Below are 288,358 nucleotides of genomic sequence, written 5' to 3' on the forward strand. Positions count from 1 at the left end.
TCATTTACTTTTCTGTTGCTCCAAACATTTTACCATAACTTGGTCCTCACTTCTTCAGCATTTGTGCAACTCTGCACAGTTGACTGTTCACCATATATGGAAACTGCTTCTCTCCTACATCTTACGACTCTGCATCAGCTCAGCCTTCTCCCCATCTCTTTGACAGCTTCTCTTGCTTCTGCTTCTCCTTCAACCCTAAAACACAGGTTTTTGCCCAGGTTCTGCCTTTGCAAATCTCTCCTCCATGAATAACCTTTTTGATCTTAGCCTCTTGGCTCAAATTAACACCTGAATTTCTGGTGAGTCCCATATCTGACCTGATTGTTGAATTCAAGTTTCTAAACACTTTCTGAATGATGTGGACTACCTAAATGAACAACCACTTCTACAACTGAAAAATCACACTCTGCACCTTCCCTCGCAAATGCTTTTCTCTTTTGCTTTTTCTCTTATTGATTCCCTTCATTTCCTACTTATCTGAACTTGGAACTCTAGAACATCTCCTGATTCTTATTTGTTCCCCCAATCTAGTTAGTTTAAAGGTCTTTAAACTACATATCTGCAATCTTTCTCGTGCCTTTTCTGTGACATTTCTTCTGCAACCATCTGAATTCTAATCCTTTTTAGCCTACCTCTGGTGCTATTGCTCCGGCCTCCTCAAAGGGCTTTCTTCCTTCTCATTCTGTGCTTAGAAACATGCAGTGCCCCCACTATGTCTTCCTTCAGCCTGTGCTTCTCAGCCTTCCCCAAAGTAACTCCCATCTGTCTCTCTGGCCTTATTTCCTGTGGTTTCCTGTACTTTCTAGCAGAAACAGTCATCCTGTAGACCTTCAGACTCACCTGCTTTCCCAAGGCTTAGATTGTTTTCTTCACAGGTGTTTCAAGAGTATATGCCCTTGTCCAATAGCACTGAATGGAACTAGGATGGTGTGCAGTGTTTTGGCAGGGAGACTCAGGTGCGTAATATCATATGAAGGACCATACACCTGTGTCTCCCTGTCAAAATATTGTACACCATCTTAGTTCCATCTGAAATAATGCTTTCTTCATAAAGTCATTTTTGATGGCTACCTACAAATTAAATGTGTTCTGTCTTCCTCCAACTTTTAAGGATTGCATTTATGTGGGTGTTTTTTCCTTGATTTTCTGCATTGTGTTTTAATCACTGATATTCTTCTAATGTTCACCCAACTACACTATATACTTACAAACAGGGATGGATATAGCAGTCTACCAATCTCGGGGCATATCATAGTGCTTTGCTGTAGTAGCTGCTCAGATAATATTTGCCAAATTGAATTGACCAACTGATGTCCACCAAGTCTTTTCCAGCTTGTTCATCTAGCACGAGATGATCAAGTCAGATCTCTTTGGATAAGGGTTTAACTGAGATGATAAACATGCACAGTTACAGTTCTCATTGATGTGGTTAAACCCTTCATTTTCTTGGGTAGGAGAATGAGACTTATTTTTCCTTTAAAAACCTCTATTTCCAAAAGCCTGAATTTCTATCTATGAGTAACTAGCTAAATTTCCAAAAATATGCAGAGGTGGTGCTTGACTGAAAGCTTTTCTTTCTGTCTCACAGTCATCTCCATAATCTGTTTTGGAGTTAAAGGGATAAAGTGTGTCGACATTGCAGGCACATATCCTGATCGCTGAGCATTTTTTGACATCTCCACAACTCCTGGAACTTTGTGTCACGATTCTGTAAACTTGGTCTATTGTATATTCATATCTGGGCTCACATCCAAACCACCTTTACATAAATTTAACACAAATAAAATTGAGAGAGCCTTCTTCCGTTCCAGCTGGCAACCTCAGCAAATGCACATGTGAACTTTGGAGCAGGCTTGCCAGGGAAGATGTACAAAGTGAACTCCGTTAGAGAAGGTGGCCTGGGCTGTATTTCTTGCAGAAAGGTGTAAACATGTCAATTCATACCACCAGGAAAACACCAAGATCCATGTCCTGGGGAAAGATGCTCCCAGAGAAGTGGTGACTTAGCTTGCCAGGTGGCTGTGGTGGAGTATTTTCTGAAGTGATCAGCAATAGGTTTCATCTGCCCACCTGGCTCGCACTTCTCCCACGGTAGCACCATGTCGTAAGGCCATGTGGTACCGCAGGTGGTGTCAGCCCAGGAAGAAGAGGTGAGGAATTGGCAGATGCGTGATCACACCTATAAAAGCAAGTAACCTCGTCACTATAGTGGCATTTTTATCTTTCTTATTGACTCTCCCATGCCTTTCCCTCACGCTTAGTTTTCCAGAGTATTTCCAAATGTTTCTGTTATACTCAAAAACAACAACAACAACAACAACAACAAAAAAGAAGAATAGTGCTGCCTCATTCTCCTCATTCTCTTACCCCTTGTTTGTCCACAACCCCAGAACAGAATGACTCAGTGCTAAACTCTTCTGTTTCCATGGAGATAAAAGATTAGCTGGGGCAGTGGCAGATGCATGGTCTAACCAGACCCTCAGCTTATTCTGCTTTGTACCATTTCTCTGTTGACCACGTTCATAGTTCTCTTGAGAACCCTGCTTGGTTCATGGTCTGGTCTATGATGATGCTGTGGATACTCATTATGACCCTAAGTTCTGTGAGCTGTGTGTCTTGCGTATTCCATCTTTCCTGGCCTATGTATTCTTATCTGTCAAACGAGAGAAATGGGCTCTGTTCTGTTAACGCCTCTTGGCTCTTACATAGGAGGTTCTATTTCTCCAAGAGAATCCTGTTGCCATAAATCATATTCCAAAGATGTCTGTTTTGGCAGTTTAGCCTGGCATTGATCCTTGGGTCTTCTTTAGTCTTTGTTAAGCACCACCCTCCGCCCCCAAACCCGACCCCCTGCAACCACACCACCATGCACAACCCTGCTTTTCTTTCTTTTCCCTGGATCTACTACTTTATCCCTGATTTTTCTACCTCTCCCTCTACCCCTCCCTATTCTCTTCTTTTTTCTTAAACTCTTTACTTTTAAACTCATACATAAAACAAAAATGTCTGCACATATTAATGGGGCATCATGTGATGTTTTGATACATGTATATATTGTATGATCTTCAAATCATGGTAAACATATCTTTCTCTTCAAACATTTACCATTTCCTTGTGTGAACACATTCAGAATTCTTTCTTCTAGCTTTTCGAAATATGGGATGCAGAATCGTGGAACTGAAGAGTCACCCTCCTGTGCAGTAGCTTGCCAGGACTTCTTACTCCTATCCAGCTCTTAGTAGCCATCGGCCCACCTTTCTCCAGTCCTCCCACCCCCTTTCTATTCTTATTTCACCTGGACACTTTTATTTCACTAAGGATTGAACCCAAAGGTGCTTTACCACTAAGCTACATCCTCAGTCTTTATTATTTATGTTAAGCCAGTATCTTGCTAAGTTGCATAGTTGAAGCTGTCCTTGAACTTGCAGTCCTCTGGCCTCAGCCTCCTAAGTCATTGGGCTTGTATGTGTGCACCACGGTACCTAGCACACCTGGATGCATATTTTATGTCAGTTTTCTACCTCTGAATTATATTGGATATTGTACATGCTGTTTCATCAAAATCTATTTAAAGGCAATGTCCACTTTTTCACCAAGACCTTAATCTTATAAATAAACAGGTACATTATACCGAATCAGATATTCGAAGAACAGAGAATGTGGCCCTCAGACATACTTGTTCTGCTCCTGTGGAATATAACATTTTCGGTTCGGAAATTCTATGTAGGAATGAGTGGTTTGGTCTTGAAACAAGATAAGCTGCAAGCCAAATTTGAGGTGTAATTTAATACAATACGCAAGTTGATAACCTGAGTATTAACCTAAACTCAGATTTGATCACTAACACAAAAGTAGCTTTTACTTTATCTTTTTGTGCCACAAAACATTAAAATTAGATTGTAAAGAATAGAAATTACACTGAAAAAAATACAAAAGAATGACAACAGGGATTTTGTTAATGAATCCCACCTCACTCTTTATGTCTCCAAGGCAGCGAACACCATGTAATAAGCCTTGTATCTATTTGTAAAACAGCCTCAAATTAAGGATCTTATTCAGATGCCATTGTAAAAATAATTTTCTGAAATTGTGGTCTATCAACAGGAGATAAGATGGCACTTTGTTGTCGCCTGCCGAGTCCCATTATGAATATTCTATTTCAGAGGCAAATCACACTGTAAATACAATGTTCGGATTCATTTATTCCCACAATAGCATTTTTGCAAAGGTGCAATTTCATAATTTGACTTAGCATTGATAGCACATCATCATTTCAAAGCTCTTTATAACCACTGGTTAATTCATACTTCCTTAGGAAATTGTTTATTTGTTCCAGACCCATTTCGAAATGAAATAACTAAAATGTATAAAGATAAAGCAACTTGACAAAGGCTAAACAAGGATAGAGATGCGTTTAAAACTTGATGTCCTTCTAAGCCTATCCTTAGCACATCTGACTAGGCACTCCTGAACAATTGAACACAGATGTGTTACCAAATAAGATTAAAATGTCCTATTAATCATTCTATTACAGATGGGAAACTTGATTAAAAAAAAACCATAAACACAAGTCCTATAAGATACTGAAGTAAACAGGATGTGAAATGAATGAACATATTAATTGTACTTCTCTCTATTTGGTTCTCCTGAGCCATGTTTTCTTTAAAGCAAATGATCAACTATGGACTAACATCTAAAGTTATTTGGGTTATTCCCAGCATTAATTGGAAAATGTCTAGTATTTCCAAACACCAGGATAAAAAAAGAATTTGAACTGTCAACCCACATTATTTTTGTTATTACATCTTTCCTGAGACTAACCTTGAGATTTAAACTATCCATGTTTCTTATCAATGTTGTTTTAGGGATTGCTTTATGTACTGAATATTATACAAACCCTGAGATTGATGGTGAACATGAGTTCACTGTTAAACATTCATCACAGCATATACTTAGAAAAAATACGTGTAGCAATAAATTCAGAACGCATGAACTTGGAAGTTGGAGGAGATTCAGGTATCTCCGCAAATGTTGCTGCTTGGGTCACCAAAATTCTTTCTCTGAAAACTTCAGCTGCTGCCTTCTACCTCATTCATTCATTTGTTAGTTTAACAAGTATTTATTGACCACCAAGGATGCACTAATCATCATTTTCATGACAGAGCAGTGAACAAAACAAACATCATTCCTTGCCCTCCTGGTCTTTCTATTCTAGAAATAGCATGATAAACAAAAGAAATCTATTACTTCAGGATCTCTCCTCTGGGCTTCCTCCATGCCCTTCCAGCTTGCTGATCCTCATTGTCTTTACCTGCAGGTGCCGAGTCAGGCCCTCTTGGGAACTGGATCTTGGTCTAAACAAGATGCATTGAAAATGAGGCAATCATTGGCAGGGCATCCAGTTGGCTCCTGGTTGCTGGTACTCTCTATGTGTACCCTCTGCTGGGGTTCTAGCCCCTCCATCAGGCTACTTTGGTTTCCCAAGTTCATACCTATCCCCAAACCCTGAATGTTGGACTAGCATATGCTTATTCTCTGTATCTGACACTCACTGAAAAGATCTAACTTCAGTTCTTGTCTTCTTTGCCTATAATTGCAAGACCCAGTTAACCCTCAGCCCTCATCTCCTAGTGGGGTACTGAACAGTCAACTGTCATTTTCAGTGTTGGTTTATGGTCTTGGCAGCCATGTCACTGACTTTCTAGTGGCATAAATCATACCAAAAGGTTAAAAGGAACTGAGGAAACCTTTTCTTCCTCATATCCCAAGAATAATATTATGCAATAAATATTAATAACTAAAAGAAAGTGTAGGATGCTTTATTTTCCCATTCTGTCTTCATTTTCTCCCACTTAAGATCCCCAGCCACTCTCCTAACGGTGGATAGCAACAGTAGAGCCAAAAAGAAAGAAACATCTCAAGGAGACATGGTAGAAGTGACCCAGTGATAGAATTTGAGAAGAGACATGGAGACTAGGATGTTAATAGCTATATGGATGTCTTATCTTTGGGTCTGAAAGAACAATTTTGCCAGTCACATAAATAGTAAAAAAGCAAGACAAGCAAGTCCCACTTCAGACATTTTGAGGTGCTTTGGGGCATTTTAGAAATGTCCAAAGAGAAACTTGAGCAATAGAAAACTGGACACAGTTGGCTGTAGAGGTTTGGGGCCCACTTCAGGCTGAAGTAGAAAAAATGGACAGCATTTCTTAGAATGGCAAGAGCAGAGAAATGAAAGAAATGAGGGCCTTGAGAAAAAGTTTCCTTCTTGGGAGGCATGTTCAAAGAAGAAGGGTAAGGAGTTAAGAGAGAGGTGCCAGAGTTAGGGGAGTGACTGGCTAAGATGAGCATTTCCAAAAGGGAGAGGGTTCCCTATATCAGATTGTAAAATAAATGGTGGGCATGGTAGATTCAGGACCTGGGCTCATGGGACTCTGGAGAAGGTAGTTTCACTCAGCTCTGGGAAAAACATGTCCTAACACAAAGCATCAGGGATTGAATGCATGTGGAAAAACACAGGACCATGACGGTAAACCCTTCTTTTTACTTTGGATTTGAAAGAACTATCCTTAGAACATTTGACTATTTTCAAAGCAAGATGGGCAAGTTCAAAGTGTTTTTACAGAGCTGGGCATGGTGGTATACACTTGTAATCCAGCTACTCAGGAGGCAAAGGTAGGGGGAATCACAATTTAGAGGCCAGCCTCAGCAATTTAATAAGACCCTGCCTCAAAATAAAAAATAAAAAGGGATGGGATACTGCTCAATGGCAGACTACTTGCTTAGCATGTGCAAGACCCTGGGTTCTATCCCAGTACTACAAAGAAAAAACAATGTATTATTTAACCCTTTATTCTTGAGAGGAGGAAAACTAGAATCCACTTACCAAACCTATGACATAGTCATGTCTAGGTTAGCAAATATGTTTCCTAGCACATGGTACCTTTGATTTTCTAGCAGTGGCCATTTGTAGTATGTTTGAGAGAATTGCTTAGATAGGAGGATCCAAATGGGTTGCAATGCCTGCCATGAACTTGCAGGGAAATCATAGCATAAGCGACTCAAATCTACCCTCTCTAATTCATATGTAAAAGTGACCTCTTTTGGAAATAGGCACACCAAAGAATGGTAAGAGAAACAATTATTTGGGCTAAATATTTTTGTAAGTTAAATAAAAATGCATCTCTTTTTCTTGAACATGGAGTTATCAGAAATAAACTTTAAAATCGATTGTTAACTCAGTACAATGACAATTAGTTTCTTTGTTTTAAACAAAGTCTAAAGTACATAATCTATGGAATCACTTTTTAAAGTTCAAAGTGTATAAACATTTGAAAAGTTACTGTTTTTGAAGTTCTAAATAAAAATTTTCTCTTTGCTTTTGCAAATTCCTTATTTTGCACCATAATCATTTTATGGAGACGTATACACACACCAAGGTTGCACATATGTGATGGAACTATTTTGCATTTTTTCCTTTATACAAATATTTGAAAGCTTTGAGAAAATAACTCACCCACAATCCTACCACTCAAACACAACTATGTATATTTTGATACTACAGTCTGTTTTCTTTGAATTTTGCATATATTTAAAGACTGAGATAATTCCCTTAGTAGACAGCTTTTACCCTACCATTGTCTCTTAAAATTACATTATAAGCATTATATTAGACTCTTAAGTATTTTTCAAACATGTCTTTTATAAACTGCATTGTCTTTTCAAAACTATTATTTTTATTCAAACTTCTTACGATAATTGAAATGTTCTCAATTATCTAAAGTACAAATAATTGTCAATGATGGAATGAACATCTGTATGTAGCAGTCATTATGTGTTTTGGAATTTCTTTAGAAGAATTTTCTAGAAGTATGGTGAGGGCCAAAGAATAGGACAGATGCATATTACTAGCTTGCCTTAGCAGGCAACTCCTGGGGGTAGGAGAGGTTGGTAAGGTATATGTTAAAACTGCATCTATGTTTTCAAAGAAAGCAGTAAAATTTTAATGATATAAACTGATATTTTTTAAAGAAGGAATTAGTACACTTTGTGAAATGAGTGAAGCTCTAAATACTGTAGGCTTTGCTGGCAAGATAATCTCTACCTAAGGTGATCAACTCCACCATTAAAAGATAAGAATAGCCACAAACAAGAGGCACATAAATGAACATGGTTGTGTTCCAGTAAAACTTTATTTACAAACAACAGGCAGTCAGGTTTGGTTTGCTGGCTTTAGTTTGCTGATCTCTATCTTAATTGAAATTTCTGCTGTTTTGTGGAAACATCTGAATTTGTGGCTGCTGAGAATTGGGAACCCGTGTTGCAATGTTCCCTTTGTAAAAATTTGAGCTTGTGGAAGTCTGAATCCCCAGTTATAGTGTAGGGACAGGAGGAAATCTGCTTTTGTTGCAAAGCGATTTGGAAACTGAGCAAGGAAGCTATGAATCAGCCTGTTGTTCCAACATATGTAGAGTATGGAGAAGTCTATAAAATCAGGCTTCTGTTTGCCTCTGGCAGGCAGCTGTAGCTCTGCCCCCAGTCCTTTCTTCTTGTGCTTTGAGAAATTCACTCCAACTCCCGCAAAATTGGTTGCATCCATGTATGCAAACTAATCACACCTAATATTGATTCAGTCAAAGCCTCAGTCACTCATTAATCCCAGAATCTCCACACAGTTCCTAGGAACACAAAGTTTGAAGCTGGAAGGGGAAAAAAAAATTTTCTAAGAAAGAACCTTGTTCTCATGTAACCTTCCAACAGGAACTATTTTTCCCAGATGTTAAGCGTACAATTGCTTTTCCTTAGGTGACCCTTTGTAGAACAGCTAAAACTCATCATTGACTACCTTTAACAAACATGTGAAACACAAAAGAAATTTAAAAAACAAGTTATAGTTTCCTAAACAATGCTCACCATATTGTCAATAATTGGCACTTATCTGTCAAGGAAATGTGTAACCTAACCACAGGCATGAAATATGTTTTACCATATATTTTAGTGATTTAGGGGTTGCTTGCCCCCCTCCTTGTTCTCTTGTTGCTTCCAAAAGAACATGGAATTCACAATCTTTATATCAAAATATAGGGTGAGGAAAATTGCTTTCAATGACTATTGGCTGAATAGACATACAACACACACACACACACACACACACACACACACACACACACACACACCCTTCTGACCCCAGAATGCAAAGGCAGCTGCCTTCGTAAATACTGTATTTGAGTCCAGCAGTGATTTTTATGCTTAACTGTTCCTGCCTGATTTATTTATGTTGGACAAACAATGTGAACTGGATGTAGACAGCTTTCTGCCAATAATAGAAGTGTGTGGCTGACTATCCCAAGCAAGCAACAAAGAGTTGGGAAAAGATGAATTTAACCTTTGCAAATTAATATAAACACAACTTTCCTTCACACACACATATGTGCATGCGTGCCCACGTGCACACGCACAGACACATACACAGCTGGAGTTAAAAAATTTTGGTTAGAAATATTTTGTTACTAAAAGACCTCAAATTGTGTTACCATCATCATTAGCTTTTAGGCATCATACACATTTTTTAAATGTACAGAATTTTATAAACACACATACTATTTGGTAGCTAGCAGAGAAGATAGCTCCAGATTTGTACTCTGATCTCTGCATTTGGAGGATGAAGAAGCAAGTTTGGACAGTGAGGGACTTGCCCAGAGAGTGGATCTGTAGTGAGAAGTTGGTTCTCAGGATCCCCAGGACACTGATCTCCTTCCCAATCACACTTCCTCTTCAACCACATTTCTCTTTCTGCTTGTTTTTTCCAGGTAGTGCATATTCATGATTTGGAACTGTGGGATGCATGTACCTCTTTTGTAACTAGTCATCCAGGGAGTTTATAACTTACACTGTGTCATCCATGGGGTAGAGCAGGGACCAAAGAGTAGAAAGTATAGTCCTAATATACCATGACAAACCTTCCAACTTTCATAAAACGTTATTTCCCTGGGATGTCCAGTTTCAATGTCAAGCTATTTCCACTTGAGAGGGGCAGAAAATTTTAAAAAATGGTTTTCAGTAGATGATACATGATTGTACAAATGCAGTTCACTCATTATAATACTTGTTCTCCATCTAAATATATGACAGTGAATCATCAGGACCGAGTTACAGCAGATCACCCTACTTCATGGATTCTCACTGTCCTTCCTGCATGCTGTGGGTTGGTCCACTGTAGTAGCACAGGGTGCCTTCCAGAACACACCATCATGGAGCACATTGTTCTGCAGCAAATCATAAATCATTCTTCAAAGACAAAAAACGGATTTGAGTGTTTATGTTACTTTAGGTCAGTCTGGTTGTACAGATGCTTTTGCTTTTTGGGGTTTCATTGCGTACATTCAAGGCATGTGGTTTTTTACTCTATTTCTACTCTGTCAATGGACTGCCTCAGAAAGCAATGAGCTCCCTTCTACCAGAAGCTTTCAAGTGGTGGCCAGATGCCATCTAAGCAGAGTGCCACGCATTGCTGTAAAGACTTAGACCTAGATGGAATTGGATCCATAAATAAATGGGGACAAGTAGATTATTGAGTGCCAACCTCATGACCATTGGTTTAGATGGAATAATTTTCATTTCATTCCCCAGGGTACATAATGAAAGACAAAGCTTATCTCAGGCTAAGTTTGAATTGGATAATGTTATTGGGATAGCTGCTAGGGGACAATCATTGTGCCCTGGCATTCTAGTGCCCCTGGGTACTAAAGACATAAAGGACCAGTGAGGTAATAACTGGCAGTCAATCAAACAAGCGAACCTCCCAGCCAACAGGATCTTGTAGAGCAGGTCACAGATGACTGAGAGAGGACCCATAGAAGGCAAAATGTTTCCCAGATTCTCTTCTGGTGTTTGTTTTCTTCCCCACTGTCTCCTTAGCTTTTTCCATTTTCTTTTGCAATGATGATATTTACTTCTAGGGTTGGGAGTTCCACTCAAAAAAAGAAAAGGAAATCAGTACGAGAGGAGGGAACTGAGACCAAAAAATAGGAAGAATTTTAATGAGAACATGTCTTGGGTCAACTCCTAAACTCATTATTATAATGTGTTTCGGTTATTTTCAACTCCTTGACTTTTATGTGTTAATCAAATTACATTTAGTTATTTCCGAAGGACAACTAAGTACCTCACAGGAAATACTTGCTCCCTCATGTGATTTGAATCCCCCATTTATATCTTGAAGGAAACACAGACTTTCAATATTTAGGAAAATTAGAATCTGTATATTTTTTCTTTCTTATCATCATGCCGGTATATTTAATATTATTTGGAAAACAAATTTTTTGAGTTTATATTATGCACCAGTGCCACAGTGGATACTGGGCATAGAAAGAAGAATGATGCCTGATTTATTGTCCCTGAGGAGGTTGCAGTATGGGAAGACAGACTAGTGAACAGATAATTGACAGCTTATGGTGGTAACTACTATAATGGAAGTGTAAATAAAATATCTTCTAAATTGGTACCCAATCTGGTTGTGTGTGCCATACATATTTTAACATTTTATTTTGCTCTCATTAATCACCAATCTGTGACTTAGAAACACAAAAATTTAACATCCATTCACAATATCAAATGTTGACCTCATCATTTCGTTTTCCTTTTAAAATGAATTAAGACCCTGATAAATGTCAATTGGAAATGAACTAAGGTAGAGTTTAATCATGAAACTCTTATTGACCTGTTAGTACCTATGGATTGTGGAAGGGAAAAGACAAAGACCTATATTGTAATCCATGGAATTTTAAAATATTCTATCTACTTTAGAAGGTGGATTTATTCCAATAATAAGATAGCCAATAGAAGAAGATGGTCTTTTAAATGCCTGCTGACTGGTACCCCAAATACTGAGTGAGGTATGAATTTGGGACTGGGGATATAGCTTAGTGATAGAGTGCTTGCCGAGCATGCACCATGCTCTGAGTTTATTCCCTAGCACTGAAAAAAAAAAAAATCGAAGCACCCCATTTTCTTATCAGGTAATCCAAAAGGAGGATGAGTTCCCAGGATGAGAATATCTGTACAGGAAAAGTCTTTTTAAATTTTGTTTGTTTTGCAACACTTTGATCTATTTGTGTAGTTTAGAAAGAAGATAAAAGATAAGCTGTGAAGGCTTCTGCTTGCTTCACTCTTGCAAACTCAGGTTCTCAGACAGGTGTGACTAACCGGAAAAGAATGCAAAATATTGTGGTGGAGGGACAGATTTTCCCTGAATTTGATAGTTCTAATGAAATCATATGAAGAATATTAGCTGCTTTGGACGAATAAGTACCCAACTTTAAAAAGTATGAGCTGTAACTCTATCATAAGAAAACTGACCCTGAAAACAGACATAACCAGTACTTTTACATGGATGATGTCTCCAACTAGTAAATCATTGACTATGCTCCTTTTTCTCAAAAGAGGTTACTCACTAACCATGGGGATAAAACCACTCCTTTTGTCAAGGGTCATTATTCTTATTTTCAAACCCTGTTGTCCTCAAAGTCACCAAAGAACCTCATGTAGCTCTCCTGTCCCCCTCTCAGACTCTGAACTGAAGTCTGATCCACTTACCTTCCATGATTGTTAACAAGGAGGGGACCTCAGCTTGGGCCATGGCTCAGAGGCAATCTTTGTGTTTCTCCAGTCCTACCTCCTCATTAACAAAGTCCCAATTATTCCTACCATTTCTATGTGGCTCAGCTCCTGGCAAGACTGGCGTCATTGTGAGCTTGCCGTGAATACCTGGTGACCTGTCCCCCAAGAGAATCTGACCTAGAAAGTGCTAGGGGCTGGCAATGGGGGAAGTCCTTATCCAGAGCCATCTTTTGTCAAGGAGGGCCCACAACCTCGAGGAAATCTTTCCTGTTACAGACTGCGGGCTTTGAAAAGCCTGGCAGGCTGTGGGCCAGGCTCCTTAGCTTTTATGCAAAGAGGCCAAACAGGATGAAGTCAGGATGGAAACTGCATATCATAGGAACCCAGAAGGACAGGAAGTAACCATGTTTGAAGGAATTCTTGATTAAAGTATAATTGGAAGGTTTGTTTTGGGTGGGGAGAAGATAATGACATTAAATATGTCTAGTTGTTGTACGTGTTGCTACAATAAAGCCATTAGTCCATTTTTCTCCTTCAGTTTCCCATATCACATTAGTATCCATTTGAGAAATCTGAAATATTTTTTTTTCTGTACAGAGTCTTTGTGCTAAGTCTATTTGGAAGAAAACAATCAAAATTTCCTTCCCTTCTCCTCATCCCCTCCCCCTCTCTTTCCTCCACAGGAAATAAAACCTGGGAACAACCTCATTATCTTTGTAGGATTAAGTGTTTTAGAACTAGTAGTTAGAAAATATCGAAAATAAAAGGGGTAAAGGATAAAGTCTTTCTTTAGTATGCCTTTCTGTACTTAGTTCCCAAGAATGACACAGATGTTCTGAATTGTTTTTGTTTGCTTGTTTTAAGTGCTCATGAATTAGACATTGTTATGAAAGGAACAATTTTTTTTTTTTAACTTCAAAAACTTAGGGTGTATGTGTGTGCAGCGTGTAGGGGCTGGCTGTTCATATCTCACTTGTGGGGGGATCTCTGCAAAAACCCCCCTCTTTTATTTTTGGTTCTGGGGGTTGAACCAAGAGCATCATGCATGCCAACGTGTGTTCTACCACTGAATCACATCCCCAGGCCCATTCTCTAATTTCTTAATCCTCTTGACCTCACCCAGGCTTATGTGAATGGCTGAGCCACACCCACCAGCTTTATATCCACATTACAGTGTGAGCCCTGCTCTTGTTTCCAGACAGAAGTCAGTAGTAGCATGCTTTATAATTGTAGTCCTGTGCCAACTAGAGGATAAATTGTCATTACCAGATGGTTCAGTGTTGCTGAAAAACGTGCTCGTACAGAATTCCACATCAGCCTCCTTGACTTCCACCCAGCAGGTGATATTTATGGACTGTTTACAAGTCGCTCACATATGGCATTCTAAGAGGTTTGTAACTTTTATACTGTCATCCAGTTTATTTATTTTATGAAAATCCCACTCCAAAGGTCAGCCTGTTCCACCTACCCCCTAAACATCAGACTGAAGAGAAAATCCTGAGGTGAACTCTTAGGTCAGAGGAGCTAAACAAAAAAAGCTTCAAACTCTCCAAATTTAGTGCCCCCACACACATATCTCTGACAACCTTGCTTGTCCTCAGCCACAGGCGTTACCTCAAGTAAGAATGTCTGGGACCTATGAGTAATAAAATGCTTCTGTTATTTTCTGAGCTTTTTGAGTTACCTCCTCTGTGTCTCACCTGATTGTCATTCCTGAACCTAACATTCTCCTTAGTCAGAGTCCTCCCAGAGTGTGGCTATTCTTGGTAGGAATAAACTGAACATAGAATAGACAATAGCCATAAAGAGCATCTGCCAAGATAAACCAGTTTTCTATGAGAGAAATTCATGCTTAGGGGCCAGATATTTAGACACTAGGTGTTTACCAAGATAAATAAATATCCAGTGAAAAGAATATCTAAATATCCAGAACCACCTCCCCTGGAAACCTACCAGGGCAGGGCTAGACACCCTCCAGGAGATACCTCAAGACCAAATTAGAGGAAATACAGAAAAACAACCTGCTCAGAGTTGTAGTAATGTGGGAACTGGACACCCAGCACAGTGCTCTGAAAGTAGGTTGTGCTTTCTGCTATACACTTTCATACACAAGACTCCTTGATAATGTTCCCATCCCCATTGAAGCATGCATTTTAAATTTTCAAAAAAGGTTACATTTGCAAAAGAATAAACTATATCACAGATGTGTGTGGGCCTATTTCAAATATATCTCAATATAGTCAAGTAATTCTTTTGTTTCAATAGTTAACATGTCTCAAGAAAACATATCTCAGTTGATGTGCAGAAAAACCCCTCATTCTAAGTATTTACTTTTACAATCAATTTCTGCTATTTAGTGAACTTCACATTGGGAGCCCACAAATTATGATCCCTTTAAAATACTTGTTGAAGAAAACTTACTGTTTTACAAATGATTCTCAAGCCATCACTGCATGGAAATCTCCCCAGGCCTCATTTTCCCTTCAAAGATAGTTTAAAATTTCTGAGTCCAATGGTATACTCCAATGTGAGTATTTATAATGTTCCTCAATACAGAGTCCTTATATGAAATTTCTACAAATTTCCTAGCCTCTAAAAACCTTCCCCATTTACTGATATTGGCACCTAAAATGGGTTAAGTATTGCACTCTTCCAGTGATAAATTTCTTCAAAGGCCATTGTGAGGGGACAGGGGGAGAGAATAATAATGAGAACTATACACCAAAAAGAAAATGAAATTTAAAAAATGAACTGTTGCCTACTTTATAATTTTACTGACCACTGACCCTGAATGAAATAATTGCCTTAGATTTTGACAGAAATGCCATAGGTTCATACTATCTGGATTTTTTTGTTTAAAAAAAAAAAAAAAAAAACACTAAAAACATAGAAATCAAACACACCCTGTGAATGCCAACCATAATAAAAACTAAGAACCAAAAGTTTCATATATACTCATTTGAGAAAAACTAATGATAATAGAGGGGCTGTTGAATTGTAGACTGCAATGTCTATTGACAGTCTGGCATCCTTTCCCATTTCTTCAGGTAACAAAATCCAGATTTTCTTTTTCTCTTGGTTGCCTCTCTGCTTCTGTCTATTGTGCATTCTCATGCCCACATCCAGGTGGCTGATAAGAGAACCTATCTTCCTGAACAATTGGTCCAGGAACAGGCACAAAATCCATCATTCAAGTGGAGTAAATCAGAATTTTATTAAAGATAATTACATATTCTGGGGAAGAAATCACCTTGTCCCTCTAATCCTTTCTCTGTGGTCATGACCTTGAAGGACCACTTAAGCATGGAGCTGTCATTATCACCTTTGACACAGCCTGGAGAGCACTTCCTTGAGAAGGAAACCAGGTCGGAAGAAAACATGGATGACATTGTGCTGATTGGCATTAGTTGAACCTTTGGCTCCAGCTATGCATGAAGCCATATCTATTCCTTGGTTTTCCAAGTCATGACCATTTAATCACTTTACTGTTTAAACTAATCCAGGTTGTGCTTCCTGATACAACCAACAAACCCTGACACCACTCAATCATGTATGGGGACTTTATAAGACACTTCCTCTTAAATGTGAAAATTGCTGCCATATATTTGCATAATAATAGGTATTCAGTGACATGGTCAGAACAAATATCACAATACACCAAAATGAGATTTGATATACCTAAGGTGAATAAGTATTTTGAAACCAAAAGCGGACATTCTCAAATGAAGGTCCTAAGAGTCTTGGAAATCAATGAGACAGGAGTTTGCTTTGGCAGACAACATTAAATTTGGGTATGTTTGAGTAAATTTGAGTGTGATTTAAATTTGAGTATGTTGGCTACATCCTAGTCCATGCCTCAACATAATTACTAAACCTGTGAAATCACAAAGGGGTTTTAAATTTTCAGAAAACGAACTACAGTGGAGAATGTGATTTTGCACAACAGGTTAGATGAAAATCACCATATGAATTTAAGGATGCCATCTGACCTCATAAAATACAAACTAATGGAAAATTCCTATGAATTTTCAAGACAATGAATCAATTGTGTTATTTAGCTTTATTTATTATAAAGTTTTAATTGCACCTACTTTAAGATACAGGCACAAATTCAAAACATACATTTCTCACATTTATTCCATCACAGAATTTCTGCATTTGAACTCTCAGTATGCTTCAGTTCTCCCACCTGTGGCATGAGGGGGAGAAATAATAACTTCAGAGGATGGTAACTCCAGTCTGTTTTGAACCTCTGTGAATGCAAATTATAATTAAAAAATCCCAATATGTGCTTGCTTTTTGATTGTGCATTTAAAAATGCAAACTGATATATTTTGCTTTATCATCTGTCACAATACAACTTTACTATCTTAACTTTTACATTTCTTTTCTTTTCAGTGCCTGCAAGTAAAATTTATACTGGAAAAAATCAAGAAGAGAATGTTCATGAGTATTTTTCTTTTCTTACCAAACATTTTTCCTTGCTGTCTGCATTGCTATGTATCATCCCTGCTGTACTGTTTATATCATTTAAGCAAGAGGAAAATGTGCCTGCCAAAGCTAACCTGTTGTCCTAACAAGCCTGAAGCCTCCCTAAATTATAAAAAATTTCCAAAAATAAGCTTCTTAAAATATAAAATTTCATGTGCTGTTATGCATGACTTCCTAGTTATAGTTGGATATGAAGTGTTCACCCAAAGCTCCTGTGTTATCACAGAACTGTTCAGAGGTGAAAAGATCAGATTATGAAAATTTAATCTAATCAGTGGATTTAATCCCATGTGATGGATTAATAATTTGAAAGGACTACTATACTAGGGAATAACTCTAGGCAAGGTGGGGTGTAGATGGAGGAGGTAGCTCACTGGGTGTGTGCCCTGGGGATCATCCCATTGTTCGCCTTGTTCTTCCCTGCACCCTCTGCTTCCATGAGCAGAGGAGCACTTCTCTGTCATACCCTTCTTCCACAATGTTCTGCCTCAGCATGGGCCTGGAGCAACTGAGCAAGCCAGCTATGGACTAAATCTCTGAAACTGTAAGCCAAAATACACTTTCTTCCTCTAAATTGTTCTTGTCAGGTCTTTAGGTCACAGTGATAAAAGGGCTGATTAAAACACTGACTAACATAGAAATTGGTACCAAGAAGTGAGGTTGTTGCTGTGACTAACCTTACTATGTGGTTCAGAAGCCTTTGGAACTAGTTTGTGGGAGGAGTTTGGAAAAGTTTGGAAATGTAGGGCAGAGAAGTCTTAGAATGCTGTGAGCAGAGCTTAACAGATGATTCTGGTGGGAGTTCAGAACACCAGGATGTCAATAGGAGTGCAGATAGTAAAGACTGTCCTGATGAAGTTTCGAAAGGGAAGGCAGAATTAGACTAGGCACCATTTGTATTGTATTCCAGCAAACAATTTATCTATTGTGAGATTTTGTGCAAGGCCAAATTTAAAGATGATGGACTAATTAATCTAACAGAGAAATTTCAAGGCAGCACAGCATTTATTCAGTGACATGGATATTGTTATCAACTTTTAGCCAGGTTTACTCTTAGAACCAGGAGCAAAAAGCAAATGAGAAGGATTTAAAAACTTGAAGTGTGGAAAAAAAAAATACAAGTACAACTGGGGCCAAAGAAGTTGTGGTTGTTGAAGTAACTACAGCCACTAAAGAGATGATAAGTACTTTTCACAAAGACAATAGGAAAGACACCTGAAGGGATCTCAGGAATTGGCAGGCTCAATGGTGTAAAAGTAATTCTTTAAGAAGAGACAATGGGAGCACCGTGCTCTCATGGGTGGGGGTGTTCTAGGAAGTTGTTCCACTATGCTTAGTCATCCAGACATTCCGAGGTCACTGCAGCCATAGTCTCAGGAGGCCCAGTCACTACTCAAGCTGGTGGCAGAACTTGGTGTCATTCACATGGTGCTGGTTCTGCAGGAATGCAAGATGTTGGAACTGGGTCATGGAACCTTCCACCAAGATTTAAAAGGAAGGAATGGTAGGCCAGACAAAGGGTAATAAGAGTCAAAATCCCTGCAGGCTGCCCCTGAGAGTTTGATGCATGAATTTGTAAAGGTGAAACAGAAGCTAGAATGGAGACCCCAAGAATTAAGAGATGCCAATAATGTGGATTATCTGCTGAGGAAAGCTGCTGACTCTGGAGAGAGGCCAAGAAAGAGGCCATGAGTGCTACAACAGCAAGGCTAAAGAGTGGCACTGCCTGTGGAGATTACGTATTGCCACCGTGTGCTCCAGAGATATAGGACTTGTTTGTCCAGCTGGTTTCAGTCTTGTTTTGGTACCATCCTCTCTTTCTATACCCCTATTTTTCACTTTTCGAATGGGAACATTTACTCTGTGCTATTAAAATTCAGATATATGTAACTAACTTTTGTCGAGTCTCACAGCCAAGAATTTGCCTGAGTCTCACATGACACTTTGGACCTGGACTTTTGGGCAATGTGGGAACTGTTAAGGCTGTGGGAATTCCTGGAGATGGCCCAAATGTATTTTGCACTGTGCGATGGTCATGAACTTTTTAAAGCTGGGTGAAATGTTAAGTTTTAGACATAAGGTGTCCCCTCTCAAAGGCTCCTATATTAATACAGAAACATTCAGAGGTGAAATGATTATATTATGAGATCTGTAACTTAATCAGTGGATTAGTCCATTTGATGGATGAATAATTTGAAAGGACTATTATATTGGGCAGTACCTCTAGGCAGGTGGGTGAAGTTGGAGGTGGTTTGTCACTACAGGTGTGACCTTGGAGATTTTATCTTGTGTCCCTTGTTGCCCTCTCACCACCTCCTTCCTGGTCACAATGAGTGGAGCAGCATTCCTCTGGCACATCCTTGGCCATGGTATTCTCCCTCATTTTGGGCCCAGAACAATGGAGCAGGTTATCATGGTGTGAACCCCTATAACTGTGAGCCAAACTAAGCTTCTCCTTCTCTGATTTGTTCTTGTGAGGTGTTTTGGTTACAGAGACGAAGGCTAACACTTTCCTCATATCATATAAACTTTTGTGTGGCATTAGAACAGGTCCATTGAAACAATTATTTTGTGGATGAAAATCAAGCAACAAACATTAATTTATCACCTCCTACAAAGGAGGAAAGCACTCTGATAATTAATGGCTTAGCATAATAAATTGAAGTAAAAAAGTTTATAAAAAAGAATGCCCATTGAAAACCTAACCAAATCATTAGACTGAACTATTAAGGCCAGAAATCATGAAATAATTTTAAAAAGTCACAAGTACCCATGAAAATGTGTGCAGTAATGATGTTGAATGTAGACTAGAAAGTACCTTAGTCATATTTTGTATCAATTATCCAAACAAAATTAGTGTATGGATGTCTGATATAGGTTATAAAGAAAGAATTTTAATTCTCCTTTGATTATTGCTGGGAAGATAAAGAACAAGGAAAAGAATGGAAAAAAAAACCATTTTCATTGCAAAGAGTTATTAGGGGGACACTTTCCCTGTACATCAGTTGATATATTCATTAATTTGTTGTAAATAATTGTTAGAAAAATTCCTTATCTAAAAAACAAATGTATTGAACCTCTAATTTGAGGCATTAAAGCTGAAATAATACCATTAATATTATTGTTACTGCTTCATTATGAATTAAGCAGATTTTTGTGAAATCTATGAAAAACTAGCCAACTTTGCTAGGAAAATATGTTCTACACAAAATGTGCTACTTGCTCAATTTTAAACTTAGAAAATTATAAAAGCGTTGACAATAACTTCTGTAGTGAGATTGGTCTTCCATGTCAAACTTCACTGCTCACTGGAGTCCTTCAGCACCTTTCCTCTATCCTTACTTTCATCACATGATGTACTTAACTGAGAAAATGGAATAGTACAGAGAAATTGGCCCCAACTAAAATAACAAACCTACTTGGAATGTATACCCATCAGCTCCTCCTTTCCTATTGCTCTAACAGAAAGCTGCTTGTATCTTTTCATATTCATTTATCTGGGCTTGAGATTGCATCCTCTCTTGCCTTCTCAGGCTATTTACACGCTGATTATCTTTATTATGCTTTAAACTCAACACTTCCTTTTACTGGACTCTATCCATCAATGTTTAAGAATGTTAAAAGGACCCCATTTTAAAAACAAGCAAAAATTAACCTCCCTTCACATTTCTTCTTTCCAAAACTGTTGTCTCTTTTCTCCCCTTCAGTAGACACTCCCAGAGAAAATTTTCTTCATGCATTGTTTTTATTTCTTTGCCTTCCACTGATTCCTTAGTGCATTCCAATGTGGCCTCTAATCCTGCTCCTCCCTCACTCTTGCTAAAGTCAGCTCTCAGTAACCTGTAACACCAGTAAGTACAATTGCATTTTAGTCCTCGTCCAGCCAGAACTCTCAATGTTATTGCTATGGTTTAGATCTTAAATATCCTCCACAGGTCCATTTGCTAAAGGCTTGGTCACCAGCCTGTGGCACTACTGGCAGGTAGTAGAACCTACTGGTGAGGCCCAGTAGGAGGAAGTTAGGTGAACCCTTAAAGAAGATATTGGGACTCCAATATTTTCTCTTTTTTTGCTTAGATGTACCCTGAGGTGAAGAGGTCTCCTCCACCATGCTCTATGATATCTGTGCCACCAAAGCAATGTGGCCTACTGACCATGGACTTAAACCATCAGCCTAAATAAACTTTTCTTCCCTCTAAGTTGTTTCGAGTATTTTATAAGAAGGATGGAAAGCTGAGTAGCACAGTACTCAATTCTTGTCCACTACTTCCATTTGGAAATTCCCCCTTGCAAACCCTTCTAAAACCTTCTTCCATTATGCCTTGTCTATGTGAAATTATCACTACATATCTAATTACAAAAGCTTGAATCTTAAGGGTCATCATTGACAACACCCTTTCATTCACATATCCATCTCTATCCTGTTATTTATATTTCCTAAATGCATGTAGTATGCATCCTTTTCCAATCTGCACTTCCATAGTCCTTATTCAAGCTCTTATTTAGATTCCACTGTTGCTACTTCATAACCAATCTCCTCACTTCTTCCCTTACTCCACTCATAACCCACTCTCTACACAATAGTCAGACTCATCTAATAAAAGTACCATAAAATTAAGTTATTTTAGAATAAATTAAACAGTTCTTATTGTGATTTTGAAGACTTCATTTGATATTTTTAAATTATTTTATTGACTTCTTTTAAGATTCCTTAAGTTTAGTTCTCGATTTATATAAAACTATGAATACATTTTAAGAAAGTAGCCACTCTTTTTTTAAAGCTCAACTTACATTTGAAGATCATTCTACAAAAAGATAGTCCTTTAGAAAACCTTAGTATGTTCTCTAATGATACTTTTATTGGTTTGCTGTTTCTGTTATTTTTATTTTAGTCTTCTTAATTTAGTAAGTCAATAAAAGCAGAATAATGTAGGATAATTCTTTCAGACAAATGGTATACTGTTTTAAAAACCTAGCCTTAACTTCTGCCACCAACATTTTGAACCCACCAGCATGATACAAAATTTAGTTGTCTTCCTTCCTCTTGTTTGTTATTGAATACATTGTATTACAAGAACTTCACATTTGTTTTAAAATATCAGATGGCATTTTTTGTCCAATGTGTGAAGACTTTTGAAGGTAAGTTTTAAAGATCTAGAAATGAAGAATCAGAAACAAAAGATTCATGTTTATTTACTTATTTCTCTGCTTATAAAAATTAAGGAGATAGCTGTGAGGCCCTAAAAGACACCTTTTGTACTATAGAGGAAGAAAGGCAGAAGGGCCACTCTTAAAAGAATTATTTTAAATAATAATTACACTTCATTTTTACCTTTTCCTAGTTTCACTTCCTTTATACTTACATGTCAAATGTTGGTTTGCTCCCATTAAAAATATGTTGCTGTATTGTTTTGGGCATTGATGAGTTTCATTTTTAAAACAAACTAAAACTTGACTATACTTGATACAGTTTGGGGTAAGCAACATGAATCTCCATATTGCATCAATCTAAAGTACTTTGAGGAAGTTAGTTGCTCAAATGGCCTTCTGGGAGCAATGGATCTCATCTTATTTCTGACAAATTGATGAGAACCTGATGAAAGAAAGGGCACATTTACCATCCAGCCCATTCTTATAATGGGTCACTGTTCCTGCCTTCCTCAGATGGGCCTCACTTCTGCAGCAGCCTCGGAACCCCACTCAATGAGGTTAGGTATTGACCACGAAGGGCCTCTGCTGGGCCCTCTGGGAGAGCGATAGATGAATCTTCCCTTCAGTGAAACTGGGTCCTATTTAATATAGGGAAGTGTGGTATAAAAGAAGTGATGTGTTCAGGAGACCAAAATAAATTCAATTTAGGAATACTGCCAAATTCTTCCTTTGTCTATCACTTATTCTCATGTAAAGTCGGTCTCTCCCTTGCTGGGGAATTGGGGAAATCTAAAATTGACCCTTTTCACCACTACTGGAATCCAGCAGCAAAGGAAAGATGTTGTTAGCAAGGACAATTTGCTCTGTACCAATGCACCAGGCAGCAATTATCAATCAGTGTGGTAGGGCTCCATTACCCAGAACTGTGTGTGGAAACCAAGGCGTCTAGGAAAGCCGCAGATAACCTTAGAACCAGAATATCAGAGGAAGAACATAAATACATCTCTCCAAGTGTACATAGTGTATGTCTTATTAGTTGGTTGCAGAAAGGCTGGCAAAAGTGCTCAGGGGAAGTCAGAAAGGCATTTTCTGAGAGTTGACCGCTGGAGCAGCCAGCCCTTCTTGGGAACCGCAGGAGGAACCGGGGGGGGAGGTCGGGGTATGGTGGGGGCTACGGGACTGTCCCTCCCGGGGTGCTGCGATCAGTGGATGTATTTGTTGTCCTGGCAGGTACTATGCTGGGAATGCATACTCAGCAGGGAAAAGGGAAGAGAGATTGGAGGCAGTTTTCTAAAAAACAGCGCAACTCAAGTCTCCTGCTTGTGCCCCTAGCTCACCCCATTCAGGCACACAGTAGAAACTGGCTCCCCGGAGCGAGCGCGTCGGGCGCGAGCGCGTACCGCTAGAAAGATAACAAGTATCTGCGACTCCAGGACGCCCGGGTCGCTGCTTCCGCCCGGCCCCTTCACTGTCAACCTGCCAGGTCCTGAGAGGCGCCTGTTCCTCTGAGTCCAGGACTTAGGTCGCTCGGGTCACCCTAAATGTGATGGGTGCCGCTTGCCCAGAGCAGCTGGAAACTGGCGGGGCTGCGCCGAGTTACAGAGGACAGCCCCAGGCGGTTCTGCGTGCGGGTGTAACCAAGCGCCGGGGCTTACTCCAACGGCTCGCTCCCCTGGGATTGTACTGGGCGCGGCTGGCGTCCCCGCCTTGCTTCCAACCAGCCCGCCTGCCCCAGCCGGGGGGCTGCCTTCGGCACCGCTACGATCTCTTCGCTCTCCCCGGGCATTTGACCCCCGGGCTTTCTGTGTGCCCCCCACCCGCGCCTGGGAAAGAGTGAAAGAGCATTAGAGGAGAAAGTGCCGAAGGAAAGGAGGCGCTCGGGGGCAGGGCCGGCTCGTGGAGCCCAGAGGGCTGAGTCTCCAGCTTTGCAGCTTGGCTGCAGGGCCTCAGGGACTCCGCACTAGAGAAAGAAGGCTCGACCCGGAGCAGGAGAGCGGCGAGTGCGGACTCCGAGAGTGCAACTCGGCGCCGCCCGGAACCCTCCTGCACCTTGAAGGGCACGCGTCACCACGCCCAGTCGCGACCGGCGAGTGCCGAGCCCTGGCCAGAGAGGCCTGTGCGCCTCGGGCGTCCTTTCTCCCTGTCTGACCCTAGTTCTTCCGCCAAAACCTTTGACCAGTCTCCTTGCCAACATTCCTAAATCTCCTTTGCCAGCTCTTTGCATCAGGTAGGATCCAGGCTCTGCTTTAGCGGTGTGTACATAAACGCCATTTCCCAGAAGGCGTATGACCTTTCCACCTCCCCCAAGAACTCTTTCGGAGCGTGTCCGTGGGCATTTAGCCCTGTTAGTGCCTGATCGGTGGCCACAACCTGTTTGTTCCCTAAATTGTCCTTGCTATTCATATCCGCATACGCCTCCTGCAGCAGTTCCCGGAAAGCCCTCGGGATGGAACTGGGGGGCTTCCAGTAGCAGTGAGGACGCGCGACCTGGGGGTGGGGGTGGGCAAGAGTTTTGGGGGGCCAACACGGAGCAGGCACTGTGAGGGCCCTGCAAAGATCACCTCTCTCCTCCACTCTCTCCCTCCTTGGGATGCACAGAAACGGGCCACTGGATTCCTAATTTACAATTCCCTGGAGCTCTGGGCTCTGAAACAAGCAAGGCCGGACAGTGTCTGTCGGCGGCTGCCCCCTAGCTAGGAGGCCCACCACCTCCCACCCTCTCGGGTTCCCTCTGACCCAGAGAGAGAGAGAAGCAAATCTCGGGGAACAATGAAGCCCGCAGCATGTGGAGGGCACCCGGGCGCTATTGACACCCAGCCGCGCGCTTTGGTGCCGGGCGGAGGCAGAGTGAAGCTGAAGCCCGGCTTCGCCCGGCAGGGCGGTCCAACATGGCTTTACGGGCAGGACACTGCCTCCGCTCGTTCGGCTCAGTGGTGCATCTCTCGATCTAACCTGTTTTCTCCTTTTGGCTCTACAATCCTGACCTGAAGTGGCCAGGGCGCGGGCTGCTCTCTACCACAGGTCTCAGGGTGGCATGGTGGGAGAGTGACAGGGGGTTGGCACCAAGTTCCTCACCGCGGTGGCCACCGGCCGGGATTTAGAGTTTCAAGAAGCAGCCGCCACCTCCCGGGCACTCCTCTCTCCACCGCCGCAAGATCCTCGCCTCCCAGAGCTGCCCGGCTCTCCCCCCGGGGTTCCAGAGCAAGTACGCCGAGGTAGGCCAGCGGACCCTGAGCCTGGCATCGATCTCGATGCCCTTACTGAAACACACACATCCTCACGCCCTGGGCGCAGACTCCTAGAGCCTTTTCCCGTGGAGCTCCCTGTAGGGCCTCCAGAGAGACAGACAGACGGACAGGGAAGCACACCAAGAGAAACTTGTTCCTCCAGTCTCCTGTCAGGCAATTACTGGCGAGCCTGTGCGGGGAGAGGGGAGGGGGGAGGAAGCGAGGGAAGGGTCCAGAAGGGAGGGGGAGGACGGAGGAGTGGGGGAGGCGGGGGTGCAGTTAGTGAAACTCCTCTGTCTCCCGCTCATCTTTTCATTGCTTGCTCCTCTCCTTTCCGCAGACAACCCGGACCTCCCCTGGGCGCCAGCTCCTCGGCTCCAACCGGTCCAGAAACAAACCGGATTTTTTTTTTTTTTTTTTTTCTTTCTGGAAATTGGCTTTTGGTGTGCGTCGCCCTACCTCCCTCCTTCCTCCCCCTCCCATCTCCTTTTTTTTTTTTTTTTTTTTTTTTTTTTGAGACATGGCCGGGCAGTGGCTCCTGGAAGAGGAACAAGTGTGGGAAAGGGAGAGGAAACCGGAGCTAAATGACAGGATGCAGGCGACTTGAGACACAAAAAGAGACGCGTTTCTCTCCAATCAAGCATTGCCTCGCGGCTTTCCTTTCCCCAAGACGGACTGAGGATTTTACGGCTCTAGGAGCAGTTGGAGCGCCTCGGATTGTTTAGATTCCCCTCTTTGCTGTGTTTTCCCCTGCACGTTCTCATTCTCCCGCGTTTGCCTGGGGATCCGGCGAAGGGAGGATGGAGAGGGGGCTGCCGCTCCTCTGCGCAGCGCTTGCCCTCGCCCTCGCCCTGGCCGGCGCTTTTCGCAACGGTAAGTGACAGGCGGAGGCGCGTGTGACAGCGCGGTGCCCCGGGCTTCCCAGCTGCCCGGGACCCGCCTGGGTTAGGCTTCCCGCCTCAGCTACGCGACTCACGCAGAGCCGCTGTGAGGTCCAGGAATAACCACCTCCCGGGTGTAGGAAACTTTTATCGGGCGGAAAAATAGAAGAAAAAAGATCAGTCGGTTTAGGGCAGGGGGATTTCAAGTCCTCTGCTCCTTCCTGAACTTGGTTGTTTGGTTGTAGGGCTTTTTCCTGCAGAGTTGGAGGTAGGCAGAGCTGCCTACCTTCCCAGATCAGCACACCAATTATCTTATAATGTTTCCTCCAAAGGCAATTAAATGAGAACTCCTTTCAAAAAATCTGATGGCTGTTGAAAGTTAATGAACACTTTTCCCGGAGAACTTCCTGGTTCTTTCAGCTTCCCTAAACTGTTTCCTCTGGTGGGCGACTGCAAGAGATAGCGGTTTGTCTTGTCTGTTGCTGGAACTCCCCCGCCTTTGTAAATCGTCCCTGATCCGTCTGGAGTATGAATGAAAGTTACATAGTGTCAATAAAGGAATCATGATATACAGTACAGAAAGTCACCATCATATATGAAAATCTCTACCTAGTTGCAGCTTCCACTTAGCCTTTAAAAACTGCTCACTGTTAAGTAAATGAAAGACTGTACTAGGGTATAAGCAGTGCCATGAAACCTGTATAATGTGTTTTAAAATATGATCTGGTTGTAAGCATGTGGATTTACACTGTAAAGTAGGTGAGAGCGAGAGCATGAAATATCTTTACAGTAAATCTTCAGCAATTATTATTAACTAATGATCAAATATTTACTTTTGTCTGGCTTAGATTTCAAAGTAATTAGAAGCAAAGAACATCCACTACTTACTATGGTATATTGTTTTAATAAGAGAGACTCAAGTGGAGAGGCTCATAGCAAGAAGAATTTAAATCACGTCTTTATGATGGAAGTTAATCTCTCTAATGTGCTTTTTCCTTGAGGTTTTGTGATTTAAGCAATAGATTCCCCTGCCCCCACAGGTACCAAGCAGTGTTCTAACAGATAAGCCAAAAAAAAAAAAAAAAAAATTGTGAAAAGGATGAAGCTCAATTTATTAATGACCTAAATTGGAGGCATCTTTGTGTAATCTGGCAGGGAAGCAAACACTCAAAAAATTGTGAATGTGAAGTTCGATTTATTAATGAACCTGCATTCATGGCATCTTTGTATAATCTGGAGGGAATAAAACAACATTCTCTTCCAAAGGAAAAAGCTCAATGGTTAGACTTTTAAAATTACAGTAATTCACCCTATGTCCTTCACAACTTTTGAGATTAAATTCATAGTGGGGGTAGTTCACATGACGGATTTGAAAGCTAGTTCAAAGAGCTTTAAGATTTTAGGTTCTGAACTCCACAAACACACACACACACACACACACACACACACACACACACGCATTTCTTAATTTCCTTAGCAGAAATCTGGGAATGCTGAGAATCTGGGCTTCAGTCAGTGAGTTTGACTAGCTAAAGCCATGTTGCTCTGCTTGAAGTGACCAGAGCGAGTAAATGCCTCAGTAAGTTAGCAGTCCTCCTAAAGCCATGTCCACCTCCTCCGAGTACCAGTGACTGCTAAATTAATTCATTAACCTTATTTAGGACTAATGGTCTAGAGTCATTAGAAATTGCTCTTTCTTAATCAACTGTTAGAGAGATTTAACAGAGCCAGGGAGTCTAGCAGTCCACATTATCTTATTACACTGTCACTTTCTCAGAAGTCACAGATAAAGAGCTCTGGTGTGGTACCAAGTCCACCTAAATGTCTTCTGAAGTGACTCTGTCGAGTGACTAGAAGCAGTGCTGTTTTATGTCACTCTTCTAACAGATGCCAGACACTGCCATGATGTTTGTACAGAGCTGGAGGAGACTTAATGAGACAGGTTCACTTTCCAAGTTTTCTGCACATTTAAAATAATGCATGAGTCTCAGTAGAATCACAAACAGAGTCCAGTATGATCATTAGCTGAGATTCTGAATGCCAGTTGCAACATCATTTCTTCTTGGCAAACATAAAGCTTTTAAAAGCCAATGCAAAGAAACCAGTATAAGACCATCCCCAATCTAAGAAACAAAGTCAGACACATCTAGCAAATGAAGAAAAATAAAATATTTATATTGTCTTCTTTTTAATTTATGGGAAAATGACTTCTGTAATGCATGTAGCTTTATGCATTTTTGATGTGCACTTCATCTTTCATTTCCATTTGACCTGGTTTTCCTGTAATAAAATTCTGTAGATTTATAAATTCATGCTGAGAGCAAAGAATGCCATTCTCTTTCCACAGGGAATCTATTAGATGCAATATTAAAATCTATATATCCATTACTGAATATTTGTGATTGATGGCTTATTATTTCACTGCTTTCATACCTGTTTCTCTTACATAGTATATGCACCAAATTTTTATTGCTTAAAATTAAGCATCAATAAATGTGGCAGCATTCCAGGCTGAGGCTCTCCAGTATGAAATTCATCATAAATAGTGACAATAGGGATCTATGCCGAACAATAACCAACCCAGAGACTGGTTATTTGTGTGAATCACTTCAGCATTTGGGTTTTTAAAACTGAGGGCTCAAACCAGTTAGCTCACCTTTTCCAGAATGTGAGAATGTGGTTCACTATACGTGGTACACAGACATCAGTGTGGTGGATTTTTTTCCCCTCCAACATTTAGGTAATTAGAATTAATGTGCAGTGGCTATTTATTTTTCTTTCTGCCCCATTTGCTTTAATCTGGCCTTGGAGCCTGAGCAACTTGGAGAAGTAAAGCAGTATATTTCTGCTTCACCAACTATACTTTGTTCTCTGTTGATTTGGATCTCAGGAGCAGAGATAACTCAAAATCACTTAGATTTATGGGCAGATAAAACAAAAAAAAAAAGAGTTTGGCTTTAAGCCAATCAAAGTCTTGGAGGACAATCCCCACTGATCAATGACATAGACCAGGCTTATCATCAAAAAGCGACACAAGGGGTCGAACAGCTTCTTTTAGTCACCTTCCACTTAGAACTTGCTACTTAATGTGATTACACTTCTTGGGGGATAATTAAGTCTAGCAGAAGCTCCCAGGGGACCATGTTAACATCAATTGAGGGGATTTAACGTTTTTAATGCTAGAAGCCCTTTTTGCTTCCATTTCTAGTAGAGCCGCCTGGATTTTCTTGGGCAGGAATTTGCGGTGGACAGTCTTCTCAAATCTCAATCTGCTTTCTGCCTGAGCCAACCTCCCAGAGCTCAAAGAGTGTTCTTTAGTAGAGTGTTGCTCTCAGGGCCACCTGAGGACTTGTGGAGACCTCTTGGAGTCCCTCTTAAAAAGTTATGGAATGTTTACTAACTGGTAATATATATACATAAAACTAAAATACCTAGCTGATTGTCAGGGAGAGCTCTACTAAAATGTTATATTTATTACAGATAAATGTGGCGGCTATAAAAATTGAAAGTCCCGGGTACCTTACATCTCCCGGTTATCCTCATTCTTATCACCCGAGTGAAAAATGTGAATGGCTGATTCAGGCACCGGACCCATACCAGAGAATTATGATCAACTTCAACCCTCACTTCGATTTGGAGGACAGAGATTGCAAGTGAGTGAAAACGTGTTTGAACAGGGCACCACAGCACCATCTAGTGGTCATGCATGTCCACGGGGGAAATCTTATGCAGTAAAGTGTAAGATATAAATGGATCCAGGAGGGATTCCAATCTAGGACAGATCATTTGTCTATGGTATAGAAACTAAATTAAGTTTCTGAGTTCCTAAAAATAGGAAGATGATATTTAAATGTCTAATCTCCGATACTATTTACTGTTAACACTTCTGGTTTTGGAAATTTTTTAAGAAATGTGAATGAGTGACTCTTTTCTTTCTGGAAAGGACTTGGAGAACTAAAAAGCCAAACTTTTCCTCACAGTTTTAATATATCATGGGTCACCAGGACACATTATACACATATGATGGGGTTGGATATTTTTAAAACAATGTTGTGGCACATAATATGATGTAAGAATTATATTATTGAGTTTAACACGGAGAAAAGCAAATTGTCATAGGAGTTAAAGTATATAGATGAGTATAAGATGAGGTTTTTAAAATGGTAGACTAATGACTGGAAGACTTCCATGAAAAGTGCTAGAAAATAAGTTACAGTCAATCCAATGAAAACCCAAATATACCTATTTTCCATCTATCTGCCTTAGTTTGGCTCTCTTCTTCTATTGTTAAGTTACTAACATCACTCTGTCATATTTTGCTACTAAGAATACATTTTTCTATAGAGAAACCCAAATTATTTTCTTACCTTACCTGAAAATACAAGTGTTTTGGTGTTGCTTTCCACAGTATTGAAATTATGTTTTTACGTTGCATTTGTCAGTCCACTCAGATTCACGTTTGCTAATCTCTCTTGATGTTCAGCACACCAACTGTCCATCCTGTCCACATAATTCCATTCTGCTACACTAAACATGGTGTGGTCCCCAGAGACTTGAACCTGCTTATCGATCTTATGAATTTATATATATATATATATATATATATATGTGTGTGTGTGTGTGTGTATATGTATATATGTAGTATATATAAGTATATGTGTATATATATGTATATATATACATATATATGAGCAGTTTTATAAAAAGAAAATAATCTCCTTAATTTTCAATTCTGAAGTATTCCTCAGGGACTTGTTTTTGCAAGTTTTAAAATGGTTCAGTTTGATCCAATCCTATATCAATGTCTATAGGTTACTACTTCCATTGAACATAAACATTTTTATGGAGGCATGTTTGTTATTAAAGATATTCTATCTGCACATACGTTTCTTTAGAAAAGAACAGAATAATGTGAAAACATTCCCACCTGTAGGAAGCATCCAGCAACCTGTTGAGTTGATGGAGTACACTAACTCTTTGTGGTCAGGGAAATTAGGTCATCCAGTTAACTCAACATTTTGGTGCCTAGAGAATCAGTATACATGCATAGACTGATGATAGGTTTCTAAATAATCAGCATATATTGCAATGTGATAAAATTATGCTGATTCCAATTTAATCTTTATTCTGTGATTCAGAAATGCTTCAGGGCATGGTGTTGATTTTTAATTTTGTGTGGAAATTGCCATTAATAGAGTATTCCAGTGACTACTAGGAAACAGGAATCCATTGTATTTTCTTTTTGTTTTTCACTAATGTGCGTGTGTGCATGCGTGCGTGCGTGTGTGTGTTGCTGGAGATTGAACCCAGAGCCTCACACACATGTTAGAAAAGCACTCTGCCACTGAGCTACACTCCTTTGTCAACCACATAGACGACCTGGAGACTTGTCTTTCATTTTAATTAATTAATTTTTGCTTTTTTTCAATGCTTTAACTGCTATAGGAGTTAACTGTAACTCCCATTAACTTTAAGAAACTCTAGTAAAACATAGTTTTAAGAAAACTTGGGTAAAACAGAAAAAATAAGGTGCTACTAGATTTCAGTAACTCATGTTTACTCATTCCTGATCAAGAAATTGTGGCCATGTATATATGTACTAGAATAAAGAATTTAGAATCATCACTGGTTGTTAGCAATGGTGTGCTGGTAAATGTTTAACATCTGGTTCTTCCCCATATGATGTCATCATGCACACACTTGAGAAGAGACGTTCACAACTGGTTTCTCGTGAGCTAGTACAAACCAGGTCCAGCACATAACTGGAGTAGAAGTTATGGAAGGCAAGCCAGTTGCATGAACTAATTATGTAAAGTGCTTACAACAGTGTTTGGCCCACAGTAAACCATAAATCATGATTTGTCATAGAATGGGGTGGGACAAGGTAGGGTGGGATTGGAAGAGCACTGTTTTTGTTTTTTGTTTTTAAAGATAACATAAGGATGATGGTAATTTATAGATAGACAATTTTAATGATATCAGCAAGATATTAGAGAAAGTAACAAAGCTAAGAAGATTGTTTCTATAACAATCATATGATGGTGAGGTTTGCTTGGTTTTGTTTTTTGTGAGGTTTTATTTGTTTGCTTGCTGTGGAGGAAGGTGGTTTCTTACTTACCGTAACTGAGGCTCTGTTCTCTGTGAAGCTGCCATCTCCTGGCCAGGGGCGAAAGACTGATGCATTTAGTCCAATGAAGTCAATAGAGTTTATGCTCATGTAAAATACTTTGTGCTGTATTTTAAAGTTTTGCTACCTTATCTTTTTAATCAAGAAAAATTCCAAAAGGATATAGAAAGACCGATTTTAGGCATTGCCTTCACTGTCTTTCCAGGAGGATCCGATAATGACTCCTGGTCATTATTGAGGCTGCAGTTGAGATTCTTCAAATGTGGCCCCCCTACTTACCTCCTTTTGTAAGGCTGTGAGAAGTATCACAGTTTTAAAATCTACAGGTGATTAAAATTCTATGGAAAAATGGGAAATCCAAAAGCTCTTTAAATAACAAGTTTTGAGAGTCCAATGTTATTTTAGGTGCCCAAAAACATAGCTTTTGATTGTCCCTGCTGTTTTGTTGGGGGGTTTTGTTGGTTTTGATTTGGAATTTGTTTGTAGTGTGTATAGGTGATTTACAAAATAGATGTGCAGTGACACAAAACTTGATTCAGTATATCACATTAAGAGTGCTGGTAAGATTTAGTTATCACTCCTAACAAGCAGTTTATCTTATTGAGATATTTAATATTTAATATTTTTACCCTGTTGCAGCTACAGTGTATGTCTATTAGCAGCAGAAAGTACTTACTGTACTGATGTCACTAGGTAGCTGGTAGGATAAAATGAAATCACAGATTTAAAGTCCTTTGAAAAGTTAAAAGCTGTCCACCAAATAAGTTTTCATCATTACTATTAATGTCTTTAACAACTTGGTTATTGTTAGACAATTTGAAAATGTGAAAACTAAGCATATGTCAAACTGAATATATTGATCCATTAATGGGATGATTGCCACAGAATACACTCTTCTTTTTCTCTTGAAATTCTCAGTATTTGTTCAGTCAACTCTCACTGTGAGAAAACTCAAGAAATCAATTTCTTAGCACATTTGCTTATTGAGAAACATCCTTGAGATCCAAATAAGTGATTTTTCTTTCCCAGGGTTTAGGGTGGATGACATTATTAAATAGACCAGCTGAATAGTTTTGGCAGAAAAATCGTTTTATTTTAAATTTTATTGTTTTGTTTATAGTTATGAAAAAAAACATCGTTTCATCGGCTTCAACAACATAGTATATAATTAGAGTTTTTCTTGTGAATAGTGTTAAGACCAACCCAGTTCATAAGTAAACTATAAACCCTCCTTTACAAAATGAGTGTTAAATTTTCATGGTGGTAATAGAGGCAGGAAACTTCCTCAGGGAAAATAAATGTGTGAATTATCTAGGATAGTTTGAAAATGCAGTTGGTGTTGATGCACCACTTAATTCAGGCTCATCATAAATAAACATCAAAACCATGGCAATATGACCCCTTCAATTATTTTATTGAGCAAGGTGTGCTATTAGTCAATAGATCAGTAGAACAACAGAGCATCTGTCCACAGGGCTAAACTAGGGCTAGGATTTCTATCTATATATTGTTTTGTTGATGTATGAGAAAACACTAGAGAATGTTCAGAAAGTACAAGATGTTGAAGAAATGGATGATTTCTCTTTTTTGTATAAGCTAAATCCTGCATACTCCTGAAGTGTGAAAGTACTATGATAAGTCAAAAAGAAAAAACTGAACAGCTAAGTGTTCTTAGAAAGAAGTGTTCATTGTATGTTGTAAATGGTTTCCAGTATTTACATGGAACTAGTTAGATCTTACTTCACTAAAGTTTTCTTCAGTGGTAAAGGCAGACATCTTGAATCTCATAAAACTTTATATCTGTATAATAAACAAGAATGTCATTGATACAGTAGTTAGAATTTATGAAACTTTTCCGGTTTCCCAGCAATGCAAACTATCAGCATGATAATTTATAATGGTTTGTGACAAATACTGCTGAGCAAAGAGGTGTGTGGTTACATTCAGATCAGATGTCGTCATCTGGGGAGCAATAAAAATTTCACAGACATTGGGTTAAAAACATTAAGAAAATGAATGTGAAGCTCAAAAAAAAAAAAAAAAAAAGAAAAAAGAAAAGAAAATGGCCGGGGAAAGGAAGTCTAAAAAGGTAATGTTGAGGAGAGAAAACCTGATAGTGGATTTATTTTACTGACAAGATCCTGACTTCACTGTGATTTGACAGTGTTATTCCATAACATAGTGTAGATGCTTTTCTTTCCATAATTTACTATTTATCTCATCTTTATGTAACCAATAATAGATGTGTTTTCCCTAATTCAGTGCATTCAAAGGAAGGTTTCACTCTTATAACTTCAAATGAAGTCTAATCACAGAGAAATCATAATTAAGTAGAGATGATAATGAAGTTTTGGAATTTTATTGAAATAAGGTCACACATTGTTTCTTAATGCTACTTTTCAAATTGCCTAAATTATCACAAACATTAAACACTACTAATCTTCTTCATTTTCATGGAATATAAAGTCACCGAATGAAAATTAATCAGCCATTAGTTTCTCAAATCTGATTTTATTCCTGCAAATTCCATTTTATAACGGTCACACAGTCATTTAGTTGGTTATTTTGGGGACTATACAGTTCATTTATTGTTTCTTGAGTAATATTTTGTAATTTGATACTCTTTTCCCGTTCTTTTGTTCAGCATGGGGGGGGGGGGTTGTGCTAATTTTTATTTTTTAAACATTGCATTAAAATACTGTTTATCTTGATTATTAAGGTTTTTGGCTTTTGTGTCAAAGGCAAGTGTCTCATTCTAGTCTTATATTTTAGAGCATCACTTAGAATTTTTTTTTAATTCTTGTTTCATGGAAAACATTGAGTCATCTAAGAAAATAGTTCTTCATTTTCTATGTAAAATAAGAAGCGCATATACTTTAAAGTATAATGTACCTAGAAAAATATACAACCTAAGTGTAAAAGCTGATATAAAGTCTTGAAAGATGAGCAAATGCATGCAACTAATCCAGAAGCAGCCTTTTCCATCTTCCAGAAAACCCCTGGAGTCTTCTTAGTCACTAACCTTTGCCCTTCAGGGCAGTTCTAACTCATGTGATTCCATTTGTATGAATTTCAAAACTGGACAAAACTCAACCATAGTCTTAGGAGTCTCTGTGAGCTCTGCTCTGAATAGACATTGTGACATTTTTTTTTTGAAGTAGAGAGAGAAAATATATACTGTTCCCCTTCTGATAAGAGAGCAGAGTCCTATTGAAGCATTTTTTATTTCTTTCCAGTGGCTACTGTAGAAATACCTTGTCTTTGTTTTATATACCACAGTTATGTTTAAGTAGACAAAAAGTTTTATATGCTTTATATGCAAGGCAAATTCTGAAAAAGCTTTTCTTACACTTTCCCTTATCTTTTCATTCCTGGTTTTATCGTGGGAGACTTCCCTGTGTGGGCAATCTAAGGGTTCCACTACCAAGTTCAATTCATTTGAACGAGTATTGGGTGGGTAAGAATAAACCCTTCTAGAATAAATGCTGGCCAATGTCATTACCTCCTGCAGCATCCCTGGTTATTACTCAAACAGATAATTATCTACTTTCATCCTTTGGATATTTTTTTCTCATTAGCACTGATTTAATTTGAACATAACCCTATGTTGTTTAATAAAGCTAATTTTTTTGTTATTATTTAGTCTACGTACTTATATTTGATCACAATAAATTTTGAGTATGACAAGGTAGTTTTGTCTTAGGCACTTCTGTCATTGAAAGAAGCAACCTTTTTGAGAAGCTGAAAAGAGAAGGTTAGTTGAGATTCTTTATCAAATTGAATCAACATGTGTATGACATTTCCAACCAGTCTTCTCTTTGGGGCACAGGCACTTAAGAATTGATCCAAGTGAGACATATGCCTTCAGCTGACATGCATATTCTCAGTTCCTTTCTTTCCAGCATAAAACTTGATACTCATGTGCATGATAACATGCTTCAGCAAGAAGCACACACACAAACTCATATGTGTATGTAGAGGAGGCCAAAAACTAAACTTAACTAATTGCACTTGTAGTATCCATCAAGCCTGATAATTAAGCCCAAAAAGAGACAAAATCAGTGTTCAGATCAGGTTCCAAATGTCCCTTAATTGGTTGTTTGTAATCAATCCTAATTGTAAGAGTCAGTGATTTGGCAGTACATAGTGCCTCAAAGAAAGGTTTGTTCTGCTATTCTGTTTGATTAGCCCATGTCTAATATCTAGTTTAATAACTACTGTCTTATGGTTGAAATAATTCAGAGTCTTTGCAGATAGTTTAGAAAATGGAGTGCATTCATTCAGAACTCTGCTAAATTCTGCAGACAGGCAAATGGAAGACAAACCATCTTCCGACTTCTGTCCACTCAGTTACTTAAAGAGGTTCAAGTTCATTGGGGAGAACTTTTGACTTATAACATGTTTTTCCTCCTCTTAAAGCCTGAGTATGAATTGCTGTATTATCTTTAGTCTATATGGTTTTATTCTCCTTTAATTTAAAGAATCATAAAATGTTTGGAAGGAAATGATGTTGAATGATGTTGATGGGTCATCAATGTGTGCCCATCATGGTGCTAAGTACAGGCACATGATGTCACTTGATCTTCCTGTCATACCTATTTTAGTGGTGACAGTCCTGAAGTTTAAGAAAGTTAAATGCCCAAATTCTCAGCTTCTACACCTTTCTACCTTTGTGGTCAAAGGCACACTTGGAATGTGTCTTTTGAAATGAGAGAATTTTCATGAAATGCTGCTGACTTATTTTTTCTAATAGCCATCTTCCTCCAATGAACTATCTCACATGAAAGTTTAAACATAAACCAGTCACTTCTGAGGGAGAACTTAATTATTCAACTTTTGGTTCACGTTAAGTAAGCACTTGTGTAAATGGTGTACAAAATTTTCCCAACCAATTGGTGATTTTCTACTCAATCAAAACTTGCATTAACTTAGAAATGGAAATCCCATGTGAGAAATATCTAAATTCTGGTCCCTTTGGTTGATGGAACTTGAAAACACAAAGCACATATAAACACACTATTTATTTGAAGCCTGACAACCAGGCCGCTCATGGATTGGATTATACAATGGGTTAAAAGGACATTTGAGATACCAGCTGTATCCAGCACTTAGTCCCAGGTCCAGAAGTAAAGTGTGCTCCCTTCCAAGTATTGCTCATTTTCTTAATCTCAGGAAAGAATGACTCCCCGATTCCCAAAATGTTGATGCTGCGGTTCTGTAAGGGTTAAGTGGGAATGCTCGCTCAGGCGCTGGGTTCCTATGAGAAGCAGAGGAGTGTTTTTTGAGGAAAAACAGATGCTGTGAAGTATTTTGTTTTTATCTGGGTAGATACTTTGTACAAGCAGCTGAGACAGGTTGGAGGTGATTACTTGTAGCTTCTGTGATAGACTGGCATGTCACCAAGACAGCTTCCAGTCCCAGCCTGAAAGAGGATGCTAAATGTCTCATTATTCAAGTTCTTGAATTTCTTTAGAACAGCCAGTGATGGCAAAGGCCAATATAGTCACAATTCCAAGTCCTTGTTTGATTCTCCGACCAATAGATACTATGTGCAAGGCAGCTTACGATGCAGGATGCAAGCTATCAGGGAAATAATGAGGAAAAAAAAAAATAAGATCTGAGCAAAAATTTTAGTCTGAAGAAAATAAATGTAAACATTTTTCAAGCATGAAATTTCCCCAACATGAAGAATATACTTTTGATGCTAAGATAAAGATTAAAGGGCCCTGCATAGTTCCACAAACTTGGTAGCACTTAAGCTCACTTGGTCTTGTAAGGAATTATGTTGTTTTTAGATGGATAGATTAGATTACTATTTTACCTTTTTTTTTTCAGTACTGGAAATTGAACACAAGATCTCACTCAGTCTAGGCAAGTGCTCTGCCATGGGGCTATATTCCCAGTCCTTTTTAAGAGTTTATTTTGAGAAAGGGTCTAAGTTACCCAGGCTGAGGTCACAATCCTCCTGCCTCAGCCTCCTGGATAGCTGGGATTATAGGCAGCTGCCATTACCCTTTTTTCTTTATTATCTTGGCTCATACTTATCTATCCATTTAATTTATTCATTAAATGTTGTTATATAAAAGATCATTAAAATAAAGAAAACTTTAAGTTTCTAGATTGAACCAGTCTTTTGGAAAAATGACAGCCAGTAAAAATGACAAATACCAATTAATTTGACAGTCTGACGTCCCCCCTCCCCCATAGCACTCTGTTTGCACATCTGGTCTAACACCCATCTCTGGAGGTTCTTGATTCTAACTATACAGGCAAGCATTTTTTCCTCATTGGTAGAACTCCACAAAGGCAGTAGCTATATCTTCCTTATATCTCCACCCTCCACAGTCCAACAGAATGCTTTGCACTAGTGTAACTCAACTAAACAACTGGCACTTTTACTGAAATGGAAACCCGATATGTGAAGAGTAGGAGTGGAAAAAAAACCACATATTTCACTGAGCAGTCTGTGGTTCACAGTAGGCAATATGAAGAAGGGACCAGCAAAGTTCCACAGAAAAGGTCAAAGGGGCAATTTTGGTAACTGCTCAAAGGCTGAGTGACAGTCTTTCAGGAAGGACTTATGGAGGCTACTCTCTGGACCTAAAGATGCATTTCTGCATCCAGAAAATCTGACCACATCCATCCCTAGCAGCTTCTTCCCTTCCACAGGTGGTAGCTCATAATTGTATTTTTCACTAGTAGGCTGAGAGAAGGTTGAGGGGTATTTTTTGTTTTTGTTTTTGTTTTTTTGAAAGCACTGATTAGAATTTTCTCTCCCCCCTCCCCAGGAAAATGTTCTGCATCTTCCTTACCTCTTATTCCAAAGCCAATTTCTTTGTCCACACAGCTGGGAACAGTGCTGATTAATGATTAGGATATATTGGTTCAGTCCTCCAAGGCACACCTGTCTTTCCTACTGTCCTAGCATCTTACCTGATGTGTGTGCTGGTTCATTAACGTGAGCTGGGAATTCCTGATTATCAGGGGACTGTGTTTGCAGCTCCCTAGGAAAAAGTGTTCTAGTGAGAATTAGGGACAAGAGTTATAATTGCACCTTTGCCATTCATTCCCATCTGTGAGACAGAAGATAGGTCATATGGACTAGGTCACAATTATATGAGTGGCATAATTATGGCACAGTTAATGCTGCCACTCTGAGAATGTCAACAAGTGCAACTTGGGAAGGTAAAACAAAGACCAGGTTGCCTACTTGAAGGTCTGGCAGAGCAACACTACCTGCATGCAGCTTTTATTCGCCTTTTCCCCTTCTCTCTTGGAAGCAGTACTGCTTTTCTTCCTCTGCCTATCTCAATAATTCAGTGTTGGTGAGATGCTCTAGGTGGAATTGTCTTATGAATACAGGACAAATAACGTGAAACAAAGCCTAGGTATCACAGGAAGTGCATCCGCAGGGTCTGTTCCTTAAAATAAGTTCAGACTGTAAACAATAACATCTGCATCCTCAGGAGTAGACACAAATATTTCAAAAGTACCGTGCATGCCCCCAGTAAAGATAGCATCTAATGCTCAGCGTGTGTTCAAACAACAAGAATTTCTGGATTTCCTTGCAATAAGTTGACTGTGTTATAATCACCATCTTCTAAAAATCTGGATGGGTGTAGTTTCTGGAAAATCTCATGGAAGATGCTATCTCAGTGTCACAGACTTGATGATAATAGCATGAATGGCTTTTTTTTTTTTTTAAAGTCATTCTTTTCCCATGGGCTTGCAAATATGTTCAGTATACTCAGACAATAAACTAGCCTGTGCTTACAGCATCATTATATTTGTTTCCAAGAAAGAGGAAACACGTGAATTTTATAGCATCCATTTATCAGGAAAGGCAACTGGGGAAATAAGTATTTTTAAACTGATGGTCCATCACATTCTATTCCTCCCCTCTTCTTCTTGAAGCCCCAGGTCTTCTAGCCTTTCGATCTCTTTCTCCCATTTCTGGGTATGCTAGACTTCCTAACAGTGACAGGGGAATTCCCAATGGTGACGAGCACATTTGCAGGAAGAACCTTGGAATAGTGACAGAGAACAGATTACTATTTTAGTTCCTTCTCCCCATTTCACCCTTATGAATAATCAATGATATCCGCAGCCTTCAAAGTACTCTGAACTTCTTTTTCATTTGATGACTATAGGTGTGTCTGGGATATCCCACAGAAGGGATTTGCTTTCCTTTTAGGGGAACCACTGCGGGCCTCCATGGGTCAAATGGATTCTGTAGGGCTTTCCTGTTTATGAGGAAAAGAAATCCTCTTTTGGCCTTGTTAACCCTGCAAACAAGTATTTCATCTCTCTTTTCTGTCACTGCCAAGAGTATTCAAAGTGGGACTGTGATCTGGAGCTCCACCATCTCCTCTCTCTTCAGCATTAGCTTGTGTCTCCTCCACTGGACTGAAACTACTCATTCACATGTCTTCCTTCATTTACTTTTCTGTTGCTCCAAACATTTTACCATAACTTGGTCCTCACTTCTTCAGCATTTGTGCAACTCTGCACAGTTGACTGTTCACCATATATGGAAACTGCTTCTCTCCTACATCTTACGACTCTGCATCAGCTCAGCCTTCTCCCCATCTCTTTGACAGCTTCTCTTGCTTCTGCTTCTCCTTCAACCCTAAAACACAGGTTTTTGCCCAGGTTCTGCCTTTGCAAATCTCTCCTCCATGAATAACCTTTTTGATCTTAGCCTCTTGGCTCAAATTAACACCTGAAATTTCTGGTGAGTCCCATATCTGACCTGATTGTTGAATTCAAGTTTCTAAACACTTTCTGAATGATGTGGACTACCTAAATGAACAACCACTTCTACAACTGAAAAATCACACTCTGCACCTTCCCTCGCAAATGCTTTTCTCTTTTGCTTTTTCTCTTATTGATTCCCTTCATTTCCTACTTATCTGAACTTGGAACTCTAGAACATCTCCTGATTCTTATTTGTTCCCCCAATCTAGTTAGTTTAAAGGTCTTTAAACTACATATCTGCAATCTTTCTCGTGCCTTTTCTGTGACATTTCTTCTGCAACCATCTGAATTCTAATCCTTTTTAGCCTACCTCTGGTGCTATTGCTCCGGCCTCCTCAAAGGGCTTTCTTCCTTCTCATTCTGTGCTTAGAAACATGCAGTGCCCCCACTATGTCTTCCTTCAGCCTGTGCTTCTCAGCCTTCCCCAAAGTAACTCCCATCTGTCTCTCTGGCCTTATTTCCTGTGGTTTCCTGTACTTTCTAGCAGAAACAGTCATCCTGTAGACCTTCAGACTCACCTGCTTTCCCAAGGCTTAGATTGTTTTCTTCACAGGTGTTTCAAGAGTATATGCCCTTGTCCAATAGCACTGAATGGAACTAGGATGGTGTGCAGTGTTTTGGCAGGAGACTCAGGTGCGTAATATCATATGAAGGACCATACACCTGTGTCTCCCTGTCAAAATATTGTACACCATCTTAGTTCCATCTGAAATAATGCTTTCTTCATAAAGTCATTTTTGATGGCTACCTACAAATTAAATGTGTTCTGTCTTCCTCCAACTTTTAAGGATTGCATTTATGTGGTGTTTTTTCCTTGATTTTCTGCATTGTGTTTTAATCACTGATATTCTTCTAATGTTCACCCAACTACACTATATACTTACAAACAGGGATGGATATAGCAGTCTACCAATCTCGGGGCATATCATAGTGCTTTGCTGTAGTAGCTGCTCAGATAATATTTGCCAAATTGAATTGACCAACTGATGTCCACCAAGTCTTTTCCAGCTTGTTCATCTAGCACGAGATGATCAAGTCAGATCTCTTTGGATAAGGGTTTAACTGAGATGATAAACATGCACAGTTACAGTTCTCATTGATGTGGTTAAACCCTTCATTTTCTTGGGTAGGAGAATGAGACTTATTTTTCCTTTAAAAACCTCTATTTCCAAAAGCCTGAATTTCTATCTATGAGTAACTAGCTAAATTTCCAAAAATATGCAGAGGTGGTGCTTGACTGAAAGCTTTTCTTTCTGTCTCACAGTCATCTCCATAATCTGTTTTGGAGTTAAAGGGATAAAGTGTGTCGACATTGCAGGCACATATCCTGATCGCTGAGCATTTTTTGACATCTCCACAACTCCTGGAACTTTGTGTCACGATTCTGTAAACTTGGTCTATTGTATATTCATATCTGGGCTCACATCCAAACCACCTTTACATAAATTTAACACAAATAAAATTGAGAGAGCCTTCTTCCGTTCCAGCTGGCAACCTCAGCAAATGCACATGTGAACTTTGGAGCAGGCTTGCCAGGGAAGATGTACAAAGTGAACTCCGTTAGAGAAGGTGGCCTGGGCTGTATTTCTTGCAGAAAGGTGTAAACATGTCAATTCATACCACCAGGAAAACACCAAGATCCATGTCCTGGGAAAGATGCTCCCAGAGAAGTGGTGACTTAGCTTGCCAGGTGGCTGTGGTGGAGTATTTTCTGAAGTGATCAGCAATAGGTTTCATCTGCCCACCTGGCTCGCACTTCTCCCACGGTAGCACCATGTCGTAAGGCCATGTGGTACCGCAGGTGGTGTCAGCCCAGGAAGAAGAGGTGAGGAATTGGCAGATGCGTGATCACACCTATAAAAGCAAGTAACCTCGTCACTATAGTGGCATTTTTATCTTTCTTATTGACTCTCCCATGCCTTTCCCTCACGCTTAGTTTTCCAGAGTATTTCCAAATGTTTCTGTTATACTCAAAAACAACAACAACAACAACAACAACAAAAAAGAAGAATAGTGCTGCCTCATTCTCCTCATTCTCTTACCCCTTGTTTGTCCACAACCCCAGAACAGAATGACTCAGTGCTAAACTCTTCTGTTTCCATGGAGATAAAAGATTAGCTGGGGCAGTGGCAGATGCATGGTCTAACCAGACCCTCAGCTTATTCTGCTTTGTACCATTTCTCTGTTGACCACGTTCATAGTTCTCTTGAGAACCCTGCTTGGTTCATGGTCTGGTCTATGATGATGCTGTGGATACTCATTATGACCCTAAGTTCTGTGAGCTGTGTGTCTTGCGTATTCCATCTTTCCTGGCCTATGTATTCTTATCTGTCAAACGAGAGAAATGGGCTCTGTTCTGTTAACGCCTCTTGGCTCTTACATAGGAGGTTCTATTTCTCCAAGAGAATCCTGTTGCCATAAATCATATTCCAAAGATGTCTGTTTTGGCAGTTTAGCCTGGCATTGATCCTTGGGTCTTCTTTAGTCTTTGTTAAGCACCACCCTCCGCCCCCAAACCCGACCCCCTGCAACCACACCACCATGCACAACCCTGCTTTTCTTTCTTTTTCCCTGGATCTACTACTTTATCCCTGATTTTTCTACCTCTCCCTCTACCCCTCCCTATTCTCTTCTTTTTTCTTAAACTCTTTACTTTTAAACTCATACATAAAAACAAAAATGTCTGCACATATTAATGGGGCATCATGTGATGTTTTGATACATGTATATATTGTATGATCTTCAAATCATGGTAAACATATCTTTCTCTTCAAACATTTACCATTTCCTTGTGTGAACACATTCAGAATTCTTTCTTCTAGCTTTTCGAAATATGGGATGCAGAATCGTGGAACTGAAGAGTCACCCTCCTGTGCAGTAGCTTGCCAGGACTTCTTACTCCTATCCAGCTCTTAGTAGCCATCGGCCCACCTTTCTCCAGTCCTCCCACCCCCTTTCTATTCTTATTTCACCTGGACACTTTTATTTCACTAAGGATTGAACCCAAAGGTGCTTTACCACTAAGCTACATCCTCAGTCTTTATTATTTATGTTAAGCCAGTATCTTGCTAAGTTGCATAGTTGAAGCTGTCCTTGAACTTGCAGTCCTCTGGCCTCAGCCTCCTAAGTCATTGGGCTTGTATGTGTGCACCACGGTACCTAGCACACCTGGATGCATATTTTATGTCAGTTTTCTACCTCTGAATTATATTGGATATTGTACATGCTGTTTCATCAAAATCTATTTAAAGGCAATGTCCACTTTTTCACCAAGACCTTAATCTTATAAATAAACAGGTACATTATACCGAATCAGATATTCGAAGAACAGAGAATGTGGCCCTCAGACATACTTGTTCTGCTCCTGTGGAATATAACATTTTCGGTTCGGAAATTCTATGTAGGAATGAGTGGTTTGGTCTTGAAACAAGATAAGCTGCAAGCCAAATTTGAGGTGTAATTTAATACAATACGCAAGTTGATAACCTGAGTATTAACCTAAACTCAGATTTGATCACTAACACAAAAGTAGCTTTTACTTTATCTTTTTGTGCCACAAAACATTAAAATTAGATTGTAAAGAATAGAAATTACACTGAAAAAAATACAAAAGAATGACAACAGGGATTTTGTTAATGAATCCCACCTCACTCTTTATGTCTCCAAGGCAGCGAACACCATGTAATAAGCCTTGTATCTATTTTGTAAAACAGCCTCAAATTAAGGATCTTATTCAGATGCCATTGTAAAAATAATTTTCTGAAATTGTGGTCTATCAACAGGAGATAAGATGGCACTTTGTTGTCGCCTGCCGAGTCCCATTATGAATATTCTATTTCAGAGGCAAATCACACTGTAAATACAATGTTCGGATTCATTTATTCCCACAATAGCATTTTTGCAAAGGTGCAATTTCATAATTTGACTTAGCATTGATAGCACATCATCATTTCAAAGCTCTTTATAACCACTGGTTAATTCATACTTCCTTAGGAAATTGTTTATTTGTTCCAGACCCATTTCGAAATGAAATAACTAAAATGTATAAAGATAAAGCAACTTGACAAAGGCTAAACAAGGATAGAGATGCGTTTAAAACTTGATGTCCTTCTAAGCCTATCCTTAGCACATCTGACTAGGCACTCCTGAACAATTGAACACAGATGTGTTACCAAATAAGATTAAAATGTCCTATTAATCATTCTATTACAGATGGGAAACTTGATTAAAAAAAAACCATAAACACAAGTCCTATAAGATACTGAAGTAAACAGGATGTGAAATGAATGAACATATTAATTGTACTTCTCTCTATTTGGTTCTCCTGAGCCATGTTTTCTTTAAAGCAAATGATCAACTATGGACTAACATCTAAAGTTATTTGGGTTATTCCCAGCATTAATTGGAAAATGTCTAGTATTTCCAAACACCAGGATAAAAAAGAATTTGAACTGTCAACCCACATTATTTTTGTTATTACATCTTTCCTGAGACTAACCTTGAGATTTAAACTATCCATGTTTCTTATCAATGTTGTTTTAGGGATTGCTTTATGTACTGAATATTATACAAACCCTGAGATTGATGGTGAACATGAGTTCACTGTTAAACATTCATCACAGCATATACTTAGAAAAAATACGTGTAGCAATAAATTCAGAACGCATGAACTTGGAAGTTGGAGGAGATTCAGGTATCTCCGCAAATGTTGCTGCTTGGGTCACCAAAATTCTTTCTCTGAAAACTTCAGCTGCTGCCTTCTACCTCATTCATTCATTTGTTAGTTTAACAAGTATTTATTGACCACCAAGGATGCACTAATCATCATTTTCATGACAGAGCAGTGAACAAAACAAACATCATTCCTTGCCCTCCTGGTCTTTCTATTCTAGAAATAGCATGATAAACAAAAGAAATCTATTACTTCAGGATCTCTCCTCTGGGCTTCCTCCATGCCCTTCCAGCTTGCTGATCCTCATTGTCTTTACCTGCAGGTGCCGAGTCAGGCCCTCTTGGGAACTGGATCTTGGTCTAAACAAGATGCATTGAAAATGAGGCAATCATTGGCAGGGCATCCAGTTGGCTCCTGGTTGCTGGTACTCTCTATGTGTAACCCTCTGCTGGGGTTCTAGCCCCTCCATCAGGCTACTTTGGTTTCCCAAGTTCATACCTATCCCCAAACCCTGAATGTTGGACTAGCATATGCTTATTCTCTGTATCTGACACTCACTGAAAAGATCTAACTTCAGTTCTTGTCTTCTTTGCCTATAATTGCAAGACCCAGTTAACCCTCAGCCCTCATCTCCTAGTGGGGTACTGAACAGTCAACTGTCAATTTTCAGTGTTGGTTTATGGTCTTGGCAGCCATGTCACTGACTTTCTAGTGGCATAAATCATACCAAAAGGTTAAAAGGAACTGAGGAAACCTTTTCTTCCTCATATCCCAAGAATAATAATTATGCAATAAATATTAATAACTAAAAGAAAGTGTAGGATGCTTTATTTTCCCATTCTGTCTTCATTTTCTCCCACTTAAGATCCCCAGCCACTCTCTAAAGGTGGATAGCAACAGTAGAGCCAAAAAGAAAGAAACATCTCAAGGAGACATGGTAGAAGTGACCCAGTGATAGAATTTGAGAAGAGACATGGAGACTAGGATGTTAATAGCTATATGGATGTCTTATCTTTGGGTCTGAAAGAACAATTTTGCCAGTCACATAAATAGTAAAAAAGCAAGACAAGCAAGTCCCACTTCAGACATTTTGAGGTGCTTTGGGGCATTTTAGAAATGTCCAAAGAGAAACTTGAGCAATAGAAAACTGGACACAGTTGGCTGTAGAGGTTTGGGGCCCACTTCATGGCTGAAGTAGAAAAAATGGACAGCATTTCTTAGAATGGCAAGAGCAGAGAAATGAAAGAAATGAGGGCCTTGAGAAAAAGTTTCCTTCTTGGGAGGCATGTTCAAAGAAGAAGGGTAAGGAGTTAAGAGAGAGGTGCCAGAGTTAGGGGAGTGACTGGCTAAGATGAGCATTTCCAAAAGGGAGAAGGGTTCCCTATATCAGATTGTAAAATAAATGGTGGGCATGGTAGATTCAGGACCTGGGCTCATGGGACTCTGGAGAAGGTAGTTTCACTCAGCTCTGGGAAAAACATGTCCTAACACAAAGCATCAGGGATTGAATGCATGTGGAAAAACACAGACCATGACGGTAAACCCTTCTTTTTACTTTGGATTTGAAAGAACTATCCTTAGAACATTTGACTATTTTCAAAGCAAGATGGGCAAGTTCAAAAGTGTTTTTACAGAGCTGGGCATGGTGGTATACACTTGTAATCCCAGCTACTCAGGAGGCAAAGGTAGGGGGAATCACAATTTAGAGGCCAGCCTCAGCAATTTAATAAGACCCTGCCTCAAAATAAAAAATAAAAAGGGATGGGATACTGCTCAATGGCAGACTACTTGCTTAGCATGTGCAAGACCCTGGGTTCTATCCCAGTACTACAAAGAAAAAACAATGTATATATTTAACCCTTTATTCTTGAGAGGAGGAAAACTAGAATCCACTTACCAAACCTATGACATAGTCATGTCTAGGTTAGCAAATATGTTTCCTAGCACATGGTACCTTTGATTTTCTAGCAGTGGCCATTTGTAGTATGTTTGAGAGAATTGCTTAGATAGGAGGATCCAAATGGGTTGCAATGCCTGCCATGAACTTGCAGGGAAATCATAGCATAAGCGACTCAAATCTACCCTCTCTAATTCATATGTAAAAGTGACCTCTTTTGGAAATAGGCACACCAAAGAATGGTAAGAGAAACAATTATTTGGGATAAATATTTTTGTAAGTTAAATAAAAATGCATCTCTTTTTCTTGAACATGGAGTTATCAGAAATAAACTTTAAAATCGATTGTTAACTCAGTACAATGACAATTAGTTTCTTTGTTTTAAACAAAGTCTAAAGTACATAATCTATGGAATCACTTTTTAAAGTTCAAAGTGTATAAACATTTGAAAAGTTACTGTTTTTGAAGTTCTAAATAAAAATTTTCTCTTTGCTTTTGCAAATTCCTTATTTTGCACCATAATCATTTTATGGAGACGTATACACACACCAAGGTTGCACATATGTGATGGAACTATTTTGCATTTTTTCCTTTATACAAATATTTGAAAGCTTTGAGAAAATAACTCACCCACAATCCTACCACTCAAACACAACTATGTATATTTTGATACTACAGTCTGTTTTCTTTGAATTTTGCATATATTTAAAAGACTGAGATAATTCCCTTAGTAGACAGCTTTTACCCTACCATTGTCTCTTAAAATTACATTATAAGCATTATATTAGACTCTTAAGTATTTTTCAAACATGTCTTTTATAAACTGCATTGTCTTTTCAAAACTATTATTTTTATTCAAACTTCTTACGATAATTGAAATGTTCTCAATTATTCTAAAGTACAAATAATTGTCAATGATGGAATGAACATCTGTATGTAGCAGTCATTATGTGTTTTGGAATTTCTTTAGAAGAATTTTCTAGAAGTATGGTGAGGGCCAAAGAATAGGACAGATGCATATTACTAGCTTGCCTTAGCAGGCAACTCCTGGGGGTAGGAGAGGTTGGTAAGGTATATGTTAAAACTGCATCTATGTTTTCAAAGAAAGCAGTAAAATTTTAATGATATAAACTGATATTTTTTAAAGAAGGAATTAGTACACTTTGTGAAATGAGTGAAGCTCTAAATACTGTAGGCTTTGCTGGCAAGATAATCTCTACCTAAGGTGATCAACTCCACCATTAAAAGATAAGAATAGCCACAAACAAGAGGCACATAAATGAACATGGTTGTGTTCCAGTAAAACTTTATTTACAAACAACAGGCAGTCAGGTTTGGTTTGCTGGCTTTAGTTTGCTGATCTCTATCTTAATTGAAATTTCTGCTGTTTTGTGGAAACATCTGAATTTGTGGCTGCTGAGAATTGGGAACCCGTGTTGCAATGTTCCCTTTGTAAAAATTTGAGCTTGTGGAAGTCTGAATCCCCAGTTATAGTGTAGGGACAGGAGGAAATCTGCTTTTGTTGCAAAGCGATTTGGAAACTGAGCAAGGAAGCTATGAATCAGCCTGTTGTTCCAACATATGTAGAGTATGGAGAAGTCTATAAAATCAGGCTTCTGTTTGCCTCTGGCAGGCAGCTGTAGCTCTGCCCCCAGTCTTTTCTTCTTGTGCTTTGAGAAATTCACTCCAACTCCCGCAAAATTGGTTGCATCCATGTATGCAAACTAATCTCACCTAATATTGATTCAGTCAAAGCCTCAGTCACTCATTAATCCCAGAATCTCCACACAGTTCCTAGGAACACAAAGTTTGAAGCTGGAAGGGGAAAAAAAAATTTTTCTAAGAAAGAACCTTGTTCTCATGTAACCTTCCCAACAGGAACTATTTTTCCCAGATGTTAAGCGTACAATTGCTTTTCCTTAGGTGACCCTTTGTAGAACAGCTAAAACTCATCATTGACTACCTTTAACAAACATGTGAAACACAAAAGAAATTTAAAAAACAAGTTATAGTTTCCTAAACAATGCTCACCATATTGTCAATAATTGGCACTTATCTGTCAAGGAAATGTGTAACCTAACCACAGGCATGAAATATGTTTTACCATATTATTTTAGTGATTTAGGGGTTGCTTGCCCCCCTCCTTGTTCTCTTGTTGCTTCCAAAAGAACATGGAATTCACAATCTTTATATCAAAATATAGGGTGAGGAAAATTGCTTTCAATGACTATTGGCTGAATAGACATACACAAACACACACACACACACACACACACACACACACACACACACACACACACACCCTTCTGACCCCAGAATGCAAAGGCAGCTGCCTTCGTAAATACTGTATTTGAGTCCAGCAGTGATTTTTATGCTTAACTGTTCCTGCCTGATTTATTTATGTTGGACAAACAATGTGAACTGGATGTAGACAGCTTTCTGCCAATAATAGAAGTGTGTTGGCTGACTATCCCAAGCAAGCAACAAAGAGTTGGGAAAAGATGAATTTAACCTTTGCAAATTAATATAAACAACAACTTTCCTTCACACACACATATGTGCATGCGTGCCCACGTGCACACGCACAGACACATACACAGCTGGAGTTAAAAAATTTTGGTTAGAAATATTTTGTTACTAAAAGACCTCAAATTGTGTTACCATCATCATTAGCTTTTAGGCATCATACACATTTTTTAAATGTACAGAATTTTATAAACACACATACTATTTGGTAGCTAGCAGAGAAGATAGCTCCAGATTTGTACTCTGATCTCTGCATTTGGAGGATGAAGAAGCAAGTTTGGACAGTGAGGGACTTGCCCAGAGAGTGGATCTGTAGTGAGAAGTTGGTTCTCAGGATCCCCAGGACACTGATCTCCTTCCCAATCACACTTCCTCTTCAACCACATTTCTCTTTCTGCTTGTTTTTTCCAGGTAGTGCATATTCATGATTTGGAACTGTGGGATGCATGTACCTCTTTTGTAACTAGTCATCCAGGGAGTTTATAACTTACACTGTGTCATCCATGGGGTAGAGCAGGGACCAAAGAGTAGAAATTATAGTCCTAATATACCATGACAAACCTTCCAACTTTCATAAAACGTTATTTCCCTGGGATGTCCAGTTTCAATGTCAAGCTATTTCCACTTGAGAGGGGCAGAAAATTTTAAAAAATGGTTTTCAGTAGATGATACATGATTGTACAAATGCAGTTCACTCATTATAACACTTGTTCTCCATCTAAATATATGACAGTGAATCTTCAGGACCGAGTTACAGCAGATCACCCTACTTCATGGATTCTCACTGTCCTTCCTGCATGCTGTGGGTTGGTCCACTGTAGTAGCACAGGGTGCCTTCCAGAACACACCATCATGGAGCACATTGTTCTGCAGCAAATCATAAATCATTCTTCAAAGACAAAAAAACGGATTTGAGTGTTTATGTTACTTTAGGTCAGTCTGGTTGTACAGATGCTTTTGCTTTTTGGGGTTTCATTGCGTACATTCAAGGCATGTGGTTTTTTACTCTATTTCTACTCTGTCAATGGACTGCCTCAGAAAGCAATGAGCTCCCTTCTACCAGAAGCTTTCAAGTGGTGGCCAGATGCCATCTAAGCAGAGTGCCACGCATTGCTGTAAAGACTTAGACCTAGATGGAATTGGATCCATAAATAAATGGGGACAAGTAGATTATTGAGTGCCAACCTCATGACCATTGGTTTAGATGGAATAATTTTCATTTCATTCCCCAGGGTACATAATGAAAGACAAAGCTTATCTCAGGCTAAGTTTGAATTGGATAATGTTATTGGGATAGCTGCTAGGGGACAATCATTGTGCCCTGGCATTCTAGTGCCCCTGGGTACTAAAGACATAAAGGACCAGTGAGGTAATAACTGGCAGTCAATCAAACAAGCGAACCTCCCAGCCAACAGGATCTTGTAGAGCAGGTCACAGATGACTGAGAGAGGACCCATAGAAGGCAAAATGTTTCCCAGATTCTCTTCTGGTGTTTGTTTTCTTCCCCACTGTCTCCTTAGCTTTTTCCATTTTCTTTTGCAATGATGATATTTACTTCTAGGGTTGGGAGTTCCACTCAAAAAAAGAAAAGGAAATCAGTACGAGAGGAGGGAACTGAGACCAAAAAATAGGAAGAATTTTAATGAGAACATGTCTTGGGTCAACTCCTAAACTCATTATTATAATGTGTTTCGGTTATTTTCAACTCCTTGACTTTTATGTGTTAATCAAATTACATTTAGTTATTTCCGAAGGACAACTAAGTACCTCACAGGAAATACTTGCTCCCTCATGTGATTTGAATCCCCCATTTATATCTTGAAGGAAACACAGACTTTCAATATTTAGGAAAATTAGAATCTGTATATTTTTTCTTTCTTATCATCATGCCGGTATATTTAATATTATTTGGAAAACAAATTTTTTGAGTTTATATTATGCACCAGTGCCACAGTGGATACTGGGCATAGAAAGAAGAATGATGCCTGATTTATTGTCCCTGAGGAGGTTGCAGTATGGGAAGACAGACTAGTGAACAGATAATTGACAGCTTATGGTGGTAACTACTATAATGGAAGTGTAAATAAAATATCTTCTAAATTGGTACCCAATCTGGTTGTGTGTGCCATACATATTTTAACATTTTATTTTGCTCTCATTAATCACCAATCTGTGACTTAGAAACACAAAAATTTAACATCCATTCACAATATCAAATGTTGACCTCATCATTTCGTTTTCCTTTTAAAATGAATTAAGACCCTGATAAATGTCAATTGGAAATGAACTAAGGTAGAGTTTAATCATGAAACTCTTATTGACCTGTTAGTACCTATGGATTGTGGAAGGGAAAAGACAAAGACCTATATTGTAATCCATGGAATTTTAAAATATTCTATCTACTTTAGAAGGTGGAGTTTATTCCAATAATAAGATAGCCAATAGAAGAAGATGGTCTTTTAAATGCCTGCTGACTGGTACCCCAAATACTGAGTGAGGTATGAATTTGGGACTGGGGATATAGCTTAGTGATAGAGTGCTTGCCGAGCATGCACCATGCTCTGAGTTTATTCCCTAGCACTGAAAAAAAAAAAAAATCGAAGCACCCCATTTTCTTATCAGGTAATCCAAAAGGAGGATGAGTTCCCAGGATGAGAATATCTGTACAGGAAAAGTCTTTTTAAATTTTGTTTGTTTTGCAACACTTTGATCTATTTGTGTAGTTTAGAAAGAAGATAAAAGATAAGCTGTGAAGGCTTCTGCTTGCTTCACTCTTGCAAACTCAGGTTCTCAGACAGGTGTGACTAACCGGAAAAGAATGCAAAATATTGTGGCTGTGGAGGGACAGATTTTCCCTGAATTTGATAGTTCTAATGAAATCATATGAAGAATATTAGCTGCTTTGGACGAATAAGTACCCAATTTTAAAAAGTATGAGCTGTAACTCTATCATAAGAAAACTGACCCTGAAAACAGACATAACCAGTACTTTTACATGGATGATGTCTCCAACTAGTAAATCATTGACTATGCTCCTTTTTCTCAAAAGAGGTTACTCACTAACCATGGGGATAAAACCACTCCTTTTGTCAAGGGTCATTATTCTTATTTTCAAACCCTGTTGTCCTCAAAGTCACCAAAGAACCTCATGTAGCTCTCCTGTCCCCCTCTCAGACTCTGAACTGAAGTCTGATCCACTTACCTTCCATGATTGTTAACAAGGAGGGGACCTCAGCTTGGGCCATGGCTCAGAGGCAATCTTTGTGTTTCTCCAGTCCTACCTCCTCATTAACAAAGTCCAACTTATTCCTACCATTTCTATGTGGCCCTCAGACTCCTGGCAAGATGCTGAGCACCTCTGCCGTGAATACCTGGTGACCTGTCCCCCAAGAGAATCTGACCTAGAAAGTGCTAGGGGCTGGCAATGGGGGAAGTCCTTATCCAAGAGCCATCTTTTGATCAAGGAGGGGCCCACAACCTCAGAGGAAATCTTTCCTGTTTACAGACTGCGGGCTTTGAAAAGCCCTGGCAGGCTGTGGGCCAGGCTCCTTAGCTTTTATGCAAAGAGGCCAAACAGGATGAAGTCAGGATGGAAACTGCATATCATAGGAACCCAGAAGGACAGGAAGTAACCATGTTTGAAGGAATTCTTGATTAAAAGTATAATTGGAAGGTTTGTTTTGGGTGGGGAGAAGATAATGACATTAAAATATGTCTAGTTGTTGTACGTGTTGCTACAATAAAGCCATTAGTCCACTTTTTCTCCTTCAGTTTCCCATATCACATTAGTATCCATTTTGAGAAATCTGAAATATTTTTTTTTCTGTACAGAGTCTTTGTGCTAAGTCTATTTGGAAGAAAAACATTCAAAATTTCCTTCCCTTCTCCCTCTCCCCCTCCCCCTCTCTCTTTCCTCCACAGGAAATAAAACCTGGGAACAACCTCATTATCCTTTGTAGGATTAAGTGTTTTAGAACTAGTAGTTAGAAAATATCGAAAATAAAAGGGGTAAAGGATAAAGTCATTCTTTAGTATGCCTTTTCTGTACTTAGTTCCCAAGAATGACACAGATGTTTCTGAATTGTTTTTGTTTGCTTGTTTTAAGTGCTCATGAATTAGACATTGTTATGAAAGGAACAATTTTTTTTTTTTTAACTTCAAAAACTTAGGGTGTGTGTGTGCAGCGTGTAGGGGCTGCTGTTCATATCTCACTTGTGGGGGGATCTCTGCAAAAACCCCCCTCTTTTATTTTTGGTTCTGGGGGTTGAACCAAGAGCATCATGCATGCCAAACGTGTGTTCTACCACTGAATCACATCCCCAGGCCCATTCTCTAATTTCTTAATCCCTCTCCTGACCTCACCCAGGCTTATGTGAATGGCTGAGCCACACCCACCAGCTTTATATCCACATTACAGTGTGAGCCCTGCTCATTTGTTTCCAGACAGAAGTCAGTAGTAGCATGCTTTATAATTGTAGTCCTGTGCCAACTAGAGGATAAATTGTCATTACCAGATGGTTCAGTGTTGCTGAAAACGTGCTCGTACAGAATTCCACATCAGCCTCCTTGACTTCCACCCAGCAGGTGATATTTATGGACTGTTTACAAGTCGCTCACATATGGCATTCTAAGAGGTTTGTAACTTTTATACTCTGTCATCCAGTTTATTTATTTTATGAAAATCCCACTCCAAAGGTCAGCCTTGTTCCACCTACCCCCTAAACATCAGACTGAAGAGAAAATCCTGAGTGAACTCTTAGGTCAGAGGAGCTAAACAAAAAAAGCTTCAAACTCTCCAAATTTAGTGCTCCCCACACACATATCTCTGACAACCTTGCTTGTCTCAGCCACAGGCGTTACCTCAAGTAAGAATGCTGGGGAGCCTCTTTTCTATCCAAATAATACAACATTCATGTTCTTTCTCGTACTAACCACGTCCTGTGTTGGACTTTGCTCAGCTCATGTGGGAGAGAGAATGGCGCAGCATGCGAGGCCACGTGGAGCTAGGTTCAAAAGCTGGCCATTGCAGCCACTTGTTGGCTACATGTGCTAGTCAGCTTTCTATCACTGTCACAAACAACTCATGAAGAGAATAGGTTTGTTTAGGCTCACAGTTTTGGAGGATTTCAGTCCCAGGTGGGTGAGTTGGTCCTATGACTTTGGGCCTGATGAGAGGCAGCGCATCATGGAGGAAGCTAAACTGTTTGCCTCAGGGCCAGAGAGACAAGAAGAGAGGAAGAGGCTGAGGTCCCATAAGCCCCTTCAAGGACACTTTCCCAGTGACCTGAACACTTCCCACTAAGCCCCACCTCTTAAAAGTCCCACCACCTCCCAATAATACCAAACTGGGGCCGCCAGGGATATTCCAAATCCAAACTAGAACAATAGCCTTCTCTCTTTTTTTAAAGAACATTTTTTATTCGTTCTTTTAAGTCATACATAGCATTAGGATTTATTTGACATAAATATAAAAGCAGGGAATATAATTTGTTCTAATTGAGTCCCCAGTGTTTTCCCTTTCCCTCCCCCCTCCCTCCTCCTCTTCCCTTCCCTTTACTGATCTTTCTGCTATTTGCTTCTAGGACTTTTTTTTAATAGTGTCTTATAGATGTACACTATGGTCAGACTCTCTGTGGTACATTCATACATGTACATAGGAAAGTTAGGTAAGATTCATTCTGATGTTCTTCTCTTATTCCATTTCTTCTCCCTCTCCCTCAGACCCCTTCATCTAGTCTACTGACCTTTCTTCTATTTTGATGGAATCCACCTCCCTTTTCCTTTTCTCTCTTTCTATTTCTATCTCTTTTTCCCTCTTGTTTTGGACCAGCTTCTGCAAATCAGAGAAAACATTTGACCCTTGGCTTTCTGAGTTTAGGTTATTTCACTTAGCATGATGTTCTTTAGTTCCATCCATTTACCAGCAAGTACCATAATTTCATTCCTCTTTATGACTGAGTAATATTCCATTGTGTTTATAGACCACATTTTCTTTATCTATTCATCTATTGAAGGACTCCTTGATTGGTTCTGTAACCTGGCTATTGTGAATAGTGCTACTGTAAACATTGATGTGGCTCTATCCCTATAGCATGAGCAATAGCCTTCTATTTATGAGAAGTACAGAATATTTAATAACCTAGAGTTCATCTGTGGAGAATGGGATGGCCCAGAGATTCTCCTAAGATTCTACATCTTCTCTCAAGACAACCAGGATCTATCCATGATTCTCAAAAAACCTACACCTCTGAATCAATTGCTTATAGGAATTTAAAGAAAATGCTTACAACTGGCTCTTCCTCAGATATCTTGGATTGAAATCCTGGGATGGTGCTTAGCAAAGATCAGAGGCAATTCTGGTGAGCAAAGCAGATTTCCATGTGTCTGATTCCATTGACTAGTGTGTTGCACCTTGTCTGCAGAAATCATGGAACCCTGCTTCAGAGCTGATGCTGAGAAAGGAAAGGTAGTTCGGAAGGGATGTTGTGGACTATTTTGTGGAGAGAGGTGGGACAGGCTTGACTTACTCTTTAGAAAAAAGAATGACATGTTTTTCAGAGTCTCAAGTTTGGGTTAGACAAGATCCCAGCTCTGTGACCTTGGACAATGTAACTTCATTTCTCTCAACTATGAAGTGGAGCTAAAAATAGTGCCCAATTTGTGGAGTTATTGGAATGTAAAAATGAGACTGTGCAGCAAAAATGCCTAGTAAGCTTTCTGGCACAAATAAGTGCTCAATGAACACCTGGTAGTAGTAGCAATAGTTGTGGTAGGGGAGAGTATTTTGATTTGTGGGAAGAATATAGAATTTACATTCTGGCAGATTTCCAGCCTAGACCTAGAATAAATAATAGCTACAATTCATGTGGTGTCTACAGTGTGTCTAGTGGGATGTTTATAAATATAATCTTTAATACTCACAAGCTCGCTGCAAGATATGATCATCTCATTTTGCAAGAAAGGAAGCAAAGAATAAAAAGATTAAAGATCTGCCTGAGAATGCAGAACTTGATATGGCAGAAAAAGAGCTTAAAGGCAGGTCCTTGTGACACCAAAACCATCCCACTTCAGAATGGTGCCCGGCCAGCAAAATGAAAATTACAGTCCCTGTCTACATAACTGAAACTATTGTGATTCTCTTCAGAGAGTAAGTGAACAGCACCTGGAGATTTGGGGAATTCAAGCATTATATGCAGTTAGGACATTAAATGGGTCCTTCAGCTTCAAGGAGGAAAATTCATGAGGCGTTTCTCCTGGTGGAGCGTCTGTGAAGAATGAGACGGAAGCTGCATGGAGGGGTGGGACCCAACTGTGTGTACAGCCTGTCCTTTGTATCCATGAGACTCTAGTCTGCCTGGGCACAAGTCCCTGTGAAGCAGAGACTATATAGGTCCACCTGCATCTCTGATTGCCCCACAGAGAGTTCCCAGTCACCCAGGATAGATATAAGTTTAATGTGACTTTCACAAGCTGTTCTTGGGACTAGTACTGAAAAGTATCATGCTCTGGTATAAGTTCTATTTCACCAACTGGTAAAATATTCCCAAAGGATCTCAAAATCTTGAAAACCTGGTTAGCTTCATATAAGTGGGTGTTCCTGGTTGCCAAAATGAGCAAGATTAACAGGATAAATGAATTTTGACTGTGAACTATAGCTGATGAATGTATTATCAACAGAAGATGTGGCACTCATTTTCAAAGGATAATATAATTCCAAGGATTTTTTTTTTTTTTTTTTTTTTTTTTACTTCAAATCGCATCTCAGAGTCTGATTTCTTAGGGCTCTGAGGAAAATGTCCCATCTGACTGCAGGATCCCAGCAAATCATCAAGGGAGTGGCAGTAAATCCTACCTTTTAGCCCTAAAGAGTTTGAAGGAAAAGCAGTTTCCTTGGATCTAGGTATACTTTGACCACATAACACCTGTAGTACAGAGCAAAATTTGCAGAGGCCCAGCAAAGTTCTGGAATCCTCATATTTAACCTAAAGAAATTGAGAAATTTCTAGTAAATGGCTTCTTGGAACATCCACAGAGAAAGCCATTTGACTCATAGGTTATGAATGAAATATACCCCTCAGAAGTGTGCTGCTGTTTATAATCAAGCATGTGGTCCATGCCATAAATTATTTTGCATCAAGAAGAGAATTAGTGTTTAGTATTTTGTTTGTGTTAGAGCTTGTGTTGGCTTCCAACTTGTGATTTATAATCAATTTGTAATTATTTAAAGTACTGAATGAAATATTTTTTGTTTAAATTGGATTATTAAGACAAAAATGCTAATCCTGTCTGGATTTGTTGGCCCAGTACCTTTCAGTGAATTCACTGACTCCTTAAACCAACCTGTGTATAAAACCCTTAGCACATAGTTGTCAATTATCTGTTCCCTTCCTACCCCTCAAATTCTAAGATCAGAAAGGGCCCCTCATTCCTCCACCAGGGCAGTTATTGCTCGGGATCCACCTTTCCAGTGATCTGTCTGCACCCAGACCTCCTGTGAGGATCCAGAAACATCTTGTCCTTTTCCTCATCAAAGAACAAGTCAATTCTGAGGATTCCAGGAGCAGGATTCCAGGAGCAGGATTAAGATGAAATGGATCATTTATCATAAATCCACTTAAAGTAACTCAAAGCAAAGGAGACTACAGAGTTCCAGAACAATCAAACTTGTTAGCAAGGTCAGTGGACCAGGAGGCAACCTGGATTCAAACAGACATTTCCTGTCTTGCTGCTGGTTCTTTCCTCACCGATGGGCCTGAGGATAGAGCAAAAGAAAAGAAAGGGCTTCTCATATTTAAGGACTATACGGTGCTCTTTTAAAGGAAAACATTTCCAAGGACCTGTAATGTTGAAAATCATTTTTTTTTTACAATCTTACTTATTATGTGTACACAAAGAAATTCACTTATGCCTTATTTTAGTATTCTCATAAAACAAATAAAGCAAAGCATATTTACGTATTAATCCCAACATAAACACCAATCCCAAACAGATAACACCAATTTGATAAGCTGAATGATGGCATTTTGTAGAAACAAAATTCCTGTTATTGAGTAACTTTATTCCCTTGAGTTTTAGCAGAATGGATAACCCTTTTAGCAACTATCATTGTCTTTGCTGGATTTTTAGATTACTATAGTTTAATTAGTTTTTGCCATCAATGGGTCAATATAATGGCATATCTCCAAACTATAATATCGGAAAAAATATTTTCATGAAAACTTCTTCACTACTAATGAACTGCTGCTTATCAAATATTTCCCCAAATACTTAAACATGGTATCAATAGCCAGAATGCTGGTTCTTCTGAGTGCAGTTTTCTATTACTCCTGTGATGACTCACCTCTCCCACCACTTTGTTCCGTTTCAACAACTGGGAAACCATTCCTCATCAAATTCATGTTTTCCTATGACCTTCACTTGGCAGTCGTTGTCCTAAACACAAATACACGTGTGGCTACAAAAAGACATGGCAGTGCTCTTTATATGGAACTTATCTAGGGTGTCCACGATGTATTTACATTGTTGGTTTTAAATAGAATCATCAAGATGAAAGCCAAAATTTTTGAATGTTTTGATAACCACTGACCACTTAATGAATGCCTGGCCTGAGATCCACTGCCCCAAGTTGACATAGATGGTATCAGGGCCTGTCAAAGGCCCTGGGCTATGAGGAAAAGCCATGGTGAAACCAAAGCTCAGTGTGACTTTTTGAATCATGATGTGCTGTTAGTGGAAACAACCTTAAAGATCTTCTAGGACAGTCCTCTCAGGTTACAGATGAGGAAACAAAGGCCCAGAGAGTTAGAGTGAGTGCCAGCATTATCTACTTGTTACAGTGGCAGAGTCTGATTTAGATCTCTGCTCTCCTTATTTCTTGGCCAAGGTGATGTCATCACAGCTATTTGCTACATCTGGGCCATGAACCTGGCAGCTTTGCAGATTGGTAGTGATGGCTCTGAGTAAATGGTACTTGTTTAATGCTGTTTGTTGCTGTTCAGATACAAAATGAAGATCGGTTCTCTCCCAGGTTCATTTATGCAGGGTGAACCTATCAGGATTTTACAAAAATGGCATACTAGTTCTTTTCTTCCTCATTAACATTCAAATACTTACTCTTCTGGCCCCTTTGTATCTCTCAGTACAGTGATTAGACATAGGCTTTGCTGAACATTATTCTGTAAAAATACCAACTCCCTGACGAGAAACGATGAAAGTTAGTAGGAAGACAAATGTCACACTAGACTTACCACATTCTTACATCATAAAGGCTCATCCCAGCTTCAACACTCACTAAAGCATTTGAGGTCTGTGGGAACTTCCACTGCATAAAACTGTATGTGCACATAAAAATCAATAGGGGATCACTGTCTTATTTTGAAGAAAATGCATTAATTTTTAACTGAGATGCAAACCCCCAAGTTCTACTTAGATGAACTTGCTCTCTCATGGCATTGTTTGGTGGTAACATGAAATAAAGAGCATATTTAATTGCTCTCAGTGACTTCCTTGGGTCATTCTACAGTGAATTCTGAAGGAAAAAGATTATTGAAACTATAATTGACCAAAAAAATAAAATAAAATAAAATAAAAAGGGACAAAAGAATGCACATTAGGTATGGAAAAGTGAAATTCATTCATTCACACAGCTATGCAAACATTATAAGTCCAGCCAGGTACAGTGGTGCATACCTGTAATCCCAGCAGCTCAGGAGGCTGAGACAGGAGGTGAGCTCAAAGCAGCCTCAGCAACAGCGAGGTGCTGAGCAACTCAGTGATACCCTGTCTCTAGATAAGATACAAAATAGGGCTGGGAATATGGCTCAGTGGTTAAGTACCCTCCCCCAAGACAAAAAAAAAAAAAAAAATGTTATAAGTCCACAGTGTAGTAATAGTGCCACATCTTTTGTTTAATTAATTATTAACTAATTCATTTGAATTTATTTTTAACAGATAAACAGAAACAAAATCATACACATCAATGTAATATTTTGATATTAGTATACACTGTGTAGTGTTTAGATCAGGTTAAACATATTTATGTCCTCATTTATCATTTCTTTATGGTGAGAACATTCAAAACCCTTTCTTCTAGTTTCGTAAAATGTACAGTAATTATTATCTATAGTCACTCTACTATAGATTTATCTATAGCACACCAGAACTTCTTACCCCTTCTTAACTATAATTTAGTACCCACTGACCTATCTTTCTTGATCCTTCCCTCCCCCACTCTCCATGGTCTCTGATAACCACCACTCTACTCTAAATGTCTGTGAGGTCAGTGTTTTGTTCTGAGGATGGAACTCTGAGGCTTAAACACAAGGGCTCTACCACTGAGATACTTCCAGCCCTGAGAACAATTCTTTTAGATTTCACATGAGTAAGATCATGGCGTATTTGTCTCTCTGTGCCAGAGTGCCACATCTTTATTATGCAGATAAAGCTATGTTTTAAGAGCATGTGGGTTATGAGCACGTAAGTGTGCTTTTATCAGATGCAAGCATTCTTCCTTCAGAGATAACATGTTTTCGGTTTTCTCCCTTCCTTGCTGAATATTGAGTGAACATGTTTTAATTTAAGCTCAGAATTTAGAACAGAGATTCCAGGATTCTGTACTGACTTTGCTGTGGGCTGTTGGTTGTCCACAAAACTCACCAGGGGTTCTGCTTCTTTATTGGTAACATTTAGGCCTTAGAGAAGATGCCTTTCCAATTCCCCTCTGTGATTTTGGTTCTTGATAGTTTTCTTTCTCTAGTACTATGGAATTAATTGTATGCTTTGAATTCTTGAAAAGAAAGCCAAGGACTGTTCCTATTATAAAGATGTAATAGTGCAAATAGTATGATCCTCAGTAAGCTTCCTGTTTCTGTTTTCTTGTGCCCTGGATACCAAGATTCGTCTTAAAAACATTACCAATTATGTCTATGGGACCTAACATTTCAAGGAAGAAAAAGCCTGGAAAAAGTCCCTGCTGGATTATTGTGTTGAAGTTAATATGCAATAAACATTTCTTACTTTGTCTGAGAGAAATAGGTAATCTAAATATTCTGGGGAAAAATAGATTATGCTGTTAGTACATGGGCATACTTGCTTTTGGACAAATGGAAAGAAACAGGAAATGGTCTCAAACTGAAACAAGATGGATTGGAACTGTTTTTTAAACTCTTCTAGAAAATAGGGGTATGGAGTACAGGAATGTTACCAGGGAGGCTCTGGAATTTCTTTCTTTGGCGGATTTTAGAAACAAAACAGACACAGTCTGCTCATCTGCCTGAACTGGATTAAGATGTACAAATGAACTCTCACGGACCTTTCAGGCCTCCTGATGCCATGAGTCCCACCAAAGTGCTCAGGATCCTCTCTCTTGCCTATCAGTGCCAGTGTCAAGGTCAAACAGGAGCTCCCACACGAAAAAAAAAACTTAATTTCTTCGCTACCTTTACTTGAGCCAAGTCCATCAGAAACCCCTGAAGAGTGTGTTTAATTTAGCAAATATTTTAAAAATCACTTTTTTTAGTGTTCAGAATAGATCAGAAAGACAAAAAGGCCCACAATCGGGAGTTTGACATTGTCAAATTCTGTTCTTTATTAAAACTGAAAAGTAAGTAAATTAACATAGAATTTTTGCATTTCTAACATACGTATGGGAAAACATGTTTGGGAAGTCCATAGGAAAGTATTTGGTTAGGGGAGTTAGATAGTCTGGATCTTTTGACATTCAAACTAATTCTTGGGTCACTTGACCTCTCTAGGCCTGTTTCCATATTTAGAAATAAGTATATTGAACCTTAGTTAATTTCAAAACCTATGACTCTTCTAAATGTTTTTTCATTTAAATGATTCTCTGCTTCCAGGAAACACTTAATCTGTGCTTTAAGTATTTATTATATACAATTTCACCATCTCTTGAGTTTATATGTTTTATTTGTGATAATTTTGTATTTGTATCCACCTTATGTGTGCCTACTAATTTCTTAACTGCAGTCTAGATTTCCACAGCACATTTCTGTTTTAGTATGGAACTATGGTTGTGTATTTGTAGTTGTCTGGAAAAGTCTTGTTTCCAAATATAGTGGCTTTCTTTTTTCTTGCCCCAAGGCAACAAATGATGGGAGAAATATGTGTTTGTTTCTGTTCTTCAGAGTCAGAGCTGCCTCGAGCATAAAATTCTTGACCCTCTAGATTAATCCAAATGCAGTGAGTCACAAAGTAAATATGAACCATGGGCTGAATAGCATGAGGATTGTGCAGGTTAAATTAATTGTTAGGACCAGATTGCACTAGTTAAACCTGGATCCTAATTTGTGCTGACAAAAATGTCAAATCAGCCTACCCAGGTGCCTGAGATTTGCTGCCCAGATAATAGCTGAAAATTCGAACTTGGTAGTTTTATGGATTGGTTTGCATCTAAAATGCAGGCAGCTTTTAAAAGCCCTGAATAAAGGTTGCTTTCTGTGGACACCTACAGCGGGACTATTTATAAAAGTACCCAGTTATTTCCCCTCCTACAAGTGCTATTGGCAGAATGAGGCTTGGTATTTAATCCATAACCTGCTATGCACTGCACCCTACAGTGGCAAAGAACACACAGAGCCAAAAGAAAGAAATCAAGAAAGCATTAAAAATGTCAGGCCACAAGACCATGTTTAAATTATTAGGTGAGATGCCGTCTTGCATTTAACAATGGCCCGGCACACCTCGAGGCCAACTTCCTCTCCACTTGGATGTTTTGACGGGTTATTGCAATCTGTTCTAAAATTGAATTTCGGTTTGTTTCAATAGCATTTTCCAGTAAATAGGAGTGACTCTGGTATCTTGTTTGTGAATCTTGATGTAATAATCAGAGGTAATTGAAGCATGCACAAGCCACAGAGACTTATGACATGTTTTTAAACAAGTATTGACTGATATGAAACTAATTTAACAAAAACTGGAAATTGGACAACTGTGAGAAGCTGAGCACAGAATACAGGATCCATCACAATTGCATAGTTTGTCTTTAAAAATGGTGTGCACAAGTTTCCTTACTGTTCCTGAAAGAGTTTAGTTGTGAGTTACTGACAAGCAGGGTTGTGATCAGAGGACTACAGCTAATCATCTGACGGCTGGAATTAATCACTTGTCAGTCCTGTGGTTTGGATTAACCAAGGTCGGTCATCACCTTATGCCTTGGTGGCCTGTATGGACAAGAAAATCTTAATAGAGGCACACAAAATGAACTCCAAATGGCAACATTTTGTGCAAACGTGCACATTTTGGAATCTTTTTATTTTGTGAATTAACCTTCTTTTGACAAATAAGGTTATAATATTTTGCATTAATGCCTAGGCATGCACAAATATACATAGATAGAGACATATCCCACATAGACATTATATATTCCTGGGTTGCAAAATAACTACTGGATTTATATCCCATTTAATGGAAGTTAAATACTAAAAAAAGGAGAAATGAAAGAATGAAACCTGTAATTCACACCTCTTAAGACAAAGATTAGTAGAGCAGTATGCACTATTCTTAAGCTTTGGATTTTGCAAAGAAGTAAAAAGCATTCGTGGATAAGAATTTGAAATTCAAATGATGAAACAAGTAGTCTAAAACACTGGCCTCTGTAGATAGTGACCTTAAGTACAAATGAGAGTTTATTTTTATTTTCATGTGCTAAAGAAGAGAATGAATTACATGTAGCACACTCAGAAGATAAGGATAAAGATAAAGCAAAGGAAACCATATGATGCTTTTTGCCTAATTGGAGGAAGTAGAGGAGAGTGATAATGCAAACAGCACACATTAAGGGGAAAATAATTAACAGCTTCATTAGGCAAAATTTACCATTTGTATATGTTTCTAACACACACTAATGTCTGTTGGATTGAGACTCCAATGTGGATCAAATTTCTATAAAAGATAATGATTTGCAGTTCTTCAACATCCAATTATGTGTAAATGTCACCCTTATCTATAATCCTGCCAGGAATGAACAGAAAAGTTGAGATCTAAACATTTTATTTTCTAAGCAGAAATCTTGAGGACACAGACCTCATTAGAACTATCATTCCACCTGTGGAAACTGAAACAGATAGGATTGACATAAGCATCTAGGGATTTATAGACGTAATACTTATTATCACTAATAGGCTTTCAGTACCTAAATCCCAAGACGTCTAGCTGAGACTATGCCCCTAAGTATTTGGCGTGCTCTTCTGACGAGATGTTGTTGTCATGATGGCTATTTTAATAAGGTTTAATGTAATTGCAACAAAAGCAGCATGCACAGTGTGCCTGGAGTTTTCCCAAAAGTGCTTTACATGATTTCTAGAAGAAAAAAAAAAAAATTCTGAAGCTACAACGGGTTCTGTTCCAGAACTACTTACTAAACAATTTAGAAGACTTGGCTTAAATGTTTTTAAAAGTATTAATATAAAATAGTTTGACTCCCCAGGTTATGAGATATCTGTTCCAGTTTTTTCTTATAGATTCATTTTTTTCCATAAGCATAAACTCATTTCCAGGGAAACAGTATTATATTTGATTCTCAGAAAAATACAAGGTAAATGGAGAGAGAGAGAGCCTACCTACTAGAAATGTAAATTTTGTTAGGAAAATAAGTAAGGCATGGTAATACCTAAAAATTAATTCCAGTGTAATATTTGGCGAACCTAAACAGTTCTGAGCTACTTAATGACCAGACATGTTCTGAGAAATGCATGGTTAGGTGATTTTTGTTTTTGTGTGAACACCACACAGTGTACTCTGACACACTAAGATGCTATGGCACTAGTGTTAAGCAGTAGAATCTTTTGGATCTGCCATCGTTTGTGAATCCTGTTGACTAAAACATTCTTGTGGTGCATGACTGTAATTGCTCAGTTTGTACTGTCTGAGAGCTTCATCAGTTTAACTGGAGGCAGAGTTAGAAGTGATTGAGTAGAAGAGAAACTTCACAGAACAAATGAATCTTCAGTTGAGCTTTGAAAGAACAGAATTTGAATCAGCAGAAAAAAGAGAAATTTCTAGAAAAGAGATGTCAGGAAAAAAAATCTGTGCAGTTATCCTTAGTTGAGGGACATAAAGGCAGTTGTCTCTGCCCCTCAGAAGTACTAATTCTCTCTCTAGGATGGTAAGATGGTAACTGGTCAAGGAATAGGGACAGGAACTCTCATAACTTCCCAGAGGATGACTTTTATTTGTGCTTTAAAATTAAAATCCTGTGACTAATACCTAAACTCTAAATTGCCCTTTCTAATTTTCTTTACTGTTTCATGTATCTACCAGGAACTATATTTTATCTTTTTAATAATACTATCATCAAAGTTCATGTTAAATTTAAATTCTATTTTGTTAAAGTCTGAGCTAAAATAAGAAGGAAATGCTCTGTGTTGTAAGCAACCCAGAAAGCTTAGCTTACACCCACATTGAAACAATTCTGCATTTGTGAATGAGCAGAGGATGCTTAGGAGACCACCGTAGACAGTTGCTAGAGAACTGTCCTAAAATCATCTTCCATTAGCACAACTTCTGTTTCTTTTACCTGCTTTGTAGCATGTATGCGGTTGACTCCCTTCCTAGGCACTGACAGGGACATACAGACCCAAAGATGAGGAGTCAGCATTGCCATTACTCAGGCCATCCATGCGAGTCCAGGCACTTGTGGAAAACTCTGGATGAAAAATTCAGGAGTTAATTTAGTCAATCTAGTAAAGAATTGCCTGTGGAACCAATGGTTTTACAAAATCAACTTGCTGTTCCAGTAGCAGTGTGGACACAGCTGCAATGAAGACATTCTCAATATAACAGGACACTACCTGTCCACTCTCTTCAAGCATAAAGCTCTTTTGGCTTTTCAGTAGAGACTGCTACATAAATGTAAGATATTACTATTTTTTTCACAGAAAATCATGTATATAATCACACATGCTAGGAATATTTTCCTCTTTAATTGCAAACCATAAAGGGAGTAAAAATCAAAGCTTTTGCTAATGGTCTTCTTCCATTCGTCCGGAGAATTTCCACAGAAGAGATCAATATTATTACTGTTCCAAGATTTGCACAGCCTGTGTTTAACATGTCTGTCACACATTAGGGAGAAAGTTATTTTTCTGAAGATATTGGATGTTAAAGAAGAAAAATTAGAAAAACATGAAGTTGAAGTTATTATTTTAAATGACTGCCAAATCCAACATGACTTTTGCTTCTGTAGTATTTAAACTATTAACCTGTTTCTGAGTGTATATTCATCCGTGAATAATTAGGGGAATTCTTTGGTAAGTAATTGATATGAAGGCCATATGACTTATAAATCTACAAAAGCCTATTTTAAGATTTAAAAAATTATGAAGGCTATGTGTGCATTTAATTAGTGAAAATGGGTGTTTTGCCTATGTCTGGGAAGGAGGATTATTATAATCTGAGTCTTTTAAAGAAGTATCCTGAATCAATGACATTTTTACAGTTTAGCAATAGTCTTACTATATTACACACAGAAAGAAATGTTAAAGGAACTATAGGACTTGACATGGCATTGTATAGTAGCATGAGGAGGGAGACAGCAAGAGAAAAAAGCAACTTACAAATTAAAGTTACAAAAATAAAAATGTTCTCTGTCCAGAATTTGAAGTTCTTAGCTACCATGCCTATTTTGTAAAAGAAAAAGTCAGCAAGATAAGTTAAATTCTTTCTTTGGCATCAGAAAGACAAACCTCACAATAGAAATAAAAAATGTTCATGTTAAAATTGTCACCCAGGCACTTCTGTGACCCTCTGCCTCCTGGGCCCATCTAGGGAAGACCTGGACCCAATCCTTTGCTTTTACCCTGTACCTCTCTCCATTTCTTGGGTCCTTGCTCCAAAGGGTGATAGGCATATCATCATTCCCCTGAGGAGACTCAACCTCTGGATCACTTAGTTCCAAAACAAGAAGGGCAGAGGCTGGAAGGTATAGGAAGGGAGGGAGAAAGAAGGCATGGAAGTGTTTAGAACACATAGCAGAACAGAATTCCAACCATCTAGCTGCTCTTCCTGGCAAATTCTCAACACAGATTATTAAAGAGCATTTGAAATAACTTTTGCCCTTTTTTAAAGGGCCCTCCATCCCTGTCTTGGTTAAATATTGATACCTTGGCAACCTTTGAGCAACTATACTTTACTTATCCATGTTTGTGCCTGTTTTTTAGGTGTCAGTCTAATTAATGATTTAAATATTTTCTCTTAGCAAAATACCAAAAAAAGAGACTTATAATGCATGGGGAAGTAAAAATTTAGATGCTGATAGCTGAAGGGCTATCAGATGGAAGAGGAATTATAGGTGGTCCTAGGATGAGTGGAAACTTCACTAAACACTGAAGAAATGTTTACTGAAGGAACAGATAGATCCAAGGAAAATAAAGAAGACTTGGAATTGTAACCAGGGCATCAAAGGGGATGATTCCCTGTCTGGACTCAGGGCCATTTCCACTTCCTGTAGGTTTCTTAGCAAGACTGAGCAATCCCTTGGTAGTAATCTCAAATTAGAAGTGGGTCCCAATGACCACAAAGAATTCTTTACATTATCTCCTAAAAATGAGCTGTAGCAGTTGATCTTTCATTTGAACAGTGGATAGTGCTGGTTTTTCTAGTAACTGGATTTGAAATATTGTTTCAGTCCCTTAAAGTCTTTTGGGCTTCCATTTTCTCATCTACAAAACACAGTATCGGGGCTGGGGTTGTGGCTCAGTGGTAGAGCACTTGCCTAGCATGTGTGAGGCACTGGGTTCAATTCTCAGCACCACATCTAAATAAATGAATAAAATAAAGGTCCATCAACATCTAAAAAAATTTAAAAAGAAAAAAAACCCCCACAATATCGTTCTATTATATCTTCCCAGTGTGAAACGTTGCTTAGTTCTCTTCACAGTTGTCATCTTGACTCTAAGTGGTATAACCAAGACATTCTTTAATTCCTGCCTGAGAGAGACAAATGAGAGGACGCCTTGCAAACTGCATTTGTCAGCCGCGTTTGAGCCATTTGACCAAGTATAGGCAGTCTTAGGTATCAGCATCATGTTTGTTTAGCCAGAAACAGTTGCTAAAATCATTTCTAAAAGCCCTGATTCAAATTAAATTCCTAACATTTAAGGCCAAATAGGAGAAGGAATTAGGTTCCTAAATTCATCTCTGTCTTCCCAAATTTATGTCAACATTTACTAAGTCGATTCCCTCTTTAAATTATTTTTTATTTCTTCTCATCTGTGCTAGTGAAAAATAAGTGACTTTTCAAAATAGCACATAGAAAGTGCTTTATGATGCACACTAATTCCATGGGTATTACATAATAAAAGGATCTTGTGATTGATGGGATTGACATATGTTGAGTTAAACTAAATCGAATCAAAATTTCATAACCGTGGGACTTTTTAGTCTTTAATATGCTGATATAAACTGAATATTTGTGAAAGGAATATTATATGCAGCATTTCCCAAATTATTTTGGGAAATTTTTTTTTTTTTTCCTTGAAGCATTTCATAAGACTGGTATTCTGGGGAACCTAATTTAGGAAATCTAATTTTGTATTATTTCTACTTCCAACTTTAAAAAAGGAATAAACACAACTGATTAGGAAGTGTCTAAAATAATAATATGATCTAGATTGTTTTCCATAATTAAAGGAAAAGGCAATCAAAGTTAATGAAAAATCTGAAATAAGGCCTATTTTTAAAAGTAATATGACAATTCCAAGAACCTGTGATTTTTTTAATAATTTTCCACTGAAGGGATTCCCAAAAGATCTGGTATCCTGTATATTTGTAAGTAAGGGTTCCTTTGCCCCTAAATAATTCAAGACCTAAAATGCCAAAAAGCCAGCTTATTCCTATTTCTGTGAGGAAATCCCCTGTGATTTTTATCAACATTATCAATTCTCTTAATAAATTTTTTAGCCCTCTATATTAAAAGTGTTCTAAGAAACCAATTCATTAAATAGAAGGAAAGGTTAAATCATTTTACATATTATGGTTTCAGTAAAAATCAAAATAATTTAAAAAATACTGCCCTTTTCATTATGGAACATTTGGTCAAAGTAAAGTTTTTTGGTCAAAGGGAAGTTTTTGAAGCACAGCATTCCCTCTCTGCTAGCCTGTCTTGTTTTTATAGCTGAGCCTTCAGTATGATGGAGGAAGGTTTTTATACTTTCTTCTAACTTACTTTGTGCTTCCCAGAAGAGTGCATTTGAAAATACTCATTTATGATACATTTTATTTTAGTTAACGTGACCATATTCTCTTTTCCCTTGTTTATTTTTATTTATTTATTTGAGGCACTGGAGATTGAACTCAGGGGTGTGCTACCACTGAGCTACCTCCCCAACTCTTTTTGTTTGTTTGGTTTATTTTATTTTATTTTGAAATAGGATCTCACCAAGTTGCTAAGGCTGGCCTCAAACTTGTGATCCTCCTGCCTCAGCGACCTCTTCCCTTTTTCTTCTAGTAATCTTGCCATAAAGATCTTGGGACTGATGAGTGCTTTAGATAGTAGGATAGGGGGGTCTGTGTTCTCATGGTCGAGTTGAATCCATGCTCTGATCATACAGCCCATTTCAACAAGCTGGCCTGGTATGTAGTCATATGGTTAAACTTAGCCAGGGAGGTGCCACGGTTTGGAGGCTACCAGTAAGGTTTATGGCCACTGCTTGCCTTGCTTCTAAACACACAATTACTCCTTAAGTTCCATATAAATCATGAGGCCACCTAGGTCATTAAAACCCTTTCTTCTATGAGCTTGCTCCTGAGACAGAAAGAGTTAAAGACTTGCACACCAATTAAGTACTCAATCTGAAGTCAATGAAAAGGAAAACATCACATAACCTAGTAGTTAAATGATAACCCATGATTCTCTATTTTGTCTTTCACTAGTCTGCATATGGAGAAAAAAAGACTGCAGTTGACATTTGAAGTTTACCTGTCCACAGAGATATTTCTCATTATATAAATCATTCACCACATTTTGAATTAATTTTGAGCATAGATTACTTGGGGCATATGAAGAATGTTTGCCTGGGTGGCAATTAGACTACTAGTGGCCCCTTCGTCTATTGGATACACCCACCTTTTGACTGCATAGAATTTCAAATAAGGTAAAAATGAAAAAGAAAAAATAATGTAAGCATGAATGCATGAAACTCCAAAGATGATTTACAGCAAACAGTATGCTGCTTTCAATAAACATTAGGGATTAAAGAAAAAGAACATCTCTCTATGACATGATCTATTTTGCTCATGTGCATTTCATTCTAGCATCATAAATACATTAGGCCCATATCTAAAAGATCCTTGCTCCTTGGTTGTGGTTAACTCAGTGGCATGTACTTTAAGTAAACCTGAAGGATCTGCAGAACAGAAAGACACAGTTTTGACTTCTCTCGGTGCTCACTGCCCAACCTTTCTTATTTATTTATTTTTTTAAATTCTGGTGTCACTGAAAGGAAGAGGCATCTAATCTGTGTCAGTAGACCTATTTTCTTCAGCGATTCCTGCTTTCCACTTTTACAGGAAAGATGACTGGTGTTTCAAGGTAAGGAACTTCCCCACAGCAGAATGAATAATCTCACCTACTTGGTGCTGAAAAGGTTCTGTGGTAATTACAGGGGGGAGGAAAAAAAAGCCCTAAGAAAACAAGTATTTGCCAACTTTAGTTCCTGCAGCTCTGATTAGCAAACTACCTAGATCCCCACTGAATAATTACTAATTAATCAGAAGGATTTTTTTTTAAAGCTTTTAAAATTAGCACATTAGGTCCTATAGCCTGGAACAGAATTATTGCTTTATTTCTTCTTTCCAAGGAATTAGAAAGAAAATTTGAGGATTATGATTTCATGATGCTGTAAGCCAGAGTCCCTGCCTTTCCAGAACTGGAAGTCGCACCCTGGTGTTTCCACCCATACCAATTAAGGAGCTTTGTGAGCAAATTCAGTCCTGCACGATAATAGCACTAGTGCAACTGCAGATCATTAAATCAGTCGGGTTCATGAATGGAAACACTTAACGGATTTAGTGATTTTTTAAAAAAAGTTTTAAAAACCAACATACTGTGGTATATATAAATTGCTTTCTTTAACTCCATTACTGAATGTAATTCAGTAATGATTTAATTGATTTGGCAGTAATATTGAGGCAAGACCATTATCATTCCAAGCAATATTTTTCAGAATACCAAGTTAAGGTCATCTTCAAGAGTTAGTCATCTAGAATTGACAGATATCCATGGAGATAACAATAGCTAAATTTCCTAGACTAACTACACTGTGGCCTGTTTTGAACAGGGTAGGATGGTATACATTTTAGAAAACAAGCATCTGCTCCATTTAGTGTTCTGTGTATTTGTCTCTCCTTCTCTCCATATTCCAACCTCGCTTGGAAGGGGAATTTTAAATCCCTACAAAGGTTATTGCATATATTATTTGATTTTCTCTATGATTCTGCAAGTTAATTATCATTTTTCCCATTTCACAGATTAGCAACTTAGAAGGATTAGATAAGTGACTTGGTCAGGGCTCTCTAATATTCAGTGGCAGAGTGTGAGGACAAATTGACTCATATCACATTCAGGCAGTTTCACTAAATTGACCTCCTGATTTCAGGCAAGTGTCATTTTCTTGCCTCATTGTTGCCTTTGACATTTTGTGGCATATTAGAAATGGTGACTGTTAATCAGTTTTCTGTAACTATAACAAATAACGAAGATAATACACTTATAAAGAAAAAAGATTTATATGGTCTCACAGTTATAAAGATTTCAGCCCATGATTGATTGGCCCTGTTGCTTTGAGCCTATTGAGAGGCAACACATCATAGTGGGAGTGTGTGGTGAAGCCAAACTATTCACCTCATGGTAGGAAGTGAAAGAAAGGAAGAAGTGTCCAGGGTTCCACTATGCCCTTCAAGGTCACACCTCTCAATAACCTAAAGACCTCCCACTAGGCCACACCTCTTAAAGGGCCTACCACCCAATATCACCAGGCTGGGTACCAAACTTTTACAACTAGTCCTCTGGGGGAAATTCCAGATCCAAACTCTTGCAGTGACAATTCTTGGTAGAGAAAACTTTGCTTTAATGAAAGGTGCAGGAATGGCTCCTGAACTTCAGAATGGGAACCAGAATTCAGTTCATACTGCTCCATTTGTCCCTTCATGGACGAAGTTAAAAGAGACTCAGTTACCTTAAAAGAAAAAAAAAAAAAAAAAAAAAAAAAAAAAAAAAAAAAAAAAACCACTTTGGAAAGCTGAACAGAAAGTAGCAGACAGAAGAGAATATTCTTTATAGAAAAAAAAAATCAAGACTTAAAGTAAATAAGAAGTAAAAATGTCCAAAATGCCCCACTGTCCTTTCTTGATGACTTTAGCCAACATATAAACCCAACTTCAGGCAACCCATGAAACTTTGTTTCTTTTTTTCCTGGAGAACAGTGGAAAATTGGCAAGAAATAAAAATTTTCTATGAAACAGGGAGGTGAACAAGTTGTAAATGATGTTAATATCTTCCAGATGGTACAGTTTTCCTTGGGAACTGAATTTATTGTAATTAAAGGCATGTGAATTTTCTATAAATACTGAACCTTATATGGTTGACACTGGAAGACTTCATCACTTCTGGAGCACAGTTGTTTTAAGGGAAACGTCCTTTCCCTTCCACTTAAAATGTATCTTTGGGTTTTATAATCTGAATCAGATCAGAGAACTAGTTTCCCATGTGAAGGGTTTTTTTTTTTTTTTTTAATCTTTCTTGTCAATAAGTTGTAATTATGAAGTCAACTTCCTTAGAAACAATAAATTAAAGCTCCAAATATTCTCTATTAAAATTATATAGTTTGATCATTATTTTGCACCACATGCTTTGAATTCTTTTATACCTGTTTTTGAATTGTTATTATCACTTTTTAGTTTCTAGACATGTGTCTGGAACAATTTTTGGAATTTCTGGTTTTACTTCAATCAGGGAAAGTCTGGGTCAATTAAGGAACCTGCTTTCCCTTTTACTGTGAGTGATTCCTGTAAGTTCGGGGATCCCAAACCAACAGCCTGTATGACATGAGAACATGGAAATGACCTCCACCATCACTTCCCTTTCCACTTCTGCCCTTAGCCTTACCCTGGACCCTACTGCTCTCTGCCCTATCCAGATGATCACCCCCACCTCAGATACCAGTTACAATGTCCTATCCCCATGTTTCTACTAGAGCTTGTTCTACTTGGTAGGCAAAATTCTAAGTAAGATCTGAAGCCCCTGATCCCCTTTCCCTGGTGTACACACACCTTCTCCCAGTTATTCAGTCAGATACTAAATCTAGGTATTCATTACTAATCTAGGTATTAATTACTACTAATTAAGTTAAATATTAGGTATTAATTAATTAATTCAATCTACAAAGGGATCTTGTAGGTCTAATTAAGAACCAACTCAGTGGACCTCAAGAGTGGGAAATTGTCCTGGGTCAACAGGACTTAATCAGGTAACCCTGAAAAGGGACTAAGCTTTTCCTGAAGAATTTTAAATGCCCTGGGAAGTTTAATGTGTTTCTATCACTGACTTTGAAGATGGTGAGCCCACATGTAAGGATCACAGGTAGTACCTAGGATCTGAGAGCAGTTCCCATTGGCAGCCAGCAAGGAGATGGACCCTGAAGCCCTACAACTGCCAGAAAATGAATTCTGTCTCAACAGGGAGAGCTTGATGAGGACACCAAGCTCCAGTGAGATGCAGCCAGCCCTGTGACACCCTGAGCAGAGATCCGGTTGTGCCATACCAGATTTCTGAGTCATAGAACTGTCAGCTCATAATTGTGGGTTGCTGTAAACCACTAAGCTGGTGATAATTTGTCCCTCCACAATAGAAAATAATAGCTAGATGCTTATTGTCTCAATTTCTTTTCTTCTTGACAGGTTATGACCCATAGTAGCCCTCACCCAATATCTCTTTTAATTTTATTCCAGTAAAACTTTTTTCTTTAATATTTTCTTTCTTCAATTTTGTAAGAGCTTATTTCCTGGGACTGTAAACTCATGTACCTGATGTGTTCCTATCTAAACTGTTAATCATCAGTTTTCTATAGCTGCAATGAAATTATGGATAGTCATTATGACCCTGAGGCATTACAAAGCTTAAAGATTAAATTTTTAGTGTGTGAAATTAGCTTTGTGAGCTTCACTGTGTTTTGATTATTACAGAACTAGTCATTTGAGTATGATACATGTGGAAATCTTTCCTAAACTTCCTCAGAGGGCCCATATTGTGAGAACAATATTAGGTGGACTATATGGTGTTGGAATTTCTTGGAGGAAAATTATCTGGAAGATTTTGAACAAGTACAAGAGTAACACTATGTGGTCCTTTAATAAGGACAATGACATTACAAAATAACTTTAAAATTTCTGAAAACCTTTTTTAATGTTTCAAGACAAGTGAAGGGTTAGCATCCCTTTTACAATCAGTGAAGCTCACTGGAGGTGAGATTTGGCTTAGGTGTATCCAGCAGTCACTGATGGATGCAAAGTCCCCTGTTCTTTTCAACTCTGTGTGCTTCACAGCCCAGTGACTTGAGTCCAGCAGTCCAGTAGATCATCCCTGAACTTAGGAATTTGTGTTTATTTTGGAAGATAACACAAGCCTTTAGTCCCTCAGGCTACTCATGGATGGAACCTGAGTTTGGGTGATTAGAATGCTAGGAAGTTCGTGGTAGAAAAGTGGAAAGGCTACTAAAATAATCATTATCCTACTGAAATGAATGAGGTTATCAATGTGTGATAAATAGTTACCCCAATAGGAAAAAAATATGCATAGCAAATTACTTCAAACAAATATGCATAAACATATAACTGGTATAGAGATAATAATGCAATCGTTGAAAATTTAGATTTGTGGGAATGTATTTAAAGTGCCAATAGAAAAGAAATAAGAAAAAACTGAGTGTCATAAGCAAAATGAGCCCCAAATCAGAGATTAGTGTCCCACAATTCAGATAATAACACACAGTGTATATAGAAACATAAAAGTATATGAGAGAGAAATGAACATAATACATGAGAAAATACCTGACTTTAAAGGAGGAAAATTACTTTCTAAATATTGAAACAAACTTTAAAACACACTATGACAATAAAATAAATGAGACTGGATTCTGTAAATAACATAACGTTCAAATTTGTACAGATTTAGAATGGTTTTCACAGAAATGTGGCCACAGGCTAGAAACTGAGAGGAGAGCAGCCAGGTGACACCCCAAGCCTCTGTTTCTCTGGAGAGGGTCTAGGAAATCACAGTCAGGGCCCTCAAGTGCAGGTCCCCTGTGCTCCACATCTGGGGCTTTGCCAGCCTGGCTGGCTTCCGCCCTGATGCTGGTCAGAGGGTTCAGCCCTTCCCACTTACTTATTATTGCAGATAGGGGATTGGTCGGTGTGGTGCAGGCTCACCTCTGCTCTGCCCATGCTGGGGCAGCCTGTGTTTAGGGTTAGGCAGCAGGCAGTAGGAAGAAAGCTAAATCATAGCTGCCATTCAGCTCTCCTCTGGCCCCTACCCTGGTTTCATCTCTATTGCCCAGGTAACATGTGGTCCCTGAATATCCAGCCTGAGCAAGAGGACCAGGACAGCTGTGGCAGGAAGCTCATTCAATGACTACCATCAATTTCACTGAAACTTTCAACTCCGGTGTCTCCCTGGAGGGCAAGAGGCCCCAGTTTCTGCCTCTTCTTTTTTCTCTCTCACACACGTGCATGCACACCTTTGTACACACCAGGATTGTTATAATTCACATCTTCAGTGTATCCCAAAGGTCTATTTGATGATGGCTTGGTCCCCAGTGTGGTGTTGTTGGGAGGCAGCAGAACCTTTAAAAGGTGGAGCATAGTGGGAGGTCTTCAGGTTATTGGGGGTGTGCCCTTAAGGGGTAGTAATGGGACTTCAGCCCTTTCCTCTCCCTCTCTTTTGCTTCCTGTTCTTGAGGTGAGCAACTTTGCTGTACCATGCACTACTGCCATGATATGTTGCCTGGCCACAGGCCCAAAAGCAAAGGGGCCAACCATCCATGTACTGAAACCTCTAAAACTGTGAACCAAAATAAACCTTTTCTCTTTATAAGTTGATTATCTCAGGTATTTGTTACAGTACTGAATAGCTAACACAAAGAGGTTTGTTTAGAAAATTTTAAGAATAAAGAAAAGACAGTGAAGTATTATTTAATGGGGGTACTCTTCTAGCAAAATAACCAACTGAACAAAAGACAACAAATTAGCAATTGTTAGTAACTAATTTTTTTAAAAAAATTTCACAAAACATATAAGAAATGTAGTAACAAGAGTGCATATTGGATGGAGCCAGAGAATATCATGTTAAGCAAAATAAGCCAATCCCAAAGAACCAAGGGCTGAATATTTTCTCTGATATTTGATGCTAATTCACAATCAGCGGAGGAACCCTAGGGAAGAATGGAGGGATTTTGAATTAGACAGAGGGGAGTGAAGGGAGGGGAGGGGTCATGGGGTTGAGAAGGACAGTGGAATGAATCAGACATTATTACCCTGTGTGCATATATGATTACACGACTGGTATAACTCTACATCGTGTACAACCAGAAGAATTAGAAGTTATACTCCATTTATGTAGGATGTGTCAAAATGCACTCTACTGTTATATAGAACTAATTAGAACAAGTGAAAAAAATAGTGCATATTGGAATCAAGTTTGCTCCAAAGTAGACAATGTGAAAAGGATTCAAATTCTCTCCTGTATGTGTCTCCTTCAGGTCAGCTCCCCAACTCTAGGCTCCTTCTGGAATGATATCACCTGCCAACTGCCTTCCTGGGATCCCTGTCAAGTATAAATTAGCTAATACATGTGAGAAAATTTTGTAACACAGAAAATACTGTAGAATGTCAATTATTATTTCCAGCCTTTCAGAAAGTATGAGATCAAATCCAATTCATTTTAACTTTCTGGAACATAAGAAAAATATATCACACAGAGTGTCATTGATCCAGTGGTTTAAAAAAAGGCAAAGTCTTTGATTTACTTTCATATAAAACATCACAAAGATAGCATTTTCTGACCAAGAAATACAAAATTGTTAGCAAGGCAAACAGATATTGACTTATCACTTTATATATTGGTAGTTAGTGCTTTTCAAAATAACTTTTATCTGATTATGAAGAAACACTTGTCCATTGTAAAAGTTTTGAAAAATACAGAAATAAAATAGGAACATAATGTCCCTACCTGGCGATCATCATTTATTACAGCTTTTTCTTCGAGTTCTTTTTCTGCATATCAATAAGAACTGAGACTATACTGTATATAGGGGCTTATATTCTATTTTTTACCTATAATATAAACATTTTTCCTATGTTAAAAAGAAAAACTTCTGTTGGATGTGCTTTTTAATGGCTACATATTATTCCATATTGTGATTGTATATAAAATTTGATATTATTCTTGGTTATTAGAGTAGATTTCTAAAAAGTACTTTTACTAAGTAAACCATCATTATGTTCTTCATATATCTTTATTAGAGCATTGCAAGCAAACCAGAACGGTTGGGGGATAAATCTCATATAAAAATGCTCAAAGGCGAATTAATTCCTCCTACATCCATCATTATGTACTTTTATTTTCAAATCCTCTTTCTAAGACTCTGGGTAAAATCTAAGACAATTCTTAGCAGTGCAGCAATTGTTTACAGGCTTTTAGTTGGGCTCGCTATTAAATGCTTTGTGCAAAATAAACCAAAGAACCACAGAAACACGTTTTTGCAGGTGAAAATGATGTTAGCCAACATCATTTCTCACTCTGGTGTATGATGTCAGCTATCAAATTTCTTCATTATGAATGTTCATGTGTCAATGGGGGTGAATCCCCTTGGGAGAAGATTAAAAAGAGACTACCACCTAAAAACCCCCTTCCTAATCATTTGAGAATGTCCAGAAGCCTTGAGGGCTTGGTACAGTAGCTCACTGTCTCAGACAACACCCTGTGGAGGATTAGCTTTCTTAACATTTCATTCTCTCCACCAAGAGAGTCAGGGGTCATTTGTAGTCACAAGAGAAACCCGACTTAAGTAAAGTACACCATTCATCTATTCAGCACCACATACCTATAAAGTGTTCGAAATGGCTCTTTAGTGACTAAATACATTTCCATTTTCCCATCACTATTTTCCCTACTTGGCCATTTTCCTAAAACCATAATTCAAACTTTCCAAAAGGAAAAAAAATAATCTCTGGGATCCTTTGAAGAATTCTTAGAAGGAAACCTTTATTCTTTCATCGTTCTTATGGGAAACCTAACTTGGGATTACTATTAGGATTTAAAATGGTTCAGCACCAACATACAGCTGGCACTCTGTGGGTAGAGAAGCAATGTAAGCAAAAAGCCTGTGGCTTTGGGAGCATGGACTCTAAAGCCAGGCCACTCGTGGGAAGAGCCACCTGGGTGTTTCACCTTAACATGGACATCGTGGAAAGGTATCTTTTAATTGCAAAAAGGTTGAATTACTTTATAAAAAATGTGCACCTGTTTCACCATTGCTGCTACACAGTAGAAAAGCTTGAACGTAGAAGACTTAAGGATTGGGAGGATGTCTAAGGGAAGAGGGGTTGGTTGCCTTCTGAACGTTTTAAATATCCACATTATATTTATTTCCCATGATCAGTGGGGAGTGTCTTTCCTTGGATGGGCTTCATCTGTACTATGAGCAGGGAGCAGTAGACACCCCTGCCTAGAATGGTGATACTCTTTGGACCCAGGCAGGCACCTTTGTCACCTGGAGCATTCTTTTTCCAGAGCAGGGACCCAAATGGAAGGAGGACTCTTAGACTTTATAAGATCTCCTCTAGCTTTTATGAATTAGATTCCTTGGATGCAATTCCCAGTTCTCTTCCAGCAACTAGAACACGGCTGTTTTCAGTGAATCAGACAGGTGCCTTCACTTTCACCTTTGCAGGCCTCTGTTGTCGCCGCTGGGGATCTTAACATCACAAGCAATGCGGTGTTTGCCACACTGGCAGCAGCAACAGAGCAATGTGCAGCCGGCTGGGGGATCAAAATTTGCAAACTCAGTATCCTGGGCCTCAGGCCAATGCAGGCTGGTTGCGTTGCTGTGGTGACACGTTTAGTCTCTGGGGAGGGATGCTGGCACACCAGCTGCATTCCTGGCACTGTGTTTGCCAGTGAGAAACTTGTGGAGTGGAACTGGTATCAACTCCAGAGGGAGATGCAAGCTGCTTCCTTAACTTCTTTGGCAATACTATACTTTGCAACTTGTGCGTAGTACACCCTCCTGCATATTTACAAGAACTACTATTCGTGATACTCTTTGGGGTCTGGTTGGATGGTACTTTGAAGGGAAGTGCTAAAATGATAGCAGACTTCCAGTTTACAAATGTAACTATAGCATCCCTGAATAATTCAATTTCCTAAAATTGGCACCTAACTATGCAATGACTTATCTTGTGCTGGAAAGGGATTCTAATCCCCCTTCACTTTTAAAAATAGCTTTTACTGTTGCCAAGAGGAGAGCCTAGTATTTACTATCAGAGGAGGATATGTGAATTAAAATACTCGCTTTTTTCCCTCTTAACATTTCATTGGCACTACGTTAACAGTGCTTGCTAATACCTGAGAGAGAGAAATGCTCTTAGTTCTTCAGAATGCCTGACCCACCTCTCTTATTTGTGCCTGCAAGGCAACATGCACCAGGATTTGGCCACTTAGTATTCAGACCATGTCAAGATTCAAGTAAAAAGCCTATATTGCAAAGCTGGATGCACAGTTGCCAGACCAAACACAGTCAACAGTTCAAATCACAGTTAGATTATAAGAAAGCGTGGGGCAGAGCATGCAGACCTGTCTTGTCAATGAAGCAGTAGAGATAAAAGGAATTACTCTATAAATGCCAACTTGGGGGCTTTAATGAATACAGAGACAGTGTTCTTTCCAGCTGCCCCCAGTTGACTGTAAAAGCTGGTTAGGATTTTGACCATAAAGCTTTCTTCTTCCTCCTCCTCCTCCTCTTCCTCCCTCTCTTCCTTTGTCTTCTTTTAAATGCAAAACATCTAAGTACTGAGAAAGGAACAATTCCTCTGTGTATTTCCATAGTTTTGCAAAGGGACAGCCATGTTAGCAGGCCAAGTGATTACTCCTGGAAATATCAGATGTAATAGAGGAAATGCAGTTTAGACAATAATTCACATATGTTAATGCTTAGTTCCATCAATGTCAGCTTTATTTTCTTCTTGATATACACAAAGCTGGCACACAATTTTAACTGATGAGGTAATGTCATTTTTAATTTAGAAAGCCTTAAGCTGTCCACTCTAACCAGTGATATCATCTTTGCAGTTGTCTCCTGAGACTTTATGTAAACGTAAGTAATGTGTCCTGGGCAGTTTGAAAGGGATTGTTAAGGATGACATCGGTCATCGTGAAGATTTCTCCCCACTTTGATTTCTTTTAAATTGCTAGATAAAGTTGATGTGACTGCCATATTTTAGCCATACCTGAAATTAATATATATCAGGATTTTTGAACCTAGGGAAGTATAGAAATAAAATAAAGGTTCGAAGTGAATGGATTATAATGTGTTCATGTTAGTTCTAGGAGGAAAATGGAAACAAATCAGATCCTCTGACTCCTATGTGACTTGGCAAATAAAAAGAAAGAAAAGAGCAAGATACTAAGAAATATGTAATACCAAATAAATAAAGATCTCCTTATTTCCCTCAAGGACACTAGTGATGGTTTCTACTTTTTAAAGATAAATAAATTGCAAGCATATCAGTTATCTCAGTGTAATCTTTAGAATAATATTTTATTGTCACTTTATCACTTGTCTCTTCAGTGTATCATTATTAAACCAGATTTTTTTCAAGCATATCACTTTGGTTATTTCAAGTGTATCATATTTCTTTTTCAAATATTATTTCTTGAATCATTCAGACTGGTGAGTATAGACAATGTGACTTTCCATTTTTGAATAAATTTTTTTTGATGAATAAATTTATATTCTATGATCCATGCATAGTTTGGGGAAGATAATCTGTGTTTGAACCATTGAATGTGACCACTGAGAGAGTTTTTTTTCTAAGAAGTCTGGAGTTTGACAGAATTGAGTTAAATAGTAAAGAATCTGTTTATTATTCTGTGGCCATATGTTTAGAGGGTCGCTCACAGAAATCAAAGTATTGTTCATGGAGAGCTCCAGCTAAGGAGACATTTTGAATTCATAAAAGAACTTCACAGTTTGAAAAGAATGCATAGCATTATGTATTGACACCCCACCACCATAGACAAAGGAACACAATTTAATAATAGAGAATTGTGCTCATGAGATTTTTCTTTTTCTTGTTAATTGGTTACTTTAACTGACATTGTCTGCAAGTATAATGGACACCATTATTCTTAATAGTTCTGTGTTGCCAGATGATGTATACAGACATGATGTAGTCCATTTTAATTATTTCATTTTGCTAGATATTTTTCCCTCCATGTAAAGCAGTGGTGAATGCAGAAAGCACTTTTTCTCTTGGCAGACTGTGCTACATAATGTAACTTTCTGAATTATGGAAATTAAAAGAGCACTTCTTGCAAACCTAATGTCTCCTTCCTTGTTTTTGTGCTAGGTATGACTATGTGGAAGTCATTGATGGAGAAAATGAAAATGGACGTTTATGGGGAAAGTTTTGTGGAAAGATTGCCCCTTCTCCTGTGGTGTCTTCAGGGCCATTTCTTTTTATCAAATTTGTCTCTGACTATGAGACTCATGGTGCAGGATTTTCCATACGTTATGAAATTTTCAAGAGAGGTGAGTAACTGACAGAACAAGTATGATAATTTAAAAGATAATTTAACATTGATTTTACAAAAGACAAAGTCAAAAGAAAGATGGAGGCAATACTGTTATTCTTTCCTAAGGAATGTAATTTCTCCTTACAACATGTTGAAAAATACATCAAATAAAACTACCCATTGTATAGAGGAAGTTTATTTAAAATTAAACAGAAGCATTTTAAGAATCAAAATTGCATGATTCTGATGTATTCACCAATGTTTATAAGGAATATACTCCATAAAATTCTTTAAAGAGCATCTTTTTTTACTCTCAGAGTTTGATTTTTTAATGTGTGAAAAATGTGTTATTCCCTCTTATCTTAAAGCCACGTACATCCTGTTTCCTTTATTTTATTGCAAAATTCAACACTGGTAGTTCTCAGGAAAAGCAAAACTGCCCACCAGTCTTATAGTTTCCATCACTACTTGGATGGAAGTTGGGGGAAGAGGCTTTCTACTAAAAGGAGGATAGTTGGGTGAAGAACCTCTTATGGAAAACAAAAGTGCCATATTTTCAGTGGCATTTCCCCCAGGAATGAAATATCAGTTACCATCTCTAATACAAGCACTTACCTATCCTCTGTTGCAATGGTGTCTATTGGGTTGGGATACAATCTATTCATAGGCTCCCAGACATGAGGCATTAAATACACATATCAGTCATGTATTAGTTAGCCTTCTTGTTACTGTAACAAAATACCTGAAATCAACTTAAAAAGAGATTTATTTTAGCTTACAGTTTTCAAAATTTTGGTCTGTGATCAAGTGACCCCATTGCTTTTGGGCCTGTGGTGAGGCAGCACATCCTGGTGGGGCAGTGCAAGGCAGAAACAGTTGTTCACCTCATGGCTGGGACATGAAAAGAGAGAGGAAGGGCTAGTATTCCATAATCCCCCAATGACTGGAAGACCCCTCACTAGGCCCCACCTCTTAATGTTTCCACCATATTCCAATAGTGCCAAACTGAGGACTAAACCTTTGTCATATGGACCTTTGGAGGACACTCAGATCCAACTATCACTATTCCTATTCCCTATGACTATGACTATTCCCTTGTCAATAAATAGACAAGGGAACTTTATTTGGAAGTCACTATAGACTCCTCTTATAAGTTAAATCTAGCCTTTTCTGTTCCTTGCATTTTGAAGTTAGTATTAATGTTTTGGCAATCCAGGGATAGAGGCCCAGATTTCGACTATATTGTCCTGAAGTATAATAGAAAGTGCTGAAGTATAATTGAAAGTTGGTTTAATAGAAAAAAATTTAGCCACACCATTTTGAAAATCTTAGATTCTCTGGGTGAGTGTCAACTGAGAATAATGAAAAGTAGAGTCCCTGGAAGTTTGGGGGAATACTGGTACAACTGTGTTAAATTTCTATGGTATCTGTTTCTGCCCCATATAGAGAGAACTTTCTTCAGAAATTTGTGTAGAATAAATACCATTAGTACAAATGATAGTACACATATGACATCAGCATGAGCAGATGTTTATGTATGTACATATTTTCTTGTGTTGAAAGCTATTTGATTTATTACATGAATCATATTACACGTATATGTATATGTATATACACATGCACATCTACATCTTCTTGCTTACTTGCCTGGAACACTAACAAAGGCAAAAAGTTTCAGAAAAAGGCTAAGAATAGGTTTAGTCTTCAGTTTTTCTCATGAAGATGATCAAAAGAATAAAAGATCTGTCACAACAGATATCACTGAAATTTGAAGAAATATCACTATTTCCAGAAACTTCTAATGACTCTTTTTTTTTTTATTTTGCTCGTCAAGAATCAAAATGCAGCCTGTAAAAATAAAATTTTTAAAAAATAAATAAAAATTTTAATACAGAAGAAAATAAACAAATTTCTTTAAAAAAATTCTTCATTTGGAAGCTGGGGTTGTGGCTCAGAGGTAGAGTACTTATCTCACATGTATGAGGCACTGGGTTCAATCCTCAGCACCATGTAAAAATAAATAAATTAAAGGTATTGTGTCCATTCACAACTAAAAAAATATTTAATAAAAAAAGAATTCTTCATTTAGAATCCGGATGAACTCAGTTTTCTACACTCTTTAGTCTCAGATGCACCATAATTTCACTGTTCTGCTATCTAACAGCATCCTTGTGACTTAAAGACTTCTGTTGTTTTTCTTCTAGACTCTACATCCAGCATGACTTTTAGTTCTTACTCTTCATCCAAAGGTCTCAACAAGTCACAACTTCCTTTATGGTCCACTGCCTTTAACCAAATAGGCACATATTTTGGTTCTCCCATGTTACTTAATGCTCTATACAACTTGTCAAACAGACCTCAAGTGCAGTACTTAGAACATCTATAATGAGTCTCCACACCTTTTGGGTTAACTCTCAGTTCTTAAGGTTGGATGCCACCTACACCTGTACTTGAACTTGTCCACCTGCAGTTTTCCCAGACCTGCAGCCTGTCTTCCTGCTGCAGGACAAGGCGCTGGGTAGATCTAACAGAACAAAAGGTAAATTTGAATTTTACCTGGCTATTGTGAATGCACAGAGCCTCAGTTTCCTCACCTGAAAAAAAAATTAAACCCAAAACCCAAAACAAACAAACAAATAAAACATGGAAACTATACCCAGACTCCTTGTGAAAATCAGATGAAAACATGGAAAACACATAACCTGCCAGATGCCTGCCACTGACGATGTGTTTGCTAGGCAATACTGTAACAGTGATTATGGATAAAGATAGTGCCTTCAAAAGGCAGAGCACTTGTTCTCTCCAGTATAATCTTTACCTTCTCAGGAATTTGACTCTAGGTACATTTTTCTCAGAAATCTCTTTGTAATTTATTTGATTTTTTAAATGCATACACTAAAGTTGTTATCTCTGTGTGTGTATACTATGTACAGGATGTGGAATATTTTTTGTATGTGTACAAGTATAGAATACACACAAACACACACACACACACACACACACATTCCACTCACTAACAGGTTTCTCCTTAATATTTTCAAATTATTTCATTTCATGTGTTTTGCTTCCCAACTAAATGGCTACTACTTGAACAGCGCAAAAAACACATTATTTCCCCTCACAAATTATTACATACACCATACAAATTATTAAAAAATACATTTATGCATATATGTGCAGGTCATGAATATTTTTACTTCCAAAGCCATTTAATAATATTATAGAAACTGTAAATCTCTGTTCTTTTGAAAATATAGCTCTTCTTTCAGGGGCAGCCATTTCAAGTTTTCTCAAAACACACAAATTATACCAGTCATGATTTAATGCAACCAGGAAATTAATCTTTTACCAGATGACCCTGAATTTTTCAAAAGATTACAGTTCTAAAAGAGATTTAGGCCATTTCTGAGTCCCTGGAGGCCCATCTTTCCCTGACAGTCAGCAAAGCCAGTCCCCACCTCTTACCATTCCTCCTGGGTCATCCTAGACCACCCCGATTCCTCCTCGGAAGGGCCAGATTCCCTTTCCATCTGCTTTCCCACATGTTGAAAGCTTGGGTCACCAGTCTTACAGTTATCCCCATTTGCCTAAAGAAATTTGTCTGGGACCCCTCAGCCACCCTGCCTGTCACTCTATCCCTGTCCCTCCCTCTGTATTGTGTCATCCAGGGTGTGAGGCTGGAAGAGGCTGTAGCAGTTTCTGCGGGTCTCAGCATGGAGAATGGGTGCCATTCGCTGAAAGCAGGATTGGCCACTTGCTACACATTATGCGATTATTTAACCAGTATTTAACCTGGTTCTGGTGGCACACGCCTGTAATCCCAATGGCTCAGGAGGCTGAAGCAGGACAATCATGTTCAGAGGCCAGCTTCAGCAATTCAGCAAGGTCCTAAGCAACTTGGTGAGACCCTGTCTCAAAATAAAAATAAAAAGGGCTGGGTGAATTGAGCAACTATGAACATTGATGGGCTGTATCTCTGTAGTATGCTGATTTTAAGTCCTTTGGGTATAGGCCAAGGAGTGGGATAGCTGGGTCAAATGGTGGTTCCATTCCAAGCTTTCTGAGGAATCTCCATACTGCTTTCCAGAGTGGCTGCACTAATTTGCAACCCCACCAGCAATGTATGAATTCACCATAGCCAGAGTGTGGAACCAACCTAGATGCTCTTCAGTTGTTGAATGGATAAAGAAACTGTGGTATATATATATACAATGGAATATTACTCCGCCATGAAGAATGATAAAATTATGGCATTTGCAGGCAAATGGATGAAATTGGAGGATATCATGCTAAGTGAGATAAGCCAATCTCAAAAAGCCAAAGGACGAATGATATCGCTAATAAGTGGATGATGACACATAATGGGGGGAGGGAAGGGTTAGTGTTAGAGTTAGAATTAGGGTTAGGGAGGGGGGCAAGAATGGAGGAAGGAAGGACTGTATAGAGGGAAAAGAGGGGTGGGAGGGGTGGAGGGAAGGGAAAAAATAACAGAATGAATCAAACAACATTGCCCTATGTAAATTTATGATTTTTAATAAAAAAATAGAAAAAAAAAAGGGCTGGGGATGTGGCTCAGTGGTTGTGCTCCTGGGTTCAATCCCTAATAACAAAAAGCAATAACCAAAAAAAAAAAGGAGTCTATATATTTAATAATAATTTCAAACTAATATTATTTTCTGCCCCCATCATCATTAACAACTTGTAACTATACAAGTACTCTCAATCTTACAAATAATATCAAAAGCATGGTGTCTACTGTCTTCAGATATACACATGAGCAGCTGTCACATCTGGAGCTCACTTGCTCCTGGGCACACAAGGCTGCTGGCCTCACATTTGGGTCCTCACTACAGAATTCCTGAACCCATTCCCACCACTGTCCTTTTTGAAGGAAGTACTTGTTTTTCTGTGACAAGTGATGCAACAGTGACTAAGATAAATATTAAAATATTGAAACAAATTTTGATGTGCAATGGAGAAAATATAAAACCTCAGAATCTTTAAGTTAGAAGAGACATTTTTTTTTTTTTTCAAATCCAAAACCTGACTCATATTATGCACAGAATTTCAGAACCAGAAAGGTTAAGAGACTGTCTGGGGCTGCACAGCATGTTAATGGTAAAGGCAGAGCTGGAACTCAGATCTGGCACCCAACCTGGTTCTTTTCCATTACCCCAAGAAATTTCACCACACCAGGTCTAGATAATTAGAAAACCTGGGATAGCTTCCAACGGTGTGTGATATGACAAGGCCCCAGTGGAAATGTTGAAATTCACTTAGTTTTGAAAGTATGCCTGTAGTTTCTGTCACTTTTTTTCCCTTATTAAGTCTTAATCCCACGTGGATGAGTTTATCTTTTTGAGGAGGGAATATTAACAATTGCATTCAACCTTGCTGTCTGCTTTGTCTTACAAGACCAAGCCAACACATTTCCCCCAGAGAGGAGGATGGAGGTGTCCAGGGTCACTGATACTATATCTTGAAAGTAAAATTCTAAGGTGTTACCAACATTCTATCTATAGATAGCTAGATAGGTACATGTACATGCGTATGGATGGATAGATGGATCAATTGATAGCTATTCTTTGTGAATTAATGGTAAGAATAGTGACTGAAACTGTCAAAGTCACTGTTATCTCAGGAGCCCCAGAGTAATTTAGAAATGGATTTTTAAACCTTTACCTAGAACTGACCTGGTAAAATGCAACATGTTAATAACTTTTTAACCAGAATTAAACAGATAAGCATTTGAGGCCATCATGGTGAAGCATGGGTCAAGAATGTTTGGGAGCTATTTTGAACAAGTCAGACCTCTGCATGCTAGGCTTACTGCACCCATATAGCAAATACTATTCTTCTGCCTCTCCAGTGCCACGGGTAGCTCATATGTATGCAGGGAGAGTTTTCTCAGTACACTGCCAGATGAGCCGAGATGAGGATTCAGCTTACTGACTTGAGCCACTGAAAGCAGAGATCTGCTAGTTAAATTTAATCTGCATTTATGCCTAGTAAGTTACCAGTGGTTGCTAGTCACCTGGAGAGGATATTTAGTTAAGAGCAATATTGATAAACCACCTTCCTTGGAGCTGAATCCTTGCACGCCATTGCAGGGGCCCACCGCTTCCACCTGTAAGCCACAGTGAGACAATGGTTCAGGAGAAAAAAAAAAAATTGTTGAATCAAATACACCAAGCCTTAATCCTGAGATTCAAAAGGGTCAAGTCATCTATGATTCACAGAGTCTTTAGTGATTTGAAAATCATATTAGTGGTGATGGTAATAAAAGTCAGAGTGGATATGCTCAAGTCAGTGTAGATAGGTGGTTTTTTGGTGCTATAGTCAGTTCCAACCTATTCAGTGCTAGATATCATGAATTGAAATTGGGCTCATTCATACAGTCATAAGGTCAACCTGTACTATGCATGAATGCTGTTGATCATTTTCAATTACAAATCACTATAATTGGTGAAGTCTAAATAATACTGAACAGTCATTAAAATTATACATCATATAAATTTATGTACACACACACACACATTATACACACACATCCATTAACAAGCAATTTTAGAATGGTATACTGTACTGTAGCTGATACTTTGGGGAAGGTTAGGATGTCGACATTGATATCAGGTGACTGACTTCCAGCATCATGGCCTGTAATCACAGTTTATCGTGCCCTCACTAACAGCCACACGTTACCAGCACACCTGTGTCAACACCACTCAGAATGAGTCACTCGCCCTGGGTACATGTACGAATTACCTTTCACATTTAGTTTGTCAAAGAGGCATAGGTCACATCTGGCAGAGTTACTGAGTCACTGGTGTAGGAATCTGAAACCCAAACTCCCTCTGCAGAATTCTCTCCCTTGCCTTTGTAAATGTTCTATTTCACCAATAAAGGGCTGTCAGCCTCAAGATTTAAAGATTTAAGCTTGAAGGGGCTATAATTATTTCTCTAGGGCTCTGTCGAGATTTCTGCAGCTTACTCATTCATTGTTCCCACATGATTTTATATTTGTCATTTTTTTTTTCTCCTGCAACAGCAGAAGGCTTTAAATTGCTCCACATAAATGGAAAACTAAAGAGAGCACAATAAATCTGAATTTGACTTGCCATACCTATCACTAATATGAAAAGGCTGAGTAATGCATGATTAGGAGAGTGATTATAATGGTGGGCTTTCATTAGAAAAATATTCTGTCTTTGCCCAGGTTATTTCTCAATAAAGTTATTTAAGTGGGATTTTCACTCTCCTCTTTTTTTTTTTTCATTTATTCATAGGTCCTGAATGTTCCCAGAACTACACAACACCTAGTGGAGTGATAAAGTCCCCTGGATTCCCTGAAAAATATCCAAACAGCCTTGAATGCACTTACATTATCTTTGCACCAAAGATGTCCGAGATTATCCTGGAATTTGAAAGCTTTGACCTGGAGCCTGACTCAAATCCTCCAGGGGGGATGTTCTGTCGCTATGACCGACTAGAAATCTGGGATGGATTCCCTGATGGTAAGAGCTAAGATAAGTAGGAAGCATTCCCTGAAGAGGAAGGACCTGGGGGAAGGGTATGGAGATTCTTTGACAAGTGTCATGATACATGCATCTTTTATTTTTTTTAATAATAGCTCAAAAGGACAAGGGAAAATAAAGCAAAATGGCAACTCTCAGCTGAACCAGAGTTGAAGTATTTGAGCTCAGGAAGACCTTAGTAATTATCTGTCCAAATACTTCATTTTATAGATAAGGAAGCTGAGGCCGTAGAGGATTATGCAAGGTCTTTAGAACCAACACATACTTTTCCTGATTAAATCATTTTACTCATTTCACTGATCTACCTACTGGTCATTAATTTATAAACTGTCAGAGGATAGGATCTTAGGAGAGCACTTGTTTTAAAAATCAGACTTAAGAATCAAACAGTTTAAATAGTTTTAAATTATTTTTAGACATTTAAGAAGAGAATGAGATTATTTGGGGATTCCTAATTTAGATAATTAGATTCCTGATTAATTAATTCCTAATTAATTTAGATTCCTAATTTGCTACTTACGGAATTTTCATGTTTAGCAATTTAAGTCACTTCAATACATCATTTACATTCTTCACTCCTATCATCTGAATTAATTCCTACCTCTAAAAAAGTATTTATTAAATACCTCTTATGTAGTAGGCATTGTTCTAGTGACTTGATAAGCAAAACAATCAAAGGTGGCTGTCCTTATGGAATTCATGTTCCTCCAGAGGGAGTCAGACAATAAATAGGGCATCGATTATGTGCATGGGAGGAAGACCAGAGGAAGGGAGGGATACACAGGGAAGTAAAGGAGGGAAGAACAGAGTAGAATGAAAGGATGAGGAGTTAGGGGAGGCGGGAGTAAAGATTAAAATTTTAAATAGTGTGGTCAGATTAAACCATATCAATAAAGTAACCTTTGAGCAAATATTTGAAGGAGATGGGGAAACTATCCATGTGGATATCTAATGAATGTTTTTTCCATTCAATCCCAGTGAATCAGAAGGGTTGATTGGCAAAAGTACATAACCAAATTCTGAACAGAGGGAGATAGTATCAAATAATGTGTTGCAACTGCTTTGCTTTTCTTGTGTTTAGTCTGGTTTAATATTAAGATTTCTCCATAGTACACACACTACACAGATAGAAGGACAACTTGGGAGTCCTTAGTGGTCATGCAGCTAGAGATGTATAACCATCTATAAAACAGAGCTGGAGTTTATTCTCAGGTTGGAAGGAAGATTGTTAGAATAAATTATAAATGAAGAACAAGTAGAATGTGAAGGAGATTGCCTTAGTCTTTGAAATAACGTTACAACTGTAAGTAATTTTATCAGTAAATTGCATTAGAGAAAAACTGATTTTAGAGAAGCCTTATATTGTCATTGGAGTAAATGGGTGAGTTAACCTTAGTTTAATATCTTCTTTGATCTTTCACCTATAAACAGGTTTATGATGATCTCAGCAATTACTTCATTAAGTAATGAAATTTTTCCTAAACACAGTTCTGACTGATTTCCAAGTATTCAATACAATAATTAGGAAAACAATGTTATAATAGTGTTGTATCAACAGTTGGGACATTTAATAATGGGTTTATTTGTTCATAACCCAAATTTGCAGCCTTCCTTTCTGAAACTTTCATTTAAATTGACATCTGAGGAGAAGGTCCAATCAACCAAGTTATTTAGAATATTTTCAGAAAGAAGCACATTGTTATTAGTGCCAAGGGTTTTCCAAAGTAGTAATTTTCTGGCTCTAGAAAATCACTGAGTTGAAGCAAAGACAATTAACAATAAGCATTATCAGCCTTGCAATTCACCCAAGTTTTGAACTATGATATGTTTCACTTATTCCCAGAGAAAACTGGCTTTGGACTATGAAGAAATGTAGGTATCTTTGTTACAGTTTACCTGGCCCCATCCAGCTAACCTCGTGTAACAGGCAAAATGAGAAACTGTCCTCCCTCAATTTTTGTCAGTGGGACTAGAAACATTTTTTTCATAGTAGTTCAACACATACACTTCCTCTGCCAACAAAATTGCTTTTAGCCTTTGATATCTTTTCCAAAAACAACAACCAGAAGGCGCTGAAGGCTTTTAACCAGCAAGAGATTTTTATGTTGCACTTTATCATAAACATTGAATTAAATGACTAAGTAATTGAAAGCTATCCATTGATTCAAATTGGCTTTGAAGAAAAACAGTTTACTCCAAAACTCAAAATTCAAGGCATGCATGTTGTCAATCACACATCTTCATCTATCACTCTCTTTGAAACTCTATGGATTCTCAAGTAACCACTCCAAAGGCATTGGTGGAAGTTAACTTATGGTTTGAGCCAATAGCCAGACATGCTGCCCTGATGGACATTGCAAAGGAGCCTGTGCTGATGGTGGGGCAAGAGATGAATGCTTAGCTCACAGGGCTTGGTAGCTCACAGCGCTTAGGAGCAGATGCAGTCAACTCTCTACCTAAACTGGAACAAAGAATGGAACTGTCATTGCTACCTACCTCTCCAAATGATCAACCATATCAGGAATAAGTCTCATAAAAGAAAGAAAAAGAGTTCTGTTTCTTATTTATTTTTACATTTAAATTAACCTTCTAAACCACAGGAATAGACATGAATGTGCTATTAGAGGTAGGTAAGTTGCAAAATGTATTGTTAGTAATCTAGATATTTTCCATCAAAAGATTTATTAGTTTATGTAAGGTGTAGATGGCCTATCTTATACCTTCGAAATGATTCACTTTTAATTTATTCAAAATATTTCATTAAAAGCATGACTTCATTCATAGTCAATCTTTTCTTTTTCCCTCATAAGGAAGTAGTAGAAAACCAAATTGTCTTGGTTCTGAGGTAGGGTTGTAATTATTGCAGAAATTATTGGGAAAACAAAACAAACAAACAAAAACAGCATGCTATTGCCATCCCCTGTTGCCAGTGTATCTTTTAAACATCACCAATACTCGAAATTTTATACCTGACAAGGTATGATCCTTACAGTTCTGTTCTCCCCCAAATGATAGCTTTGTACATCTTGTCTGCCTAAATTCTTCAATAATTCAATTTTTGAATTATACTGTGGTTTTGTGAGAGTTTTCACTCATGTGCTTGGCCTTTAGGTCCCTCGTAACAAAGAGGAAATCCAATAGCTGCCTTCATGTAAATACACAAATGAGCACACACGAGCCGGATAAGAGTACTTCACCCACTCTGGTTCAGATCAATATTGCATTAGCTTGCTAGGCTAAGGTCTCGCTGTTGTTCAGGAAAATTCAATACCTCTTTGTATTATCGTGGCAAAAGCCTTTCACTCTCTTATCTTGAGGGCTCCTAAAGAGAGTTGCATGCTGCTGTCCGGGGGCAATGTTCTAAAGGACAGAAGGCAGATTTACCCAGCATGTCTTAAACATTATAAACCAGTGAGTCATGGAGACTCTCTAAATTATGAGTCTGCATTAGACAAGTTCTCTTCTGTTTCCTCTTTCAAAGAGACTCCCCCTCCCCCCCTCCCCAAAGGAATGGGATGATAGCAGAGGGGGAGGATCAGCTGCCAGAGCTTCCATGGGATGTTCACAGCCTCCCTTGCCATATTCTTGAGAAGGTCAGTGTCTGTGGTGATCAGAGAACGACCCTGAGGATTAGAGTTGTAAAAGTTTGCCCACAAACTAAAGAAAAAGATTATGAAACCATGCTAATGGAATTTAAATGAGGGGGAAACGTGAGGGAAGATGAATGGACTCTAAGATCCCATTTATAATTACAGACGAGAAGTGGGATTCTTTTTGAGGGAAGGAAAGACCTGAGTTTGTGGCTCTAGCAGGATGTTTTCCAGGATATGGTATGAGCAAGATGGAAGTCCTCAGGGAAGAAATCTATATAATGAATTACTGGTAGGACCACATCCGGATTGAACCAAATCTAGCAAAGAATTAGCATTTGTAGAAGAATTTGAGGCCAAGATTAACCTGAAAAGAAGCAAAAGATAGTAAGTTTTATCTTTTGAGATACTTTCTTCTATGAACTGGGTACATTTTACCAAATTCTCTTCCCATAATGCAAAGTGATTATCCACGACAATATCATGACCCTTACAGAATCCGTATAAGTCCCCCTCATTGGGGGACCCTCCTTGCTTTCTTCCTGGTAAAACAATCTGCATACACTTGGTTACCAGAGAGAGAGGATTATAGTAGAGAGAACAGTCTTTGAATTCAGACATATCAATTACTTTGAATGCATAGAGGCACTCTCAGGAATTCAGTGTAACTATTTTGTAGGAACTCAAAGATAGGAACCTCTTCAGTTTAGTTTACTTTTGTTTTTGCCCTTGTTTGTCTGTTTGTTTGTTTGCTTATTTTAAGAGAACTGGCTAAGCTGCAAAACTATCAGCAAATGATCTACACATTCCAAAAAGGAAGGTGTTCAGGATTAGCTGACTATTAGGGATTCAGTTGGTACTTTGGACTGCAGGAAGATCAGTTTTCTTGGGGTTTGCTTTTGTGATCACACTTGAAACATTTCTCACCTCTCATCAGCTGTCCTGTGCATCCAAGTTGCATACACAGGCCTTGGAACACCATGACCCCTTGAAGTCCTGTTCCCCCAGGGAAATATCCACCTACTGTGCTTTCTTAAATGAAGCAATAATTCTTAGTTGAAATGCACAGAACCATGTATTTCTGGGAGGGGAAAACAGTCCATACCAGATTGTTCTTCTAAGTCCAAACCATCTGGTGTGTTTTTACCATATGTGCGATTAAAAAAAAAAAAAAAAAAAAAAAAACCTAGAGAGAAAGTTTTTATGTTTTTTATTTTTCCTTTGTGTGTGTGTGTGTGTGTGTGTGTGTGTGTGTGTGTGTGTGTGTCTGTTGCTGGTGATCTAGGTGGGGAAATGGAAAGATTTTCAAAGTGCAAGGGACTTCTGCATTATTCATGAGGAAACATATAATTACTCATTGCCAAGGTTTGTCTAAAGCACTTTAACAAAGGTGTGACCAGCTTAAGTCAACTAACAATTTGACTTTATTTATTTATTTTTATTAAAAATCATAAATTTACATAGGGCAATGTTGTTTGATTCATTCTGTTATTTTTTTTCCCTTTCCCCCCACCCCTCCCACCCCTAACAATTGGACTTTAATACACATTTGTCAATGTTCTGGATTGTCCATTGCCTCAGGTACACTTTTTCTTCTGTTGTGCATAGTCAAATGGCTGCTGTGGGCCATTTCTTGGCCACCAGACAGTACAATATAGTCACCTCTCTTAGGCTTGGAAGAGAAAATAAAACAAAGTCAAAAAAACTCAGTTTCTGTTCATTTTGATTATAACTTACTATTATGTAGAGATCATTGCCATCTATAGTTTTTAAAATTTTAAATCATGGCAATTATATTTTAGTCTTCAAATGTAGTCTTGAGTAGAATATGATCTCTTGTCTTTCACCTATGTCTGTGATGTGGATTATATTTAGACTCCAGGGCTGAAAGATGGAAAGAAGAAGGAAATTGGGGTTCCATAGTCTTAGAACAGACTTCTGATACTGCTCTGCTTTTCAGGATATAGGTCTTTTACAGGATTGCCTCCAAGGACAGAGAAGTGAGGACAGGCAAATCCAAGAGAACTCAGTGAGAACAGTCTAGCTGGAGTCACTCAGTGGACTGTTTGTACAACTTGGCCCTAGAGATGAATGCCAAGGTGCCACTTGACGGCCCAAATCTCATTCTTTGCAATCAAAGCAAGCATTTCGATTCTGTTCCTGAAAATGATCCTGCTCACTGGGGAATGTGGTTATGCCTGTTACTGCCCTTCCGAGTACACTTTAAAATCCTCTCTGCAAACCTGATCCAATATGTTTGCTGCAAACCAATTAACTAGGGAAGACTTGCTTTGGGTTAGAATAGACTTCTGGATTCTACTGAGACCCATGTTTGTAAATGATTATTTTTACATCTGCTGTAGAAGAAAAGACACTTTGACATTCTCTATATTTCTGTGTTTCCAGTTGGCCCTCACATTGGGCGTTACTGTGGACAGAAAACACCAGGTCGGATTCGTTCCTCATCGGGCATTCTGTCTATGGTTTTTTATACCGACAGTGCAATAGCAAAAGAAGGCTTCTCAGCAAACTACAGTGTCTTGCAGAGCAGTGTCTCAGAAGGTCAGTATTATTCATCTTGCAAAGCCCTGTGGTAAATATTCCCTGTTATTCGTCTTCACATACCTGCGGCCACATGAAATGTGAAAGCGATGTTTTGTGAACTGGGGTGGTAAGTGTTTGTTTTTCTCTTTAAAATTTTTTTATTGTGTGTGTGTGCGCATGTGTGTGTGTGTGTGTGTGTGTGTGTGTGTGTGTGTGTGTGAATATCAATAGGAAAACCTATTTGGTGTGCTCTCTCCATAAAATTGTGGATGAGCCTCTGAAATTATGGTAAGAAGTGGGAAATGGCAGGAGTACCTCAAAACAATGAAATATGGCCAGACCACCTCCCTGGCACCCTCAAATGCATAATAGACTAAGAATCATCAAAGGAGAGGCTTGGCTCCCAGATGATAAGGATAAATCGGAGGTAGTTGATCAGTGGAACAGTCACACAGAATGAATAGTGCATGGTGGTTGATTGTGGAGGACCCTGAGGGAAGCCATTATATTTTCTTTCTTACCTGAGTAAAAGGGGATATTCATGTAAAAGAAACACATTTTAAATTTTGTTAATGCCTTGCCATCAAAAATAGAAAGTAACATTTTTATATCCTATTAAAGTACTCAACTAACTCAACCCTTTCTCAAATTTTATGTGGTTTCCACCTCTTTTAAGAGTCAGAGAAAAAAATTGGAAGAACAAAGTTACATTTTCATATGTCATCAGTTCTGGTCACCAAATCAAAAAGTCATTTAGTGAGAAGACATGGGATATTTGGAGACCTATCTCAAAAGATGCTAGTGTTTTCTCCACCAGATCTTACTTGAAAATAGAATGACCAATAACATTTGAAAATCTTATATTTGACTGATGAATTAACCTTAGACTATTTTGTGCCAGTAAATAATATTTATATTACAAATAGTGAACCTAATCTGTGAGTATGAGACCAGTGGGGGTGAAAACCCTTTGTCATAAAACCTTATCTGTTAAGTTAGAAAATTGAGAAAACATGAAACCTCGATTAGTATATTAGTCACATTTTCATTACTATAACAAATACCTGAGAGAATCAAATTATAAAAAGTCTGTAATTATAAAGAGATTATAAAGAGTTTTGGAGGTTGCAATCCATGCCCCATTGACCACTTTCTTCTGGGGCCTGTAGTGACACATCATGGCAGGAGTGCGTGGTAGAGCAAAGCCACTCACCTCATGGGCAGGAAGCAAGAGAGTAAAAAAGAGTTCAGGGTCCTGCACTCCCTGTGAGGGCACACCCAAAATGACTAAAGACCACCAGGCTCCACCTCTTAAAGGTCCTACCACTTCCCAATAGTGCCTCCCTGGGAACCAAGCCTTTAATACATGAATCTTTGGGGGTCTAAAAATCCAAACTATGAAATTGGAATTTTTCTGGATGGTTGAGAAACTTCCATTTAAATTCTAAAGCTTTTTTTCATTTTTGAATTGACATTTTTCTAAAATTGATTAGTTTCTTCCCAATATCATTAAATATGCTAGGTCTAATGGAATACACATTTTGATGATTTGTGGTCATTAGTTTTATGCTATAAAACTGTGATGCTTCTTGGGTCTTATGATACTGTAGTTTAGCCCTAATATATACTTTCACATTTTAATAAAATAACTGAGAATGTTACTAATGATGCCCATTCCAGGATTAAGGGGCATGAGAACAAAGGGAGTCAGGGAGAAGTGACCTGGTGCCAACTGCAGGGAGCCTGAAAGACAGAGTTCCAATCCACTGTCTACTGCATATGAATTCAAAATAGACACAGAGTCTTTTTTCAGTTTTTTAAGATATTAGAGAAAATAATCCAAACCAAAATTTTATTTAAATAGAATTTTTGATGTGTACTTGTATAACAGATGCACACACATATACACATTCAACTTTGGAAATAAATCAGAATCTCCACCCTTTCCTAAAGTCTTTCAAATATTATTCTTGTCAACCTAACCTAGACCTACTTGAGAAAATCATTAATCACTGTGATGATATTCATGGCCTTATTTTTAAATAATGCCATGAAAATGCATGTATCAATGCTGTATTTCATGAAGTTCCTTGCCGCTATCTTTTTGGAAGACTCTGAGTGAATGAACTCTTTAGTTTGCCAGATTCTAAAGAAAATTGCATCTTTGATCCCTTATGTTTTGATGACTTTGGGTCACATTTTCCCTCCAGATTTCAAATGTATGGAGGCTCTGGGCATGGAATCAGGAGAGATCCATTCTGACCAAATCACAGCATCTTCCCAGTATAGTACCAACTGGTCTGCAGAGCGCTCCCGCCTGAACTACCCTGAGAATGGGTGGACTCCTGGAGAAGATTCCTACAGAGAGTGGATACAGGTATGGCAGCAAAGACCTGACATGGCTAGCTAGGGTAGAGAATGGTTCCAGTTGCCTTGAATAGCTGTTGAAAAAGCATTGTCAGGCAAAGTACTCTCAGATGAGAAGAGATGGGGAAGGGTCCCTGCAGAATGATCCCTCACAACACAGCCAGGAGGGCAGGTTCAGAACCCCCTGAAAATCCACTTACCTTCTCAGATCCTCACTTGCTGCTCTTCACAGAATTTCAATACAGTTGGCTGATAACAAACTAAAAGATCTGATTTTTTTCCAACAAATATATGCTTTCTACATGTTTCCTATTTTGACATATTCTGATTCCCATGATGAAATATATGAATTCTACTTGTAACTGTGCATGAAATTGCTGTTTTCAAGTGTCAGGTTTTCTGCTTGTTCAGAGTTGAAGAAAGGTAGGGTTGGGGTGCATTTTTCATATAGGTCTATGGAGCACACACCCAGGAAGGGGTTTAACTGAGGGCTTAAATCTCTGTCAATTACTTATAAAATGTATAGAATATATAGAAGTGTGTAAAATGTGTAGGATGTACAATTGTTGACCTCATTCATGATGTTGCTTCTTCTTACTTTGTTCTGACATGACCTTCCCTGCCACAACTATATACCCCACTGATCCCTCCTCATCTTCTCCCTCCCCATCCATTGTCACTGTTTGCTAGCAGTCCACCATACCCCATTCTCATCCCCAGTGCCTGATCTTGCCCAGATTTGACATCTGGATGTTCCTACCAAGGCCCGACATATGCATTCTTGAATTTTTCACCCACTGTCAAATGAAACATCCATATCTGGATCTTTGTGTTAAACTTCAAATTATACAAACTGGTATTTGCTAAGGGATCCAGGTTTCCTATCCAGGAGAGTAGCCAGAGCCTGTCTTACACTCATTGCCAGATATATAAAAATGACTAATTCTCAGAGAGAGTTTCTAAGCAAGAAAAAAACCAAGATGATTTATCCTCTCCTTTCCACATCTATTGCTATTTCAGTCTTTTGAACACAAATACCAGATTTTGTTTTACTTTGGAAAGGTCAATATTAGTTTAACATACACTTAAAGTGAAATAGCCTATTACGAGAGACTGAACTCATGCTAACCTCTAAATGATAACACTGAGCAATGTGTAGAGGGTGAGAAAAGATGAGACTTTTGCCTTGGGATTACTGAATCTAGCTCTAGATTAGCCAGAAACGAAATGAATTTGCCTCTGTCAAAATAGCTCTTGGTAACTTGTTTTCCCACATCTCCAAACCAACAAGCAGTTCAGTATGATTGACAGATGTGCCTCTAGAGGAAAGTTTACATTTTGCAGAGCTAAGCATGTTTGCATGGTAATGTAGTCCTATTCTTGGTAATGCTGAGAGCACTCAATAATGTAGGGCCAGTGGTCTTGCAAGAGTTCTGAAATTGCAACTCTAGCAATTCTTCTGTGCAAGGCAATTCTATGCCTATAGAAACCTGGAGACTAAATGGACTCTCACAAAGCATTTGTCAAGAGGAGAGGATTTTATATCATTCTTCAGAGTTAGGCACAATTTGAGATTGCTGCAGAAGAAAAAAATATATCAATTCATCCAACTCTTCCTGTTCATGGAATAGCATGATCAGGAGAAGTGAGGTGTAACTCAAGTTCCTCCAAAATGAAGATTTACTTCTTGCTCATGCTATTCCAGCACTGGGCCAGCTGGAGGTCTGCTCCACATCTTCTCACTTTGGCACCCAGGCTTGAGGGAGATGCCATCCTCTGAAATGTTGCTGCCACCAAGGCAGAAGGAGAAAGAAGGTGTGGACAATCATGCTGTGTTTCCTTCCCAGAGCACTTCCATATATCATTGCCAGAGCACATTACTCAGCCATACTTAACCAAAAGGGAAGTGGGGAGGCGCAGTTTGACATGCGCTGGAGGGAACAGAGTGGGGAATGCTTGATGAACAGCTCGAAGGGCAATTGTACCATTCACAGATCACTTACCATTTATTGAGAGCTTATTATGTGGCCTGACGTGTGCTACATACTTGACATTTTTTTTTTTTATTTAATCCTCACCGCAATGCTGGGTAGGGAATGTAATTATCCCCCTGGTAAAAATGAGGACACTGAGGTTCAGAGAAATTATTGAAAGTTCAAGGTCACGGATGATGACACCATTGGAAACAAAATCTGTTGGATTCCAACACCTGTTTCTTTAATGACATTGTGCAGTATCTTTATCATTTGTAACCACTCTTATGAATTCAAGTATATCTTCGAATATACTCTACACTTTTCCTTGAGCTGGGAAGGCTCACACTGAGATGGGTTGGGTGCCTACTGTTTCTAAATCTAGAAGGCAGGGATCTTGCTCCTCAGTCGTTTTGAGGCGTGACTGTCACAAAAGCTTAGCTTCTGTTTCACCTTGTAGTAAAATTATCTTTATTTCCCTTTGGGGCTCAGTGGCTTCATTTACATGTTTGTTGTGTCTGTGTACATGACAGGAACTGTTATCTTCCACCAATCACCTAATTATGAATAATTTCATGTGTTTCCAGTTTTTCTGAAGCTCCTTGGAAGTGGTTGGCTTGTTGTTTGCATAGCATAGATGTTTTAGAAATTAACCAACAAGTACAGTATAATTTAGACTGAGGGCAAGAGGCACAGACCTCTAATCACAGGAATGTTAGCACACATGCATTTCTATTTTTATGCACAGAAGTATGCAGATGACATTTGTTTTCTTTTCCAGCCTTTTCCCATTTTGCATGAAATATATCCCACAAAACATGTTGCTGTAGCAACAATAAGGACAAATACTTGCATGTGTTAAATTAATAAGGTAACGTTGGAAGCTGACTTTCCTTCAAGACAGGAACAGTCTTTGGTTCCCATTGTTTTCTCTAGGAAATTACTGAGTGACATAGAAAAACAATGCCTCATTAGCTGTAGATCTGAATGTCCACATTGGTGCTTCCTGTGAGATCTGTTGTCTGCCAGGAAGCCTAAAAACAAGTTGAGGAGCCAGTCTTTCAGTAAGAAGGGACCCGAAGGGAAGTCCCAATCTGAAGGTTTACACATGGCCACATCCTGCTTAGAAGGCCACCTTATGTCCCGAGTGGCTACAAAACTCTTGATTGTCAATGAACAGTTGATCACACTCTAAAATTTGTTCATTTTTTCCCCAGAGTATTCCATTCTGTGTCTTAGAGCTGTTTATATTATTAATTTATTCTTTTTAAACTTTTATTTTTCTCTATTCCTTTGTTTCTAGTGAAACAATCAAGGATTCAGAGTCTCAGTGCATCCATCATGCAATAAAATTTCTTCTTAAATGCATCATTGGAGCCCATACCACTACATTCATTGAAACTGAGTTTCTTTTCCTATAAAATAAAGATAATGTGACCTTCACTCCAAGTTCTAGCAGTCTATGATACTATGAATCTCAGAAAAAATGCAGACTCTTTTCTTTTTCTTCTCTAAAACCTAATACATAGCATACTCTATCTGTTCAGGAAACATATCCTCATAGATCCTAAATGTAGCCATTCACACACAAAGCAGAATTTAATTCGTTAATTATTCCAATGTTTTATTAATGATAGTGTTCTCCACACTGTAAACAGATTTATCCTTCCAGGTTTAATTAAAGCTCTTGGGAGTGCTTTCCTCTAAACAACTGTGACTTTTCCCTGATTAAAATGCCAGGAGAAAAAAAAATCAAGACACACAATGGCTGGGTGGGATGTGAACTTTGTTGATCCAGAGAAATCAAAATGGCACCAGGGACTAATGGATTACCACACCCTCCAGTGACTTTAGAAATAGATTTGACAAACCAACTCAGACTGCATCTCCACTCCTTTCCAAATTTGAGGGCATTGTCTTTTGTGGAAAAAATTTTGTACTAGATTATTTATGCCTCCACTTATTTCAGAGGAGCACAAAACAGTTGGCTTCTCAACCACATCCTGTTTGGTTTGGTAAATCAGCCCTATTATGGATTATTCACACAGAAGAAGGAAACCTCCAGGAAAACAGTCTGTAACTATACGAATATATGTGCAAACCCCTAAAGCAAAAGTACCTTCTCTGCATTGCATTTTCTAGAACAGATGTTCATTCTGAGGTGTGAGAAGGAAAGTTACAGAAGAGACTAGCTAGAGCTAACCTTCTGAGGAAACTTGTTTCCATGTTTTTCTATTGTCTGATATGTATTTCTCAGATAACACTCAAGTCTTCCATACTTGCTCCCTGAAGGACCTTTGAAAGAAGACACAATATCAAAATCCCTTAATGTAGTAGGGAGGCAGATACACTAAAATGAATAAAAACATACCCACAGCAATGCACACACAATCATGTTCACTCCCTTGCAATGATAATGTCCAAAAAAGAAATGCCATTCTTATAGATGCATCAAGTGAAGCTGGTCAAATCCAAGTAGACTTTTGGGTGCCTTAGGGATTTTAAAATTGTGAGACATGTTCTAACAATATAGTCTAACATATCTATAGCACGTTCCTCTATAAAGGCACCTTTTCATACACATCTCATCTTAGCTTTAGAAGGTGAGATAAGGCAGATGATTCTTCTGTCCCTGTTCATGTAAGACTGCTGAAGTCCAGAGAGGTTACAATAGTTCACCGAAATTCCAACTTCAGGAAAAGATATACCTTGTGGGAAATATCTCAGTCTTAACACCATTGACATGGACTTCCTTCCTCATGCTTGTGAAGCAAGTTAGTGGGCAGGGAATGAGAAGTCCAGACCACAGAGAGCTGGTGAATCACCACTTGTATTTGGATCTGACACAGACCAGGTGTAGCTGATGCTCACCTGACTCTTTGGCCACTCTAACAGAGTTTTCACCTCATGCTCTTGTGACTGACAAGAGCATGCTGGGCTGACACCCTCGTGCCAACTGTTCAGGGAAAGATGACCAAGCCAAGTGAGGGCTTATGCATCACAAAAGAGACTCTGACTCAAATAGGTTCCTGCCCTCATTTCCCAGGCTCCTTTGTGTGGCCAAGGACTCCAACAAGCTTTATCATCAATTTGTTCGCCCATCCCCATCCAGAGCCATGTATTGTTGCTACCAGCAACCTCCAAAGTGGCTCTGTCACAATTCCAACCTTGATTTGTTACAACTCAGTTACAACTTATTGAGACTGAAGGCCAAAGATAATTTAAAGCCTAGACCTGATTTCATGAGCTAAAATGGAACCAGATAGACCTCCTTTAACCAACAAAGAGAATAAAATAACTTATGAATCTTTGGAAATAGTTCCTCTGACCAATAATATCATTATATTATTCCTTTTAATCATATTTTAGGTGGGAAAAGTGAATGCTTTCTTATTTGATTAGAAGAGATTTTTGTTTTGTTTTTACTTAAAACCCTTGTTTTGAATCTTTAGCCTCCCCAAATTGAAAGTAGAAATGGAAGTAATTCATTTTAAAGGCATACAATGTCATTTATTTTAATGAGTTTCATGCAGTATTTTATGTCCTCCTAGACTTTCTGGACAAACCTTTTGCTCTCTGATACTTGTTTAGTGTGGAATAGGCATCTCCTATGAAACTGGTTTTTTTTTTTTTTTTTTTTTTCATTTTTTACAAAATTTCCAGTTTCTAGAAGGTTTATAACCTGTAATGCTATATTCAAAATCAGTTCCATCTGCTAAATTGACTAATCCAGAAAATATACAGAGCCAGGTTATCCTGATTGTAAACACTCTGTGTTTATAAACCAGACACTTTAGGGGATGCATTAACTCATTCAGATCATTAGTAAATTGCTGAAATTACAATAAAATGATACTTTATAAATCTGTAACTAGAGAACTGACAAAAATAGCTCCCTGGTTTACCCAAATGTGGAATGATGCATGTAATATATAATGTTGGCAAATTTTGGAAAAATACAGCTGTTCAATTGAATGTGTTTCCAGGTGTGCTGTGTGTGTGTGTGTGTGTGCATGCGCGTGTGTTAATGGCAACAAATATTAACATGCTAATATGCTGTTTTAGTTAAGACACTCCTCTGAAAGGTGCATAATTTGCTTTAATAAAAATTCCCTAGATGAGTCTTTGGTTGTCTTATCCTGATTCTGAATTGACTTCTACTTCCTCCATAAAATAAATGCTTTATATCCTACCCCTTAGAACATCACATCTCTGTTACCTATGTTTCTACCCAGAAAGTATGTGCTCCCAAATTTCACATCTCCTGAGGCACTTTTCCTAATAATGCTGTCTCTGGGACATTGACTTTTCACAGTATGTAAAGTCATTTAGAGGAAATATATAGGGACAGATTAAATTTAGAGTTTTGGGGGTTTTTAATGTTTTTAAGGAGAATATGATTTGGGGAAACCAGAAGCACATGTGACAAGTAATTATTTGGATATTTTTAACCAATTGTTTTGTCATGTAGAAATTATTAAAATGATGTTAACCATTTGGGTCAAATGGATCACCTAATTCAGTTTTAAAAAGCAGTCAAATGATTTTACTAATTAATATTTCATGTCAACACACCCTAAAGAAAATGCATAACAGTTGAAAACAATATTGAATGAACCACAACTCTTTAGATAGAATTGCATTTAAAAAAATTATCTTTGTAGTATGAGCATTTCATTTTTCTTAGTTTTGGTTTCTCGTTAGTTTATGCCAATGTCTATTTGTAATCAACATCCATAGTTATATTCTAGGAGAGAATTATTTTTCCCCTAGGAGATCTCAACTTCAACTGCAAGACTGAAAGTGGATGCAAACGTCTTTGTTTAAATCCCTTAGTTTGCATAGGTTCAGAGGTTAAGTGATTTGCAAGACCACATAGCAAATTAATGACAGAACCTGGGCTAGAATCTTAAAATTTTTGTTCTCACTCAATTGTTAACAAAATGTGTAAAGTGAATTTGGGTTCCTTTTGAGGGTAGAATCCTGAAGACCAGTAAGTAGGTTTAAATCCCAACCTCTCCTTACTAAGTTGCTGATTGGTAGATGATGTCTATTAAATAGAAGAGTCCTAGAGAAGCTACCATTTAAACAAATAAACCATATCTGAAATAGTTTCTTGGTCTGGACATTGTTCACATTCTGGGTTGGATAATTCTTAGATGTAGGAACTGTCCTGGGTATTGTAGGGTACTGGGCAGCATCCCTGGCCTCTTCCCAGTGGAAGCCAATGCAGAATCAGGATAAGATAACCAAAGACTCACCTAGGGAATTTTTTTAAAGCAAATTATGCACCTTTCAGATGAGTGTCTTAACTAAAACAGCATATTAGCAATAGCCAAGCTCATACACACCCTAGTTAGAACTATCAAAAATGTTTCCAGACATTTATATCATCCCCAATTGAAAACCACTGCTATAGAAGATGCTCTAATTCCTAATGAAGTCATTTTTAATATAATCACTCAGTCTTTTGAATGAAAACAGTAACTTGCTGATTTCTTTTTTTTTTTTTTTTTTTTTCTTGGCAGTAGTGGTTACTTTTCAACCACTTGCAGCTATTATTTGAAGAGAACCATAGTTCTTTTGTTTTCCAAAAATACAGATGTATTTGTTTACCTTATGCAGGAAAATCGTATCATAAACCTCCCTGCTTATTTATCTTAGGCTTCACTATTTTTAACTTTTAAAAATGAGCTGTTTTTAGTTAAATAAATACAGATGTTATTTTAGACAACTTTGCAATCAGCAGAGATAAGGATGGGATTAAAAAAAGGAAACACAAGGATAAAATTGCAAGTCATCATTGACAAGAAGGCAAAATAAGACTGAAATCAACTCCTTATGAATGACCGTTGAGGGTCACCAGCCTTTGTCTTTCTATTTTAGTTTCGATGCAGTATGTAAATCAAAGGTGATTATTGTTTCTTAATTTCAAATGTAATCAAAAGCAAAAACGCTGTGGTTGAAAAGCATCTCTATTGCTTATTAACTTATCTTTTTATGGGAAAAATAATATTAAGTTTCCATTTCTATAACCTAAAGAACAACACATTAAGAGCCATCAATTACCAACCAGTTTCATATCTGTGGACCAATAAGAAGGCAAGGTTGACGGTTTCACATCTGTTTTGGGTGAAAGGCTATTCCTGTCTGTGGTATTTAAAATTTAAAGAACTTCTGTTATTATACAATTGGGAATCCTCAGGGAGTAAAATGTTAATGAAATCCATAACATGCACAGATTTTATGATAGCAGTTTTAAGAAATTCCTTTGGTGGGGTTTGTTGATTTCTGTCCCCGTGGTAATAATTGTACCTTTTACAGAGTGCATTAATGTTCACATTTAGGAGCAATGGCTACGTTTATGCAGCGTGTAATGTAACACACCCACTCCTAAGCTTTAAATAACTTTCATACTGCAGTTTGAAAATCCCAGAGCAAAAAAAAAAAAAAAAAAAAGTGTTTTTCAGAATTGGCAGAACCCATAGTTTAAAACTTCTGAATTATCCACAGCAAACTTTTCCAGCAGTGAAAGGTGTGCACCCTGGAAATTTCGAAGCTTGGGTGTGGACAGAGATTCTGTTCTCTCTCATAACTGTCATTTAATGCAGGATTTGAAATCTCCACATGAGAATGGCAATTTTGATCCACATCAAAATAGCATGTTGGGATGCTGACTTGAAAATGAGACAGTCACACACACACACACACACACACACACACACACACACAATTTCCTTTCTCCACCTTCTTCCCTCCCTCAACCATCTAATCTCATTCAATTCTAGGTTCAAATAAGGAGAGGAAAGTAGATTAAATTTTAAAATGCTCTATAAATCCCAATAGTAATAAAATGCATTATGCTTTTACATTTCCAACTATTGAACAGAGTAAGCATTGGAAACTAATTGCACATGTTATGACTCAGAATAATCACATATGTACTTGTACAAGTGACTGGTGCATTTTCTTTTCAGCTCTCTTTGCCTCAAGGGGTTAAAAATGCATTGATGGCATTCTCTTAATTGCCTCCCTTCAGGAAAATGAAGTCTTAATTCTACCACACTTTTATTTTTCTCACAATTTTAATGCTTTAAACTTCTAACTACATTTTATGGATTTAACAACAACAACAACAACAAAACCCTATTTTATTCTTTTAGTAAGACTGAGAGAGCTATCGATGAAATTCTTCCAGGGGTGGGTGATTGGATGAGACAGCTTCTCGGGTTCTTTCAAGCATTTAAGATTCCCTGATTCTATTAAAAATAAATGTACTCTATCAGCTAGTGCCCTGAGCTTGCCTAAGATAAAATATAAATATATGGAGCATAGCTGAAATTCATTTTAAATACTATTGATAATGGTATGAGGCAGCGCACAGCAGATTTTTTTCCATTAAGTAGGTTTTTCTTTCCTTTTTGTTTTCCCCCTTAGATCAAATAATTGTTTGGGTTGGCTTCACCATGCCGCTTATCTGAGAATTATACATCGAAACTTCACTTAGTGGGGCCTGTTTTCCTTGGTTCTTTTGTGCTAGCTTGTAGGGAAGTGCAGCCCACTAAGGGAGATAAGAAGCCCAGACAGTTCATCTTTCATGTCTCTCCAATCTTTGAAGGAAATATCCATAAGGCAGGGGCTTACCCACCATGACAGATGGTTCACACCTTAAAATCCTGCCAATATCCAGACTTTTTTCCTTCCTTAAAGTGACAAATATCACGTTCAATTCTGAGGATTTTATAAACTTTTAACACTACTCCGAAACATGAAGGGAAAAAAGCAGCACCAGGGATCCAGTGTCTGAAGAAAGTCATTACGGTTGTCTTAGGCTTCTAGACTATATGTTTACTAAGGGCTAATGTTGATGCCTGTAGATCCCATCATAGAAAAGAGAGAAAGACCAAGACCCAAGTAGGTGCACAGGTTAATAGCTACAGGAGCAAGAAATTTGACAGAGCCTTAAGTCTGAAGATCTGGAAATGAAATATCAAATTTCCAGTGGGAAATACTCATGATAATGAAAAGAAGTTAGAAAATCATATGAAATCTGAAATCCTGATGGCATTTATTTTTGATATTTCAGGAGGCACACAGAACTTTATGAGAACAAAAAATAATATTTTAAGTTCCCAATCTTAACAAAATGAAGATGTAGTGTGCCAAATCTTATTGAATATTTTTAATACTGTTTTAAAAAATCCATATTCTCAATCATCAACATTTTATAGCACACATATTATACCATTCCTTTTTGTATGTATTTATAAGGATATTGTTGTTTATTTGGAAGGCTTCAATGCCAAGGTGAAAAAATTCATTTATTTAACAAATATTTACCACAGAAAAAAAATCAGTCAACACTTTTGTGCCTTTAATATGATATGCCTTCTAAAATCAATCACTAATAAATAGATGAATGTCACTTTCTAAGACAAACATGGAAATTCTCTTGTCTGACCTCAATTTTGACTTTCCCTGAGACTTCCAGGAAGTAGAACAACAAGGAAAAGGGAGCAGGCAGAGGTGATTTGCGCTTCCACCTCTATATGGAGAAATTCAGTATCAGTGTCTGTAATACAGTGATCCAGTTCCTTTGGTGAGAGAATGTTGCTGATTTTCCAGAAGAGACTATATGAACATCTGTTCACTTACTTATTGTTCTGTAGAATGTCTAGTTTAGAATATGTGTGTTTCTCATATAAGATTCATCTCAATTAAAATCTTTTTATCAAAGGTAATTCAAACAGATTAAGAATCAGCTCATACCATTTCTTTTTAAATCCTGGCAATTGTATTACCATCATACAAAGTCATGTGCTTTAATTCTTAACTTTGTTTCTCAAAGCACAATGGCAATGCAATAGGATTCTTGCTGTTCTGAAAACTTGCAAAGTTGTATGGAAAGAATGCCTTTGGAAGCATTTTCCAATATGTGCCTTAGCTCTCTTTTTTCTGCCAACAAGATCCCTCCTAGCGCACCTGATTACATGTATACAACAGCATGGCCTTGTTCCCCAACAGACTTTTCACCCCTGTCCCTGCCAAGTATGTGGTTGAATTAGATGCATCCAACCATGTATTAAGGATGGTTCCAGTGAATAAATGCAAGTTACTGCTTCCATTGTGTGATGGGCTTCAGGCCGGGTGAGGGGAGCAATGACAGGCTGTGCTGACTGTGACATCTGTGCTTATGCTCCCGTGGTTTGAAAGTTGTCACGCAGATGCATTCTCCCATTGTGTGACCCTGGCTGCAATGCATGAAATTAGCAAAATGGATTTTTTTTTTCAGAACATGAAAACAATTTGTAGTTCCGTCCACTGACTGCTAATATTTGGATGGCAAAGGGGACACACGGTCTTCAGAGCACAAAGTGACATCATTCTGTTTCTCTGTCTTCTGGGTGGAATGAGAAAATCGCAGCTCCTTCCTTATCACTTCCCTCTTCCTTGTTTCCGTATTGCGCCTCCATTCATGGAGCTCCTAGCTGGATTGTCTTCCTCCTGCTTTATTCCGACCTTCGTTCAGTTCAAAAGTCTAGATCACTAATCATGAATTCTAATTTCCCCCCAAGATTTTCCCCATTCCATTTATAAATGATTTTTAAAAAAAGAATCAGTGTGCAGTACCAAAGGCATGGTAAGCTTCCAACAGGGAAAACACAATTGACCAAATATTAATTGTGAAGCTCATTTCTTCTATTCTCAGGAATGAATGGCATCCCTTCAGAGACTGACTATTTACATACAATTTCTGACAACCAGCTATACCTAGGCAGCCTGTTCTTTCTCTTCTTTTTGTCTCTGGGGTAGCATTCCTTATAACCTTAGGCGGGTGGCCGACTTTAATCTCAGTAATCCCATCAGCTCCTTGCAGGATTCTTAATGCCAAGTAAAGGAGTTTTCTTGGACACCTGCACTTCCAGATTCTCCATCAACACATGAAACTCTCATTACCATGAGAGGCCCACCTAGATTACTGAGAAATACATGGAAAACCGGTGTACAAGGATGCTGTCAAAGTTTATAGGCCAAGTGACTGATTTAGACCATCACCCCCATCTGCAAGTCTTTAGTTTCCAGAAATCCACCCTTGTGTTTATTTTCAAAACCAAGATTTTAGGAAGAAGGAAGAGAAGAATTAAAGGCATGACTTACTGAAAATGAATAATCAACAAGTCATTTGTCTGTGCTAAAGTAGACAGATGCTAGGTACAAATGTATGTTTATCTTGAGTCATTTAGGAATCATCCCAACAATGCAGATAAAACTTTATGGGTAGAGTAGAAAGATACCTTACCTAAGCATACAATTTAATATTTTCTTGGTGTGTTAAGTTTGAAAATCACTTTAAATTGTCAAGACACAGAATGATGTCTGTGTGACCGTAACTGCACCTGAGAAAGGTGTCAACCTGCTTTGCCCAACCACAGAGCCACCTGTACTTCTGCCAGGGGCCTTGCTAGTGGGCTGCTTCTCTGAGACCAAGAGACAAAGAAATACAAAAATCTTTTAGGGTCTGAAATCTGCACTCATTTCTTAGCCACACAAAGCTATAGTTCCAACTTCTTATAAAGATTACAGGTGACTGGGATGAAGCCATGGAGACCTACAGTGATGCAATGAGATTATAATGCTTATATTTTTTAAAAAAAAATACAGGAAGCAGGGCTCTAGCAATGTAGTTCAGTGGTAGAACATTTGCCCAGCATGCGCCAGGCCCTTAGGTTCAATCCCCAGCACTGACAAAAACAAATTTACAGGCAGGAAGGGTACAGAAGAAGTAAATTCCCAGACACATAAACATCTTGCACATAACCATCCTGTGGATGTCATGCTTGCCACTAGCTTAGCTCTGAAATAGGAAGTTGGAGAAGAAGTTGGGCTTAGGTCTTTGAGACTATGATGGATAAAGTGAAAAATTATTTAATACCTGCTGCCCTGTGGGGTAATTTCCAGGAGAGACATTTACTAAGTTAATGAGAGTTCACTTGAGAAATAAATAAAAAAGGAATATTTGACACAGGGTGGACCTGGCCAATGAAACTCAATGAGACTCTAGTTTTAAGTAGTGGCCCTTTCAAAAGGACTGGAAATTTTATGGCTAGTTATAATATTTGCAGTAAGAAATACCAGGATAAGAATAATCACATTCTTGGTTTAAGAGTGCAAGTTAGTTGCCCAAACACTTTAATGTTGACTTTAATGACAGGCAGTTGGCTTTTGTTTGGAAGAAAGGAGTTTTAGATCTTGCCAGCAGTGCTGGACTTAACATAGCATTGAATTTAAATTCAACAAACATTTATGGAGCATCTGCTAAGGATTAAGGATATGTGGGGATAGGTGAATATAAAGTGCAGAAAACTCTGTCCCTTCTTCAAAGGAATTATAATCTAGGCATTTTGGGCAAAGCTTTTCTTGTGTATGTGTGCACGTGCGAGTACACACACACACACACACACACACTCAACTCCAATTACCCAAATGACTGAAGGGGAAAAAAATATTAAGTCACATTCTCATGGTTAATGTGTGTATATATGCGTCATTGTGATCTTCATAATAACCATAACAAATAACCTAAATGGGCCAGGAATTGGTTTTCTGTTGGAGCGAGGAGGAAACTAAAGCTTGAATTGGCTAATTAACTTGCTTAACACTATCCAGGTCACTCCTTAATGTCAAAGCCACAGAGCTACTTCTAGGGCCTGTGCTCTTCAGCGACCACAAGCTGCTTCTATCACCCACCTTGTCTCCCTCTAGTACCAGTACCCGAAAGTACAGAGTAGTTTCAATGCAATCTATGCACTTTATATAGGGATTTATTTTTTTATTTGACTTTTTCCTTTCTTGACTAGAGGATAAGAAACTTATAACCTTCTCTTCTTTTCACCCAAGCACCTAGCACTTATTTGTGTTATAAATGAATAATTGCCAATCATTACCTTCCCTCCACAATGGGATGGGTATTCAAAACACAAATACCTATCATTATAAGCTCATGTTCCCAACTCTGCACCTCTTCTTGGATGTTTGAGGAGTCAACTGTGTGATTTTGATGGCGGTGAGCATCCCTGAAGAAAACCTCACACAGTTCTTATGCTATTTCATTGAACTCCTTTCTTTCTTTCTTTCTTTCTTTCTTTCTTTTTTTATTCTTTTTTCATTTCATTTTATTTATTTATTTATTTTTATTTTCAACATAGACATGAACATAGGCTAGGACTGCAGAGTGCCCTGAGGTGCGAGTATTCTCTCTGACTCATGCAGATTGATGCTAGTCTCATTCCTAGGAATGCCTGGATTCCCAGAGGCAGTAAGAGTACACATTTCAGGAGAATTACCTCAGCAGTGCAGTGCAGGATCATGAGTTTAATTACAATTAAGATTCCATTGTCTGTCACTAGCCTAACACTTCATGGTCTAGACTGTTGGATTACTTGAAGGTCCACACAGAGGAGGATGTATGTGTGTGTGTGTGCATACGGTGGTGGGGAGGGAAGAGAAGTTTACTTATCCTTGTTCTCTAAAAGAATTTTACCAAGAGATATGAGATAGAAGGGAAATATTCATCTTACCAAATATTTTCAAATGTAGGCAATTGGGTGGGATTTCTTCCCCATTCCTTCTGCCTTTAGCTCATCAGCCCTGGCTACTTGCTCAGCCAAAGGCTTACCCCATCTGATGAGTTCCAGTTCAAACAGTTCAAGTGACCTTTTTTCCACAAATCCCTTTCTATCGCTTTTCCACAAGTAACTTTCCCTTCTCCTGAATCCCATTGTTCACGAGGCTGGCACTTTTTACTTTCAGTCTGATAATAGCATTATTGCTTTATAGGCCTATGTGCTCCCAAAGCCTGGCATTCATAAAAGTGGACTGAATTTAATGGATTAAATGTTTTTATCTGGACACTTGATCGCCTTCCATTTAATTTTACACTTTATTTTGAGCCCATATGATGTCTGAAGTACTATGATGGGGCTCTAGGACACAGCTGTGCAAGCATGTGCCTGACTACCTAGTTTATTAGCAAGTGTCATGCTTGCTCTATGTCTCAGTCTCCTTGTCTACAAAACCTGCTTCATGTGACTGGTATGAGAATTGAAGGAGATGATGTATAGAAATTTAGCACTTAGTACAATACCTGCCACATAGTGGTTGTTCCAAAGATGTTTTTAATAATAATGGCAGCAACAATAATAATGATCACTAGTTTAGCTACATAATACAGTCCTACCAAAATGATGTGCAGGCAGAATAAATTCTACTGGAGAATTATAAAGTGGTTGTCATCCAGGCCAGCCTTTCTCCATTCTTCCATTTCTGTACCCTTTTTGATTTGGCAGGAACAAATATCAGGAGCTAGATACGTGTGTATACAATCTACTCAGTGTTCCAGAATATCTAAAGCTGTCTTCTTACAGTCAACTACTACACCAATAGCTCTTGACACATAAGCTTGCTCATGCCCACCTGTCCAATGTAGTGCCTAACTCGTAGGTCGTCTGCTAGGGAGGGTTACATATATACAAAAATAGTGTGGAACCATAGGGCATTAGAGGATTTATCAGCCATGACCTCCATGCAGTAGGTACTCACTACCTCTTTACCAAGTAAATATAACTGGTAAGAGTATATGCTGTACCCTCCCCATGAGGCACTTGACTGGGAAATTTGCATGCCCCTTCCGTAGATCTGAGACTGGTTACAATTGTTTTCAATCTAAAACATACTTGCTGCTAAGAAATTTCAGGCAGGTGTGATGGTGTGTGCCTGTAATTCCAGTTGCTCAGGAAATTGAAGCAGGAAGATCATAAGTTCAAAGCCAGTGTCAGCAACTTAGTGAGAGGCCTTAAGCAACTTAGTGTGACCCTGTCTCTTTTTACTTGTTTGTTGGTGGTGGTGCTGGGGAATTGAACCCCTAGCCTTGTGCATGCTAGGCAGGCACTCTACCAACTGAGCTATATCCCCAGCCCTATGACCCTGTCTCAGAGTAAAAAAATATATATTTTAAAGGCCTGGGGATGCAGTTAAGCACCTCTGATTTCAATTCCTGGTACCAAAAGAATAAAAAGAAAAATCTAGTTTGACAATTTTTTTAATTTAGATGTATTTTTTAAAATGATATATAAAAATGTAAGATTATACATATCAAGAGAGTGATGTTTTGACACATATGTATTGTGTAATGTTTAGATCAGGGTTAACTAACCTATCTCCTCAAATGTTTATCATTTGGGAGATAAAAACATTCAAAATTTTTCTTTTGGCTGCTTTTTGAAATATACACTACATTATCCTTGCATATAATCACCCTACTATGCACACTAGGACTTCTTAGTTCTACATAAATATACAGTTAGGCCATTTTTATTATGGAGCTTTTAAGTTAAATTATTAGCTAATTTCTTAGGGATTACATTAGATCTGTTGTACTTGTCCTCGTTCCAGATCGAAGGATTGGAATCAGGTTTGAAATGAAATGTAACTTACAAATAAACATTCAAAACAAAATGTTCATTGAAAGTATTGTCTCTGAATCTTTTACTGTCCAGCCAGAACTCCTGAGAGTCTTAGTTGGAAGAGGGGACCATTTAAATGTCATCTTCTTGAACAAGCTGTTAAAGGTTTCTGAGGTACCATCTGCAAGTTAGCATGCCATTGAAATAAATTACTTAATTTTAAAGAAGAAAAGATTCAAAGAGCAGGCGTGAAATTGTTTAAAACAATCTTTTCTTAAGCATTGAGACTTAATCAGCCTTTCTTTTTATCTCTGCACATGAGTTTCAAGTTGCCTTAAATGCTGATTACTTGTATCCCAGAGTCTATAAAAGCCTCAATGCTATTTCATTTTCTCCTCCTTTGTTATCAGAATGTATTTGTGTCCTGGTGTCCAGAGTTAACAGGTTTATCAAGTAAGAGAGGATTAAAATGGAATATTCGTCTAGTTTTTCTGAATACAATTATATCTGTGCTAAAAATATGGAAGAAAACTCCTTAGGTTTTGCATAGAATATGTTATGCTGCCTCTCCATATTTATCTTAAATGTGTTTATAAAATAAGCGTTTTCTGCTAAGTTGTCATGATGTATGCCTTGCTCTCAACCAAAGGTCACTTGAAGCTTTAATTGCACATCCATCAAACTGAGGAAATGTAGACCAGTGGTGGAGTCTCCACCCTAGAACAGCATTCTCCTCCTCATTTGATCTTGATGGCTTCCATATTGGAGTGATTTCTGTAGCTGAATTCTGGAAATATCTCTGGCTGAGATGCTAGAATATTAACCTGCTGCATGGAGACCCTCTTGTTTCCTTACAATTTTAACAACAGCAGATTTCACTATTCAAATAGAACCAGATGGAACTCCAGTTCAAAGAACATGTCAGAATTAAATATTTCTTTTTTAATTAGTTGCTTCTGATTTATGCAAAAGAAATTAACATGAAAATAGAAGAATGTGCCATGAATCCAGATGCCACGGGAGCCCACAGGAGCATTATCTCCTTTTATCTGACAAAACAAGCAAAGGTCGGCCCTTGTTGGGGGACTTCATTTTTCTTGTCCCTTTTCTTGTTGTTCTTTTTCTGTAAGTGCAGTGGCAATCAGGGAAGCCAGTCTTTCCCGCGCCTCTGGGCCATCATAGCCTTATCTAATGTTATTCTAACCAGCTGGTTCAAGTCTTCTGGTAGGAAAATTCATCTCTCCATTCACTTAAAATTGTTTCACTATCAGCAAAGGGTTTTCTAGCAACCAACAGTCTATTTCCACCTGGGAAAATACTTTCTTTTAATTTAACTATGGAAAAAAGGATTTGATTCAGATAATTAAGATGAGAAAATAAAATTGGTGAGATTTTCCCATCACTGCACTCTTCGCATACTTGGGATTTTTTTATTCTTTACTAGAATTTTTGAATGTTTCTTTATAGCTTTGCTAAAAATGATCCATAACCATCATCTTTTTTTCAAACATAATCATTTGCAAAGTTGTACTTTCCAGTAGCTGGTATACATTTCAAACTGAAAAACAAAGTAGTCACAAATGATTTCATACATCCTATGATTGTACAAAACATTTACTTTCCAAAAAGAAGAGCTACTGCTATTGGATTTCATGATTATTGACCAAGAAATTCTAAATTGTCTTCCTAGTTATTATGGTTTTAAAATATGGATTGGGGGACCCATGGGTGCAGTGGCTCACTGCACTGGGCCACTGATTTGACCTGGGAGACAAGTCCCAGCTCAGCCACTGATAAGTTATGTGACTCTGGACAAGGTTCACATATCACTTTGTTCCTCAATTTATTTTTCCATAAAGCCTGTCTTGTATGATTGATTTGAGAATTGAAAGGGAGAATGCTTATAAATTTAGCCCTTAATAAAATGCATAACATAAAGGTCTACCTATGCATTTTCTATTAATAAGAGTAATCTAGTTATCAACATTTTCAATGTAACACAATAATAATGACAAAATACATAAAGAGAAAGAAAATTGTTACTAACTATATAGTGATTATATTCTGATTTGTAACTGTTAAGTCCAAGATCCTAAATTTTAGAAACACAAATGTCAGGTGCTTATGAAGTCAGCCCACACAGGCTAGAATAGCACTGATGCTCACAGGCTCAGACTCTGTCAAAAAACATTTGTTTTATCTAAGGAAATGAGACAACTGCTAAAAAATATTTTCTTTAGCTTGTAGTGTCAAGTGATGAATTAAACTGTTCTTTGAGTCATCAAAGATGCTCTAAAGAAAATTCAACATAGTCCCCCCCAAAAAAAAAATATTTTCCTGTTTTTAATCAGAACTCAGTTTTTTGTCCTTTATTTTTTCAAGCTCTTGTATTGACCTGCCTAGGGAGTGTTAAAAGTGGGTAAATGCTCCCTTGCCAATGCTAGCTCAATGGGCAGTATTTTATTGAGCAAGACAGATTTTCATTTTAGAAATGAGGCTTCCCACATTATGACATTACCAATAGCTGGTTATGTATTATTATAGGAAGCAATGATATTCATTTCATGGCTCGAAGGCTGCATGCTGCTGTTTAACCAGCAGTTTGCAAAGATTTGTTGCATGATTTACTACGCAATGCTAAAACCTGCTGCTTTGTCCCCAAGTGATTCTCAGTAAAATGTGTGCTCTTCCTCATTTCTCTTTATCTGGGGAATGTGCTTCCTGCCATTACTTAGACAATACCACAGCCATAAAGCATGTGTGGACTGTTCCTGTAGACATCTTAGAACAAAGAGCAAGTCAGGGGCATGGTCAGGATCCAGAGGCATGGAAGCTCCTCAGTGCGTAGGACCTGCTACGCCACCACTTCCTGCCCCTGGAAGTAGACAAGGATAACTGTCTTCTACAAGGGCCCTTCTTTCCACCTACAATGAAGAGCTTAGGATGTCCTCTTCTGTGTCTTATCACAGTGCCTTCTCTTTGTGTGCAGAACACAGTGAAAGTAAGATGTGGGTGGACAGTCTACATCAGCTTACAATTTTATATTGACATTGGAAACAGGTGTCACCTGGGTCACTTCTGCTGATGGTGCTGTTTAACACAAAGTTAAGGAACTCAGATATGAAACCACAGCCATCTTCTAATTAAAAATAATTAGAAGTTATCAAGCTCAGATATGAAATCGCAGCCATCTTCTAATTAAAAATGAAACAGCTGGGAAATAACGATATTCTTTCAAAATCAGAAAATGGTGAGTGGAGATGAGCAGATTGAGTTTAGAGAAAGCAGGTTACTTAATTATGGTTATTGTGTGTCTGGATTTTTATGGAAAAAAAGGAAGTATTGTTTAGTACCATGAATGCTCCAAAACACAGAGGGGTGGCATTATGTAGAGTGCTTTAGGGTAGTATCTTTGGGTTTCCAGGTGCTTTTCTTAGTCACTAAGTCACTTCTACCAGAATGTGAAGCTGGTGAGAACTCATCATAATTCAAATGGCTAAACCACCAGGAGAATGGCCAGTGGTTACTTTTAATGGTTTTCAGGACTGATAATCATTCTGACCACGCACATGCTCTTTCAAGGTCAATACATATTTTGACACATCTACTAGTCAGGGAAGCATGGTAGGTTGCTTAGCATCCATTATTTCATTCATTCATTCCCTCCTGCTTCCCTCTGCACTTCTCTGCTCCTTTTTTCCTCTGGGACATTCTTTTTCTTTGTGTCCACTTGTAAGCTCCTATTGTTTATCCTTCAATATGCATCTTAGACATAAAATTCAACTGTGAAATGTCTCCATTCCCTCTACCTCCAATTCTCTGATGAATTGTTTCGTTCTTCCTCTGGGCCATGTCAGCACTTCATGTATATCACCCCATACTATAATCATGGGTTCGATTTTCACACTATTACTCTTCTTTATATCTTAACCGTCTATTACAGAACTGAGCAGAGAAGCACTGGTGTCCACTGAGTGAAAGTCAATCTAATTGAGTAAAATTCAGTACCTCAATAGACTAAGTGGACCATGCTACATCAACCATGTAATGGAATACCATGACACAGTTTAAAGTGGTAATATAGAAGAATGTTTTTGGCACAGAAATATATGCAGAAAATTAAACAAAAGGGAAGGTTATCAAGAATAGAGGTGATTGGGCTTCATTTTTATAATGATAATACGTGCAAGTGTTCACATATATTTCACATATGTACCCATGTATGTAATTCATAATTCGAAAAGCTGAGCCACCAAGAGGATGGACCAGTGGTTGATTTTGAATGGTTTTCATACTACTGATCATTTTGACTTCAAGAAGACCAGAGTACCTGCTCAGGCTGGTAGGTAGCTACCTGGGATTAACAAAATGACAAAAGATAGATTAATCAGAAATAAAACATACAAATTCCATTAATATTTTAAATTTATGTTAACAGGACTTTGTAGAAAAGAGGTAAACACCCCAAAAAGCAGTCAGATTACCATTACAACAAAGGCAGATAAACCACAGATAAATGACTTGACAAAAGAGAGGGGATTTGGGCTTCCAGGGCTGAAAAACTGTGGGCAAGTGACTAGTATACATATGAAGGGAACTAAAGGAAAATGAAAGTTATTTTAGTAAGGTTTGTTCTTGCAAATGCTTCTCAGTTCTTTCAGTCTGCAGTGATAGGGTCATGTGCTTTCTCCTGGTACAGGAGAGAGGGGAAATTCACGCCTTCTTCACAAGGGGAAATGAATGTTCTGCTTTTAGCAGAAAAAGGGAGGGGAGGGAAATTTTCTTGTATCTGTTCATTCTCAATTGCCTTCAGTTCAAAATAATCTTTACACCAAAGTGGCACATTTTGGGGTGACCTACTCTGAAACCCTTCTGATACAAACCTTCAGGCATTAAGTCCTTCTGGGTCCCCTGACTGAGCCGGGCTCTGTCCCCTCCCCAACTTGCTCAGGCACTTACGGGTGGATGTGGGATGCCATTCCAGAGAATTCCCCAAAGGCACTTGGAAAGAAAGGACTGGGTTCTCAAGTGAGACTACACAGTGCTCGGGAGGCTGTGTCTTGTTAGAGTTCTGGGTACCATCCGATTTTAATTGCATTGGTTTTGGTCCCAGCCCTAATCATTTTATGAGGTTGTCATCCATCTTTCCTAAACCCAGTGGCAGTAATGCTAGGAAGAAAAATGAAATGAAATTTCAAGTGTCCCAGTGTGGCAAATAAGAGAATCTGCAGAGTTTTAAAGCACAGCAGGAAACTTTATGCAATTACAAGGAGATGTTGCTAATGCATTTCATTGCTGTTGAGAAAAGAAAATATCTTCTCTTTTTTTTAAATGATTCATGCACAGGTTTGGGGGAACTTTTATAGCTGAGACCTTGGGCATTATCCTGAATTGAATACTAGTTAATTCCTGTCCCTTGCTCCTTACTCTACAGTTAGCTCTTTCTTATGCTTAGGATTCTTCTAATTGACCACCAAATAGCTTCTTTCTTACCTACTTGCTAAATCACACTCAAAAAAAATAATTATAAAAATAGGAAAAGGACAACCAGGGAATGAAGTCCTAGAGTTATTTCAAATCAACTCAAGCTGAGTTATGCACTCCTGGGCATTTAATCTTTTCCAAACTGAAGAGCCATCTGTAAGCTTGACAGGAAGAGTTTATTTAAATAGCTCTGCTTCATGCTCCCTTGGACTTCAAGATTTTAAGGACCCTTCAGCTTGAAAGTGGATGTGGCATTGGGCATGACTCTATGGACAGTCAGAAAAGCACTAAGTGTTCTGAGAGCATTTGAAAACAATTGAAATTGTTCGACACAGCCATGTCTAGAGTGTCCATTAACTTTCAGATTGCAGAATTATGAAATCAGAGTTTTTGCAGCAACTTAAAAGTACCTATTTATCTGGAATATACTGAGATTAAGGTGGTCAGATAACATTCAGAGCACTTAGTTAAATTTGAATTCGGGGCAATGAATCAGTTATTAGTATAATCGTGTTTCAAATATTGCAAGGACATAATTAAATTTGTTTTTTTTAAATCTGAAGTTCAAATTTAACTCTTTTATATGTATGTTTGCTAAGTGTGACAGTCATTGATCACCTCTTCTTTTCTAAATTTGTACAAAATGGGGATGGGGAAATTTTAAACGTTCATTAAGGTTACCAGGGTTCATTTCTGAAAAAAAAAAATGCAAATTTCAGTAAATAAGTTGTGCCTTTGATAAAATTGTGTTGGGTAAATATTTATTTGTTGAATCAAAATTTAAACTATCTACCATTATCATCCTAAAATACTAATTCTAGTGAAATTGTGAATCTTTTTCTCTTAAACCTGGTAAAAGCATGCAAAGCATAGAATTCACATCTTTAAAATCAGGGAGACAAAATAAAAGATTGTTTTGCACTGGATGGCATCCCCGTTCTTTCCAGAGGAAATCTACTATTGTACAATTGTGTAACTTAATTTGCTTCCTGAATGTAACTCTTGGTTCACTTTTGAAGTACATTGGTAACTCCTTGATTTAACTACTCCAAGGGCCTTCAGGAAAAAAGCAATTCATGAAAGACAATAGTCATTCTTCACGAGGCAGGCTGTGCATGATATGGAAATTCTTTAGGTGTTCATGGCCTGTAGGCACTGGAGGGTTAATTGAAATATTGTTTTCTGGAAATTGGGTTGTCAAGTAGCAAGGAGAAAGCAAGATTCAAAAATTGGGGATGGGTTTAGGGGTTTCATTTAGTTTTGCTTTGTTTTTGTTGCTGTTTTCAAGGAAAACGGCATTCTTATTGCCTCTTAATGATAAATACACTATTGAAATATTTTATCAGTGCTAATCAGTTGTACTGTGCAATTACTTTCTGTGCCCTTTAAAAAACCTTTGCCATATATTTGTATTTCATTTATTGAAACACGTTTTGTTTCTTTCTATTAAATCCTGCCCAGATAATAGATGAAGGGAAACAATTTTATAGTAACAATCACATGTGCTAATAAAAGGGCATGAAAATATTTCTAACATATAGAAACTAGTAGTGACTTTTATTTTAAGATTATATTTATGAGCCACAGATGTGCCTCCATTGTATGATCCTTGCATAGCAGGCATGAAGTCCTGTGTTCAATCCCTAGCGCCATGAAAAGAAAAGAAAAGGTTATATTTAGCTATTAATGGTGGAAATAAGGAAAGTTAGAGAAAGAAGAACTATTTGACTTTACTGGAAATATCTGTAAGGCATCCAAAAAAAAAGAATTTATTCGAAGTCAGACTTGAAAGGGATCTTCCACTTGTGTTAATTAGCTTTCTGTTACTATGACAAATAATGGGGATAATCAACTTATAAAGATAAAAGGTTTATTTTTACTCAAAGTTTTAGAAGTTTCATGATTGATCAGTCAGTTGGTTTGGGGCCTGTGGAAAGGCAGCACATCAAGGTAGGAGTATGTGACAGAGAAAAACTTGTCATCCCTGTGATGCCATCTAAATGGCCCACCATGCAGGGTTATGAGCTCAGGCAGTGAGAGATGAAGGTGAGGCTGTTGTGTTGAGGAGCTTCTCCACTGGAAACTTCCTGGTAGATACTCACAAGTCCTGGCAGTTGTTGAACAGAGATATTATTTCTTCTCAGATGATGCCTTGGAGTTTGCCTGCCTCTTGAGTTGAGCTGAATGAAGCACAACAACAGGAAGATATGGGGAAGGAAGGAATTTAAAGATGAAACAAAAATTCTTGCTGTGCTTTCTTCCTCTCGACTCCATTCCAGATTCTAAGTCTGTGGCCTGTTCTCAAATCAAAACACTCCTAGTGCCTTCAGATCAGTATTGTTTCAGTCTGCATTTTATTGGAAAGAGAGAGGATCCTAAAAAAGGATGAGAACTTTGATCCTATTAAACATGAATTCTAGTGCAGGCCTCTCCAGTGGTCATTGTGGGTGTTTATCTGGTCTTGGCTTACTATTTGTAAAATGACATTATTAGTGTGCTCTTTGGAAAGTATTTAATGTCTTAAAATATATAATGACATGATATTAAACCCAGTTTTCTCCTTTGCCTCAAGCCATCTTGGTTGTAGAAGTGACAGGTTTCTTCTTTCTCCTAACGATAGAAAACAGCCCAGGGAACTGCTGTCTTTGCCTTTCTGTAGAAGGAATGGAATGGGAACTTGGGGCCAGATGGAATAAGGCCCTGTTGGTCCCTGGTAGATAAAAACTACCATGTGCAGCCCCAGCAAAAGATGCTCTGGGTTATGGTGGTGCAGGGATGGCCCACTGACCACAGTTTACCATTTTCTTGTAGGTGGACTTGGGCCTCCTGCGCTTCGTCACTGCTGTCGGCACACAAGGTGCCATTTCAAAGGAAACCAAGAAGAAATATTATGTCAAGACTTACAGAATAGACATTAGTTCCAACGGGGAAGACTGGATCACCATAAAAGAAGGAAATAAACCTGTTGTAAGTTTGGCTGCCACCCCCTCAAGCAATTCAGTCTCTTAAATGGATGATCAATTTTTACTTGTTTGTTTGGGAGCTTTCTGTCTGGCCTGGTTTATTTTTGAATTGATTTAAAATGAAAAGCGCAATTAGAGGTTTAAATCTGACCAAGGGGTCTCATGTTCCCAGATCTAGAAGCCAAGAGGAAATTATACAGATGTTTCCAAGAAAAGTCAATACCAGGCAAATTAAGTGACAGTCTCAAGAATCATTTTAAACCTCCCACGGGAACACAGACAATGCATAGGGTAAACACTGTCCTCTTAGAATCTTAAGAGTTTTATTGTTGTTCTTTCTTCCCTCTCCTTGGCAGGTTAGGTTCATTCTTTCTCTCTGTAATGGGCAGGTTTTAGAAACCATCTTTTCATCTACATTTATGGTTCACAAACTAATTTACAAGTACATTTGGCTGCATCTTGTAAGAAGAGATGGAACTAAAGGTATTCACTGTGTTCCCTCACATCACACAAATGACATACTACCCTCTTCCTGCTTTCAACCAAGGAGGCAACATAGACCACCCTGTGTCTTCTGGCTCTCTGCATTCATTCATTTGTAACCGAGGTCTGTTTTTCTCGGTCTGCCTGTTTATTTGAAGTTATACTTGCTCTGATTTACTAATCAAAAGATTTTTGGGAATTCATATTCGCTGTTTCTCCCAAATTAAAAGCTTACCCTGGAGGCTGAGTAAAATACAAAAACAAAAAACAAAAATTTATATTAGGGATAGCAGCAAAGAGCCAGGTAACTTGCGATTGTGGTCTTGGAAAGAGGCCAATTAAGATGTCCTTGTCTCACTTTTGAGTATTCACGGCCTTGAGTTTCTCCTTCTGGGTCTGGAACTGAGAAAAGCCTCTGGAGTTTGAAGTTCGAGAAAAACCAGTAATTCCCTTGATTAGCTGCAGAATCCCCCACTCTCACTTGGGCGGGCAAGATGGAAGCAGAGATCGGTGGACAGCTGCTCTGTGGGAGGAAGCCTCTGTGGACAGACAAAGTCAAGGCCTGTCTAGCCCTGCAGGACGTGGAACCAGTTCTCCATCTGGGGAAGAAAACCCCTCTCAGTCAATACATATGGAGATTAAGCAAGTCAATTTTGGCCTCAAATTTCAACTTCTTATTTTAGAGTAGATTTTTGAAGATGTGCTTTAGTTATAAACAAACAAAATCCCACTATTAGACACACTTACAAACAAAAAGAACCCAGAGAGAGGGGTTAAGAACTGACCTTACAGCTATAGGCCCTAAAAAATAAATAAATAAAATAAAATAAGGTCCATTTCTCCTAGTTGTTCTCTTCAGCCACTGTCCACTGGTTGTGTGGTTCTGAAGGGGTTGTCAGAGAGTCCACCCAGACTCAGAGGGGGTGTCTCAAAGTGTACATGGCTCATACTAGGAACACCCTGGCACACAGCAGGGCTTCTAGGCTTGGAAACAGAAAGAGGTCAGGAGGCATTCAGCAGAGATGTAGACTTGCCGCCTGGCTGAGTAGTTTGATTGAATCTAAATGAAACAAAAACATCCAACTGGAGTCAAATTATTGTTACCTTTCCTTTTTTCTGTACTTTGGGGCTTTTCAGTCCAAGCCTTCTACAACCTTTCTTATGTTCTCATGGAGCATTGGCTGCACCTCATCAAGATCAGCTTTCGCCCAGTAACAAGTCTGGCAGGCCTCTCCCAGCTGCACAGAATGTGTGTGCTTATGGGGTTTGCCTCAAGCCACGTGAAACTCCCTCAGTTTGAGCAAAATGTGAACCCCCTGGGTGTGCACTCAGCACCTCCAACCAACTTCTGGTCTCTCTGGCAGGGGGCTCATTGACTTTGTAAGGAGAACAGCAACTTTGGGAGCTCTTCCCCTTCCGGCAGCTACCCATTATATTCGGTCCCACAGAAATACTCCCACACATACTTTTTCCAGAGAGGAATGCTGCAATAGGACAGAAATCTAAAGGCCATCGCAGGCTAGGATAAATTCTGAGGTTAAATTGTCTCTGGAGAGGCTCATGCAAACAACCAACTTGGTAACACATTTGACTACCTTCGGTTAGGCAAGCCCCTAAAACTAAAATGAGGCAAAAACACCAGCCCAACTTTTGCAAGCTCTTTCTCCTGGCAGGGAAGAACAAACTTTGAGAGATCATGGTTCTTCTCCACATACTTATCTGGAAAGCTTGAGTGCATGTGCACACCTGTGGTGGGCCCAGTAATGCTCTAGTGATGCTGCAGAGGTTGTGCAGAGGAGCACAGCGCTACCCTACACAAAGCACCGGCCTTTCCCTGACCCAGCACTAACATTAAAATCCCAGGTATTGGAGACTTTCATTTATGCCCAAGACCAGTCTAGTCCCAGAATGTTCCATGAGGCAAATAGTCTCATTCCTCAGAGATCTTTTGGAAAATGCTGCCACAGCCTCATGGCCAGGCAGAAAGACCCAAGGATACGTGCGGGAAATTGGTTCTTGCCTGATACTCTTTACATCTGCAGTCATGTAGCTCATCTTTCTTAGACTGAAATGACTCTTTCCCATCCTCCTCCTCCTCCTTCTCCTCTTCCTTCTCCTTTTTCACCTCCTTCTCCTCCTCCTTCTTCTTTTGTACCAAAGATTAAACCCAGGTGCACTTAACAACTGAGCCTCATCCCCAGCCCTTTTTATATTTTTGTCTTGAGAGAGGGTCTTGCTAAGTTGCTTAGGGCCTGGCTAAGTTGATGAGGCTGGCTTTGAACTTTCAATTCTCCTGCTGCAGCCTTCTGAGTCACTATAGGCATGCACCACTGTACCCACCTAAAATGATTCGTTTTCAAAAGTAGAAGTAGAAACCCCAAAAAGGCTGACTTTTAGTTAAAAAGGCATTTGTAACTCAGTTTTGACTTTGGCCACTAAAACTTAATTTTACCAAAGATCCAAAAGAATTAAAGTCATTAATTCATGTCTGGGGTGAACTCTTTCATCAAGGGACAGAGTCAAAAAGGAGAATGGTACCTGACTTATATAACCTAGAACTTCCAAAGCCATGCTCTACATTGAACTCAAAAAGCATTCTTTCTGGGGAATCCCTGGGAAAGGAACATAGTGAGAGGGTCCCACAAACAGTCTGCAGTATTCAGCAGTCCTCTGACAAAGTTAATAATTTCCCACTTTTTAAGATAAAAGCATGTGTCTTTTAATAAATATCATCCTTATAAGTACTTTTAGAGGTTGTAGCCTTTCCAAAAATTGAATAGATAATTAGAAAAACATTTTATGTTTGACATGATTCTTTCTGATTACCATGATTTGGAAAAATAACATGACAAGTTATTAGCACCACTTCAACTTGATAGACAATGCTGAAATTGTAAATAATTTTTACAAGCATTTGTGAAAACATTTTTTTATTTGTTTTGAATACAAAATTTCTGTGATAAAGGACACTTTCTTCTCCCATATAGGTCTTTCAGGGAAACACCAACCCCACAGATGTTGCCCTTGGAGTTTTCCCCAAACCACTGATAACTCGATTTGTCCGAATCAAACCCATGACTTGGGAAACTGGCATATCTATGAGATTTGAAGTATATGGCTGCAAGATAACAGGTAAGCTCCAGCTTGAAGATTGCCTGGTTTTGATAGGTACAAACCTTTACATGCAAGGAGAATAATTTGGTATTAATGTGGTCACTTTTACTTAGTAGTTAAGAGCATACACTTTGGATCCTTACTATTCACTATTCTGTTTCTTAGGACAATATCATTATATTTCAGATCCTAAGTAATCTCACTTGAAAACTAGTTGCAGAACTTGAACACCATGCAGGCTACTTGTGATAATAGACATGAAGCATTTAGCACAGCCTGGCATATGGCAGAGATTTGTTTACTGGTACCTTTTTTACTAGGCCGTGTGCTCCATGAAGACAAGCTGCTTGCCTTTCATCTCTGCTTCCTAGGTGTGCCCCTCATCGATAGGTACTTAGTAGATCTATAGCAAATAACTGTTCCAGGAAATGTTCTCTACTGACTTTAGCTTTTTAATTTTGAAACCTAGAGATGGCCTAGGAATTTAATTGATACTGATAAGCCTCAGTTAAGGAATATAACTGATGAGAATTTCTCCATGTAATCATTAACTATCCAGACAGTTCTCTTATTTTTTTGTTGAACAAATACACTAAGATACTAAAATTGAATATCAACTCATAAATATTTTGGTTTTTATTTTGATTTTTTTCTTCAAACATCAATATGACCTTAAAAGTACCTGTTAAATGTGGAATAAATAGGTGGATTATTCCCATCTGAGAGATGAAGAAGGTGAAGTGCAAGAGATCAAGTGATGCAAAGAAGTGGGTCAGGTCAGGACAGAGTGGTCTGACTGGGATTCTCTCTGTGTTTCCATCAATGCTGCAAGGGTTTGTCCATTGATCTCATTGTACAATTATTCTGTATTTTGATGTAGATAACAGTCATGTTGGAATTCCTTACTGCTTAAGTAAATACATTACAAAGCTTTCATTAAAAAAGCAATGGCAATCCAAAAACCAATACAATTGTAATCTTCATAGTAAGCTTCCAAGTTTAAAAACAGATCAGTAGATGATCCACTTAAAAGTAATTAAAACAGAATTATCTGTGAATTATCTTTTAATATTATGTGAGTGTACATATTTAGAGTATTTAACTTTTTATTTCATTTTTATATTTATTCTCTTAATATGATTCTTTTTAGAGAAGAAAAATACTAACTTTTGAAGGAAAAAAAAGTCACCTGGAGAACTTTCCATGAAAGTACAAGCAATTTGAAGATAAGCTAATGAAGGGGGTGAAACTACATTTACTCTTTTTGGAAAGTAGAGTACATTTTGCAGAGTAAAAAACCACATCTGACTAAATACCAAATTTTTATTTATTTCCATCTCAGAGGCAGACTTGTTTATTGTCTTAGGATCTAAGAATTAGAAAGTTCAAGACCTTGGAGGCAGGAATTGGGTGGAGAGGGGTTTGGGGAAAAAAGAACACTAAAAATTAGACATAACCTTGGCTTTATTGTTAATCAGCAGTTAAATGTCAGAAAGTTCTACATCATTTCAGAGCATTACAAATTTGAGAGACTACCCATAAATTTGTAGGCTCAAGGCCACTTGAGGTCTGGGTAGAAATTTCTGGCCCATTTCTCCAACCTTATATCATTGTAGTTAATAAATGAAGTAAACTTCATAAAGACTCCAGTATGTTGGTCTGAACTATGAATTTCCAACCTTTTAAAGATTTATGTCACATTCTTTTCATTATATAAAATATTTATTTGAACCCAAATTGTCCTTTCTAATTTTCATCAAGACTTTCCCAAGAGGAAATCCTAGGAATTTGAACAAAGAAGGCAAATAATTTATTGGATTTTATGGTTAAATGACCTTTTTATTTAAAAGTAGATGTCTAAAATAGCATATTCTAATATGTCTAAACATAGTCTATTTTATAATTATTGTAAATAGCTAATTTTGTTTTGCAAATGAAGTACTGCATTTAGGCTCATAGTCTCTTAAACATGATCCCTAGTGTAATTTAAATATTTTCTCTCTAGTAAGATAGCTATAATCTCAAAATAACTGATCTGGAAAGGTTTTTTGAGAGGTCGGAATTTTAGAGTGATGATCACATGGTATATAATATCTAGGATTGTCCACTTAGCAAATGTCTGACCATGGGCAAGACATCTTGTTTCTCTGATGTCCATTTTCTGGTCTATAAGATTATCTTTAATGTAGCTGTAATGAGAATTAAATGAAAGCATATTTGCAATATACCTGGCTTAGAGAGAGCACTCACTAAATGGTACCCTATAATTTAAAGCAGGATGTGGTATTCCATGAATTGAAGCTAGAATAAGCTCCAGGATAGAGACCTTTTAATAAGATGGCATCCGTGTTTTCCTCTTAGTTACCAAAACAGAGAATTTTCTTCTTGCTGAGGCCCTGGTCCCCTCAGCATGGAGATTAATGAAAGAGTAGAACTGAAATATCCCTGCTAGACTAGAAGATCCATGAGAGCAGGGCCTTGCTTATCATATTTTCCATTGCGTCCTGTGTACCTATAACACAATAAGCCTCTATGGTTATTTTTTAATGAATATGCAGTTCTATCCATGCCTTCTAACAAGTAAGTGACCTCAAATTTTTAGCCTGTCCTATGGAGTAGGCAGACCCTAACAGCCTGGATTTAAAAAAAAAAAAAACTACTATGTTAAAAATTACTCTGTGAACACATCACTTGACATCCAAAGCCTCGGGATCCCCAAATTTTAATCTAATATTTGGATCCAGAAATTATTTTTTTAGAAATATAGTAATCCTGGGAAAATCCAGAGTAATACAATGATGTGTCACCTCGTAGATAGGCAAAGAAAATGAGATTGGAGCAAACCATCCTGATTTATAGATGATTAATAAAGGAACAGTATCATTATTTTGACAATGTGGGCTTCATCATTTTGGCAAAGGAGGAAATTGATGAAGATAATGTTGGAAGGTCACTGCTTTATATATGAGAACACACCCTAAACTTTTATTCTCTTGTGCTTGGTAATCAGAAGTCTGTTAACCGAAGCTTCAGCACATATTCCTGTGCTTTGAAGTCAATCAAAATTCACAATGACCATCTCAAATGTCACAGCTGCCAGAGACACTTCCTGTGTCACTGAGGAAAGAGTAACTTATTCTCATTTAGGGCCTCCCATCAAATGCAGTTATTACTTTCTCAGTCTTTGAAAACTGGTTAAATGGATATTTGATTTACCAAGATGTCTCAGTTTTTCCATTAAAGCTAAGTACAGAGATCTAACTGTATAAAAAAAATCACTGCATATATCCACCTCAATCCCCTACTATAAAATTCATTTCTCCCTTTCATCCAGGATTGATTTTGAGCTTTCCCAGCAGGGTTGCTGGGTAAAATGGGGTGTGTTCAGTGCAGATAAGTAATGAATTTTTTGGTATAAGTATATCCTCAATATTGCATAAGATATACTTAAACTTAAAAAAATTATTATTTCTATGAAATTCTAATTTAGCTGGGCATTCTATTTCTTCTTTTGTTATTTGTTTGCTAAATCTAGCAACAGTACTTCCAAAGGGTTTGTATACTTAGGCTCAACTACATCTGAACCAGCCTGTATGGAAGGATGCGGTTTGAAACTATCATTTCGGTCAAGCCTTGAATGAATTGCTAACATAATTTTTCTCCTAATTATTAAAAGTAAGTTACGTAGTTTGTGGTCAAAGGCAAAGTAAGGTGGCCCTTCTTGGTTATTTTGGATGAGGTGGACATAAGGAAGAAATGACAGGTCAACTTTGCACTATGAATGTTATGTTAGCTGAAGGTGGCTCAGTAGAACTAGATTTGTGGAGATACAAACTCTGCCAAGCCCACTCAGCATTAGATAAAGGGCATTGATCTGGTGAAGGTTCTGCTCTCCTTACAATACTCAAGTTAATTATGTTTTTGTCCAAATGGTAACATCTGGTCCCCATTACCAACTGAACATTGACTTTATAAGAGCTGGTTTTGAATCAGGCAGGTGTGACCACAGTGGCCAAAATATGTGACTTCTATTTTTAACACTATAGTTTCATAGTCCCTCAGTAACATAGCTTTTGTAAATCTTTTTTTAATCCCTATGGAGTTTTTTTCTTGGTTTCCAGATCCCAGCCTGGAGCAAATACTGTGGCTGAATTACAGGAAAGGGTACTTGAGAAAATGACAGCTGTCTTTTATTGTATTAATAAGTCGATTCATTCAACAAATATTTGCTGAGGACAACATTGTATAAAACAGGGCACAAAGAGTCAAAGGGAAAAAAAAAAAAAAGACTTGATTCATGCCCTCAAAGAAATTAAAATCTGAGGAGGCAAAAAGCAGCAATTTAAAGAACTGAAAACGATCATCAACATTGTGAAGAATCCCAGAAAAGGAAAACTATGTCCGGTTGCAGAGATTCAAAATGTTGAATAAATGATGTGGCATTTGAAAATGAGTCATTATTTTTATGCAGATCAGATAGTGGAAATGGCAAAATAATGGGGGAATTCTTAGTGGAAAGAATGAATGAGAGAAAGCTTTCCCTAAGGACAGGAAATACTTCATCTCAATTGGCTCAAGAAAAAGGGGTAAATGAGGAGCGGCCTTGTAAGAATGTGAGGTAGAAGGCCTAGCTAGCATGCCTGGTTGAAAATTACATGCATAATTCCTAGACAAGCAGGCACTGAAGAATTGACTTGATCTGAACTGTCCAACTCATGTGGAAAGTATCTGAGTAATTAATTCTTAAGGGTCAGCTGATAACATGAGTGTAGTTTAATTGCATTAGAAGCATGCCTCTTGCTTAGGATGGTTTTATTTTTAGACTAAATTTTTACTGTAGCATGAGGAATTGAGTTGTTTCAAAGAAAAATAGATTATCATCCCTAGGCAGGTCCTTGATTGAGATGTATGATTTTAAAAGGAGAATAACTGAAGCATTGGACAATTGGTTATTAAGCCACCAATCAATTAATCAATAACTGATGCTCTATGCTCAAAAGTCACTTGAGTTTCTGTAGAAGACGTGAAAGGGTCTATGATGTTGTTCGTTACCTTTGAGGACCTTAAAGTCTTGCTGTAGATAAACAAATATACTTCCGTGCTAGGCTCTGTGTTACTTTCCACACCTGCCACCGTTTTTCTGAGGAGAGAAGCCTCAGAATGAAGACTAGAGTATCTTGAGAAATTTCCATGATAAGTCTAAGCTGGATTTTAAGGTCTGGGCAGAATATAATCTCTGTCAAGAGGAGGAGAGGAACACTCTGAGCAAAGGAGGTGATGGGATTATATCTGTGGTACATGAAAAGAGAATTAACTGGAATATGTTGTGTAATTGGATAAAAATAGATAAAATGAGGTAAAACCAAAATGAGGGTCTTGAAACCCAGATAGAGATTTTTTTTATATTTTCCTAGGAATAATGGAGAGCCATGGTATATATTTTAAAGACCTCTCTTTATTATCATGGTAAAATATATGACATACAGTTTACCACTTTAACCATTTTTAAATGTGCGGCTCAGCTGCAGTAAGTACAATGGTATTGTTGCTCAGCTATCACCGCTACCCATTTTCAGAACTTTTTAATCATTCTAAATTAAAATTCTACCCACTAAACACTGACTCCCATTTTCTCTCTCCACCCGAGCCCCTTCAATGGTCATTCTACTTGCTGTCTCTATGAATATGACTATTCTAGAAACCCCTTATCAGTTGGAATTATGCAGAACTTGTCCTTTTGTGCCGGGTTTATTCTAGTGGGTAGCAGGAGATTTGGGGGCAAGAGAATGACATGGCAAAATCAACATCTCGCGAAATTTTATATTTAGAAGTTAGTGTAATCTAGATGTAGAACTTGGGTGTAGGAGGCCAACCACTCTATCCTTTAGCCCCCTAAGCTATGGGTACTCAGAGTAGGGTGACGCCCAAAGAAATGAAAACTGCAAGAGGCAACCTCGTTTTGTTTTGTTTTTTTTTGTTTTGTTTTGTTAATGAAATCATGAGAGGATTTGACAGCAAAACCAAAATGGAAAATAGGAAAAGACAAGATGACCAGGCAGGAACTAGGTAATTGGTGATGCCACCAATTAAAACTCAGGGCTCTGTTAAAGGGATTTGGTGTCAATGGAAAGGACTGGTTTAGTCTGCACATGGCATATTTGAGATGACAAGGAGATATTCATGTGGAAAGTTCCCAACACAATTAAAAATAGGGATGACCAGGGGGAAGATGATTACTATCCTTCAACACTCATCCCAAATGCCTCTTCCCCAGAGCTCCCCTCTTCTCCCTGTAAGCTCAGTCAAACTCTGTGTCTTCACCTTCTTATCAGCTTCTTCTCTTTGTTTTAGCAACTTTCTCAACATTGGTTTTACTTCTTTACGTATCTCCAACTGATGGTAAACGCTGAATTTCTTTTGGGTAGCACCTGTCCTTGATCTGGGAATAACTTCTGAAAACTAAGGGGACTGAACCCTCAAGAATTTCTCAATAAATGTAGCAGAACTAAAAATAAGCAAGGGGAGGGAGTATGTGTCTTACTAAAATTTTTCTTTACTGGGATATGAATGTAGAAGGGGAAATTCTAAAAAAGTAGGAGAAAGGTTTAAAGGACGGAAGGCTGTGGTTTAATGTAAAACAATTCAAAGGCTGAAATTATATGAATGGGTATAACAATGTCTTTATTCAAATGCCTGCATTTTCTTTCTAGAAAATATTTTCCCAGAAAATAATTTTACATTATCTGTTTCCTCCTCCCTCCTAGATTATCCTTGCTCTGGAATGCTCGGCATGGTGTCTGGACTCATCTCTGACTCCCAGATTACAGCATCCAATCAAGCGGAGCGAAACTGGATGCCTGAAAACATCCGCCTGGTAACCAGTCGCTCTGGCTGGGCACTGCCACCTGCACCCCACTCGTATATCAATGAGTGGTTGCAGGTGGACCTGGGGGAGGAGAAGATCGTGAGGGGCATCATCATTCAGGGTGGGAAGCACCGAGAGAACAAGGTGTTCATGAGGAAGTTCAAGATCGGGTACAGCAACAACGGCTCTGACTGGAAAATGATCATGGACGACAGCAAGCGCAAGCCCAAGGTGAGGTCCAGCAGAGGGAGCAGCCTCCCAGTGTGCAAGTCCTTCCTCACACCCCTGATTTAAATCAAGGACCTCTGGCATTTTTCCTGAAGAAGGGCACATTTTAATTTTGTAAGATAGGACCACAATTCTAGGGAAAACGAGACTATAGGGATGAAAGTGATGTCTGAGGTAAAGATGGGGGGAAAAAAAAACTGCCCTTTCCCTCTTTGCCGGGAAAGTCTCAGCTCAACAAAGAGATGGGAGAGGACAGGAGTGGAGTGGGAGCTGACGACAGCCATCCCATGCAAACTCATATCCCCTCTAGAGACTCCACTTTGTCTATTGGGTGTCTTTTCCTCTTCTCTCATCTACCCCTGAATGAAGTGTTCAGTTTTGTAATTATTAATTTATTTTTACAGTACTGGGGGTCAAACTCAGGGCTTTGGGCATGCTAAGCAAGCAGTCTACCACTAAACTGCACACCCAGTCGCTATTTTTACATTTTCAGTTGTGATAAAACACACATAATATAAAATATACCATCTTAATCTTTTTAAGTATACAGTTCAATAGTGTCAAATAAACTCATATTGTTGTGTAATCAGTCTCTAGAACTTGCTCATCTTGCAAAACTGAAATTCTGTACCCACTAAATAACAACTCCGCCATTTCCTGTTCTCCCCAATTATTGGCAAGCACCATCCTACTTTCTGTCTTTATGAATTTGACTACTTTAGATTATCATACTAGAATCATGCAGTATTTGTCCCTTTATGACTGGCTTATTTCACTTGGCACTCTGTCCCCCAGTTTCTACCCATGCTGCAGCATGTGTCAGAATTTCATTCCTTTTGAAAGCTAAATAATATTCCATTGGACGTGTAAATCAATTTAGTTTATCCATTCATCCGTGGATGGACACATGGGTTGCTTCCATCTTTGAACTTCTGCAAAAAATGCTTAAGCATATATTTTTATGCACTTGGAACCTTTTAAAATGCAGTTTACTCTTGATAATCCAGTGAAAACAGAAGGGAATCTCAAGATAAAAATATTCCAATATTAAAAAAAAAAGTGGCCTAATTCTTTAACTGAACAGATATGCTTAAGTAATCAACTTTTACTTAGGCTGATGGTTACATTTGCATTTTCTGAGTACACAACACCAACTTGGAAAGATCCCCAGGAGTTTGCAGGGTGGCCCGGAAGTGGGTCTAGGATTAAAACAAGGATCAACCCACAGACAATCAGCAATTTGGTTTCTGGATTCAATATGAGAATTGCATTCAGCTGATGATACTTCTCACACCAACACAATTGGCCTTTTGGCCTCAGCCTTTCCATCCCTGCTTTACCCAGGACCTTCGTGAAAGAAGAAAATGTAGCTTATTGGAGGGAATGTTATCCTTGCTTTATCCCTGCTCCCACTCCAAGTAAGTGTGGGAATATGGCTTAGTATGGCGATTCAGGCCACAGGCATCGCCGGCAGGAAATATAACCCCGGCTAGTGCTGCCGACTCCCACTCCCTCCAGATGTGGGGGCTCTGAGAAGAACTCCCTGTTCCCCCACAGGCTGCAGGTCAGCATCTGAGGAGCTGGCCACCGACAGAGCTGATACTCTCAGAAGTGTAAGAAATTCTCCCTCATCTCTCCCTGGGTTAACTTGTGGTTTCTAAAAATTTTCAGTGTTATATTTACCTTTGTGAGGTTACCCTCTTTTTTGTGTCCATTCACTTTACCCTTTATGTCCACCTCTCTCATCCTGGTGACTGAAAAAGTAAAATAAACATCAGAACTGGAGATTCTTATAAGCTGGTCTTTTCTGAAGAGCAGGGAGCTTTGTGATTTCATCAGAGAGTGTGAATATGCTGCAGATCAGCAACTTCCCGGGGCTGCTGTCAATGGCAGAGTGTGCTGTTGTGACACATTCTTCAACACTAGAGTTCTGAGAGAGACAGAAAACAAATCACCATATGCTTTTGATAGGACACATCATATGCTTCTCTTCTTTGTTATCTAATCCACACGTCTGCAATCGAGCCTAAAGCTATCACTCTATTGTAGTAAACTGAGTATAGAATTCCACAAGAAACCCACGCATGTGTTTCAACTTTAACAAAATGCTCAACTCAAGATTGGTTGAATGTGTTGGGTTTTATTCCTAAAATATCCATCATTATCATCTTCCTATGATATTTAAAACCATGAAAGCTTGTAAATTGTTTATGTAGAGACTAATCCATGGTTCCTAACATGCCCTTCAAATAAAATCTCTTAAGATGAAAAAGGAAACTGATAGAACCTTCGATTTTAGAGCAGCACATAGTTTTAATTATATAAAGATATTTAAAACATATTTTATCGTACATACGAAGGCTACCTGCTTAGGATGCCGAGTACCTTTTATGTAAAAGTAAAATGAGCAGTCTGTTTCATAAAATAAAACAGTGCTTTGATAGGTATACCCTCTTGCCCTCTCCTTACTCCTACCCACAAACAGTGCATGATGGAGAATATATTGAGCCTTTCAATTAACTAGACCTTTCAGGAACAGATAGAGCCAAACGAAGCCCTTATCTTCTAAAATATAATTAGTTGCAGAACACAATGGTAATTCATAAGCAAGTTTCTGCTATCAAAATTAGTCCAGGTCCATATGGGTTTGAGTTGTGAATATTCTTCTGAGCACACTACTGACAGCTTTTATAATATATTTACAGTATGTCAATTCCATGCTCAAGTTAAAATTAAGAGAGGAGCCTGGGATTCCAGAGATACCAATGCTTTTCTCCTGTGATCTTTGGAGCTATCTTAACTTAGACAGAATTTGCACATGTGCAATGGTATTTTCATTACAATTAGTATCTTACTGACAACAACTTAATTGGGTCTAACAATAATATATGTCAGATTTTCAATTACTGGCAGCAATTGCAGTTGTATCAGGAGTGCAGGACTCTGATAGTGAATTCACTCTTCAAAAAAAAAAAAAAAAGAAGGAAGATGAAAACTAATTGTGAGAGGCAGCTCTACGTTAGCATTTTCAGATTCCTACTGGGTTTTCTGAGTTGGAAAAGACCATTCGGTTTACTTCTAGAACTCAGAAACACCCTGGTCACATTACAGGCCATCCTGTCTGTCCCCTCATACATGCTTCCACTCTCTTGTCATAGCATTTCCACCACTAAAAGATCACATCCTTGACAGCTCTGTGATGTCTTGACCAACTATTGGGCCTGGTTCCCACTCATGCCTGGCATGGCCTGGCTGGCCAACCACTCTATCTGAGCTACCAGTTCTAGTAGCTGATTTGCATCGGCAAAGTACAAATTAATGAAACTCTTTCCTTAGGCATGGGCATTTTTTTGGGACTCAGTGTTCTCAACTATTAAAATGTAGACTAAAACATCAATTTTTTTATTTTTCCTGATATGTTGCTGTGGTTGAAATAAATGAAAAAGATCCAGTACCACACATCGTATATGTAAGTTAAAAGGGAGGAATATATTAATAGCCTTTAAATATCTCTGAATAGTCGTCTTTGATCCTTCAATTGAATTAACAAATTAGTAGCTCCTTATAGATTAACTATAATATGTAATCTAAAATTATACCAAAAAAATTGACATTACATTAGAATCAAAAAAAAAAAAAAGTCAATTGTGGTGACCTGTGCCTGTAATCCCAGCTACATGGGAAGCTGAACTGAGAATCACTTGAGTCCATAAGTTCAAGACCAGCCTGGGCAACATACCAAGATACTCTCTTTAAAAAATAAATAGATAGATAGATAGATAAACAAACAAACAAGTCTAAGTCTAGAAAATGTGATTTCTAAGAGCAGGGGCATCTTAATCCCAATTAAGATTGCCTGGGTTTGAATCCTACCTTTGCCACTTACTGTTTATATGGCTGGGGCAAATTCCTTGCTCACTTTGTGGTCAGTTTCCTCATCTGTGAAAGATGAACAGTAATAGAATTTACCTCCTGGAGTTGTTTTGAGGATTAAGTAGGTTAATACATTTTAAGCACTTAGTGCATTACACCAATAAACATCACAATAAGAATTTTATTTCTCTAATCTTTCTCCCCTTCTTCCATTTTCAACAGAATCAAGAGTGATTTAGGGGAGCAAAGGCCTTTTGGAGGTTTCTTCATTTCTTGAAAAAGTAACTAGGCCTAATTTTCATTCCAGTTTCTTATGTCCACCCAGTGATTTTGACCTTCCTATTGTTGTAACAAGGGAAATATATTAACCCAGCAATAGCACTGGCAATGGTGGCCTAGCTCCTGAAAATGGTCACAGCGACATCATGCTAGGCATGCATGCTTTTCAAAAGAGGTGCCAATGCATACTGCAATTCAACCAGGAATCAGAGCATTCCTTAGTTGTCAGGACCCTTGTTATTTTCCTAGGATGAGGTCTTTTATCTATACATGACTCCAACAGGTGGTGCTTAAGAATTTCAGTGGGTTGAAATAATCCATGTTCTTAATAAGCAGCCTTTGCACTCCATAAATTGACTATCTCTATACTAGGGGTATATCTCAGTGGTAGAGGGAGTACCTGGCATGTGACAAGTCCCTGGGTTCTGTCCCCAACACTCAAAAAAGAAAATGTCTCCTACTTCAAGAATTTAAATCTTCTTCTTCCAGAGAATGAAGTTTTACCAAAACTAGGATCCTCCCATTTAAGTGAATATAACTGTAATATTTCTTTAAAATGTGGTTATCTGTTACAGACTGAAAATAGCTAGTTCTCTTCCTGAGTTATCTTCCTCCACCTCAAGAAAATGATAAAAGTGTCACCTCTCCAAGGCATGTCAGCATGTCATTCAGAAATATGTCTCATTAAATGCTCAGTTTCTGTTATAGCCTCAGTGCCTCAGTATGTACTATGAGGTTCCTGGGAAATGACATCTGTCACTTATTAGAGAAGGTTTGTTTTCTCCTTTCTCATTTATGAAAGAAATGTCCACCATTTTCAAAGTGGTGGAATGAGACCTATTTCTCTGCTCTATGAAGAGTACTAAAGGAGGTGAAAGAGTTCAGAAATGCCACCCCCAAATATGCCCCTTTGGACTTCAAATAAGGGGACTTGGGGCACATAAAATGCAAGGAAGGAATTTCTCTGTACTTCCCCTATCTGCCTAGAGAGATATCCTCCAAAGGAACTCAACTGCCATGAATCCTGTCCCTGGAATTTCATTCACCAGAGAAGATCAAGGTCAATTACAGAAGAAAACAGAGGTTAATACCTCACCCAGACAGACATATCATCAGCTATTTTTCCAAGAACCCATTACTCTTTCCCAAGAGTCATTTACTTACCCCTAAGTTTCCTACACTACTCCTCTCACACCTATGGAGAGGATATATAAACTTCTAGATCTTACTGAGAATTCAGATGGTCACTTTTCTAGCATGTTTTACCTCTGTACATGTAATAAATTTATACATCTTTTCTCAATCTTTCTACTGTTACTTTATTTCATAGACTCAGTTACTGAACCCTCAAAACATAGAGGAAAAGTTTTTCACTCTCCAACAGAGGGTAAAAAACAACAAAAAGGGAGGTCTTATGTATTTATTTATTTATTTATTTTTTTTTTAATACCTGGTGTTGTTTATGCTTCACAGTCTTTTGAGGGCAACAACAACTATGACACACCCGAGCTACGGACTTTTCCACCTCTTTCCACACGATTCATCAGAATCTATCCCGAGAGAGCCACTCATGGTGGACTAGGGCTAAGAATGGAGCTACTGGGCTGTGAAGTGGAAGGTAATTACAATCTTCAGAATGTCTCCTAGTTTTCTCCTTTTTAAAATTTCCTTCTTCGTGCATTTCTGCCTCTGATGTTACAGTTCAAAACTGCCACCTTTTCTCCCAGGTGATCCTCCATCTCCTTGCCTGTCAGTCAATGAGGCCCAACATTCTAGCACATACCACTAAGCAGTACCTCCAGAATCCTCATTTTATGCTACTTAGTTCTCCTCAGATTCTATAGAATTGTATCTCCTGACTTTATAAAAATATTTTTTGAGGTGAAATTTTCATAACATAAAATTCACCATTTTAAAGTGAACAACCCCATGACACTTATAACCTTCGTAAGTTAATTGTAAAACTACCATGTCTTTCAGATTCCAAACCATTTCCATTACTACAAAGTAAACATTTTACCCATTAAGCAGTTTCTCTTCCATTTCCCCTTTCCTTAACCCACCAAGTCCTTTGACTTTTTAATATTGTTTAAAGGTCTTTATCAGATCTAAGTTTCTGTCTGTGATATTGACTACTGTCACACACTAGCAGGAAGCAGCATTTGACAAGATATCAAAACTTATCTTTGATGAATTTCTTAGTCTGCTGCAAAGAAACAAAGCTTTACGTGTATTATGTGTATGAAAGTATGGTTGGGTCTGTTTAAAAATGTTACTGCATACATTTAGATGGTCATATGAAGGTCATAACAAGGACAAATCCAGTGCACATACTAACCTCAGGCCTGCACTCTCTTTTAACATATAATGAATGGATGGATGTTTTGAGTTGGTTATTATATCATTTACTGCTTTTGTGCATTACAATTCCCATCTGCCTTAGATTTGGGCATAAATGAGTAACCTTACACCGGCTTGCCTAGCCCCATAGAGGTTTTTCTCCAGGTTAGCTCGAAGAATGGCTATTGTTGGTACCCAGATGTTAATCAATTGAGCATATGCTCATAGTTGTTTCAAAGGGTGCTTTTTAATATCACTTTGTTTGGGTTTCAAAATTATTTGTGTTTTGAGCTAACCAAATGTAATTACATTCCTGAGCACATTAAATGCCATGAAACTTTTCTTCTGCACTATAGGATCTTAAGCTATCATTCACTATGCTACTGAATAATTAAATAGCTACTTTTCTCTGTGTTTATTTAAAGGTAGGTTATTATCTCCCACTCTTCTACTGGGTGACTGTTTCCTTATCTGTAGCTATGTCCCAGACCTCTGAATTATCCAGTCATTATCAGCGTAAACAAAGAATGACCATGTGCCAAGGCTTTGGCAAAGATGCCAAGAGAAAAAAGAGATGGACAAATAGACCCTAGTATAGACACATTCATTCAGTATATGAGAAATGTGGTCATCTGGAAAAGGGAAGCTGGTGCTACCAGGTGGGTTTTTAGCCTGGATTCTGGAAGGCAACACCGATTTAGGAGGTGGAATGAATGGACAGTTGAAAACCCTGAGCCTTGTGGCAGTTTGCCAGTGTCAACTCAGTAGTGAGTGAACTAGAAATCGTTGATGAAGGGATTTGCCTGCAGATGTTTCCAAGTACTCACAAAAATGAGGAAGTCTCCCCAATTCATATGAGAAACCAACATCTGGGGAAAGTAATGCAAAGTTTTTTAACACAAATGGTGAAAGGAACTATAATTTGTACCCCTTAAACTTATTAAATATATACTTTGCATCTTGTTCTATGGGATGCAGAGAGAAGATGAGGTAGGATCCAGTCTTCCATGAGTGTCCATCCTATTTTGAGTTACACTTACATTGACAAAACAGAGAACCACAGAAGGTAAAATATTTTCAAGTAGGAAAATTGGAACACGAAAATCATTCTCTTCCTACATTTTGCAATTGAATCTAGGTGCTATCCTGAATCACTTTCAACATGGAACTTCTCTTTTTTAAATAGCATCAAGAATGCAGAAAAAGCAGTAAAATGAATAGATAGTTTAAAATATTCAAAGTAACATATTATCAAGGACAGCTTAGGGAAAACAATTATGTGGATTGCCAGAAAGGGTTCTGCTGATTCAGTGGTGGCAATAGAGCCCAGGATACGTGTCTGTGCATTTTACAAAGTCTGCATTGCATGTCTAAATGGCATGTATGTTATCTGTACGTGACGGTTTCTGAGTTATCATTAGTGTATGTATTTGGGAAGCTGAAGAAGTTGAAACTTAGCTATGTTTTTGCATTTGTGGTAACTCTGCTCGGTACTTAAGCACAAAAACAAACAAAGTCAAGTTTTTACTGAGAAAGCAGCAGTTACTGGCACCTTTCTACTGGCCAGAAGCTGTAAGAGAAGAGGCCCCCAACTCTCAGCATCTTATATGGTTTTCAAACATCAAGGGAACTGTACCTTATCTCAAGTCTCATAAAGTGAAATGCAATGCTGAAAACTGTAAAATATTAAACAGATTGCAAAAATGAGTAACAGGCTGAAAAAAAAAAAAGTAGACTGAGCTAAATTTAAAGGACTTCAAAAGCAGTCTTTGATTAATGTTGGCTACCTTTCAACTACAAATTCAAAGATATGGGAATACCTGCCAACAGTGGAATGCAGTCCCTTGGGAGTCCAGGTAACATGACCTCAGGATATCTGAGACAACTCCTCTCACACACCTGCTCTGGCAAGAGGGCTCACAGGTCGAGAAGCTACTTAGAAATGGAATAAGTCTCTTAAAAAAGAACAATGTGATTCTAAGTGTGAATATTGATGCTCCCTTTTGAGGAAAAATCATAAACTTAACAAACTTGGTCAATCTTAAGGATACAAAAGAATTAATGACTAGTGAATTCTCTAGCACCTTGAAAATAAAATGATAACAGTTCAAGCAAAATCTCTATCATAAAAGTTCTCCACTCCAGGCCAGTGAGAATTCAAGAGCTTTTCTGAAAGAGGATGTTTATATAGATAACAATATATAAAACGCTAAGGCAGCCAGCTTCACTCAGCAGATATGGATCAAATATCAAGCAACTCTGGTGCATTCTCCAAAATCAAAGTGCATTTAGCCTCCTGAAAGAGAGACAAAGCATGTCCCGGGCCTTCTTACTGCAGTTTGAAGTTTTCTGCAAAAGCTTTAGCAGATTCAACAGCTCAAGCCTTGAGAATACATTTCAGAGGTGTGAGACAGTAATCCTTGAATCTCGTTTCAGCACCTACAGCTGGACCCACCACTCCCAATGGGAACCCAGTGGATGAATGTGATGATGACCAGGCCAACTGCCACAGTGGAACAGGTGATGACTTCCAGCTCACAGGTGCAGAAACCATCCTCATCCCATTGCTGTGCCATTTCAGTTCATGTTGTGGTTGAGCCAGGCTAATGTCTGTGTGTGTTCTCCAAACACCTCATAGTGGTGGGCATGAGGGTGATGGCAAGACTTCCCTAGGAGTAGAGGCAGCCTGACCACAGCATCCTCATTTCCACACAGCTCCAAGTAACCAAACTGTTAACAGCTGAATTAAATAAGAATTTCTCCAAGACTGAATGTGCTAAATGGATACTCGTCTTCAGAACTCCCTCCTGCCATAACATCACACACCACCCATTCATAGCTAGACACTTCAAAATGTTCATTTTCTTTTCCTAATAAGGACAAAAAATTTTTGAGTGGAGCCTTTCTCTAACTGATTGATTCAATTAGACAGATTTGAAGTGCAGCTTTTAAGTTAGGATTCTGTAAATCATTTTACATGAACATTTACAAAGGCAGAATTAATTGTTATTTCACATCACCACCCACTAGGCAAATATTTCAGAGATGGTCTGGGCCAAATGCCTCGTAACTAATCTAGTATTACCCCAAATCGCCTACAACCCTAAAAGCTAGAAAGTGACCTTCTCTTTCACTTGGAATGACTGAGGAAATATTAGGCAAGTGGGGAAACAGGATTTGGAAATTGGCCAGGGAGCTAGAATTTGCACTAGATTGTTGCAAAAGGTATCATGGGACCTTCACTGCTACCTGGGTCAAAACTGCAGTTTCATAGAGCCTCTGACTGCCGTGCTAGATTAAGCTTGAGTCTTTCAATGCAAGTCTATATTTTTGCCCAAAAGGAACTCAGATAGCCCACATAATTAATTTACACAGTCAAAACTGAAGTCGTTACCATATAACTTTATAAAAAGAACAAGACTACTGGCTAATACAATAATGCAAAATTTAGGGAATGTCTTATCATTTCCAATTACTTACAGAAACTCTTCTCTCAGAAGTGAGAGGACTCTGTACTCTATAATGGAATAAAGGGTTAAAAAAATCTATCCCATAAATTTAGTGTCCTGTGAACTGGGTTTAAATTTTAATCCCATCTCCTAAAGCCATTGCTCCCCAGATTTTAAGGATTATCACTTACATCCACATAACCAATAAGTATTACATCGCTATGAGCTTTTGAATGTAAATCTTATATATAAGTAACCACAAGCCATGAAAATTAATTAATGCAGAGGCATTTTCTATGTAAGATGTCAAGTTCAAGTTGAAAACCCTATAGCTGATATAAAAAACGGTACCATTCCATGAGCCAGGTCCTGTGGAACCTTCCCAGGATTGCCTGTAAACACTCTGCCACAAACCTCAGGATTATGAAGACCCTGTCACACATCCGTAGTGAAATTTCTCATAAAAAGGAATGATCCCAGTATCACAATATACCCTTTTCAATTGCCCTCTTGTGGAGGGGTTCTTTTCTTCATAAACCCTAAAGTGGTCCGTTAATATTGATTAGAAACAAAGCCTTAGATTTAGTCCTTATATCAGAACAAACAACCTTCTCATTTTTTGCATTAGTTCATGACTGAATCAATTGAAGCTGAAGCCTTTGAATGAAATAGGGCAAGTATGTTAGCCTGGAGCAAATTGTGTATGGCAGGGACTCACAAACCACAGAAAATGGGTCATTTATAGTGGAAACACTGACAACCCTTTAAAAGTACAAGGTTTTGCTTTACCTACAATGTTTAAGATTGTTTCATGAGTAGAGAGAGAAAAAAATAATCCTAATTTCTTTTTACATTTTGCCATAGAGGGGGGCAGAGTTTTCTCATGTCAGTATATTTATTTCAACAACAATTCTATAAACACATGCATACATTAAGAACCTCTGATAGTGCTGATAATACCCACCCACATCCTCATCAAGAAGTGATTTTAAAAGATATTCTCATGCTTCATATTCATTTCTTACATCAAGGTCAGTTTTTCCATTTTTAAAAGTGTATTTTTCTTTATGAAACTATGTGCTATTCTTTTTTGAAAAGGTTGTGCTCCTATGAAATTGTTTGCAAGGAGCAAAAACATCGCCTAACCCAGGCACCTTTTTATATCTAAAAACTGCACCTTTTCTGCTCACATGTCATTCCACATCCCTTTTGCTAATTATCAGGGCTATAAACTTTGGATGTTCCCTGTAATAAAACCAAACCAAGAGCATTCTCACTTTAACCCTGATAGGTGGGAATGAGGAAATTGGGACCAATGCTTTCTTTGGTGGTGTTCAGTTTCTTAACACAGATGGTGTCTATTTAATTTCTGCTCCTAGGGTGACCTATTTGTGTAAAGAGGGAGAAATACTCTAGAAAAAATGCTCATTACTTGTTAACAACACTGAATTTTGGGTGAGCTGACCCAGTATGTAGAAATGAAGAGAGCATTTGTTCTACCATGCTTGCTCACTAAGGTGAAAATTCACCCCTGAAGTTACTCATTTGCAAATGCCTTTGAAGTCATTAGATAATACAATTGGCTTCAAAGGCACCAGGAGGCCAAATTTCACATGGGAGCTGTGTACCCATCAGTGGAATTTGGCTCCCACCCTATAGCAAAATTGATAATGCATATCGGACATAAAAAGTGAATTTTCACCTTGAATCTTTCTCCTCTAAGACCACTGGGAACAGAATGCTAATGTGTTCTGGCCTCTCTCCAATTCTGCCATTATAGACTCACCTTCTTAACCCATAATATATATAACTCTTTTTTCCTAGTGCCTGCCTTACTGAGGCCACACACACATGTGACCATTGATGCAGTATCTTTACTGAGAGAATTTGGTGCTGCAATTGATTAACTTAGAAATCTTAGACCATTTCAAGAGCACAAATTTTACATCTCTGTGATTCATGATATCTGCATATAATGTGATTTCTGATCTGTGGGATCTGCAGGATAAACGTGGCCTGAATAAAGATCATCACAAATCTAATACTATTGGAAGATTCATACTTATAGCACCTTAAAACTATCTCTGAAATTTCCCATAAGTCTTTGGCCCATCCCCATTCTCTTACCCTGACTTGGCCCAGTACTTTATCTTTTGGAATAAAAGATAGATTTCCTCCAACCATAATCTACATGGCAGATACACTTAAGGAAAAACAACCTTCTTAAGCACCTAAGTGATCAAAAGCAAATCCCAAATTTAATGGATTATAAGACCCATCTGAGAATCTTGGAAATAGACAAACTTCTCGGGCTTACCCCTAGAGAGTCTGATTCCTAGTTATGTCTGGAAAGGATGGTTGGAGAGGAAACTGCAATGGCAACAAGCAATCAAGGTCATTCTTAAGGTTGGACAAGTTTAAGAACACTACTTTATAACAGAAGTTTGATGGTGTGTGGAAAATGGGAGAGCTGAGACACATTAGAAGCAGAGGTATGGCTAAGTCTCCATAAGGTGGTAGCCTGTCGCCTGACCAGGAATTCCAAAGAAATCCAAACTCATTAAGAGTTTACAATGCTCTGGGTACTATTTGTTCAAGCTTCCAGTTCCTTGAGACTATGAAGAAACACATAGCCCCTTCCCCTTTTTTCACTGCCTCCTGCCATTTCTCCAAACCACATACTGGGTAGAATATTTGTCCTTGAGAAAAATAAACAGCTACAGCAGCAAAGAAAAAAGGAGAGAAAGAGAAGGAGGTGGGGGAAGAGAAACAACTACCATCCACTTTAAACCTCTGGGTTCTAAATAGATTGTGGAGACTAGCCTTGCAACACCCCTAAAGACACACATCTGAAACCTTGGAAACCATTTGAAGCTTAGAGGTCTAGGTCAAGTTTAATACTCAAGTCATCGAGGATATTTGGAGCTCTTGTCTTTCACTGTTGTGATTGTTTGTTGCACTTAGTCTGGGAGTCAGTGCATGTCATTGAAACAAAGTCTTAAACTCATGCTTTATGACATTATAATAATTTAGAATATATTGCATACTTGAAATTTGCTAAGAGAATAGATTTTATGTGTTCTCACCTCAAAAAATAGGCATGTGAGGTAATGCATATGTTAATTAACTTGATTTAGCTTTTACTACAATGTGTGTGTATATACATATACATATATATATAAACATCATGTTGTACACCATAAATCTAAATAATGTTTATTTACTGATTTAGCAAAATATTTTAAAACACAAATGTGTTAGGTGAAAAGTAATCTATTTGCATTTGATTATGATGGGCAAAATTTCGTGAAATAATTGTTACAGCTGGAATTGTTACCTTAAAGAAGGATTTTCTGTAGAAAATGTTTACCTCTGATTGATGTAACCATACATAGCTGGAAATTATCTTGCATTTTCTTATTTTTGAATGTTATTGCTTTTGTTTTTCAGGTGGTACCACCGTGTTGACCACAGAAAAGCCGACAGTCATAGACAGCACAATACAATCAGGTACCAAATAAAAGATAAAGTGTGGTAGATTCCTGGTGCCCCTTCCAGTGTCCCCCCCAAAATAGTGCATCACTGTGCTTTGTGGTTTTGGTTTCCTTGAAAGTCCTAGAAGGAGAGATGCCACGCAGCATCTGGTCTCCAAGCATGAGCCATAAATATTGCTTTCCTTTCATCCACATGTATATGCAGCAGGGAGTGAGATTTCCTTCTCCATCAGTAATTGCCAAATGGTGACAATCCCAGCTCTCAACTGAAGGAACTGAGTAACATACTTTGTTTAAACACAGCACATCTAGGACATGGACTGTGTTTGCAAACTTACAGGAGAAAGAACTCTCACAAGCAGCAGCCTGACTATTTATTTTCATCACAATTCTGCAAAACCGAGACGCGCAAAGTTTGTCAGTTCTGCTGGCCACGGAGTTGGCAGTCGTACAACAGCGTTTGCAGTGGGCGTGCCACGCAACGGGGCTCAGGAAACCGCGGTTTATGATCTTTCACGGGGAGAGGAGCACCCTCGGGAACAGTCCCCTCATCCTTTTATTAATAGAGAGGGCTAATGACTTTTAAAGCCCTGGTGGTGCTGTTTATCAGAGGCCAACCCCGGTGCCACAGTGCCTCCGTGGCCTCCCTCGCAGTCTCTTTTGTTTTTTTGTTAGTATTCTGTGACATTCTTCCCCACAGGCACTCACGAAGGGAAACAGTCGGTATAAGCAATCAGAGGTTTTAAATACTTTAAAGTTAATCATTAGAGTAAGGTGAACAGGTCAGTTTTCCAGCTTCTTCCATTTCCTTTATTGAAGCTCAGTCAGCCTTGGCCTCCACAGTCATTTATTAATGGGGCGTGTGGTGTGTATTAATGTTTCCTCAACAGTGCGACACTCCCCAGCGAGGCAGAAAGCAGAAAGAGCCGCTCTAATTAGTATGCTTCCTTAAAGGACGCTGTCACTCTTGGCCTGATTCAACTGCAAAACAAACTTCTTTTTCCATTGAACTTAATCCCAGATTTCCCTTGGTATGCTCAGGTTGACAAAATTCCTCTTGCCACACAGTTCACACATCCCCAGACACTAAAAGGTTTAACAGAAGAATAAGCACCTAAATTCTGAAAATTCATAGTCTTACCCAGGTCTTTCCAAATTATAAAATGTGGCCTTTAGGGCTTGCGCAGCCACCCCTGATAGAGGAAATGGAGGGAAGTACTGCTTCTTCCTGGCTTCCTACCTTTCCTGAGGGTTCTCTGCCCTCAGCATGGTTTGCTGTGGAGAAGAGATAGTGATTGCAGGTGCCTCTCTAGGTATGACCCTCTGCAATCAGGAAGAGGAGTGAGGTGAATAAATGGAGTTCTGATAATGTCACACACATTTTAGCTGTTGTTATAGTTTCTTCTCTTCCCAGAGAAGTAATTAAAGCCACTATGAAGTTGCCAACTCATTTGCTTTATCTCATCTCTCTTCTTGCCTATTAAAAACGGTAGGGATCGTTTTTAAAAATGAAAGTGAGCAACAGCTGTGGAGAAAATGGAAAAGTACATCAAATTCTGAAACTGGAAATTCTCTCTAAATGTGGAAGGTCTCCATTATCAGAGCAGGAATGATTTGGGTAACCCACTTGATTTATGCATGACCTCAAGGTCATTCATGGGATGGCTTTACTGAGGGAGCCAGGTGAACCCCTCATATGGGGTCTGCTGTGGTCAGGGCAGCACAAACCAGTGAGACCCACTGCTACTACCATTTGAACAAGATAGTTCAAACCATGCCACTTGCTGATAGGGTGGTTGGAAAACGTTGGAATTTCAGTCAACCCACAGTCCTTTACAGAAGGACTTGGCTTCCTGTTTTTATGTTGTCTGTGTTATGAATCTTGTCTCCAAGTCTTCCTTGGTGGGTAATGGACTGTTCAATCCTCTTTGGAGGATAGTCACCTTCTGGTAAGCCCGTTCTTAGAAAACTTCACAAGGACCTAAGCAGGCTTTGCATTGGGGTTCCCTCTGCTGCTGGCTAACTCTGGAGTATTCATCCAGTGACTGGGCTCCTCTAACCAATACCTTGATTCACACTGCTCTGCAGGCCTCAGATTATTCAGACATCTTCACAAGCAGCAGAAGATCAGACTGCTAAACTTTCATCATAATTCAATTTTGCTGGAGCCATTATAGACTCAGATTAAGTCTTAAGATTCATTTTGAGGATTCTTATCAATAAAATAAACTCAGTGGGCACACAATATGCATATACCATCTGGGTTCTGGTCAGATGCATAAAAACCTATTAATGTTCCTCCAGAAAATGATGAGAACCTGCTTTTTTAATCCTGCTCTCTCTGGGGAAGGCTCTTCCCATCAGAGTTCTTCAGACATCCCTGCAGCCCACTGTGTGTTTGTAACTTATGATTACATGAGCCTTGGCACCTATACTTATTTGGGCTGAAAGACCAGTCTATGTGCAAGCAGTGAACATACTCAATAGAGGCTTTGAATACCAGATTTAAAAATTAAATCCTTGTGCATATATGGTGCTAATGATTCATCTGCCGGCAAGATAGGTTCAACAAGCGCAGCTGGTGCTTACAGAGGCTATAAATTTGTTTTAAGTTCAGAATATTGTTTCCTGCTATTTTTAAGAGTCAAGAAGGGATTTAACCAGATTATTCCCATTGAATTTAATGAGAATTGTGTGCGGTTATAGGGCCTGGGTAATATTTTGAAAACTTAAAGGTCAATGGTCCTATATATTTATTTCCTTTGTCCATTTGCCTTTATTCTTGTCCTTCCTCTGCCCTTTTCTTTCTCCTTCTGGCCTTCTCTCTTTCTCCCTTTCTGGCTTTCTTTTTCCTACCTATAAATGTTTATGGGTGTTTTGTGTGTTTAATTGCCTTTCTATTCTGGCCTGAATTGTCAGCATTGAGCTACATACTCCAAAGCCTTCTCCCCCAAAATGCATTGATTTAATAACATTTCTTTTAAATAAACAAGGTGTTCATCAGTTATATGAGCAAGGCAAGAAGACATAAGTCCAGCAAAGTAGAAAAAGTCAGAGCAGTTCCCCTAGTAAAATTCACAGGATCGGAAAGGCCTTTGGAAGGTAAAGGTGGAATGCCCTTCACTGTAGTGATGAGAAATGCTAGAAACATCTTTCCAGCAAAGCTGTCCCCTTCTCCGGTCATTACAAGAATATCCAAGTTCATCTACTTCATGTCATTAGAATATGAATAGTCAAAATAATGGATGATGTGGTTCTCTGAACTATACTATAAATTTAATTTATTAACAGGGCAGATAAAATCAGAAATGTGCATGCTATAATGACTTTCTGGCTTCCTGTATGTATGTGTGTCATAAAGTACATTTCAGGAGAAGAATCCAAACCACACTCACAGTAACATTTTCCATTATTAACATTTTCTAACTTAAGATTATGCAACAGTACATTCCAGGGCCATGAACGTTGACATCCAAAGTTGCTTAACCATGGGTTCACTGTTTAGGTGACTATTTCTTCTGCATAATTCAATCTTGTTGCAGCAAACTGTGCTCAATTTGGAGGAGAGTTTCTCATCCCTTAAGAAGTCCTGTTTTCATGCCCTGCCCCCTCCCCCCTCATTCCCCTCTACGTAATCTCATCACCCTATTATGTACATGTATGATCACATGAATGATATGAATCTGCATTGTGCACAACCATAGAAACAAAAAGTTGTACCCCATTTGTGTACAATGAATCAAAATGCAGTTTAAATAAAAAACAAATAAAAGAGACAAAACTGACAAGAGTAAAAAAAAAAAATCAAAGAAGAAAATTGCTAAAAAAAATTTTTTTAGAAGTCCTGTTCATGGTTATGGTAGACTAGACATGAAATGCACCTCTCCAATGACACTATAGCTGTAAAACACAGCCCTTTTGCACTAACTGAACATGCTCACATTAAATACATCTCATGACTTACTTCACTTTTCCAAACTGGCCCTGTCAACCCTTTGGGAGGTCACATTATTATTGGGAGAATTCATCCTGCTCAGTTTTGACTACTCATATAGTAAGTTCCTTCCAAACTTTGACATTAGCCTTGAAAAATGTGGAGTAAATCATCCTTATCTATTCAATAAATCTTTCCATTAAAATTCCTCTGGCCATTGTTAAAGCAGGGGGAAGGGGCAGTGGAGATCAGACACAGGGGAAAGCAAGAAACCTTGTGTTAAACACTTGGGCAAGTTAAAGAAAAGCTTAAAATGAGATCTTGTCTCAGCCTGACCCTAAGGCAGCACTAATACCAGATTTCCATTATTGTACATAGCAGTTCTTTTGAGGCTTAAGTTCAATTGGCTAGACGCCCTCGTCTTTCTATTCGTTTCAATGCTGCCATCTTGTGGCTTGCCTGAACTCAGGAGACACAAAGGGCCTCCTTCCTTGGAGAAAACATCCCTTTTGTATGTTTTCTCTTCATCTGGGGGGATGTGTGGGACAGACAGAAGCAGGAGAATTTCATCTTTAGAATTATTCTTATCGCTAGCTTACTTTTTACCAAAACAAATATCAAGTATCAATGATTTCATAATTTCCATTTTTAAAATGTCTACCTCCTTTCAAAAAAGAGGTAAAAAAAATAAGGCTATGAGTTTTAGCACACAACCATAATCAGCACCTTGTAGAACCCATAAGTTGAATCATTTCTGTGAATCTATTCATGCTTTCTTTTCAGCTTCCAAAGGAAGCATTTTGAAGATTAAAAAATTAAAATCGGTGGCTATTTTAATGTGCTTTGGCTTTGTATGACCTTGCATTGGGGTTTTAAGTGGAACAAACAATTTATATGCAAATTTAGAAATTCACTAAAAAAGCAGAAACTTATTCTTAAATTAATTGACCCGATGGAAAGCTGGGGAAAAAATATAATCTTAAGAAAATGCTACAAAGATTTCTACCCTGACTGACACTAAAGACCTGAAACATCAGCTGGTGGGGTAAGAACAGAGAAAACCCCCAGAATGAGGTATTCATTCAACCCTCGTCTTTAGGTTTTTGAGACTTTGGAGTCAATCTCTAATAACATTCCTCTCATTGATGGATATCAATTTATATGACTCATCCTCAAGAAGAGGGTATCTTTCATGTTAAATATTGTGGAAATAAGAAGAACTCTGCAAATGTAATATCCATGCCTTGGAAAGTAGCCTTCCTGGAAGTTTTATGTAAACCCAATTTGACAGGCAGTCCATAATCTTTTTAAAGCTGGATACAAAATAATAGTAATACTAAATGTGATTCTGCAAACATTTTGACATCTCCATACATCAATTGGTTTCTTGGTAATCCTGGATTTTGTGGCTTTCCCAGAATTTTTGAACTGACATGAAGTTATAAAAATCATGCTGTTTGTGACCATATTAAAGGTCTTTCTGACCCTGAATGATTAAATTTGTATTTCTCTGCTTCTCTCTGTTTTTCCTTCCCACCCACTGAAGAGTTTTCAACATATGGTTTTAACTGTGAGTTTGGCTGGGGCTCTCACAAGACATTCTGCCACTGGGAACATGATAATCACGTGCAGCTCAAATGGAGTGTCCTCACCAGCAAAACAGGACCCATACAGGATCATACAGGTAAAGGGGAGGGCACTGTGGCCTAAGGGTGTGGCAAATCCTTTTTGATAAGAGAAGGTACAACTGGGAGGGTTTCTGTTACTTGTGAATTTAGGGGCATTAGAAAATACTATAATAATTTGCTCATTTTCTGAATAAACAAGGTGTCATTCTCTAGTAAAGATGAACTTTGGGCAAATAGAGGGAATATGACTGAATTTGGCTAATGATTGACCTCCTTTAAGAGCAACAAACTGGCCAAGGATGAATGAATTCATTCTCGTGTTATACTTTTTCCAAACTTTTTCCTGAAACAATTTTAAACATATTCAACAGCAGAAAATGAAATAGTGAACACTATATGAGCATAACTCTACTCAACAATAATCACATCATAAGAATCTTATTTTATCTCTATCATCCCTGACTCTGGATTATTTATCTCTGGATTACCTTTTGTCAAGGCATTATGTGTTTTCGTTGATTTTACAACTAAAGAAACAAGAAGTAAGCCCAATGCTTACCAAGTGGGTGAGATTCTTATTCTTTTGGGGAAGACTTTTAAGTCTAGCCCATTTCCTCCTGCCAGGTAGGAACCTCACTACACCCCCACTCGCAATCCATGCCACCTCCTGCCATGTTTTTCTCCTAAGATTAATTGGTGAGGAAGGAATTAGAAAGCAAAGAGAGCTGGCAGCTGCTCCAGTGAACTCGTTTTCCCACCCCCATCCTGTTTCCCTCCTAATCATTTCATCACCCAACTTCGAGGTACCATATAAAGAACCAGTAGGGTCCTGCTAAAAAAGTCTCACACTTTTCTTGGTCACACACACAACCACTCTTACATGAATGCACTCACAACACTCAACCCAAAACTCCTACTCCACTCAGTGGTTCAGAAGACTGCTTACTCAAGTTTTGACTTCCCATAAGGTCCCCCAGAGGGGTATTTGGGGATGCTGAGAAATCTCATTAAGTTCTCCCCAGACTGGTGCTGTGGATGACTGGGTCTGTGGGCTGATGGCTGGGCAGAGGACTCTTCATGCCTTTCCCATTTCGTTGTTCACTTTTTTCTCAGTGAACATAACATTAAGTAGGTTAGAATAGGCCTCCTTCCACACGGCTACCTCCTTGCCTAATGAGAATGACAAGGAAATTGGATAAAATTGGACTCCTTCAATTCTGAGACACTTCCATTGAAATCTTAAGACAAGCAGTTTTAGAAAACTTAAAATACTTTGACTGTAAATGGCACTGTACATATAAATGGCATCAAATTAACTAAATGCAATTAGCTGAAATGAAGGCAGTAATGGTGGAAAAATTGATGCAAAGTGAAGCAAAATGGCTCAGTAGGATCTGACCATTCAAAGGAGGTTAAAAGCTATGTTAGCCAGAGACAAAAGCTAAAAGGCCTTTGCAGAAGTAAGTGCTAATTGGAGAAAATGAAGACAGAGTTCCCGACCCAGAGCTGTGATAAAACCCCTGAAAGGGAAAATATCAGCGTTTTATGTGTTGGAGTATCAGAGAAGGAGGGCTTGTCTTAGATTAACAGCTGAGAAGTGTGATTCAGAAGGATTTGGCTCCTTTGTTCTCCCAGCCACCCAGATTTACTTGGCTGTTGTGCCAGGTCTGCCCTGACTAGAAAGAGCCTCCCACAGCATGAGAAATACAATTGTCTGAGAGAGATGGGTGAGCCTGATGTCTGAAAGGCAGGAACTTGTTAACAAGAAAAAAAAATCTAGATAAAAAGAGCTGTACAAATAGATCACATGCACTCACAATGGACGTTGGGTAGTATATAGCAATTTTTAATAATACTATTTGGAACTTTGCAAATCAGACTGTAAGGGTATTAGTATTATTATTACTACCACTACTATTTAGTTAAAATGTCCAATTTTGTATTTAAAGGAATTCCACTTGTTCTTTTATGTTTGATATTATAAGAATAAAACTATGTACTTCTTTATAGAAGGTGCCTGAAGTCTAGCCTCTTTGCCTCATTCATTGAACAAGTACTTTTTGGGTAACTCTCTTACATGGCAGAAGCTGTGTTGGGCTGTGTGTAGACTGTATGCAAATATAGTCCTAGATCCCTCCATATTCACATGGAATTGGTTCCAGGACCCCCATAGGTATCAAAATCTATGGATGTTCAAGTCCTTTATATAAAATGACATAGTATTTGCACAAAACCTAACAATATCCTCCTGTATACTTTAAATCATCTCTGAGTTACTTATAATACCTACCATAAAGTGAGTTCTATGTGAATAATTTTTATCCCATACTATTTAGGAAACAATGACAAGGAGCGGGGGAGTCTATACCAGTTCAATTACGATGCAGTTTTCTTTTCATTTCATTCATAGATTAGTTGAATCTATGAATGTGAAACTCATGGATGAAGAAGGCAGATTGCACTGCGCCATTTTGTACAAGGGACTTGAGTCCTCGTACCCCACTGCTGATTCTGAGGGACTGTTGTATACAGAAGGGCATTCCTACCCTTGAGGAGCTCTGTCTGGTAGCATGAGAGGAACCATTACAGTGCAGCTGAGTGAAGGCGTCCAGTAGCAGAGATGAGCAACAATGGTAGAAGATAATGTGAAAGGGGTCAGAGGAAGAGGTCCTGTCTTAAGACTGGCTAAGCTAGGCCTATTGTAATGAGTTACAAGTTGGAGTGGCTTGGACAGATGCTTCATGTGCAGCAGTTAGATCTGTGGCAGAGCAAGTGCTGTGAAGAAGTTTGGATGGGCAGAAGGCAGGAGAGAGCCACTGAGGAATTTTAAGCAGAGGAGTGACATTTTTAAAAGACCTCAAAGGCATCAGAGCAGAGCTGTGAGGCACTTTCAGACAGCCTTCCTCTCTCCACCAATGACCAGCTCTCTCCCTCTTTCTACCACCTGTTCTCCAACTAGCCTAAGTAAACATCAGAAAAGAAGCTTGTAAATGGGCTTAATAAATGCATTTCTTCTCTGCAGCATTGCCAACTTCAGTCTTTTTCCATAGGTTAGGGGAGCAGAGGCAGAGTGGGTGTATTTTTTCCCTATCCATCTGGATGGACCAATCTGTCACAGCACTATCATATAGGCAGGTGACCATGGTTTGGTAAAATAGTGGGGCAAAACAAATCCCAGAAATAAATGAATCTGCTTGAACACAGGGGAACCTTCACAAGGACAGAGTGAGAGAGATACACAGCAGTATCATACATACTGCTAGAGTTTTGACTTTTTTACACCCTTCTTTCATCCATTTAGTTTTAATTAGAGTGTTGGGAGGCAGGGTGGGGATCTTATTCAGGCAGCCAGGTAAAGAAAGCTGTCCACTACCCTCCACTTTCACCCAGACACTGTTGATACAGGCCACGAGACACGAGGATGTGCCCACATATGCACAGTGAATAAGTACCTTGCAAACACATAAGCCTCCTGGGCAGCAAACAAAACATCCTGCTGTCCACCGAGGTAAAGCATCACATTCACACTTACATCAGGTGAGGCATAAGAGTCGGTGGTTTCTATTTGCAGAGCAAACAGTGAAACATGAGTTGTGTGTTTAGACCAGGTGGTGGCAGGAGGAAATGTTCCCACTGGGGGTAATTAACAGCAAAGCCAAGAGTCAGTCCTCACCACTCTGCAAGTGTCAATGTTGCCAAAATGGCACGTTCTAATGAGCCTCAAAAATGCAACCTTGCTTCTCCTTGAACGAAGTACATCAAAGAGAAGCTGGACTCAGAGTGTGTTTAAGGAATTCATAGAAACATTAACATAAACTAAGATAAAATCAAATTTAAAAAGAATAAGCAAAAAGAATTGCTAGATTATTTGCAAAAACCATAGTTTTATTATCATCAAGCAACAACTGTGACCAAAGCACCATCAACCAACCGGAAGACCTGCTGCTCAGATGATGAATATGAAGACATCTAAACAACTCCATTTAATGTCTGGGTCCACCTGGTTGCTGCTGAAGTGATCTTAATGTCACATCAAAATAGATTTTCTTAGTGAGACATTTTTTATGCAGTCTGGGTACAATTGTGCTTCCAATCTCCTGCATGGTACCAAGGTCACTTGCATCATACCTGTGTCTATCTGACCAATGCATTCCAGAGAGGTAATATTCAAATCAGTATGGCTTTTCAGCCTTCCCCAATCGAATGTCAACATGCAGAAGTTTAGAACAGGAACCCTGTACCCTTCCTGGGCATTTCATTTCTAACTACATATCTGGGTTCTTCATGCTCAGCTCGAAGAGAAATGTTGATTGTGGATCTTGAAAAAGGAAAGAAACAAAGGACACACACTTCAGCCACACTCCCTAACACGTTCTTTGTCACAGCAGAGATGGCAACTCATCTATTCCCAAGCTGAGGAACATCAAAAGGGCAAAGTGGCCCGCCGGTGAGCCCCGTGGTCTATCCCAGAATCTCTGCCCACTGCATGACCTTCTGGTACACATGTCCTGGTTCCCATGTGGGCACCACTGAGGGTCAACTGCGTTACCAGAAGCCAGAGGTATGATCAGCTGTCTGGACGGCCATCGGGCATCAGGAGACCACTGGAAGGAAGGACGTGTCTTGCTCCACAAGTCTCTGAAACTTTATCAGTATGACCCCACCTTTCCTAGGCTGGAGAGGGCAGTAGGTTCAGAAAGCTGGGATAATATTTGGAAGGTTATGCAAATGAGATGCAGGAATTCTTCCAAAAAATGATTTTATGTGTTTCCCAAACCTGAGCTATTGCTGCAGGGATAATCATCTCCGTAGCACATTTCACAGTCTCCTAGATTGCAGGAAGAGAAGCAATTTGCTGAGAAAGAAGGGGAAAGGCTTCTTTGTTATCTATTTCTGAGTGGTTGCAAGATATCATTCCTTTTATTTGCTGTTTTCCCCTCATTTTAAAGTTCGTATTATAGAAAGAGAATGTAAGGAGAAGTTTCCTGCCATCACCAGGCAGTTGATATGGATTGATGAGCAAAGTGTGTGCTTATGCGAAATCTCATGAATTTAATTTATGTGCCATTGCTTCAGCTGAACAAGCATTTGTAAACACTGCTATTTGGGATGAGCATTCAAATGCTGTGAAAATGATCTCATTTTGTTAGGTGATTTTTGAGGGTGAAATCGGAAAAGGAAACCTCGGCGGGATTGCCGTGGATGACATTAGCATTAATAACCACATTTCACAAGAGGACTGTGCAAGTAAGTATGGATTTGATGTAGAAACAATGAACACTTGCCATTGATAGTCTTTGTCTTGCTCATTTAGAACCAAAATTTTGGTGTTGTCTGTAGGCATATCATATGAAAAGCATATTCTGGTGCAATGGGTTTAAAATTGGGCCATTCTCCCATAAGCTACCCCCTCACCTAACCTGGTTCATTTAGAATGTCTGACTGGTGCCTCCAAAATTTGATCAATAATGTGGATTCCAAAGATTTTATCACAGCAGACTCAGCTTACAAACTATATATGGCATACCCAAACATTTTGATGAAAAGTGGAAAGCTCAGACATCTGGATAATTTCAAATATCTGAGTGTATAAACAAAACAGCAGGCTTTTGAAAATTTTGATCACAGTGAATTTAATTAAGATAATGTTGTTAATGAATCATAGAAACCAACGTTCTTTGCTTTTTTGTAAATAAGATGTTTCTGACTCTTTAAAGAAAGTTGAAATGACTTGAAGGATAAATGCAATTCAGGGACTGCCTACTATTTCAGTGTTGGTCTTCATGGGTCTGGTACTATATGCATAAAAATCTGACATAGAAAACCAATTCATATTCCCTAGTTCTTGATATATAATTACAAATAGCATCACTAATGGCTATGTAATAGCACAGTAATTAGTCTTAAGCTCCATTTGCTACACTTAAACTTTTGTTATATATCATTATATAATAGGACGTTAATTATAAGAAAATGGAATAAGCCTATTGGGCAAATTTAAGACAAAGGAGGCCTGTTGACTGTAATGGATTTTTGGTCATTTCAGCAACTACAAAGCTTTTATTATACAATATTGAATATGTGTAATCCCTAAAGTAGCAATAATTTGATAGGGTCAATTGAAGAAATTGGAAAAAAAAAGAAGAGTGAATAAAGGTCTGTTTTTCATTGTATGTAAGGAAATCTATTTAATGCCATATGCCCTAGCAAATCTTTGCAAAAATTCTACAGCATACTATTTCAGTTGCAACAGTTTTACAAATCATCCATGTCCAAGACTACTGCAATTAAAATTTATATTTCCTGTAAATATACAGTGCATGTAATATCATTGTTTTCCCATTCCAAGTTGAGAGCGATGATGGTGATGTTTTAGGGATTTGAGAGCAAACTCCACAAACTAAAACAGAGAAACACATTCAGTTCAGCTCACCAAGCTTTAACTGACACATACTATATGCCAAGTGCTACAGTGAGTGTAGATTAGGACAATTCTATGAGCCTTTTTCTTTTCGTGTGATTCACCTACTTAGCTGTAGGTGCCAGCAGCTGTTATTCTCAGAAAATGACAGATTTCCATTGGAGCACTTTATTTATATGTCAAAGATAACTATATAATTATTCTTCAAATACATATTCTTGAACATCTAGCCACAGGTGATATTACAGTATCAACTATTTATTAATCATTCATTCAATCATACAACAAAACTTTACTAACGCCCCTATTATGTGCTAGACACTATTCTGAATTCTAGACAGTATTCTATAGCAATGAACAAAATGCTCCAAACTCTAACCTCCCCTATACTCAGGACCATGAAAGATAGCAGGACTCCACTTCTTCCAGAGAATTCTATTTTATTTTATATATTTTTTATAATACACATGATACAGTCTTTTGCTATTTATGAAGCCAAACTAACACACACCAAACTTAGGAAGCAGTTATCTACAAACTACAGGACCCCACTGCTCTTCCCCAGAGCCAGATTTTCTCACATTCCAGATGCCCAAACCATGTCTCTCCAACCTTCTCTTCTAAAACAACACTCTCTAATGATAGCCAAGTCGACAGGATTTCAAAGAGAGTGATACACCTTATGTCGCCAACTTCACAGTCATTTCACATAACTCTGTATATTGCTCAAGAGTGTTATTTGGTAGATTTGGATTATACTAAAAACTCCATAGGAAGCCTAGCAGAGGTGTGTGCCCATATGCATATTTGTGGGTCTGTGCTGTTAGTGTGTATTCTATTTTGTTGGCAGTTCAAGTATCTTTTCAATTTTGTTTGACTTATCAGAACCAACAGACCTGGATAAAAAGAACACAGAAATTAAAATTGATGAAACGGGTAAGTATGTTTTGTGGACAAATTATTTTTAAACTTCCTATGCCTTTCATTTTGTCTGTGAAGAAACTTTTCTGGAACTCTAATACACTAACATATCAAAGCAGTTCAAGTAAAATAAACATGTCTGCCTGAGGCACTGAGATGGTAGATTGGATCGCTGTCACAGAGTGCCCTTTCTTAAGCTGCCCATAGGACTTTGAGAGCCTCCATGACAGCTTGGCTTATATAAGTGCTGCTCACCCCGGCCTTTGCCTGCCTGAGCTTTATTATTGAAAGAAAATCAAGTGAAATGCTGTCGTTTTATAATCATGAAGACAGAAAACTAGTGAAGACTATTTCCATACAATAATTTGAAACCAACTCAAATTTTTGTGTTTAGTTCATATACAGGTAAAATCCTTTAGAGTCTACAGTCATGGGGGATGCAGCTGCACATACCTCTAATCCTAGCAGCTCAGCAGGCTGAGGCAAGAGGATTGCAAGTTCAAAGACAACCTCAGCAATTTAGCAAGGCCCTAAGCAACTTAGCGAGACCCTGTCTCAAAATAAAAGATGAAAGGGCTGGGGATGTGGCTCAGTGGTTAAGTCCACCTGAGTTCAATCTCTGGTACCAAAAAATAAATAAACAAATAAAGACCTTGGAACCCAGTTTCTAGGATAATCTGTAGTCTTTGATCCATCTTTTCCCATCTTTCTGTACTGGAACCTGGTTTGATGATGACGATGGCACTGTTGATAAGGATTTATTGAAGAATCACTATGTTCCAAGCACTTCACATACATTATCCAATTTAAACCTCACAGCAACTTCACTGGGTGTGTTTATCTGTATTTTATAGATGAGACTAGAACTTAAGTGATACAGCTAATTAGATGGTAGCCTTGGACTTTAGTCTGATTACCTTTAAAATGTGTTTCATTTACCATTGCTTTGTGATCAAATACAAGACATTTGATCAGAGTTAGGCTTTGCCTGGTGTTATTGTATTCCCAGAAGTTTCTGCACCCCTGCCTGGCACTGTGAGTTGTTGAACACTTGCCCCAACATTACTCACAGCTGCTGCAGGCAGCACTGCACCCAGAACTTCAGCGTTCATCACCAGCTGTTGCCATTAGAAACATGGTCCTAGATAGCCAGACGTGGACTTGAGACAAATAAACATGACTCTATGCTGTTGAAAATATTAACACATTACCAAGTCCACACAGAGATGTAAACTTTATTAGACGTTGTTTCAAAACAATATTTCATCAAGGGAGAGAATATTAATATGCCCCCAAGGTTTGTTTTCCCCTGGTTAGGGACTTGCATCTCATATTTTTAGTTTTTGTTGATTGGAATCTTTGTTGATGAGAACATCATTAAGTAAACACCACGCATGTTGCACATTAACATTTTAGTCCTGTTCTAGTAGCAGGTAATTAGGCTCAAAGCTCCCATGTTAATAATTTCTCCTGTTCCACTCTAAAGAAAACATGTCCCCAGTGACTCAGCTGCAGAGTGGTGTGACAGTCTCCAGCGAACCTACCAGGGTTGTAGAGATGCTGATTATTAAATGTCTTCAATTCAGCATGACACAGACACAATTTCTTGATTTGAGCCACAAAACCCTTTTATACAAGCATTCTTGTTCTGAAAGATCTGTTTTTCTTCAGTGAAACTATCATAGACTTGGGGAAAACTTGTTTGACTTGCCAGTTTCCCAGGTGGGAGCATAAGCACATGGGTAAACTGAGCCTAACTCAGGAATGGCCCTAAAAAGTGCTGAAGGTGTCCTTGTGCCTGGTTTGTGGTCAGGCACACCTCCCACACCTCACTCCCCAAAACCAGTCAAAGGTGACAGGCAAAGCTGGAGCCTGGAATTTACTCTTATTTCTTTTTCTGGATTTTTCTGTCTGCTCTCATCTGGTCCATCCACGGTGCTCATGAAGTCAATTTTGTTTTATCCACAGGCAGCACCCCAGGATACGAACACGAGGGAGAAGGAGACAAGAACATCTCCAGGAAGCCCGGTAATGTGCTGAAGACCTTGGATCCCATCCTCATCACCATCATAGCCATGAGTGCCCTGGGGGTCCTCTTGGGGGCTGTCTGTGGGGTCGTGCTGTACTGTGCTTGTTGGCACAATGGGATGTCAGAAAGAAACTTGTCAGCCCTGGAGAACTATAACTTTGAACTCGTGGACGGTGTGAAGTTGAAAAAAGACAAACTGAATACACAGAGTACTTATTCAGAGGCATGAAGGCGGACGGAGGTGAAAAGACAAGTCAGAGAATCGAAGGGAAGGACTTACTTTGAGCGTGCTGGGGAACTGTTGATCTGCTTTCACTGTACAGGCTGGGAAGTGCGTTGATGACACTGAGCCAGGCTTTTCTCAGGAGCTTCAATGAGTATGGCCGACAGACATGAACAAGTGAGCTGTGTTAACGATCGGAATCATGTACAGTCAGCTTTCTTCTGTTGGTTTAATTTGAATAATCAGATGCTGGTGTTGAGACCAAGTATGATTGACTTAATGATTCATTTCCACTCCCCCTTCTCCCTTCTCTCTCTCCTCTTCCTTTGATGGATTCTTTTTGGAAACTGTGCAAAATCCAAGATGCTGGCACCAAGTGTATTCAGTGGGGCCCTTTTGATGGACATGCTACCTGTACCCCAGTGTCCAGAATATATTAGCATAACTGCATTCCGGTGGACTCCTGAAGTTGTTCTTGTGTATAATTGCCCACGTTGTGCATAGGCAAAGAAGGATTAGGATGTTTTCTTTTGAAAGTACTGTAGCCTCAGTACCAATATAGTGTGTCAGCTCTGTTTACGAAGCAATACCGTCAAATTTTCTTGATGTTTTCCAGTGTTGTACTAAGTCTCGTGCTCGTGAATTCCATACAGGAAACCGTGCCATCACCAAACACTGCTGGCAACTGAGTGTACTGCTGACAACTGCAACAAAAATCCTTGGCACTGGCTAGTCTATGTCCTCTCAAGTGCCTTTCTGTTTGTACTGGTTCATTGTGTTACATTAACGACCCACTCTGTTTCTCACTGGTGAAAGCCCTACTCTTTAATCAAACCTGGTGGCCCACTGACCAAGAAGAAAGTATATTTTAGTGTGAGACGTCAGCCCCCCGGGAAGGCAAGGGCTCTGAAGATTTGGCAACGTGGCTTAATTGTTCTGCTTTGTCTGTAGTTCAATTTCATGTCTCTTGACCCTTTTGTATAAAGCTGCAATATTCTCTCTTATTGTTCTTTCATATGGAATGTATTTTCAAATGTAAACTCTTTGCTCTTTCTCTCCTCTGTCTTTTTTTCTCTCCTAGAATTTAAGCATTTGCCATTGTCCAGAAAAGAAACTTGCAGCTTTAACCTGCTGGTAATGGCAAACGGTTTTACTAGACTTTACGTTTAAAAATAAATAAATAAGGGAAATTCCTAACTTTGCCCTCCAAAGTCTGACTTTGGTTTTCTCGTTAACTGGTTAAAGTGACAGTATCTTTTTTCCTTAAGCCATTTGTCTGTCTATTCTGATCAGAATGAGATTTGATAGAGGTGTTTGTGTTTAATGGAAAAGAGTAATAAGTTGAGGGAAGAAGTAATACTAATTGGCTTTCAAATGAGAGCCAAAGGAGGGACTGAAATAAAATCTTCCAAATATCTAAAAAACATGAAATTTTTGCATCCGAATATGCAAAAATGATCCATGTGAACCTTCATGTTTTGATAGTGAGTCAGTCAAGGGAAGTGGAAAGGAGAAGTTAATTTAAGAAAGAAACTATAAATCTTGATGCCCAGGGGCAAAGTATTTTAATATAAGGGGGGTGGGGAAAACCTACAGTCAAAAAAAATGTTTGAAGAAAACCCAATCGGCAACTCTAAAAAAAAAAATAGACTTGAATGAATGCTTCTAGAAACTTCCAGCAGCTCATAAAGAAAAAGCCTGCCTGGGGCTGGCAAGATCTAAGCCCCTAAGAACACAAAGAAATAAATATCTCACAGGCAGCATGTTAATGAACAGAAAGACGCTTCGGTTGTTTTGGTGTGTTTTTGTCACACCATGTTGTGGATAAGAATTTTTAGATCTTTTTCCTTTCCTGCATTACTGCAGGGCTCATTCAAATACATTTGTTGGGAGTCACATTTGCATCATGGACGCCAGAGTCCCATTCATCTTGGTTTAATGGGATTGAGAATGCCTTTTGGTTCCAGGAAAGTATCGATCATGGAGAAAGAAGAATAGCGTTTTGTTCCCAGAGGCATTCATTCAGTTGTTATAATCATACCAGGAGAAAAGCATTAAGTAAGACTTGATTTTGTGTTTTAAGGCAACAGACTTAAAAGTTGTCCTTAGCCAAGGAAAAATGATACTGCAACTTTAAATTTTAAAGTATCTTGCACTGATAAATATATTTAAAAATTATATGTTTATAAAGTTATTAATTTGTAAAGGCAGTGTTACAAAATGTTCAGTTTATATTGTTTTAGATTGTTTCGTAATTTTTAAAGGTGTAAAATAACATATTTTTTCTTTATTGAGATCTATAAAACTTTCTGTAGTAAAATGTTTTCATTTTACTGGTATATTATTGCTTCATGTTTTGTACCATCATAAAATTTTGTGCAAATTTTTTTTACAGAAATTTTTATTTTCTATGACAATATGACACTTGTAAATTGTTGTTTCAAAATGAACAGCAAAGCCTTAACTTTAAATGACATTTGTATTCTAAGACTCTGAGTAGCATAAAAACCACATAAAACTGAACTGTAACTTAAATTCCAAACTATGACTACTACATTCCAAAGAAACAGTTGAATTAAACATTTTCATAAAATATCCCAAACCTGATGGCTTTTATTATATTAGCTCAGTTCTTGTTGAAGAAGTTGGTGTCATCCCACCATCCAATAACTTTGAAGATCTTCTTAAGTTCCCTTTCTAAAGTATCCTCATAATGAGCAAAGATTAAGAAGACATTTCCTGAAAGTAGAATATGAAACCAAATTGGACCCTGTGAAGACAAGGGATTCAGAATTTGGCCTTCTAAGTGGAAATTTTCACTCCCACACTGTGTGTCCAATGCTTTATATTCCGCTTGGTAACGTTTGTTTTATGACATTCCCAAATAACTGCTGGTAAGTTTTGGTCTTATAGAATATAAATGATAATTCTGTTTATGCATGCACCTGTGCTGAATTTAGGTAAAGGGAAAAATTGAGACTATCATTACAATTGGCTACTTGGTAATTCTTGAGAAAATGTCTAATCCATCTGGGACCGAAATAAGCTGAAAAATAATAACAAAAGCAAAGACAGCAGAAATGTTGATCCAGAGCAGGTGGTGTAGGACCCTTTAGGAAATTTGTTACAGCAAAATTGGCCCAGCCCAAATCCCACTATCCACAGACCAATAATTCTTTCTCTACCCTCCTCTGGTTGCAGAAAAACTTAGTCCAGAAAACACAGGGACTCCATGGGGAGTAGACTGCTCTGGACTGCTCCTCCTATTGAATCAGTAATTCCTCCACTTTCTACTTTTCTCTGGACACTTCCGGCATCTCCTAAGATTTAACCAAGAATAGAAAATATTCCTTATTGAGAAGATTTTTAGGTCTTTTTGCTTTGAGAAAAGTCAAGGATAGAGATAAAGCAAGGTCATCACTTCACTGAACTTAAATCCTACTTACATTCATAGATATTTCCAGAAAACATAATGACCTTCAAGGAATCTATAAAAATCCAGGCATACTTTCTGAAAAATGCTGAGGACCATGAACTAATATTCTCTGTTTCATTGTCTGAGTTTAAACATGGATGCTTTTCATTCCTTATCCCTAGTTAACTGCTAAGCCAAGCTTTTCTTAGGTTTAACAAGGTAAGTCACTGTATAATACTTCCCAAACTCAGGAATTGATCACACTATGAGGATTTGTACATTTAACTTAAAACATGAAAATTATTTATTGTCCTGTCTCCTGTCTTTCCTGATAACTCATTGCTACTGGGACTGAATTGCACTGCATCTTTGTGCAAATCAAATAGTCATGCCTTAATTATTCCATTCTGTAATGTTTCAACATCCCAATGGAAATTATAACTGTATATGTTGTATTAAAAATCTTTTCTGCCAAGAAGTAGCTCTTTTCCCTAAACTATATCCACCAAGGGATCTTAAGCAGAATTGCAACTTGGGGGTTGAAAAATTTGAATGAAGGGACCCTTACATTGCATGAAACTTAGTATCCAGAAGCACATGAGAACCATGATAACTGCCTGTTTTGAAACACTTCAAGACAATATAGAAGAGAACATCACATTATCACATATACGTAACTTCTCAGCCTGCAATAAAAACCCTATGAACTGGCCCTATCATTTTAGGATAGGGATTTAGGACTGGGATTTTCTAGGGTGATGGCATTGTCCTTGTTTTTCGAGAGCATTAGCTAATTTCACAGAATCTCTGTGATATAAATTTTATAATTTTATTGATTCCACCTTATAAATGAGGAATCTAAAGAGAGTCTAGGTGATGAATCCAGGATGTATTTGATCTCATCTCCCCTTCCATTTCTCCCACCAATTCATGGGCTGGCAGTAGCTTGCAAGGTGTTCACCAGGGCCCTGCTACTCAAAGTGTGTCCCATGAGGCAGCAGCAGCAGCACCTGGAAGTCCGTTAGAGAGGCAGAATCTCAGGCAGTACCCTAGACTGAGTCCATTTTTCCCTTTTATTTTTATTTTTGATGGACGCATAATAATTGTACACATTTATGGAGTCCAATGTGATATTTTGACACATGTATATTGTGCAATGACCAAATCCAAGTTTAATGAGATAACCAGGACCTGCATTCACACTCAGATGTCAGAAGTCTCCACACAGTCTGCTGCTACACTGAACAAGGTGCATGTTTCTTCTGGTGGTGGTTTCTGAACATTCAGAGAAAAGGGAGATGTCTCTGCAGGCTTCACAAAGAACTTTTTGGGAGAGTCTGAACAAAGAGCAACGTAGAAAACAGAAAGTAAAACTAGTAAATTTTAAATCTTTCTTAACCCAGAAGCATTGTGATCAGTCTGTCTAATGGTTTGTGAGGGGCCTGAACTTGGACTTTTCTGAGAGGAAAGAGATATTGATGCAGTATTTTACTGGATTAAAAATCCTGAAGAGTTCTAGAAGCAGAGACAACCCTTTGTTAGTCATCATAGTGTGGCTGGGAACAAAGGCAAACACCAATTTGTGAAGAGCCAAATCCTCCTAGTGCAAAGAAGAGGGCTCAATACCACATGGTTTACCACTGTATGAAGACCCAAATCCTGATCCCTACTTCCTGATTTGTCATCTCCTTCCGTTGGGTCCATGCAAATAAGTGAGAAAGGATCAAATAGAACTTTGTGATTAAATAGCAACTTTACATGGAGAGTGTGTCAGCCCTACATCTTAATGCAGTGGTACCTATTTTGATGTAGAAACTCAACAGGTGGATAATATTCATAGTAAGAAACCTAATTTTGTTACTGTTTTATTATCACAGATGAGATATAGCTTGCTCTGGCAGAATGTTGGATCAGAAATGGATACACTGTCCTGTGATGGGTGCCACTGAATCCTACCTTTGGCAGCTTGCATGAGACAGTGACTCAGGAGGACAGAGAGTAGGTTCTGTATCTTGTAAGGCTCTGATCAGTGGTTGGGCATCCCCACCTACCTTTTTTTTTTTTTGTTTGTTTGTTTGTTTGTTTGTTTGTTTGTTTGTTTTTGACATGAGCCAATTCCATGCCCTTTCTCCAAGGCCCCATCATCATCTTTAAGAGATATGATGCTGTCAGGGCTAATGATCTTGATGTAATCCTGTCAGAAACCCCTATTAGATCTGTCATTGCTCTAATTCTGCCAACTTCCAACACTTTTCAACGTTGATTAAATTGTGTCTTGACTTTGAGGATATATTTAAAGCAGACTCAACTCATTATCGTCAGATCTTGTGCAATTCTTCTGATGTGATTCACACCCTCCTGTTAAAAGACTCTAACTTTGAGAGTCTTATAGATAATTTTTCTCAGGTTAACTTTTAATTTCCTCTATATTTAAGTCACCCAAATTCCTATTACAGGTTAAGCATCCTTAATACAAAATATATAATGCTTTAGAATACAAAAAATTTTCAGTGCCAACATGAGGTTTCAAGTTGAAGCCACACCTCAGGTGATGGGTCACAGTCAAAACACAAGAGCCATAAAAATACTACCTTCAGGCTCTGTGTATATGAAACATAAATGAACTTTGTGTTTAGATTTCAGTCCCATCACCAAGGTATCCATATTAATCAGCTTTCCATCACTGTAACAAATATCCAAGACAAATCAACTTAAAAGAAAGAAAGGTTTATTTTGGCTGGCAATTTCAGAGTGTTCTGTCCATGGGCACTTGGACCTATGACAGTACAGTGCATCATGGAGGAAGTATGTGATGAAAGAGGGATGTTTACCTCATGGCAGCCAGGAAGCTAAGAGAAGGACAGAAAGGGCTGTCTTAATATTTCCTTTACACTATGCCCTACCTCCTAAGGGTTCCACCACCTCCTGATAGCTGGGGATCAAGTCTTCCACATATGGTCCATTGGGGGGCATTCCAGATCCAAAGTTTAGTATTCCAAAATATGAAAAACTTTGAAATCTGAAATACTTCTAGCCCCAAGCATTTTAGATAAGCGAGTCTCTACCTATAGTTATAAATGACAAATCATTAATTTCCTTTATGTATTAGAGGTTTGTGATTGGAGAGGTCCATGGAGTGGCACCAGTTTGGCCTCTTCTCTGATTCTTACATTAATATGTGAATTCACAGAACCACTACATTAGATATGTACATTTCAACTAATCAGCAAGTACATTATTGAACCTACTCTGCATGTGTTTCTTAACTCTTCAACACATCATGACCATTTTACAAACCTTACTGCATACCAGATTTTACTAGGTGCCTCAATGAATCCTTAGAGCTACCTTATGGTTTGAGGAAACAAAAACTGAGGTTCGGAGAGGCTAAGAAATGAAACTACTGTCAGATAGCCTGTTAAAAAGGGTCATTTCCAAGATTCAAACCCAGGTCTGTCTACTACAAAGCTGATCATCCTAACAGCTCCTCCATGCTGCCACAGCAGTGTGCAAGAACAGTCTTCTTTTCACAGATCAATCGCAGGAATGCTTTGGAATATTTTGTACTTTGATCTCACTTGAATTGATATTAGTTAGATTAGGATGGAGGAAATAAACCCCCAAATATTAGTGGGTTAACCCATAAAGGTGTATTTTTAAATTTCATCATTGGTGCATATTAATTATACCAAATGGATTTCATCCTGGCATATTTATACATGCATATAACATAATTTGATCTATTTTAATCCCCTTGCCCTCCCTCTCCCTTTCACCTGATCTCCTTTTTCCATCCTAATGGTCTCCCTATGTTCCCTATAACTTTCACTTATGAAAGAAAACATGTGACACTTATTTTTCTGAGCCTGGTTTAAATCTCTTAACTTGATGATACCCAGTTCCAAGTGTTTTTCTGCAAATGACATAATTCTGTTCTTTATGGCTGAATAAAATTCCATTGTTCTATACAGACCACATTTTCTTTATTCATTCATTTGTTGACAGACACCTACACTGATTTCATAATTTGGCTATAGTGAATTGTGCTGCTAAAAACATGAGAATGACTATAAATCTGACATGCTGTCTTTAATTCTTTTGTATAAATACCAAGCAGTGGTTCATCTGGATCATATGGTAGTTCCATTTTTAGATTTTTGAGGCGCTTCCCTACTGATTTCCAGAGTGGTTGTACTAATTTACAATCCTACCTAAACTGTATAAGAATTTCTTTTTTTCCCACATCCTCACCAGCATTTATTGTTATTTGTATTCTTAATGATTGCTTACTGGAGTAAAAGATAAACCCACAAAGATTCTCAACAAAGGTGAAAATCAAAGATGTCATTTTTTTTTTCTCACACAAATTCTAATGTGGGTCCAGTAGCACTGCAGGAATTTCCAGTTCAACCAGTGATTTAAGGATCCAAACAGATAACTTCTTGCTGTTCTACCAACCGAATCATGTGGCTTCTGGTCTCTGTGCAAGGGAGAGGATAAGGTTGCTAATCATCCCCTAGATGCATCGCTTAGATCCTGCAGCCTGAAGTTGACACGGATCCTATCAAATTTCAAGGGCTCTGAGAAAAGTGAGGAGCACCTATATATTCTGAGAGGTGAGTGTCTCTGCCACAACTTGCAAAGGCAAAGTCACACTTCTTCTGGGAAAGGTAGATGAGATCATTTGCTAGGCCTGTCATGTGGGGAAGTAACATACCTCTCAGACTAGAAACCAGTCATAATTTAGGGGAAACAGTCAAATGAAATGTCAAATGAGATGCCATGGTTCTTCAAAGATGAGACTCCTGAATGTTGGATCGTGAGAGGACATCCTCCATCTGCAAGCAGGTCAGGAGACAAGAAGTGAGGAGCCCAGGCTAAGGGTCTGTGGGATTGTGTTAGCACTTTTGATTCAGAGACATGTTACCCTAGGAGTCAGTATATGAAATGGGGCAGGCTCTGAGTCTTGGAAGCAAACTTTTACACTTTTTACCCTTCTCATATATGCTTTTCTATTTCTATTTGAACTTCCCATGATATTGAGTCATTTAGTATTTGGTAATTTTAATAATATTTAGTAATTTTTAAAGTCTCCATTCATCTCAGTTATTCAAGTGGGAGACAGGAGAAAGATGTCTGGCCATATATTTGCCAAAACATAATTTTAAATGTCAGGTAATATCCACAGCCCTATCTCTGTCGACTCTCTGTTTTGTTTTCTTAAAACTTGTCATTTTGGAGTCTGGAAATGTGACTCAGTGGTCAAGTGCCCTTCAATTCTATTCCTAGTACCCCCAAAAAAATACACACAAAAAAGCTTGTCATCTCTTAGTACACTATATACATACTTCTCATGATCTACATTAATAGAATGCAAATTCCATGAGCCAGTGATTTACATCTGTTTAGTTCACTGAAGTATTCAGTGCAGTATCCAGAACATAGAATAAATGGTGCTCGGCACCTGGTAGTTGCTAAATAAATATTTACTGAAAAAAGGAACTCTGTGGCGAGCAGTCAAAATAAGAGCTCCTCAATGGAAATGGGAAATCAGGAGACAAATTTGGGAGGCAGGTTTAACTTACCAGAAAATTCTTTTTCTGGAACAAGAACTTAGAGGTTAAATTGATGGGGGTTTGTTCTTAAAAAATGTCTTTCATGCCCTGCATGTTCTGGAATTTCTCTATGACAGGATGACACGTCTGCTAATTCTTGTCTCTCCCACATAGGCAAGCAATCCTCCTGCCTAAAATCCTCCTTTTCCTATCTCTATCCATGAGCAACATCCTTACCACACAGGACTTACCAAGTACAAGATCACTGTGGCCTCATTGCAGTCTGTCTCCCAACAACTACAGAAAAATGAGCTTTCTGTATATCTTGGAGGAAGTGACACATAAAGTTAACACTCTGGGATGCCAACTTTAGGGGCAGATATGTGGAACACAGCTAGGTCACCCACAGGATCATTCAGGGAAGCAGACCTCTTGCTAAATGGTGACAGGATTCCTGAAACACTGAACTTTGATTTTGCTTCTGATTTCAAAAGAAGGGTGAAGCATGAACCAACATTTTTCCTCCCAAGATTTTATTTTATTGACAAAAATGATATTTTCAAAATAATAAAATTGTGGGGCTGGGGAGTGTAGCTCATCAGGAGTGCATTTGACTAGAGACCCTGGCAACTCCAGCACCACAAAATACTAACACTACGAATAATAACAATAAATAATAAAATCAATTTTCATAGAACTAAGAAATAAAGTTCAACAGCTGAATGGAAAAATTAAGAAAATACTCATAGGAAATGGGTGAAACAGACTATGAAAATTTCAAGCTAAAATACCGAATTAAAACTGTTCCACATAAGTGCAAGGGAGAAAATTAAGACAAGAGAGAGACTTGAAATGGTAAAAGGGGGGTTACAAATGGCAAAAGATAAAAGGAGAAACAATAATTTTTAAAAAACCCTACATCACACATTTTCTCTCTCCTGATAATTATAAAATTGTGATTAGAACAGCTAAAATAATCACCAAAAAGGAACCAAAAAAGATAATGGCTTCTGATAGGACATGATCAAGGCCACATAAACAGCCCGTCCCCCAAAGCCATAATGGCTACGGTCTACTTCAATAAACTTCATATTCTAAAACCAGAGGAACAGAAGGGTGCAGGGCAAGCAGGGAGGTGCAGCACAGCCTGGTTGTGGTCGAATTCTACCCCTTAGCCAGACACATACCAATGGGTCAAAGAAACCCCAAAGAAACCTCTCATTGAGTTACACTAAACGAAAGCATGCCCTCATTCCTTTTCCGATCGAGATATGAAAAATGACTGGGAAAACTGATGAGGTGGGAGGAAGTCCCCATAAAGCTCTCTGAATGGGAGAGTCTAATCTGAAGCCCAATTTGAGCTCAAGGTTTCCCCTACCCTGGAAAAGAGCTACACCCCACAGTTAGGTTAAGGGAAACCTGGTGAGGTATAGCTATCTGGCTCTCCAATCTATTCAATGATTGAATCCCCCAAATTTCACCTGCACACACTACTTCGCAGACTAAAGTCTACAATTCCAAGTCCCCAAGTTACTAACTGATACTACATCACTGTGTTCTAGCCGTCATTTGACAGAAGCGGTGCTTGGAATTCAGGTTCAAGTCTTTAAAAGACAAAACAAAACAGATCTTGCCCTTTCTTATCATTTTCCCTTTGCACTGACTGGTGTGCAATTGCTAGAAACTGAACATGACTCTAATGCATAGAACGCTTGATAAGCAACCAGACAGGAGTCAGGGGTCTCTGACACCAAGAAGCTGCCACCCTCTATGCTGTCGCCCTGGATTGTTGATGTGCAGACTCTCTAATACAGGAGATATAAACTTCTATGTCCTATGAGTCACTGTTGTTTTGTCCTTTGTGTCCAAACCCATATCACATCTAATACACATTTAGATATCTAATTTAGGGCATTTAACAAAATCCTAGAAGAGAATTGAGATAGTTTAACAAAGACTGCACACCAACTAAGATAATCTTTGTTTCTCATTTCTTAAACTATAAATCAAATACAGAGGGAAAAGAGTCAAGAATAACTTCCTGTATATCCATGCATAAACAAAATTTTAAAAAAGTATCGTGGCTACAGGCAAACAAGTAATAGCAAAGACAAAAATATCAGGAGAAATACAAATAACATAATCAAGAAGAAGACATAAATCAAGAAACAAATGAGATTTACTCACAAATACTTGATGTATAGAAAGTATGAATATAATAAACTAAAACCTACAATTAAACAGTAAAATAACAGGATATGACAAAATATGGCTTACAGAAAAGATAAACTTGAGAAACAGAATAACATTATTACTATTAGTTTTTTTCTTTTCTTTTATTACTGTAAACAAATGGGAAACATGTTGTTTCTCTATTTGTACATGGAGTCAAGGCATACCATTTGTGTAATCATACATTTACATAGGGTAATGTTGTTTGATTCATATTGTTATTTTTTTCCCTTCCCCCCATCTCTCCCACACCTCTTTTCCCTCTATACAGTCCTTCATTCCTCCGTTCTTACCACCCTCCTTATCCCTAACCCTAAACCTAAACCTAACCCTAACCCTAATGCTAACCCCTCCCATCCCCCATTATATGTCCTCATCCGCTTATCAGCAACATCATTCGTCCTTTAGTTTTTTGAGATTGGTTTATCTCACTTAGCATGATATTCTTCAATTTCATCCATTTGCCTGCAAATGCCATAATTTTATCATTCTTCATGGTGGAGTAATATTCCATTGTATATATATGCCACAGTTTCTTTATCCATTCATCAACTGAAGGGCATCTAGGTTGGTTCCACAATCTGGCTATGGTGAATTGAGCAGCTATGAACACTGATGTGGCTGTATCTCTGTAGTATGCTGATTTTAAGTCCTTTGGGTGTAGGCCAAGGAGTGGGATAGCTGGGTCAAATGGTGATTCCATTCCAAGCTTTCTGAGGAATCTCCATACTGCTTTCCAGAGTGGCTGCACTAATTTGCAACCCCACCAGCTATGTATGAGTGTACATTTTTCCCCACATCCTCCCCAACACCTATTGTTGCTTGTGTTCTTGATAATCGCCATTCTAATTGGGGTGAGATGAAATCTTAGGGCAGTTTTGATTTGCATTTCTCTTATTACTAGAGATGTTGAACATTTTTTCATATATCTGTTGATTGCTTGTATATCTTCTTCTGTGAAGTGTCTGTTCATATCCTTAGCCCATTTGTTGATTGGATTATTTGTATTCTTGGTGTAGAGTTTTTTGAGTTCTTTATAGATTCTGGAAATTAGCGCTCTATCTGAAATATGAGTGGCAAAGATATTCTCCCACTCTGTAGGCTCTCTCTTCACATTACTGATAGTTTCCTTTGCTGAGAGAAAGCTTTTTAGTTTGAATCTATCCCAGTTGTTGATTCTTGCTTTTATTTCTTGTGCTATGGGAGTCCTGTTAAGGAAGTCTGATCCTAAGCCAACAAGTTGAAGGTTTGGACTTACTTTTTCTTCTATAAGATGCAGGGTCTCTGGTCTGATTCCGATGTTCTCGATCCATTTTGAGTTGAGTTTTGTACAGGGTGAGAGATAGGGGTTTAATAAACAACCTTAAAAGCAAGCAAAATAGGGTTGAAAATAGAATTACTGATATAAGAGGAAAGGCTTGAGATAATTATAACAACTGAAGATAATGAAGAAAAAGATATTAAAGCATTTTTTATTAACACTAATGTAAATGAAAAAAGCAAATCAATATAACATAAAGATACTATTTGTCTTTGAATTAAAGAATTCATCAAAGGAAAGAAGACATATTGAGAGATGTAATGCAAGAAAATTTCCTTAAGACAAATATTATACTGAATCTAATGATTGAAAAAAATACTGTGTTTCAGGAAAGTATTCAGCACTGAGCTATATGTGAGTTAGGCTACTAAACTCACTAGAGTGCTAAAGAATGTTTCAGGCGTCCAAGCAATTAAGGCAAATTACTAAGAAGGGGGTGGGAGGGAAGTCAGCCTAACCTGAATATTCCCCAAAATGATGCCATTCAAAACAGTGGAATCAAATCTAAACAGTTCCAAGGGAAATAGAATCTGATACCAAGAAAACTCTGCCAACCTAGGATGTTATTAAAAAACAAAGAAATCAGGCAGACATTATTAAAAGCAAGGAAAAACTCATGAGGTACAATACTCATGAACTGCTCTTGAAAGAACTACTTGATGATCAAATTCAAACGATTCAGAGATGAACTGAAAACAAGGAAGCCAAAAATGAAGCATATGATAAAAGGATGAATACTAAGCTCCCAGAGAACCAAATTTGCATTACACAACGTGAATGTGAGAAGTTTAACTAATGAAAAAATAATAGTATGTCTAAATATATTTATCAGATGTGAGGAAAATGAGGTGAGAGAAAGTGAGAGTGCTGATGTCCTCTTCTTTCTGATGTCCTCTTCCTTCAGAGCAGGGACTCAGTCTGTATTGTTTTTAATTAGAATACCTGTTTCTCCTTAAAAATTTGAACACAAAAATTTTTCCTAATCTCCTTTGTTGGACATAAAGCGATCTTTTAGTAACTAATACTGTCAATAGTAAAGAAAAATTTTTGAAGTTCAACATTTCCTTCATCTTACTTTAGTATAGTTTTCTTATTATCATTATAATTGTTTTTTATTAAAAATGCCTCTATAATGTAATTCCACTTACATAAAAATAATTTATCGATCCATTTTCAATCTATATTATACTTCAACTGCTTTAATAATAGACATATTGATGGGGTTTTTTTTACTTGTGTTTTTCTGTACTTTAAAAAATTTCAGAGTAACACAAGAAACTGTTATCAAACTGATGGAAAAAACAGATGTGTCAAGGAAATTGATTGAATAGTTTTGTGTGTGCTTGTTTCACTACATATTTTTGCTTTCCCCTTCATTTTAAACCAGGCAGCCACTAGCTTTGTAATTCCTTGCCTCTAGCATTTTTTCTTGATGACAAGCAGCTGAAGTCAACTTCATAAAAACATAAATCCATTGAAAGATCAATGTTAAATATCTCACAATGAGCGACGAGAGGAAAAAGATTTAGGGAGCATGGAATGGCAAGATTGAAATTCCCTTATACTGGATATGGAAGATAGGTCTCTGGGTTCTATATATTCCCATGGCATTGAAATCCACTGGTATAGGTTTCCCAGTCTGCCTAAAATTCCTCGTGCCTAGAGGCATGAGAAATTTTAAAATAAGAGAGTTTTAAACTAAAATGTAAGCAAATATTTATTACTTTCTAAATAAATCAACTTTATTTTAAAAATATTTTAAACTTTTAAAATAAATTTAAATTCCACATGTCAGCTCTCCTCTTGAAGCATCTGCATTATTAAGATAAGGCTTTAGCTACTCAGAACATTGGCAGCATTGGTTCATCTCATTATCCTGGTTCTACCCACAAAAGACTAGTGTGGAACTTTGGCTTGATATGATATTCTGGAAAGGGAAGAAAGCAGAGGTATGTTGGATCAAGGGAACCTGGATAATAGGACAAAATGAAAAGAAAAGAAAGAGATTTCACCAAATGGAAGGATGCATGACAATCAAAGCCAAATTACTGAGCTATTCATTTCAGAAATAGATCACACTAGAAAGATGACTTTTTTGAATCAGTAAGTTGTCACTCCATGGCTGAATCACATGGTAAGTCAAAGTATACGAATGGCCTGGCACAAAGAAAACTCAGTGAGATGACATATGGATGAAGAATGAATGATTGGAAAATAGATTAACCCACAGAATTTAAGGTACTATGACGTGAAGTCTAGGTGATTATCTTTGGCCAACTAAAGCTATTGACCTATGTCCATCACAAGAAGGCAACAACTGCTTAAAAAATGCCCCAGTGCAAAAATACCCAAAGACTTCAATAGCCTCTCTATTTTAGAAACTACCTTGAAGCAACCCACTCTGGAAAGAAGTGTTTAAGTCAGTAGGTCAGGCTCAACCCTGTCTTCCTCTACTGAGAGTCCAGAAACATGACACCAGTTCTCCATCAGTATACACTTGAAAACCTATAGCTGGTGCCCCTGTAGACTCTCTCCAGGTTAAAAAGGGCACCAGTCAGCCAAACTCACTCCCCATTACCTCATCTCTTTTATCAAATTCCTGGCAGAATTTTGGGCTTCCAACATCATCCTCAAAATATCATTATTTATCTCTTCATCTGCCAATGGTAGCCCACAAAGACATTCTGGTTTCTAACTCCTCCTTGTAAGTTCCTGCACTTACACACTTTTTACTTATGGGAATACATAATATGCAAAGCACTTTGCAGATAAGCACCTTGGAAAAAGAACTTTTTGAAAGGAAATGTTATTATTATTATTATTATTAAGTCCAATTTTCCCGTAACACTGAATTCCCTTTGAAGTTAGCTGAAGTCCTCTAAGGAATAGCTCCAGCACAGGGCTAGGCCAACATGTAATGTGCCTGCTTTCCTGGGAAGCCATTCCTCAGTCCCAGGGGACAGGGAGATGGAGCAAATGTTTATGAAATAAAGATCTACAGATTGACATCTGTAGTCTTGTTAGGGAATCAGAAGGTACGTGTACTTCCTAATGCTGATCAGCTGATCTGTCATCTGTCACAGGCACTTCAGTCCCTTACTCTGCGTTCCAGAGAGCATTCTGTGCAAAGCACAAGTTAAACACTGCCATTAAGTCCCTCCAACCCATTCTTGGCAATAAGCTGGGAACACACCTTAAGAGAAAAAAGGTACAAGTCCAATGATCTATTATTTAAATAGACTAGAGTTCTATACCTCTCAAAGAAATTCAAGTGATTTCATTTAACTTCTGGAATAAATAAATGATGTTAGATGAGATAAAACACTGCAAAATGCTAATATTTGTATAAGCAACCCTTGAACAAATTCAGTCAATTTCCCTACCTAGTTAGCTTTAGGTCTCCTGAATGATCTGCATTGCACAAATCTTATTTTCAAGTTCATTCACTTCCATCTGAGCATGAAGACAAATTTCTGTATTAAACTTTGCATTAACTCTTCATAACTCATGGTCACTTGCAAACCAACACAGACTATTTTAAATCAGTATGTTCATACTTCCTCATATAAAAGTAGAATGAGAACAGAAATTCATTGAGCTAATTCAATGTAGACCTATAATTTGCATTTGTTGTGATCAGTAATATTCCAGATGCTGTTCAGTATAGTGGAGAGGACAAAGGCGTTGCCTCTGGAGACCTGAGTATTTATTGAATTCCTCCTTTCTCTTCTTCCCTCCTCATTCCTTCTTTCCTTCCTTCCATCCATTCTCCCATACATATTCATTAATCAGAAATCTGCAAAAGGTTTTACATCATAGAAAAAATGTACATAAGATCCAGATCATGCCCTTAAGGGACTTGTAGATTTATATGGAAATATGAGTGACAAGATGAGGAAAATTTGAAACCTAAGCAACAATAGAAGAAAATACCAATATCATTGTTCACTCTCTATGTAAAATTCAAATTACTTAACTTTATTGAGCCTCAGCTAACTCACTATAAGAATGAAAATAATACTATATGAGTCAAAGATTGGTTGTGAAGAATAAATCAGAAATGTGCCTAAAACACTTAAAAAGTTGTACAATGAATTCTATTCTGACTCTTCTGTGTGTTTTATGTGGGGCCAGTCACATAATCTTTCCAGGTTCCAAAACTCTTCCTCAATATAAGAACAGAGTTAGATGAGCTGATCTTGAACACATTCTCTACTCCTTAATTTGCTTTTATCTATTCCAATGAAGATACATTTGAAATTTGGGCAGAAAAATCACTTAGGTTGATTAGAAAGATTAATTCAGTAGTAGTTTGATAGGGGCACACATAGAGTTAGTAGCTAGTTAATTTGGAGCAAGAGGAAAAAGAGGTCAATTTTGGACATACTGAATTTGAGATCACAATAAAATAATATTTCATTTTCACCTTGACTATCAATTTGACTGAAAAATAGCAGCCTTATTAGCACCAGAATCTCCAGAAAGACTAATGAATGGTAAGAAGCTATGTAGACAGGACCCAGGAATACAAGAGACCACCTAGGACATGACAGACCCAGCTGATCTCTCAGATAAATGAAGCCCCACAAATGATCTCAACGGCCCTAAATGCAGCAGAAGATCCAGTCAAGAACGTGTCATTCTTGTGTTACACCACTAAGTTTGGGTTTTGAGGTAGTTTGTTGCCCAGGCAAGGGTAAACAGAGGATATGGTCAATAAGTTCTGCGTGACTTGAGTTCTTATAGACACAATGATATAGCTATATCAATACCATAATAGAGATTTCCCATCTCTTTAGCTTCATCTCCCGTCATTCTTACCTCTTGCTCACTGAGATCCAGCTACATTGATCTTTCTTTATATATATGAAATTTGTTTTTGATTGTCACATTTTACATAAATTTATACATATTTATGGGGTACAATATGATATTTTGATACATGTATATATCATGTATCCAGGGAAATGAGCTTAACTCCATTACCTTAAACATTTGTCATTTTTTAATAGTGAGCACATTCAAACTCCTTTTTAGCAACATACTCTATGCTACTGTTAGCTTCAGTAACCCAGGTGTGCCATAGAATACCAGAATTTTTTCCTCCTACCTAACTGTAACTTCCTTTTTTCTTGCCCTCTCCTCCTTCTTTTTCTTGTGTTGTGGATTGAACCCACAACCTGCTGTGTGTCCTCTACCACTGAGCTACACCCCCAGCCCCTAACAGCTGACCAGCCTCCCCATTCCTCCCCCTGTCCTATCCTTCCCACCTCTGGAACCACTACGCTACTCTCACCTCTAGGAAATCAGCTTTCCTAGGTTCTGCCTTTGCAACATTTGTCCTGTGCTTGGCTTATTTCTCTTAGTCAAACAATTCAGGCCTCAGAAAGCACTATGTGTGCTTCCTTTTCTTAGAGAGCTCTCTTCGGCATGTTCTGTTTACCTAGTTGCCTCAGGTCCCAATTTAAACATCATGTTCTTCTAGAGGTCTTCCCTGATCCCCTATCTAAATTTGGTCCTCTATTATTCTTTTTTGAAGTCCCTGTTCTTGACCCACATTGTCCTGGTTAGTTTCAATTATACATTCATCTGAGTAACTGTTCATTTCCACCTCCCCCACTAAGTCATGAGAGCAGTGATTCCATCTGTTGTGTTCTTCAGCACCTGGCACATCCCCAGCACCTGGCACATGGTAGGTCCTCAAAAACCGTGTGAATGAATAACCCAAAGAAAGTGAGGTCTAGCAGCAGTGAGTATGTGGGCGTAGCGCTCAGAAGGGCATCGATGTGACAAAAATGAATTGAGGAGCAGGAGTCAGTGCCGGCAGTGTGTGGACCATGTGACCAGGAGATCAGAGAACAAGGAGTATTTGAAAGAGCAAGTGGACCAAGAGGTCACTGTTCCCACGCAGTAAGGCCAAAGAGGGAACCCAGCCTCAGGACAGGCTGAAAGATAGAAACACAGTTCCCAGGAAGAAACTAGGACTTGGAACAGCCACATCATCACCTGTAAGGGGTCTTCCCTCCTTGGGTATCACATTAACAAAAGCTCCAAGAACCCCCATCCCACATACAGTGGAATTCCCAGCATCATCCACTCTTCTTCTCCCCTGCTTTTTCCTGAGGTTCTTCTCCCTACGATTCAATGTCACTTCTGCTGAATTTCTCTGGAGCTTCGTGTCCCAGTCTGATTTATTCTTGCCACATCACACCACACCTTGCTGTATAGGCAATATCAACCAAAATAGGGAACACGGTACCTTTTCCCCCATGCAACTGTGCACACGGGTTATTGCTTACAGCAGTTACTTGAAGTTAGGTAGTGAAGTGTGTATGTTGGGGAATGGGTTCATAGGGAGCTGACCAAGGAGCTATTCAAAGCTGCACATTTTCAAGTGACCTAAAATAGAATTGAATATGACACATGCATTAAGCATCCATAAACAGCTACTTCCAACACTGGGGACATCTCAGTGGGCTTCTCCCCTCAAAAAAAAAAAAAAAAAAAATCAAGCTTCATATAACACTGATGCTAGTTTGCTGAGAAGACACTTAGATCATTTTCTCTTGCATTTTTCATACTTTCCTCCTTCCCAATTCAAACCCTGATAATTGTTGATATTTATTAATTATTGATAATGTAGTTGATTTTTAAGAACTTGCCATGTGCCTGCTACCATTTTAATCACTTCCTGCCTGCACATGCCTCACTTAATCCTATGTAAATGAGTTAGGTATCGTTATCATCACTACTTGCAAAGTATGAAACTGAGGCCCATGCTGAGGGACTGTGACAAAGGTGGCCAGGCAAGTATGTGTAATAGACAGGATCAGAAAAAGGAGTCTGAGTCTGAGATGATGGTGTATACCTCTCCTACCGAGCCAGACTGGAGGCTGTTACACGTATTCTTGACCTTCTAGGCCCCAAACTAAAAACTCCTAATTGTTGGTACTCAGCAATTCAGCTTTCTTTCTCTTGTCCCTGCTTCATGCTTATTTAAGGCAAGACAAGGTCTCAGGTCTTCAGCTGATATCCTTTATTAACTTCTTCTGTCTTTTCCCTGAATGAATTTTTACCTGTTTCTGTTCTCCCTAGCAGGGAAGGCTCCTTCTCAAGCCTCCCTGACCCCTGCTCTCAAGCTAGGGTCAAGCAAACAACTACTCAGACACAAGGAAAAATGTAAAGGAAACAGTGGAGACCCCTCTCCCCATAACCATGATCAGACTGTTGCCTGTTTGAATCTCAATATAACTTGACTCAGCTTGACTCATAGCCATGCTATCCATTAATTTTCATCTGAAAAGATGCATTGCCCTACAGTTTATTGTAAAAGGATTTGACCTATGCTCATGTCTCTTACCATTAGGGAAAGAATCAATGTGCTAAGCTGTGGAACCAACCTAGAGACCCTTCAACTGATGAATGGATAAAGAAAAATGTGGTATATATATATACAATGGAATATTACTCGGCCATGAAGAATAATGAAATTATGGCATTTGCAGATAAATGGATGGAACTATAGACTATCATGCTAAGTGAAATAAGCCAATCCCCAAAATCCAAAGGTTGAATGGTCTCTCTGATATGTGGATGCTGACACATAATAAGGGGTCGGGAGGGAAGAATAGAAGTCCATTGGATTAGACAAAGAGGAAGGAAGGGAAGGGAGGGGATGGGAATAGAAAAGACAGTAGAATGAACTGGACATAACTTTCCTGCGTTCATGTATGAATACAGGACCCGTGAAACTCCACATCGTGTACAACCACAAGGAATAGTATCCTAATTAGAATAAGTTATACTCCATGTATGTATAATATGTCAAAATACACTCTGCTGTTACATATATCTAAAAAGAACAATTTTTTTCAAAAAAAATCAATGTGCTAAGCTAAAAAAAACGAACCCTATTAATGTTTGTGGCTGTCGGTTTTCAATTATTTTATGACCTCAGTTCTTGTGGCTTCAACTTACTTTTCAAACTCATTTTCTAACAACCTGGTGTGGTGCTATGATCCCTTTTGGAGAGAGAAAGCAGAAAGATGGTGACCACCTGATCAAGTTCCCCCAGACACAGCGGCCCAGGCAGGAAAGAAGAACAGCTCCTTCCAGAGAAAACTGACACTTGAAATTCACTCCCATTGTTTAAACCCCCTTTTTCACTAAACCCTGTTCAAATCTTTGCTGTTTCTGCACAGCTCAAGGAGGAGTTATAAATGAGACACAGAACCAAGTGGGGAACAAGATTTCAGTGGGGACCAGAAGGAAAACTAGGGATCTTGCAATATTAAATCACAAAGATGTGATTGTTGAAGTTGCTGGAATCTTGGTTCATGTTTCATTAGCTCTTCAAAAAATGGTGACAGAATATAACACATTCCCAATGGGGTTGAAACTCTGTCATTTCCTGTTGGGGAATAATGATTTTTATTTATTCAGTGCCAATGTGTCTGCATACTGTTCTAATATGTCAGGATAAAAATGCACCAGAGGGATCATAGCTATTAGAGAAGACTCAGGAGTGTGTAGTCACTTACCACATGGGAGGATTGAGTCTCTAGATGATCCTGCAGGGATTTTTCATCATACAAAGATTCTCAAAAAACCAACTGGCAGCCATCTCCTCCTGAACACAAAGCAAGGATGGACAAACTATTGCAGAAGAAACCCAGGAACAGAAATTTACTAAACTTTATCAAGAGTCTCCTAAGGAATCTTGGTTATTTGAAGTATTTCTATTAAACACATTCTATAGACTAATGCTTTTGAGAAATGCTATATACCACTGTGTCTTTCTTGAAGAATCACTCTAAAGTTGCTTGGATATGCTGAAGTACATGTGAATTTAGAATCCCCCAAACCTATTTGTCCCTGGAAAAGGTTGTTTGTTTGCAGTACTTTGATAGCATCCCCATCTGAGAGAAGGTTAGATAGTAAGAGACTAAGAAGTATATTTGACTGTATCAATGAACGATAAGAACATCGTTTCCGTCATTTCTGATTGGAAACATGGTCCCAGAAGGTGAGGAAGTGATCCTTGAGAGCCTTTGGCCTAATTGAACAAATAAAGGATCAATAATTAAAATGTCTTAGAGCAATATTGATATGAGGGATTCAGATGTAGAAGAATGTCAAGCAAGCTTCTTGATCAGAATTACCACTTGCTCCCCATCCCTTTCTTTTTGTCTGTGCTAATGAGTTCGACATTATCGCTCATCATCATCTCCTTGCTTAATCATCATGATTCCCTCTGTTGTGTGTTCATAATTTTAGGCTCCACGATACAGACCAAGCTTTTATCCTCCCCGACTGTTCCCGTGTATCCTAATTGAGCCATTTCCGCCTCTCTGGTCACCTTTATATTCTCCAAAGTGCATCCTCTGTACATTAATCCTCTAGTTAAATATTGATAGCAAGTCTCTGCCTTAATATTTGCTTTGTTGTCCCATTATTGCTACATACAGGCTGATTATTTGTTTTTGTCTTTCCAGCCTGTTTAATCAGTATTGAGTCAATGTTCCCTGTGTTTAACCTTCTTATCCAATCGTGATTGGAGAGTGCTCTGACATCAGCTCTCAAAGCATTCTCTATCTGGCTTATGCCCCATCTTAGCCAGTAGGGGTCAGAAGGGCATTTCTCTCTAGGGTCAAGCAGTTGGTAGTGAAAAAAATAAATAAAAGCCCTATAGGCATTGTCTTGGGTTGAACATCTCTCCTTGAATCGTGTCTCCTAAATGTAGCTTAAGAGATAAATGTCACCAGGACCCACCAGGCAGTGTTTGTAATGGAATGTTGGCTCTGAAGTTCTGGAGTTCATAAACTTGCCCAAGAGCAGCTTTCCCACAAGGACCATGGAATGGCAGGAAGTGCCTCTGCCTAACATAGAGACCAGGTTGCCATTCTTGGTCTTAATAAGTCTATTGGAGATGCTAGAGCAAGTAACTGAGTTCTCTATTCAGCTGTCCCACAGGTTAATGTGGAAGCATTGAGTGGTAAGTGGATAGGAAACATCCTTGAAAATGTACCAGTCTGTGCTGCTAAACAAAGATGCACTAGAACACAGAGGTGTAAATACAATCCCTGAAGGCAAGTAAGTCACTCTGCTTTAATCAGAAAGGTATTGAAGCACTCTTCAACTCCCATTTCCTGAACTGGAAGCTGTGACACCCTAGCAGACACCATTGCTTTGTAAATGTATGTATTTTAGGAAGGGAGTAACGATTAAGTTTTATACATCATTTGTAACATATCAAAAGAAAATTATTAACTAGCTAGGAGAGAGGATTTTTCAATGCTCTCAACACAAAGAAATTATGAATGTCTGAGGTGACAGAGATGCCAATTACTTTGATCTGATAATTGCATATTGTGTACATGTATTCAAATGTCACCCTGTACCTAACCCCAAAATATGTACAATTACTATGTGTTAATTAAATTTTTAAAATAAATAATATTCTTTCAAAGAAAAAGATTAAACTGTTATTCTCTGGGTGATTTCCAAACCCTGGTTCTAGTTCGTTCATCAGTGACTCCAGAATTCTCCAAACACCACCCCTCCCAGAAGAAAGGAGGCAAACAATAAGTGAATCTCCAGAATGTGACTGTCTGATTTTCAACAATAGGGAATCGTGCAGTTTAGAGACCTTAGGTAACAGGTATCATATGCAAATACATGGTTTAAAGTTTCCCCAGTGGAAGCTGATAATACAAACAATGACTTCCCTTGGTAAAGTAGGACACAGTCTTAATTTTTCCAGTTATTATCAGGTGACTCCTCCGGTCTTCTATGTCCTGAGGAACCTGGGGCTTCTGTGGCAGTTGTAAGTGACATCTGCCATCAAAGAAACCAGAATCTGAATATCAGCCCTGAGGAATGTACTTGTTTTGTGCTTGACCTATTAGTCAATGTTTTCTTGAGTATTTGACTCTTGCCTGAAACTCCATATTCTGTCAAAGTGCTATACTTTTGTCAAATGCCTAGAGTACTTTCTCTCCTCTGGTTCTCCCTCCTTAATTGATTGCCTTGGAATTTCCCACCCAAATTTCCATTCCATGTGGGACTTCCTTGTCCCCATAATTGAGAGAGAGAGAGCTGCCATCTATGTACACAAAAGGCTAGGGACAAACTCTGTTTACAGCAGTATCACATTAACTTTGTAACTATTTGTTTACTTTCTGTATTAGTTAACCTATAGCAAATCAAATAAAGTCCTCTCCATCTACTTCAACAGGAGAATTTAATGCAACAAGCTAATTACCAAAGTATTGAGAGACTTGATGAAAGTATTGATAAGCCAAAAAGTAACAATGGAATATTTCAGATTTTAGTTAGACTTGGGAAGCTGTCACAGGTTTGGAAGATCAAAGATAATTTAGAGTCTAAAAGTCAAGCTCCCTAGCCAGATCTTGTCCATGCAAGCTAAGACCTCTGGGCCACCAACCGAAACAGAGAGAAATGGGGATGAACATCCTGGCATCTCCTAACGCCCACGCTCCAATCTCTAGCCAGTGCTTTCACTGCTTTCAACATGGCCCCCAAGCCATGTGCTAACCCAGGATATTCAGCTTTGGATAAATGTCTAAGGATTAAGTCTGCGTCAAAAAAGCAAATGACTTGCTCTCAGACCTGACTCCCTCAGTAGACAGTGGGTTTCATTTTGGTCTCTACAGCACAAGAAATAAAGTACATATACTTGTTGAGTAGAATACTCAAAGTGAGATTCATTTTCCTTATATTCTTGTCAAAGGAGCGTAAGCCTTTATAGAAAAATAAGAGCAACCATCTTAGACTTCCCTAAGCCATTTTCTCTGTCTTTCTCCTTCAAACTGAAAAGCCCCCACCATACACACAAACACACACACACACACCTTTAACTATGGTATTTTCATGCTGTCTGTTGTCTTTTCACAGTTTCCACATTCCCAAAGTTCCAAGGGGACGATAAGAAGCCACTGGTAATCTCGTTTGAAATTTGCATTGAGTTCAGTTGTCCGTTCCCTAGGGCCCTACTCTAAAGGCCAGTCAGGCTAAGGAAGGAGAGTCTTTGCTATCAAACACATTTTAAGTCTTTTCATTATCAATCGTCAGCACAGCACATAATGAGGTCTTGTAGTAGCAGATAGGGAATTCATTTCTCAGCCAAGAGTCTGAACTTGTAGCTGCCAGATCCTGGACCATTATCTATAATTACTTCAGGAGTATTCCACAAAGATAATTTTCTTTATAAAATAGAAAAGTTAGGTCTTTCTGAAGGCTTTATAGATTAAGTCCAGACCAAAGCAAGATTTGCTGGTGTTGATATCTAAGAGATGGTGTTTCTCTTCTCTAGGATGAAGCCATGAGGCCTCTGCCCAGTCATGAAGCCACTTCCCATGAAGTAAGTGACATTAACTATGGGCATTTATTGGTCTCTGAAACTCTGGGCTGTTTGCCATTTGACAGTTTTCATATGAAGTGTCTCTGTGAAAGTTTCTATCTCTGTCATCACATTCCACAGAACTTGCTTATAAATCAGCTAGTTACCCAATTCTTTGCACAAATTCAGGATGAAAAAAAAAAAATCATGAACTACTCCATGGAAAAAGAAAATTCTGGAAAAAATCAATGAAAAAAAAAAAGTTCTTATTTGAGGAAGATGACTAAGGAAAGGGCAGTGATGTGTTGCAGCCAACTCAAGTCGACTTCCAAAAGTTGATTGTGTGCATCTATTTCCAGCTCGGTGTTCAGTGAAGTCATGCTAGAAGCTTGAAGTCAAACAGAATGGGAGTATTTCCACCACAGACACTGGCAGATACTATAAACCAGGGCCTTTTTACTACTAATCCTTTCAAAGATTTAACTATAAAACTTTAACCAGAAGGGAAAGGACCCCATTTAGCCATTTGTGCCCCCCATGATTAGATTTATTAACTTGCTACACCAAGGGTGATGGCACCACAGGTATTGTGGGACATCTCACTGAGAGAGAGTTGGGGGAGTCGTTACAGAATTTGGGCTTGTGCAGAATGATTTTTAAGAGAGACCAGGGATGCTGCCATTAAGCAGAGGCAGCTGAAGAATTGGGTACATGGCAATCATTATTCTAGTGGAGGAAGACTGAAATGGAGCTGAGGGAGTCATTGGGAAAGAACTTGCCATTAGGTAAGAAAGCAGTAATCACTCAAAAGGACAAAGGTTGCCCATCATTTTGAAGCTGTGGTATGGCCTTGGGGGACGGGCTGTTTATGTGGCCTTGATCATGTCCCATCAGAAGCCTATTTCTTTTTTTATTTTTATTTTTTAGATACTGTTAGAAACATCATGGTCTGATTACTAGCAGGTCTAAGGAATGGACTCAGGGTTCTGTTTCCTTGGAAACTGAAAAGTTTAAGCCAACTGTGGAATGCTGTGTACAAACCCCTTATCGCCTGGTTTGGAAACCAAGGCCACTTCCCTATGTCAGATTGACCCAGGAGTCTCAGATCCTCCAGGCAAACGTGGGATATTAATTCCCATGGAATCAAATCAAACAGAAAGCTTTCCACTACATTGGGTCTTTTAAAAAACATGGTTTCTCAGCACAGTTTCACTGATGTCATGAACAAAAGTGATCTTTGCAGGTTGTTACCTTCTACCTACCTTTATCTACTCCCTGTTGCTTGCTTCAGCCTCACTGATCTCACAGCTGGATCCACAGACACCAGGGTTACATTTTACCTAAAGGAGGTACAGACAGACACTAAGATTCTAAAACTTTCCTGACTTAAACATCTTTTGTCTCCAAAACCAGGCACAAAGTTTGTGCCTAGCAAATGCTTTTGGAGTGAAATTCTAGGAAATGAGGGCTATTTGGGAGTGAAATGGGACTTTGGCCCTTCTCAGCCAATACTGTTTGGATAACTCGCTTTACATGTTTATACGTTGTTTGTTACTGTAGTGATCAAGTTCCTTTTTCTGTAGAAAGTTCCACTTCAAAAATGGTACAACTAAGGAAGGAAGGTGTGGTATCTGCAGCTGTGAACCCTAGGTGTGGCCCTTGCTACAAGTAAACTTAAAACATGGCCATTTGCTACTGTTCAGATTCATCAGGTAACTTGCCACAAGTCACCAGACCTGCCAGCAGCGTTCCTCTTAATGTGAAACACAGCCACCTGCACCAGAATCACCTGAGATAGTTTCTTTGAAAATGCAAATTCTTATCTCCACCCCAAATCAAGTGAATTGGAAACTTAGCATGGGAAACCGGGATGTGCGGTTTTCACAAGTTCCCCTGCATAATGCTTGTGAATGTGAAGGTTTGAAGAATGACTAATTGACATGGTGAGATGTATCTTTTTTTCTGTATGGTCTCCTGATCTAATGAATCCATGAGAATTTTTGTTGTTGTTGTTGTTTGTTTTATGTTTGGTTTTTGCAGTGATGGGAATGTTTTGATGTTCAACAGTCATTCACTTTTCCATTCAACTAAATTTTACCAACTGCCAGGTACAGAGGGGTTATGGTTTGGATGTGAGATGTCCTCCAAAAGCTCACATGTGAGACAATGCAGGAAGGTTCAGAGGAGAAATGATTGGGTTGTAAGAGTCTTAACCCAATCAGTTAATTAATCCCTGATATGATTAATTGAAGTGGTAGGGGGTGGCTAGAGGAGATTGGAATTGGGCATGGCTTTGGGGTATATATTTTGTATCAGGAGAGTGGAGACTGACTTTCTCTCTCCACTTCCTAATGATGCCACCTGCTTCCCTCTGCCATGCACTTCCACCATGATGTCCTGCTTCACCTCGAACCCCGAGGAATGGAGCCTGCCTTCTGTGAACTAAGACCTCTGAAACCATGAGCCCTCAAATAAACCTTTCCTCCTCTATAATTGTGCTGGTCAGATCCTTTTAGTCACAGCAGCAAAAAAAAAAAAAAAAAAAAAAAAAAAAAAAAAATGACTAAAACAAGAGGTAACCAATAAAAAGGCATTCAAGGTATTTATAGTCTTCCAATAAACCCATCTATCAAGGCTGTTTGTCCTTCACTGAGAGAGATTTTGTTGGACTGTGTTTAAACCAAAAAGAAAAAAAGATGGCATATGCTTCTTGAGTAATCATCAGAGTCACAGATGTTTACCAGCAAAGCTGTGTATAGTGGTTACCTCTCAGAGGGTGCAGCTGGTTGGGAATAGGAAGAGAAATATACTTGATGTACACCCCAGTTTTTGCTGTCCCCACTCCCCCATTCACTCTTTATCTCCCAGGCTCTCAACCGACAGCTCACTCAGAGCCTAGTGCTCAGGCCACCTGCTGCATCTCCACCTACTGCCGCTGCCGCAGACAGTCCCAAAGGTTATGAACAACCTGAGGCAGGAAGAACTGTAGAACCCACACCGTGGCCTTCACCTGAGCAGACTCCCTGAAAGTCTGCCCCTCCCATCACTTCCAGACTTCAGGGATGTTCCCTGTAATGAGTAGGATCTCACCACACATAGACTAGTGAGATGGGGGTGTCAGGCCACAGAATATTCTTGTAGAGTAATTTTTAATCAGCAAAAGGAAAAGAAAGGAGTATCTTTAGTTCCCTCTCTATGTCTTAGATTATTTACTGTCACACTTGAGTGCAGAATGAAGACATTTGCTGATATGCAGGTACGAAGACATTTGCTGATATGCAGGTATGTAGCTATTTCAATTTCCCTAAAACTGTTGTGAAATGTGAACCTGCCAAATGAGAGAGGAAATCAAGAATCAAGAGGTCACAGAATCTAGGATGCAAGGGCTCACAAACAGGGTAATGGCAAAAGGAAGTTGAGTTGTAGACTGAATTCCTTCTCTGCTATGAGAAGGCCTCCCCAAGATCTGTACTAAAGAACAAACTGAAAATGCTTTTAAACAAGGTTTTGATAGCAGAGATTCTTTCTTATTCTGACTGCCTACAGAGCAGGACCTTAGGGAACCAATAATCCTACATGAATTCAATGCAGCCTGCAACAAGATTACCAGCATATTCTTATTGATTGTTTGTGAGGATAGAATTTTAAGTGGAAATCATTTCCCTTTGGCATGTTGAAGACATTGGTCCATTTTCTCCTGGCTTATGGTACTGATATTGAGAAATCCAATGCTATTCTCATTCTCAATCCTTTATATGTGACCTGATTTTTTGGAACCTTTTAGGGTTATTTTGTTATCACAAGTCTCATGATGTTATGCCCATGTGTGGGCCTTTCCTCAGCCTTTGGTATATTATTCTGAGCATGTCATGGACCCTTTCAATGTGTACACTTTTGTCCTTCAACTCTGGGAAATTTTCTTGTATCAATCCTTTGATAATTCTATACAGTCTGGTTCTCTATTTTCTTATTTTTCCTTTTTGGAACTCCTGTTGGTCAGAACTTGAACTTTTTGTTTCTGGAACTCCTGTTGGTCAAATCTTGAACTTCATCATGAATCTAAAGCTTTATACTTCTTCATTTCCTATTCTCCACTTGTCCTTTATATCATCTCCCCTGAATCTGAGATGTTTCCTTCTTCTCCAGTCTTTCTAATGGAATGTTGGAAGAGTGATGTTCTACTTTTAATCCATTTAGTTGCTTTCTTGTTCTCTCATTATTTTCCTTTCCCACTTCTTTTTTTGAAGAGTTGGTGAAATACACATAACATAAACTTTGTCCTTTTGATAGTTTTAAGTGTATAATTCAATGATATTAAGTACATCTTCAATGTTGTACAATCACCATTCCCAACTATTCCCAAACTTCTTCATCAATAGCCTCCTGAAACTTTGTGCCCATTAAACAATAATTCTTCATTTTTCCTTTTCCCCGTTCATGTAAACCACCATTCTACTTTCTGCCTCTGTAAACTTGACTACACTAGGTACGTCATATCAACAAAATCATACAATATTTCTTTGGGTCTGGCTTATTTCATCTAGCATAATGTTTTCAAGGTTCATACGTGTAGCATGTATCCTAACTTCATATTTCACAGGATGCATTATAGCACATTTTATTTGCCCATTTATCCATCAATGGACGTATGAGTTATTTCTACCTTTTGGCTATTATGAATAATGCTGCCATAACTATTGTTGTATAATACCTGTTCGAGTCTCTGCTTTTAATTTTGTAGCACTGTTACAGTTTGGATATGAGGTATCCCCCAAAGCTCATGCTAGTTAATTCAGAAGTGTTCAGAGGTGGAATGACTGAATGACTAGATTATGAAGCTGTAACCTAATCAGCAGATTAATCCATTTGATACTTAATGATTTGCATGGATTATTGCATGGTAACTATAGGCAGATGGGAAATAAGGGCATTACTTTGACGATTGGTACTTCATTCCTTGTCACCACCACACCTTTTTCTCTCTCTTCCCTCCCTTCCCTTCCTGGCTTCCATGAACTGAGCAGCATTCTTCTGCTATACCCTTCCACCATGATGCTCTGCTTCACCTTAAGCCCATATCACTGGAGTTGGCTCACCATGGACTAAACCTCTAAAATCATGAGTCCCAAATAAACATTTTCTCCTTTAAGTTGTTCTTATCTGGTTTTTTGTCACAGTGACAAAAAAAAAAAAGAGACTAACACAAAAATTAGTACCACTAGTGAGGTCTTTACTGTAACTCAAATGACAATGTGATTCAGAAGTCTTTGGAGCTGGTTTACACGTGGAGTTTGGAAAAGCATGGAGATTCAGACTGGAGAAACTTTGAAATGTGTAAGCCAAGTTTCATGGGTTATTCTCATGAGAACTCAGAATACCAAAATGTCAATAAGAATGTGGTCAGTAAAGACTGTATGATAATGAGGTTTCAGGGGACAAAAAGAACTCTATTGTTATCTGGACTAGAGGTCAACCATGTTATATTCTAGCAAAAAAAAAAAAAAAAAAAAAAAACCTTTTTTACATGATACCCATGTCTTGAGACTTTGTATGAGGTTGAATTCAAAAATCAATGAAGTAATTAATCTGGTAGAGGAAATTTCAAGACAGCACAAAATTCAGGTAGTGGCATGGGTATGGCTGCTGGCTTTTAGCCAGTTTTACTGCCAGAATCTAGAGCAAAAAATCAGAGTTAAGATTTGAAAAACTTCTAGTTTGGTGGAAGAATAAGCATATGTAAAATTGGGACTGTGGAAGATGTAGTTGCTGAGGAGACCACTGCTACTGAAGAGAAGCTAAGTACTGTGCACATCAACAACAAGAAAGATACCTGAAGTCATCTCAGGAATCAGCAAGACCTCACCCTTTGCAGGTTCAAATGTATAAAAGTTAAAACTCATTTAAAGGAACTTGAGGTACACTGATCACAAAGGGAGGCCTACAAAGTTTTCTCCAGGATTCATTTCATAGTTCTTAGTGTTATAGGATGCAACTTAAGAACAGACCGATCACCACTGAGAAGTCCAAATATGAGAGACTTTATTAGCCAGCTGAATGACTGTCTCACACAATACCCAAAAAATGGCTATTGGGAGAACAGCCCTGACCATAAGTTTACAGGGGTTTTTATACCATTAGTCACTACATCAATCATAAGTGTCTGTTGCTGTGATTCAAAACTACAAACTAACATCAGGAGATCTAAAATAATTAGCAGAAGGGGGAAGTGGGTCAAAATGACCTTACTTAGGTACAAATTAAAGAATGGTTACTAACATCTAGATAATCACTGTTGACATCACTGTTGAGATGGTACATTGTTGAAGAAAAATAAGCATCAAAAAGAACAATTTTTCATTACATAAGAATTGCCATTTTGTGTTGCCAAACATGTCACGCTAAGCAACTGATTGATGGGTACAGAGGCAGGGTGTTCCCATGGGAGAAGTATTTCCTATATAACATGGAGTCCAAGGTAAAATGGAGTCTGTTTAGTCATTGAGCATATAGCCTGGCCCGTAACATTTCCATGGAGTCAAATATGTCAAACCATCACACTTAGCTTCAGAGGACACAGAGGACACTGTAATCATTGTCCAAGGAGCTTCAGTTACTTCTTAAGCTTGGTGTCATCCACATGGTACTTATTCTGCAGGAATTCAGGATGCTGGAATTAAGGAATCACTGAGGTTTCCACTGAGATTTCACAGGAAGCCTGGGAGACCAGACAAAGTGTAATCCCTGCAGGTTGTGACTAAAACGGCACTGCATGAAACTGTGACAAGAAAGCTGAAGCTGGAATGGAGATCCCAGGGACTAAAAAATGCAAGTAATATGGAATTTCTGCTGAGGAAAGATGCTAGTTACAAACATACCTAGTCTAAGAGAGAGGCCATGTGGGTTGCAATTAGCAAGGCCAAAGTGGTGGGGCTGCTTGAGTCCCTTGGAGATCATATCTCACCACCATACCTCCAGATGCTGCATGTCTTATTTGTCTAGCTGGGTTTTTGTCTTGTTTTGATCCCATCCCTTCATTCTATTTCCCTAATCATTTGTAATGGGAATGTTTATCCTGTGCCATTTTATATTGGATATATGTGACTTGTTTTGATTTTTATTAGGACTCACAGTCAAGACTCTGCCTTGAGTCCTGGAGGAGAATTTGTTGGACTTTTGTACAATGGTGGAACTGTTAAGATTATAGGGACTCTTTGAGATGTCCTAAATGAATATTGCATTTTGAGATAGACGTAATATTTTGGGGGTCAAAGGCAAGATGTCATGATTTGGATGTGAGTGTCCCCCAAAATCTCATGTTAGTTAACGCAGGAGTGTTCAGTGATGAAATGATTAGATTACAAAAGCTGTAGCCTAATCAGTGGATTAATCCATTTGATAGATTAGTAATCTGAATGGATTACTGGGTGGAAACTATGGAGAGGTATGACTGGAGGAAGTAGATCTCTGGGGGCATGACTTTGGGGATTATATTTCATCCCTTAATTCTTGTTCTTACTTTGTCTTGGACTCTCTCTCTCTCTCTCCCCCTCTCCCCTTCCCAGCTGCCATGAGCTGAGCTGCTTTCCTCTGCCACACCCTTCCACTATGATGTTCTTCTCCTCCTTGGGCCCAGAGCACTGGAGTTGGCTAACCATGAATTGACCCTCTGAACCCATGAACTTAAAATAAACTTTTCCTCCTCTAAATTGTTCTTGTCAGGTGTTTTGGCCACAGAGATGAAAAGCTGACTAACACAATGGTATATACCCAGAAGTGGAGTTTCTAGATCATATATTTACTCCACATTTAATTTTTTGCAAGAACTGCCATCATGTTTTCCACAGTGACTGTACTGTTTGGCATTCCCACCAGAAATGCACAGGGGTTGCAAGGCATTGCGACACTTGCATTCTCACCAGTATTTTTAATTTTCTGGTTTTTGTTTAATTTGTTTTCTTTTGTTTTTCATAATAGCCATTTCAGGTTCAATTCTCCTGACAAATGGAATTCTAGTTCCTGATAAGAAAGGAGCATGAAGACATCTCACCTGGAGACCTATCCTTTCTTCAGGTAGATTTTCCACTGGCTTCTTTATTTAGCACATCATCTAAAAACATTTTTCAAAGTCATATCTTGGACCTTCAGGTTCTGAGCCTCCCTGGATGTCAAGGGGTAAATTTGCTCACCCTTCATACTATCTCTTCTCAGACATCTAGGTTTAGTTCCCTCCATTTTCCTAAATCATTTTGATGTCCACGGGCTTCTCATTTTCTGGGAAACTTTTGTAATTCCTTTCCTACCATTATCTTCTACTGCCTTTGAGAATTTGTTTCATCTTTATTCCTAGGCTGGCCCATTGGGATGAAAAAAAAGAGATATATGAGGTCAGTGTATGCTGTCTTACCAAAAGTCCCTATTATCTTCCTTAGTGTTCCTGCATGTCTCTTTCACTGTGGTTACTGCAGTCTAACATTTTTCAAAGGATGTTTTGGAAACAAGTGTTTACCTGGGTTGTTAATGAAGACATATAAAGAAACAATTCCATGACCAAAAAGACAAGTGTTAGGTCACTGTTTTAGTCAGTCTTTTCACTGCTGTTACTAAAAGACCTGACAAGAACAATTAGAGGAGGAAAGGTTTATTTTGGGGCCTATGGTTTCAGGGGCCTCAGTCCATAGAGAGCTGGCTCCATTCCTCAGGGTTTGAGGTCAGATAGAATATCATGGCAGAAAAGTGTGGTAAAAGAAAACATCTCAGGACTTTTCCAGGAAGCAGAGAGATTCCACTTTCCAGATAAAAAAATATATACCCCAAATGCCCCCACTTACTCACCTCTTCCAGCCACACCATACCTACCTTTAATTACTACTCGGTTAATCCTGTCAGGGGATTAATTTTCTGGTTGGGTTAAGGCTGTCATAACCCAATCATTTCACCTCTAAGCCTTCTTGCATTGTCCCACACATGAGTTTTGGGGGACATCATAACAGTCACAGACATCTTCCAACAATGCCAATGTTTTTCTAACAATTGAACAGCATTCCAAGAAATGACTTCTGAGCCAGTTTAAAATGCACATAAGAAAACCATTCTGATTGCATTATGGCACACTTCCTTTGTGATTACAAAAGCAAACACATGGGCACATTTATATTAGATTTAGCTTACATATCTACCTTATTCCCCAGATTGGATGTTAAATTATTTTAGAACTAAGGTACTCAAAAAAATATGCCTTAGTCTATTCAGAGGAATTCCAAGCATGTTTTGATTAACATTGTAGCAGCTTGTGTCTAGAGCCACCCAAGGTAAGCTCTTCCAAAGGAATAAGCTGCAAATGAATTCAGAAGCCCTGAATATGTTTTAAGTCTTTTCATTCAGTGGTCACAACTCATGTACTCGAATGAGGTGTATCCTAAAGGGTGGCTTCCAACTTCTTAAAAAACAAGGATTAATCTCCCCAAATGACCAATGAAGTCTTCTCCCTTGACAGCCGTCAAAACCAGCAAGGGTTGGGGCTTCTACATTCTTTATTCTTTCTGTTAATCTCTTCCTATGAAGTTGTCCCACATTTGATGTGTTCTTTGTTCAAATACCACTCATTCTCTGCCAATTTAGAAAAACATGCTTTAGTTCTACTGCTGCAGCTGAAAGGAAGGATAAAAGAGGGTCTGGGAATTTTTTTTTTCAAGGGTGGGTGGGGAGAAATCTTGCCAAAGGTACCCAGCGATTTTCTCCATTCCTGATTTTGACATTTCTTTCATGGTTTGTCTCTTTTCTGAGGAAAGACACTTCTTGTATGCCAAATGCCACTTGTTACAAATGCAGTCAGCGTCCCTGAAACACTCACGGGGTAACTTCATGATCTGCTGAAGTGTCTGGCTGACACACAGTGCAGCTCAGCTGCCAGGACCCTAAGTGAATGCCGATTACAATTAAATGCAAATTAGTTGCAGCAGTACATACATAATTCTTTCAGCTGCCTCCATATTCCAAGACACAAATGCCATTCCAGGCTGTTATGATTAATTGCCCCTGGATAAGTATACGGCAAGAATATCCCTATCATTTCATCTTCCATCACTGATTTACATGTCTGACATGGGGAGCATGTAGTTAGCCAGTTAGGCAGTTTAATTAGGTTAATTGACGCAGCCACCAGCATGCTTCGGGAGTCCCTACTCTCTTTGTTCCTCATTCACCTTGTCTGTATGCACTGCAGCATAGTCATGCTGAGCTGTAGGTAAAACCACGCACAAATCCTGCCATGTGATAAACTTGCCCTTCTGTTGGTCTAGTTCAGTATTCCTCCGGAGCTCAGCACAGTGTCTAGCACATAGTAGATGTTCATTAAATTTGTTAAATCTGTTAACTTTCACCATGGCAATGCCCTCCTTTCACAGAAGTCAGAGAAGCTGTATGGATGAGAGAGCCTGAGGATATGCAGAGATAATAGCTGGTGAGGGCAGAACCTGTGATCAAGTGACCACCTTGCTATGTTTCTGAAGCTGTCACACTGAACCCAAGGCCTGTTTGGCCTGGCCAGGATCCACTGGAATGTGTTAAATGTGGAGAGTGTCAGGATGCCATCTGGGAACCACATGGTCCCATTTTCCCATCAAGCAGACACTCAAGCATTCACAGCATGGTGCTGCTTTCTCTGCCAACACCCTACAAAATGTCTTTGCAGATGTCTCCATTTGACCAGTGAGAATTACAAGGGTCCCATTCATTAAATGTAAAAGCTCCTTACTGCATGTGGCAGAGGTCATTAGTTACAACCAAATAGTCTTTCCTACCATCATGGTCCCTTTGAAGTCATAGTCCAGCTCGGGCTATATATTCTATCTTATCTTGCATCTAGTTCTCCTCATTTGATTAGTTCTCACCACAGATACTGCTGCACAGTAAATCAGCAAAAGACAACCAGGTAAGTCTACATTCTCTCTCCCTTTAATCTGGGTGGTTTTGTGGTGCTCATCAGCCCAAGTCGGGATATAACTTCCAACCCTTCTTCTTGGGATACTTATCCTGGGAACCTAGCGACTATGCCATGTGGCAGCCCAACAGCCTCATGGAAAATCCAAGTATAGATGTTCTATGTACAGTCACTTCTGACACACCAGCAACCCTAACCTCTGACATGGAGAGCTGAACTGTCCAACAACTGCAGTCCCTAGCCAAAGAACTGGCCCATGAGATACCAATGGAACTGAAGTAAGCTGTCTCTACTAAGCCTGCCGGATTGTAAATCCATGAGCAAAACAAATGTTGTCATTTTTGTAAGCCACTACATTTGAGGTGACTTTTTAAGCATCAATAAGGAACCAGAATATTCATACGAGTGGAAATGATCTGCGTCACTTCCAACCTGAGGCATTTTAAGAACTGGGGATGTCTTCTCCATATACTCTCCTTCCCTGAGACCCTAGGGATAGCTGGACCACAGAATGGCAGGTGACAAGTATCCCAATTGCCACACCATGACAAGTCTTCCATCAATCAAGCTGTTCAAGAGCTAGAAATACATTCCTATGCATGAAACCATTAAAAATTAACATTTCTATACTCACAGCATCTAGAATTGCTCAGCTGATTTTTTTTCTAATTTGTTCCCAATTTTCAAATCCTTTTGTTTAATTTCTAAGTTGTCTTGAGTAACACTAACTGTTGTCACAAACTTGATTTTCTGTTTTGTTATCTTCACATCAATAGATAAATATAATCAGAGGGACAATACTTAGAAAATTGGAATATTCTGTGTAAGCACAAAGAGAAGATCAGAATTCACCATTGTTATCCCTCCTCAACACTTCAATGACATGGCAGCATTAGTCTAGGACAAGAGGAAAGGGAGAACACCAGCATCAGTCACCAAACTGAATTTCCAAGCATCACTCCAGGGGCAACCTTGTGGGAAAACTGAAACCTCATGGACCTTTCGGAGTAGACCTTATTGACAATGTGGCCATTCCATAACCAGATTAGAGGGACCAGATCTCTGACTCCTATGGGTTCTGCTGACAGTGAGCTAAAAGGGTTAGAGGTTTAGGGCAGCATCTTCCCTTGACCACTATATCCCAGGGCTAATGATCTAAGCCTAGTGATCCTTTCTTGAGTTCTTCATTGACAAGTACCTTCCAACTTTCCTGGTTCTGAAGGGTCATAGGGCACCAAATCCTCCCAATAATAATATAACATCCTATAGGCTCATTCCTAACACTGGGAACACAAATGCAGAGAACACTTGCTCCTTTCTAAATATAAATATGCCTCAGTGCTGAGGGAGGTGGATGATGAGTTTCAGAGGGTCTCTTTTAGCATTTCAGAATTCTAAGAGGTCCCAAAGGCCTTGCCCTCTGCCTAGTATTAAAATTCACTTCCTAGACCTGAAATACATCTGGAATAATTGGAGAAATCCTTCTGCAGAGCTCAGATTTTGTTCATGATGCCCTGAATGGAGAATCTTGGTGTGAACTGCTGGGTTCCAGGAAGTGAAGTTTTGAGTATTCAGCATAAAATATGTTCAGCATAAATATCAGTGCCTACGACCTGATACCTGACCCATGCATCCCCCTAACACCAAGGGACCTATCCCACATCTACTGCACTTCCTTACCAGTGGCATCTCTCACCTCTACTACTCATAACTGCCTAAAGTCTTCTTTGCTTAATTAGAGAGAAAAATTATTTTTATTTTTAAGACTGAATGACAGTTTCCCATGGAACAATTGGAATCCAATCCAAGATGCAAATGCTTTACCACGAAGGGACAACAACAATAAAAATGTCCCTGGTTCATGCTTACTTTTTGAATTTTAATAAGAACTCCTCTCGTCAGTGGATTCCAAATCCTCTGAACTCATAATTCCCTGCCATTCCACCAAGGTGGGTCTGTGGGCTTTGCTCTTCGTTACCAACCCTGGAATGGGATCACATGTCATTTCCCCCAAATGACCTGTGGGAGAATTTTTTTTTTTGTTTTTCAATTTTTATGCTTCATCAGAGACCCCAGAGTAGAATCCAGCTTTTTACAGTTCATTCTTGAGTTGAACAAGCCCCTTTTCTATGGGGAACTCAAGAATGTTAGAGATTCCCTCATCTTTACATGGTTTTGAGCTGGGTCTAATCCCTTATCTCTTCATGAGCTGTTTGGCTCACACTGTTTTGATTTCACTAAAACAGGCTGAGCCTCTGAGATCCCTGGCTCTGGCCTCCTCTCTTCAATGGGTCCCTTTGGGCCTCTGAGCTTAATGTCTTCAATGGAGATCTTGTGGGATAATGTTTCCAAATTTGTTTTCCAGAGCCTCAGCCCCTGGGAGCAGACTTGCCTGGGTTTTGTCAGTCCCCTCCCAGCCCCTTCCTTCTGCTTAGCTCTCTTCCCTTCCTTCCCCTCTTCTCCTCCATCAGCAGCTCCCTCCCTCCCTGTTGGTTCCAACACTCTGCTAACCTTGGAGAAGTGATAAAGGCTTTGGGTGACTGTGCTCAGCTGGGGAGACTCAGAAGTGCCAAAAGCCAGTTTCTCATTTTCAGCCTCCTTCATCTTTCACTAGTTCCTAATAGTACTGGGGATTGTAAAGGCTTTGTCAATGTGTGAAACCTCTTTTCACCCATCCCTGTCCTTGAAGCTTCCTCTGAAGGACCAGCCCCTGTTGACAAGACCTTTTTTTTTTTTTTTTTTTTTTTTAAGCAGGGAACCAGGCCTGGCACTGTGGCTTCTCTACATCCTTAGGACTAAGTAAAACCTACTTTCAGTGGTCCAGGTGGCCTAACATAATATGTGGGGATAAGGCAGTGGTTTTAGGCAGTACCCCTCCAGGGCTGCAATCTCCCTACAGCTGCTGGCCCTTTTTCCACGACCTGCATTGCTGAGCAGATTAATAGCATCTGTGAAAAGCACATGAACAAAGATTCTTGAACAGTCCAGGTTCTTTAGCAAACCAACATGAAGAGGAAAATGAATCAGTGATGGCTTGCGCTATGCTTTAGGCCCAGTATTGCTCAGGGCCCAGGCACACAGCTATGGGATTATATTAGGACTTTAAGTCCAGTGGGATTTCAGATGTGACCTTCCACATACTGACTACCATGCTTTCCCATAGAAAAGCTGCTAGAGTCTTGGAGTGACAAAGGAAATGAAGGACTGAGAGTTCTAACAGCTTATTCCTCAGATATACACACTCACACACAGAGTATATGACCTGTTCAAAATGCTGGAGTCATTCCTGCACTTGATTCAGAAAACACTTACACAATAGTTGTCAGGAGCCAGGGGATGTGAACTCCCACACTCACGTTTCATGTCCATAAGTTCAGTCTAATCAGGGAGATGAGCTTGTAACCCTGGGCTTTGCCCACACATGACTCCCATGAAGACCTCAAGGAGAATCTCTGGGGCTGGACCTCAGGGTGCACACTGGGTTAGATCCCATGTCATCCTGATGTGTGCACTTGGGGTTGGGGAATGCTGGAAGTGCATACAGACTGAGGGGGGAGATTAAGGAGCAGCTGGTCCATGCAGAGGGAAGGAGGGAAGAGTGGGGAGAACCAGGAGAGTTACGTAATTGATTCATTCATTCATTCAGATATTTAGTGAGCCTCAAGGGTCTCCTGTGTGCTAGGACTGTGACAGTGAACAAATAAGATTTTAAAATTCCCGTTTTTATGAAGATGATGGATCCTGATCTCCTTGAAGAGCATTCAGATCGGTGGAGAAGCGAGTGAGGGAAAATGTATCTAAGGACAGGAAACAGTAGTGCAAGGAGAGAGAGAAAGTTTGAGTGGCAGTTGAAGAATGGCTCTACTGAACAAGAATGTAGGGGAAAGGGGACAGGTGGGGAAGAAAGAGGAGTCCAAAGACTGGAGCTTCTGCTGAATAGGCAGAGAAACAGTCTTGGGAGGAAGAGAAAGAAGAATCAAGAGGCTAAGGAGGTTAAAATATGGGCTGCAGAATACATTGTGGATGATGGCAAGATCTAGGTTGGGACCATGGGATGCTATACTGAAGTGGAGGTTAAGATCAAGATCATGGGAGCTGGGAGGTCAAGCCAAGTGCAGTGTTCTGAGGAGAGTCCTGGACTTGCCCATTCACTATAAAGGAAGTAACACACAGCACTGTTTTGCATACTCTACATATGAAAGGATAAATTTTATATCAGCTGTGAAGTAAAACCAACCATTGTTGTCACTCCAAGCATTTGGGGTTTGTTTTCTTTCTCTTTAAATGGAAGTAACCATGGGTGTGTGTGTGTGTGTGTGTATATATATATATATATATATATATAGCAATTTTCCTCTGAAAACCAAGCTGTTGATGAATTTCCTTAACAAAGTATATTCTTTCCTGTAACAAGCATGAAATTGAAAGGAAGAAGAAATTGCAAGAAAATGACAATTTATTCCATGCTTTACTCCTCTAGCTGAGTAGTGATTTTCTGTTAATACAGGAATTTCTGTCTTGGTTTGGGAATACCATGCACATAAAAACCCCTGAAATGTCCCAGTTTGCTATTATTTTTTGTCCTGAAAATAATATGTCAATAAACTTTCTTCCCTTGCCCTATATATTTGCTAAATTCTTGTTCTTAATTATAGCTTTGTGTAAAAAAAAAAATGGTTAAATAACTCTTTTGCTGGTGTTTTGTTATGCTTTGCTTTGCCTTATTTTACAAATTTGATTGCAGTTTCTAAAATGTCTTGGATTCCTTAAGGGAGTTATGCTATTTGTGTAGATGAATATCTCTATCCAATAGACCTGGAAGCTGATACTAAAACTGCTGACCAAAGACGGATGCATGTGTAACCCTTGTCTCCCCAGAAACTCAGGAGAAGAAAGGAAAATGACTGAGGGACCACATATACAATCACAGCAACATTAATTTCTAGTGCCAGCATCCACGCAGTTTCCTTGACAAGGCTTTGGGACCAACTAAAGGAGAGCCTTCTGTGTGTAGATGGCAGTACTTGGTGGAATTGGGACAGCCTGTGTTTGCATCTTAGGTCCACCACTTTGTAAGTGGCAAAGTTTCAGTTTCCTCAAATTCCCTCTGAGAATAGGAGGTCCCTCCCCTCCCTCATTTCTCCACCAGTTTGGATGTTCTTCAAGTAGATCAAGACCCACATCAGAACAGTGATTTTTTTTTTTTAATTTGTTTTGTTTACTGTGATAGTTCCAGGACACAGAAGAATAGCTGGCACATGATAGACTCTCGGTAAAATATGCTGAATGAGTGGATTCATCACTTAACTCTCCTGGTTCTCCCCACTCTTCCTTCCTGCCCTCTGCATGGGCCAGCTGCTCCTTAGTCTCCCCTCACAGTCTGGATGCACTTCTAGCATTCCCCAACCCCATGTGCACACATCAGGATGACATGGGATCTAATCCAGTGTGCACCCTGAGGTCCAGCCCCAGAGATTCTCCCTGAGGTCTTCATGGGAATTGTGTGTGGACAAAGTCCAGGGTTACAAGCTCATCTCCCTGATTAGACTGGATTTGTGGACATGGGACGTGTGTGTGGGAGTTTGCATCCCCTGGCTCCTGACACCTGTTGTGTGTTTATGTCTACTGTCTGATCATAGCAAGTGATCAATAAGGGTAGCTGAATGCAATTTTGTTCTCAGCATCTATGGATTGCCCCCAACTCTCTGGCTTCTGAGCAATGTTAGATCTTGCTGTCCACAAAAGAGCTTTACTCATTTTTCTCCATAGTATCAAGGAATTTCCCCAGGCTCTTGAGGAGCTGACCTATGGAGGAGGTCAAGAGAATTCCTAAATTTAGCTCCTCCCAGTTCTGTACACTTCTTTTTGCTTGGTGGCATGGGCATCCCACCCCCATCCCCATGTTGGTTCAGGAAATAGAGCCACATTCCTCACTTGATTCAAGTCTCTCCCCAGTGACCAGGAGCCTGGCAATCCATCTCAAAGTCACCTTCACAGCTTCTTCCTGAGGACCCTGGGATCCCCGGTTGCAGGAGAACAAACATTCTGACCAAATACATAGAGAACCAGAGGTGACATGTAGCAGGCACACAGAGCTCAACTAATCATGGGAAGCATATTTTTCTCCTTATGATCTGCATGATTTTCAAAAGAAAGATAGTACATTTTTTTAAGGAAAGAACACTAGGTTTGGAGACTTGGGACTTCAGTTGAGTAGGTCTCCTTCCTATGCTAGCTCTTTAACCTAAAGCAACTCACTTAGCTTCTTTTATTTATATAGTTCTCCCATCTGCAAAAGAGCACAGGAGAAAAAGTCATCTCCAGGATTTCTGTTAGAATTACTATCAATGCAAAGCTTTATGTAAACATTGCAAAAAAATTAAAAGGATAAATCAGAAATAGGCTAATCTCCCTTACTGGCTTCTAACTAATCTGTGTGTACCTCCCCTCCCCAGCTGCCCCACTCCACTCCTTGGTCATATCACTGCATCATTCAACTAAAAGAATGAATAAGAAGCAAGCATTCTTATTGTAAAATTCTGATGGATTACTCAATGGAAGGTAGAGGAGGTTGGGTCTGTTTGGGTTGAAGCCGCTGTGAGTGAGCTGCAGATTGCTTAGTTAGCCTGCTGAGCTCCAGTTTCCATGGAGAGGCTGCACCCGGAGCACACACCTGTCTCCTGTCATGTTGTATCTGAGTCAGCTCTTCATTTTACATTAGCAGGCTTTCTCTTCGAAACACTCCCATTTTGCTACTACATGACCCCCTCTTGTGCGGCGGAGTTTGCCACAGACGACTCATCAACATGGGTCTGTGCACATAATTGCATCGTCTCCACGGCTTGGCACATCCACGTAAATAGCTTTGATTAGTTTCAGTCTGTCTTAATAGTAACGGTTGTGTCTGCCAAAGAAGGCTAGACTTGAGCTTAGACTAAATCAATTAGCAGTAAGACACCCACTCCCCCTGCCTTTCTGCTCTGCCCTTGTGTCAATGGCTGAATTTGCAGCATGAACGATCTCCACAGTGGCCGTGCCAAGTTCTAAGCCAGGACTTTCAAAGGCCTGCCTGGCTGCTGCCACCTCTGGATACAACTTTTGAGAATACTGGCCAGTTTGGGCCAAGCCTAGCTGTCTCTGCTGTCTGCTACTCTCCTGAGGGTTTCCATAGTTTATATCTCACTTGAATAGTGCCCTCTAATTTTAGCTGCACCCAATAGAGCCAAGTTACATGGTTTTTAAAAAATGTTGTTTCAATTATGTAATAGTCTTTAAACTCTGAAATTCACACTCTGTAAAAGCCCCCAAGTTTAGCTCAGTGCCAAGAAGCAGCATCAGCAGTAGCTGAGCCACAGGGCATGTGCACACTGGAAATGAAGGTGACTGCTGTGTCACCTCCAGTGCCCTTGTGCTGGCTGAGCCTCAGAGCAGAGGCTCCATGCAGAATCTAGAGATGACTGATTATCTCTTGTTTATCGATGCTTGTCGACTGGAAACTATTACTGGGTGTTGCATTGGCATGACTGTGCCTTGAAATGACTAGACTTGCAAGAGTAAGGGTGAGTCACAGCTTCTGCCAACTTTCAGCTATAAGCCCCAGGTCTGGGATTTTATTGTCTTGCTTAAAACTCAGGTAGGACTTCTTTGACCCACTGCCTCTAATTAGGAAGGAAGTGACCAGGTCAATCTAACAACTGGAGAGTTTATTTCTTTCCTTCTTTGGTCACTAGATTTCCACTCTGAAATCTCAGGTGATTTGCCCTCAATGACCAGCATGTCATCTTTTCCCTCCCTTTGTATTTTACTTTCAAGAGGAAAGGACCATGGTGGTAGATTTTTTAAATTTAACTAAAAGGCACAGTGCCTGACCTCTGCCATTCATAAATTAGTGCCCATGGTAACAGGTCATGTACAGAAATATTCAAGGTGCAGGATTACCATATCAAGAACTACAGCTTGATCTTTATAATTACTCACTGACCTATCCAAGGAAAGCAAATTATTGAATAGACCCAGAACAAGAATCTGCGAATCATGCAGCATCACATAAGCAAAGCAAAGGGAGTGGCACAGGAAATACATTGAATCATCAGCCAAGATGAGTTGCTGCTGGACTGAAATCCCCCATTAACCTGCTAAAGGTAAGTTGAGGGCATTATGGGAACCAGGGAGGGACATCAAACCCAGCCTAACTGAGTGAATGGTGGAGGTGATCCTTGAGTTGATCCAGGGTTGGCCAGGTAATGTGAAGGTGTGAGTTTATCATTCAAAGAAAGCAGCAAAGACAAAAACAGAGGAAGAGGAATTGGGAAGATAGTTCATTATAACTGTATAGGCGGGGAACAGACAGCCAGGTTTCTAGAGCACAAGTCACCCTGAGTCAGGAAGGCTTACAATGACCTGCATGGAGGAATTTCAGCAAAGGACCAGCGTGATCAAAAGTGAAGTTTCTAAAACTTATTTTGGTAGAGAAAGCAAAGAAGGCAAGAGAGGAAGTAGAAAAGTCAGTAGGCAAGCCAGGGAAAGAAAGGTGAATCACTTGAACCCCAGGCAGTGGTGGTAATGATGAAAGGAGACAGAACAGAGAAACAGTGAGATGATCATTCTGATGAGAGGGCTGGTGAAGGGTGGGAGGTGGATTTGGTCTCTAGGGCTTCTGACTTGGGTATGTGGGCAACATCAGAACTCCTCACTGTGGCTACACACACAAGAATGGGAACAGGTTGACAGAAGGAAAACAGGATGGAGGATGAAGTGATGATGCATTCCATTTGACACATGTTGAATTTGATGCTTCAGGGCTCCTCAATTTCCCACCATATGCAGCATGCACACATGTGGTTTAGCTGAACATGGTTGGGTCATGAACACCCTCCATGCCCCATGTGACCCCGCACCACTACCCTCAGTGGGGGACACAGCAAGATGAACTGCAGATCAGTATAGTGTGAGACTGAGAAAACTGGTCATCTTTGTGTTTTTTTTTTTTTTCCTTTTTGTTTTATTTGGTTTTTTTAGATATATGTGACAGCAGAGTGTATTTTGACATATCACACATACATAGAGTATAACATATTCTAATTAGGGTCCTATTCTTGTGGTTATACATGATGTGGAGTTTCACTGGTAGTGTATTCATGTTTGAACACAGGAAAGTGATGAGAAAACTGGTCATCTTTGATCTAATGTATTCTTTGAATTCACATCAATGCAAGGGCCATGTGGTTGTATACAACATGGGAATGCTACTGAGGTCATAAGATTAAAAAGACAACATGTTTTTCAAATCCCAGTATAAAAGATTATCACCATTAAAAAGTCCCATGGAACAAAAACTGTAGCTTCATTACAAATTCTGGAGCAGTCACTTATTGTAGTCAATTTTGCTAGATTTAGGGAGTAATGAAGAACACAAGGAAATGAACAGCACCTACTATGTGAAAAGCAGTTAGAAGTTACAACAGTGTATATGGTGGCCTGCATCCTCAAAGGGTCTTCATAAACACAAATAGCTGTAAACTAAATGTCTGTTGTTTCATAAATATTGTTATGGAGCTATCAGCAAAACCCTAGGATAAAAGGGACTAAATCTGATTGGACTAGTGGGAAATCAGGAGGGGCTTCACAGAGGCTTAAGATGCTCTGAATCAGACTGGACCTGGGAAGACACATAGGAGTTTATTCCAAAGTCCACACAGGGTCTTCCTTCTATTGTGAAATAAATCACAATCACATCTGAAGAGTTCACCATATGAAACAGCCTTTTGTATAGATAAGAAAGGGTTGGCTACTGACAATTTCGTAGACTTCAAGCTAGTAGCCCTTTTGATCTGAGGGCTCAGTTTAAAGAATTCCTACTATGTGCTACAATCCTGTAGCCTCTGAAGAGGCTCAGCTTGTGGTTGTCAATATCTTTATATTTCCTCCTAATGGAGCAATATTCTAAGGGCCCATTCTTAGCTGGGACAAACTTATAAGCCTTATGAATAATTTGGAAAGTTCGTCAGTGTTTCTAGGGATCCCAGTCTTGCGGACATAAGAAAATCGATATGATTAGGTCACATATCTGATGGCAAATGTTCCTGATGGGCCTTTCCTTTTAAATTCTCACTAAAATTAAGAATCTTAAACCTCAGCAGCTTCTAGGGAATCCACATTAACTTCCTGTATTTTTTTGTGGAAGAGATTAATTGCAAGAACCACACCATAATCCCAGCCCCGAAACAATCCCTGAACCTTGCCCAGTGTTGAAAAACTTGGCTTGAACCCAGACCTGCACCCCACAGAAGAATCCTCGGAGGCTGATCTGAGTCAGTCTTTTTGAAGCACACATGCTCTTTGGAGCTGATTACTGGTGCTGTCAACTGATGAGATGTAATGATTCCCTGAAGCTGAGGTCATGAACCTAGAGCATATTTTTAAAAATGTATTAGAGAACTATTTCAACATCCATGCGGGGATGAGGGAAAAAAACGTTGATAAATAATTTAAATTGTTACATTTTGGCCCTGCCTCAGGATTGTGGGCTCAACCACAGCATGATGATGGGATTATTGTACACTGTGTATTAAAATTCACCCCACAAATGGCATTTTATTTTACTTTTTTAAAAAAGAGAGCCTCATTCTAGAAAGAAAAATGCTTTGGAAATCCAAAGATCTCACAAACATTTTCAGACATGACTTCATTGGCCCCTGCAGTCCCTTTTATAGCTCCCGTTTGGCTTGGTTCAGATGCTAGAGCACTGGGGGAGCTGGCCAAGGTCACACCCTGCATTGGCAGAAATGTGCCTCTCAGAGGGTGACATGCACTCAATGACAGCCGAGAGGAAACACTGCCTTGGAAGCTTGGCATGGAGTTAGCAACTGCTTTCCTCCTGTGGCCACAGTGCCAAATGCGGGCAGGAGAGAAAAAAAACATGCAACAGTCCCTCCCCTGCCTCCGTCACTGCCCCCACCTTGTTCACAATTTCACTGCAGTTTCATTTACTTGTCATTAACCACAATCTGAAAAAGGAATACTCCAGAAAAAAAATTATTAGGTTTAAATTGAGTGCTATTCTGAGTAGCATTATGAAATTATGAAATCTTGTGCTGTCTTGCTTGGTTCTGCCTGGAATGTGAAACGTCTTGTCCAGCATCTCTACACAGTATGCACTACCCTCCTGTTAGTCACTCAGTAGATTTCTCAGTTATCAGTTTAACTGTCACGGTGTTGTACTGCTTATGTTCCAGTAACTCTAATTTTACTTAATAATGGCACCAAAGCATAGGCATACTGATGTTGGCAATTTGGAAGTGCCAAAGAGAAGCTATAAAGTGCTTGTTATCAGTGAAAAGGTATATTAGGATATTTTGAAAGAGAGAGAGCAGACATTCACATAACTTTTAGTACCATATATTATTACAATTGTTCTATTTTATTAGCATTTATGGTTGGTAATCTCCCACTGTGCTTAATTTACAAATTAAACTTCATTATAGGTATGTATGTATGACAGGGGACAAAAAAAAAAAAAAAAACAGTATATATAGGGTTTGGTATAATCTGTGGCTTTGAGCATCCAGGAGGGGTTCTTGTGCTGATAAGGGAGTCTGCTGACTAACAGAGCTGACTTTCATGAGAGTTTGACATTGGGGAGCCCAGCAGGCCCTCAGGAACCCTATTAAAAGCTGCACTGGGTGGGCCGGCAAAAGCGTCTGAAGAAGACTGCAGGCCCATGGTCATCATTTCAACTAGATCTGTCCCCGTGACATCTTCCTAAACTATAGACCAACCTCCTGTTTCTACACATGAAGACAGTGAGTCTCAAGGGGTCACAGTGAGTGAGAGAAAAACATGTCTTCTAATTCCAAAAACCCAGGGAGGAAACATTGAGCAAGCAGGAGAAAAAAGGGGAAGGTGGCAAAAAAAGGACAGAAGGAGGAAATAAATCATCACAAGGGCAGGACGCATTCATGTCCCTGACAGTGGTCTATGGTTTGTTGACCACTCCGGGCTACCTGTGTGTGGCCTGGCTGACCTCACCTGGGAAGGTGACCCAAGGCTTCAAGAGAAACCTCAAACTCAGTCACCACTCTAATGCGAATGGAAACTCATAAATTAAGTGCCACACATCAGGGTGTCGGGAATGCCCATTGGATTCCCGGCACAGAGTTGCTGGCAGGGCAAGTGAAAGGCAGAGGGGAAGAGGGGAACAAAAGCAAAGGAAATGTTAATCTTGGGGAACGTGGTGATGTTCTTTCTTTTTTTTTTTTTTTTTTTTGGTGGGGGAGGCTCCTACCCCTGAATCTTCCATTTACTTTAAAATAAAAAATTAAGGCAGCACTCCAAAAATGAGTTAACATTGCTTCTCTAATTTCCTAAGTCTCAAGGTTCATTTTTTTGGCTAGGGTGGAGTGTGAATTTGAGGTTTGTGGGGGAGGGGTACTGTCTTGTTTTGTTTTCAAGGGAGTGATGCATGGTAAGAATTTTCTGGATTCATTGACCTTGAAGGAAAGAACAATGCTGTCTTAAAGCCTGGTGCCCAACTGGGCTACTCAGAGGATGACAGGCACTCAGTGACAGCCGAGAGGAAACACTGCTGTGGAGGTGCTGTGGGCAATGGAGTAACTTTGGGCCCCACAGGTGCAGTGTGGAGAGGCGTAGGGGACAGGAAGTTCCAGAATGCAGCACATTCTAAGGCATCAGAATAGTGCCTTCCATTTCTCTTGCAGACAGACCAGTGGGACATGTGGTTAGAAATGAGGATGAATGGCAAAGAGAAAGTCCTCACAACCTGGCTAAGGGTGGCTTAAGGGGTGAGTGTGTCAGCAGTGGTCACAGGTTGGCTGTGGTTATAAGGGATTAGAAGAAATATTCTGTCTTGCTCTGCTTTGCTAATTGCTTCTCCTCCTCACTACCAAATTAGATTATGTGTTTCCTGAGGTCAAGAGCCATCCGACTGATGCTCCGGCTTTCTGGAGCTGCATGGGTTCACCCAGGTTGCCTGACTCCCTTCAGGGAGTTAGTGTGAGCTCAGCAGAGACCTGGGTATAACTGAGAGCCATGACAGCAAGAAACCAAAATTGAAAGACTGTGTGTCCCTGGCAGGCAGGAAATGTGAGCTTATCTTTTATTCCTCATGCAGCCTGGGGCAGGACCCACACAGGATGTGACCAACCTAGATCTGTGCCTTAAAAAGTCTGAGTGGCACTGCTTCCTGGAAGCCTCTCTGGGGCCAGGGAAAATCCCCAAATGGTCAGCTATACTCTCTTCTACTCCAAAAGAACTGGCTGATCTACCTCTTGCCCTGACTATAAATTCTGAGCTGACTTCCTAAGAATGTCTCAGATCTCAAAGAGAGAAATAGGCTCTCAGCTCTGTAGAGAAGCATCACTGCATACTCTTTCCACAGAAATGAGCAGGAAACAGGGGTAGAGACATCCTTTTTTGGAACTAGGTCAATCAAAGGGAATGGCTTTGAAAATCACCTTCCATTTGCCTTCAGGGTCTATTAAACATGAAAGAAATTCCCAAAGCAAGAGGTGAGATATCTGTCCCCGTCAGTCTCTACAAATAGCCTAGATGCTCAGCACTCTGGAATGATTCAAGGCGTGATGGCAAGGGAAGAACAAGGCCAACCATGATATTTCACCCATCCCCAGGATTGCACATGTACATTCTGATTTTATTGTTCAAGCCAAACCCATAAGAATGTATTGAAAACAATGCTCCAGTTTACACTATTTCCAGGAATGTATAAAGGGAGACACATTTGCAGATCAGCCATCCTTAAGGGGTTCATGACTTAAGGCCCCTCTCCAGCCCTGGAATCCCTTCCAATTCTGTTCTTCACAACTTCAACTGGTCCTTTTCGTTTTGTCTCCAAGCTCTGAATACTGGGCAGTGCGCCTATTAATCTTGAATGGAATCTTGAAGTCTCTGCCACTTCCATTTGAAAAAGAAATAGCTTTGCCTTTTCCATTTGATTCGACAGTATAAAATATTTATGATTCCTCTGGCACCTTCAAGCCCCCTCTCTCCCATCGATTCTCTCAGCCAGCACTAAGTGCTCACTGAGGAAAGTACTTCCCGTCCATCAGGGACAAGCCCAGGATGACAACATCCAGGGAGTCCAGCTGCTCTATGTCCACTGGGTCACCAGCAAAGCTCCCACTACTCGTATAAGGGGCTCTCATGGTTTTCTAAACCCCTGGAGCTGCTTTGCTGAAGATGTTTGCTTCCTTGGACCCTGGGGTCTTGCTTTTCCATCATATTTTCTTCCACTGGGTGTCCATGCTACAATCAAACACAAATGACATTTTTGGGTCTTCTGGGACTTCAGGGGCTACATCAAGGTGATTGAGAGTGAAGCTGGTCTGGGAGGTTCAGTGCAGATCCCCAGAGTGCTGTCATTTCTACACAGTGTGATTGACCTACATGAGTGGTTAGATTTTCCAGAGTGCAAGACATCCACATTGCTCTTCCTGAGGCTGCCTAGAGGTTGTCATCTTGTCCTGCTCACTCCTTGCTGGTCCTATACAGAACCCCGACCTCAGTGTCAGTAACTCCTCCAAACTCACCTTGCTGTTTTAGGGACATAAAATACTGCTGGAAATGATCTGCAATACCAATCTCAACCAATTAAAGAACTAACCATGTCTCTAAACCCTTCCAGAATTATTAAAGAAGGTTAGATATATATAAAGACTTTAAAACAGTGCCTGGCATTTGGTGGGTGCTAATAATACAAGCTATTATTGTTGGTGCAATTATCATTAGATTTTTGTTTTGTTTTGGGTTTTTTGTTTGTTTTTTGACAAAGCAATATCAGGCCTAGGCACCAAGGATGAGGCAATGTCTCTGGGAAATGGCAGGGAAATGCAGTGGACAGAAAGCCAAGGAACAAGGTGAACTTAGGATAGGGCAACTCTGTTTCAGCTTGGAAATCCCTTCTGTATTCCCTGGCATTAACCCAAAGTCAGCAAAGAAGAGCATATGAAGGACATTGAGCTGTAGGTTGACTAGACTGGCCCCACACCCCTAGTATAATTCTCCATGCATAGTAGGTATGCAATAAATCCTTAATGTATAGGCTTATGCTTAGTATCCCCCTACATTCTATATTTGCATCTTCTCAGTGTCCTGAGGGTTCTTCCTAAGAAAGAGATTTTTTTTCTCCCCCTACTCCAGATTCCACCACTAAAATATATTATAAATGTAATGTAATTGAAAACATATAGGCGTCCCAAATTCCCAGGATCCTACATTTCATGCATGGTATAAACACACAGTGTTTAAGAGTTTTAGAATAAGACAGACTTAGGTTCAAATCTTGGCTCTGATATTTCCTTGCTGTGGACAAGTTGCTTAAGTCCTAGAGGCCTCGGTTTCCTTATCAATGATATGGGAATATTAACAGTAACTGATTCCTTGTCCCTTGTTAAGTAGGGACTTCACGAGATATTATAAGAAAAAAAATCAGCAAAGTGGGTGGCACATACTGATTGTCCAATAAATGCTGATTATTATGGTCATTATTATTCTTAAGTCAATACACAGAACCAGAAAACATTTAAGTTTTACTGAATCTTCTAGAGTCAGTGTCACAAGCTATCAAAATAGTAATAGATGGTTTTGTTCAGGATGGAAGGAGAGATACATTTGAATAAGTGATTCTGTGGGCACCCCTCCTGTGTCAGCAATGAATTGCTACCTCCTCTACCCTGACCAAGAAAAGCAAAGTAAAGAAAACCAGCTACTGGGCTGGAAGGTAGACTGAGCTTATTCAGCCTTTTTCTGTGCCAAGGGAGGCAGGCTGGGGAAGGGCAGAGCAAACAGCAGACTGATTCTGAGTCAAATGTGGTCAACCTGGCAATGGGACCTATTTCAGTCATGAAGTTATTTTAGGTGGTAGCAAAGGAGGTTGGTTTTGAGGTTTCTTAATTATACTGTCTGCCCTGCCCTGCAAAAACAAATTCAAAAGCTGGAGAACATGAAATAAAGGATTACAAGTCACTATGGCCAACCTGGTACATTCCCCTGAAAGCTCATAATCAAACAGGCTGCTGCTCTAATGGTCTGCTGAACTGAATTGGTGCTGCCCAGGCTCTCCTGGGTGGACCCTGGAAGAGGCATTAGCTGTGCATCTCCCCCATGTGAAACTCCTAGGCCCTTATGGAAAGGGTTCAGCAAACACAGTTCTTTAATGCAGCCACATTTGCCCAACCAGCATCAGCATGTTATTGCAATAGAATGTATTACACTCTGTCATGCTGACACTTTCTCCATCTGTTTACATTTAGAATGGAACTCACTGCCAAAGATTAGGAATCCCAGTGCCCACAATTCAGAAAACACAGGCCGAGGGGTAGAAATAAAAAACAAATTGAAAACTACTTGTTGCTACCTGGGTTAGTTGGATTCAGAAGGAGTAGGAATTTTTTCTTAGTCCTTCAAAGAAGTATCTTAGTGGCAGAAAACCTGAATGGGCTTCACAAAATCCTTCCCCAAAGATATCACCTTAAATCTTGGCTAACTTCTCTATCACTACCACTAACTCTTCAAGGCAGGTAAGACATTCTGCCTTTTTTCTTACTTTTTCTAGCTTAATAAATGCCAATTGATTAAATAAGTAAGCGAGTTACAGTTTGATTTTTATGGTGGTTTCCAAACATGGGCTTCTAAGTTGTTTAACTTACATTGAGAGATAAGGTCTTCATCTTTTCTCTTAACAGTGGATGAATTTGTAATTGTTTCCTCTATTCTATTTTAGAAGTGGTACTCTGTGATTCCAAAACTAAGTTATAAAAGTCAGTCATTTGGCCAACGCTTGTTATTTTTTATCGTAGCTACCCTAAGTGGTATAAGATGATATCTCATGATACTTTTGATTTGCATTTCCTGAATAATGAATGATAATCAACATTTTGTCATATACCTGTTAGCCATTTGTATGTATGTGGAAAAATTAGAACACTTGTCCACTGGTAATGGGAATATAAAGTCATATAGACACTATGGAGAATGGTATAAAGTTTCTTCAAAAAAAATTAATTTTAATTAACCTGACATATGATCCAGTAATCCCACTTCATGGTATATATCCAAAATAATTGAAATCAGGATCTCAAAGAGATATCTGCACTCCCAATGTTCATGTTAGCATTATTCACAATAACTAAGGTGTGGAAACAACCCCAGGGTCCCTTGACAGAAATGAATGAAGAAAATATGGTATATTTATATAAATATGATATGTGTATATATGTTATATATATACACAGTGCAATATGATTCAGTTTTTGAGAAGAAGGAAATTCTTCCATTTGCAACAATTTGGTTGAACCTAGAGGATATTATGCTAAGTAAAGTCAGTCAGTCAAGGAAGGACAAATACTGCATGGTTCCACTTATCTGAGGTATCTAACATAGTCAACCCCATAGAAACAGAGAATATGATAGCAGTTTCCAGGAATTGGAGATGGGGGAAATGGGTATAAAGTTTTAGTTATTCTAGATGAATAAGTTCTAGAGATCTGTTGCACAACATGCCCCATATAGTGAATAGTATGATATGGTACATTTCAAAATTTGTGAAGAGGGTAGATCTCATGAGGGAGATTCTAAATATGTTTATAGCCTTAACTATGACAAAGGTATCAAGGATGTTCGTATGGGCTCAAACTCATCACTTACATTAAATATTTATAGTTTTTTTTTTGTATGACCATTATACCTCAATAAATCTGTTAGAAAATAAGACAAAAAAAGATAGTCTTATGATTTTTATAAATAAATGTTTAAAAATCCATGTAACTTTCATAGTTACTCTCAGGGCCCTGGGTAATAATGGAAGATGTCATCAGCTACTCTGAGATGGCCATGTTGGAGAAGACTCAAGCAGTTAGATATGATACACATATAGAGAGAGAGGTCCAATATGACCTTAGGCATCTGATACATCAGTGAAGAAACCTACATGTGATTCAAATCCCTGTATGTAAGTGACTCTCAGCCTTTTGGTCTTCCCAACTGAAGTACCAGTCACTATGGAACAGTGATAAGCCATTCCCCATATGCTCTGTTTGGACTCCTGAGCCACAGAGTCCAGCAGCTTACTTTATACCTGTATGTGACAAAAGACAAATGTAACATTCTTCAAGTTCAAAAGCAGAATAGCCTATTCTACCTAGCCCCTTCTCATTAATAGCAGTCCCCATGCTCAGGAAATTGATCTTAGGATAACTTAAATTCCCTCTTCAATTGAAAGCCATAACTTTTTTATTTACATCTGGAGAGAAGGATAGCAGCTGGTTCCCACTCTCACTTTATCAGAGGACTTTGCATATTTGAAGATATTGAGTAACTAGCTTTTCAGCTTTGGGTCAAACATGCTGAAATCTTTGCAGATTCTTTTATCTCTCTTCCTTTTATTTGTATTTGTCACTCTCTAAAAACAGATGTCAACAGCTTTTGGAGAGACAAAAGACATGGTCACATAATAAGAGCTTTAGATCAAAATGACAATCCTTTCTGCATGTAAGTCACTTTATGGTATGCAAAGTATTTTCACCTGTATTATCTTTGGATCCCCATAATTACCCAATGACATGAATGAGTAACATACTTATTCATACTTATTAAAGTTAAAATCCTTTCTCAGGATCATACTTGCTAATGGCTGAGCTGACATTAGAAAACAAACCTCCTTGAATTGCAAGTATATGGACAAACACAGAAAGAAAATGGAAAAGAATAAGATCAGCTGATGTTTTTGAATAGTGAATTATTTTCTCTTCAATGTTCCTTGATTATAATTTTGGTTTTTCAATAAACAAAATCAGAACTTCTTAAAGAAAAGGAATACTGGGTCTTTATAAAGTATTTGGGCAGTGTTGAAATATTTTGAAATATATAATTTTAAACATAAATAACTCAGATTGTAGGCACAACAGAAAACTACACAGTGAATTTTCTTCTCACTGCTGTCATCGACTTTAAAAATTGTGGAAAATCTGTTGTGGTATAGAAATAAAGTATATTTGAGTAGCACTATGTTGGCCTTAAACACGTGCATGCATTTGTACTTAAACACTAATTACAAACATGTTCTATTGCATGAATAATGTAATTAGGCCCTAAAGATGCACCAGAATTTATGGATACTACGTAACATCTTCATCAACAAGACAAGTTTCACCTTTGTCTAATCCTATGGCAGTGATAGCAAGTTAAGGCATAATGATCTTTGAAGTGGTATGAATTCACATTTATTCTCCACTTAAGAAAAAACAACAACAACAAAATGCAGTTAGACACAATGTATATTTCTATGTCCTGAAAGAAAGCAAAGAAAGAGAGAGTTTGGATGAACCTGAAGAGACAGAGTGACAGTAGGGAGTATAAAGCAAATGATATTGGCAGTTATTCTTACTTGGTAAAGTTAAGCTACATTCTCAGGAGCATAACTGTCAATGGCCAAAATGAGACTAGAAGTTGAAAAGTAGAAAGAGCACTGACTGAAGTCCATGCTGCTAAGAAATAATAGACTCCTATATGTCTTCACAGTGTTCCATAAAGAATGGCCCATGGAAACCCACCTTGAATCTCTGATACAGTAGAGGGGTCCAGAATCCATGTTTAATCAATATCCCAGGCAATTCTGAGGCACACTAAAATATGAGTGTTCATTCACGCCATCTACTCGACAACTCAAAAAGTTACGAAATGTGTCAACTAGGTAAAGTGGCACATTCTAGTAATCACAGCATGAAGTAAGTGGATCATAAGTTCTAGGCCAGCATCAGAAATTAGTGAGACAATGTCTCAAAATACAGTAAAAAGTGCTGGGGTTTTAACGTAGTGGTAGAGTGGCCATAGGTTAAATCCTCAGTATCATAACCCACCAAGAAAAAGGCAGCTGGATATTAAGGTGCCATATTGGATCACAGAAACTTGAACAAACTTTGGACCAAATGGTTTTATAGTGGTCTCTGAATATCTCAGATTGATTTACAAGGTAGCTGGGACAATAAGCATATAGCCCATTTATATCAAGATCAAAATCATTTATATCAAGATCCATATTCTAACTGGCAAAAGCAACCACACATACCAGTTCTTGTGAAGGCGATCCGCCACCAGCTACCCTGCTGTAGTGGAAAGGATGTGGGCACAAACCCTTCAGACTTGGGTGTGTCACTTGAGACCAGGTCAGAGCCATCAAAACACCATGCTCTCCTCCACCCTTTCCGACTGCCCCAAGACTGGCACAGGGCTTACTAAGACCGAAAGTAACACGTGCCTATCTAGGGACCAACAGTTTTTTCTAGGTGGGTGAGTGAGGTGCCAGACAGAGAGATGCCACCCTAGATGAATTTCACAACCCCAAACCAGATACTTCAGCTGCCCAATGTGCTAAGCATCTGAACCTGACCCTTATGCTCTGCCAGACCACATTGCATCAAGAAACAAGGGCACATTTTCCATCAAGGCCTGACCATAAATCCTTATCATCTTAATTTGTCATTCCAAAATACGTGAAGAGTCAGGCATGGTGGTATACAGCTATAATCTCAGCCACTAGGGAGGATGAGGCAGGAGGACTGCAAGTTCAAGGCCAACCTTAGCAACTTAGCAAGATTATTCTAAAAAAAAAAAAAGTACTAAGGAAATAACTTAAACTCCTGTGAGTTCAATCCCCAAGTACCATTTTTTTTTTAAGTGCACCAAAAATGCAAAGACACCCTCCCCAGGCCATAAAGCCTTCTTTTGCCTAATGGTGTTTTAGAAATAAATTGGCAATAAGAGATACCACATTGTTATGGGGCTGTTGTCAGTTGGTTTCATTTATCAATTTATCAGTGTCATTTAGTAAGAAATAGCCTCCACTTTAGAGATGACGCTCAATACATAACAGGAAGGATTTGAGTGTTCCTCATCTGCCAACATATTATATAATAGAACATGTCACCAGGTCTCAAATGAGGCATCCAGTCTCAGTAGTTAGGTGACACTGAAGCCAATATGTGCTTAGACAAAAAAAATGATTCAATGCCTTCAGAATGTGGGATGCAAAATGAGATTCTGTGAGAGTCAGGGGTCAATGGCAAAAGAGTGAAAGAGAGCAATCTGACAGCTCCCAGGCTCTTGGCAATGTGTTCTCAGTTATCGAATAGTAGAGAGGGAACACTGAAGGATGAAACACCAATACCCCAAAGCACTTGAATCATTTTCACCATTTGGCCAGATTTTCCGTGTCTCTTTCCTTGAGCTGCAGAATTGACCTAATTAACTGGTTTGGTTATCACTTATCAACTTCCACTGGGATAAATAGCAGTTAAGCAATGGTAGGGGCAGGAATCCTAGTTAACCCCCAGGTTGATCATCCCTAAGGAATGAACAGCAAACCAAAGCTGATGATTTTCATTCAAGGTTCCAGCACAGAATGTGGGAACTCTGAGTTTTCTTTCTAACTCTGGCTCTAGGCTGAATGACCTAAAGCCATTCAGTTAACCTTGCTGTATCTCAGTCTTCTGAAAAATGAGGCTAATGGATCTGGCGTATAGCAGAAAAGTACTGGGGAGGAATAATGACTAAAAATGATTATGAAGCCCTTTGCAAATATCAAAGTAGTGATGAAGCAATAATGAGCTTTGACCAGAAGCCATGTGTTCCATGGGGGAGCTGCTTTAATTGCTCCTGTTCATTATTAAACTGATGTCTGAGAGTGGAAGAAGGTGCTTTGGTGGTCTTAGGCTGTGGTGTGAGTTTTTGCAGATATGCAACACTGCCCTCTATTGGCACTCAACATATTAATAAGCCACAAAGGCTAGATTCATTTTCCTCATCTGCACGTCTTTGCACATCACAGCAGAGGCCCAGAGAGCTTGTGAGCAAGGGCCTGTGACCAGACCGCTCAGCAGAGGGCTTTTGCTTCACAGAATGTGGTATGTGTCCATTAGAAAGCTGCTGAGTGGAAATCTTATTCCCTGGGATTTTAAACAGCCACATTTCCTGGTATTTGACATCAATGGGACATTTAGCAAATGGAGTGCCAGATGGAGCTCCTGGCTCTATTTTCTGTAAGACACTTGAGAGTTGAAACCCTCCGGATGTTTGTATTTGATAGGATTGCTCACCGTAGGGCTGGCCATGGCTCAATGGACATGGGGCATTCTGCAGGTCTCTGAGGTTAGGGAGAGTTGGGACACACAAGAAAAAGTGGCAGCTCTACCCACACAAAAGCTTTCCAAGCACCAGTATTCTTGGTAATTTACTTTAACATTCACTCGCTCACTCCTCATGTTATCTAACTTTCTTGCAAGCCACATGCAAGAATGCAAATGATTGACTAACACTTTCACAAGCATGGTTTCCTCTGGGCCTTCTGAGCTCCAGATTAAGGTAGGACAGACCTTGGTGCCACCGTCTTAGAGATCAGAAAACTGAGAACACTGAGGAATTGGCACCATATCATCACATAAATAAAGGAAAGTCATGAAATCTTACGTTTTTTTCTAGAATGTCTAAGCTGTGTCCCACCCTTTTCTATATGATTGCAGGCAAATATATAAGTTTTAGTTATTTAATGTTCATAATTTATATTCATGTGGATCACAGAATTTAGGATAATAGTTCCTCAAAATTGCTTTATTACTCTCTGTATTTATTACTGCTCACAGTAAATTTTAGAGGTGATATTTTGAGTTTTGGGTACATTCAAATATGTACTGCAATTATACTGAAGGTATCTGATACTAATCTAGTCAATGAAATAATGACTCTGTGAGAATGAATATTTGGATTTTTCCTTCCCATCAAGTTGCCAATGTCTTTGGTATTCAGGCAGGTAGATGTCATGCTGCTTTATTAAATTGCTGTGAGAAATAGTGGATATTGTTCTTTTTCTATTGTCATATGCAGAAACTATCTAAAATTCTAGCGCTGTGATTCGCCGTTGAGGATTTTGACCTCACATTGTATAATAACCAGAAAGTGTTTAGACCACAAACTGCTGTGAAGTTTGTGTGCTGATATTTTTACAGGTGTTTTCCTCGGTTCCTACCTTAATTCAGGTCAGGAGAGTTCATGGGAAATGAAACTGTTTCCTCTCTTTCCCTCCTCCCTGCATGGTTGACTTGCATTATAAACCCACAGATGCGCTCTACCTATCAACTACCAAGTTGTTTACCACCACAACTAGGAGATGCAATGATTAGCTGTTTTTTTCAGACTTCAGAAAAAACAAGTTTCTTCATAAAAATATGGGGAGATGATCTGTGTAGCTGACACATTCCACTTTTGTCTTAAATTCACTAGTAATACAGTGGCACCTGCTTCCTAACTGAAATGATAAAAACAGTCTCAGGCTACAGCTACCCAGGAATCTGCAGTATCTGCCCCACTTTAATATGATTCCCCACACATCAAACAAACTAAACTACTCTTCTTTTGTTTTAAAATAAAACATTGATCCCTTTTGAGTCTTTCAACAAAAAACCATAAAGAACATTTGTTTTCCTTTCGAGTAAAACTAATAATGATAATCACAAAACAAAATCTTTTCCATTTGTATTTCTTAAGCTTCCTCTGGCTCCCCTTCGTTGAGAGAAGCATTTGAGAAAAGGTTCAACAAATCTTAGCTTCAGAAGGAGTTTAGAAAGCCCCTGTTCCAATCTTCCAACTAACATAGAAATCCATTCTCTTTATAATATTTTCACTAGCAAAAAGTCTCTCTCTTAAAAAGGTTGTCTATTCCAATTCGAAGTGCTCTAAATGAAGAAACAAAAGGAAAGGCCATTCTTTAGCTGGACTTTTTATTTTAGGGAGTGCTCATTTCAGATATATTCACAAGTAAAAGAAGACTGAGCATGTCATTCAAAATTAGGCTATTGCTATGAAATAATGGCACCACAGACAGAAGCTAAGAGATTTGATCAGCCTTGATAATTTTGAAAAGAGAAGTCTTACGGAAGGAGCTTTGGCCAGCCCCCAAGCAGAGCCTTTTACATGCTTGGTGACCATCTCCATACAGTGGTGGAATGTGACATTTTGGTCAAACACAAGCACAGAATATCATGTAGCATATATCCAAATTAAGTGAATCCCTAGGCAAATAGGTCCTTAAAGTCTACAAAAACAAACCACAGAACAGTAATGGAAGAAAGTGACGACAGACAAGTTATTACATACAGTTAGCCAATTTCTGAACATGGTCTTTTGGCTGACTAGTCTTGGACATGGTAAAAATTATGTTGCTCAATTTACAACTTATTAAAGAGAGAGAAGTCGTCGATACAGATGGCTGGTTCTATATCAAAGAAGATGATGAGATGTGATACTACTGAGCTTCTATTGAGCAAACTGTCAAGCAGTACTTAACTCATTTTTTTCCATACCTAATCATTAGAAAAGAATGAATTTTCAAAAGGTGAAAAAAAGACATTGTTCTCAGTAAGCCATGGCTTTGCTCACTTGTTATCTGCAAAAGCCTAGACGTGCTGATAGAATTGGTTTCATTCCTTAGGCAAGGCAGTAATTACTTTTTCACATGGTGCTTGTTCTCTGCAGTCAGTTGCCCACAATGTGCTGTTTGGAATGCCTTTGTTGGGGACAGGGGGAAAGGGTTGACTGGAAGTTTATTATATTGTTTTATGCTGGTAGATGAAATCTTTCTCCAAATATACCATAAAAATTACTTCGGGTTTACCAGAAGAAACACAGGGTACCTACGTAAAGCATGAACACTTTTAACATTAAGCCCCAGGCTAGGGATTTAGTTCAGTGGTAGAGTGTTTATCCAATATGTGCAAAGTTCTGGGTTTTATATTTTTAAAAGTTTTGAAAGTAAGTCTCAAAATAGGAATCAAAAATGTCAAGCATAAGGAGGAAAGAGTTGTCCTGGCCTCAGTGCACTTTGAGTTTAACTCTTATGACAGTCATTGAAATCGTGCTCTTTATTACTTTTGGGTAGTACAGTGGAAGAGTCACTGGACATGTGTCGTGGTCACTGTGTGGCTCTTAAGCAAGTGTACCTGATTTTGGATAACCTTGCAGAGGCCTTATGTACCTTATCTTCAGAAAGAAAAAGGCTGAAATCAACTCTCTCTAAGATTCATTCGGTCCTTATATTCTATAATGTTATCTTCTTGGATGGAAAACATCCCACATGACAGTGGAGAACGAAAGGCATCAGAAACGTCTCATGAGCCTGTGGTCTACAGAGGCCTCCTGGATCATATGTTTTAGAAGAGGTATAGGAGTTTAGTGCCCTGACTCCCACGTGGGTGTGAATTAATCACCCCACCAGTGAGTCATCTGTGACCTTAGAGAACTCTCTTAAATCCCTTTCATTTTTATGAATTCGTGAGTAGCAATAAGTTTTCCAATAAACCCCTTGCCCCATAAGATCTCACTTATGAAAATTAATTAGAGCACATCTTAAGGTTTCTATTCCATGGAAGTAAATTTTCTAAAAATGCAACTAATATTGACTCTGAAAACAGCAAAACAGGGACCTAACAACTTTTGGTGCTGTTATATAAGTTAACTTCCTCCTCAAAAAAAGAATATTTGAGTATGCTGTGACTCATTGCTTAATTACCACTTTTCTTTAACCATGATCCTTCTCATTTTTTTCTTCTGAATTTACAAGTCCTGTATCAGAATAAGTCACCAGCTTGAACCATTTCCTTTTCTCCACCAAAGGATTTCACATGGCCAGCTGGAATGTCCTTTATTTAAGATGCTTGAAAAATCTGGAATGGTCTCACTGGTTTATTTCTAAAGTGGGGGTGTCCAACCAAGAAATAAAACTGAGTTTGTGCCTAAAGGATCTTTTCAGCATGGCAGTAATTTATACCTCATGTATGAAAAGTAAATGCCAAGCAGTTGTTCTGTACATGCAGAACAAAATTTCATAGAATATAAAATGCTGTGGTAGGACTACCCAGACATATTTCAAAAATTGGGTAAAGGATCCAGCACATCTCCGGAATATAGCTATGTGCATGGTGGGTGACCACTGGGCTTTCACTAGTCATCAATGAAAAACTCATTGGAATAGACCCTGGAAGGCCCCACTGAACTTCAGGAGAGTCTTTAGCAACTATGTGATTTCCTTCCTTCAGTTTGAATCAACTCATCAATCCACATGGGGGACACTTTCATGTGGAATTTTAATATTTCAGAGTAATAAATTCTGTTTCTCATATTAACATTAGCAGAACAAGATATGATGCTACTGATGATTTTTTTAATTTGATACTAATTGTAAACATAACTATTTTTCATCTTTAAAAATCTAATCATAATATAGACCAGAAAACAGATGATTCAGGCCTCTAGTCGTTTTTAATACATTTTGCAAGGGAAGTTTTAGCTAATTTCCCAGAGGTGCACAACACTGAAAAATATTTCTTAGTACTATTTTTAGGAGTAAGTCCAAAATTTTTTCTGTGACCCTGAGTTAACTGAGCTATTTCTGGACCTGAACTATAAATCTGAAAATTGCAGCCTAGGGGACCTCAAGGCAACCTTCCCATTAAGACCTGCTCTCTTCAGAAGTAAAGAGGCAGAACTAGAATGTGGATGTGTTCAGAGACAAGCCAAAAACATGTTAGACCTAGGATGCAAAGAGAGAAGTTAAAGAAAGAAAATTTCTGGTTTTGCTCTGGAAATGGGAAGTGTGAGAAGTGATTGACTCTGAGTCTCCAAGCCTGTGAAGGACCTTGACACACAGGCGACTTTGAAGAGATGGACTCTGCCTCCGTAAGGATGTGTCAAGAGAAAATAGACACAAATTGCCAACACCACTGGGGGCTTGTGTTAGGCACCAGGAAACATTTCCTGACAGTGAGCGCTGTTAAACCCTGGAATGAGGCACTCAGGGAGCTGGGGCAATCTCCATTCTTGGCAGGTTTAGAAATTAGATAGATTCTTATCTGCTGGAATTAAAGCTATGGGGAGAGAACTGGACAAACTTGAGAGACCCCTTTCAAGTGTAGGAGTCTCCGCACTCCTGTGGTTGGAGGAAAGGAACTAATGTAAAAATGAAGAAGAATCTCAACTGACACTTCCTTTTTCTATCAAAGTGAGAAATTTCTTTTTCTCTTCTTAGAGGATGTATATCCTGAAAGAAATTATTATTTTCTATTTGCCTTTGATAAAAATAGTGCCAACCACTTCTGGTTGTGGGTTTTTGTTGGTGTCGTTGATTGGTTGTTTTCAGAAGTCCCTGGCAGAGTTGATGAGAAGTTTTAGCAATGCCTGCCACAGTTCAAGATGAGTCCTCCAAGAAGGTTTTCATTAAGGGAGGCGTGAGAAGGCAAAACCACTCAGGGTCATGGCTTGAAAAAACCTTAGGATGTAGATCTAGGTGCTTCTTAAAAAGAAATGAAATAAAGGGAAACTTGAGTTTTTGTCTGGAAGCCACTTGAGGGATTGGGTCACACCTGATTCATGTGTCTGAGTATTGGGAAGGCTACCCCTGCATCGAATCAAGGTGCTTCTATGAAAATTGCATGAATTTCTTATAAGCTTCCAAATAAGAACTGGGTATAGTGGTATTGCAGCAAAACATGTGGTTTTTACACATGTTGCTGGGGAGATCACAGAATTTTTCCACTTGACAAGCACATCTTGGGAGGAGGACCAATAAAGAAATTTGAATCTCTCTGCAGACTTCTTCTTCCACAAAGGTTAATCTTAGCCCAGATGTGATCTGTCCCGGCTCAGCCTGTTCCCATGCTTTTACAGCATTTGTGCCCTATAGAAAGGGAGACCCTTCCTGCAGAAAGCAGTCCAGCCATTCCAGTAAGTCAGCACAGGAATTCATTTTGTCTCTTTTAAAATACAGAGTTAATAGTGCCTTCGAAATCGTTTCAACAACCCTTTCTTAAGAAAGCTGAAGCAAGTACCCTTAGGGAGTACTTATTATCTGTTCAGTGTTGGTTGTTGTTTGGGGTACAATATGTACTTTTCCCCTGGCAGCCAGAAAATTATGTTATGGAAGGAAGGACATCATTCTGCCTGTCTTGAAGCACATTTCCCAAGGGATCTCAAACTGAGGTTATGCTGATAAAACACACTACATAGAGGAGGGAAAATATCTTTCTTTTCTGTTTTACTTTCCTTCCTTCTTTTCTTTTTTCCTTCCTCCCTTCTATTCGTCCTTTCTAATCTTTTGGTTACACATAGTTGGAAGAGATAAAGTAAATATAGAAATAAAATAGAGAAGAAAATTGAACCCCTAACTTAATATACGCAGTCTCTGTCTGGGTAGTGAGTGAGCTAAATTACAGCAATTTCTACATAACTGTTTCGTTTCCACACAGAAATTGGCCCATCTGTAGATTGGAGCACCTGGCTACAGTTGAGCAAATTTAACTTCTTCTGAACTATTCATATACAGAATTGGGAATGTGGCTCAGTGATAGAGCACGTGCTTAGCATGCCCAATGCCCTGGGTTCTATCCCCAGCACCAAAACAAAACCAAACTAACAAAAACAACAAAGAAATTTTTTTTGAAAAATATGAACATATGCACATGTTTGTAAGCTTAATACAACTGTGTTGTAGTTAAGAACAAATTGATAGCTGTGGTTGTAGCTCAGTGGTAGAGTGCTTGCCTGGTATGTGAGGCACTGGGTTTGATCCTCAGCACCACATAAAAATAAATGAATACAATAAAGGAATAAAAAATACAATGATATTTTTTAAAGGTAGTTGACTTGCCTTCATTTAAGAAAAAAAAATATTGATTACATCCCTAAGAGAACTAGGTATACTGCCTTCCTAGACCTTCCTACCTCTCAAAAGTTATATTTTGGACACTCTCACTTCTCCCTACTAATGGGTTCCACTGGTTTATCTATTACACTGACTAGTAACCACAAAACATTTCAAGGTTCCATCCCTAAAGTCCCTTACATTTCAGGTGGTTTTGAAGCTACTCTAATTGTTCTCCATTCAGAAACAGAACCCAGTTATCTGCAATTGGAACACTGTGAACTGACCCAGCTTTAGAAATAAGGGCAATAAAACAAAATTTTAGTCACATCTTGTACAAATAAGTTCCTCTTATATAAACTTTTGTCCTCTGAGACCCTGGAATAAATAGAGGAACATGGCTAAGCATTGAACTCTAGCATACTTGTATTTAAATTTCAACCATGAGCACCCGAACTATGTGACTTTAAGCCAAGAGCTTACCCTCTCTGAGCCTCCAGTTTGTCATCTCTTAAATGCAGGTTCAAGTGTCTTCCTCACAGTTATTGGGAAGATTAATTGAGGTAATAACTAGGAGACATGTGATACAGAGTCTGTATCTGGTGCAATTGGTGTCCTTTGGCCCATTGGTAAGGACATATCCCAATGCCAAATTTATATAAATTCCCAGAAGGAAACTGGAAAGAAGATTTGAAAGAGTACAAGAGGACAAAAATGACTGGACATAAAGCCAAGAAGTCAGTTCTCTTCCGTCTGTCTTCCAGACTTCCTTCTCTACCTCCTGGGTATTCTACATGGGTTTGCAGATGCAGAAGTTGGTTTAACTTCTGAAACTTGCAACCCTCATTAAAGTAATTCAATTGTTCTGCTCTTCCCTTCCAGAAGAATTAAGAATAGCAATGACCAGATGCTCTTCTAACCAGTTCCCACATTAGCGCCTTCCCTATTCTCTAAAAAAAAAAAAAAAAAATGACCTTCTGACCCGATCCGACTGTAAGGCTGTTATGAACTTCCTGGGTCAGGGTCGTCTGGGGTCAGGTACATTAATAGCCATCCCATCCTCTGAATCTTCCTGGGAATTGTAAAAACCACCCAGATCCATGATAATGAGCTTTAAGGGCCCTGCTTCCCATTTCCAAAAAACTCTAGAATTTGGGCTTTCTCCCCAGTAAAGGCTGCATTACACTTGGCTTTCTCTGTCAATGCATCATATACCATTTAGCAATCTGGGAATGTCTTAAATCCTCTATTTCTACAAAACACTTCTCCTTGATTAAACTACTCATTAAAACTAAGTCCTTCTTTGGAAGAATGTATTGCAAAGTCTCCAAAGTAGTTATGTTTATTGAGGACATACTTCTTGAAAGCAAATGAAAGAGAATACAAAAAGAAAAAGAAATGGAAGCAGACCTCAAGGGATCAGCAATGCTTTATGAAGCAGTGGAGAGGCACATTTTCAAGAGGGAAAATGTTGATGGGCCATAACAAGGGTCTGAGTTTTATAGGGTTTAGCAGGCCCAGGTCATGGGAGGAGTTGCTCAGTTACTTTTGGTGGGCTCACTTTCGGTGAGCCAGGGGACTGGGGGCAGATAAGGGAGATTGTGTCAGGTCAGATTCAGCTCCCTTTTCCCTGAGGGTTTTGTAAGTCTCCATTTCCTTCACTTCTTAGCCAACACAGTTCTAAGAGCATGAGCTCAATCAATCCTTCCAACATTATGTGAAGCAGTGCTTTTAATACGAACAAGGGAAAGTGAGGACTTGAAGGTCACAGACTTACTGATTGGTAAATTTAGGAATATTCTCAGGCTGTGTGATATCAAAGTCTGAGTTCTCTGCTATCCTACAGATTGTTACTGTTTGTAGGGGACTCTGCTTAGTGTTTTCGGAAAAATTAAAATAAAACACAAAGAACACTGTTTGGTTGGGTGTTTTTCCCCCTAAGGATGAGGATAAGACCCCATCAATTTAAAGTACACCTACATTTAATTTTAACAAATGCAAAATTGAAGAAAATTCTAATTTTCTCAATGATTTTTCTTTTCTCTTTGAACCAAATTACCATAATATCTGTTTCCAGAAGCCATCTTCCCCAAATTTGAAGAACTCCTACAGCAATTTATAACCAAACTTAGAAGCAAACTAGAGGGTCATTTCTCTTTCCCCTGACAGGTATTCACCTGTCACACAGATGTCAGCTCCACTACAACAGTGGATTCCAGTGTTGTACTACTTTGAGAAAACTAGTATGGGAATTGTATGGAAAATGTTAAGACTCTGTCAAGTTTGTAAAGCATTTTCAAAATCAACTCCTAAATACCTAAGCACTGAATCTTTCCAGACAGTCTCTGGATCTTGTTGATTGAGCAGCTAGGATCTGAGTACTATCCTTACCAGCTACACCAATTCTCTAGGCAGATGCCGATATAGTGTCTGATCCTTGTGGACAGTAACCAATTTAAATAGAGCTTCAAGGACAATTCTTACATTATGAATGTTACCTATGGAAGAAAGAATTCTTTGATTCCAATAAATAATGAATATTTATTATAAACAAGTTACCCATCTGCAGTGTGAATTTTGAGTTTAATGTGGTGCTAGCCATCAGCTTGCCTTCAGTTGGTTAGAAACCTACCCCTAAATGTCCTGGTATCTCCAACTATAACAGTACCAGGAACAAGCTTAAGGTGTGTCCTATGTGTTCAGATTGGATGCATTGTTTTATTCCCCCTAGGATGTTTTTGGTGTGTGTGTGTGAGTGTGTGTGTGTGTGTGTGTGTGTGTGTGTGTGTGTTTTGCAGTGCTGGAGATTGAACCCAGGGCCTCATGCATGTTAAGCAAGCAGGCCACCGCCACTGAGCTATATCACTGACTCACTTCCTCTGGTTTTAAAAGTCATATATATTCATTATAGAAAGTTGTAAAATAAAAATATCTGAACTATAAATACCACATTCCATATTTAATACACATTGGTGAATATAATACCAAAATGTACACATGCACATACATATCAGACCATATAATATAAACTATGTAATAACAATCTGCTACTATCAAATAACAATATATTGTGAATATTTTTTATGTTATTAAATGTTCTATTTCATTATTCTGACTGGCCTATATTCTATCACATAAATATACCATAATCTAATACCACAAACATTATTAATGGATGTGTTAGTTACCTATTAATGTAAAATAAATTACCCCAAAACTTAGCTATTTCAAACAGTAAGCATTTATTATCTCGTAGTTTCTGTCATAACTTAGTTGGGCCTCAGGCTCCAGATGCTTCCCAAGGTTGCCCAGGTGTTGGCTGAGACTACATCATCTCAAGATTCAAGCTACAACACCTACTTCCTGTTTCACTTACGTGGTTACTGGCAGGCATGAAGTCCCCACTGACTTTTGTTTGGAGATACCAATTTTTTTCTTATGGTCCTTCCCAGTTTGTTTACAACATAGTAGGTTGTTTTCTGCAAAGTGAGGATTCAAGAGAGAATGTGAGAGAAGTCAACCCAAATGGAAAACACAGTCTTTTAGACTGACAGACTATAGTTACTGCCATATTCTATTTGGCAAAAGTTGTGATACTAGCTCACGCTCAAGTGGAGAGAATCCTACAAACACCTAGAGTCAGGCAACAGGGACCTTATGACACACACACATGTAAATATAAATCAAATATTAATAACAGGGCAATAGTCCTTTTAGTATCACAGAGGAAATGTAAAGTTGGAGCTTTCAAATGCACATTGTTTCAGACTTTGAATGAAAACACAGCAAAACTTGTCCAATTTTTCAAGTCAGGTCAGAATTTGAGCTAGAAAAAGAATCTCCTGTAGATTGACTATTTTGTGGACATCTTATCTGTGTGATGTTGGATTTAAAGAAACAAATTCCACACCAATTCATTTTCATGCCCCCCTACACAAAGCATAACCTCACCCGGCTTACACCTTCACCAGGTCATTAGAACAAGAGCATCTCCACACTAGGCCTGGCATCCAGCTTCTCCATGGCCCAGATGCAGGTCGATTTTCCATTCTTCTCACCTTACAATCTCTTGAGTTCACAACCGACCCTTTAAAAAGTGTCTTCATATTCTCTTCCTTTCTACCTATCTGAATCCTATCCAACCTTCTGAGTTCAGCCCAAATTAACACAAACCTCCTTCCTATTTTCTCTCTGATAGCCCAGTAATCACTCAAGGTTGTGCTGTGGTTGGAAGACTCCAGAATTGAGAAGACTGAAAGAGTAAGACTCAAGACAAGAAAGACAAAAAAATAAATAAAATAACCACAGAGATGGTAACATCCATATCAACTCTGGCTCATAGAGCAATGATAGCATGTCCAGCATCATCTTTGAAGAGGCACTGAGCTTGTAAAAGGCATGAGAGGCACTCATATTAAAATGTTTAAAATAAATGGAAAACAAACAAACAAACAACAACAAAAAAAAAAAAAAAACAGAAAAGGTTGAGCGAGGCTCATAAAGAACCAAACCTGACTTGAAATGCCAATCTGTGAGAGAAAACTAACCCCAGTCACAGGGAAGAAGAGCTGCTAGCTCCAAAAGAACACGTATCTGAATCCAAAACACCGCATGTGATAAAAACTCATCTATGAAGGGTCCAGACATAGAGATGTGAGTTGCATAACCAGCTCCGGGGAACCACCCCCCATCAAGCTGTGACTCACACCCTTCCCCTATCACTTCCTCTGCAACATTGAGTCCATCAACACTGAGGCACAACTGACTGTACACAACTATGGGGAAGTGAACAAACAGCCTCTCAGTCAATCACATAGAAAAATAATGACAACTCAAATGCTGGTGAGATGCAACTACCATCTGCAATCATGGGAGCTCACAGTGCATCGGCTTCTCCCTGTTCAGCCCCTGACATGTAAGACCATTAGGGTGAGCCTGAGGACTGAAGAATTGCTGGAGATGGCCCCCAAGCTAGATGGCATTTTTAAAAGACTTTTCCAAGCCCTTCACAGCTATAGAACAGGGTTCACCATCCTATCTATATTTATTGCTGCTTTCTATTTTCATGGCTATTGGTTGGGCACTGTGAGAAAATCAAAGAGGAATGGACTAGAGTCCTGGTCCTCACAGTGCTTACAACCTTGCTGGTGAAACCAAACCTGTTAACCTTGAAAATGAAGTAGCATATGCTGCCAAGTGTGATTAAGTACTAAATGAGTAGGCAATCGATCAGCAGTGTGTCACGATGTTAATCTGCACTCTGGTCTGCCAGCTACAGCACAGTGCACAGTGACATGAGTCAGAATGTCAGTTGACTGGTGTTGAAAATGACCTGAGGCACTTATATGTGTATAATCGGCTACAACAAAATGGGGGGTGGTGAGGCAAGAGGGGAAGCACCCCATTCTCTCCCATCTCCCTGCTACAGGATGCTGTGCCTTGACTTCCCCTGATGGCAGCCCTTTGTGAAGTAAGATCCTCTTTTCCTTTTCCATCCCCCACTTCATTATAGGGAAGAAGATATTCAAGCTCTTTTTAATTTTTTTCTCAGTGCATTTCGGTTCAGCTTTTTGGCTTGTTCTATCTCAAGCTCATTAAACATGATTTAAAATATTTTACCTTACCTCTTTATTCATTTGGTTCTTTAAAGTTTCCCTCCCCCACTTGTGTTTTATTATCACCTCTACATTCTAATCATGTTCCCAGCTGCAAATATCATCACACAACCTTGTTTTAGCAATAGGTTTCTTTTTCTTTTATCCTCTAATTGGAATTTACCTTCAAAATCTTCCAGGACTATTTCCTGCAGACTCCTGGTTTTATTATCAGCCTTCCCTATGATTCACACCCTCTCATGTTAAATCTTTCTCCCTTCAGGAAGCCCAACACTAGCTTTTTATTTAGGTTTCTCTCTCTATTCAGTTACTCATTTCTTACAAAGATCTGTTTTAGAAACTAATATTCACCACAAAAAGCAGAGCCCACATTGTGACAAAAAACAGCTAATTTCTATAGAATGAGATAAGATAGAATTCCCCTTGATTCTACCATGTAATAGGTATCTAGGAAGGAGGGTTGGAAGCAACAGGAACAATTTCTGTTTTAAAAAATAAACTTAGACCTGGGTTTTTAAAAATGCCATTATGAGCCTTTTTAACTTTTTCTTTCTTTTCTCTTTTCTTTTTTTTTTTCCAGTGCTAGAGAATGATCCCAGAGTGTAACACATGCTAAACACACACTATACCACTGAGCTTCATATACCCCAGCCCCCTTTTTAAAACTCTAAGAAATTAAAAATAGAAATCTTGTTTGTTCCATGATTTCTTAGTGAGCAGCTTCCAGATGGCAAGAACAATGGACTATTGAACTCTGTACAAAAAGAAAGGCAAATACCAGCATGTCGGCCCATGACTCAAGGAAAGCACAGATGACTGTCCCAAGAAGAGATCCTCTCAGAAACAACAAGGAACTTGTCCCTGCTCGGGCTGGCTAAGTGCCTTCCAGGAGTAGTGATTACCAGGACAGGCTGTAGGGGCAACAAAGGAGTTGATCCTTGGAATTTTCCTATTGCTGAGGCAAAAAGGAGGGGTAGGGATTGCCAAGAATCTATCCTGAAGAGGCAACTTCTGCATTTGGAATTAACCATTCATAAGGGCAGGGGTGAGAGGGCAGGCTTGTGAAGTGAACTCCAAGAAATTTCTGAACATGGGAAAAAGATGGTCCTAAGAATTAACTGATTTAGTTAATTGCACTTACCCCAATCTGAAATGTGTTCTCACCATTTGAGATTCCATAGTCTGAAATTTTGACACTGAATAACAGGAAGGTTAATACTTTTAACCACTATAAACAATTTCCCTTTAATAATTGCGTGAACTCAGAAGGAAAATAGAGTGCTTGAAAGGTGCATAGATCATAGAAATTCATATGTATTCTGAATGGATGAATGAAGAGTCCCAAGTTAGAGGGAAATAGCATGAACTATTGAATGGTGATGTCAACCCTTTCTGAAAGTTTTCTGAACTAAATGTAGTAGGACTTTGTATCTAACAACATCATGTATACCTTTTATGGTCACACTAACAGGGCCTCTGTTTATATCATGGAGTCAGGGGACATTGTTGGTCTTCTGAAATCTGTTGTCAGCTGATTAGATTATTTCTTGAACATTAAAATCCTAGAGGTTGGTCAACAGGTACAAGGCAACTGATAGGAGGAATAAGGTCTGGTGTCCTGTGATGCAGCAGGGTAAATATAATAAAAATAATGAATTACATATATATATAATAAAAATAATGCAATACATATATACACATACATATGTATATACATATCAAAGTAACATTAGAACAAGGATTTTGAATGCACTCATCATGATGATTAAAAATTAAGTGCTGGTTACGCTAATTATCATGAGTTGATCATTGCCCAACATATGCAATATATACATGAATCAAAATATCACACTATACCTTGTGAATATGTACAAACATGATGTGTCGATCAAAACATAAAATTTTTTAAATAAAATGTTTAAAATTATAGAGAAACTCTTACTCTTGTGTGTGGTTGTTTGACTAGATTCTTCATCAACACAACGAAATAAGCAGTATCTCATTTTGTCCCCTAGATAGTATTTTTGATAGAGTATGCTTAGGGTTCTTAAGAATGTATCTATTTCACCGAAGTCTATGCAAAACTCCAAAACTGCATGCAAAAAACAGGATGCAAAACTCCAAAAAGGCATCACTAATGTTGGCACTCAGCCAAAAATCATCTCTATTCTTACAAATGGACATGAGGTATCAAAGATGTGGTTAAAAAGAAGCAGGAGACCACCAAACAAGGACTGAAAGAAGATCCCACGTAGGGAGCAGAGGAGGGCTACAGAACTCAGCAATATGCCGGGGTGGGGAGAGGTGGCACGTGCCTGTAATCCCAGGGGCTCAGCAGGCTGAGGCAGGAAGATCACTAGTTCAAAGCCAGCCTCAGCAAGTTAGCAAGGCCCTGAGCAATTCAGTGAGACCCTGTCTCTAAATAAGATACAAAAAAAGGCTGAGAATGTGTCTTAGTGCCTAAGTGCCCCTGAGGTTAATCCCTGGTACAAAAACAAACAAACAAACAAAAAACTTAGCAATGTGTGATATTTCAGGCAAGCAGTTGGCAATGAGATTCAAAATAAAGGAAGGGGTGTCCAAGGGTGAAAAAACTCTGAAGGAAAATACCTATTCATTATTGTCACAAAATGAAAAGCCACCTATTGGGGAAAAAATTTGTAAAACTTATTCAATAAAATATTTGTATCTAAAAACATATAAATAGCCAAAAAGTATATAAAAAGAATGTTCAAAAATCACAAGTCATCAGGGAAATGCAAATTAAAACCACAATGAGATATCTCACCACAGGTAGAATGGTTATTATCAAATATATAAAAGCAACAAATACTGGCAAGAACAGGGAGAAAGGGAAAATTTATACACTGTGTGTAGGAATTTAAATTAGTATAACCACTATGGAAATCAATTTATAGGTTCCTCAACAAACTAAAAATAGAACTACCTTATGATCTAACATCCCACTATGGGGTATATGTCCAAAGGAAATAAACTCAGTATACGTCAAAGAGATAGCTGTATTCCCAAGTTTATTGTATCACTATTCAAAATAACTGAGAAATGGAATCCATCTAGGTATTCATGAACAGATAAGTTGATTTTTTAAAAATGTGGTTTGTATACAACAGTGGAATATTATTTAGCCATAAAAACGAATGAAATAATATCATTTATAGCCACATGGATGGAAGTGGAAGATACTACGTTAAGTGAAATAAGTCAGGTATAGAAAGATAAATACCATGTTCTCAGTCACTAATGGAAGCTAGAAAAGATATTCACACAGACGTAGAAAGTAGAATAGAAATGACTAGAGACTAGGAAGGGAAGGGGTAACTATACTATACTGCAATTAATTATACATTTCAAAAATAACTAGAGAAGCAGAAGCCAGAGTCCCAGAAGCAGCTGGGTGGGTGTAATGACTGGGATCACCACCATCAAGGCAGAGAAGTGCAAGATCCAGGTTCTGCAGTCAGTGATGCAGAGGAGAGAGCAGAACTCATCCAGCAGGAAGCAGAGGGCACAAGGCAGGCCTGGGAACATGCCGAGGCTGCAGTGGCCTTAAACTGTAGGATCCAACTAGTTGAAGAGGAGTTGGACCCTGCTCAGGAGCTTCTAGCCGTTGCCCTGCAAAAGCTGCAGAGACAGGATAACAGTGAGAGAGCTATGGAGGCCAGTGCAAACCTAGAAAATGAAGAAAAGATGCAACAAGTCTAGTTCAAAGAAGCTCAGCACCTCCCACAATAAGTGGACAGGAAATGGGAGGAGGAGGCTGGTAAGTTAGCATTTACTGAAGGAGACTTGGAGTGCTCAGAGGAACAAGCTGAGCTGGCTGAGTCCTGTTGCCAAAAGATGGATGAACGTCAACTGACGGACCAGAACCCAAAGTGCCGGAGAGCTGGTGAAGAAAAGTATTCCCAGAAAAAAGACAAATAAGAGGAAGAGAGGGAGATTCTTATTGATAGATTCAAGGAGGCCGAGACCCATGCTGAGTTTGCTGAGAGATCAGGAGCCAAACTGGAAAAGACAATTGATGATTTGGAAGATAAGTTGAAATGCACCAGAGGGGAGCATCTTGGTACTCCCAGGACTCTGGACCAGATCCTGCTTGACCTGGATGAGATGTACAGCCCCCGATCCTGCCCTGCTGCTGCTCCTTCCTCTGATCCTGACTCCACCAGAAACCAGCCAACCCCAGCCTCAAGATGACCTTGAAACTGAGGACTAATCTTTAACCGGAAGGCTGCTTTCTCCTTTGAACACTCCCTCTAACTCTTCCCTCCTTTTCACCAAATTATCTCTGCCTCTTTCCAGAAATTCCAGCTAGGCTAAAGGTTGAGCAGCTTTGGCAACAACATTTAAGGGAATGTGAGCAAAATCTGAAGTGTCTTTAAAAGCACATTGTGATGTTCCCATTTTGTAATTACTTTTTGTTGTTATGGCAACCATTAGTGAAACATTCCAAATAATCCCACAGCTCTGAAGCAGTAATCAAACTCCTTTTCCACGTTTGGAAGTTAACTTTTCAACTTCATCTATATTGTCTTCTCCACTAGAGGAGGAAAAAGAGACAACCAGAGCCCAGGGAAAGGCTCCACTGTGGGAAACCCCACTGCTCTGTATGAAGTACCAGCCAAACGAGAAAGGCGATTCCAAGAGGAGTTAGCCAAAAAACAAAACCCATGCTTTTCGGGGTTGGTTTATTTTTTTCTTTTAGTTCTAAGTTATCTTTGAACAACTATTTTGTGTTTTGCTTTTTTCATCAGAAATGCCCAAATTAAGAGGCTGAGAACTGACTTTGCTTGTTGGTTTGTTTTTCATGGTGCTGAGAATTGAACCCAGGGCTTCCTAACATATTAAGGAAGTGCTCTATACCATATCCTCAGCCTTGAGACCAAATTTTTGTCCCATCTCTTACCGCCTTCCCAGCTGTTCGTAGAATGGTTGCAGACCCCTTAATCTTGAGGAGATGACTTAATTGCTCTCCTGCCTTCTTGAAAGAAAGAAAATTATGTTTTTGCTGGAGCTGTAGAAAACTCATTCATCACCCTTGCTGGGTCTGAAGCTGCTGTCTTTAAAAGTATCACCTCACTGTGCTTTGTCTCAGTCAGTGCTGGAGAAATCTTAAATAGCTATGTACAAATTTTTTATATTTTAGCCTATTTGAGGCTTTTCTTCTTTGAAGTCGAGGGTCCCTGATTACCCCATCTGGCTGCGAGAGTTCTCAGTCGTCTGGGCTGGTAGTGTGCTGATCTTTCGGTGTTTCTTTCCCCACCCAGTTCCCACTTTTAGATGAGGTTTCTGTGAGGTCTCTTAGGTGTACATCCTACAGTTTATTAGCTCCAAAAGTATTCTTTGTTTTTGTGGACTCTTTGGAGACAGCTGAGAGAAAGAGAAACCAGTAGCACAACTGTTTTAATCAATACTGAATATTGATGAGTGACTTTTTTAAATAAACAGTTCCTCCAATAATAAATGAATAAGTAAGAGTTTGATTCTTCCCAAAACATTGAAATGATAATATTTAAGAAGATGGAAATGCTATTATCCTAATTGGATCCTTAAGTATTCTATCTATGTAGTAAAATATCACATTGTGCCCTGTGAATATGTACAATTATTATGTAGCAATTAAAATAGAATAAGGCAAGAAGATCTAGAATATAGAAAGAATATCTATAATTCAATAAGACAAATGACCCAATTTAAAAAAGAAATGATTTCAACAGACACCTCACCAAAGAAGATATACAGGTAGCATTTAGGTACATGAAAGGATTGTGACTAATCATCAATGAATACAAATCAAAACCACAATGAGATGCCACTACCATCCACAGGGATGGCTAATATTAAAAACTTGACCTATGAAGTGGAAGTGATCATAAATGTGAAGAAACTAAAACTATCACACACCACTGGCATGAATGTAAAATGGTGAAATCACTTTGAAAATAAGCTCAATAGTTTCTTGCATTAATACACCCACCTAACACAATGCTTTGTAGATGAATGTTCAGAGTAGTTTTATTTGTAATAGCTGAAAGAATCCAATGTCCATCAATAAGCTAATGGATAAACAATAAAAAGGAATGTACAAGTGACAATAGGAATGGAGCTGAAAACAATTAGGCTGAGCAAAAGAAACCAGGCAGAAAAGAGTACATTGTGTATGATTCATTAAAATAAAACTCCAAAACACACAAATGTACCTGTAGTGATATGAAACAAATAACTCGTTTCCTGGATATGGGATGAGAGGAGGGAAAGGGGCAACAAGAAACTTTTGGAAATGAGGAAAATGTTCCTTGTCTTGGCTGTATTGACAGTCTTGTGAGAATATACTTAAGTCAAAAGTTATTAAGTGTTATACTTACTACATGCACAATTTATTGCACTTTACATCAACATAGTATTTTTTAAATATAAAATGATCATATCTTCAGATTCTCCATTATTGAATCACAAGATCTAAAGCTCTGCTTTAATTCAAAAGTCATAGTGTAAATTCACATGAAATGTGAAATCATAATTGAGATACCAAAATAGTGAAACTAATCTACCATACCAGAGAAGATATGACATATCTTAGGCCCTTTGTATATAAATGAGTTAAGATGAAAGATTTTCAGACGGGTCAAGAGACTAAAATTAAAAATTGATTGACACATGTGACCCAAGCAAATGCCAGTTAAGTCCTTCCCATTACTAGCTGAGGGATTTCAACAAATTATTTCAACATCTGTGAGCCTAAATAACTTTTTTATAAAATGTATAATACTATTAATACTAAATATACTGTGACAACATACTGGTAAATACTAAATAACAGTAATACTAAATACACCTTTGAGGATCAAATGAGAAAATATATGTGAAAGTTCTTCTAAAACTATAAAGCATATGAGTTAACAATTATATTCTGATACAATAATTACTGCATGCCAGTTAGCATCTTTTTTTGTCATTGTTTTTTATTTATACAGACTGCATTTTGATTCATTGTACATAAATGGGGTATACCTTTTTGTTTCTATGATTGTGCACGATGTAGATTCATACCATTCGTGTAATCATACATGTGTATAGGGTAATGATGTCTGTCATTCCATCATCTTTCATACCCCACCCCTCCCCCATCTCATTTCCCTCTACATAATCTAAAGTTTCTCTATTCTTCTCTTACCCCCACCCCCACCCCCATTATGTATCATCTTCTACTTATCAGGGAAAATGTTCGACCTTTGGTTTTTGGGACTTGGCTTATTTCACTTAGCATGATATTCTCCAATTCTATCCATTTATCTGAAAATGCCATAATATTATTCCTCTTTATGGCTGAATAATATTCTATTGTGTATATATACAATATATACCACATTTTCTTTATCCATTCATCTGTTGAAGGGAATCTAGGTTGGTTCCACAATCTAGCTATTGTGAATTGAGCACCAGGCAACATCTTAAAAAGGTTTTGCTCATATAATCTTTCTAACAACTTTGTGAGGTAAGTATCATGGTTTCTCCATGCACAGTGCATGAGTACCCTGCAGGTAGCAAGAGATTAGGTAATTCTTTCCTGGATGCATATCTAAGATATGGCAGGGCTGTGGCTTTCTGATACCTGAGTTTCTCAGACTTCACAACCCATAATGGTGAGTGTTGCATAACAGCACCTCCCACAACATACATGTGAAGGAAATCCAAATGCATAAGCAGATGCAGCCACACCTAGAGATGCCAGATTCTCCATTGTATTGGCTTCTCAAGCTCTGCGGAATTTGATGTTGGATAGAACTCAATATGACATACTTCACTGTAAAGCAGATCTGTTATAAAGCAGGCTTCAGATCTGCTCCTTACACACATTTATAGGTACAGGAGAGAACGACACCCTTCTCATAATGAAGTAACAGGCACATGTTTATTTCTAAATCCTTAGTAGACATTTTACCTATGCAAAGAGGTTATGTCCAGATGAAAGAGTAGCTTCCTGTGGAGCACAGCTGAACTGGAAAGCAAGATTTTCTTCCTCAACACCTGACTTTGTTTATCAGCTACTTTGCTGAGACTACTCTTTCATTCACTCCATTTTCCTACCCTTTCTTCTATATCTCTGCTCTTTTTTACAAACTTTTTCAACCTTCCCCTTTTCCTTCCTATTGTTCTTACACCAACTACTCATTGTGACTTAATTAATTGTATCTAAAGTCTTCAATTAGCCAATGAAATAGACTTACAAAAATAAAATAGGGAAATGAAAATGAATAACAGCTCAGCATGATCTCCAGTCAACTTTCCGTGTCCCCACTATGCTGAGAGAAACATGGGACATGGTAGCAAAAGGACACTCCAAATAAATCATTTAAAATTTTATCTTAATAATACTCTGTGAATTGCCTATTTAATAAGGAATAAAACTTATCTTGTTATACTAAAATTTAATGAGTTTCAAAGTGAGCAAAAAAATTATGAGGTAAAGGAAGAAATTAAGCAAAAGGAGAAATGAAACTATATGCTCCACTCTGCTATATATAATATGTGTATTGTAGATGATCATACATTGTGTTTAATATATAATTATAATATATATAGTATATATATATGTAAGTGCTATGGATATATTTCAAACCTAGACATTGCTTCATCCTGTATATTATTATTTGACATTTTGTATAATTTTGCAGAGAAAAAAATTTAATGCAAGAATTAGATCTTACTCTTTAGGATAGTCTGACTGTGATTTTCCTGATTACAAGTCTCATTTTATATGTGCCTTGTATGTAATGGAATTGCCTCCTTGGGAAAGCACAGTAAGTTCCAGTGGTATCCAAGGGGGACATGATCAGGCTCATCTTCATATAATAAAGTTGCAACATGGGTTAATAAAATAAGCCAAAATTTGGTTGTACTTCCTTAGGAATTTCACTTTTGAAGGTGTTGAGTTTGCAACTTGAATTCTATTTAAGTCTCTGTGTTTTAATAGTGGAAGTTTTTTGGAAGTAGGAAGATCATTTGAGCTCATGAGTTTGAGACCAGCCTGAACAACATAATGACCAACATATGTTTATGGGCAACATAAAACAAACAAACAAAAAACCAACAACAACAACAACAAACAAAAATAGAAAAACACAAAAGACCCAAAAGTATACCATATAGAGATCTTTTCCTCAAATTTATATTTTGTCCCAATGCAACATTTGTTTCCATAGTAATGTTTATTCTATGTACAGCAAATCATAATTCAAACAGATGGTGATGTGGGGGTAAAATCTGAACTAATAAAAATACTGAATTATGCATCGTTTTCTAAATGCAGTATTATTTTTTTAAATGTACAAAATGATTGGAATGATTCTGGTTCCTGGAAGAAAATTATGTGAAACATACATTTAAAATGAGCTGTTTGGCAAATAAATTACTTGTTAACAAAGATTTGCTCCTACAGTTTTAAGAGTATATTGAAAGCTTTGTATCTCAGGGAATTATAAATATCCTACAGTCTATTTTGTTTGTGATACTAATTAAGTAAACAGAACCTCAGAGGCTGGGATTTGCCTTTAGGAAATCAGTGTGAGAAAAATCAAGATAGCTTTCCTCTTCAAACTGTTTTTCTGGCTTAAGGCTTTGATGCCTTTTCTTAAGGGGACAGAATAGAAGAATTCTTATTTAGAATGAAAATATTCCTAGATACTACCATTTGGATCTTGAGTGTCCCCCAGAGCCTATCTATTAAAGACTTGGTCACCAGTCTGTGGTGCTAATGGAAGTGGTGGAATCTTTAAGAGGTGGGATCTAGTGGGAAGAAGTTAGGTCATTGGGAGCATGCTCCTGAAAGCCATATTAGAACCCTTTTTCTATCTCTCTTTGCTTCCCACATGAGATGAACAGATTCCTCTGCCATGTGCTCCCTCTGTTGATGTTCTGTGCCACCAGAGACCCAAAGCAACAGGGTGAGAGACCATGGACTGAAACCTTGAGCCAAAACAAAACTTTCCTCCTTGTAAGTTTTTTTTTCTTAGTTATTTTATCACAGTGATGGAAATCAGAACAATACACTAGATAATTAATAAATTACTAAAATAGCAGGGAATGAGGTTACTTTCATTATAAAAGAAAGTTAGAGGAAACATGAGAGACTCTTGTTTTGAAAAAAGAGCATTGAGTAATCCAAGAGACAGTCCCAACCTGGGGACCATGAGAGGACAGGGTGAAGACCCTGGATACATAAGGAGAGGAAAACAAAGAACTATAGGTGAGGAGGGCTAGGACCCTCCCTATTTTTCAGCTCAGCTCAGTTCAGTTGTTGTCAGAATTCTTACCCATTTCAAAGTAGTGGAACACCAGTTAATAATTTGCTGTAATATGAAAAGCCTCCTATGGGGGGATATAACCCATTTTGCGTTTTCACATCCGTTCATAAGAAGATTGATCTATTCCCTCAGGTTTTTCAGGTAAGCTTCTTCTAATGCTCAGCCTAAATATCATTTCATTATTAATTTGTTTTACAGCTTAGTCTTCTATATTGGGATTCAAATATGCTGGCATTTGGCCTCAGAAAGGACCACATTTACTCCCATTGTTGGCCAAGAAATACATTGTTGAGGTTTGTCTTATTGGTCTGTGTTTATTGCTGGTATTGTTGCTGTTTCTGCTTTTACATTTTCCCTTCATGAATCTGTCCTTGCAGATCGTTCATCACTTCTGTGACTCTGAAATTTGCCACAATCTGTCAATATTTCCCCAGCCCTTAACAAACATCTCTCATTTGTTTTTTTCCCTTGACTCACCTGTCTGTTTTGTAAGGAATGAAGGAAGCTTGAATATTAATGCCTGGAAAGCACAGAAATGCAGCAGGAATCCAGATGCTAAAAACATAACAGGCCAGTGAGCCAGATTCTCCCAGGGACTCACTTGCTCCCTGAGGCCAGACCCGTGAAACCTTCCTAGAGAGTGCGGTAGATACTTCCATAGGTCACTATTAGGTAAACGTTTGGTGGGAAGAGGGTGACATTCAATACAGAGTCACCATGGGGGAGAAAGCAGACTAGAAGCCAGAATCCTAGAGTTGAGTTATTCCTGCCTTGGCCTCTGCCCAGAATGAATCTTTCAACCGTTTGGTGTTCTTACCTACTTCTCAGGGTAGCTGCAAAGATGCAAGAGGCTATTTTAATATCATCCTAAAAAAGTATTGCATGACAGAAAGTAAAGGAGCTGTAGCATAGCATCAGCAGTGTAAGTTTGAACTCCAGATAGTCCCTGGCTAAATAGCTTTAGTTAAAACCTGAGCCTCTACTTTGTTGTTTGAGGAATGGGGATAATACCAGCATCGTAGGGTTTTTGTAATGTTTAAATAAAATCATATGGTGCCTGGTACATTTGGGGTACAAAACAAATGTTAGATCTTTGTTAATGTGAAGTACTAAGCATTAATTTTAAGATTTATTGCCATGATTACTAAATGATATATGCTAATACATTAAAATAGTAGACCTGCAAGTGTTCTCTTTATTATAAATGCTTGGTTTATTATAACATAAAAATAAAGCATTTTGAAAACTAAACTACTACATAGCCAGGAGGTTCCACATGAGTATATAAAATCATTTAAGTAATTCTGATGAAATTTTATCATCTTAGCAAAGCATACTATTTCTAAAACGTAATTAATTGTCTTTTTTGCTTGCTAAAAGAAATCATGGACTAGATATTCAAAACAAATAATCTAAAATTCAATTCTAAAAGGCCAGTATCCCTTTGAGACCCATTTTATCAAGTCAACAGATGAGAAGATTCCCTAAAAGCAGGAATAATTATTTACTCCTTTTTGTAGCCCCAAATCCCGGCTTATTGTATATGTCTAATAAACAGTTTTTAAACTGAATTCACTAACTAAAGAAAAAAACAAAATCCAAATATGTGGGTGATAGGGGAGAGTCAGAGAATAAATATGAGATTTGGAATTTTCTCGTGGATTTAAAGCTAAGTCCCAGAATAAACCATCTCACATTCTGAGGAGGCTTGGACTGGATGGAGAAAGGTCAACAACAGGCCTCTGCTGGGTCTGAAGTAGCCTTCTTAGTACCATAAATGGAGCCCAGGCCCTTGGCCCACCTTGCTCTGAGCCCTCGCTCTCAGCACAGTACCTTTTCTCCTATCTGCTGATGTGTTGAAACTTCCTTGGCTTCCGCATACCCAATGTGCAAACTCAGCTGTACAGCATCCACTCATTTCCCCTTCCTTCCTGCTTCAAAATCACTCTTCCTTCTTCATAAACCTCATCCCCAACTCACACCCTATTCCCAGCCCCAAAAGCCCTTCTCAGATGAGGACCCTGTTGTTGATTCTTCTCTCTCCTGCATCTACCATGTTTATACTTAACTGATTCTCTTCCATCAGCATTGAAAATACCAAAGATGAACCCATTTTAACAAACCAACAACAAAAACTCTCCTTAACATAGTGTCCTTCTCCATCTATCATTTCATTTCTGTTCTCTCTTCCACAGAAAACCTGAGGACTATCATCCCTTTGTATCTACTTCCTCTCTTCCCATTGACTCCATTTACACTACTCCTGGAAGATCAATCTCACCAGTTTCCATCAGAGACCTCTTACTATTAAATGCATTGGGTGCTTATTTGTCTTAATCCCTTTGTAGTGTTTATCAATGTTGACCAATCTTCCTTTTTAAAGCATATATTCTCTTTAGTTAGCCCATATTCTCTAAATTTTTCTCCTATTTCTTTTGACCTCCTACTTCCTTTGACTTTCTCCTCAACTCCATTTCAATTCTATTTGAAAGTCCCTCTTCCCCTACCCATCCATTTCATGTTGACCCTCAGGTTACTCCACCCTATACCCATTTCTCTTCTCACTCTACCTCCCTAATCCCAACTATTCAGTAAGTTGCCCCAAGAAGTAGTGATCATGTCTGTCTCTGAAACTGTTGCTTCCTCAGAGCGTTGAACATTTTTGCCTAAATAAGGCCTTGAGGGTGATTACTTGGTAGAGGAAAAGAGGATCATGTGTCCAGGATGCAAAGGAAAGATGCTCAATTCGTTCCCATTCTGTGTTTCTGCAGCAGCTAGATCCCTGTGAGCTGGCTCCTAAGTGAGTTCAACAGAAAGAATGACAACCTAGAAAGCCCAAGTGTAAGGAAGGCCTACTCTAACTCTGAGAAGAATAGAATCATGTTTCTGAAAGGGGAAGATTACGGGAGGTCTAGCACACATCTATAGGCATCTGGGCCACCAGAACAGTATTGCAAAATAGACCAGCCTCACCTGTCAGCCTGCAGAGCCCAAGCCTTCCACAGAAGCTCTCTGTGGCAATGAGATTCAAAGACAGTCTCTCCAAAACCCTCAGATTTTGCACAGTTCAGCTTCACAGGGGTAAATCTCAAGAGGAAGATACTGGTCTTCCTATTATTATAATCTGTGGAGGATGAAGTCACAAACTGAAAACACAAAAGAGAGGAGATCCTTTTTAGGACCTTTAGGTGCAATGCACAATCACCCTGGCTAAGATCCCCTGATATTGCAGTTTTAGGTTTTTTTTTTTTTTTTTTTTGGTGATATTTTCTCTGTAGTCAGAAGCCTTAGCAAGAGAGGGAGCAAACAGAATATGTGTTCTCACTGAAAGTCCTGAAAATGAGGAGTAAATTTGGATTTTGCTTGTGTTTATCATGGAGGTATTCTGGCAAATATGTGTTCCCCTGAGAGCCCTGAAGGCAGCCAACATTTTGACATGCTCAGTAAATAATGAGCAAGTCCCTTATAGAATGTCTTGTATGATGGCTCCAAACATGATACTTGCTGTGACTTGATGAAAACAACTTGCCAAAAGAGCAGAAGCATTCAGTCCTGCTTCTGCAGAGCACCTCACATCAATTCCACTCCTAAGGCTTGCGGAGACTGCAGCTGACATTGAAAGCTAATGTCATTCCTTTAGGAAACTGGTGGAACTCGGATGCATCCGAGAGTTTGCATTCATACAGTAACGTATCTCTCAGGTGCAGCAGTCCCTCTTCTCTTCATCTCAGGGAAAACACCTTCTCGCCAAAAAACCTTCCTATTTCATCCAAAAGGCAAGCTCCAAGATCAGTCATCATCCTCAGCAAAACTGGCATCTCTTGCCTTTTCCTTTCACATCTTTCCTCATTTTCTCAAAATGCCTTTCTCAAATGAATAGTTCTGACATCTGGCTATGGAGGAACGCTGCTTCCTCACCTCACCAACAAAGCCCTCCCTAATCCAGACGTACCCTGACACTTTCACACACAAGAGCCTACAGTGAGTGCCAGCCACTGAGGTCAGTTTTCTCAGGGAATTTTTAGCTTGTTGGTATGACTCATTAATGTATGTGCTTTTATTTTTAAAACATCTTCCATGGACGTATTTGTGCTTAAACTTTGATATACAAATGAGTGACTTGAAAATGAGAACTAAGTAGATAGGGAAATAGAGATCCATCTAGATGAAAGCCAGAGGGATGCTGGGACTGCTCAGGGTGGACTATGGCATTATAAAGATGGCTGCCTATTTGTCCCACTGGTGAAACTACCTAGGTCATATTAGCTCCCTAGGCAAAGTAATAATGTCTAAAAATGTCTGACCAGAAATTTGTTGAACTTTAAGTTCAGATGCCAATTAACTGCCTCCTGGTTCAATCACAGGCAGTTCCAACTTAATGTACTACTATTTGAACCCATTTTCTCTGTGCCCCTCACACATACAGAGAGAGAGAGACAGACAGACAGACAGACACACAGGTGCATACTAAAACAAAAGTAAAATCTATTTCTCCCTCCCTAAGGTCCTTCTTCCTGCCCCTAGACAATATTTGAAGAAGGATGAGAGAAAGAAAGAAGGAGTGAGCAATTAAAGTGAGAGAAACAGCTCTCAGAGTAATTCCGTACTTTGAAACACCAAATATCTGCATAGAAGGAGATATTCTTACTAAAGGAGGCTGAACTACCTTTAAATGAGATGCTTGTTTTTTCACACTCACAGGGGTTCCAGAGCAGAAGAGGTCAACTATAAGAAATGTAATTTTTCTTCTGTTACATATTTATGATCTACCTTGTTTCAGTAAGAATGTAAAGAAAATCCAAAATACAGGGTAAGGTAAATTAAAAGAGGGAAGAATAGAAGAAAGAAAACAAGGAAAGTGACCTAAATGGAACTAAGAATTATGACGATAGACATTTCATAATTAATTCTTCACTTACAACTGCTCGTTTATAAGGGAGATTCTATGCTTTTCAGTAGCTAATGATAAAAGCGTGATTTACAGTGCCCATGACATTAAAAACAAAGCATTGCTAAGGATGAGTATAACTTTGTCCCCAGAAAATAGGTGTGTTCCTTCTAAGTAGGACAACGTTCTTACCGCAGATTCATAACAAGTTATATAGGGCTGTGTCTTACAATAACCTGCTTCTTTTAGGACTCTGCATTACACCAAAATACCCTTCAGAAGAAACAATTCTTTAGAGGGGCATTACAGTGTAATGCAAACTTTCAGGTTCCAACTAATCCTGTTCTATTTAGGGTGTGGATTTTAGAATGCCTAAGGAAAATAACAGGCTTGGTAAACTTTAGCCAGCTGAGTTATCAATATTGATCAATACTCTAAAAAATATTTGATAATAAGTCCCTTATGTATACATGTATCTATATGCATATAGGATTATACATATATATGTAAATTACTGTAACCACTATAAAAAACAGAATAGGGGCTCCTCAAAAAATAAAAATAAAAACGGATCTACCATACGATCCAGCTATCACACTCCTGAGTATGTATCTGAAGAAAATGAAGTCAGCATACAAAAGAGATAACTGCATACCCATGTTTATTAAAGCACTATGCACAATGACCAAGATATAGAATCAGGGTAAGTCCCTATCAAGAGTTAAATGGATAAAGAAAAGATAGTATTTACACAGAATAGAGTATTAGCCACAAAAAGGAATGGAATTCTGTCATTTGCAACAGTATGATAGAACTGGAGGACACCATGTTAAGCAAAATAAGCCAAGTACACAAAAAGCATTGCATGCATTCTCTCATTTGCAGAAACGTTTTTTTCCTTTTTTTTATTGTAAACAAATGGGATGGATACATGTTGTTTCTCTATTTGTACATGGAGTCAAGGCATACCATTTGTGTAATCATACATTTACATAGGGTAATGTAGTTTGATTCATTCTGTTATTTTTTCCCTTCCCCCCCACCCCTCCCACCCCTTTTTCCTCTATACAGTCCTTCCTTCCTCCATTCTTACCACCCTCCTTATCCCTAACCCTAAACCAAACACTAACCCTAATGCTAACCCCTCCCACCCCCCATTATATGTCCTCATCCGCTTATCAGCAACATCATTCGTCCTTTACCTTATTGAGATTGGCTTATCTCACCTAGCATGATATTCTCCAATTTCATCCATTTGCCTGCAAATGCCATAATTGCCTAACCCTAACCCTAATAAATGCCTAACCCTAACCCTAACCCTAACCCATAATTTTATCATTCTTCATGGTGGAGTAATATTCCATTGTATATATATGCCACAGTTTCTTTATCCATTCATCAACTGAAGGGCATCTAGGTTGGTTCCACAATCTGGCTATGGTGAATTGAGCAGCTATGAACACTGATGTGGCTGTATCTCTGTAGTATGCTGATTTTAAGTCCTTTGGGTGTAGGCCAAGGAGTGGGATAGCTGGGTCAAATGGTGGTTCCATTCCAAGCTTTCTGAGGAATCTCCATACTGCTTTCCAGAGTGGCTGCACTAATTTGCAACCCCACCAAGAATGTATGAGTGTACCTTTTCCCCCACATCCTCCCCAACACCTATTGTTGCTTGTATTCTTGATAATAGCCAATCTAATTGGGGTGAGATGGAATGTTAGGGTAGTTTTGATTTGCATTTCTCTTATTACTAGAGATGTTGAACACTTTTTCATATATCTGTTGATTGCTTGTACATCTTCTTCTGTGAAGTGTCTGTTCATTTCCTTAGCCCATTTGTTGATTATTTGTATTCTTGGTGTAGAGTTTTTTGAGTTCTTTATAGATTCTGGAAATTAGCGCTCTATCTGAAGTATGAGTGGTAAAGATATTCTCCCACTCTGTAGGCTCTCTCTTCACATTACTGATAGTTTCCTTTGCTGAGAGAAAGCTTTTTAGTTTGAATCTATCCCAGTTGTTGATTCTGCTTTTATATCTTGTGCTATGGGAGTCCTGTTGAGGAAGTCTGATCCTAAGCTGACATGTTGAAGATTTGGACCTACTTTTTCTTCTATAAGATGCAGGATCTCTGGTCTGATTCCAAGGTCCTTGATCCATTTTGAGTTGAGTTTTGTGCAGGGTGAGAGATAGGGGTTTAATTTCATTCTGTTGCATATGGATTTCCAGTTTTCCCATCACCATTTGTTGAAGAGGCTATCTTTTCTCCATTGCATATTTTTGGCACCTTTGTCTAGTATGAGAAAATTGTATTTATTTGGATTTGTGTCCCTGTCCTCTATTCTGTACCATTGATCTACCGGTCTATTTTGGTACCAATACCATGCCGTTTTTGTTACTATTGCTTTGTAATAGAGTTGAAGATCTGGTATTGCAATACCCCCTGCTTCACTCTTTCTACTGAGGATTGTTTTAGCTATTCTGGGTTTTTCATTCTTCCAGATGAGTTTCATGATTGCTTGCTCTATTTCTGTAGGGTACATCATTGGGATTCTACTTGGAATTGCATTGAATCTGTATAGCACTTTAGGTAGTATGGCCATTTTGACGATATTAATTCTGCCTATCCAAGAACATGGAAGATCTTTCCATCTTCTAAGGTTTCCTTTAATTTCTTTCTTTAGTGTTCTGTAGTTCTCATTGTAGAAGTCTTTCACCTCTTTTGTGAGATTGATTCCCAAGTATTTTTTTTTTTTTGATGCTATTGTGAATGGGGTAGTTTTCCTAATTTCTCTTTCTGAAGATTCATCACTTATGTATAAAAATGCATTGGATTTATGAGCATTGATCTTGTAACCTGTTACTTTACTGAATTCACCTATGAGTTCCAAAAGTTTTCCAGTGGAATTTCCTGGTTCCTCTAAATGTATAATCATGTCATCAGCGAACAGGGATAGTTTGAGTTCTTCTTTTCCAATTCGTATCCCTTTAATTTCTTTGGTTTGTCTAATTGCTCTGGCTAGAGTTTCAAGGACGATGTTGACTAGAAGTGGTAAAAGAGGGCATCCCTGCCTTGTTCCAGTTTTTAGGGGGAATGCTTTCAGTTTCTCACCATTTAGAAAGATATTGGCCATGGGCTTAGCATAGATGGCCTTTACAATGTTAAGGAATGTTCCCACTACCCCAATTTTTTCAAGTGTTTTGAGCATGAATGGATTCTGTATTTTATTAAATGCTTTTTCTGCATCTATTGAAATAATCATGTGATTCTTAACTTTAAGTCTGTTGATATGGTGAATGACATTTATTGATTTCTGGATGTTGAACCAACCTTGCATCCCTGGGATAAAACCCACTTGATCGTGGTGCACTATCTTTTTAATATATTTTTGTATGTGATTTGCTAAAATTTTGTTGAGAATTTTTGCGTCAATGTTCATTAGGATATTGGTCTGAAATTTTCTTTCCTCGATGTGTCTCTGTCTGGTTTAGGTATCAGGGTGATATTGGCTTCATAGAATGAGTTTGGGAGGGAATACTTTGAGGAGTATTGGAATGAGCTCTTCTTTAAAGTTTTTGTAGAACTCAGCTGAGAACCCATCTGGTCCCGGATTTTTCTTTGTTGGCTTTTGATGACCTCTTCTATTTCATTGCTTGAAATTGATTTATTTAAGTTGTGTATGTCCTCCTCGTTCAGTTTAGGTAATTCATATGACTCTAGAAACTTGTTGATGTGTTCGAGGTTTTCTGTTTTGTTGGAGTATAGGTTTTCAAAATAGCTTCTAATTATGTTTTGTATTTCACTCCTGTCTGTTGTGATATTTCCTTGTTTATTCCGAATTTTAGTAATTTGAGTTTTCTCCCTCTTTCTCTTTGTTAGTGTGGCTAAGGGTTTATCAATTTTGTTTATTTTTTCAAAGAACCAACTATTTATTTTGTTAATTTTTCTGATTGTTTCTTTGTTTCAATTTCATTGATTTCGGCTCTGATTTTAACTATTTCCTGTCTTCTACTACTTTTGGTGTTGGTCTGCTCTTCTTTTTCTAGGGCTTTGAGCTGTAGTGTTAAGTCATTTATTTGTTGATTTCTACTTCTTTTGTTGAATGCGCCCCATGAAATAAATCTTCCTCTAAGTACTGCTTTCATAGTGTCCCAGAGATTTTGATATGATGTGTCTTTGTTCTCGTTTACTTCCTAAGAATTTTTTTATTTCTCTCCTGATGTCTTCTGTTATCCATTCATCATATAATAGTGTATTATTTAATCTCCAGGGATTGGAGAAGTTTCTGTTTTTTATTCTGTCATTTATTTCTAATTTCAATCCATTATGATCTGATAGAGTACAAGGTAGTATCTCTATCTTCTTGTATTTGCCAACAGTAGCTTTGTGGCATAAAATATGGTCTATTTTAGAGAAGGATCCATGTGCTGCTGAGAAGAAAGTGTATTCGTTCTTTGTTGGATGGTATATTCTATATATGTCAGTTAAGTCTAAATTGTTGATTGTGTTATTGAGATCTATGGTTTCTTTATTCAATTTGTGTTTGGAAGATCTATCCAGTGGTGAGAGAAGTGTGTTAAAATCGCCTAGTATTATTGTGTTGTGGTCTATTTGATTCCTGGAAATGAGAAGGATTTGTTTGATGTACATGGATGAGCCACTGTTTGGGGCATAGATATTTATGATTTTTATGTCTTGCTGATTTATGCTTCCTTTAAGCAGTATGAAATGTCTTTCTTTAATCCTTCTAACTTTGGCTTGAAGTCCACATTATCTGATATGAGGATGGATACTCCAGTTTTTTTGCTGAGTCCATGTGCATGATATGTTTTTTTCCCATCCTTTCACCTTTAGTCTATGGGTATCTCTTTCTATGAGATGAGTCTCTTGCACGCAGCATATTGTTGGATTTTTCTTTTTATCCAATCTGCAGTCTATGTCTTTTGATTGATGAGTTCAGGCCATTAACATTCAGGGTTATTATTGTGATATGATTTGTATTCCCAGTCATTTGACTCATTTTTGTTTTTTGACATGATTTGGTTTCTCCTTTATTTGGCTATTCCTTTAGGCTAGTTCCTCCCATTGCCAATTTGCATTGTTGTTTTTCTTCTCTTCCTCATGGAATATTTTGCTGAGAATGTTCTGTAATGCTGGCTTTCTTTTTGTAAATTCCTTTAGCTTTTGTTTATCATTGAAGGATCTTATTTCGTTGTCAAATCTGAAAGTAAGTTTTGCTGGGTATAAAATTCTTGGTTGGCATCCGTTTTCTTTCAGGGCTTGGTAAATGTTGTTCCAGGCCCTTCTAGCTTTTAGGGTCTGGATTGAAAAATCTGCTGATATTCTTATTGGTTTCCCCCTGAATGTAATTTGATTCTTTTCTCTCGCAGCCTTTAAAAGTCTGTCTTTATTTTGTATGTTAGGTATTTTCATAATAATGTGCCTTGGTGTGAGTCTGTTGTAATTTTGTATATTTGGAGTCCTATAAGCCTCTTGTACTTGGTTTTCCATTTCATTCTTCAGATTTGGGAAATTTTCTGATATTATTTCATTGAATAGATTGTTCATTCCTTTGGTTTGTTTCTCTAAGCCTTCCTCAATCCCAATAATTCTTAAATTTGGCCTTTTCATGATATCCCATAATTCTTGTAGATTCTGTTCATGGTTTCTTACCATCTTCTCTGTTTGGTCAACTTTGTTTTCAAGATTAAATATTTTTTCTTCAATGTCTGAGGTTCTGTCTTCCAAGTGTTCTATCTTATTGGTTATGCTTTCTATGGAGTTTTTAACTTGGTTTATTGTTTCCTTAATTTAAAGAATTTCTGTTTATTTTTTTTTCAGTATCTCTAACTCTTTATTGAAATGATCTTTTGCTTCCTGTATTTGCTCTTTTAACTGTTGATTGGTGTGATCATTCAATGCCTGCATTTGCTCTTTCATCTCATCATTCTATGCCTGCATTTGCTCTTTCATCTCCTTGTTTGCTTCCTGATTGTTTTAATTATGCACATTCTGAACTCCCTTTCTGACATTTCTTCGGCTGTGCTGTCATTGGGTTTTATTGATATAGTATCTAGGTTTGTTTGGGACATTTTCTTCCCTTGTTTTCTCATAGTGGTCAGATGTCAGTGGGACTCTGAGATATTGCAGATTTCCTCTATTGGCTTATAGTGTTCCTGTAGATTTCCAGTGTATCACCTCCCAGCCTTCAGTAGCCAGAAGTCTTGGAGAAACTTGATAATGCAATGCTTCCGAAGAAAGCTGCCCCTAGCCCGCTACTGGTCCCTGGGCTTGGAGCTGGCTCTGTGCAGAAAAGCTCTCACTGGGCAGTCTGCTCGGAGAAGCTAGCCTTGAAAGGTGTCTCCCGCCGGAGGGAGCCGGGCTGCTTGGGGAAGTCCCTGGCTGCCCTGTTCTGGTCCCTGAATCTGTCTGCAGGCCAGAGCTCACCGCTGGCAGGACTTGGAGCTGGTTCTGTGCAAAAAGGCTCTCACTGGGTGGCCTGCTCCGAGAAGCTGGCTGTGTGGGAGGAGCCCACCGCGGGAGTGAGCCGGGCTACCTGGGGAAGACTCTAGCTTCCCTGCCCTGGGCCGATAAACTGCCCCTATCTGGGCCTGCCGCCCAGGCCGAGCTTCACCCGGTTGGGGAGACTTACCCCATGGCTCTATTTTAGTCCGAGTCTCTCAATGCCTCCCCTTCTTGAATCCTGGGTTCTGCAGCGACTGGAGAAGCAGTCACCCTCTAGTCTGCCATCTTGGATCACCCCAAACTTTTTTTTTAAATGACCTGAAATTACAGTAGAAGAGACTATTAGGACCTGGGATGGGGTCAGGGGAAGTGGAGGAGAGGGGAAGAAGGGAGAAGATAGAAGGTTGAAAGGACATGATCAAGGCACTATATATGCACCTATGGAAATATCACAATGAATCTCATTAATTTGTATAATTAAGATATGTTTATAATTATGATTTCTCTGGTAAATGGCAAGAATGTTGTTGTCAGTTATCTTCCATTACAGATGAGCTGGGAGTTTCACTGACTTCTTTTTGTATATGCTCAAAACATGGAAGACCATGGTCCCAACATTCTAGTAAAATACCATGACCACAGATGGATTTTTTAGATAGGTAGAACCTGATGACCACTTCAGGCAAACTAGTCATACCAACAGAACATTTCACTCTGAGAAGGACTGCTCCCTCAGATAACCTGCAAAATAACTGGGAAATACGATACCAGGAAGAGCATGAAGATACATTTTTTTCAGAGCAGTTATTAATGAAACAGATTTTAAAAATAGGTTATACCTACCAAATATAATAGCTTTAATTTTTTAGTTTTTCTAATAATGTCCAGCAAGTTCAGTAGCCTTGGTAATCACAGGTATTCCATTTCTCATCCTCCTCGACAAATGGAAGGACTGCACTTCCTTGTCCCAGTGGAAGTTGGGTGTAGTAATGTGACTTTCTTTGACTAATGAAATGTGGAGACTAATAAGTCACCTCCAAATAGAAGACTTGATAGGTAATGTACAATCCTTCCAAATCCCTTTTTCTCCCTTGGCTGTCACTGAAACGCAGAGCCAGAGCTTTCCTCAGGCAAGGACTCTGTTAGGTCCATGCTGGGCACACTTTCAACATCTACCTTATTCTGCCTCTCTCTCTCTCTCACCAACACCAGGCTCATGGTTACATGGCACACCAGATCCTACTTGACAGACTTTTCACTGAACCCAGATGCCTTCTCCTCTTCCCTTTCTTCTATAGCCACACAGATGACACCTTTTGAAAAGGCACAATTTGTGTCACCTCTTCCAGAAAGTCTTTCCTGAATCATCAGTCCCTCCTTGAACTTCACCATAAACACATTTTTGTGCATTAATGACATCTTTCACATTGTCCCAATGTTACATATCAAGTTAAAATGCTCTTCCCTCTTTTATTTGGTTTTGAACTCCCCAAAGTAAATACTAACCTATTCAGAATCCATGTATTCTCATTTCCCAACTTACACCTAGCAAATAATGTGCACTTAATAAATATCTGTTGGTTAAATGGATGAATGGCTTAGAGAATAGTGAAGAAAAATGACTATGAGGCAAAAGAGAAGTCTTGTCCCAAAAGCATACTAGAACCTCAGAAGACCTTACTCCTACTAGTTTCCAGATAGTATATGATAACCACAATAAATATTTAAGGAATGAATATTGAATTAAGGCCTTTATTTTTCTTCTTATGTCCAGGTTTACTATCTTTCTAAAGAAGAAATTTCTCTGTGGGAAATTCATTATTTAAGCTAAGTTTTGCATATTAACACAAGCAAATTCTAGTGACAGCCCCAGAGCTTGTTCAATGGGGTGACACCAGGAAAACCAATTAACCTCTCTTTTTTTAATCTCTTGAATAAGAAAACAGATCCATGTACTTCTCTATCTTTAAGTGCCTCCCTATACTGAAAAACAAAGCCAAAGTTTTAAATTATTAGCACCAAATAGTTGGTCAAGTAGCCTTTTGAAACCCAGCCAGAGAACAAAATTCTGGAATAAATATCTGAAGTAGAGCTCTCAGGCATATTGTACCTCTAACTTATTGATAAAAATCATGTCAGCCATTCTCATCAGACAGCTAGTGCACTAGCATTCTCCCCTGTCTGTGAAGGTCAAGGTTCAGGGCTTGACTGGAGTCTCTCCCATTGTGTTAACGTGTTCAGACACTGAGCTGGCATTTTGCACTGGTTTATGAAGGAATTGAAAAAGGTCAGAATTTCAGTTCTTATCTTCATTATTGGATTGTTTATACAACAAGCAACCCTGGGCTCTCTTCCCTATTCATGTTGCTTAGTGACAAGAATGCCACCTTCTCTTTCCAATAAAATATATTAAAAAATAAAAAATAAAAAAAGCTGGGTCAAACTTCCTCAAAGACTCAGGAAATGAGAAACCAGAAACAAAACAATTTAAGACCTTTCTAGGGGTAATATGAACTTTACTTTTTCTGACAGATCTTTTGTGAGAAAGGGTAGGCATGGGGGATGTTGCGCATTTTATATCCTTCTTAGGATAAATATAGTAGCTGTGCAAACAAGCTGTAGTCACTTCTATTGTCACTGAAGTTGAGCGGCCTACTGGTCTAATGCATCACCCTATGGAGAGTAAGTAAAGGACAATAGATGTTGGACTTTCTCTCAAGATGAAATTCTGCATTCTAAATTAGCTGAATAGAGAAATCAGTTAGAAGGAGTAGCACAGGGTTGTACGTATTCAAGACCATGAATCACAATCTCCCACCCATGGGAGAACAGGCTCATTGTCACACTGGAGCACTCTCCATGTGAGCAAGATTGAAACCTCCAGGCAAATCCTTCTCTAGCTGAATGGATGTGAAATGTAATAATAATTCCACCTGGCATGGAAGGAGAACATGATGCTTATTCACCATGACAAGGGACTCAGCTAGCAGTTCAGTTTTTCTGGATCATTATTTTATAGATGAATTAACAGAGACCCTAAGCATTCCCAGAATCTGACACAGCAAGACTGAAGTCTGATTCATGGACTGGGGTTCCAACCACACTGCATTTAGGAGGGTTTTACAGCCTGAAAAAGCTGAAAAGGCTGAGTCCTCATTCACTCCTTCTGATAGTGATTGAGTAACATGAAGAAGTCAATTGCCAGATGCTTTTCAAGAAAAGAAAAAACATGCTGCTCCAAGCACACACATTTTCAGAATACAGATGCTACTTGACTTAAGAGACCCACGGTAAACTGAAAATTCCCTAAGTAAAAAATGCATTAAATACACCTAACTCACCAAATATTGGAGCTCAGCCACACAGTAGAGCTGCAGAGTATTGGTTGTCCCCCCTTGTGATCAAGTGGCTTCCTGGGAGCTACAAGTCACTGCTGCTGTTTCATGTCACATATCTCTAGTCTGGCAAAAATCAAAATTTGAAGTACTGTTTCTACTGAATGCGTTTCATTTTTGCACCATCATAAAGTCCAAAATCATATGTAAAATCATCATAAATCCAGAATCATCTGTATCTTACTTTATATCTCAGTTTATAGTATTCCATGGCAGGAAACAGAGATTTAAAACATGGCTAATAAAAGAGAAGAACAAGAGCAACTAGATTAGTAAGGATGGGTTTCATTTTCATTCACATATTCTTTTGTTATTTTAATTCCCCACAGCAATGTCTACATCCAGAGGTAGATTCTGCCTTACCATGTCCCAGCACAAAAATATAGGTAAATTGTATAATAGATAACTTGGCTTTTGTTAAGGACCAGGAGTGGATGAAGATGGGTAGTTCTGCCTATTTCCTTCAAAATGACCCTTCTCTCAGCTTCATAAACCTCTCTGTAGCACTTATTTGAAAGCCACTCTGAATCTAGTTCACAGGTATGCTAGGGTAGGCCTCAGTGGTAAAGTGCTTGCCTAGCACACACCAGGCCCTGGATTCAATACTTAACACCATATAAAAAGAGAGAGAGAGAGAGAATCTACCCCACTTACATCTTATCTCATTGACTACTCCCAGCAAATAACCCCTCCTCACCAGTTTATCCTATGTAATAGCAAATAGCATTCAATGTTGAAGCTACAATTCAGAAGCGTGTGTGTGTGTGTTCATCTATAACTGATATATAGTGAATGATGATTCATTACACAGAATTCCCACTTAGATTTTCTACAATAAAGTCTTAGGTAGATAGGTGGTGATGGGAAAGTAATTTGAAAGAATGTATTTCTCTATTCAAATTTTCTCAGGCATGTTAGAATTTCTCTGCTTTTGCAAGAAAAAGATTTTTTATACTCTTCAATTCATCTCATCGTTAGATAGATCCTCTCTCTTCTTTCTTTCTTACTTCTAAGTGGCCCCACGCCTTACTTTCTCCCTGATCAGTTTTTAAGGAGCAGATTACTAACTTAATGGAATCACATTTGAAATGCATTTGTAATGTATGAAGGAAGCATTCAGAAATATAAATTCTCTAAATAAAAGTGTCTAGGTCCCAGTAAAATAAGATGGATTTATTTTTTCTTTTGTATATCTGTAGCATAACTCGTTTCCACCATTAAAAGACTGGTGCAGAATACAAAGATTCACAGGGTTTTTTTTTTTCCCCTAGTGGAAAACATTAGATAATTCCTCTACTTAAAATGATTTAACTTCCCTGCAGATGGCCTAAGCAGGCTTGGGGTATGTTCAGAGGCTCTCAGCAAATTAGCTCTAGTCATGTCCTGGGATGAGTAGACCCTTGGAATGTCTAGAGAAGATTATTTAAGAGAAAGAAGGGAAGTAGACCAGCACTAGAATAATAATTTTTAAAACCCTCTCCAAGCATTTGTAATGCTGCAAAATCTTGATTTAAAGAATGGCTTACTATTTCACAGATGCAGATGCACCAAAAGTCACATTGTGTCTCTAAAAGCAACTACATGCAGTAAAAGCCAAGTAGAATGCACTTTGGCCATGAGGTGTATGTTAATGCTGTCTCTCACACTCTGTTCAAAAGCTATTCCACTATTTACTCACATTAGGTAATGGAGCCTAGTGCCCCAGTCACCATTCCCATGCAAGAAGGAAGGAGTAGTCAGAGGATGATCATATTATAGAATCAAAAATCTACTGAAAAAAATCAAGCATCTCTACAGACTAAGTTTAGCATTATAATCAAATAAAACTTTGTGTAGTACTTGGGAGTACATACTTCAGTATTATACATTATAGTAATTAAGACTTAAAGTAGTAAGTTTATGCAAATAAATTTAATTGCTATCACATTTATACTGTTTATCAGGAAGAACTGGACTTGGCTGCTAGTAAGAGAGAAACCAAAATAACAGAAGTATAAAAATGTGAGACACTTATTTCTCTTACACATAAAAGCATTCTGGCTGGAAAATCTTCTTTCAGGAATAGGGGTGAGACAATGGTTTCGAAGGTTCTGGAATCAATCTATATCCTTTGGGAGGAGAATTTGAACACAGGATGGAACTCACTGAGTAGGATGACCAACAGTCCTGGTTTGCCCAGGAGTGTCCCATTTTCACACTGAAAATCATTTTGGCACAGATAGTCTGTATCTTGGAAAAACTCTCAGACCAAGGCTTTTTATTACCCAATCATTAAATGATTCTCCGCAGTCAAGGAAACAAGACTGGTAGGGTATCCTCATCAAAACTCCACTGTCCTTGAGGAATGACTTGTCCCTGAGCTGTCCTTGTCTTATTAGGAGAGTCCTAGGCCAGAGACCTGACTCTGGGGATCCAACAAATCAGGTGTGGCCACTCCCCAAAAGAACCAAAAGGAAAAAGTACTAGTGAGAAGCAGGAAAAGAACTTTAATCAACATGGTCATACTGGGAAGACAGGTGAGATCAAGAGTCTCAGCCTTATCTTTGGGCGTATTGACATGAACCATAGGGAGTTGTTTTTTTGTTGTTGTTGCTTTTTGTTTTTTTGTTTATTGTGGTGGGGGGAGCAGTGATACCAGGGATTGAGCTCAAGGGCACTCAACCACTGAGTCACATCCCCCGCCATATTTTGTATTTTACTTAGAGATTGGGTCTCACTGAGTTGCTCAGCACCTCACTTTTGCTGAGGATGGCTTTGAACTCCAGATCCTCCTGCCTTAGCCTCCTGAGCTGCTGGGATTACAGGTGTGTGCCACTGTGCCCGGCTTGACATGAGCTTTAGGTTTAACAGAGGAAAAATTAGGTGAGGGGATGAGTGGCATGCATAGTTAAACAATCATAGTTTGATCTGGTTGACCATTATCTCAGTTCCGTTCTATTAGGTAGCTATTGAGAAGTCCTTATCACTTAAGGGGGGAATCTCCATCTGCTTTGCTGGATGTTTGTGATCCTGGAAGGGGAGGTAAGCTGGCTTCCATGAGAAAATTACTCCTTCATATGGGCACAGTCTCATCATAGGATTATCTGCCTGTGCTTTTCTTGGAAGGTATAGGACAATGACTAGAGACACATGGAGGACAAAGTAAAAGCAGTCAGTTGAATGTCCCTAAAAATCTTGAAAATAACTTAGTTAGTTCTATTTTAATGTCCTCAGTCTTGAAGGGGAATGTGGTAAACAAGGTAAATTCGGATCTAATAAACCTTGTATTAGCATGTCTGTGTGCAAAACTGAGCTGGAAACTGATCTAAAGTTTAAGATAACAAAGGAAACAGATACAAAATGAAGGTACAGATGCCAAACTTTTATCACACTTTACCTATTGAGCAACTGGAGGACCAAATGAAGTAACAGTGCTTTTGTCAAAACCAATTTCTAATTCCCTGTCATAGTCTGAGCCTGTGATAGTTTTCATCAACACAACCAGGCTTTGCATGTAAATCCTCCTTCGTCACCTTCTCCCATTCTATATATACACTTGTGAAACGCCCATGAAGAGTCAGGCAATGTCCAGGTCTACTTCACTCTGCACCTGGTTCCCAATGAGATTTGGCTCACCGGGGACAGGAGATGTTATTTCTTAAGCATAATTTTCTTTTATTCTTTCTTCCACAGAAATTTAGTTCACCACTAACTAAAAAAGAAGAGGAAAAGGCCGTGAGCACTCTGTCTGAACAATAGAAGTCAAAACCCAAAGTCCTTAGCCATCATAATATTTGAAAAATATAGTGGATGAATATGATGTAGAAAGATTTTCACAACATATTGATAAGTGGGAAAAATAAGTTTATAGAACAATGTGAACACTATGATCCTACTCTAGAAAAATATATGTATAACATTTATTTCGTATATTGAGAGAGAAAAAAGACCAGAAGAACATACACCAAAATGTTAACCGTTGTTACCCCATGTGGTGGAACTGAAGGAGAAGCCCCTGTGGTGGGAAGAGGGTGCTGTTCAAAAGCTACTATGAAGGTATAATGGAAGGACTTGGCAGCAGGTTTGAGGTACAGAAGGAGGAAGGAGCAACCAAAGATGGCAGGCAGGACCAGTGGTGCAGGTAAGAAAAACAGGAAGTCAGAGGGAGGGGAAGAGGCACAGGGGAGGGGTGGGTTCACTTTGAGATTTTCGAACCAGCATTCCCAGCAGACAATTGGAATCAGAACTGGAGCTCAGAGAAGAAGTTCGACCAGAGTATTAAAAAAAAAAAAGGAGAAGGAAAACAAGTATTAAAAAAAGGAAGAAAAGAACGTTCTGCCCAAGGCAAAACCTGAGCAACACTCACCCCTGAAGGGTGAGAGAGGAAGAGGACAGAGATGGAGCAACAGAACAGGATCAGGGAGCTGCTGGAGGTGGCAGGTATAATAAATAAAAGGTGTACCAGAAGGGAAGGAAAAGTTCCAACGTGACTGCTTCTGTCTGGGCTGACTTGTCACTCTTAGACCTGGCAGGATTTACAGGCAACTCATGAGGTCTCTCACATTATAGAGACACCATTTATATGAGGAATTTTCATTTGCAGTATAGACAAGCTTGAGAGACAACCCTCTCCCCTTCCTCTCTTCTTTCCTTCAACATCACAGAGTACAGGAGAGGGAGCAGGTGATTCAAAGTGCTAGATGGAGAAAAACTAAGTCAACTACTCCCCTGCTTCCCTCTACCTAGAGCTGTTGGGAAAGAGGTATAGCTGTAACCTTGAAAGAAGTTGAAAGCTTTGGCTCTGACTCCAAATTAGACATACTAATTACTGATTAGAAGACCTTTCATTACCTGAAGGTGACCATAAAAGTCATGGTCATCCAGGAGGAAGAGACTAATTAGCTCCATGGAATAAAGGAGCAATAGGAGACAAAAATAAAATCTCTTAATAATTACACCCTGGAGTCCCACTTGTTTGATGTAATGGTTATAAAGGGGCAAAGACATTGAGACCACTACCTTTCCTTTAGGTAGTAGGACATCAAGCAGAATGTTTTTTTGTTGTCTGGGAATTATAGCCCAAATTGAAAGTTGAAAATAGTCATAGGAGATACCCCTAAATTTCTAAAGAGAGTAGATTCCAGTGCAAGCCAGACACTTCTCTAAGTCTATTTGACCCTGCTACCATCAACCCACCATTTGCTTCCAATCTATATCTATAAAAACTAGTTGGGATTTGGCATTATTGACTTAGATGAAGGGCGCTAGGGTCTTTTCATTCTTTACCCCACTAGCGGGTGAAAGAAAGAGCAAGATATTCCTTTTCTGTTTCTTTGCATCCAATGCCCCCAAAGTTAGTGCCTTAAAAGAACAGAAATTCACTAACTCACAGTGCTATAGGTTAGAAGTTCAGACACATTGTAACTGGTTTCTCTGTTCAAAGTGTCACAAGACCAGAATCAAGGTGCCACCTGGTGCTCTGGGTCCTCTTCCAAGTTGATGTGGTCAGTGACAGAACTCAATTTCTTGCAATTAAAGGACTGAGGTCCCTACATCCTTGCTACCTGTCAGTGAGGTGGCTCTTTGGGGCCACCCACATTCCTCATCTCATGACCCCCTCCATCTTCAACACCACAACAGAGATCCTATATTGAGTCACTTTCAACTTCAAATCTCTTTCTAGGAAGAACCCAGTCCCTTTTAAGCACTATCCTAAGTAGGTCAGACCCAGCCCAGATAATCTTCCTTTCTTAAAGTCAACTGTGCCATGTGATATGATCTACACTTGGAAAAAAATCCACCATATTCGCAAGCTTGCAGGGTGTTCCCACCAGGGGCAGGGATCTTGGGGCTGTCTTACAATTCTGCCTGACACAGGTCTTCCCTCCAAACAGCCAAGCACAGGGGTGCTCTCAAATGAAGTTTCGTGAAGAGTGAGAGTGAATGTAGGAAGAATCACAGGCATGTGTGTGCAGCCTCTGATGCAGCAGCCTTGCTGCTCTGCACATAATGCCCTTCCCAGAGACAGCAGGCACACAGCAATAATGAGGTTTGCATTCCACCCTGTAGCATGGTTGGGATGAATAAGCTGCTCTGAACATTGCAGAATGCAGCGTCTTAATTAGGCTTCCCAGGACAAAATCAGAAAGGCTGGCTTGCTGTGGCTGGCCCAGAGGAGTAGGGGATTGAGAGGTGCAGTCACACACCAAGCTAGGTAAGTTCCCCACATCAGAAAACTGCAAGCCTGTCACCCTCCAAGGCACTCACCTCAATCCACTTGAGAGCCATCAACAGCCAGGAGAGACAACAGGAAGTACTAAATGAAAACATTTGGCCCCTTTTCCCTAAACACAACTATCCCTTGATCTCAACTGTGCAGGGACTATAAGCAAGAGGTGAAAGAAATGAAAAAGCCAACCCCTCCCACCTCCTCTCTACAAGACCCACAGTGCCTGGACTATTCTTGGGGAAGAGAGTGACATGAGCCCTGAATTTGGTAATGTATTAAATAATTTTTTATGGTGCTGGGGATTGAACTCAAGGCCTCATGCATGCTAGGCAAGCACTCTACCACTGAGTCACATCCCCAGCCCAATACATTAAATTTTATCTTCCTACATTTTGTTTTTTTTGGATACCTGATAATAACTGAGACACTGGGATCTATCATTAAGAGAAAGGAAATGAAAATTCAATCAAGCACATGGAGAGACACCATTTGGAGAAAAAATAAGTCTATTTTATGTGTGTTGCCCACCAAATTCATACTGTTTAATAAATCAGTTACAGTTCAGTGCAGGCACTCTGACCGCTTAACAGAGAGGTCTAAGCTTTGGGAAGTGGATGCACTTGGTTCCAGTTACCTCAAAGAGTGAGAAAACACTTGAGAGGCCTTGTCATCAGCGCCCAGAGCTAATAAACTGGGAGTCTCAGAAGTGTGAGCGAGTGTGTATGCACGAGTATGTGTTTACGGTGAACATGGGTACACGCAAAAGAGTGAAGGTGTGATTGTGTATGTTTTCAGTAGTGCCACTAAGTGGTGGACAGCCCAAAGCTAAAGAGAAAGGAATGAAACTTTGAGATAAGACAATGCTATGAGCTCTAAACCCTAGCAAAAGAAAAATAAGAAAAAAATTAAAAGAAGGCAGGTAGATTAAGGTAAAAAGTTTCCCTGCAACTTGAATTCTGATGAAGGCACCAGGGTCTCAATCTAGGAAGGAGAAACCTAACTTAGTGTCTGTTCCTGTGGTCTCAGTGTTGCTCAGTTTACCCTCTTCCAGGCCATCTGTCTGCCCATTTAATAATTTCCCACAATTGCTGTGTGATTTAACTACTGCTATACACTGAACCTAGTTCTTCCAGTGTGTCCTGCTTCCAGGAAAACTAATGGGAAGAAACCACACCAGGGTCTTCCCAACAAACCTGCGACTGCTTGCAGATCCCATCCCTGTGCACTGGCTGCTGAAGAGAACATAGGCACCCTGCCATCTCTGTGGGATTTTTTTTTTTTCTTTGTCTTTTCCTTTCCTTGCAAAAAGAGCTTTTTTCTGACTTCTGAAGAAACCTGTTTCTTTCCTATTTCCCTGGATCTTTAAGGTTAAAAAAAATATATCAAAGCCTAAAATGTGATGATATTCATTTTAGGCACAAATAGTTATACAACAGCTTTAGATTCCACCAAGAGTACGGCTTCTATTTCTGTCAGTTTTATGTCTCACTGAAACCATTTTGTGATTATTTCTTGTCCTCTGTTTTCCCAACTGAATGACTTAAACACTGCTCCTGAGAGGCAGCTGTTTCTGGAATATTGCAGTTTATTGAGTTCAGGAGAATTGTGATCATCGGCAGCACCAACCTTTTCAGAGAGAATCACAGGCACTTTAATTCCAATTTGCTGACTTACAGAGGAAGCAATTTCTCCCCGTTGTGTCCCTTCATCCAGGAACATGAGCAATCAAAGTGTCACAGTCTTAGAGCTGCACGGGTTCTCAGCTACCATTTGTGCCAATTCTCTTGTTTTACACACTAAGAAACCCAGGCCTAAAGAAATTAGCTACTTGTTAACTAGTTACCCAGTAGCAAAGCTGCAATTAGCTCTTGGCAATCCTGATCCCAGTCTAATACTCTTGCCCTGGCTATATGCTGCCTTGCAGATGCTGGTCATCTTGTAATAAATTTCAGCACATTTGCCCAAATACTGACCCTTCAAAACTCCAGGCAAAATAATTTCCAGATTGTCTACATTGGTTATACGATTTAGAACTTTCTATTAAGCTCTAAATTGTTGCCAAACATTGTGCTGTCTCATGCATACGGACATAGTTGTTGCTCTCATTTTCCTAGAAGCTATAAAATGTAGGGTATGATTGAATGGTGAAAATTTCTTTTTCTGACAAAAAGAAATCTATTGCACAGAGTCTGTTCCTCCTCATTATAACCGTGGAGAATAGGCTCAGTGACATTTAAATTCACAAAAATAAAATAAAGGTTTCGGTGAATTCTCAACTGCCAATTAGGTAACTGGCAAGTGAATTTGGCATAGGTGTATAATATATCAATATATTTGGTTTATTGTGTGCTCTATGGGTGTTAAATGAAATCTAAGTCAGAATGAAGTTGGGGGTCAATCCGGTGATGGAGAAGAAAGCAGGAAAAAATGAGACACAGATAACAAATGGTCCACATGTCAAGTCTTTTCATCTACCCACCTGGCCACAGAGAAGGCAAGCTACATACACACACTGTAACACATAAGGAGCAGTTTAACCCTACCAGCCAACTATTATCATTTTTTCTTCCTCTTTGTTACTTTGGCAAAATATCTCAACCCAGCACAACCCTGAAATAAAACTTCATGTTTGTTTGTTTGTTTACTTTAGGAATTAAGAAAGATTCTGAATTCTCTAGTTTTTGGTGAATCTGACAAGTCTCAGGGAAATTGCTACTTCCTAATCCTGCCCAGTTTTCCCCTGACCCTAGAGGTGAAGAGAAATGAACATCCAGTGCACCCCTAGAAGAGAGAAAAACAGCCACAAAAGAGTCCTGGGTGTGCCCTGCTTGATCAAGTGCACCTCCAGCTGGTATTGAAAGTAATCAAAGCAAAACACCAAAGACTGAGGAATGTCGCCTTGGCCGCGTGACATCAAACTAAGCAGAGAGACCCCCTCCAGGAGGTGTTTAAGTGAGTCTGAGGAATCAAGGTATTCTAATTAAACACATAGTTTGAGAGAAGTGTAAAGTACTTGGCAGAGAATCAGTGAAGTAGGAAATTAATAAGGTTCAAACCTAATGTTGTCAGTCTCCTGAATGCCAAAACCCAACAAAATATCTTCAGTTGTGTTCTAATTTAGTGAAACCATGTCCATGTTCAAGGGTAAAGAAAGGCAAGGGACCCAGCTTCAGGGACCTGTGTGACTTGTTGGCTGGGTCAGACCTGTTGAGCAAACCTCAGGGCAAGGCAAAGATGAGATGAGGTAGGAGAAACTGCCCAGGTTCTGATGAGGTAGGATCAGAACCTGCCTTGACTTAAAATGTTGATCTTTTGTTCATTATGTGTTCTTTTTGACAAATTTTAATATTAATAAATATCCAAAATGTAATTTATCTCGACTGCTCTGTTATTTAGTGCCCTTACCTCTAAATTTAGTGCTCCATCAATCATTTGTTACACTCTAGTCTCAGCATGTTGAGGAACCTAGAAGATATAAGTGACATCAAGTAGATACAAGAGACCATTTCATGCATTGAATTGTGTCCCCTGTATTAGTCAGCTTTCTGTTATTGTAAGAAATACTTGAAATAAATAAACTTAAAAAGAGGAAAGGTTTATTTTGGATAATGGTTTCAGAGGTTTTTAGTCCATGATAACTTGGCCCTGATGCTTTGGGCCCATGAAGCACAGTACATGATGGCAGAAGCTTGAATTTGAGAACTGTTCATTCATGGAAGTCAGGAAGAAAAGAGAGTGACAGGAAGGTCTGGGATCCCCAGTAGCCTCTTAAGAGCATTCCCCCCAATGACCAAACTTTTCTTCCAAGATCCCCACCTCTTAAAGGTTCTGCTGCCTCCCATAGCACCACAGTCTATTAAGTGTTTAACACATGGGGCTTTGGAGGACATTCAAAATCCAAACTATAGCATCCCCCCAAGAAAGATATGGAGGTTCTGATATCCAGTATCTTCCTCCCAAGGTGACCTTATTTGAAAATAAAGTTCTTACAGATGTAACTAGTTAAGAGGAGGTCATACTGAATTCAAGTGGACCCCAACTACATATGACTATTGTCCACATAAAGAGGGAACTGTCGGAGACAGACATGAACAGGGAGGATTTGAATTCAAAGCAGAGATCGGGGTTTTCTGAAGGGCAGAAAACCACTAGAAGCTAGGAGAGAGGCATAAAACAGATTCTGCCCCACAGCCTTCAGAAGAAACCAATCATGCTGATACCTTGTTCTTGGACTTGCAGACATCATAACTGTGAAATGGTTAATTTCTATTGTTTGAGTCACCCAGTTTATGCTACCATGTTATGGCAGCCCTAGCATACTAATACACCATCCTTGGTCTTAATGAAAGACAGAGCACTTCTATCAGTCAGAGGTGTAGGCAGAGGAGACCAGATCAGTTCTCAGCCTAGGATGAATACAGATGCTTCTCCGTTCATGATAAATGCATCCAGATAAGCCCATCACAGGTTCAAGGTTCAACATATTCAATGCTTTTTTGACCTAGAATGTGTTCAGCCTGTGATGGGTCGCCATGCAGTACGCTGTAGAGAATTAGTTGATTCCCATGTGATCCCGAGGCTCACTGGAAGCTGTGGCTTACTGACACTGCTCAGGATTGCAAAGAGAATATCACACCACATATTGCTAGCCTGGGAAAGGATCAAAATTCAAACTCTGAGGCGCAGCTTCTACTGAATGTGTATTACTTTTGTACCATTGTAAAACTGAAAAATCCTAAGTCTGGGACCAGACTGTGTATATCAAGCCAAATCCAGAGACTAATATAATAGGGACCAGAGCTTAGTAAAAGCCAGCTCAGTGGATGGAAGTGAGGCAGAGTGAGACTCAAGACCATGATTACAATCAGAACACAACAACCCCATAAAAATGCCACAGCTAAGTAGGTCAGAGGGGAAGAACACCCTGAGGACAGGTAAGTAGTCAAAACAGGTGGTAACAGGGAAAGCAGGCAGGGACAGGGAAATAACACTGAGCAATCCTCTCAGGGCAACTGCTTCCTTCTGGGAGAACCTCTATGCATTTGACTTTAAGCCCTGTACCTACTATTATTATTATTATTATTATTAGGAAGAGTGTGTCTTGGAATGAGGGTTAAAAGTGAACAGAAACCAGGCTGGGGTGTATCAGAACACAAGGAAAAGGAGAGATGTGGACAATACAACTTCCTTAACCTCATCTTAAATTTCATTTTTGTGAAGAATTTGCATTCAATTTTTTTTTCAATATTGGGGATTGATTGTGTTTGATTTTAAAAAGAAAAAAGCAGGAAGGAAAGGAGCGAGGAAAGAAAAATGGAGGGGAGAGAGAACATGTATGATCTCCAGCATCTTATTGCAGACTTAGTCTACAGTGGAGCAAACTCCTGTCCACATCTTAGATTCTTTCCCCACCCTGTGACTTGATCCCAAGGAAGAGAGGGTCTCTTTTGATAGCTTGATACTCTTGGGTCAGGGTTGCTGAGTTAAAGATCAGTTCCCTTGCAAAGCATGGCTTTTATCTTTACTTGCACGTTCTGGATTGCAACAGTTGACATGATAAGTGGAAGAGGATTGCTTTTTACCTCGGGAAGGAGGTCTGACATCTCCTCTCCAGTGTCAAGGGGAACCCTGCCAGCCCAAACGACTGACCTGGCCATAAACTAAGGGGCCTGAATTCGCAGTACTGATCACAACCACTATGCAACTATGAAATTAGATAGCATATGTTAAAGTTAATCCATTAGAGTCACTTATTTTACTTGCAAAGTAATCTTTTTCTCATCATTTTAATGAGATGATTAAATTATTAATTGCTTGAAACTTGCCTTCAGTTCCAAATTTTAGCTTTATAACATGAATTGGGGTCTCCCTATCCTGCTTCTTTGCGAGGTCACTAGTGTTTGTAACTGACTGTTTTTGTTTCAAATTGCAGTCTCAGGTCCTTGCTCTTGTTTATTTTGGAGAGAAGAGCCAGAGATAAATAGGCAGACATTCAGGGAGGAGGAAATGAAGGTCAAACTTGACTCCAGCCTAACAGAGTCTAGAGCAGCTTCTCCAGAGGTCAGTGCTGGGATAAACAACAGGGCCTTGCCCATGAAGGCAAATACTCTACCTCTGAGATATATCTCTACTACCTGTAAAACTGAATTTTAAATAAGCTCCCAGGTGACTTTTATACATCCTGAAGTTTTAGGTCTAAAATATTTTGTTTAGCACATTATGAGTAGTTATCATTTTAAGTTGGATCTTAAATGTCCCTCAGAGGTCCATGTATTGACAATTTAGTGTCCATCCCAAGTTGTTACCAGGAAGAGGTGGACCCCTCAGTAGTTGGGGCCTCAGTGGAGGAAGTTAGGTCATTGGGAGGGGACATTGGGACCAGGCTCCTTCCTGTCTGGGTCTTTGTTTCCTTTCTACCATGAGATGAACAGCCTCATTTACCGCACATCAGCACATCATGATGTGCTGCCTCACCAGAACCCCAAAGCAATGAGGCCAACTGAACATGGACTAAAACCTCTGTAATCATGAGCCAAATTAACCTTCCCTCCTTGTAAGCTGTTTATCTCAGGTATTTTGTCATAGTGATGGAAAGCTAAACAACATAGCTATTTTCTTGCCATGTGCACAAGAACTGCAGTAGCCTTTGACCATTCTCCCATGGGTTTCTCTTCCTTCCACCCCCATGTTTGCCTACCACATTAAATGATTTCTCTTGTCTCTTCCTCAAAGTCTCTCCTAATCCCAGACTTAGACCTGATATTTCAGACATTCTACTACAGATCTGAGGGTTTACAGGATTACATGGGCAAAATTATAACCTAGAGTTCCTCACAGTTAAAAGGTTTCACACCTACATACTCAATACCTAAAAAGTTACATTGAATTGAATAACATTGCTTTGCAAAAACAAGAGAGGGTCATCTTCTTTGAAGCAAAACATTGGTGACCATTAGGTCCATGGAAGGGAAAAGGGTTCCACCAACCCTTAAATCAGTGTTTTCAACTGGAGGCAATTTCATCACACTACGAAATACTCAGCAATGTCTGAAGGTGTTTTAGGTGGCCACACTTGAGGATGCTGCTGGCATTCACTGGCCAGACAATAAGGACACTGCTTAACATTCTGCAGGACACAGGAAAGCCCTCAAAACAAGGAAGTATCTGTTCTGAAATATCAAGTGCCAAGGTTGAGAAACTCAGCTATAAATCATAGTGTAATTATCAAAAAGGTCAACCAGATTTTCTAAGATCAGATGAAAAATGGTGACATAAGAGATAAGAAATGTAGTAGATAAACTGTGAATCAAGAAACAGAAAGTAGAGATGATTGTAGGGAAGGCACAAGAACAGGGTTTGTAGGTCAGTGGTAGAGCACTTGCCTATCATGCACAGGCCCTATGTTCTATCTTCAGCACAGGAGAGAGAGAGAGAGAGAGAGACAGAAAGACAAAGAGACAGAGAGACAGAGAAACAAAGAGAAAGGAAAGAAGAAAGAGAGGAACTGAAGGGTTTAGGGGTTCAACAAAAGAAGGGTAAGGAAATTTATACCAAATACCAACGTTACAGATGCTATTAGTTTTGAACCAGAATTAATTCACCCTATTCTGAAGTGACATGGTTTAAGCCAGGTGTATAATTGCCCAACTAACTCAACTAATCCCAGCTATCCTCGCAACCAGATCTGGTTTCCTGACCAACTTCTTTTCAGTGGCATGTGAGCTGAAGTGACATGTATAACTTCCATCTTAAAAGGAAATTGTGTTCTCATATTTCATTTTTTTTATTCCCTCTTTGTAAGCTGGAACATGCACATGCTCATAACCCAGCCTCCAGCACAGACAAGGACAATGTCATAGAGCTGAGGTCAGCAAATATTTTTTTAGGCTTTGTTTTTTACTGCAACTACTCTTTTCTGCCTATTAAAATAGTTATAGAAAATATGTTAACAAATAGGTATGACTGTGTTCCAATAAAACTTTATTTACAAAAACAAATTGAGGGCCATTTTTACATTTTTATTTATTTTTATTTTTTTCTTTCCACATTGTTTTTGGTGCAGTATAGTTGTACATAATTATGGGATTTGTTGTTACATATTTGTACACTCACACAATATAACAATATAATTTAGCCAATATCACTCTTAGCACTTCCTCTCCCTCTCCTCTTCCCACCCCCTGGTCCCTTTCCTCTACTGATCTCCCTTTGATTTGTGTGAGATCCCCACCCCACCCCCACACACATATGCCTTTCTTTTCCTTTTTCCTCTCTAGTTTCCATATATGAGAGAAAATACTTGACCCCTGACCTGAGTTTGACTAATTTCACTCAATATATTGGTCTCAAGTTCCATCCATTTTCCTGCAAATGACAAAATATCTTTTTTCATTATGGATGAATAAAATTCCATTGTGTATACATATAACATTCATGCATTGAAGGACTGGTCCCATAGTTTGACTATTGTGAATTGTGCTGCTATAAACATGAGAATTTATGTATCACTATAGTATGCTGACTTTAAATCTTTTTATAAATACCGAGGAGTTGTATAGCTGGACCATATGGTGGTTCCATGCTTACTTTGAGGAACCTCCATACTATTTCCATAATGCTTGTATTAATTTACAATCCTACCAAAAGACTGAAAGTGCTCCTCTTTTCTCCACATCCTCTTCAGCATTTATAAATTTTTTGTATTCTTGATGGTTGCCATTCTGGTTGATGTGAGATAAAATCTCAGTGTAGTTGTGATTTGCATTTCCCTAATTGCTAATGATGTTGAACTTTTTTTTCATATATTGTTTGCCCTTTGTATTTCTTCTTTTGAGAAGTATCTGTTTAGTTCACTTGCCCATTTATTAATTAGGATATTTAGGGATTTTTGGTGTTAAACTTTTTAAGTTCTTTATATAGTCTAGATATTAATCCTCTGTGAGAAGAGTAGCTAGCAAAGATTTTCTCCCACTCTCTAGGTTCTCTCTCCACATTTGAGGGCCATCTTTTGTGATAACCCTACCCTAGCAGATGACAGAAAAACAAGATAAAGTATCATCAGCCTCATGAACTTCATGGAGTAAGATACCCCACCAACTTGAGTCTTTACAAGGGACGGTTAACATGAGAGAAAAAAAATGAATATCTTTATATTTTAAACACTACAATTTTAGGCGTCTTCATTACAGTCACTTAACCATTATCCCAACAGATTATAATGTTTAGACCGAGTTAGGCACCTTATATATTTTTCATTTAACCTTTACGAAAAGATGTTGAGACAAGTATTATTCCAACTCTTTTAGAAATGAGAAACTGAGGGTCATAGAAATATAATGCCTTGTCTAAGGTAAAAAAGAGCAAAGCTGGAATTTGCTATTGGAATTTATTTCTAATTACTTCAAGATCATGAACTCTGAACATGATATATAAAAATGCTCATAGCACCACTAAATATGATTTTAGGAGGGGGTAAAAAAGATTCTGGACTCTCTCCATAATACTATGTTACCTCACTAGGGAAGCAGCTAGTATGCAAATCACATGCAAAAGAAGAATGCAGATTTCTCCTAGTTATCAGGAGACTTCTAATTTGTCCTTCTTTTAAAAGTTGATCAAGACATGTTTTTTTGGATCCAAAATGTTTTGTGCCATCCCTTGCTTCAAAGAAAGACAGCTGTACCAAGTGGGAGTGAATTCTCACCCATGAACCATGCAAGAGCTGGTCTTCCAAAATTAGCTGCAATCACCCCATTCACCTGCACCCCTAGAACTACTTGACTCTTGCCTTTTAAGATAGTAAGAACAAATTCTACATAGATTATGATTCAAGAGGCTGAGAGGCAGTCAGATGCCTTTTAATTAATAAAGCTTGACTATGTAACTGGAATAAAATATTTTGAGTGTTCTGTTATTTTAGCTTTTTATTTAAATACTCAGTGACTACCAGCTCCTCTGTGTTCCATGAATCATGCAGCGAATAAGTGATTTAAAGTAACTACTAGATTATGCCCAGGAGGGCCTGCCAATATGGCTTGCTATCAATTGCCACTTTATATCAAGGCTAATGGAATGAAATGTAATATGAAATTCTGGTTTGGAGGAAAATAAAAGAGTGGTTGTCCATTGATTAAATTTACCTGAAAGTCTGACATATTCATTGACCAAATGGTATATTTCTGAATGAGTCATGTGCTTTTAAGAGGCTGCCAGTAAAATGCTGCTTGCATTTTAGACCAAACACCGAAAATATTTGTTTGCTAGGTTAAAGCCTATGGTCCTTGGTACTGAGAACTTCAAATACTCCAAATATGCCCGCTCAGTACTATGGGCCTTGATCGATTCTATCTATCCACTGCTAAGGATCCCAACCCAGTGGTGGGCTTAGACCACAGACCAAAATGGTCCTTGAATATAAAGTAGCCCAAAACTCTCAACTCACAGATGAGGAAAACTTTGTTATACTGTCTGCATCAGCTTCCAATAACCACAAACTTAGTAACTTTAAACAACACAGATATATTAGTTTTGTAGCTCCAGACATCTATAATGGATCCACAAGGCTTGGATTCTTCTGGAAAGCCCATGAGCTAGCACCATCTTTCTTCCCTGACTTCCAATCTCCCTCTTAATCTGGAATAATCTCACCATCTCAAGAACTTTAATTGTCATATCTTCAGAGTATCTTCAGCCACATAAGACTACATATTTGTAGGTTCTTGGGATTAAAGCACAGACATCTTTGGAGGAATGTTACTCTGTCTATCATGCTAACAAAAACAGTTAATATTGTAAACAAGCCACTGAAAGTAGTAGTCTTCAACTTCAACTGACATATATTCAGATTTTGTCAATCTCTGGCCAGTGTAGCAGTAAGAGGTCAGAGCGTGTGCACAAGAATCAGAGGCTTATTCTGAGTCTGCCTTTGCCAATCACAAACTCTGCAGACTTGGACTGAACCACTTATGAATTGCTGATATAACTAAAGCATTGAAACCTTGAAGGTAGTAGCAGGCAATGAGGCAGAGGAGACAAGATGGTAGAACTGAAAAGTTTTGCTAAAGAGTTTCATGCAATATGTGAAAGCAGAGATTTTCTTTGCTTTGCTGGTCCTGAAACTTTAAGTCCTAGAATAAGATTACCGTGAAAAATGATTGATGAATGAATGAATGAGTGTTTCAATTTCACCCACAGTTTCATCTTAGAACTGACCACAACATAGAGTCAGGGTTCAATAAATATTTGTCTAAGTGAGTGAATAAAATAATTAATGAATTTTGCTGGACATGTGGTTTAGTGACTTTTATTATTTCCATTTCATAAATGTTACAAACTCAGATGCTCAGCGAGAGAATGCGTGGTCTACAAGACACAGAGGATGATTAATCCTATAATGATTATAATGATTGCCACAGGGAATTTTGGCCTACTATGGCCAGATTTTATGATTTTTTTTAATCTAAAGAGATTCCTCAAATCCAAATTTCCTTTTGAGACCACAAGTTTTTACATTTTTTCTCAAATTATTTTAAACACCATTTAGAACCACTGAAATGTCTACCAGTCAAATTCAGTTCAAGGCCCCCATTTTGCTATGCCTTTTCTTCAGTCTCTTTTAGTTTTCAGGAAAGTAAAAGGTTAATAATCAAATAGCCTTGAACTGCTATCTTATCAGAAATAAAAAAGGGAGAAAAGTATGGTTTCAGGGAAAACATACAAATACATGAAAAGACAAAAACCTAATAAGAATATCCATGTTAAGCTCTTCCTTAAAAAAGAGTTGGTTTTTTTTTTTTTTTTTTTTTTTTAACTTACGAGAAAAATGGTGATAACTTGGAGAAAGCAGGTCTGCAGTCAGACTCCATACCCATAAAACATGGCCCCCTCTTTGTGAGGCATGAGGTGGTGTTGATAAATTAAACAGCGTCCAGGGACCTTGATCCTGAACTCCATTTATATCTTTAACCTGCCATTGTAAGGTACAAAACAGTTTAGACCTTGTCATTTTCATAAGTGATGTGCACTACTTGTTGATTGTTGATGAATACATTTTATCTAAACATATATTTTACTTCCTAGAATTCATGATGACATAGTGTTACCAATCCAAATTTTAGATCGCTGGTGTCCTCTCAGATTTGCAGGTTCAGCATGCGGTGGCTGCCCTTTCAGGTACAGGCTTAAGGAGGTGGCACTTCAGATTAGATAATTCTTGAGATCTCATCCAAAAGTTCCAGATTGGAGTCTCAACTTTTATGGCAGCTATGAGGTGACTATGGATGAGCCAGTGAGGCCTTTTGGGCCTCAGCTTCCACATCTGTAGAATAAGGGAACTGGTTACAATATGACTTGCAGGTCCTCCCTAATGTGATAGTCTGATACTATGACTCAGCCTCACTGGCTGATGCTGCCTGCTTCTTCATGGGTCACAGACTACAGTGATGTTCACCAGTGTCTGCCAACAGTAAAAGCAATAGGAGGTGCAAAGATCCAAGCAAGGAGGTCATAGAATCCACTTCCTCAGCTTTCTCACTTGACCCATAAGGTTTATCAATTGCAGCTTCCATAACAGCCCTCCTGACAGGTTCCCCAATTATTTGTACCATGGTCTCATAGCCATATCTGTCCAGTTGAAGAATAGAAAATTGTTCTGAACAATTGTGGTAAGGATGCTGAGGAGGATTAATTTTGTCACAGGCAGACTCAGAAATATCTTGTTTCTTCATCCTTTGAATAAGTGATTCTTGGAAGGCAACACACTTTAAGGAATTGAATGCTTTTATTGTTTTTTTCCTGGAACTTTCTGTTTCTGGACAGTCTCTAAAGGCCAGTAATAAATATACACAGTCATATGGCTAATTGGTTACCAGAATAGAATGCCCTTATGTATTTGTTACAATTGTTTCAGGAAAATTCATTAATAAATAAACATATTTCATAAATATGCCGAATAAAACAAAGGTAATGAGGTTTACATTTAACAAGTCAATACTAAGACTTTTCAGGGGATTTTCCTGTAAGTTTCCTGAAAGGCCCATAAATCATTTCCATCATCTACTTTTATCTATTAGTATTTTCTTCTGATTAAAAATTTACCCTCCTATAATTCAAAATCCAGTCAATTACATAGAACTAGGAAAAGATGATGAGACCATGGAAAACCAAAGAACCATGGTATTGCATCTTCTGATTACACAAATTCTCTTAATGACCCAGTGATTCAAGGCTACCATCCTACGTCTTTTTCTCAGGAGAACTGGTGAGTGGGTGGGATAAGCAGCCAGGATCAAAAGTGATTTGAGGAGTGTTACAAGTGCATTGGGCTAAAATGACCTGCCCCAATGGCATTGGCTTCTGTGCCTGTAATTCCTACAGTGTCTGGTACATAGTAAGGACTCAAATGAATTAGCTAAATCTTGATTGGTCAAGACACAAGACCACATTAGTTTTGTACATTAAAGGGTATGCAAATATTCAAGTTAGGGAAGGAGATTCCACTAGGCATTCACCACTTGATGAAAATACCTCCTAAACCTAAAAGGCATCATGGGAAGAAGAGGAGATTTGAAATCCTATAGACCTGGTTGAATCCGAGTCCCAAACCAGCTATATACCTTGCACAATACACTGAATCTCAGGCTTTATGCTCATTTTTCAAATGGTAATGACAGTGGTCAATCCTTATGATGGTTGAAAGGTAGAATAAACCACCATATGTAAATAGCCTAGCACATAACTGAATTAGCAGATGTTCAGTAAATATTTAGGTTTCCCTCCTAAGCCATGTTCACCTACTAACCTTGGCTCTATTTTTATTTTAATTCAGATTTCCCAAGTAACTCAAGTCAGAAAAAATAATGTTTAACAAGGAACTCAGAACATTTTATTTCTCATTCATAATAAGTACATTACACAGTGATTTATCAAAATTTGTATTATTTTTTGTTTTTGGAACTGGATGATTAGAATCTGGAAAAAGAAATCAAACTAAGCTGCAAAGCATTTCTATCTAGTATAAACAGTTTGAAATTTTTCATTCACCTTTGTTTGGGGAAAACCCTTTAATTACATGGATCTGAAAGAAAGTACTCCATTGTTATTTCTGGTGCTTTAAGGTGACCATTGATCTGAATGCAATGTTTTATGCTAAGAAGATAATTTGTTCGAAGAATTGGAAAGTTGCTAGATTTAATTGAGTCAAAGCCATTTAAGAATTTATTTTTTATTTTTTAATCAACACAGAATAATTTTGTATAGCTATAGGGGACAGTGTTATTTCTACAAATTACTGTTCTAGGTATATCTGATTCTCTCTAATTAAATAAGTATGTATCACTATTTATCAACAATACTAATTGTTATTTTAATAATAAATAAAAATAGAATTGAGAATAAAGTATTTGCTAACTAAAAATATAATAACGGTGCCTTGCATTTTGGAGGGGAAGTGGTAATTTCCTGAGGAAAGAATAAGGGGAGTGTTTCTTACCTCTGTGTGACTTTAGAGAGCATTGGGCACATTGCTGCTTGGGCTTTGGAAATTTTGTAAAATCTAGATTGGAGAATTAGCAGACGATAGACAGGGTCTGTGTTTCTTGTCAGAACACTCTTCATATAAATACAAAGACCATGGGAAGAGTTGGCTACAGCTTGCCACAGACCTCCTTGGGCAGGAATATCAACTGCCATGAACAATGACCCAAAATGTAGCTACCAAACCTTTCCATTTCAATGCCATTGTCCTGTTGGGGCCACAGAGCAAGGTGTGTAGGAGCGTGAACCCCTGAGGGAAGTGAGCACTCCTTTGTTAGTTATTGAGGGCCAAGGCAAATTCTGAAAGAAGAACCAAAGATGAGTGTGGGACTTCTACTGGGATATGGGCAAAATGCCTCTTCTCTCCGTGTGCCTCATGGTAGCCTGGAATCAACCATCCTATGGGTAATCCATGGAAGAGGATTTCTTCTGAAGGCATGTGTGGAGGAAGTGTAGACGCACTGCCCAGAGTGATGGCCAGGAACAACAGGGTAGTGGCGCACCCTCCAAGAGATGGCCCTGCCACAGAACACAGGACTTATTTAAGAGCACTTGTCAAGCAGTGTCGGGGGTTAGTCTCAGCTGGAGTGAAGATTCTGCATGGATAAGGGAGGCTCAAGCCACTGTTGAGTAACAAAGGAAATCTAACCACATTGTATAGTCTCAGACTATGTAGGCCTAAATATTTTGCTTACAAGTGAATCATTTCTCTAACCATGCTCATCTCAATTGACCTAGTTAAACCAGTTTCCAAACCAACAATTCTAAAGAGCAGAACAGAATGGAAGCCCTCTACCCAATCACCAAAGCCTGGCATCCAATATCAGCCCACCCAGTGGGCAAACCTGGAGATTTTGTGCTTGCTTAAAACACTTTCCCCCTGCATTCTGCCTTTTAACACAAAAGAAGAAGAAAGGGGGAAAAATGTGGGAAGCCAGTTCTGCCACACAAATTATTTCTTCCTAAATTCAGTTCTGAATTATGCCTCACTAGCAAAACTGACCCTGTTTTATTCACAGAGGACATCCTTAAGGTCTCCCAACTTCAGCTCAGATGGAAAGAAGAATTCCATGAAGCTGTTTCCCCTTTGCCCGATCACATTTCCAGACACCAGCCCATCAAAATAAGCAGAGGACAAAATCACTTAGAGCCATGTCTAATGCATCGGATAAACATGAGCTACTGGAAAGAAGTGTGGGATCAGTAACAAGGAGGGGAAAGGGGGAAGAAAGCACAGAAGACAGAAAAGGAATCACACACCACTCAACAGGGGAAATCACTGCTTCTTATGGAGGCAGGTGCACTGGGCATGTTTATGTATTAAATCATCACTTGGTTTTAAAGAGCCTGTGTAAGAAAGCAATGCCACAGATTGATTCACATGCTATTTATAATTCCTTAACAATGTGTGATGTTCTGCAGTCAGAAAAATAGATTATGGGAATAGTTTGCTGGAAAAAAAAAAAAAAAACTAAACATATTTATTTCTCTCCACTGAATGAAGAGGTGCGACCACCATTTACATTATTTTCAATGCCATAAAAATGTCCTCATTGTTATGCATAATACTACATAAAACATGATGCAAAGAGGATCCTTGCTTGCTTGCTTGGGCACAAGAGTAGAAGGACCAGACCAAGGGATGGAAATCAGGACTTCCATAAACCATGTTCTAAGGTGTCATCCCAGAATCAAGGAGGGAAGAGCAGACTGATGAGTGTCAGAGCCTTCAGTCTTAACCCTTAGCAGGGGTCCTTGAAAGGAGATGCTCAAATTGCCCTTAGTCCTTATTTCTAAAGAGCTGGTCCTGGAGATTGCCTGAGGCTATCTTGGGAATGGGAATGAGGAGGAAAGAACAGAGGTGCCTTCCCCAACCCTTGAACCCCATCCCTCCACTCAGAAAACTGGAAGCTGAACCACACTGGCTATCTCTGCTCTCATTTGGAGCACAAGGCAGGAACTCCTATGTCTGATGGTAGGTCCACTTGGAACAGGCATCTTTGTAGTTTCATAGAAAAACACCTTCATTTTCTTTCCACTGCTTTGGAGGGTGCATTGGAGCTCTGCAATATGAGGCAATGGTTAAGTATGTGCTCTTTACATCACTGTATCAAAATACCTGAGATAATCAACTCGAAAGGGAAAAGGCTTATTGGGACTCACCCTTTCAGAAGTTTCAGTCCATGGTTGCTTGGCCATGTTGCTTTGGAGTTGTTTTGGCACAGTACATTTTGGTATGAGCATGTGGCAAAGGAGGCCTACTAGCCAGGCATGGTGGCACACTCCTGTAACCCCAGCAACTTGGGAGGCTGAAGCAGGAAAATTATGAGTTCAAAGCCAGCCTCAACAACTTAGCAAGGCCTTGAGCAACTTAGTGACATCCTGCCTCAAAATAAAACATAAAAATGGGTGGGGATTTGACTCAGTGATTAAGTGTCCTTGGGTTCAATTCCTGGTACAAAAAGCGGGAGCACTGTTCATCTCAAGTGGTCAGGAAGCAAAGAAAGAGGAAGGGACCAGGGTCCCACTATCCCCTCCAAGAGTGTGCCCCCAGTGACCTAACTTCCCACAACAATGCATCACCTCTTAAGGGTACCACCTCCTTCCAAAAATAAATGCCTTAGACTAGTGACCAAACCTTTAACACATGAGCCTTTGGGGGACACTTATCCAAACCATAGTACTCTTCCCACCACTTCTGGAGAGAGTTCAAAATCTTTGCAGTGGTAAACAATCCCCAGCTTGCGGAAAAGTGAGGACACCCCCCAGCCAGAAATAGGCTTTGGGCAAAGTGTGTTCTGAGTTACCAAGAAACATCACTGACACTCCGGTTCCTTTTCCTGGGCCTCTTTGCTGCACTTGACACTGGGCGTATACTGCGGCTGAGCAATTTCCCCAGTGCTGGGTGAACCTAAGAAAGAAGACAAAATTTTCCCTTTAGAAGTTCACAATTTACAATATAAATGGTAAGAATAATGCTAGTAGGACAACCCATTAGTATGGGTAAATAAAAGAACACCAAACTAGGAAGAGATAGCAGGGAAATGGAGCTCATTAAGGACAGGGATAGTACTCTAAGGCCTTTCACAATGTCATGCATGGAATATGCACCTACTGTTTTCACTGAACTGCACTGATTATGCCCTGAATTGGCCAGGAATTTTTCTTCTGCCCATTACCTCCTTTCCACCAACACTCCCCTCCACACATCCTTTCCAAAAATGTCCCTAAGAACATAAAAGGTATACCATCTTCCCTTGTTAAAAAAAAAAAAAAAAAATACATTAGTAATTTATCTTTTCTGAGGCCTTTTTCTCACCTGCATAATGAAGAGACTGTTCTAGGATCTCTGAGTTTCCTTCCAACTTTAAAACTATAAACCTCTGCATTAGTCAGCTTTCCATCATTGTGACAAATGTCTGAAGTAAATCAACTTAATAAGAGGAAAGTATTATTTTGGCTCACAGTTTTGGAACCTTTGGTTCATGGTTGGTTGGCCTATTGCTTTGGGGTGTGTGCCAAGGCAATACATCATAGTGAGAGTACATGACAGGGAAAGTTGCTCAATTCATGGCCCCTGGGAAGGAGAGGGTAGGTCCCCACAATCCCTTTTGAGTCCACACATCCAGGGACCCACCAAGCTCCACCTCTTAAAGGGTCCACTACCTCCCAATAACACCACAGGATGAGGACCAAGCATTTAATACATGCACCTTTGAGAGATATTTCATATCCAAACCAGAGAAACCTCTAAGTTTTAATGTCAAAGAAATCATTTCAAGAACTAAGAAAGTAAAAGAGGAACAAATATAAATATGCTTTATTAATCACTATCCAAGTGCTAGGTATTCCATGGAGGATAGTTTGCTATGTAACAGAAAGGAGAAGCAAGAGTGATCATTTCCCATTTAAGTATCCTGCCAACCATTCTATATTTTACAAACTCTACTCGATTTTATTTGAGTACAACCACATTTTTTATAAATTTCAGGTTAATCTGCACCCAATTTGCAACATACACACAGTTACATATTTTGCACTTGTAGTTGATAGTATTTTCCATCACATACTCTTTCACTCAATACGCTAGGACCTCACCAATGACTGCCTTGGAGGGAAAGCTGACTTTGTAGCAACTACATTGGAAGGGGTCCAATGTGTGCCTGTTAGTTCTGATTTCCATCCTTTAAACACCCAAAAATAAGTCTGCATGTATCACATTTTTCAGATGAAGAGAGACAACAGACTCAATAAACCAGCAACAGGATTCAGAAAGACATTTAGAATTAACTGGATGTTTAACTGTAGGTAACTACTGCTGGCTGAATTTTTCACAGTATTTTTGCAAATATTTCCAACCTCTTTCAAGATGTATACCACTCGCAAGCCAACTCTTTTAAGAAGTAGTTATTGATTTTTTCCTGATAATGTTAATTCTGAAACAATTTGTGTTGCTGTCATAAATAGCATCTTATTTAATACCTTGTGTGTTGGTTATGGTTGGAATAGTACATTACTGCACTTCTAGAACTTTGCTGAATTCTCTTCTAGTTCAAAGTTTGCCTGTTGCTTATTAAACAGAAAGTAAGTAGCTAAGATCCCCAATACTGTAGCTAGACTTCCTTGGTTCTAATCCCAACTCCAACATTTTAATTTTTAAAAATATTTGTCAACACCTTCAATATTTTATCTCCTGCATTTGTGGGGTTTGTTTTTGTTATTTTAGTGTCTCTTTTTATATAGACATTGATATTTCTATTTCTACTTCTCTATTAGTTTAGCTTGTCTCTCAACTTTTCTTTTTATCTCTTCCTGGTGCTTTTAAAATTTCTTGACCCAATTCTTCATCTTACTTATTCTTCCTCTTTATCAATTGTGATATTCAGTTATTCACTCAACAATATGTTTCCAAAATCATTATTTTGGATTGTTTTTATAACAGATTGTCCCTGTGGAATTTTTGCGATAGTCTCTCATTTCTCTATTGCGTTAATAGTACTTATGCTACATTCTTGATCTGTTTGACTTTTAATTCTGCTTCCTCTAGTATAATTCTGCCCATTTGCTCCCTCTATTTCATTATATATTCAGTGTTCTAATACCTTGCAACCTCCCTTATGTATTTACCTTTTATCTTCTTAGAACGAACATTGCATTAATTGATAACATCTACCTAGAGAGAATGAAAACCTTGGATCCAGTTTCTATCTCTTAAGGAATAGATCCAGGCCAGAGAGCTCCTAGAATTGTGATCTGGTCTCCAGCCTTCCCTCTTCTCCCCAGAAAACCATCCCCCTACCCAAAGAAACTTCTTGTCAATCAAAGGCCTGTTCTGTACAGCACTGATGTGAAGTATACCATCTTCTTTTCTGTGGGGGTAACACGCAGGCCTGCCAACCTGCCGTCCTCATCTATTGACTTCTGATCCCATCTGGGTTCCTGAGCACCCTGGGGTAACCTAGCCTTGTAGCTTCAGATGATTTTCTTGCCACGTGGTAGCCATGCAATTGAAAATGATCCTCGCAGAGAAAGGAAAAGGGAACAACTAGGAGGTCTCAGCCCCTCTGCCTCTCTTAGCTTATAGTCCTCTCCTACTCCAGATAACCATTCACCCAATTGCTGTTCTTCTCACACCACCATTTGTTCTTCCAGATTCTGGGGGGTATGGTCACTTTCTGACTTGAACAGTCTGCTAGCCATGGTCACTTAATTCATTCAATTCCCTTTTTTTTCCCATGGCATTTCCAGGATTAGGTTCAGAGGAAAAGAGTCATCAATCTGGGCCAATTCTCCACACTAGCCTTGAAGTAGAGATTGGACCATAGCATAATTTGTACTGAGATAGCTCATTAAGTCTCTTGTTTATTAATGGAAAATAGTCTCGTACTGCTTCCAGGCCTCCTAGTAGGTTTCCTTGCCTCCAGCCTCAAGACCCACTCCCCTGCCTTTGCAGGCCAGGCACCACCAGCTTAGTCATTCTGAAAATCACCTTCAGTCTGATGCCCCTCAAAAATTGCTGGTGGCACTTGGTCATAAACTACAGATTTTTCACCCTCATTTCAGACTTTCTGCAAATGGGTTTCAATCTAATATTCCATATTTTTAATTATCTTTAAGAAACTTCTCTCTGGTCCTCCAAAACAGACTCATTTAACTTCCCTTCTATTAGAGATTACCTCCTTGGGAAAATCCTTTATTTCTGTTTCTTACCCACATGCCACTCAAATAGCATAAGGACAACCATAAACAATTGTTGGAGTCTCCTCAGCTGGGATTGCTCTTTCTCTCCCTTGATTTCCTAATGTAAGGATTTGAATGTCATTGATTTGGGACATATTATTGACTACTCACTAATATTTTGAAATGTCCTAAATTAGATTATAGATTTCTTAAGTGTAGGAGGTTTTTTTTTTTTCTCTCTCTCATTATCAGGTTGACCTTCCATAGCCTTGGACATGATGTTATGCATGTATAAGGAAATCCACAATTATTTGAATTATTAATTGAAGCCTCCAACTAATTTCACAAGTCACATGGTTTGGAAGCCCCTAGGGTAGATGGAAGTCAGGTCTCTTATTTTCTTTCTGCACTATCAGCTTTATGCCCTGCACCAAGATATTTGAGGCATTGTGTGAGTTTATCCTTAGCATCAAAACAACTTCATTTTCACATCAAACCTATGAATAGGTCCTTTCTCTGGCATCTCATAATGAGAACCCAAAATAGTAATAATTAATTTGTTGTGCTCTGTGGGAAAGAAAATGCTGCCCTTCTGGAAGGCATACATGTTTTTAAGATCCTAGGCTGAATGTAGTGACCTTGACTCCAAATTAGTGGTCAGGAAACAAACAGGACTCCAGGACTCATCCCAGAGGGAACTTAGCTGGCTATTGTTGCTCAGTACTAGATAAGACCATGAACAAATCTAATTACTTGATATCTTATCTGCCAACCTCAATAGATCACCCTTCACTACTTGGGAGCATCTTAAATTTACAAGACAATCGGAAATGCTGAATCCCTGAACATCATGATTACTTACAAAATACTTTATTGCTGGGAGTTTACTTCTGAGTAACTTCAACTTTTCTTGTTTTCAGATCTGATCTCTACAGTTTCAAAGTAGAAATAGAATATTTTAACTATGTAGGCCTCAATAGGACCACAGATTTAACCTCAAAATCAAACACATGAAAATTAAAAGTACTGTTACCTGAAAAGTCACAAAGGCTTCAACATTAAAAAAAATAATGAAATCTGTTAATAAAGCTCAGTGGTAGAATGCTTGCCCAGCATGAGCGAGACCTGGAGTTTGACTCCCAGCACAGAAAAAAAAGAAGAAAGGAAGGAAGGATGGAAGGAAAAAAAGGAAGAAAGAAAGGGAAAACAGGATAAAGAGATAAAGAGAAGGAGGAAAAATGCTAATCACCTTGATTTGATCAATGCTTGCTCTATCCTTGTATTGAAATATGAACCTCATTAATATGTATAATGAATATATGTTCAAAAATTAATTTTTTAAAAAAGAAAAATTATAAATACTATAACACAATTCCATCAGCTTCTCTTTTTGGCCTCTGTTCTACTTTCTCAAACACGAAAGAAGAAGAGATGAGAAATTTTCATCAATATTATGTAATGAAAAAGAATAAAACTTTTAAAATTAAAAGACATGGTTTAAAATCTTATTCTGACAGTTTTTTAGCTATATAACTTAGGACACAGCCTTGGTCTTTCACAGAATTTTTTTACGTCCTCTGTAAAAAAGTGAATAATAATATCTGTCTCATGGTGTCATGGAAGAGATGTCTCCAAGTAGTTTTCAGAGAGAAGGGGGAATTTGACTCAGGACCAGTGGAGTTCTTGACATATGTGATGGAAAAAAAAAAATTCAGCACATGCCAAAAACATAAAAAGAGGCTTATTAGGAAAGTACATACATATTCAAGGAACAGTGGGGGCAATCCTAAGAGAGATGCCTCTGTGGCAAAGCAAGGAATCACATTCAAGAAAGAAAGCAGGCTATCTCCAGAGGTAGAAAGAGCAACCCCTTGATATGGGGCATTACAGAGGGATGGCTGCTAGTGTTGGACTAGAAGTGGAGCCAGAAGGAGCCAAACAATTTGAAACCAGTTTTCGCTACACTTACGCATTGCTCTCATATTACAGGGGCATAGGTCAAGGGTGTAAGTGTTCATGGGTGCTTCCTGTATTTCAGTGGTTTGTGGGTCCTTCCTCTGAAATCTAGGATCTCTCCATTTATTCCCAAATTCTTATCTCAAAAAGATGTCTATGAGAGTTAAATCAGTTATTAAATGGAGAAATGATTAAATAGAGCAATTCAAAAACTGGAAGTTATTGCACATGTGTTGGTCATCATCATTACTTTTCTTCCTCTAAAAAGTCATAATGCCAATGTATGCATGGCCCTAAATTAGGTATCCTAGTAGATCAGAAGAGTCTCATTAAAAAACATTACATTCTAATTAATATATTTTATAATTCATTGGAGCATTGTCTCAAGGGCACTAGTTTTACATTGACTAATGTAGTTCAAACACTCAAAGCACTTAGCTTCCAAGATACTGTCTGGAAATTTTTTTTTCAATACTGGGAATTGAACCCAGAGCTCAAGCATGCTAGACAAACACTCTATTACTGCCCTACATACCCAATCCTTTTCTAGAAATCTTGACATGGTCACCTAAGAATAATGAATGAGCAGTAACCCAGCAGCAAGAGGCTTCCTAATGTTGCAGAGAGGCATCCTCTAATGTCTAAATTTACCCTGGACTTTCCTTGTTTTTTCACTGACCACCTACTTTATGCAGAGCATTTTGAAATAATCTCAGAAAGATAAGAATTGTATATATCTTTTTAAGGAAATATATTTTACATTTTCATTGATCTTGTCCATCAAGATAAAGGAACTCAAGGGTTTTTAAGGAAACTGCTTGGTAAAACTTAGGAAAGAAATTCCTATGAAAGAATAAAAGAAAATTATATATCAAAGAAAGGGCAACAAAGGGAGAAAAGTCATGCATTCAGTGTT

The 288,358-nt window shown here is 38.8% G+C and overlaps 1 protein-coding gene and 1 pseudogene across 2 annotated transcripts; both read left to right on the forward strand.

Moving 5' to 3' along the window:
• Nucleotides 1-26,214: 26,214 nt before the first annotated feature.
• Nucleotides 26,215-165,941, forward strand: NRP1 (neuropilin 1). The gene is given in 22 exon segments (XM_079105897.1): nt 26,215-26,360; nt 29,849-29,858; nt 29,860-30,021; nt 82,982-83,163; nt 90,434-90,661; nt 96,679-96,834; nt 99,027-99,193; nt 123,914-124,069; nt 127,536-127,680; nt 134,427-134,758; nt 140,381-140,525; nt 143,684-143,788; nt 148,147-148,206; nt 153,671-153,825; nt 158,150-158,195; nt 158,198-158,312; nt 158,314-158,321; nt 158,324-158,344; nt 158,347-158,405; nt 158,903-158,999; nt 161,059-161,109; nt 163,063-165,941. Coding segments are annotated over 22 exon segments (2,763 nt in total). The 5' UTR covers nt 26,215-26,287; the 3' UTR covers nt 163,353-165,941.
• Nucleotides 165,942-236,922: 70,981 nt separating this feature from the next.
• LOC306641255 lies at nt 236,923-237,745 on the forward strand (annotated as a pseudogene). Its single transcript has one exon. The product of its transcript is annotated as an uncharacterized misc_RNA (transcript).
• The last annotated feature ends 50,613 nt before the right edge of the window (nt 237,746-288,358 follow it).

The sequence above is a fragment of the Sciurus vulgaris genome (genome assembly GCF_902686455.1).
Source record: "Sciurus vulgaris genome assembly, chromosome: 12".
In the NCBI taxonomy this organism is placed as follows: Eukaryota; Metazoa; Chordata; class Mammalia; order Rodentia; family Sciuridae; genus Sciurus; species Sciurus vulgaris.